The following is a 247,020-nucleotide window of genomic DNA, read 5'->3' as shown; positions in this document are numbered from 1 at the left end:
GTCGACAGTTGGCACACGTGCCCAGGGGGGTTGTAACGGTATAAACAATGAAAAGTGTCTGTGATTATGACATGTGAATGGAGCTTACAGGGACTTATAGGAAAGCGAAACAAAAAAATCACCTCAGAGATTAATGTTTTCTTAGGAATGTGGTCTATGGAGACGTTAGATATAGACTACCTATATAAAACATTTGGTATTGTAGGCAAAAATGCTGTTATTTTTCTTTATAATCAGATCAAAGGGATAGAAAACATCAAGATAAGAAGATGGACTTCTGAGGGATTTGATTATGGAATAGGTGGAAAAGAAGTTAAGGAACCCCAGTGTGCTAAAATTGTGTTATGTGTAAAAACTGGGCGATAAGACGCCAACAAACTAATTATAGGGCTATGATTATGTGGGACATGAAACTAATTCTGAGAGGTCAGTCAAAATAGTAAAAAACTTTCTTTCACAAACTAAATGTCAGAAGTTAGGCATTTATTTGTGAAGGATATATATATTTTATTTTTATGTCATTTCTCTAATTACCTCAATGACTAAGTACAATAAACATAAAAGGAAGTTATTTTAACTTCATCATCTACACCATGCAATAATGAAAAACAACGTAGTAGTTCCCAAGGTTTTACTTTGGCTACACTTGCTTTTCTTTCTGGTAGTTCATCCACTGGATAAAAGTTACATTTGAGAAATGTGTCTATCCTGCTGGGTTCAATAGACACCACCCCAGTAGGTTATTTAATAAACTAACCTGTTGCCATGGACAAAAAAAAAACACAGAAAACATAAAGGTCATGGTATTTCATGCTTCGTGGTTAAAAACTGCCAGTTCCACAGTCAGCAAAATGCTTTGCAGTTTCGGTCCAGCCTTAATTTGGACTGGTTTCCGCTCTACAAAAGGGAAGGGTTGTTTGGTTTTGCACTTCCTTTATAAAGAGGAAATGCCAAACCAAACACACTTCTGTGTAAAGTGCCTGATCAGACTAAGAGTCAGACTAATATTGTTCAAAATATTAATTCTTTAGGTCAACCATCAGCAAACCATCAGTCACAAGTAACCAATAGTGTAACACTGACCTTTAAATTTTGTAATGCATTTTGATATATTTAAAATAATTTGGACACTTGCATGATAATAGTCTTTCTTTTTTGTTAGATGTTCATTTTGACTAGACAGTCTTTGACAGATGTACAGTAATATACACTTAGTTTTTGTACATTGTATTACTGCTCACAGCGATCACAATAATAGCAGTTTATGTGCCGCCGCAAGCTAATGCTAAGTCAGCCATGGAGCTACTCCAGCGCTCCATTAATAAACAGCTAACAATGCACCCGGACTGCGCTGTGATCGTGGCAGGAGATTTTAACCATGCAAACCTAAAATCTGTCCTGCCTGGATTCTTTAAAAATGTGAGCTTTCCGACGAGGGAAAACAACACACTAGACCAGGTCTACACCAACATCCCAGATGCTTATAAGGCCACCCACCTGCCTCATCTCGGACTCTCTGATCATCTCTCTCTGTCCCTGATCCCTGCTTATAGACCTCTAATTCAAAGGCAAAAACTATCTGTAAAAACAGTACGAGTGTGGACTGCGGAAGCCATCACGGCCCTAGAAGACTGTTTTGATGACATGAATTGGAGTGTATTTGCAGAAGGATCAGACTTGGAGGGCCACACATCTGCCGTACTCTCATACATCAGCTTCTGTACTGAGAGTGTAACAACAACAAAGACTGTTAAAGTGTTCCCGAACCAGAAGCCATGGCTCAACAGTGAGGTGAGAGCCCTACTAAGAGCACGTGACAGCGCCTTCAAATCAGGAGACCAACAAATCTACAAAGAGGCACGCCAGTCTCTGCTTAAAGGCACATAAGAAGCCAAGCACAAATACAAACAGCGCATCAAGGAACACTTTAACACAAACAACTCCAGAAACATGTGGCAGGGGATCAAGACACTCACTGGCTACAAAGACAGTTGCACACAAACCAACTCCCCGGACATCACCTTACCTGACACCCTAAACCAGTTCTTCGCCCGCTTTGACCAAGAAAACAGGAACACCATCACCCATCCTGCCATTACAGAGAGGGACGACGCCCCCATCCAGCTGGAGCAGCATCAGGTCAGAGCCAAACTGCGCAGAGTCAACGTGAGGAAAGCAGCTGGTCCTGACAGTGTAGCCGGTAGAGACCAACTAGCAGAGGTTTTCACCACCATCTTCAACCTCTCACTGCTACAGTCTATAGTACCATCCTGCCTTAAGTCAGCCACCATCGTTCCAGTGCCCAAGAAGAACACAGTAAGCTGTTTGAATGACTATCGTCCAGTTGATTTAACACCCATAATTGGCAAATGTTTTGAGCAACTCATCATGTCGCACATTAAAGCTGCCATCCCTGCAGACCTCGATCCATACCAGTTTGCATACAGGGCAAACAGGTCGACAGAGGATGTCATAATAACAGCTCTTCACACAGCCCTCACATACAGTGGCTTGCAAAAGTATTCGGCCCCCTTGAACTTTTCCACATTTTGTCACATTACAGCCACAAACATGAATCAATTTTATTGGAATTCCATGTGAAAGACCAATACAAAGTGGTGTACACGTGAGACGTGGAACAAAAATCATACATGATTCCAAACATTTTTTACAAATAATTAACTGAAAAGTTGGGTGTGCGTAATTATTCAGCCCCCTCTGGCCGAACAAGGAGAGCGCTGATCAGAAATGCAGCCAAGAGGCCCATGGTGACTCTGGACGAGCTGCAGAGATCTACAGCTCAGGTGGGGGAATCTGTGCATAGGACAACTATTAGTCGTGCACTGCACAAAGTTGGCCTTTATGGAAGAGTGGCAAGAAGAAAGCCATTGTTAACAGAAAACCATAAGAAGTCCCGTTTGCAGTTTGCCACAAGCCATGTGGGGGATACAGCAAACATGTGGAAGAAGGTGCTCTGGTCAGATGAGACCAAAATGGAACTTTTTGGCCAAAATGCAAAACGCTATGTGTGGCGGAAAACTAACACTGCACATCACTCTGAACACACCATCCCCACTGTCAAATATGGGGTGCTTCTCTTCAGCAGGGACAGGGAAGCTGGTCAGAGTTGATGGGAAGATGGACGGAGACAAATACAGGGCAATCTTGGAAGAAAATCTCTTGGAGTCTGCAAAAGACTTGAGACTGGGGCGGAGGTTCACCTTCCAGCAGGACAACGACCCTAAACATAAAGCCAGGGCAACAATGGAATGGTTTAAAACAAAACATATCCATGTGTTAGAATGGCCCAGTCAAAGTCCAGATCTAAATCCAATCAAGAATCTGTGGCAAGATCTGAAAACTGCTGTTCACAAACGCTGTCCATCTAATCTAACTGAGCTGGAGCTGTTTGGCAAAGAAGAATGGGCAAGGATTTCAGTCTCTAGATGTGCAAAGCTGGTAGAGACATACCCTAAAAGACTGGCAGCTGTAATTGAAGCAAATGGTGGCTCTACAAAGTATTGACTCAGGGGGCTGAATAATTACGCACACCCCACTTTTCAGTTATTTATTTGTAAAAAATGTTTGGAATCATGTATGATTTTCGTTCCGCTTCTCACGTGTACACAACTTTGTATTGGTCTTTCACGTGGAATTCCAATAAAATTGATTCATGTTTGTGGCTGTAATGTGACAAAATGTGGAAAAATTCAAGGGGGCCGAATACTTTTGCAAGCCACTGTACCTGGACAGTAGTAACACCTATGTGAGAATGCTGTTTGTGGACTTCAGCTCTGCCTTCAATACAGTTCAACCCCACAAACTGGATAATAAACTAAGCAACTTAGGACTCCGCAGCTCACTGTGCAGCTGGATATTGGACTTCCTGAGCAACAGACCCCAGAATGTCAGAATGGGAGAGCACACCTCCTCCACCCTCATTCTGAATGTAGGTGTCCCACAGGGATGTGTCCTCAGCCCCCTGTTATACTCACTTTTCACCCATGACTGTTCACCAATCCACACCAGTAACACTATTATAAAATTTGCTGATGACACCACCATCATAGGACTGATCGACAACAACGATGATTCAGCCTACAGAGAGGAGGTTCAGCATCTGAAGCAATGGTGTGACGACAACAACCTGCATCTGAACACAGCCAAAACCGAGGAGATGGTAATCGACTTCAGAAGAACAAAGTGATCTGAGCACTCTACCCTCTACATTGATGGGGAGGAGGTAGAAAGGGTAGAAAGCTTTAAGTTTCTCGGAGTCCACATCTCGGCCGACCTTACCTGGTCCACAAACATCTCCCACCAGGTAGGGAAAGCACAACAAAGGCTGTACTTCCTCAGGAAACTATGTCAGGCCCAATTACCCCAGAGACTGCTAGTAAACTTCTACCGCTGCACCATCGAGAGCCTTCTGACTTACTGCTGCTCACTCTGGTTCAACTGCTGCACCGCGGTTGACAAGAGGAAACTGCAGCGGGTGGTGAGGGCAGCAGAGCGGGCAATCGACACTTCACTAACCCCCCTCAGAGACATCTATACTGGCAGACTTCAGCAGAAAGCCAGCATCATCATCAAAGACCCCCCCTTCCCTCTGGTAAATGTTACAGGTCCAACAGGTCGAAGACAAACAGAAGTTTTTACCCACAGCCTGTCAAACATGCCCTACCTCCACCCTGATTAGAGGATAACTGCACTGCCAACACTCAGAGACATTACACCACATTTATAAACCGTATTTCTATTTATACTTAAATGCAACCAACATCCCTACCTCTTTAAACTGTATTTATTATAACCTTATTTGGTATAGTTGCAAAGCACCCCCCCCCCCCCCCTCCCCTCAGTGTGCAATATCACTGATCACACTGCACCTCTCAATGCACCGGCTCCTCAGATGGCATGTATGTGTATGTATATATAGGGCTTTTGGAGTTGACGTAATGCTGCAATGTATTGTGGGAGCGCGGCGCCATCTTTCTGGGCCACGAATAAAAACAAACACACTGTGTTGGAAGGATGGTTGCTAGAAACTTGCTTAAAAGCAGTTTAAAAGAAAAAGGACGCTACAGAGACAGATTGCGTCTGGATGCAAAGAGACGGTACTTTCAGCAAATAGCGTGCATTGGAAATGTGGACCCGTATGAAATATGGCCGTGGAGTAGAAACCCTGAAGACCTACCGCTATTGACGTAGCCTGATATATTTTTGTACCTTGTCTGTGGAGGCGTACAAGGTGAACCAGTTTCGCAGTTATAAATCTCTGGAGGGACACATCCAATTCACCAAAGATTGGCTACAAGATTTGTGAGTACGTCGTCATTCAAACAAAGGTAAGTCAGCTTGAGTACTGCGAGTAAAATGCGTTTGATTTTCCCCCAAACATTCGAATTAGTGCAAGCATAAATTCATTCACAAGGGGGAAATTACAATGAGAACATGTGGAGGCTCTGTTAGAGGGATAACATAGTGAGTTCAGTGCATTGATGTGACATTATCCTGAAGGATTTAGTTATTCTGTATGGTTAAAGAAATTGCAATGATTTATTAATGTTTATTATAAATAATCCTAATTATATATCTTGCTTCCGTGTTTGTGTCCTGTGTCACTAAAAATACATTTTATTTTAGTTTTATACATTGATTAATGACCTGCAGAATCTCCTTATCATATTAGGTGTCCATAATTGTCACTTAAAGTCAAACTTTATGCTTTCTCCATCTTGATAGTGATTACATCCTTGCATTACATACTTTAGGTTCATTTTTTGCTGGCAGATTTTAAAAAAAAATCCAAAACAAACAGGCAGATTTAGAATATAACATGCAGCGTTCTATAGATGGATACATAAAAAAATGAAAAATTACATGCATGTGCTAACTTTCTAAACACTTTGTTACATTTACGATAAATGGATTAGAAAGTCGATAAAACACATTTATGTCGGCCTTGATTCATAGTTCTTGTCTTTAAATTAACTTTGTATGTTTCAGGTACTGCACTCTTAAAGACTGAATGAACCAGCATTGCAGCCATGGGTCATTGTGAGCATCACAGGGAAGGTTGAAGCCGCCCACTGCACCTGTATGGCCGGAGTCGTGGAGACCTGCACCCATGTCGCTGCTCTTCTGTTTAAAGTAGAAGCAACAGTGCGGATCCGTGGCACAAGGACTGTTACAGATGAACCTGCATACTGGGTTTTGCCTGGTAATATGACCAAGATACAGCCAGAGGTTGGCCATAAGATAGACCTCTCCTCTTCAGCTGCCCAAAAAAAGGCTCTTGATCAAAACATAAACAGACCATCCGTAGTGACAGGTAAAAGGAGCCGTCCTCAAAAAAGAAAAATCCCACCTGCTACTGTGGAGGGGTTGTCACCGCTATTGGATACTTTGCTGAAACACAGTAAAGCTGTGGGTTGTGGGAATGACCCATAATGTTTTATCTAGGGGGTCTAGATTTATGCCTGAAGTGCACTGCCATGTAAATAATTTGCATTTACTGAATATGTACTGACTGAGTACCACTGTTCAAAAGTTGAATAAAGAAACAAACTAATTTTTGCCCTTTTTTTTTTTTTTTATTAAAACCACTTTGTAGAACATCACATCAGTTACAATGTAGAATCCATGTCTTTTATAGTTTACAAATGACAAAATGTTTACACAAAATCATGACAGCGTTTACATGATATCACCCACTACTAACACTACTTAATTTACTGTATCTTCTGAAAAATTACCGCTATTTATACAGCACAAGACTTAAGAATATTTAACAAGAGCAAGTTTCATTTTTCCCTGGTTTTACTACCACACTGTTCACCAAAACGCAGCAAACCTTCACCATCTTATCCAGAAGGGTCACCTGTTCACCCTCACATGGAAGAAGTAATCTGATTGGCATGGTGGTATGTTTGAAGCAGGGATTTCGGAGTGCCCCTTGTGTAGCGCTGGAACCCAGTCACGATGTGTTTCATCCTTTTCATAGGCTGGTCTGCCTGCAATAATGCCAAATAATTAGCAATTCTATAAATAGAAGGTAGTTCTGCAAAATGTTTGTTCTAATTTGCTATGACCTCAGAGCACATCGAAAATAAAACTAATAGGCTATAAAGAGTGATATGAACATATTTAGAACTTACTGGAATGAAAATGTCTGGAGCACCAACAGATATTTGGAGATGGAAGAGAACTGGATATCAGCTCGTCTCATAGCTGCTATCCAAAATAGACACCTTCTTTTGTGAATATCCGATACATAAGCTGCCTCATGTTGCTTCCAGGTGGGGAAAGAATGAAAAGATAAACCATTTTCAAGCTTATTCCCTTGCCGGTCGTGCGATCTAACATTACAACCGACCGCACAGCAAGTACGAACCATAGCTGGTGTTATCCGTGTGCTTTCACTCCTCTTTCGCTAGCGCTTTGTTTGGCCCAGAAACATGGTGCCTCAACTAAAAATCCTGGCCACGCCCCCTCTCGTGACATCACACTCCAAAGCCCTATATGTAAGCGTGTATGTGGAAATATGTGTGTGTATGTATGTACGGATGCATATATGTATATATACATATATGTATGTATGTGCGTGTATGTTTGTATGGGTGTATCTGTATGTTTGCAGGTGTATGTATAACTTGTACATATCTTTCTGTTGTAAATGTAAATTTGTCTGTTATTGTTAAATACTTACGCTATGGGTACGCGTGTACTTCACACACATGGAGAAATGCCAAACTGCCTTTCATTGTTCTTGTAACAGTGACAAAAAAAAAGCTATTCTATTACTCGAGGCTAAACAAAGAAATAAATAAAGGGCATTAATATCCATGAGAAGGAGCACAGGTTAGCCTGCTATGCAGATGATATTTTAATATTTTTGGGTCAACCAGCAAACTCTCTCCCTAAATTAATGCTGTTGTTACAGACCTTCTATGGGGTATTTTTTTTTAACAGAAAAGCAGAGACAGGAGACATGAGTTGCTGCAGGCTCTTTCTCGTCTGATTTATTAACAGAATTAAACAGCATTCTTTTCTTTTCATTTAGACACACACATTTCTCTTTTAACAACAAAAACACATTCAATCAGGTCCATAGGTTAAACCCTTTCGGTTACCTTGCTTTCTTGCAAGAATAAACTTACAAAATAATCATTGTATATGAGTGTCCTTATTTACAATAAATCTGTAACCAAATTCTAATGCTGTTCAGCATCAATAACATTTCTGTGCAGTACCATTAACACTGCAATTAGCCCGCTTATATTACCATTATACATTCTTTATACCTTAACAGATTCAAACAATATATAACATTTGTAAACAATAAACAAAAATATTCCACCATTGCTCACAAACAGTTTGCAATCGTCCACAAAACAGCATACATCAGACTATTTACATTTGACCAGTGATGGGAATAACGGCGTTACAAGTAACGGCGTTACTAACGGCGTTACTTTTTTCAGTAACGAGTAATCTAACTAATTACTATTCCTATCGTTACAACGCCGTTACAGTTACTAACAAGGAAACGCGGTCCGTTACTATTTTTCAACAAACAGACGGTTGAAACTGTGTTCAGCTTACCACATCTTATATCAGCTGCACAGAAGTAGCTGTAAGTAATCTGGGTGCTACAGCTTTAAGCAGCTGCGCGCTCCCGCAGACGGCAATCACGATCGCTGTCTAGCACAACACCTGGAGCTAAGGGGGCAAAACAATCGAGTGCTGCTGTTTGACTGAGGAAGAATAAAGTAGTCGTGGTAAGTCAATCACATGACCACTTAAAGACAAAGCAACAAGGTGATATATACCAGTTTTTAAATTGTGTTGATAAGCCACGTAAAACCAGAGTCATGATCAACAAGATATATACGCGGCGTTTTTTCCTCAATAGTTTTGCCACGTTAGCGCTAGCAAGCACTCTCTGCTTATGAGCAAAAAACCAAAACAAAACAGGGGAAGTTTTAGGAGTGACGACGAGAGAGAGAGAGGGAGAAAGAGAAAGAGAGAGAGAAAGAGAGAGGGGGAGAGAGAAAGAGAGAGAGAAAGAGAGAGGGGGAGAGAGAAAGAGAAAGAGAGAGAGAAAGAGAGAGGGAGAGAGAGAACGAGAGAGGGAGAAAGAGAAAGAGAGAGGGAGAGAGAGAAAGAGAAAGAGAGAGAGAAAGAGAGAGGGAGAGAGAGAAGGAGAGAGAGAGCGAGTTTTGAGATGTGAGATTTGTGACGTTTAGCGTGTTTGGAGTGTGTAGTTAATGTGTTGTCTTGTGTAGTTAGTGTGTAGTGTTGTGGATAGTCTTGTGTTGTGTGTCAGAACCATGAGGCGACTGCTGTCTCCAGGTAGAAACAGGAGCGATACACCTGCTGCTGTCAGACCTGCAGGTATCAGGCTGTGATGTTCTCCTTTGTAGTGGAAACAAAATATTTTTTTGGAGTGGCACAAATAATTTGTGTGGCATCTTATTGAAGAACAGCTGATTGTTCTGTAAATAGTTTGAAATGGTTATTTAAAAAATCAAGGTAAATGGATGCAAATAACTTTGTTGTTTGCAAAACTTGTGCATAGGATTTTAAAATTGACAATTAATATTTGCATTTGAAGTTATGAAATATGATTCATTAAACATGTTTGTGGTTGTTACAGTAAAAATATAACTTTTTCTACTCTGATTTTATGGTTTTTGTCTGATTTTAGATCAATTCTGGTTATACAGTATGACAAAATGAGAACATGACTGTAAATTTAGGCACGCGAGGTTGTGATAAAAAGAATGATACCAAACAAGGCAAAGCAAATAGTTTTTAAAGGTAAAATGTGGAGAGAAAATCAAGAGTAGTAAAAAAATGGCCAATTATACCCTGGACCCCAGGGGGTTAAACGTTCTTTGTTTTTTTTAAAGTAACGCAATAGTTACTTTTCCAAGTAATTAATTACTTTTAGAATATTGTAACTCAGTTACTAACTCAGTTACTTTTTTGAAGAAGTAACTAGTAACTATAATTGAATTACTTTTTCAAAGTAACTTGCCCAACACTGCATTTGACACATAATAACTGGGTAGGTGGGAATAAACTTAATCAACTGTAACTTCCAATAACGTGAGGATAAAAGAGATGTGTCTAGGAGTTGCATTTGTCATAAGATAAAACGTAATAAGACCAGCTACCTCTTTAAGCTACAAGTGAAATCGCGGCTTCCATTACAAATGGTGGTAAGGTTAGCTTTTTCTCAATTTGTGAAAACACAGAACATCTCTCACAACATTCACAGTCTTTAAACTAAGAGAAAAAAAGTTTTCTTACCTTTATGTGTGCGTTGCAGTTAGCAAACTTGAACTACTAACCTGTTTTTTGAACAGCAAAGCAGAGACAGGAGACATGAGTTGCGTTCGGTCTGCAGGCTCTTTCTCATCTGAGGCACAGAAGCGTTGCAACGGCCTATCGCAGTCACCACTATCTCCCCCTTGTGGCAATGCCACGTAATTACATTCTCCATAACTCTAAATGAAAAGTGCAATACCACCATGAAATAAGGCCTTTTACATCAGGTGTCACACACTCCCCAACAAAAAGAAAATGGCTCCTGACATTTAACCTCTTACCCTTTAAAACTCATTATACTAATTATTCAAACAATTTGAAGCAAAGCTACGAAGTGCAAAAGAAGAAGACCAGACAGGAAGGGGGAGCAGGTGAAAGGCTTCTATATCATGGGATGAGTCAGGACAGCTGTGAGTCCATCATAAAAAATGGATTCAAGAGTAGCTTTTCTGGGGAAAATTGTAATTATCCTCTGATCCAATCAACTTGAATCACTAAGATCAGATAAGAACAGCTTTGAAGAAAAACAATGAAATGTACAACACAATAAGGAAGTGGAGGAGAAAAAAAGAGAAATATACTCAGACTGAGCTACTGGTAGGGGATCAGTATGAGAACAGAAAACAAAAACTCCTCAGTACAAAAAGCACATAAATCTTCACACCTTAACACCATAGAAACACATGACAAGCAACAGGGGTGGGTATGGGGTGAGAGCCGGTGTAGACAGCAGCATCCGGTCCTGCAGCATGCTCTGCGCTGGTCCAGTCGACCCGCCATCTACATCGGGAGGGGAAAAGCGTCAGAGACATTTGGATAAGGACTATAGAACACCAGTGCAAAGAAAACATGCTAAAATGATACTCTAACATGTGATGTCACTCTTGTTTTATTTCGTTTATATTCTAATATATTTTTTATTTCAAATAGAGAAAATTACAGTGCTGTGCAAAAGTTTTGAGCTACCCCTCATTTTTTTTATAATTTGCTTCCAAGCAGCCATTCTTTCTTGTAATATTTAGGGTGGTCTATACAATAGTTTTCCAGACCTTTTTGGACATTGGCTGCTTTTTTTTTTGCTGACCATTTTCAGAGGATTGTGTTGTGTTTTTTATACCACCTAACACAGATTTTTGAATCATTCAAACATAAAAAAAAAAAAAAAAACACACCTAACTGGGGAAGTCATATACCATATTTTTTGACCATAAGGCGCACTGGATTATAAGGCGCATTAAGCAAAACAAAACAGTCAGATAAGTAAAACTTTACTCAAATCATTCTTCTTACTTCCTCCACTTCCGTACCATTGATTCACTAATGTTGAATTCTCTCGCAGCTGCTCTTTTCCCGTGTTGTTGCAGTATATTAATGACTAATCTCGTATTGTGGATGGATTATCTCAGTTGTTCTCCTGACTGAAGTTTGGTCCGTTTACAGCATCCTGCCATGCAATTGCATTTCTCCTTAACCATTGGGAACCCTCACGTTAACTTTTATTGAGTGGAAAACAGTTACCGTTCACTGTGTTTATGTTATCCTAACATAGCTGTGTCGCTAGCGATCACGTAGCACATCATTATATACCAGCTAGTCCAACTTCAGTAACCCTACAAAAGTCACTGCTGTTTAGTTTTCTGTCTTCATTTATGTTGGAAGTGATAGCAGAGCTGTACGTTTTAATTTTTTCAGAAATCTCTCAGTCAGAACGTGGTATATCATGTTCTTCCCACTAACTTCTAACTCCGTTAAATTGAATACATTCTGTTTTCATGGATGCCTGGATGTTAAACTTAGCTGTTACACCTGGTAAAGCAGCAACACTGATCATTTTATTGAAGAGGAAAGAATATAGGCAGTTTTTAACACTCAGTGACGCTGCAATTGTGATTTGACTTTGGGTCCTGAAGCGGACTGAATTTAGGACCCAGATTACTCCGTGAGGCTCCTGCCTATGGTAGCCGTAATGCTCCGACAATCCATCAAGTGGCGTGCGGCTTTGTAGCTTACTAAAGTCGTACTAAAACATTTTTTGACAGTTTTTAAGCGCCGTGTACCACATAAAATCGGTTCGAGGTCAGTAAGCACAACCAGAATTCATACATAAGGTGCATAAGGCGATTATAAGGTGCACTGACGCTTTTTGAGAAAATTTAAGAATTTTAAGTGAGCCTTATAGTGCGGAAAATACTGTACATGTCTGGTAATTCCAGAATTTTAAATGTCTCTCTTTTATTTTCTGTTTTCAGCAACTGCATATGGTCAGGGGACCTAGTTTGCTGTAAATGCCAGCTACTCGGCCAGCCCTGGGTATTCAACACCAGGTGGTGATGGTTCTCAGACAGTGTTTGTGGCCCAAGTCATCAATGGTATTTACACTCAGTTCAACAGCAGCATAAAGGTGCCAACCGCCTTGCACCAATCAGCCCGATGAACGTTATGACAGTTTGGTGGACGGAATAACAAATCCAAGCATGTTTATTATTTTCAATGATAACCAGGCTTATCCAGATTACCTCATTATCTTCTGTTAGTGCTTCATCATGGGGAATATTTCCTATACAACTAATACATTTTCAACACTGATTTACCATCAGTGTTCTGAACAGTCAGGCCCCATCTTATGTTAAAGACCTCATAATACTGTATCACCCCAACAGAGCACTTTGCTCTCAGACTGCAGGCTTACTTTTGGTTCTAGGATATTTAAAAGTAGTGTGGGTTAAGATTAAATTAGGCTTAAAACTTCCATTTTTGATAAAGCATATGTTTGACCCTCAATCCTTCCCATGATGCACTTCATGTTTCTTTTTCACTCATGTTTTTCACTCTCTGTGTGTTTATAAACTACTGTGTATGTTGGGGTTATGTTTTATTATTGTCATTTGTATTAAGAAATATTTAACCATATATGCTTAGAGGTATATAGTTAATTGTGTAGTGATAGGATGTGGGATCTTCAGTAGGCTGTAAAAGGCTTTGTGTGCATTCCAGGTTGTTCTGGTTTTCACACCCACATCCTGGGAGCATGGGAGAGGTCGTACCTTCTTTTATTGTTTTATGGTAGGATAAACGTATCTATGTCTGTTTTACTCTAAGTGCATTTTGTTTAGATGAACTGCTGGACTTCCAGACCAGCAGGGTTAGGAAGTCACTTTATGGCCACACACACACACACACACACACACACACACACACACACACACACAGGGTATTCTTTGTTCACATGTATACCTATGTAAGCTGTTATATGTTAATGAACCTATGCATATTCATGTAACCACAATAAAAGGAGTGCTATGGGGAACCTGGCTGAGAGTCTGATGGAGGTTAAGTGGTTGGAACGACACTTGGCTCCAGACAGGCCTCCTCATGCATGAGTAACACAAAGAACGTTGCCTACTTGTGTCTTGTTCTTTGCTGTGTAGCAAATTGTCCTGAGCGTTCCAGCGAATAGGTTTATGCTACGAACCTATCATTAATTGGTCCTTCGAGCCGGATCCTTGGAATCGACATTCACCGGGGGGAAAAGGGACACGCCGAAAGACTGACGTCAGCCAGGATTTATAGAGGTCCTGCAACAAAGACCCGAGACGTGAGAATTCGTCATCGGGCCGGTGGATTAGCCGTCTGTTTTTCTCCTCGATGGATGACGATTGACGGGATCTGACGGGACTGATGCTGCACGCAATGAGCAACACCAAGTAAGTTTGAAGAGCCCGACTCTATAACCGTGCGAGTGTGTTGACCCTTGGCCACTTTGTGGGGCTAAGTGCGGTGTTTTTCGCTACTTTGTGGAGCGTTAGGTACAGACCACTTTGTGAGGTACTGTAGTGAGTCCTCCGCCACTTTGTGAGGCGTTGAGAAGTTCCGCGGGGTCCAGACTGTGCTGGACAATAGGCCTATTTTGTGTTGTTGTTGTTGTTGTTGTTGTGTTTGAGTGTGTTTGTGTGAGTGGGTGCGGAGCAGAACACGCGGTCTGTGACGTCAGCTGTTGTTGTTATTATGGGTTCCCAAGCAACCAAGAGCGCGTCAGAGGGTGACGAGAAGTTTATGATGAAATTCGCTCCTGGAAGCACAAAGTATTTAGGACATTGGCGCAAGAAATATGATTTTGAAGGTAAATTGGTTGTAGGACAATGTCAAATGTTAATAGACCAGTTGACAGTAAAGGTAGCTTGTGCAAAAGGGAAATTGAAACAGGAGAGAGAGTTACAGCTGGCGTCTGCAAAACTGTGGTTAGAGCAGGCGCAGAAAAGACAGGAGGCAGTGAATGCGAAGAGAGCAGCTTTGCAGGCATTAGCTGTGAAACCTGAAGATGAGACGGTGCAGTCTACTTCAGTGGTGCTGACGTTAAGAGACCAACAGCGTAGAGCAGTATTAGAGAGGGAGAGAGAGGCCAGAGAGGAGGAAGAAAAGCAGAAGCAGGAAAAGAGAGAGAGAGAGGAGGAGGATAGAGTGCGACAGGAGTTTGGGGATGCCGCAGCACAATATTTAAGCCCTTATATCACTAGATCCAAAACTAAAAGGGATGAGACGGGTGCAGCTGGCATGCCTGTCTACCCTGCCCTAGATACCTTTCCCATGGTGGAGGTCGCGAATCCCCATTTTGGTGTTGCAGGTGACCAAAGCCGTGTTATTTGTGTTTACAGGCCATGGACTGAATCTGAATGTGCAGAAGCATATAAAGGTTTAGGAGACCCGTTGACTAATGTTGATGAATTTATCGCCCGACACAAGCAACTCTGCTCCTCGTATGCTTAAACGGCCAGGAAACAGAAGCCACTTTTAGGAAGTGTCTCACATATAACTGGGCTCGGGTGCGAGGCACCTACACAGGGAGGGATGGTAATACCATCCTACCCTATGGCCATGACAATTTAAAAGGCCAAGTTGATGGGGTCTATGAGCGTCTTAGAACTACCTTTAAAGCTTCTGTAGATTATAACAAAATTGCCCAATGTGTGCAGAAAGAAGGAGAGGATGTTCATGAATTCAGGGCGAGATTAGAGGAAGTTTTTAAAGAGCATAGCGGCCTTGTAGAGAGTGCGGAGAAGGCCAGCCCATACCAGCAGCAGTTAAAACATGCTTTGATGAATGGCTTTCATTCACCCATTGCTGATTTCATCAGAAAACAAAATGTTAGTCATAACACGGACGGGTCAGTTGAATGCATGAACTGGGCCCGCCATGCACAGGAAGTTATTAAAAATAAAAAAAAGAAGTCACAAAGTTCTGCGGCCGCTACCTTTCTAGCAGGTGAAATTTTATTTCAGGGACAGGCTGGAAGAGAGCAAAATAGAGGCAGGAGTAGGAGAAATAGGGGCTCATGGCAATTTAGGGGGAACCGTGACAAAAAGAATGATATATGCTATGCATGTGGGGAAAAGGGGCACCACGCAAGAGAGTGCCCTGATCGCATGCCTGAAGAGTATAGACGTCCTGATGCAGGAAATCCTTATTATAATAAATGACTAGCACCTGTTGACACTGCTAACACACATACATGTACAAATGATCCCTTAGTTTCCCAGAATTTACAACAGCCTGTGTTTCAGACTCTAGATTTAACTGAAGTATTGTTAAATTTGTCAGGGAAAGAAGTAAAACCAGTTCGCACATTGGCTATGCAAGGCAAAACTGTTCAATTTCTGTGTGATTCAGGTGCAGATAAAACTGTTTTAAAAGATCATGTGTCAGGAGTTGATCCTTCAAGTGGCACAATTTATGTGAAGTCTGCAAATGGTCAGTTAAATCAAAATAGAATCTCTAAACCAGTGTGGATTAGAGATCCCACCACAGGAGAGGCAGCTCAAGGTTCAGTTGTAATGTGCCCAACTTGTCCGGTGAACCTCTTGGGAAGAGATATGATGATGAAACTTGGAATTTCAATAATTCCAACATCCATTGGGATGATAGCTGCAGGAAAAGGAGAAACTGCTGAGACAATGGTTCATCAGGACAGTGGGGATTTGCATTATTACTGGACACTTGACCTGTCTGCCTCCAGACCTGATCAAATAAACTTTAAACTGTTAGCTGCAGCTGAGGAAATGTTGACAACCAGCCACGACACACAGGCACCAGAAGACTTGCATGTCACACTGAGATTTAAGACCACGCCTGGGCCTGATGAGGCCTACACAGATAAAGTGCTGAAATTAGGGCCACAGAGAATCGCCATAAAAGCAATATACACAGATGGTAAAACCATGGCTGGATGTAGTGTGATCCTTTCTGAAGCTGCACAACAACTCTTTAAAGGGCAGACACCACATATTTCATTGGCAAAGAGTGGCACAGCTGAGTGGTCAGACTTAGCATCTTTGGTGAGACAGGGGGAGAGTGTTGGAATGTGGCAGCAAGCTGGAGGGGGTTGGGAGACAGACATGCAGCATAACATCTTTCGTAAAAAGCTGGGATGGGTGACACATACTACACCACAAATACACTTAGAGGGGGGTGAGAATGACACAACAGAATGATATGTTGTAGATGTCAGAGATCACCCGGAGCTTAAACAGGTCCCAGAGAAGCTCTGGTCTAGTGGGAAGACTGATGTGGGGTTAATGACAACAGCGAGTCCAGTAGTAATAAAGCCCAAAACGTCTTTTAGGCCAAGAGTGAAACAATATCCCTTGAAGCCTGATGCAGTGGAAGGCATTAAACCAGTAATAGAGGATATGATCAAAGCAGGGATACTAGTTGAAGCTCCACAGGTAGTATGTAACACACCCATCTTCCCAGTTAGAAAGGCTGATTCACAGTCGTGGCGCATGATTCAAGACTTAAGAGCTGTAAATCAGGCAGTGGAGAGTATAGCTCCATGCGTCCCCGACCCCCACACTTTGTTAAATCAGCTCCAACCAGACAAGACACACTTCACTGTGGTAGATTTAAGTAATGCTTTCTTTTCCATACCAGTGCATGAGAATTCACAAGGCTGGTTTGGTTTTACGTATCAAGGCAAAAAATACACATACACCAGATTGCCGCAAGGTTTTTGTGATAGTCCTACAATTTTCACACAGAATATTACAAATTGTCTGTCTGATTTTGTAGTTCCATCACATTCACAGATGTTGGTATATGTCGATGACATTTTAATCGCATCCAATTCAGAGCAGAACTGTAGGAACGTATCATTGGCATTGTTGACTCACTTAGCTGAAACAGGTAACAAGGCCTCACTTTCAAAGCTACAGTGGGTAAAGACAGAAGTGAAATTTTTAGGACATCTGCTTAGTGCTGCAGGGAAGAGTATACATCCAGAGAGGAAAACAGCTATTTTGGCAGCACCTAGGCCAGAGACAAAGAAACACATGATGCAATTTCTAGGTTTGCTAAATTTCTGTCGATCGTGGATGCCCCATTATGCTGAAGTTGCGCAACCATTACTAGATATGATGTACAGTAAACCTTTAGCTATGTCAGAAAGTTTGAGTTGGACCCCTGAGGGGGAGCAAGCTCTGTGCATGCTGAAACAGATGCTGACAGGAGCATCAGTTCTAGGGCTTCCAGATTATAACAAGCCTTTTGTTCAAACTGTTGATTGTAAAGGGCATTTCATGACATCCATGTTAGCACAAAAATGTGGAGGTAGAATGAAGCCAGTAGCTTATTATTCTAAGAGGCTGGATTCAGTGGCTTGTGCCTTACCTCACTGTGTGCGATCTGTGTGTGCAGCTGCTGAAGCCGTGAAGTGTTCTGGTGAAATTGTTTTGTTTCACCCTTTGACCCTGCTAGTTCCACATGAGGTGGATGTTTTATTGCTGCAGACCAAAATGACATTCTTGTCACCGGCAAGACACTTATCTTTGATGTCATTGTTGCTCTCCCAGCCACACGTAACTATTAAGCGGTGTACAACTTTAAATCCCTCTACACTGTTACCCACAGAGGAAGAGGGTACACCACATGTGTGTCGTGAGGATGTGGAAAAACAGTGTAAACCTAGAAGTGATTTAACGGACATACCACTCACTGAGGGCAAGGTTTGGTTTGTTGATGGTTCAAGTTTCAAAACGGTAGAGGGAAAGACTAAAACAGGCTTTGCTGTTGTGGATGATGTACAGGTCATCCGTGCTGGGCAGTTATCGCATTCTATGTCTGCCCAAGCAGCTGAGATAGTGGCTCTGACGGAAGCCTGTAAAGCAGCTGAGGGGCAGGCAGTGACTATATATACAGACAGTCAGTATGCCTATGCCACACTTCATTTCTTTGCCGCTCAGTGGTCAAGACGAGGCATGACAACATCAACAGGGAAACCTGTGGAGCATGCAACACTTTTACAGGACCTGTTGAAAGCAGTCTTACTGCCCAGTAAAGTTGCGGTTTGTAAATGTGCAGCACACACACGTGGCACTGACCCTGTTGCAATGGGCAATGCCTTTGCAGATAAAATTGCAAAGGAAGCGGCCCTTGGATCACATGGGGTTCATATTCTGACATCTCAGGAGCAAACCATGCCCATTACGCATGATGTGTTAGCAGACATGCAGTCACACTCACCTCCAGCTGAGAAGCAGCTGTGGCTCACTAAAGGAGCAAGCCTGAGAGGTGATGTATATTATCTTTGTGATAAACCTATATTGCCTAAGAACTTATATAGGACTGCTGCAATTTTGAGCCATGGGCTCTGCCATGTCTCCACAGCCGGGATGGTGGCAGCAGTCGAACAGCAGTTTTTCACACTGGGATTCAATGTTTATTCAAAACATTTTTGTAAAGCATGTTTAATATGTTGTAAACATAATGCTCAAGGGAACCTCAGACCTAGAAGAGGAAGGTTTCCCAGACCCAGCTACCCATTTGAAGTAATCCATATGGATTTCATTGAGTTGTCTAACTGTAATACCTACAGGTACTGCCTGGTAATTGTGTGCCCATTCTCAAAGTGGGTTGAAATTGTCCCCACTAAGAAAGCAGATGCTATTTCAGTGGCTAAGGCAATATGCAAAAATGTGATCCCAGAGCATGGGATCCCCCAGACTATTTACAGTGACAATGGTCCTCATTTTGTGAATGAAGTAATTGAGAAAATGTCGCAACATCTGGGGATAACACTGAAAAACCACTGCTCATACCACCCACAAAGTGCAGGGCTGGTTGAAAGGACTAATGGCACAGTAAAGCTGAGACTCAGGAAAACAATGGAGGAAACAGGCAGAACATGGGTAGACTGCATTGAGCTTGTGAAAATGTATATGAGAATCACGCCAACTGACAATGGCCTAACGCCTTTTGAAATAATATATGGCAGGCCCTTTAGAGTTCCAGTGTTTTGTACCGATAATGATAAAGCAGAAGAAGAAAACACACCAGCAGACTGGATGATTAAAATGCTGAAAAGCAAAGAAGTCATGAGTGCAAATAATCTGCCAGATGATTCTGTTTCTGTACAGGAAGAATGTCTGAAGCCAGGGGACTGGGTGCTGATAAAGGTCATAAAGAGGAAGTGCTGGTCGAAGCCACGGTGGGACGGACCATATCAGGCTCTGCTGACAACACCAACAGGTGTGAAAATCGCAGAGCGACCCACCTGGATACACCAAAGCCACTGCAAGAAGGTGACACACATCCAGGCCAGCTCGGAGTAAGTGGCAGGAAGACCGGGTACAAAGGGGGGGGAAAGCCTCCAGGGCCCCTCGTCTCAATCCGGTGAAGAAACCAACTGAGCCACAGGTACTCATCAGATGGCTGGAAAAGTGTTGTCTACCCTGCTGGGGGTAATGGCTTTGATGTCGTCATGGTCAGCAGTGGAGACCCTGTATGTCCAAGGAAACCACACCCAATACCCTCATGGCTATTCTACAAACTTTTGGTGGCAGTTTATGAATACAACTGCTCACTTGAACAATAGGACGGACTGCTATGTGTGTGCTCATATGCCGTTGTCAGCATATACATCTGGACTGTGGCCATACAGCATACCAGAGGACAGAAGTTGGTGTCTGTTAGGCTTAGCAACTCATCCTGGCTACAGAGTCCTCTGGTCCAAGGCTAACTATGGTACACCTCTGAACATCACCTGGAGTAAGTCGCCACTTCTGAACATGAATTGTTCTGGACAAACTGACTTATTGGCCTGGCCTCAAGTGTCAGACCCACTGCCAGACATAATATTGCTGAACAAGCTGAATGCAGCTCAATTACCGGTATGTGTGTGATGAACAATGGAACACTGTCAGTGGGAGAGCTGCCGCTTCGCTTATGTGGAAAGATATACACCTACTGCCCTCCAGAGAATGAGAGCGGGTGTATGAAATGCTTGACCAGTGCGAAGTGTGCTGAGAGCTTGACATTGAGGAGGACTGAATGCAAGTTCGACCTGACTTACAGAATACCAGTAGAAGCAAAGAGACAGAATTGGACAGGCTGTGCGAGGACAGCGCCGAGCAGTAAAGGAACAAGAGTGTTGGCTGATTGGTATTTCATGTGTGGACATAAAGCATATCTATCACTCCCTGAGGGATGGGGAGGATTATGTGCCTTGGTGAAGTTATCGGATCATGTCTTCTTCATGGACAGAGTTGAACATCACCCTAGCAACCGACGGAAGCGTGAGGTGGATATAGCCTCACCAAACTCTTTTGGAGTGACAGTAGACACTGGAGTGCCGCGGGAATTCCGCATTTGGAGTGGAGGAGCTAAGTTCTTCCAAAGTCTGATCCCAAACGTCGGAGTTGCAGAGGTGCGGGATCACGTGGAGATCAACCGGTATGCCCTACTGCGACACATTAATCTTACTAAGACTCTGGGGACAGCCTTAGCGGAGGAGCAAAAGGCCATCAGAACGATGGTACTGCAGAATAGGCTGACCCTGGACTTGATAACGGCATCACAAGGAGGAGTGTGTAAGCTGATTGGAGAGACATGTTGTACATTTATCCCAGATGGATATACGACTGGAGGAGACATCTATGAAGCACTGCAGAACTTAACTGCTCTGCAGAGATATGTGGCAGACCACACATCCGGAGGAGACGCATCCCAAGGCTGGATAGCCTGGTTGACATCTGGACCATGGTGGAATATGTTCTTAAAGTTTTTGACTCCCATTCTTACATTGGTGGCGTTGTTTTGCTTGTTTACAGGTTGCATCCTGCCATGTGTAAGATCGATGGTGAATAAAATGATTGCTAACACTTTTACCAACTACATACTGTTGCAGCAGAGTGACATGGATCCTAAGGCTAATGTGTGTGTATGAAATGAAGCCTGCACTGAAAATGTTGACAAGTGGTGTAGAGCTGATGATACATATATACGCCATATAGCCTTACAAAATGACAATACAGGGTGGTGATGTTGGGGTTATGTTTTATTATTGTCATTTGTATTAAGAAATATTTAACCATATATGCTTAGAGGTATATAGTTAATTGTGTAGTGATAGGATGTGGGATCTTCAGTAGGCTGTAAAAGGCTTTGTGTGCATTCCAGGTTGTTCTGGTTTTCACACCCACATCCTGGGAGCATGGGAGAGGTCGTACCTTCTTTTATTGTTTTATGGTAGGATAAACGTATCTATGTCTGTTTTACTCTAAGTGCATTTTGTTTAGATGAACTGCTGGACTTCCAGGCCAGCAGGGTTAGGAAGTCACTTTATGGCCACACACACACACACACACACACACACACACACACACACACACACACACACACACACACACACACACACACACACACAGGGTATTCTTTGTTCACATGTATACCTATGTAAGCTGTTATATGTTAATGAACCTATGCATATTCATGTAACCACAATAAAAGGAGTGCTATGGGGAACCTGGCTGAGAGTCTGATGGAGGTTAAGTGGTTGGAACGACACTTGGCTCCAGACAGGCCTCCTCATGCATGAGTAACACAAAGAACGTTGCCTACTTGTGTCTTGTTCTTTGCTGTGTAGCAAATTGTCCTGAGCGTTCCAGCGAATAGGTTTATGCTACGAACCTATCAGTGTATTTAATTGTTAATTAGAATTTCTGGCTCTTCCACAGTGTGTCTGTTTTTCCTCTCTTACTCCATTAACTATTCAACCAGTCACAGCAGATGGCTGTGACTGGTTGTCTGTTGTCACTGTCAGTGTTTGCTCATAAGGGACTGTCTGATGTTTCTCTGTATCTCTTTATTATTATTGTCTTTGCCTTACAATGTAAAGTGTTGACTTTTGTGATTTGATGCTATATATGACTTGAATTGAATTAAATTGAATTGAATTGAATTGAACAGTGAGTGTAGACAGCAGCTTGTTTTGCAACACAGCTGCTGTTTTATGCTGAACAACATTTTGGCTCTCCTGATAAAAGGAAACGTCTTACCTTACTATTAACTGAGCAGCCAATCAAATAGTCACTCTGTAGGAAAAAATGGATAATTAGCTGCTCAACTACACAACATTAAACAGCAAATAAATCCATCTTCAAAAGTCTCTGTGCTTAAATTCCTGAACTTAAATTCAAAGAAAAATGGTTTCTCATGACAGCACAAGTTTCACTTTGTGTAACTGCTTCTGCCACAGCGCAGTCTGGGTCCTTACTCAGCAGAGTGAGATGAAAATAGAAGAGGCACTTATTCTGTTGGTTTTTGGTTTTTTGCCCTTTTTCCCCGTCCCTCTTCCCCGCTGTTTTTCTTTCCCTCTTTCTTTCTCCCCTTTCTTTCCCCCAGTTAAGTCTGTCCCGTATTCAGCAAGTGAAAATAAAATAAACAATAAAAGGTGAATCAAATGGACCATTACGGCAAGGCTGGGATGGTCAATTTGGTAAAGTAAATCCATTGGGCATCTTTCTTCGCCTTTAGACAATAATTCTGATGGCAAAAGAACCAAACGGGACAGGTTAAAAAAAAAAAAAGAAAAAAAAAGAAAATAGAAGAGGCGGATTTTCCCACCCCTTATAGGCGGGGCTGCTGAAGCACCTTTGAATGGGAAGGACATATTTAAAGAGACACAGATCTGATTTCGAGACAGTTCAACATATAATTTATGTGTGATCACTTTCTCTCAATTTACACATAAAATATGGCCATTTCAATAATGTTATTCTAACCATATGTTGAAAAACCATGTAATTATTTCTTAATGCACAATAAACTAAACTAACTTTAACTTTATGGTAACTTCAGTTGGACACTAAAGATTGGGTTCTGAGCTTTAGATATTTGTAGATTACTGCTTGAAACTACATGTGAGAATGTGTAAGAACACTGTTGGAGATCAAGACAAAATCTGTAACTGTAAACAGACATTCATGTGAAAATTAAAACATTTGGTGATTTATAGGATCACAAATATAAATGCCTTGTTTAATACTAAAGTGAAAGATGTGTAATTTCCTCAGCAGTTAATAACAAGGAATTTTGAGTAGTAGCTGTAGCTTTATGAAACTTTAAAAGTGTTTTTAAAATGTATTAAATCAGTAATGCTTTTTTGCCCTGTGATTTTTCAGATATACTGTGTTTGCTCTTAAAATAAACTATTTGAGAAAGAAATATCTAACATATTTATATAATTTGTTCAGCAATTTGAGCGTCACAAACTGATGCTACTTCTCCATTGTTTAAAGAATCAATGTAATATATGCTATTGTTCATGGCATGCCATCTGTCCATAAAGGACCTCATCACATGAATCAGTCACTGCCACAAATCTCCTGAGCTTATTTACCTACTTCTTAGTAAAAGTCATATCTGTAGAATTCTCTTTGATGTTTTAAAGCTTGAGTTAATGACAGACCTCACATAATTACTGGTAAAATGTCTTTCTCAAAACCATGTTAAGACATAAATATGATTTAGAGTTATACTCTGACAGCTGAAACACCTTGTAAAGTACCTGCAGAGCACGTGAGCTGAAAAAATCCCCTGAGAATTAAATGTGCACTTTTTCCATTACTGGGTGTGGGAGTGTAAACACGAGGATGTGATACTTTAAAAGTGAAACTGAAACAAAAACACTCACAGAACGGCCAAATGTTTGACGGGCTGAAAGTTCTCATGTTAGTGTAGAATTGCAGATAAAATGGATGAATATCCGTATCCACTGTTTTTTGAAGCCACTGACTTTACAGACAGAGAGAAGGAGAAAGTGAGGAGATACTTTCAGAAAAGGCGAGAGTCCAGGGGTGGCGACTGTGGAAATCTTGAAAAACTCGGAGGAAACGTTTATAAAATCTGTTTTAAGGAAAAAGAAGGTAGGACAGTCGGTTATTTGTAAAATGTATTCCTATATTTGTGTTTAATTGCAGGCTGTTTCAGTGACTGTTTATGCTCGTTTTAGATCAAGAGAGAGTTTTGCAGAGGAAGTGTCACACCATCACTCTTCCTAGTGGAGAAGTACGGCTGACCGTGAGCCGGACAAGTTCACCACAGACCTCTGACCAGCCATCGACAAGCCAATCACTGGTACAGTTTACTGCTCTTTCAAACATGACTTTTGGTTACAGTAAAAACTCGGCGTCAGACTCTGGAACACTGGAAATAACATAGACAATCCAGTAACGAACAGAAGAGAACACACACTGTAAATGCACAGAGGGGAACGAGGAAACTACACACATAAGGGAGGCACAGCTGACACTAATTGACAAGACGAGACAAGCAAGTAACCAATGCCATGTATGTTATTCCACCTCCATACAATCAAAGATAGTGTTTTTTAAAAACATAGGTCACAAAAAGCCAGATCGTAACACTCTCACTGGACACTTTATTAGGTACACTTTGATAGTACCAAGTAAGACTTCAATGCTGTTTGTTTTAAATCTTTGCTGTTAATTTTTGATTGTAATGTTGTGATGTTATTTGAGTTAATGTTTCCTTCCCATCAGCTCGAAGGAGTCTGGCCAGTAAACAAAATTTTAAATTCTTTGTGGAATCCATGGACACTGCATCTCGCAAGCACACAGATTAAAAAAAAAGAAACCCTAACATCGTGTTTTAACTGATTCACAAACCATTGTATTCTGCTTTCATTTACATTGTACACAATATCGAAACTGTTTTAGAAACTCGGCTGTAGCATATTTCTGTTCTAACACAGTGTCAGAGTCAGACATAACAATAAAAAACAAAAACATATAAAGAGAAATATTAATTTAATGTGTTTTTATTTACATAACAGAAAGGACTGTATGAATCAGTACAACTGAATACTGCTGTGAAATCAACTTTTTTTTTTTAATGTACGTTGATTAGAGTTTTTGAATGAAGGTTATGATTGGTTTTTGATTTACTGCCCAGGCCTATGTGGTACAATCCAATTGTTAATGATAAGTAGTCTATCTTATAGCATAAATTGACAGATTTGTTTGATTTCTTCTCTTCTTTCAGAGCTCTACAAACCCAAACATAAATGGTCTTGAGAAGACTTTCAGGATAGATGTTTTCCTGCTGTTTTTCCTGAGAGACAACTGTAAAGCACACGCATTTTTCGAAAAACAACTGTCGTCAATCGGCTGCACAGTGGAGCTAAATTTCGATGAAGAGGAGGTTTTGGTTAGAGGGGAGGTTGACAAGGGGCCAGGAGGAGGATTTGGTGGTTCTGCAGAGAAATGGGAGTATCAGGTGAATCAGGTCTTCGTCCAGCTCACTGAGACCTACCTCTGCTATCATGTGCTTGAGCCAAAACAGGTGAAAATGGTACTGCAGGACTCGGCCTTTAAGACAGATGATATCAAAGTTTACACAGAGAGTGGCTATGCTGTGGTTGTGGGAGAGGTTGATGCCATGAAGGAGAAGATTGCAGTTCTGGAAAAAAGCCGACCCACCAAAAAGGAAGTGCTGATTATGGAGAAGAACTTCAAACTCATAGAAGAAGAGTCCAATCAAGAAATGCGTGCTAATTGTCCAGAGGTTACAATCATCAGAGGTAGTGCCATGATCACTTTGGAGGGCCCTGACAAACAGGTGCAGTCAGGAGCTGCAAAACTGGATGAACTGATTAAGAACGTAAAAGAGAAGAGAGTTAAGTTCCCTACAGCTCTGCTAACCTTCATGAAGACCAGTGATGCCATCCCAAAATACCAAACTCGCTTCCAGCAGAGACTCAGAAACCCTGTTTTCTTTGAGGTGGGTTCAGATCTGGTTCTGTCCAGTTTGTCCTCTGATGCTCTGAATGAGGCCGAGGCAGCAGTAATGAGAGACTTTAAAGTGACCACTGTACAGCTGCAGGGTGCAATAGATCTTAACAGGTTGAAAGAAATTCTGACGAAAGCCAAGAACGAGGCAAACAGTAGAGAGCTCAGAGTGGACGTCAGCTACATACCAGGTGCCAGTGGAACCTCAACAACCAAAGTCCAACTGGTGGGCTACAGTGAAGATGTGGCCAAGCTCAATGAAGTTCTTCATGACTTCCAGATGAATCAAGTTTCAACTCAAGAAACCATCAATCTGCTTCATCATGACACTGTCTACTGTTTTGATAAAATCTTAGACTTGATTGGCGTGAAGCAGACCAAGGTGACTTTACAAGCCTCACATTTTCCAAATCCTTGTGTGTTTGTGTCTGGTCCTCGATGTCATGTTCAGGAGGCCAAGGAGGCCCTAACATCAACTCTAGACAGTCTGATAGTAGACACCTTGACTCTAGATGGACCAGGGGCTCAGCAGTACTTCCAGGAAGAGGGTAAAGTGACTAAAGAGCTGATAGAGGGTTCCTGTCACGTAATTATCCGAGAGAAGCAAACTGCAGCCACCCCAAATGTGCAAAGACCACGAAACACCAGCAGACTCGGCGATACATCTAGATCTCTCAGCTACAGCAGCAGCATGTACAGCACAGTTGGAAACTCTGCAATCAACAGAACAAACCTGAAGATCAAACTCAGCAGTTTAGAAAATGAACAGGTTTGATTATTTCCATTCAATTCTATTTCCCATAATCTCCAAATAAAATATCAATATTATTCATGTTATTCAATATTAATTGTGCAGGCAAATGTTGTGGTGGTCCCCATGCTCAACAAGCAGCTGACTTCCACAAATATTGGCAAGAGTTTGTTGGCCAAAGCTGGAAATACATTAAAGTTAAAGTTTGATTCAGTCTTAGCCAGTTGTGCCCTCACCCCTGGTGATGTTCAGCTGGTTGATGCACCTCCATCTCTGGGCTGCTCCAAGATTTTCTTCATTGAGTGCTTGCCTTGGGATGGAGTAAGAGGAAAGAGTGTTCAGGTAAAATTAAGGACTTTCATAATACTTATAGTGATGGAAAAGATCTAATTCATATTTAATTTACCTTCAGAAAACCAATGAAATGCATTAATGAATTTCCTTTGGGAATAGTAAAGTTTTATGAAATTAAATAAATATCATTGCTGTGTATAGTTGAAAGGTTAAAATAACTTGATGTTATATACCACAAAATCCAAGCCAGGACTTATCCAAGAAATGTAAGTTTTTTGTGGAGCCTCGAGGTTTTTCTTGTGTGCTCAGTTGCAGTGTGCAATCCAAGAGTTAACTTTGAAAACATAGTTTAAAAATATGTAATTTTTGATTTGCAGGCTCTTGGTAACGGTCTGAAGAGGTGTCTGGAGCTTTGTGTACAGCAGAATTTTGGTTCAGTGGCCATTCCGATCATTGGGCCAGGAATTGTTTTACAATACCCGCTGAGAGAAGCTATTCAAGTGTTGACTGACATCATTCACCAGTTTGGACTATCTGCGTCCTCTGGCTCTCTTACAAACATCCACATTGTCATTAAACCTGGCTACACTGATTCTGAGGAGGTAACCCTTACTTGATGGCCTGTATCTGATCTGTAACATGCAGGCATAAATTATTTATTGTGTTATTTCTGTGTTTTTATCTACAGTGCTACCATGATGTCTACAAACAGCTCAGCTTAAATATGAACCAGGGAGGCCAAGGTAAACTAGCACTACTCAGACTGTCTTCATTATGTGAGATTAATGCATAGTGAGCAGATAAAAAGCATTCAGCCTGTGCCATATTTTACCATCTTCATTAGTACCCTCAGTCATCAGATTAAATATCAAACAATAGCTAATGTGTGGTGTTCTTCCTCTAAGCAATCTTCAGGTCCCTCACCAGTGACTTGGATGACATAACCATGGCAGTGGAAAGTGGGGTTAAACTACATGTGGTGTTTGGTGACATAACCAATGAAACTACAGATGTTGTAGTGAACACAACAGACTTCCAAAATTTTATCCTTGGTAAGTGAAACTGAGGATGCACACAAGTACATAGCATAGTGAGCAGGAGGATCATGTCGTAACTGTGACATTATTTTTAGCCACAATGGTGGCATAGCTCTCTACGAATTTCAAAGGTAAACACACGTTCATGAATGTTTGCTCAGAAATGGGGATGTCTTTTTAAACGTCATCTTTGAAGATCCAAGTTTTCATCTAGTATTATCAGCAGGCCACTTATTTTAAGATCAAATACTTACTTGTATTTTACATCTCGTACCTATCATGGTTGTAGTTTAATATTTTTGTGCAAGTGCTGACCAGGCAAATTCAGTCGGAACAGGTTTGGTGGATGACAAAATGCAAAGCAGAGATTTATGGGCTTTGTTGAAGACAAGCAGGAGAACAACAAGGCAAAAGAACAAACTGAGTCAGTAACAGTCGGGCAGGTAAACAGAGATGAACTGGTATGCTGCCTGTCAAATCAACTGGCCATAAGCAATTCATGATTTCCAGCCAAAAAAAAAGTTGATGGGGATTTAACTTAACCTTTAACTTATAAAGTACCGTTTCCCATAAATGCTTGTGATTTGATTCGGAAATAGAAACAAATCATGTTGCTTGATGAGTCACTGTAAGCAGGAAGCAAAACTAAGGAAGAATGTCTGATATTACACAACATGCATCTGCAATGTGCATGTTGTCTATAGCTATTTGGTGGATTGCAATTAAACTGATGTAAAAAATTAGTGGTGGGGCTCGATTAACTTAATTGATTAATTAATCTAATTTATTATAGGATTTGTAATCATCTAATCTCGTTTAATCACATTTAATTGCTTTCGGAGTTTTACCAGCTTTGATGGAGTTAAAATGACTAGCTTGTGCTTTTGTTTGTCTAAAGCAGCAAAAAAAGCCTCTTGATTCTTTATCCAATCCAATCCAACTTTATTTATATAGCACTTTAAAAACAACAAAGTTGACCAAAGTGCTTTCCAATAATAAAACAGAGATAGCAGTTAAAAACCATACATTAAGCATACAACGAAATTAATATAAATAAAATAAATACATAAATGAAAAAGAAGATAAATAAATCAGTGTATATATTAAATATTAAAACATGAGTAAAATAAACAATAAGATATACAATGAATAAGATTAACAAAGTAAAAAGATTAAGAGTGACCAACAGCTGACTAAAAACTGACTACAAACTGACTCTGATAATACTCCTAGAAGGCCTTTGAAAAAAAAAGTGTGTTTTTAAAAGTGATTTAAACATTTCAAGTGTTGGGGCCAACCTAATATGGAGGGGCAGTTTGTTCCATAGTTTGGGGGCCACAACAGCGAAAGCTCGGTCCCCCCGGTGTTTCAGTTTCGACATGGGGACAGCAAGGAGTGACTGGTCAGATGATCTGAGAGACCTTTGTGGAGTGTATCGGTGTAGAAGGTCTGACAGGTAAGAAGGAGCCAGGCCATTTAAGACTTTAAAAGCAAGCAATAAAATTTTAAAATGAATTCTAAAATGGACAGGCAACCAGTGTAAGGAGGGAAGAACAGGGGTAATGTGCTCACGTTTGCGTGTCCCTGTCAACAGGCGAGCAGCAGCATTCTGGACCATTTGCAAGCGTGATAGTGAAGCCTGCTCAATACCAATATAAAGTCCATTACAATAATCAAGGCGAGTGGTCACAAATGCGTGCAAAACTCTCTCCAAGTCACAAAAAGAAATAAAAGGTTTAACTTTAGAGAGCTGCGTCAACTGAAAAAAGCTTTTTCTCACCACTGTATTTACTTGTTTATCCATTTTAAGAGCTGTGTCAAATTTTACTCCAAGGTTGGTGACAATTGGTTTGACATAGGATGTAAGAGGACCCAAGTCAGATGGAGGGACACCAGGTCCATTCGGCCCAAATATAATATAAGCAAGTAGATGAGAAACTATATCCAGCTTTGAATTCCACCATGTGGAAACATCCTGTATGAGTGACACTTTCTGTTGCTGTCTTGTTTGCTTCTGGTGTAGTTCCTCCATATTAGCAGGGCTGTCTCCAATGCATCTAATTTTGCTTGCTTTTCAGTGTCATAAAGCTGTTGAATTTTACTTGAAATAGCCGTTCGGTACGGCAGCTGTAAAGTTGGATCACCTGACGCTAACTGTAGCACATTTTCTAACCCCCTATCTTCCACCACTGATAGTGTTCTACAGTCCAGAACAGTCCATTTTGCAAGAGAATTTGTAAGTTTGTCCGATGATGACTTGCTAATTTTGGTCCTTAAGCCAGTCATTTCATCACATTTGGGCTGCCGACACCTTTTGTTGGTAATCAAACTGCTAGAGCTAACAGCTCCCACAGTTTCGTGCTTGCTGCAACATGTTTTGCAATTAGATGGTACCATAAAGTTGCAGTGCTTTGGTGACAAAAGTTCCCCTTTGCTTGGAATGCAAAGTGTGATTAAAAGCGCTTTTTTTTAACGCGTTAATTTTTTTCTAATTAATTAATTGCAATCACTGCATTAAAATCCCACCCCTTGTAAAAATACATGTAGGGCAGTTAGCAGGTCCAGCTTTAATTATTCATTATTTTTTTGTTCTTTTTTCTTCTTCTTCTACAGATGGGGTATGCAAAGATATCTTAACTGTAGCTGGACCGGAGGTGGAAGCAGAACTGAAAGCAGGTGAGAAATAGAGAAGTTGCTACTCATCTTCTCATCTTACTTATCTGCCTCTCACTCATGCTTCCTTTGTCACTTTCTGTGCAGCATACGTGGAACGAGGAAAAATTTTTGTGACCCAGTCAGGAAACTTCCCCTGTAAAGCTATTTTTCATGTATGTGGACAAAGGGATGAAGTCTACAACTTGGACTTCGTCCAACTTGTGTGTAATGTCATTTACTATTGTGAGTCGTATAAATACAGCTCAGTGGCAATTCCTGCCATCTTTGCTGGTACGTATTTTGTTTGGCATTCAAGTCTTGTTGTGCTACACACAAACACACCTAAATGCAAGTGGTGTTTCTGCAGGTGCTGGCGAACTGGACCCTACTATTGTGGCAGGTGCCATCCTTCGAGTGATCAAGTCTTCTACATCATCAATGACCAGCCTCACCGACATCCGCCTCATCCTGATTAAGATCGATGTCTTCTTGGCTTTTAAAGAGGAAGCGATGCAGATGTATTCCCCAGCTGTCATCAACAGAGGTGACAGAATTATTCCCAAACTGCCATCTTGTGTGGTTATTTAGTGTAGTGATTTTTTAAATAAAAAGGGATTAAATTATTATTTTACTGAAAATACTTGCTTGTTTGTTTTATCCACCTTCCAGTGTCATTTCAAGAACAACAACAGCAACAACAGTCTGCTCCTTCTGTGAGTGCATACCTCAGCAGTCTCCAAATCAGCTCTACAAGTCAGCAGTCTGTCTTCACGTTTCTGGGTCTTTCCATATCTGACATTGATAATGCCATGGAAAAGCTGAAGCATCAATATCAGACGCAGTGCTCCAGTAAAACCTTCTCAAAGGAGGAACTGGATTTCCTCAGCCAGGATGACATGATGGAGCTGAAGAATCTGGTGGAGTCTGAGGGTTTATTCGTGCAAACAGATCAGTCTGGCACCCTAACAGTGAGCGGATTAAAGAACGGGGTCAACCGGGTGATGCAGAAAATGAATCAGTGCCAGTACATGAACCTCGCTAGAGTGGTGAGAGTGAGGGAGGAGGAGGATGTTTACAACAGAGTGGTTTGGTGCATCCTGGCAAATTACGGTAACTGGGAAAGACTTCCCAAATCAGCTAATCACCAATTGGAAAAAAACGAATTAACAGAAGGAATAACAGACGCACAGGGACTTATATGGGAGGTTGATGTACAGGCAATGGTGGCCACACGACCACTGAGCAGACAGACGACAAAGCTGAAACGACTTGAGAATCTTTCAGGTGAGAAGATAGTTCTCAGAGATGTTACAAAAATGAGCCCGACTGATACTGGAGTTTGATGCTTGAGAGTAACATAAAATTAAATAAACAAATGTTAAGGTTTTGAAAGAAATAATTATACTAAAAACTATAAAAAATGTATTTGCAGTAAAAAATAGTTGCAAAAGTCACTATGAGGAACGACAGTAACACTAAACAGTTTTGAAACAGGAAATGTCGAAATATCAATATTAAAAATATCAAAGTGTCTCCTTATCTGCTGATTTCAAATTGCATTGCAAAGGAGTGTTAGATTGGTGTCAGAAGGGCACCAATATAACAAACAGTGTTAAGACTGATATGTGGCTGGATTGAACCAAATCCCAATTTTTAAACATCTAAGAAAATATGTAAAAGTCAATGACAGCTTTATTGCTAAGCTCTTAAAAATACATAGAAACAGAGGAGGAAAAAATTACTTTTTCAACTTCTTAGAAAACACAAGGCACAGAAGAAAAAAGCTGAGAGAGAATGCAATAAAGGGCAAGGGAAGATTGATGAGACAGAGGAAAGAACTGGACACAAAGTGCAAGAGACGAAAGACCACCAAAGTAAAACAGGAAGTAAGAGATGACAGACTCACAACATGAAAACTTGACAGAGAGACAGAAGATAAACATAGAGACACAGCTGAAGGAACAGAATTGGGATACAAAAGGGGATTAACAAACTTATCATCAGTTAAAGCAAGCAAGCACTAAAGTCATGGAAAACAGGAAATGCATTCCTATGCCAAACCAATAGTTACCGGACTTAATAAAATATAACAAACATGTTGTCTTTTTCAGACTTTACTTTCCCTCTGTACTGGGACCCCATGGCTGCCAATGAGACTATGAAGGTGGTTTCACTGGAGACTTCCTCTGCAGAGTATCAGAGTGTGAAGGAGGCTTTCAAACGAACTGTCACCAAAACTGTGATGAAGGTGGGTGACTTTTCCTGCACAAGTACAAGTACATATATACACAAGTACATGCATACAAGCTGAAAAAGTATATTGTGGGGTTACAGTGCAAACTGCTGAGCATTACTGGCTGTAATGTGGTCTGCTTAACTGGTCAGCTGTCATGATACATGTTAACACTCAGGGATTGTATTAAGTGCACCAGACTTTATATCAGCAGTGCATGTGGTCATTAATTACATATTTTGATAACATAAAGGGTGTAACAAATAGATATTTTTATTTTTAACTGGCTTACTATAAATACCATTTATTGATTTTTATTTAAAAATCAATAAATGGTATTTAATTTCCTATTATTTTATTTAACCTTTAAAATTGATACATTTTAAAAAAATAATAATAATAAATGAATATTAAAAAATTAGAAAAAATAGAAAATATTTTTCCCTTGGAATTTTTTTCCTATGTAAAGAAATGATGTCTTGTAACCTGTGGCAACTGCAACATCATCACATACCTGCTCTCCTTTTGTGTCCACATGTAAGACATGAATTGATTTAATATATTTATTCAGTAAATTTATATAAAAAATCAAAATGATAAAAGCAATACAGGAAATTAAAGGAAACAGAAATCAGTCACATTCTGTCAACAAATTAATTGCCACATTAAAAAATAAATGTCTTTATTTTATTTTATCAATCTGTCTACCTATGTTGGATATTTGCAGTTTCTGTCCACCATATCTCTGTGGTCCATTAAACCGATGTCAATGTATTTGCTCAGAAATGCTATGAAAAATTCAAACTCCAAACCCTACCTCAGAAATATCATGTTTGTAAAGTGTTTTTATTTTTTAAGTTTTTAGAGTTTTCAGTTTTGCAGTAAGAAAGTCATTAATTATTCACTGCTGGAATCTAAACTTCTCATACCTGAAACACATGCCTCAGTTTATGGTTACCACTATAAAGACATGAACTAAGCCATCAGGTGTAATTAATATCCACACTGCATTGTTTGGCATCTCTGTGATCATTTGGCTTTGGTCTCTCTTGTCAGATTGAACGTTTGCAGAACGTTCACCTGCGGCGCGCCTATGAAGCCCAGAAGAAGCACATTTCTGATAAGAACGCACACGAGGGAGGAGCAGCGGAGAAACTTCTGTACCACGGGACGACTCAGGAAAACTGCCACTCCATCATGACAACTGGATTCAACAGGAGTTTTGCTGGGCAAAACGGTGATAATTGTTGCTGAACAAGACAACATTTTTCTGTTGCTTCAAAACGAATCACTAGTGTTGACTTTGTCTTAGAAATTATTACCTCCTATACACCAGGGTTTTACATATACATGTAAGTCTTTACAGCTCTGATCACTCTAACATTGTGTCTTTATTGGTCCACCGTTATGTGGTGACAGATTGATCATTTGCAGACTGCTCCAAGTATTTTATAGTCTTGAATGTGGTTGTATTTAACCATCATTTATAGACACAAACAGGACTCTTAGAATATTAAATGAAAGACTTACAATACTTACGTAATATATGTTGGAAGTCACCATGTGTTATCTATGATGACCTATTAGTAATTTCCTTTTTTTTCTTCCTACATTCAGCAACTGTATACGGTCATGGGACCTACTTTGCTGTAAACGCCAGCTACTCAGCCCATCCCACCTACTCCAAGCCAGCTGCTGATGGTTCTCAGTTAATGTTCGTCGCCCGAGTCCTCACAGGCGTCTTCACTCAGGGCCAAGCTACCATGAAGGTGCTTCCACTCCGAAACAGCCAGCAGCCTCACAACCGCTTCGATAGCGCAGTGGACAAAATTGATAACCCTACCATGTATATTGTGTTCCATGACAACCAAGCATACCCCGACTACCTCATCACATTCAAAGGAGATTAAGGGAAAAGTATTTTCTGCTGTGGAAAAATGAAGGTTTCTGAAAAATCCAAAAAGAACAATATTAAAGTTATATTTCTAACTACATAAAGCTTTATGTAGTAACTGGAAGTGTGTGGAAAAGTTACATTTGTAAAGGACCCAGAAACTTTATCATAGTTTACACTAAATATTTAAGAAAGTTTTGCACACAAAACGCTGTTGGGTACCTATGTGGTAGGTTTCTCTTACAAGAAGATAATGCACTTTTCATACTACAAGCAATCATATTTAATGCATTGTTGACTTTATTTTTTCAGTGTTAAATTTCTTCAGTGTTAAATTATATCTTATTTTAATCTTGTTCTGAAAGCTGTAAGAATTATGCCAACAGAAGCTGCTTATATATTAAGTATATGAAATATGAAGAAATATGACATGTATGTACATATACACACTGAAGGCATATCACATGATTATGCATTTCTATTCTTTTATTTGATTGATATTTGTATCTTACATCTTCAGAAGATTTATTGTATTCTTGTCTTGTCCTTTTTTGTACAAATAATGATAAGAGGAGGTGGGTGATCAACACTCAAATAGAAACTGTTAAATGTAAATACAATTGTGGTAACATAATGCAAACACATATAAAAACATATTCAATTCATAATTAACTAACTGTTGAATATAGCAAACTGTCTGCAGAGGAGTTTAAAATGTTAACTGTGTTACAATGAGAGTTAAACACATTAGTGATGAGATAATAGCTCCGATGGGATGATAATCTCTCTTGTCACACAGTTAACTGTGGCTTGACACAAGCTACACCTTTCTTGGCTGCTACCTCAAAGCACATTGTGCGCTATCTATCTTGCGTGCTGCACAATAACATTTAATATTTAGTATCTACTGTTATCTACTGCTAGCTAGTTTATTGTGATGGTGCTGTATTTATTATGTAGCTGGTTTTTTGTTTGTTTGTTTGTTTTCTCTTCTGTTTTTTTTCTCCATACAGGTTATCCAGGTGTTTTGTTTGTTTTCTTTCTTTCTTCTCCCCTTTCTCACCATCTCTTCTCCCCTCTGTTTTTCTTTTTCTCCCTCTCTTTCTTTCTTCCTTTCATTCGTTCTCCCTGTCCTATCCCCCAGTCATGTCTGTCCCGTATGTAACAACTGAAAATAAAATAAATACATAGTTATAATAAAGGTTAATCAAATGGGGGGGTGGTGGCTTGATATGTTTCCTTGGAAGTAATTCTCCCCCCTAGTGGCCAAAAAATGATTAAAATTTAGCTTTGAAATACATTTATTTAAATGTGGTTATTTTAGAGCTAAGGTTTATTCAGGTTGTCAAAGGATCAAAAAGATAATTTTCCCATATATCATAAAGTCAAACCTCCTGTTTTCATTTACTCAAAAGCCAAATCGTTTTTAAAATATAAGTCATCTAGCAACTAGCTATTCATTTTACTGCTATCGCTGCAGCATTTGAAAAAAATATCAGCAGTGCTGAAGCTAAAGAGCTGAAAAACTGCAGTTACACAACACATTTTTGTAATACCTGGACTTTGGCTCCAACATCCCAGGTCCTTCCATGCGAATGTGGATGTTCTCCAGGTTAAAGCTGAAGGAGTTTGTAAACTCCACAACTGCTATCATCTCTACAGAGGGTACAAGTGTTTTAACCACATGAGTCATATAATGGTCATAAAATGGGGCAGCATGGTGGCATGGTGGTTAGCACTGGTACTGCACAGCAAAAAGGTCCTGAGTTCAATTCCACCATCAGGCTGGGGTCTTTGTGTGGAGATTGCATGTTCTCCCCTTGTTTGCGTGGGTACTCCGGCTTCCTCACTGTCCAAAGACACGTAGTTAGTGGGGATAGGTTAATTGGTTAATCCAAATTGCCCGTAGGTGTGAATGCGAGAGTGAATGTGAGCGCAAATGGTTGTCAGACTGGCGACCTGCGTTAAGAACCGTGACACTTTGGGATACATTAAAGGGCTTTCTGAGGGTGCAAAATATGTCTTATTCAGTAAACATAAATAAAAACTAAAAACACCAACACAAAATGACTTTAGTTAGCTAATGAAATCAAAGAAATAGATCAGCTGTATGCCTAGGATTAAATACCAAAATAAAAAAATGAATTATATAATAAACAGTTGGACTGCATTCTCGCCCTATGACAGCTGGGATAGGCTCCAGCGCCCCACGGGACCCTGAAAAGGACAAGCGGAAGCGAATGGATGGATGGATGGAGTCATATAATACTGTAGATACATGTTTGCTATTAGCTGTTTACTGTTAGCTTGTCACTTTCACAGCTGTTCCTTCATATAAATGTGGAATACTTCATTTTGTTTCATGTTTTTTTTAGCTGTTTTACATCTGTTCTTTGTATCTTGATCTTTTAGTTGAGCTATCAGTTAACACTTTTATGGTGATTGCTATTTCTTTCTGATCGTTGCATTTGATCTTGGGATTAATTTCTGTTATCAGTTGATGACAAGTTAATAGTCTTTGGATTAGTCGTTTTGCTTTTACATTTGATCCACGGTCTCATTGCAGGAGGGTAAGAACTTGATGGTTAAGTGTGAAGCAAACTGCTACTACCCTCAGGATGTTGAGATAATTTGGTACAACGAGGATCCAGTCGCTCCACATCCTAAGCCACTGAACCACAGTGTTCTGTGGAGCCACAAAAAGTCAGGACATGACCTTCTCGCTGTCAGGTGTTTTCTGCCTCCAGGCAGTGCTCAGGGACTTTGGGAAAAGGCTCACATGCAGGGCCCGTTACAAAGAGCTTCACCCTGAATGTGGAAGGTAAGTTATTAGAAAGAACTCAGGACTTGTGACTTTGCTAGAAATTACGCTGGACAGAAATGCAGATTTTGCAGCTTTAACAATCTTCTGATATTTTGATAAGCAGTCACATAGGATGCCTAAAGACGCTTGGAGTTTGTCCTTCTTCCATTTTCTCTCTGCGCGTTAACATTCTCGTCTGAGAGCGCGGGTGGTTTCATTCAGTCAAGGTTGACATGAAGATTTAGTGCGTTAAGACCTGAATGGAGCAACAGAATCAAGGATACCAGAGCATGTAGAATTAAAAGAGTTAGCTAGCTTTTCAACCGGTAGTTCTGCACTAAAGTTGGCATCAAAGAGGACAGAGTTAGTAAAAGCAGAGGAAAAGTGAGTGGCGGTCAATGAATTTATCATGTGCAACTAACACTCAGGTCCCTCGCTGTTCAACTCAGCATTAAACACTGCAGTATTAAACATCAGTGGGAAATGATCCGATATCCCACAATGCTGGATTTCCATAATACAAACATCCAGACCATATGACGGCACCAGATTGAAATCAAATCAAAATCAAGTCAAATCACTTTTATTGTCACATCACATGTGCAGGTACACTGGTACAGTACATGAGAGTGAAATTCTTGTGTGCGAGCTTCACAAGCAACAGAGTTGTACAAAAAATACAATAACGTAAGCAAGCAAAATATAAGAATGGCTAAATCTGAGAGTAATAAATATATGTACAATATATAACAGTATATGCATTACTGGATGTGTATACTAAATATGTTTTTCTACGTGTGTGTGTGTGTGTGTGTGTGTGTGTGTGTGTGTGTATATATATACATATTTTACAAATTAAATAGAGTAAACAATAAAATAAAATATATGAAATATACAGAGGATCTTGAGTGTGTGACCTTTTTCATGAGTTGGATCACTCACCCACTGAGTGAGATTAAAAGTGTCAATAAGGGCAAGAAAGTCCTTTACTAGTGTTCCAGTCTCACAGCAAACATAGATGTTAAAATCACCAGGAATTAATTAATTAATTAGTTCATTCATTTTTTCACTCCTGGCCCTCCATAAGATCCATGCTTACATTCTGTCTATATCAAATCAAATTCTAACTCTACTGTTTGAAGGATACAGCTGATTGTGCACTGCAGGTAACATTTTCACTCTCTTCTGTTGTCCAAGTCTTGCGCAAACTATAGCCTCGTGTCATTGCACTCAGTGTGGCTTTCTACTACTGTTGCCCATTAGCTTCAGAGTTTGTTGTATTGTTCATTCAGAGATGCTCATTGGGGCAACAGTTTAGCTCAATGACGAAGAGTTACTGATTTCTTGTCATAAAATATCAGATGTTAAAAATAACAGAAATGTTTTTTTTTTAATTTTCCAGAACCTATAAAACTTTGGACTGTACTATGTTTAAACATGCACCCCTCCCCTTCCCCCAAAATAAAAAGCAAACAAAAATCTTTTTCCCGTAATGACAGATTATCAAGACCAAATAAGACTAAAGCAAACAGAAACACGGTGTGATGCTGCTAGGATCTGAGTGTAAGAGCTTCTTTAAAACCCATTATCAGTGGTTTTAAATCTCATGTAAAGAAGTTGTTTTTTTCCTGAGAGATATTTTTTTAAATGAAATTTAACCAATGAAAACATATGAACACACACTTATAACAGGCACAGTGGAAAAGCCAAGATTGCAAGGATTGTGGAAAAAAACAAAACAAAAAATCTCTCGCCAGGTACTTTGTGTCAGAGCTCTGTGTGCGGGCAGGCGGAGAGGAGGATCCAAGCGCAGGACTCAAACACAGAATTGTAAAACAGAACCTCAGCTTTATTGCTGACATGAAAACCAAACATGAAGTGAATACAGAAACCAAAAACACACAGGCAAAATCTGAGGGTACGACGCGACAACGAGCACAGGAAAACACAGGGCTTATATACACAGGGTAGTAATGAGGGACCGAGCAACAGGAGGGAGACACAGCTGGGAAAGATCAGGGCTAACGAGACAGGGGGAACAAAGCTGCACACACTAACATAAGACAAAGACTTTTCACAATAAAAGAAACATGAATCACAACTCAGAGACACGGACCCAACACAGAGAGACAGACAGAAAATGACACATGGAACTGAACTATAAGTGAAACCACAATTCCTAAAACATGGATAACAGAAACATGAAACTCTAATAATAATAATCGTCATCATCACCATCATCACCATCATCAAGAGAATGAGTGTGAAAAGATTTTGTTTATTATTCAAATATGCTTTGCTTGTAACTGTGTAAACTTCTGAATGATATGCTGTGATTGTGTAAACTCTGAATGACGATTCACCCTGATAAACATGAAGCTTTGCCTATGCTTATCATATGCCTGTGAAGACAAGTTCCTGTGTAAAGAGGAACGGAAAGTGCCACTTAAGCAGACGTTTAGTATAGTACGGACAGAATGTTTAGTAAGATATGCATTTGTCAGTTAAGCAATCTATATTCTGAGAACAGGCGGAGACTGCCTCCGTCTGCTGTGTAACCTACATGCCTATATAAACTGCAATAAAGAAGAGTACTGGTGTGACTGTCTCTTCAGACGCTCACCCCATGTACATGTGATTTTTATATTGTCTCATTGTGTCTCTGTTTTACTTTGGCAGCCTTCTATTTGGGAATTTTCCCCTGACAATGAGAAAACAATCCAAAACACCAAGATAACTGAAACACAAAGTACCAGAGAAACATAAAGAATAATCCATGATGCAAAATAAACCAAAACATAATAAACTCAAAATACTGGGTCCAACGGACCCAGAACCGTGACACTTTGAGATACATTAAAGGGCTTTCTGAGGGCGCAAAATATGTCTTATTCAGTAAACATAAATAAAAACTAAAAACACCAACACAAAATGACTTTAGTTAGCTAATGAAATCAAAGAAATAGATCAGCTTAGGATTAAATACCAAAATAAAAAACTGAATTATATAATAAACAGTTGGACTGCATTTGACCTCCTTTTGACACAGTTGAACATCAGCTTTTGAAAAGTTTATTTTATATGCGTAGTGATAGAGCGGGTAGCATGCTATCCAACCAGTTGAAGTGTATTCAGGCCAAACAACGTATTACAAAAGTCAGAATGAAGGGTTAAAGTGGGACGGTGTTTTTTATTTTGTTTATTTATTTTTTTGTACAGCAATGGTGTCCAAAAGTTGCGGCTGCGGTACTTCAGCATCTAGATACACTACTAAAGATGAGCAAACACAAAGGGAATAACATGTGGTAGGTAATTCCAAATGCAATGTTTCTATCAGCTCCACAAACATTAGCAAACACACAAACTGTTTTTGTGCAGTTTGTCACACAGTGTGTTGCTAGCATAAGGTCCAACTGCTGTTTTTTACAGGGAGAAAAAAGGAAGTTCTAACTTCAAATGCTGAGGTAATCCAAATTAATCAAGAACTGGACCAACAATTTGTGACAGCACGTCTTATGAAGTGATGAATTCAAGGTGCAGTCATCCTGCCTGCCCTCCTGGACTCCTTTGATCCTTGGTTTCAGTAACAGATACCAAATAAGCATCCACTTCTTCCAGCACCAGGCAGGGCATCACCCTAAGTGGATATGAGCAAGCCTTGAAATTCTTAGAAGAACAGCATGGATGTCCTGTATTAATGCCTGTTTCTGTGCAAATCTTGCCACGAAACCTTAACCTGTGAGGTCTATTCACATGTGTGAATGCCACTACTGGAAGTCAAAAGCCAAAAATGTCTGCTCTGTTGACTGCTTCTGTTCCCCCTTGCCTAAATCTGTAAATAAACTTGTGGAACTTTTACAGTGCTTTGTGTTTGGGTGACCTTTCTATTAATTTATGACACATTCTTCATAATTTACAACACAGAGATAATCCTGTGTTTCATACTCAGTCAACATCTTCATGGTGTTACTCTGTATCACGTCTGTAATTAAAGCCTCTTGAAATCATAGATGTATGTTATCTGTTATTTCAGATTGCCATTACAGATCAGTAGTACACCACCTCAGTTTTCTGCAAGATATTTTTAAATTGAAAACATTTCAAATAAGTGCTATCTTCGAGCTATGCTGCTGTGTTCCCTCAAAATTCAAAATGTGTTCTGTGAACAGTTGCACATGAGCTGATTTAATGCATATTAATTTGAGGTAATATTTTTGCATTTATGTAAACAGTCAGTCTTATGGAAACCAAAGTAGATTCATGAATTCTTTGTGGTGTCTTATATTTGAATCTTCTTAAAGTTTTAAGTATCTCCATTATTTTTTATTTTTTCTGCAGCTTATTGTATGTTATATATATTGTATATTGTTAAGAGATTTTCAAACAGTTTCAAGTATTATTCCCACTTCTATTCATATGTTATTGAAAGTTTATCTTTAATTTCAGTGTTAATAGTTGTTTACCCATTTATTCTTTCCATTTAATCGTATTTTATGATTTTACTGTTTCACTAGAAGTGAAGCTGAAGTAAAGACAAAAGCATAGTGTTCTCAGATATGATTCACCCAGTACATTTCCTCTGTACCTGGCTCTCTACGAGCCGTTTCACTCCCAGGAAGGGGAAAGCAGGATGTTCTTATCTACACTCCCTGTAATAACATTAATAATGAAATAATATTAAATATGAAGAGGCACCTCAGTCAGTTGTGATGTGAGGTGGATAATTGTTAAAAGTAGTCTGCATCAAGCTTGAGGTTTGCTCAAATTCAGTATAATGACATATGAGATGAAGAAAATAAAGAAAATATGTAAACTAATTAAGTGCATAGAGACACTTGACCCGCTTGTAAACCTGTCATCCTAGATGAGATTTTGTTAAGATGAAGAGCAAACCTATACTACCAAGCTAATGAGCAAGATACACACTTTTTATTTTGTATTTTTTTTTTTTTTTTTTTTTTTCAGAGCAGAAGCTGCATGATATTAAAAGCTCACACATGCAGCAGTCTGTGATCTCAGTTTTTTCCCTCACACTTCTGCTTTGTTTCTGATAGCAGTTCTTTTTCTTTTTGTGTCCCAACTCGTGTGTAAGGCCTTCATGCCATCAGCAACTTGTTTTTGTTTGTTTGTTTTGTTGGTTTGAAAAACAAATCTGTGATCATACTTGAGGATCACAGTGACACGAAATGATTAGGTACATGATTTACTGATGCCTAGTTTTAGAGCTGTGAGCTACGAGCTGTAAGCAATGCAAAGTTTTTCCCAACTTAGAAGTTTGACATATGTAACATGTATGAGATATATGAATTATTTTAAAACGAAATAGAAATTGTCCAAAATGCCTTAAGAAAATATGTAGTGCTGTATCTACAGAGAAAAAAGGAAGAAGCAGCATTCAGTAACTTGGATATAACCTTTCTACTTACATTTAGGTGGAAGTGCAGACTAGATGAAAACAGTTAAATTCAACAAAGAGTTCGATTACTCTGGAGAAACGGGAAATGTGTCTGTAACAGGAAAACGTGTAACAGGAACTACATGCCCATACAAAGGAGCTGACTGTGTCAAGGACGCAGACAGACAGAGAGACACAGAGACAGCCAATATGTTTACTCTAACTGTTTTAATAGTTTTGCAATTTTCATTAGTTTTATTTTTCTTTAGTTTTGACTTAAGATTTTAAAACTAAACACATTTTTGCTACAAAATCAGTTAATTTTGTGACCACTCATTGCAGTTTTAGATAGTTTTACTTTTGTTTTTATTTTTATTTCTGTTAACGAAAGAATATATTTTTTTTTTGACTTCTAGTTTTTGTTTTTTCGTTGATTTGACTTATCAATAATGAATTTGATCTGCAGTACGCCATTTTGAAAATATGGCATAACAGAGGGCGACAATTTTGCAGACCAAGCAGCAAAATCAGTAGCAGTACAAACAGTAGACGCACTTATGGTGACAACACCTCTATGCAAATTCCACTGGATATCTTGAGAAATGAACCACACATTTGTGCCATTACTAGAGCGAAAGAAATGGTTGAGGTGCGGAGCAATTCTACAGGATAATCTGATCATATGTGATGGGAAACCGTTACAACCGAAGTCTTTATACAAAAACAGTAGCTCTTGTGACACATGAAGTTGTTCATGCGTCAACAGGAGGGAGTCTAATTAGTTAAAAACACTAGTTAAAGACACTTCTATACATTAAATTTCAAACAAGTCAATAAGAGAAACAACTCTAGCAGAGTGGATGACAAAGTTGCTGGAAAACAGAGAAATAGTTTTGAACAATCAACTGCCGAGTGATTCTCTTCCAGTTTCTTGCAGGTTGAAAAAGGGTTGAACCAATCCAAGAACCACAAACTCCCGAGCAGAAAAGTGAGCAGTAAAGTCTAGACTGCAGACCGCTCTAACCTCTGGTGTTCACTCGGTGGGGAGAAGGGCTATCAGTGGCAACACTGAGACACTCGCTCCTCTTGCTGGGTGTCTACTCATTGGAGGCCAAGGGTGTGTCCACGGTCGAGAAGAGGAGAAACGCTCACAGAGGGAGACCTGATGGAGATGGAAATACTAAATGCAAACCAGGATGCCCCTGAGGGTGAGAAACTGCACAGACGACGTCGATGCTGGACAAGAGGATGCCAACTGACCACTGTCACAACGATGTGTTCCATGCTCGTGTTCACAGTATTCTTATCACTGGCCCTGGTAGGCATGAACACGGCCTGCACCAGCAACCCATGTGACCCACACTGCCCGAGGATTTACCGGCAGGCTCCAAATGTGACGTGTCCTGAAAGGGGAACCATTTTTAAGCTGCAGCCTATGCCCAGAAGAACGCGCAGCGCAACGAGAAACAAAGAAGTGGAGAACAATGCTGCACCTTCATACCTAGCAACACTGCAGCTGACGGCAGTCTGACCAGAGCCCTGGAAAGACTGAAGACCCTGAATGAGAGAATGAAAGAACATTCTGGAGTGGACACTTCCATGTGGGACAGCTGGATGGACATGCTTGGAAAGTACAGCAGCCTAGTGTCATCAATCCTAGTGTCAATAGCTGTTTTTGCAGCCATATTGACCCTATGTGGCTGTTGTTGTATTCCCTGCATAAGATCCATGATCAACAGACTGATAGCCACAGCTATTACACCGGACCCTGTCGGCCAAAAAGAAATTATGACACTGCTGGAGCACGCCGACACTGACGCAAACACCGACGACGAAGATGAAGAAACAACCTGTAACTAAAAGAAAAAAGACACTCCTGTTAATAATGAAGCAACAGTTAAAATGCACTGTCAAGAGACTGTATGCTGATAAAAGTTAAAATGTGTAAAACAAATTAACAACAGGAGGGATATGTTAAGAGATTTTCAAACAGTTTCAAGTATTATTCCCACTTCTATTCATATGTTATTGAAAGTTTATCTTTAATTTCAGTGTTAATAGTTGTTTACCCATTTATTCTTTCCATTTAATCGTATTTTATGATTTTACTGTTTCACTAGAAGTGAAGCTGAAGTAAAGACAAAAGCATAGTGTTCTCAGATATGATTCACCCAGTACATCTCCTCTGTACCTGGCTCTCTACGAACCGTTTCACTCCCAGGAAGGGGAGAGCAGGATGTTCTTATCTACACTCCCAAATACAAAGAGGGGCCCATTCTTCAGAATCACACACACACACTCTGAGATCATAAACTTCACACACACACACATACTCTGAAACGCTATAAATAAAGAACTGCCGCATACGCTGGTTGTGAGCCTGAGACAGCAGCGCTCACCCAGCGTGCGCACGTTGTTACCATCTAAACTGTCTTGAGTGTCTTTATTTCGCCTGAAGAATGTCTTGTTTAAATATTTACTCCTTACATATATTATTGTGTATATTGCAGTAGCATATCCAGAAGCTAGCTATCTATCTATCTATCTATCTATATATATATATATATATATGTATATATATATATATATATATATATATATATATATTATATATATATTATATAATATAATAATATAATATAATATAATATAATGTATATATTATTTTATTTTTTTTATTTTTTTTAACATATCCTGTAAGTACTTCAGATATGCACAGGAAGCAGTTTGGATGCCACTGCCACTATGGATATGAATCTATTTTATTTGCTGTTGAAATGTGAGATATTACTGCTAGAAACGCTAGGAATGCAGTCATTGATGACATCTTGACTTCAAATAGCTGATTGCCTTAATTTACATCCAACACATTTCTTACTGTTCTGATCCATGTGTTTGAGGATGGTATGTTTACACTATTGACATAACAAACTCTAGCATTTCACACAGGGTAAAGGGCACTGTTACAACATTTCACTCACTACAACCACATTTCCTTCATGGATTTTGGTAAAATATTTGAAAACATCAATACTTACAGAAAATAACTCTTCTCTCTCTCCAGTGTTAGCATAAATAGAATGGAATACACACTTGAAAACTAAAAACCTTTTAAAAAAACTACCACTTGCTTTAATTTTGAAGACAGCACCTGGTGCTAAACAAGTCTGTGGACAAAAAAACCCTACATCTTAAGTATCTTAAAATTATTTGATTTTTTTTTTACCTGTAGAATTTTTGCATGACAAACTTTTTGTGCTTTTAAGATACCTGGAGACCAAACAGAAGGGCCTGGTCATGGGTGTTAGTATCTGTGCTAAGTGGGAGGAGCATGGTGGTTGAGGGAGTGTCTATTTAACAGACGCTGACTCTGAAGATCTTTGCAGTGAGTCATGGGCTGTTCACGAATTCTGACATGGACACTGTGTGTCCTCCTGAGCTGGATCTGTGCGGATCAAGCGGTGGCTGAACCGTAAGTTTAAGTGTTCTTTATAAAGAAAAATAGAATTTATTTGCTTTGTGACTTTGTGTGTAACAAAGTCACAAAGTTGTAGTTGAAGTTGGCACGAGTACTGGTTTGGGGTTTCCTTCTTTGTCAGTGCTTTATGCATGCATCTGTCTTTTTCTGCAGGCAGTACCTGGTGGCCATTCCTGCAGTTATAGAAGCTGGAGCTGAGACCAAATTCTGTGCAAGTCTTCTGCAGCCCGGTGAGACTGTGGTCATGACTGTCACTTTGATGTCCAGAGAGGAGAATACAACCCTGTTCACACATACATCCAATGAAGAGTTTCATACTTGTACTCAGTTTAAGGTGAGCTCCCTAAGATGGGTTATGATTCACTTGGTAATTTCTAATTTTAAAAAAGGCACACAATCAAGTATTTTAAACACAACACACAATTATTTATTTATTCTTATTTATCAGTGCGCCTCATTCTCTAAAACACTTCTCTTAAAGGCTCCTTTAGTGAAAGGAGAAAAGATTCTGAATTTTGAGGTGGAGGTAAGAGGAGACACATTTCACTCAAAAGAAGTGAGAAAAGTCATGATCAAAGCCTACAAGGCCAGGACATTCATCCAGACGGATAAACCCCTCTACCTCCCTGGACAAACAGGTAAGAGTGAGCTGATGACTTATCAGAGCTAGACGGATTTGTTCTTATACAGATTCAGCCTCTTAGAATTTCTGCCCCCAGCTGCTGGGAGTCTCCCTTTTCCTGGGGTGTACTGAACTTCCACCATGAACACGTCCCTTTCCCTCAAAAACAAAAACTTTTATTTCTATAATTTCCAGATATTTTGATAGCATTTCAAGCTGAACTATGATAATTACAAACTATTGAACACATTTTGAAAATGTGAATTGAAGTTAGTCTGGCCATGTTTGTACAAATCACCAAAACTGTTTCCAGCAAACATTTATTCATTCATTCATGTTTTCTTTTCAGAATAATCTAAAAATTAAATAGGTAAATAAAAAATGTAAACATACAGCAGTGCTGCACAATCCCAGCACTCTGTGTGTCACCTACACGTTTGAAACACATTATTGTCTTTGAAACATTTAGATTTAAGTTTTTGAACAAAAGCATTTGCTGTTCTGCTTTTTTAAAACACCTTCTGCCTTCAGTCTGAACAAGTATATGCTACAAACTGTTTTTCTAAATTGTTCAGCATTATGATTCTATGATAAATGCAGAAGCGTTGACGAAATTCATGGATGCTGCTTCACAATGCAGATTTTTATTAACTATAAATTATTTTTTTTAAAAATACCTACTAAATATATTCAACAGTTTATGAAGTGATTGACTTAAAACACTACAGACACAACATAACAGTTGTAGCTGACTGGAGTTTGGCTTTTTGTAATTTCTGTAAAGACACTTGTTCACAAACATATCCTAATACGAGTTTGCACTCTCTTACTGTAGCTGCCAGGAAAGTCTGGTACAGTATGAAGGTGCAAGCACATCATTAACATTAATATGGGCCTTTTTGTTAGGTTACAAATTAATATTCTGATTTGTCCTATAAATTTCTTTAAACTTTGACAATGTTTAAGCAAGCTATCATTTCTTTAAATTTTGCTTCAGAGAAGTCAGATTCTCATCTGCTGTATTTTTTTAAAGTGCTCTCCAGGCTTCATGAAAGTCTTTCGCTCCTACCTGATATCACAGCAAAGACACACCAGTCCACCATGTCCATTTCACGCTTCGCCTCTGCAAAGGACACGAGGATGAGCAATATAAAATATATACACATTACACAGCTTGTTATGAATAGAAGCAAAGAGAAAATTATATTAGTACTACTGCGTATTTGGCAGTAATGATGTTGTAGAATGTTTCAGTTTCATTTCTTGGTCAGGATTTATTACTTATTAAGATGTAAAATCTTTGAACTTCTTCCAAAGTGCATTTCAGAGTCGTTGCGCTGGACTCCAAGTTGAGACCTGTCAGTCAGCTGGTGAGTGTTTCTGTCTCTCCTTTCCTCCTTGACTTTTATCACTCTGTTGAGTTTATCAGTCAACTTGCACTAACAAATCAATAGTTCAATATACTGTCTGTGTTTAGTAATTAGTTTTTTACTTATTCTGTAATAACTCTAACAAGCAAACTCTTGGAGCATACAAAATAACATTAAAAAAATCACATACTGTTGAAAGTCATTTTATGTTACTAAGGCTACTAAGCCTGGAGTTGGATAGAGAAATTGGTAGGACACTGTATAAGAAACCCATTTCCTCTAACAGTTTTCTCACTTTTGTTCCTTTTGATTTTTTGCCTTTTAGTGCAATATGATTGAACTCGAGGTAAGAAAATAACCACACATCATTTTCTTTTCTTTTATAAATTCAGCATGTAAATCTAATAGATTTGTTAAGGGTCTAAATGTTCCTTAAAGCCAACAGCACAACAAAGCAACTTTTACATTTATATGCTGATTCTGATTTCACTGTTTACCGTGGTACAATTTTCTTGATATATAAACAGTATATATTGTGTCAGGTTATTTCTTACACCTCTACATTAAACACACAGCACTGATAATGAAACTAGTTTGTATAATTACAATACCAACAAGTAGAAGAACAGCTAACATGGAGCCTAACCTACACCATAACATGGTGTAGGTTTAGATGGTTAACACCATCCAAGGCTGGACAGAGAAGAACATGATGCTTTAGCAGAAAACTAAAAGTATAGCTTCCAACATTAGTCCACTGAGGGCACTGACTGGCTATAGTAATTTCAATTTCAGTGAGTGACATTAAGGTGGGAAAGATGGGAGCTAAATGGAAGAAATAAAAAAAATACTGAAAGATCATGAGGTTTAGGAAACTATACAACATTATATTATAAGTAGAATGTAAGAATAGCTCAAGTATTAAATCAGTTTTTCAAAAGGTTGAAAATCATAGACAGCATAAAAGATGTCTGTAGCTGCTGTGATGTTGCACCTAAATTTGTGAAATCCCATTATGAAGCTTTGAGATTAGCAAAAATCTGCATCTGCTTCTGGACTAGACCAGTGATGACACAAACAGCTTGAGAGCGTGGGAAAGTGGAAGTATAAAATTTAGATTTCCAGCAACTGGAAGCAGATAGATGTGAGGTCATGCATCTTCCTTGTTGAACTTGTGCATAAGCTTCATTTACTCAGACTGCATCTTAATGTGTGTTTCTCGTACTTCCTGTTTTACTTTGATCTCGTCTCAGCATGTTCACTTTTGCTGGGTGTATTGCAACAGAGTCCGTCCAATGAGAAGTGCGTGTGTGTGTGTGATTGTCTGTCCTACTGCACTACTTGTACAGCAGAGAATTGTAGTCCATCAATGTGCGAATGACTGTGCGTGTGAATGTATATAATCCCCTAGGATCTGGAATTGGCTCACCATCCAGTGAAAACTGGAACACTCTGGGATCTGTAATCGCTGAACTGGTCCCTGGATTCGTCCCATATAAAAACCTGACCTATAAACAATGGTCCAATATATGTCACAACCAATTTAAGAATAACTCTCACAAATTAAACTAAAGTAGTGTCACACTGCAGTAACTACTATTCAGATCAGCTATCATCAATTCAATCATCATCAGTTCAGTCATGTTGTACAACATTAAAATATCAAGGTTCAAAGTTCAGCGTATCAATGTTCAAAATTCACAGTTGTAACCTGCAGTAAGATTCAAGATTTTTCCACAAGGTTTCAAATATTCAGGAACTATAGTCACCATATAATTCACTTTTATGGTAAACATTCATCACATCCATCAGAAATAAACTCACTGTATATATAATCACAAATAAATAAGTATATTACTCCCTTGAGAAATGGAGCAATATGACAATATTGTCAATAACATGTAAACACAAGAACCAGTCTATCAATAGGAGTATTAAAATTGATGTGCTTAATCCCCCTTGTACCATAGGCCTTCTAGTACAAGTGGAAATACACTAAAAATTACCTCCAAGTATTCAATACTGAGTATAGTAAAATAACCGATTGACATCAAAACAGTAACAGGAAGCAGCATAAAGTCTGCTTACAATTATCTCCCATAAACTTATTTTCAACTGCTTTAACCATTTACAGCTTTTCACAGGTTAATGACTCAGTTAACGTTCTACCTAGCATAACAACAGTACGTTTCAGAGACACCCAACAACTGTAACCACACTCCATACATCTCGTTAGCCACATTTAGCTTACCGCTGTTGAATGGGATGCTCAGTGTTTATGTGACACCACAGCTCAGTAAACCCTCCAGTTTCGCTCTGTCCTCTAAGACAACAAGGGCAAATCCATGCTTTGTGAACAATATCAATTTAAATGTTTTTTTTAACACGTTAGAGGTTAATTTCTCCAACTTACCAATAAAAAAAGTTTTAGCCTGCCTGCTCTGCTCGGCTGTAGAAGGGAGGAGGAGGGACAAGAGGTGCCTAGAGCTTCACCGATTGGCTTGTTTAACCCTTGTTTAACCAGAGCACATCATATATAAATCTGCGTCCTTCTTATGTTTAAATAAATATATTGATTTTGTTTCACCGTCATTAAAAAAGGACAGTAAGAACAGAAACAATGAACATGAAATGTTTGACTTTTTTTTCTTTTTTCCTTTTTGTTTAAGATGATTTCAGGAACTGGGTTACAAACTCCTTTACTTAAAGTTACTAATAATCTTGTAATGGGAGCTGACTCTGGTCTTCTCAACATTCTCTTCCTTTTGGATCTGAGCTCAGCCTTCGACACGATCTCTCACTCTGTCCTTCTGAGCAGGCTTCCCTCTCTTGGCATCTCTGACACACCCCTAGCCTGATTTCAATCATATCTCCTTGACCGCTCCCAGTTTATTCAAATTAAATAATTCCGTTCTCATCTATTCCCAGTCACATCTGTTGTACCCCAAGGGTTAGTCTTAGGCCCTCTTTTCTTCATAATATACATCCTCCCTCTTGGTACCATTTTCTGCGAATTTGATCTTCACTTTCAATGTTTTGAATCTCTCCTGCAGACCTGATTCCTACCTCCCAGCTCCTTCCCTTACAGAATGCATGTCTGAATTAAAATCCTGATTTAGCTCTAATTTTCTTAAGCTTAATGAGGATAAAACTGAAATCCTTCTTATTGGCACTAAATCCAACCTTTTGAAGGCAAATCATTTCTTAATCACTACTGATGACTCCGGAGTTTTTTCCTTCACCTCAGGTTAAGAGCCTTGGTGTCAGCCTAGACAGTTCACTGTCCTCTAAATCTCACATCAATAATCTCAATCGTTCTGCCTATTTCCATCTACGCAGCATTAACAGATTACGTCCTTCTCTCTCCCACCAGTCTTTGTCCATTCTTGTCCATGGTCTCGTTACCTCCTGGCTTGGCTACTGTAATTCTCTCTTACACGGTCTCCTCCAAAAATCCCTCCATAGGCTTCAACTGGTTCAAAACTCTGCTGTCCGCATTATTACCAGAACCCCCTCGTACCAGCACATCACTCCTGTTCTTCAGGAACTTCACTGGCTCGCTGTGAAATTCCGGATAATGTACAAACTTCTTCTGCTCACCCTCATAACCTTGCTCCTCCTTACCTATCTGATCTGTTAAGCACTACCTCTTCTGTCCGCTCACTTCGATCCCCTTCTTCTATGCAGCTTGCTGTGCCTTCTTTCCGCCTCACCAACATGGGAAGCAGAGCTTTCAGCTGCTCTGCTCCCAGGCTGTGAAACTCTCTACCCCCAGATATAAGAAGCATTGGTTTAAATCTCAACTGAAAACCCATCTGTTCAAATCTGCATATTCACTGTGAATTAATTGTTTGTTAATTTTATCTTGTGCTTTTGCTTTTTTTGTTCTTCATTTTATCATTGTTCTGTTATTTGTTTTATTCTATTTTTAAGTGTCCTTGGGTGTCTTGAAAGGCGCTTTATAAATAAAATGTATTATTATTAAATATCCACCTGGAATTATGCCAGAAGATTCTTGATGGCTACCGATTTCTGTACAGTCATTTCAACTTGGAAAAAAAAAACAGTCTACAGAAATAATTAAAAAATGAAAGTCACTATGACATTTTTCCCTATGATAAGTTTATGTAACATTTTGATCACAACTTTATATTGCCTATACTGGAGACCAGATGAGCTGCAGTAGTCCAGTTCTCTCTTATACCAGGTTATTAGACATTTTTATTTGTTTGTTTTGTACTCAATATGCAGAAATACAAACACCAATATATGGACCAGACAACATTTGGGGTTCACCAACATATTCTTTAATATGCAAACAAGTGCAAACAATTGAAAAGGTTAAGATGTAGGCCATCTTTAATCTTGTTGAAGGCAAATGGAGCAAGGAGCGTGGCTAGAACATATTTTCACCTGTATTCATGTGTTTATTTTATGTGTCATAAACAACTACTTCTCTTGTATTTAACAGAATCCCAATAGAAACAGGATTGGACAGTGGTTAAATGAAACATCCAATAATAAAATATTGCAGCTTTCATACTCCTTGAACTCTGAGGCCCATGAAGGAACGTACAAAATAATAGTGTCTGTGGGTGAAGATAAATTTGTTCACAAATTCAAGGTGGAAAAGTATGGTAAGTCAGGTCTTTAAAGAGATCTTTTTACATTCTGTTTCTAAAGATTCTTAATACAATGCAGGTGCTAACTTTGATATTTTGTCCCCAGTTTTACCCAAATTTGACATAACAGTAAATGTATCTGAAGAAGTGAGTATTGGCCAGGAAGACGTTGATATTAAATTATGTGCAAAGTAAGTAGGAGTCCTTTCTTGACAAATTGCAATTTAGATCCTCACAAATTGCAGTTTTGTTTTGTTTTTATTTTAATAGGTACACATTTGGAGAGCCTGTTCCAGGAAGTATTACAGTTACGATGTGCCGACTTCTTGAACGCTCTATTGCCAAGAAACACAAGATAGAGGCGCCCTGCCACACAGAGACCAAACGGGTACAGTTGTTCCAGTCTCAAATTTCTCCTGCAACAATGTGCAGATAAAAGCAGACCACATGCCCATGCAGAAGGATATAGAGAATATAACAAGTAAAATTTCAAGTTTAACTTGAATTTCAAGTAAATCATTTTTAGCGTCCTTAAGGCATTTATTTTTAATTCTGTATTATAAAATACCCGGTTACAGATTCAGTAATATTCACTGGTGTGCCCTCATTATTTATGAATGCTGAATTATAGCTATCACTTTGACTCCATTTTTTTCTGCTGTTATGAATATGTTCTGTGGCTGATGCTTGTGTCAGTGTGTCAGCTCTTAATGACATTATACTGATACTGTTTTATTGAAATTAAAATGAATATCCTTATATGTTGATATCAGGCCCTTGTAGAGCAAAATCAGTATAAAGATAATTCTTTGTTTTTACATTCATCAGGTCCCAATCAGCCTAAATAGCAAAGACAAATTAAAAATGCATGCCATGAAAGACTTTGGGTCTTAGGAGATAGAAGTATGATGTAAGCTTTTTAAAATTTATTTATATTTTATTGTTTTTGAATTTCTAGGCTGATGGGACAGGTTGTGCAGCTGTTACGTTCAAGATGTCAACCTTCACCAAAATTAACAAAAAATTCCTTAAAGATGTGCTGAATGTCAGTGCCAAAATGGAAGAGGAGGGAACAGGAAAGTCTTGCAGTTGTTATTTTTCATTTTATTTTAATTGTTACATTTTTTTAAATTATAGGTTATTGTGCATTTGCAGAAATATGGCATGTGCATTGTTTTAACATTAAGGTTTCGTATTCAGGCATTTCACACAAACAAGAAATGAAAATAAGAATTTCTTTTGTCCTTGGAAAAGCGTCTTTTGTTGATGTTCCCAAGATTTGGGAACCAGGATCAAATGTGGAGGGAAAAGTAAGTTTAAAATTGTGCTATAGAATTTAGAATCTGGTGTAAATAATGTGGGTTTTAGTAATGAAACATTGTGGTTTGAACAGGTTAAAGCAGTTCACTACAATGATACACCCATTTCCAAAGCACCTGTGTATCTGTTTGTGGGAGAACGTTGGTCGGGACGCTTGCTAAAAAATCTAACAACTGACAGCAACGGTGTCGCTGAGTTTTCATTCAGCACAGATAACTTTCATGAGGATATTAAACTCCATGTAAGTAGATAATTACACTGAAATAGTAGTTTATAAGTCAACATTGGTAAGTTACATGACAATGTTTTCATTGTCTTAATATGATTTCTGATGTCGCTTTTCCAAGGTGCTACAATAGTAATTAGTGACTATAGTGAAACTGTTAAGATTATTTTACATGAGGTTGCTTCTAAAACCCATCTTCCAGTGACTTTCCACAGTGTTTTCTTCTTCATCAAATTATGTATGTTTCTTTTCTACAATTCAGGCAGCCCTGACACCAACCCTACACTTCCAGAGATATAGAACTCCTTTTTATGATTTAGGATTTCACACTGTGTATACATCCCAACCTCCTTCTCAAGATGAAAAAACATTCAGCTCGCTGAAGCTGAAGATGAAGGATAAACCCCTTTCCTGCGATGCAGAAGAGGATATATCTATTCAGTACACTATAGTGAGGGGAACCGCAGTTTACATGGATGTGGTATATCTGGTGAGTTATTGCTTGTCACAAGTTCATCCACAGTAAAAAAAAAAAGAAAAAGGGAAAAAAAACTTTTGAAAATCTACCAGTTTATCGAATGAAACAGAAAGAGTTTATTAATATATTCACCTCAGAGAAAGTGGTTTGTAAATGCTGAAGAAAAAGCAACACATCATCTGCATAAAGATTAATTTTATGTTCTACATTCTTGCATTTTATTCCCTTAATTGCTATAGCCTGATTGCTGCTGCTAGTTTGATAAAAATTGCAAACAATGAAGGGGAGAGGGGGCATCCGAGCCTTGTGCCCCACTGGAGACGGAAGCTGGAGGATGTTTGGTCATTTGTCCAAAGTCCAGTCAATTTTCGCAAAATAAAAGACCACAAGCAGACTGCACTGTCTGTTTCTGAAACACTCCCGGCAGGACTTAAAGCTGGGAGAGACGCAAAATGCACAACGTCACAGCTGGATTACACATTTTGTGTCATTTTCTTCTATATTCTTCAGGTGTTGTCCAGAGGAGCCATTGTCATGCAAGGATTTAAACAGATTAAAATGAAAGATCAGTCAGGTATGTAAAGACTGGCTCAAATCATGAGTTCATGAAATTCTTTTGTAATATCAGGTATTAAATCCAGTTACACTTTTAAAAAAAGTTTGGTGATTATTAAAATAAAATTGATGTTATAGCTATTTTTGGTATGCTTGTTTGTTTCAGTGAATGAAGGTGATGTGTCCTTTAAATTGAGAATTTCTACTGACATGGCACCAGTCGTCCAGATTGTAGCATATGCTGTACTTTCCAGTACGAATGTGATTGCCCACAGCGCTGACTTCTCTACTGAGAAATGCTTCAGTCACAAGGTATGTGTTGGTGTAAACTGTGTGCAGCTGTACTAGATATATTAATTAGTGTAAGTTAGGTTTAATTATATGAAACCATGACGTACAAAAAACCCCCCCAAAAACTTCAACCGAAGTGGAACAGACTCCCTCCCAACAAGGAAGCCACAGCTTTAGCAAACATCGAGTGGGCAGTGTGTCACAAGCGCCTGGAGGTCAGTACATGGACGAGGACCCAAGAGCAGATTCAAGCACAGGAAACAGTGATAAGGTTTTCACAAGTTCTATTTGCTTAAACACAAGAATAAATACCGAAGGAGGGATACTTGGCAGGGGGTCAAATATGGCAAAACTGTGAACAGAGGGCTGGAGTTCCCCGTGGAATATAGGATTTATGTGCATGAATGCAGGGAGCCTTAACTTTATTGCTGTTCGGCTGATGATGGCCTTGATTTCATAGGGACCAATGCTGCGTGGGGCCTGCTTGCGGGAGGTATTTGCCATAGCTTTTGCCTCGGAGTATACCTGGGAGCCGAGGTTCTCAATCGATCTGCATTGTGGCATGGTCAATCGAGAACCTTGAGCAGCACTTCCTGAGTCTAAGTCGAGATGTCATGGCAATGTAGATATTGGACTCATGGAATGGCGAGCTCCACCTCCGGCTGCAAAAAGAGGTTCATTAAGCAGAGCACAGTGGATAGTTTCCTCCACGTCCCAGGAAATTAAACCGCTCCTGTATTGGAGGCATAAACCTCTACTATGAACACAGGTGAACACCTGCATTCATCTGTATTAGCGAATGCAGGTGAATGTAGTTTTGGCCTGTTGTGTACAGGTGAAGGGTATCTTGGTGAGGTGAGTGAGTGGTTCTGCTACCTGACTGTAATTCCAGATGAAGCGGCAGTAAAAATTGATGAATTTGAGAAAGGTTTTTTTGAGATGTGGGAGTAAGACATTCCCTAACAGCTTGGACTTTTGCTGGGTCGGTCTTCACCTGCCCTCCTGCCAGGATGTAACCAAGAAAAGTGACTGAAGATGAATGAAACTCACCTTTCTCTGCTTTGACGTATAACCGGTTTCGAGAAGGTGCTTCAGCACAGATTTGATGTGTAGGACCACATCTGGAGGACCAGATGTTCCTCCAGAGTCTTGGAAAAGGTTAGGATGTCGTCTAAATGCACAAACACAACCACAGAAATGTTCAAGAAGTTTCGCAGGACCTCATTAACTAATGTTTGGTAAACTGTGGGAATTTTAGTGAGACCAAACGGCATGACCAGATACTTTGAGTGACCAAAGGGGGACCAGATGATAGTCATTGTGTAGATTTAACTAAGAAAAAGTGGTGGCACCATGAACAGGTTCAAAAGCTGAATTGATGAGCGGGAGAAGATATTTGCTTTTGATCGCAATCTGATTTTAACTTCTGTAGTCAATACAAGGACGATGGGTCTTGTCCTTCTTAGTGATGAAGAAAAAGCCTGCACCTACCAGGGAAGAGGATGGGCAGATGATGGGACTCTCAAATATACTTATCCATGGCTTCTCTCTCTGGCTTGGACAAGTTGTCAGGTTGGCTGGTTGATGGTGCAATCATAGGGTCTGTGGAGTGGAAGTGCCTTATGTTTACAGAATACTTCCTGGAGGTCATGATACTCCTTGGGGACTGAGGACAGATCTGGTGGTGAAGGTTCGGCAGGTGATTATTGAGGCAGTTAGCAAGGCAAAAAAGGCTCCAGCTAGTAATTTGTGTAACCATTCGATATGGGGATTGTTTCTTTAGACAAGGGTAGCCAAGGACAGTCGCCAGAAATAATTAGGGAGACTGGTCTGGTTTGATGAGTAATATGAGAAATAATCTGATTGTTTAAAACTGTGGCTAGAATTGGAGGATCGGGTAGAACAGAGGTAAGTGCAATTACATAGCCAGCTACGTAGCCTTTTCTCTCTCTCAGGCGATCCTGAGAGAGTGGGAGGAGGAAATAAATCAAATCCTTGAACGATGCGGGCTCATCATGAGAAGTTAACTCATAAATATTCCCAGGAGCACATGATCAGGCCAACCCACCTTGGCAGCTGCCATGCAGAAATCGATGACAAACTTAGCTATGTTAGATCTAACCTGACTTCAAGCTCCAAGCTACGCTGCCCTCAGAGATGGGGTGGGCAAAGGTCTTTTAAGCTTCCCTTGAAACTCATCATAACAGCAGGATGAAAAGGAATGCGATGACAAACAAGCCTCAACCCATACCAATGCTTTACCCCTCAGCTTGCCTACCACTTACGAGAGCTCAGAGGTGTTGTCAGGGATGGAGTGTGGTGATTGAGAAAACATAAGAGCATTGCAACAGGAAACCCTCACAGCAACCCTGTACCCTGGTGAATGGCTCAGGCTGAGAAGTGCTAGAAGTGCTAATGGCAGGTAAAGATGGGGCAGGTCCTATGGAAGCGGGGAAAGGAGTGGAAGTGTGCGTGGAAGTGGTCTGGCTGGGATTGAAACTGGGCTGGAGTTCTAATAGTGAGGCAATGATTTTCTCTTGAGTGTCACCAATAGATTTGCATTGTATTTCTAGGAATTGGACTGACTGTTGATAATTACCTAGTATTGAACCCTACTTTGAGATCGCTGCCTGTATTGGATCTTCTGGGTCCATTTTTCATTAGGCCAATTGTACTGTCACAAAGGCCTGGAGGTTAGTACATGGATGAGGACCCAAGAGCCGATTCAAGCATGGGAAACAGCGATAAGGTTTTCATAGGTTTTATTTGCTTAAACACATGAGTAAATAGTGACACGAAGGAGGGATACTTGGCAGGGAACCGAATGTAGCAAAACTGAACAGAGGGAGAGCATGGTTAGAGAAGAGGCAAGGGAAGCTTGTCTGGAGAGGTGAGTAATACTAAAATAGAGTCTTACTTGGCAGGTGGAACGTGTAAGGCTCTGGGGGGATTGAATCGCTGGGTGTGCGTCTAGAATGGTGAGCTAGTGAGCGGGTTCCAACCTTTCTTTTCTAGAGATCCAAGAGAGAAGGTGGCAGGAGGACAGGCAGAAGCGGTAGAAGGATTAATCCTGGGTGGCAGAATGTGCAACAGAAAATGCTCCTTTAACAAGGAGAATGATAAGGCCTGTTACCAACATGAGGTTAGCTCGAAAACAGGTGGAGAAGAGATGGGGGACCCTGGTCTTAAATGCTATCTCACTGACTGCAGTGAGGATGAGGGGAGCTGATCAGGTGAGATGACGAGGGCGCCACCCCAGGGTAGATACTGGGCAACACAAGAAAAACACAGGAAAAAACACTTGAGCTCACCCAGACTATGACACAGTGATTATCAAACCTGAACTCCAAAAACTACATAAAAACTAGTGAATGATTTCTGTGTGATACAGGCTTGAACTTTTGTTCTTTGAGAACCATTAAAGTTTAGATGGTGTAATGCACGCTTTGTCTGTGTTAGGTGTCATTGGAGTTCACACCTTCTTCAACTGTCCCAGGAGAAAAAACCAACATGGAGGTGACGGCGCTTCCACACTCTTTGTGTGGTTTAAGTGCCATTGATAAGAGTGTCCTCATCAAAGAGCCTGAGAATATTCTGGATGCAGATAAGGTAAGTGTGGTCTCAACCACCTTATACATCCTTTACTCTCAGGCTACGTCCACACTAGCCCGGATAGATTTGAAAACGGCATTTTCATCTGGAAATGCGCCGCGTCCACACTAGTGTTTTCAGTCGTTTTCACAGAGTTGCGCGTCCACATTGAAATGGATGAAAACGCTTACGTTCCAGTCCTGCGCATGTGCAAAAGCGAGTGAGAATTAAAGAATTTGAAGAAAAGTTATCTGGAGCATGTACAAACTGGTATTCATCTTTTTTAGGGATGTCAAAATTGAGAGCAATCAAAACAACTGCTGTATAATGCACTCTGCTATCTTTGTTTATCTGGTCACATGACTGCATCACATGACTAAAATACTTCATCGTTTTAGAAAGTCTGCTTTTTTGTGTGTCCACACTGCGACGGGACAGCTCCATTTTGAAATGTATGCGTTTTCGAGAGCGTTTTCAAAATGCTGCGTTTTTCCTTGAAGAAAGCGCCATCTCAGTGTGGATGGGGGGGCAAAACGGAGAGAAAATGATGCGTTTTCAAACAAATGGTTCTGGTTCTCTTAGTAGTTTTCAGCTTAGAACTTGGAAGAACTTAGAATTTTTTTATTGTCATTGTGCTGCTGCTTGCACAACAAAATTAGGTAGAGGCAAGACCACAAAGGTGCAAAAGTACAGAAAACAATATTCAAAGAAGAAAAACAATATAAGTTCAGCAATATAAGTAAACTATATGCACAGTGTATGAGTTACAGAAACCTTGTGGGGGTATGTAAAAGGGCATTAATATAATATAATAAATAAATAACAGTGGAACGGCTGTGGTCATTAAGGATGTGGTGATAATTGCACATTTGCTAGAATATTGCACAGGGGCCAAAATATTGCACAGAAAAAGGAAAGACGAAAATATTGCATAGGGAATGGCAACAACAGAGTCAAAAGCAGCGACAGAATGAAGTCTGTTCACACTCTTAATTTGCATTAATGGTTCTGACAGCCCATGGGTAGAAGCTGTTCTTTAGTCTACTGGTTTTGCATCTGTTGGATCTGAACCAGGATGTTGAAGAGGTGGTGGTTAGGATGGAGGTGGTTTTTTAAGATTGCCCTGGCTCTGGAGAGACACCTAGAGCTGGCAATGGAGTCCAGGGGGGTGAGTGGTCAGCCGATCACCTTCTCTGCAGTTCTGGTGACCCTCTGGAGTCTCTTCTATCGGCTATTGAGCAATCAGCGTACCACACGAAGATGACGTGCACCAGCACACTCTCGATTGTGGCTCGAGAGAAGGACACTAGTAGAAGGACACTTATATTTATAGTTTCTTGTCTTTAATTTTCTTATTCTGTGTTTTCCCTGTGTTCCACGTCTCTCACTTAGTTACTCTTGTCTTCGTGATCTGTGTTCTCTCTCTGTCCCCCCAGTCAGTTATCTCCCCATGTCTATTTCTCCCTTGATCACCGAGTTAATCCTGCGTGTCTTCGTGTTCGTCTCCATGTTTGTTGTACTTCCTGTTTTATTTTGACAGTCTCTTGCTTCCCCTTGTCCTGTTATGTCTGATTAGTTCCTGATGTGTGTCTGATGTGTTCCCCAGCTGCATCGACTTCCCTGATCATCCTGCTGTGTATTATAGTTTGAGTTTCCCTCTGTCACTTGTCGGTTTCTCTGTTCACCACTCATATCTCTGGTCTTGGTTTTCGTGGCTTAGGGTTTCACGTTCCATGTTATTTTTCTTCACATCCAGGTACTTAGTGGTTAGTTTTTTTCCCAGTTTAGGTCTTGTTAGTTTCATCTCTATCTCCATTTGCTTTTTGTTTGTTATTTTTAGAGCCAAAAATAAAAGCCTCACATTTGTTAAAAATTCAATTCTGTCTCCATAGTCTGCATTTGGGTCCACTCTCTCTCCTCTCCACACGGTCTGCCAGACCTGAGAATTACAGAACCATAAAAATTGATTTTGGTAATTACCAATCCTGTTCATTTAGGACAGCTGTGGTATAAACCTTACATTGCATAGTGATCTGATCATTTGTAAATGCTACATATGTGGTTCATATAAGTACAGATCTTTAATCTGATTTTCTCAATTGTTTGAACTTCTTTGAACATTTTTTTCTTAGATATTTAACTTGCTCCCTGTCATGAAAGGATCTTATTTCCCATATCGGCTACGAGAACCAAGAAAATGCTTAAAAGTGAGAACAAGAAGATATAGTTCATCTTATGGAGATAATGAAGCCTACATTGCTTTTCAGGTAATATATAAATATTTTCCATGAGCATGTGTTGTGTGTTTCACTGGATCCATGGATCCAGCTTCTTGATCTTGGCCTTGCACCTTGACTGTTTCAAATGTTCCACATAAGGTGAGTCTTAATAGTTGCATAAATAAATAATATTCTACTGCACTATGTAGTCTATGACAAACAATAGTCCTTCTCTGCAGCATTGGTGAACTTGGTATAGTTACAGCAGCATTCCATCTGCAGATTTTGATTAGAGGAGGCATCCAGCTAACAGTAAAACTCCAGAGCATATCAGCTGATGATAAATATAATGCTTTTCATGGCTTTAGCTGTAATTAACTCTGTGATGTTTGTGTGTCTAGAGAGTAGGATTACAGGTGGCAACAAACCTGCTGCTCGAAATTCCTTCATGTCTGAGTTTCATGGGAAGAGAATACGAGTTCATGCCCTTAGGTGATATTTTTGTTTTGATTTGCAAATCATAAAAAAGTTCCCAGTGTGTTACACCTTCTTATTGATTCTGATTAAGTATTTATTATTTATTTTTTGTTTGTTTTTTGGTTTCTTTACCATTCTAAATGACAAGTGGGTTCAAGTTACTCTGGAGGATCTTTAGGCCCATCAGAAGGACCGATGAAAACTGTCCGTGCTTTCTTTCCTGAGACTTGGATTTGGGACCTGGTGGAAACTGGGTATGTCTTAGGTTTTGGGGTGCTTTTTTTCCCCAAAATATTTTTTGACCATGACATTTACTGACATTTTAAATTAGTAAGTGATCATTAGTTACATAGTTAGATAAAGTTACGTTGAAACCAAGCACACCATTGTTTTTCTTGTGACATTACCATTAAGTTTGATGTGTCACATGGCCCTCTTCCTATTGAAAAAACAAAAGTTGTATTCAAGATGGCCGACTTCTAAATGGCCACCATGGTCACCACCCATCTTGAGGAGTTTGCCCCCTCACATATACTAATGTGCCACAAACAGGACTTTAATATCACCAACCATTCCCATTTTATTATGGTGTATCCATATAAATGGCCCACCCTGTATTTTATATATATAGTATAGTGAGTCTATTTTATATATAGAATGTCTATGAACGTGGTGAGTGCTGCACTGGCATTTGCATGTATTTGTTGGCTAATCTGTGTAATCACCATCTGACAATATGTATATTTTGAATCCGCTGATTCAGAGAGTCTGGAACAAAGGATGTGTCCCTCACTGTCCCTGACACCATCACCACCTGGGAGACGGAGGCTTTCTGTTTGTCCTCTCAGGGTTTTGGTTTGGCTCCTCGAAAAGAATTTAGGGTCTTCCAGCCCTTTTTCCTCGAGCTCACCATGCCCTACTCCATCATCCGGGGGGAGCACTTTGAACTGAAGGCAACCGTCTTCAGCTACCTGACCAGCTGCATCATGGTGATCAATGTTTCTATATCAAAAATACAAATGTCAACAAATGTTAGCATGCTGACAGACTTTGCAGATGGTTATGAAGTGGTCGCTGATGCAGGACTCATCAAACAGAATAAAACTCAAAATCTTAGCTTTATTTGACTGGGCAGGATAGGAATTCACTCATTTAATAGAAAACATCCACAATGAAGGACGGTGCAATGGGGAACAGACGGAGAAGTGGGCAATGTATACTGTAAATAGGAGGGTGATTAAGGGAAGTGGAGACACGTGGAAACACAGCTGACTTGAATCAAAACTAATAACACAAAGGAAGCAAAAGTCAACATCGTACCCATGAGATAAGACACTATCAAAATAAAACAGAAAATAACAGAGGGACTGCAGAAAAATAGACACATCAACTACATTAGATAAGGAACACAGACAGCGATTGAGACAGAACCCAGAGAGACCAAAAAACACTTGGACACTGATGACCAGGCACAGAGACAAGATAGTGACAGATTGGACAAAATGGGGAACAAACATGAATGAACAAGAGCTGAGAACTAAAAATAACTCAGAAGCACAAGTCAAATCCGGAACTCAAAACTAACTAATAAAAACTCTGAACATCAGTCCAGTGCAGGGGTAGGCAACCTTTCTGATGGCGAGTGCCATTTAAAATTTCCTCAGAAGTCAGTGTGCCATATGATTGCATGAGCAATAAATTTAATAACGCTCTATATTGACAGTTACACATTATATAGAACCACTTTATAGAATTATATTTGTTTGCAGATGTTGGCAGCTATCAGTGAATATTTATCAGCTATTTTGAAACAAAAAAAGACACTTTTTATTCATAACAAGAACTCCATAACAGCAAATGAACTGTACAACAGAAAATACAAATGCTATCTATGGTCTCCTCACAACAATGATAAGAAAAATACACTGGGCCAATATGGCATGTTTGTTAATACAGAGATACACATGTTAATGTGATCTCTGGTCTCCCACTCAGAGACACAGGTCTACGAGTGTCCAGCATTCAGACGGCTACCTGAGGACACTCATGTGAGAGAAAATCTGCTCACACAGATATGTAGAGCCAAATACTGTCAATAAGGCCTCTGCAATGTTCTGAAGACAGTTAAACTTGTCAGGTAGTGATGTCCAGCAGGTGAAAATACAAGCTCCATGAACACGCACAGCTGTGGATTCTAGCTGCTTCGATGCGAGACAAATCTAGCTGCTCATTAAAGATTTCTGGTTTGATCAGAAGATAAAACATTGGTCCATACACCTGAAAGTCCCAAAAATGCATTGTGTCTTGAGTCTATGGATGCATTTTGACTAAAGACCGGCCCCCCAGATATTAAAGCTATAAAGCCTTTGAATGAAAACGAACGCTGTTGTGACAGTGATGTACACTGTCTTGTTGGTAAATGTATGATTTCTATTCATTTTACGTCAGATAAAAACTTTGGTTGTAAGCTTTAGATAATTATTTAATAACAGCCAGACATTTTAAATGAGAATAAGAAAGTATTTCTTTGTGCCCCCCTTTCCCTGTTAATGCCCTACCTGGCCCCCTGGCAAAACTTTGCTAGACCCGCCCCTGTACAGTTACCAGCTGTCAGCTACATAGAAAAGGATCCTGGTGTTATTTGTCTCTCAGAAACAGTTCATAACTTCCCTTCAACTCATCCATGTCACCTAAAAGGTAAACCTGTTTCTACATCACCTGCTCAGCTCTGATGATTCAGTAAGGACATCTCCTGGTTTCATCTGCATGTTTCCCTCTCACCAGATATACAAACCATCATGACCGGCAGCTTTACACCTGTGGCTCCAGAAAACCTCAGCTGATACTAGAAATTAATATTAAATAAATTCTAACAACAGCTGACCAAGCTTAAACGTGCTGCTGTTGTTTAGTGCGACATCCGGCGGTTTCCTCTTTCTGGCGCAAAGTGGGTGATAAACAAACAAGAGAGAAAAGCTGATCAGCTGATCATTGATCAGTTTCATGATTGAAGTAGCAACAGGAGAGAGAGGGGAGAGAATGAGAGGAGAATAAGATGCAGCTGTGCAGCAAAGACACAATAACTCCAGCTTTGTGTCTTTTTCCATCCTGGCTGAAGTCCGGGACAAACTGTTCCTTTTCAGCTCAACACGAAACGCGTAATAATTTCTCTGAATGCGGGACGATTCCGTTTGTACGGGACGGTTGGTAACTTTACTAACTAACCTTATGAATAAAATAAAGTTCACTATCAATAAAATCATAGCACCCGCCCAGCAGTATATAAATTTCGTCATGCTAGCTAGCACGCAGTACGAGTTATTGTAACTGACTGTAAAAAGTCAGCACAACGAAAATAAACTCCACCTAAACTTGGTTTATATCTGACCCAGATAGACTGCAGGTCATAACTTCTTACCTGAAGTTCAGTTCACCTGACGCTCCGACCGGCGGCTGCCTCGGGTCTCTCCTCCTCCTGCCTCCCCTTCCCTCATCCACCTGCTGGCCTCCACCACTTGTTAATTTTACTGAATCTGTGGCAGCTACGCCATGGCCAACACCAAACAACTGAGTTATTTTTACAGACCGACCAGCGTCTGGCCAATCCACCACCCAAAAAAAAAAAATCATCGGGCCACCGTGCAAATGTCCGGTATGCCCGATGTCCAGTCCAGCTATGGTGGTGCATGTCATCAGTTAACCCACGCATGCCTAGGGTTGCCGACCCCTGGTCCAAGGTCTTTCAACCAAATAAATAATTCCAGAGCATAACTAAAAAAAACTGGGTTGAAGAGCCAGTACCCTGACAGTAGTGGTGTACACACTTCTCTATCAAGTATCAGGAAGGATATTCAGTGCAAAATTATACCAAATCAAAACATGTGAAGCGACTCTTGGTGAATGAGGCAGTAGCTGAAAGTATTCTGTTCTTACAGAGTAACAAGAAAACACTGAATTCCTCTTTGACTTAGAAACTCAACCCGCTGTTTTGTTCTTTGTGCAGGTCACAGTCTTTTCTACGCCTTCCTCAGATTATACCCTCACCCCTCTTTCCGGTGAGCAGTACACATCCTGTTTGTGTGCTAAGGAGCGCAAGACTGTGAGCTGGACCATGATTCCAACAGTTTTAGGTAAGGATCAAGTTTTTTATCCACGCCGGTGTAAATGTCCTTTCAGTCAACGCCTCATCTCTTTTCAGTATCTACAAAATCAGTGAGATTATCTAATTAACAATATTTTAATGTGCAAGACTTTACAGGGTTGAGAAAGGTGAAGTTTGTTGTCCTTTTTTAGGGGCTGTGAATGTGACTGTGTCTGCTGAGGCAGTGCCATCCCATGTTTCATGTGATAATGAGGTTGTGAGAGTACCAGAGAGAGGCCGCATTGATGTGGTCACAAAATCCTTCATAGTAAAGGTTGGTGCTATTAACACAAGATGACAAAGATTCTGCATTTGAAAACTTTTTTTCTCATGGAGGTGAAACTGTAACTTATTTTTTCTCAGGCTGAGGGGACTGAGATAGCAAAGACATCCAACTGGCTGCTTTGTCCAAAAGGTTGGTGTGGTTTCTGCCAAAAAAAACCCCAGCCAAATATTTACAGAAAAAACAACAAATAAACTTATAAACAAAATGAAATGGTATATTTCAGTTTGCCTTGATGACATTTCACAAAAGCATAATTCAGCAGCACATCGTGTATAGATCCAGTATCTGAAAAACTCTTAAATGCAGGAAGACCATACTTTCAATATTTCAATTTCCAGTTTAAAAAATGTCAGTTGCTGAGCCTGAGTCTTTACCTTGGAAATCTCCCATCTTCCTCTCCAGTCTGATGCTTGTCATTTAAAGTTACCTGCCATTAAAGAAACATTATTCCATTTCTGCTCGCACCTCTTCTGCAGCAGTTTACTTTATCAAGCATATCTGTGCAATGAGTGCATCACAGGAACAAGAAGGAAAATATGATGTGAGGATGTACAGTTGTACTTAAAAGTTTACATAGATTCATCATGGACATGAATGTCATGGTAGGTTTGGGCTTTAATTTATTAATTAATTAGAAATTTTCATTGATATTAATAAATAAATAAATTGTAGAATGGAATGCTTGTACAGCATGCAGCTTTAATTACTTTACAAACAAGAATTGGGTGCACATGTTTGAATTCTTTTGGAATTTTTCTAATTTATACTTATACTTATATTTATAAGTCAAAATATCTACACCTTGAAAGATGTACATGTACCCTCAGAAACACTGGCTAAATGTCATGAAACAGATATGTGGAGCACGTAGGATAGGCCCAAATGCAGACTCATAGGCGGGACTTTTGACTCAAAAAGCTTTTATTGCTGAACTGAAAAATAATACAAAACTAAACTGGGAAATTACCGTAAACTAAACAAACAGAGAGGCAAATGGAGAAAGACAGCCATGACGGAGATCGCAATGCAGGACAAAGGGAGACGCAGACCTAAATACACACAAAAGGGTAACGGGGGAAGTGAAAACACACAGGGAACACAGCTGACACAAATAAACATGACGCCACAGGAGATGCAAAACTAAACACACCGAACATGGAAACGTGAGACTGTCAAAATAAAACAGGAAACAAAAGAACGCAAGACTAGACTGACATACGAGCTTGACATAGGAGTGGGAGAAAGGCAGAGGAGAGAGGGAGCGAGGAAACCATAGAGGGCGAGAGAGCACAAAAGACAAAGGGGATGAGAGAGAGGGGAACATGGATAAACAAGATGGAATGAAACACAAGGAGGGCAAACAAAACACACACACAGACACACAAACTCACATAAACACAGACACACAGACAGGGACACAGATGACAACGACACAAAGCGAGACTAAATGGACAAGAAACCAAACAGGGAATATACGGAACTTAAAACAGACTCAACTTAAGACTACTAATGTACCTAAAACATAAACCACAATACAAAATAACAAAAACACTGGGTCAAAATGACCCAGAACCATGACAGCTACATATCCCTTGTCAACTTGCACCTTGACCACATGCCTTTGGTAGTCATCAACAAACTAATGGTATAATTCTGGCTCGACATTTAGACACAATATCTTGTGTACCCAAGTCTTGTTTTTTAAAGTCATTAAAGATGTGTGCCACACAGTCATTCCAGTTTTGAGTTTTTGTTGAAGGGTGTCTGTGGGTGTCACACCAAATTTTGATAATTCCCCACAGGACATTTTGTTGTTACAGTATATCTCAACTACATATGAGATATTTATAGTTATATCTCATATATACACTATGTTACAAACTTGACATGCTTGGTAAGAGTCAGTCTGGAGACATCTGTGTGGAATTATTAGGTCACACTTATAGCACTCTTATTATTATTATTATTGTTGTTGTTGTTATTGTTTTAATAATATTTTTTGTGCTTATAGGTTTAATTATAGGTGTGTGATTTCTCGTATGACCTGTTACAGTTCATGATGCTGTGACCGCCTGCTGATTTGATACCAGTTTGGTACTGACGTTCTGATTAAGCTTCTCTCTGTATGGTGATTGTTTGTCTGTACACAGGAGACACACTGACAGAGGAAACCGAGATACAGCTGCCTGAGAATGTGGTTGAAGGATCTGCCCGCACTTTTGTATCAGTCCTGGGTAAACCTGATGATTTTTAACTAAATGAGTTTAGATTTATCCAAGAAGAAATATAGCAAGTTTCATTTTTCAATCAATAGTGAATTAATATAAAAGACGAATAAAACTGGACTGGCATTATTTTTGCCTGGTTTTGAAACATGCTTTGAAATGAGACTCCAACAGTTTTGCAGTTTAGAAAATAGTTTAGAAAATACATTCCAATAACAAAGTGCAAAAAAATTGAATTTAGTACGTACAGTTTTTTATAACCTGCTGTATTTTTCTAAATATTTAACTTGGTTACTAGTTTTAATCTATTTGCAGTTCAAGTGTGCGAAAGTTGTATGTTATGTCTCAGTGACTGAGTGCCTCTGATCAGGTGACATTCTCGGCCGGGCTCTGAAGAACTTGGATGGACTGCTCCGGATGCCGTTTGGTTGTGGAGAGCAGAACATGGCTCTTCTAGCCCCCAACATCTACATCCTCCAGTACCTGAAAGGCACACAGCAGCTCACCCCAGCCATCATGGAAAAAGCCACCAACTTCCTGACCAGTGGTGAGTGTGTTTGTTTCATAGTGGGGATAAAAGCAAAAGTTTATGAATAGAATATCTATTTAAGAGTTATTTTCCTGTTGTTACAGGTTACCAAAGACAGCTGAACTACAAAAGTAATGAAGGCGCATACACCACATTTGGAAGAGGACCAGGAAACACTTGGTGAAAATAATAATTACCGTAATATTCCATTTGCCTCACAAACAAAACTGAACCTGTTGGTGAAATTTACTCCTTAAATATCCCATCCTGTTATCATTTTATTTCTGGAAATGTGGAAAATCAACTCACCTTATAATGGTATAACTGTGACACATTTTGATATAATTTTGAAACATGAGGAAGCTTTCTTTTGGTTGCTTTTTTATGTCAGGCTGACTGCTTTTGTGATGAGAAGTTTTGCCAAAGCTCAGTCTTTTGTCTACATTGATCCAAGAATTATTGAAGAGTCTAAGACATGGCTGGGAAATAAACAACAAGCAAATGGCTGTTTTGAAAAGTCAGGCAAACTCTTCAACAACAGAATGAAGGTAAGTCCATACTTTAGCTGGGACTGATACTAATTCTGTGTGGAGAGAATTTTTTTGGCAGCACACAGAAATAACTTGGTTTCACTCACCAGGGAGGTGTGTCTGATGAAGTGACTCTCAGTGCATACATCACTGCTGCTTTCTTGGAAATGAATATATCCCAACATGTGAGTAAACTTGATGTGATCCCATTTGTACTTCGTATTGTACAATGTAAAGAAATTACAACACTGACTTGTATTTGTTTTATTTCATTTTCTTCTTTTGACGTCCATTTTCCCCTCATTTTTAAAAGACATTTTTATGATTGATTTCTAAATCACTTAAGTCGATACTTTCTGTCTGAAGATAAAAAGGAAATATGTTAAAGCATTATTCCTATTTCCAGTCATGAAAATGAAGTTAAACAAATAATTACATCAAGGAAATGATCAACTTTGGTGATATAAGATAAGATAAGAAAAACTTTATTTATCCTGAGGGAAATTCTTTTGTCATACACATGCTCAATGCTGCAAGAGAGACAAAGGAACAGAGGAATAAGATATACAATATATACAATAAGAATAGTAGTATACAGTAATATAGAGTAGGATAGTGCAAAATATAATATCAAGTAACTCTAACGAAGTAACAATATAACTATATCCTGAAAAATAAATAGCTTAACTATCAGTGCAGGTGATTCTAAAAAGTGACATTGTGCAATTGAATAAAAGAGAGTAGCAGCATATGTCCTGTCCTGGGCAGGGTCAATAGTTTGTCTTCATAGGGCTCTTCTTTTGATGTTTTAAAGGATCCTGTGGTGAATAATAGCTTGGCTTGTCTCAGGGAGTCCATCAATGACCTCAGCAACACCTACACTACAGCTCTGCTAGCCTATGTCTTCACCCTGGCAGGAGACACGGAGACCCGCGCTCACCTTCTGCAGCACTTAGACACAGTTGCAGTGAGGGAAGGTGAGTCAGCATCTAACAGGAAATCATTCAGGTGTTATTACCATAACTGTAACTTTTATTGTATGTTTGTAGGAGATTTCCTGTACTGGTCTCAGACAGCAGCAGAGACATCAGCCTCCCTGTCAGTGGAAATCAGTTCTTATGTGCTGTTGGCCAAACTCAGTGCCTCCACAGCTGCTGACGACCTGGGTTATGCCTCTGGCATTATTAGGTGGCTGACTGGCCAGCAGAACTACTACGGAGGCTTCTCCTCCACTCAGGTGCTACACCACCCAAACAGCTTAAATCTTTGAGTTCGTATACACTGGGATAAATAGAAACTAATTTGACATTATCTTAGAGAAGGTGAATACGGAAGTTTTACTTTGTTGTTGCTGTCCTGTAAAACACAAAATATAAATCTCCAAAATTACATATTTTCTATGAGATAGGTAAAACTGTCTTGTTTAACAAAAATTGGTTTTACATAACAATATAGAGTCCTACATACCAGAGCTGCTGATTGCACCAGTGTGTGCATATTTGTATAACTGAACAGTATATGTAATAGCTATGATTTTGTTTGTAGGACACAGTGGTGGCTCTTCAGGCTCTGGCTCTCTACTCCACTCTGGTGTTCAGTCCTGAGGGTTCAAGCACAGTGACAGTTCAGTCTGACAGCAGTCAGCTGACATTCGATGTAAATCCGGGCAACAAACTGCTCTACCAGGAGGAGACGATGGAGGGCGTGTCAGGAAAGTACAGCCTGGAGGTGAAGGGCACTGCATGCGCGTCAGTGCAGGTCAGTTACAGTATCGTGACAACGTCCTGTTTGTTCCTTTTTCCAAATAAAGATGCATAATGAAAAAAAAAACAACTTTAGAGCACAACTCAAAAGTGTGGTTTCACTCAGAAAAGCACATTTGCTTATCCATCCATGTATTTGCTCAAATTATCCAAATTCAGGAAGCAGTGGCTTCCCACTAAGGAAATGATTTCAAACATTCCTTTTCCTGCTATTTTTTTGTTGTTGTTGTTCTTCATGATGGATTAGGGCCAGATGACATGGAAGGTCTAGCTACACCCTGTGTATCCTTGCAGTTGGACATGCCTGGAAAATCCCCAGAGGATAGTATCATAAAGGCATCCTGCTAGCATGCCTGCACCATCTTAGCTGGCATATTTTTAAGTCAAGAACCAGCAGTTCTATTTCCAGATCCCTCCTCGGGTCCAAGTCTTCATCTCGATTTTAAATGTTTTGATTAAAGAAGCTCCAAGTCAACCTGACATTTCTGCCCACAATTAGTGTACATAACCGTTTGGCCACAACCACTGAAATAATTTCATATTTCTGTAATGAGTCCCCTAAAATGTGATGCCACTATGTTTTGAATATAAATGAGAAACATAAACATAAAAACATGAACAGATTTATATTCTTCTTATTATTACCGTTATTATAAATTGCAAACCTCTTTTGGTTGCCTATTTCGCAGATTTCTCTTCACTACAATATCCCGAGTCCCACTGATGTCACTACTCTCAGTGTGGAGGTCAAATCAGAGGTTGATGCAACAAGTAAATCCAGACGCAAGCTCGCCCTGACAATAAAATCCCAGTAAGTATTTAACAGATTAGATAAGTGCTAGGGGTATTTTATTTGCCACTGTGGCATAACTGTTGGAAATGTGGCATCTATGGATACACATCAGTGCAATCACTTTTTAACTGTTCAAACACAGGTACAGTGGAAAGGAGAATACTACAAACATGGTGATCCTGGATATCAAAATGCTCTCTGGATTTGTCCCAAATGAAGTGTCTTTAAAGATGGTGGGTTATTGCAGTTGTTAGCTGAATAGAAATGTTGCTACATGTGTCAGTTTGTGATGAGATAAAGGTGATGATAAAATATTAATAAGGAGACTGTTGTCTCCTCACAGCTCAAAGTTGCCCCATTGGTGGATCGTGTTGAACAAACAGAAGATCATGTTCTGGTGTATTTACAGGAGGTGAGAGATATTCACAGTGTGGATACCAGATGATGATGTTTGTATTGTTACAGAGTGTGTCTTCTGTTTTTTTAATTCTGTTCAGTTACCAAAGGACATGCCCAAGAACTACAGCTTGACAATCATAGAAGAACTTCGAGTGGAGAACCTGAAACCAGCTGTGATCAAAATCTATGACTACTACCAGCCAAGTACAACTCTAACTCACTTCACTGCAACAGCACACTGACACACTTTGCTCCTTAGTGGAGCTGTACAACAAACAGCAGTTAACAGAATTTGAAGGATCAAATTTAAATGTGTTGTAAAAACACAGCCAGTCACATTTTTCCACATTGTTTTCTCTCTCAGGTGACCAGGCTGAGACTGAATACATTTACCCATCAGCTGCAGGTAACAAACTGTTATAGCGAGAACACCACATTTCACACAAAATTAAATTACATTTATTTCGTAAATATTTGTTCAATGAAAATGAAATGATTATTTTAACACAATTGCATCCTTACGTTTTATTCTTTTGTTGCAGTTTAAAGATGTGCAGTCAGTCCTGAGGTTGTCACTCAAGTTATACAGCTTACATTTTAATAAAGATGTTTTTGAAACACAAATATGCCTCCATATGTTTTGTATTCATCTACAAATAGGTCTTTTGTATAAAAATTTTACCATGCTATTCTGTCACATTAACCTTCCACATGTCTTCATTCACTAAATCTTCAGTGGTCTTTTTTTTCCGTCTGTCTAACATCTCCATGTTCAACATCCTTTGTGCAGTGAATCCACTATCCCTCCTCTTCCACCAACCTGTCTCTCATTCACACACAGATATATTCTGTCTCGCTTCTATTCACTTTCATTCCTCTTCTCTCCAGTGCATACTTCCTAATTCCAGGCTCTCTTCCACCTGCTCCATACTCTCACTACAGATCATAACATCTTGAACCCATCTGTATGTTGATGGCCAAAGGACATACTTGTGGCTTTTGATAATGGTAGCATTGATAGAGTTTTAGAGAAGAGTATCTCACTGAAGAAATTACTTTGTAAGGTGAGAATCTCTATGTTGTGAAATTATTCCAAGTAATGCAGCTTTTAAACAGAGAAACTGAACATAATCTGACAAATGACACACAGGAAACGAACTAGAACATAATACACATAGACAGAAAGCTGGCACAATGAAACACGAACGTGGAAAATAAACTGAACATGAACAAACTGAAATCACTGGGTCAGCAACCCAGGAACACTGACAATTACTTTGTAAGGTGAGAATCTCTATGTTGTGAAATTATTCCTAGTAATGCATCTTTTAAACAGAAAATGTGATTATGTGACAAATGACTCTATTTATCTTTTTTTTATGTACAGGGTGGGCCATTTATATGGATACACCGTAATAAAATGGGAATGGTTGGTGATATTAAAGTTCTGTTTGTGGCACATTAGTATATGTGAGGGGGCAAACTCCTCAAGATGGGTGGTGACCATGGTGGCCATTTAGAAGTCGGCCATCTTGAATACAACTTTTGTTTTTTCAATAGGAAGAGGGCCATGTGACACATCAAACTTATTGGCAATGTCACAAGAAAAACAATGGTGTGCTTGGTTTCAACGTAACTTTATTCTTTCATGAGTTATTTACAAGTTTCTGACCACGTATAAAACGTTTTCAATGTGCTGCCCATTGTGTTGGATTGTCAATGCAACCCTCTTCTCCCACTCTTCACACACTGATAGCAACACCGCAGGAGAAATGCCAGCACAGGCATCCAGTATCCATAGTTTCAGGTGCTGCACATCTCGTATCTTCACACCATAGACAATTGCCTTCAGATGACCCCAAAGATAAAAGTCTAAGGGGGTCAGATCGGGAGACCTTGGGGGCCATTCAACTGGCCTACGACGACCAATCCACTTTCCAGGAAACTGTTCATCTAGGAATGCTCGGACCTGGCACCCATAATGTGCTGGTGCACCATCTTGCTGGAAAAACTCAGGGAACGTGCCAGCTTCAGTGCATAAAGAGGGAAACACATCATCATGTAGCAATTTCAAATATCCAGTTGCCTTGAGGTTTCCATTGATGAAGAATGGACCCACTATCGTTGTACCCCATATACCACACCAAACCATCACTTTTGTTGTTCCAACAGTCTTGGAGTGATCCATCCAATGTGGGTTAGTGTCTGACCAATAGCGGTGGTTTTGTTTGTTAACTTCACCATTCACATAAAAGTTTGCCTCATCACTGAACAAAATCTTCTGGGTGAACTGAGGGTCCTGTTCCAATTTTTGTTTTGTCTTTTGTGCAAATTCTGTGCGCCGATCTGGGTCATCCTCGTTGAGATGCTGCAGTAGCTGGAGTTTGTAAGGGTGCCATTTGTGAGTAGCTAATATCCGCCGAAGGGATGTTCGACTAATGCCACTCTCCAGTGACATGCGGCGAGTGCTACGCTGTGGGCTCTTGCTGAATGAAGCTAGGACAGCCACTGATGTTTCTTCATTACTGACAGTTTTCTTGCGTCCACATTTTGGCAAATCCAACACTGAACCAGTTTCACGAAACTTAGCAAGCAGTTTGCTAACTGTAGCATGGGAGATGGGTGGTCTCGTAGGGTGTCTTGCATTGAAATCTGCTGCAATGTCCCGGTTACCTCGTTCACCCGATATCAACACAATTTCAATCCGCTCCTCACGTGTTAACCTCTTCAACATGTCAATGGCTGTGAACAAAGAGAAACTTATAAATAACTCATGAAAGAATAAAGTTACGTTGAAACCAAGCACACCATTGTTTTTCTTGTGACATTACCAATAAGTTTGATGTGTCACATGGCCCTCTTCCTATTGAACAAACAAAAGTTGTATCCAAGATGGCCGACTTCTAAATGGCCACCATGGTCACCACCCATCTTGAGGAGTTTGCCCCCTCACATATACTAATGTGCCACAAACAGGACGTTAATATCACCAACCATTCCCATTTTATTACGGTGTATCCATATAAATGGCCCACCCTGTACTATTCAGCTTTACAGAATTTTCACAAATATGTGCATATGTTTTAACCTTTTTTGCGTTCCAGTCCAGCCCTGGTTCTGTGTACAAAGATAAATCGAAATCCAAAGTTTTCTGGGCTGTAGCTCATTTTAAGGATTTTAAAGGTGCCAATCTGCTGCATGAGGTGTCCTGTGTGAAATGTCAAATCCAATGAAGGACTAGCTATACCACGTGTCAAAAAGAGATGTATGGCCCCTATCAAATGATTTATGATGGAACGTAAAAAAAGAAATATTACAAGTTTATGACAGTCATAGTTTTTATGATATGTCATAAAGGTTTAATAGAATCAGTCTGAATACTTTGTTTTTAAATTATCTCATTTGGGTAATTTATGTATGTAATAATTCATAACAGAGTAATAATTCATAATTATATGATGAAATATGAGGATAAATATGTTCAAAGTATGTATTAAAAATTGAATATGTAACAATAATTCATAATAGTGTGTTGTTGCATGCAAAAAACTTGTGAAATGAAAAATAGGTTATTCTGAATTGGCTGTATGTCCCATTGGAAGTCTGTAATGAAGTTTATTTGTATTCATTTAATCTGAAAAAAGAAAATCAGAATCAGAGTGAGGCCACAGAGAGAGAGAGAGAGAGACATATGGATGTTCACACAAAGCCCTGCAGCTCTGTACCTGAGAAGACTCCAAGACTCTGGGTTTGAGATGCCACCTGGGGCGCCATCTGGAGCTCCTCCTGAACCATAAAGAGAGGTGGTTCTTTTTTACCGATTAGGAAACTTATGATCAATAAAGTATTTAGCTGCTGGTACTAGGATCCTCCTCACGCTAGAGCTCAGAGCACGACCGTAAGATTTCACCTGCCTGACTTTCATCTACTGGAAATCTCTATTCCATGGCCGCATCTGGAGCTCCTCCCTTAATAGAGTAATTACAGGGAGAGGTGGCCCTCTCTTTGGCCAATGAGAATCAAAACCAAATTCACAGCCTTCTGAATCGTGCAGTTTTTGAAATCAACCAAGGCAGCTTTGCAGACTCACCAGAAAAATACGTCCTGACCAGTTGCTTTACCGACCATCATCACTTTATATCAGCAGTATTGCAGGTCCCCTTGCCTTCACACTGCATTCACCTGTTTGTTACATTTGAAACATCGCTTTTTGAGACATTTTTTAATGAACTACAAAGAGCCATTTTTGCTGCTCTGACTCTCCCTCTGGATCTGATCCAGCAAGCCCAAGGAGAGCAGCAAGCGCACACCATTATGAAGTGCAAGAAGTGATGACATGCCTCAGATAATCATGCATCTGGGGGTGAATAGCACAAAGTTTTGGAAGAGGCATACAGGCACTGTGAAAAAAGGAAAGTTGCGATCTTCATTTTCTTTGTACTTTGTACATTGTACTTTGGTTATTGCATAAAAATCACATGTAGTGATAAGCACAAATGGCTGAAAGAAAATGTTTGATGAAAATAAAAGATGTTGTGCTTCTAAACTTTGAGGTTCTAAGTCACCAATGTTTAAATAAGAAAATGTCATGAGTAGACTATCAGCCCTGACCTGAGTCTGCATGTAAAACAAGACAACTCCCCAGCAGTGATAATTTTTCTTTTATAGGTGGACTAATTCTTTGTTGTGGTACTTTACTGTTCCAATAAAACAAGAAGAACTCATTTGAACATTTTTCCATCCTGTGATCTTTGGCATATCTTCTTAAAATAGACTTCAACTCCCCTAACATAACTGTTGTAACCTGACATGTGTATAACACTCCTATGCTTTACTTAGAAACATAGGAGTGACAATAAAATCATTGTTTTGGATAAATAAACTTAACAATACACACACACACAAGCGCACAGCCCCAACAGATATCTAAAAAAAGTAATTTTTTTTGTCTAAAAAGAAATCTTCTTTTCTTAAAGTGACAACAAAACACTAATATAATTTTTGTTCCATATATTTAATTTCTAATACTTTAATCATATGAGTATAAATTATCACTCAGTAATGAATTCTTAAAACTTAATATGACATATCATAAAGACTATGACTGTTATAAATTTTTCTTACTGCCTTTATTACTTCCCCTGTCATAAAGAGGAGCCGTAAATCAGTTTTTTGACATATGGTATATCTAATTCCCCCTATTGTAGATCCATAGCCTAATAATGGATGAAAAATGTAACAACTGGTTTTACTGCTTTTACCTCTGCTTTGGTTAGTCTGGGTGAAATGTCACAGAGAGAGGATAACAGGGTGTGGCTCACATCAAATAGTAGAGGGGAGAAAGGAGGAATAAGTATAAAATCTCTGTGTAGAAGAAATAAATGGACTGATTCTTATATAGTGCTTTTCTACTCTCACGGAGTACTCAAAGCGCTCTACACAACATGCCTCATTCACCCAATCACACCCATTCTCACAAGCACTTCATCTACACTTAGTGCTTTCTAACGACATTCATACACATTCATACTCCGATGGATGCATCGGAGAGCAAGTTGGGGTTAGTATCTTGCCCAAGGATACTTGACATGCAGACTGGAGGAGCCAGGGATCGAACCACCGACCTTCCGATCAGTAGGTGACTTGCTCTACCTCCTGAGCTACAGCCACCCCTATTGGGAGTTGATGGGAGTTCACAGTTGGAAACTACAGCAAGAATCACCACAGAGATTAACCACTGCTGGACACTGTGGACTGTGGACAAATTTGTTTGAAGGATTTAGATTTATTATGCTGCTGTAGCCTATCAGCTTCACAGTTTGTTGTATTGTTCATTTAGTGATACTCTCAGGGGCACTAGTTGAGCTCACTGATAAAAAAATAAAAGGCTCTGATTTCTTGTCAGAAAATATCAGATGCTAAAAAACAGATTTTTTTTTTTTTTAATTTCCATAATCTATAAACCTTTGGACGGTATTATGTTTAAACATGCCCCACCACAGCACCCCTTCCCTTCCCCCAAAAGGAAAAACAAATCTTTTTCCCGTAAAGACAGATTATCAAGACCAAACAAGACTAAAGCAAATAGAAACACAGTGTGACGATGATAGGAGCTGAGTGTAAGAGCTTCTTTTTAAAAACTTATTATCAGCAGTTTTAAATGTCATGTAAAGAAGAGGACAAAAGTTGACAGTTCAGACCCTTTTTTTTCTCAGAGATATTTTTTTTATTAAATTTAACCAGAGAACATATGCACACACACTTGTAACACACACAGAGTAAAAGACAAGATTGCAAGGATTGTGGAAAAAAACAAAAAGAAAAGAATAAACATTTTTACAACATGTTCTTGGATTCTGAGAGAGATCAGCATTCACTTAGTTATTGTTCAGGGAGGTAGTCGAGATAAAGTGTGCAAACCTATTCCCAGCAAGCTTTCCAGAAATGAGTCTATTCTCAAACCAGATTAAAAAAAAAAACCTGTTGCCTGGTAATTTGGGATACATTCAAAGCCTTTCTGTGGGGGCAAAAATCTCTTTTTATATAAAAACAAAATAAAAAATAAAAACATAATCCAATTAATAAATTAATAATATGTAATCCAAGGATTAAAAAAATGGAATTATATAATAAACAGGTGGAATTCCAGACTTAATTAGACCTCCTTTCGACATAGTTGAACATTAGCTTTTGAAGAATCAGAGTGTTTCATATGCATAGTGATAGACCAGGTAGGATGCTAGCCAACCTGTTGAAGATACTCTTCAACAGGTTGGCTAGCATCCTACCAGGCCAAACAACATATTACAATTAGAATAAACAATGGCAGTGTTTTATCGATTTAAGCAAATATTCATAGCTGCAGTTAAGCATTCTTCCTGCACTGACCAAAGGTATGAAGGGTATAAGATATTAACAAGGCTGCCCCCCTGAGTAACCATAGCAACCAAGTCTCCAAAGCAGCCTATGTAAGTCTACTCCCCTACATACTGTACAGAAAAGATGACAAAAAAATGAAATCAAACAAGCATTAAAATCAGAACCTATTAGAATAACAGTAGAATATAATAAAACCAAAATACAAACCCAAATTCAAACATACTGACTAAGAATTCAAACTCTAAAATTGACACAAAAACGTAAAATTGTGATAACAATTAAAATCTACAGAAATGCAGATACAGACATTTGCATATATTTTGCATAATAGTTTTATTAAATGTATTGAAATCACATTTTTTCCTTCACGCTGTGAAAATGTAGTTGCAGGTCCTTAAAGTACATAGTGGTGGGTTAAAGTGTCATGGTTCTGGGTCAGTTTATCCGGTGTTTTGAGTTTTGTTTAATTATCCTTTAAGATCTCTTGTTTGTCAACTGTTTTGTTTTTCAATTCATGTATTCTTTAGTGTGTTAGTTTTGGCTCTTCTTAGTTGATTGAAAGTTTAGCTTCTGTTGTAGTGTTTCATCTCCTGATATCAATTTCCTCGTTTTTAGTTTATTCCTGTATATCTTTCCATTTTGTGATTTCCTTCCTGTTTCCTTTGTCACTTTTGTGTCTCCTTGTGCTATCCGGTTGTTCAGTGATGACGTGACGAATCCTACTTCCGGGCCTAAAGTAGTCTGCGTTTAATATGGCTTTTGTGTTGTTAACATGTTTAATGTTTTGTATTTTCTTCTATTTAATCTCAAAAAGCTCCTAAAACAGTCAGTGATCACTGTTGACCTCCCTCGGCTTTTATTACTGCTAATCATTTATTTAAGCTCAGTTTTTAAAACCTTACGATGTAACTACAGCACAGCCCATGCAGCAGTATATGAATAACTAACCTCGTATTGTGGATGGATTATCTCACTTGTTCTCCTGGCTTAAGTTTAGTCCTTTTACAGCATCCTGCCATGCGATTACATTTGTTCCTGACCACTGAGAACACTCACGTTAACTTTTATCGAGTGGAAAAAAAGTTAGCTTGTTTATGTTATGCTAACATAGCTGTGTCGCTAGCGGTCACGTAGCACATCATTATATACCAGCTAGCCAAACTTCAGTAACCCTACAAACGTCACTGCTGTTTAGTTTTCTGTCTTCATTTATGTTGGAAGTTATAGCAGAGCTGTACGTTTGAATTTTTTTCCAAAACCCCGCAGTCAGGACATGCTATATTGTATTTAGATAGAAGCTAGCGAGCTAACTTCCTGCTAACTTCTAATGCCGTTAAATGTCATAAATTCCATTTTCATGGATGCCTGGATGTTAAACTCAATTGTTACACCTGCTAGAGCAGAACACTGATCATTTTGTTAAAGATGAAAGACTTTAGACAGTTTTTCAACTCTCAGTAATGCCACAGTGATCGTTTGATATATGGACCTGCAGCGGAGTTTAGGCCCAGACACGGCCAGTGACGTCAGACTGAACAACCGGATTCTGTTGTGTCTCTATGATTGCTTACTGTGTCAAGGTCCTAGTCTTTGTATTAGTTACTTTCTGTTATATTTTGATAGTCCATCATTTCATGTGCATTACATTTAGTTTTGTTTCCTTTGTCTCGTTTGTTTCCTTCACTCCTGCTATGTTGTTCCCCATGTGTCCCACTTCTCCTAATCACCCTCTTGTGTATATATTGTCTCACTCTCCTTTTGATAAGTCTAGCTGTTTTCCTATCAGTTTCAAAACTATTTTCAACACATAGCAAAAACATCTATGATGGAATTAAATTAATGACTGTAGCCAGAACCAGTATGCAGCAAATAGCAATTACATCCTAACCCCATGGGAGGCGTTTCAGTGGTCTGACTTGTAGATTTCTGGAATTGCTTGGATCTGTGTTCTGTCCAGCAATGTTGATGGCAACAGGGAAAGGTTGATGTGTCAACCTTGTTCCAGTAAATCAACTCAAGGTGAAAATTTTAAAATTGTATGGGGACAAAAATGCAGCTATTGTCAAGCTTGGCGATATTCCTATGACAACACCAAGAGAACCATCCGGGTTGGGGAACTCCAGGCCTCTAGGGCTGGTGTCCTGCAGGTTTTAGATCTCACCCTGGGTCAACACTCCCGAATCAATCGATTAGTTCATTACCACACCTCTGGAGAACTTCAAGACATGTTGAGGTTGTAACTTAGCATTTTAAATCAGCTGTGTTGGATCAAGGACACATCTAAAATCTTCAGGACACTGACCTTTGAGTTCCCCACCCCTGATCTACAACTATGTAGATCAGGGGTGTACAAAGTGCAACAATAGGTTTTAGATGTTGAGAATGTTGGGTTACTTTGTACCATTGGTTCTCTGAGAGAGAGACTATCTCTCCACTCCGTTACATATTACATATGTACCATGTATGGGGTACGGGGAGAGGCAGCTGGAGGGTGGGCCTAGCCACACATCAGATGGGGAGTTGACACACTGCCTGAGGGCCCGGACATTGCACCATTGCCTGTGAGACATCCCCCTTCCTCAGTTTGCTCAGGCGTGGTGGGAAGGGGGGTCTGAGCAAGGGACGCGACCCAAGGGTCCGTCCCCAGAGCCAACCAGCCACCCTGCTTTGTCCACACACAGAGGAGGGGGCTGGTGGCTTTCCCCGTTGGCAGTGGGGGGCTGAGCTAGGGTCCTTCCCCAGAGCTGTGCAGATGGGACTGGGCTGGTGGCCTAGTCTGACGAAAACTCAGGGTGGACAGAGGGACTAGAGGGTGTTGGCCAACGAGACGAGGGCCTGACTCAATGGGGAAAGCAGTCCACAGGCAATCTGCTCTTGGCCATGCATGTCGCAAGACCTCCTGCAAGGAGGGGACCACCAGAAATAGCAGCAGGGGAGGCAATCTGCCTGCACAGTAGGACATTCAAATCAGCAGTGCACTTGACAAAAAAAAGGGATAACGGGGCTCCTTGACACGTGCTGGATAAAAATAAAACACTCCACTCTTCCATCAAGACTGTGGAGCATCCCTCCAAGCACCACACACATCTACCATGCCCATCGGGGATGGCAGCCACAGCAAGGGAAGCTTGCTCTGCATGCTGGAGAACTGGTCTACAGAGAGGACCCACTATCCGCGTGAAACTGTGACCGCAGCACAGGGCGTTCATAAAGTCAGCAAAGAGGCACAGAAAAGAAGACCAGACACCAGCGAGGGAGGATAAGAAAGACAGACGCAACAACGTTGTCATCCCCTATGTAGCCGGTGTATCAGAGAAACTCAGGAGAGTTTTCTCCAAGCACGACATCCCAGTGTACTTCAGACCCAGCAACACACTCAGACAGAAACTGGTTCACCCGAAAGACAAAACTCCAAAACATAGACTGAACAACGTGGTGTATGCTGTACAGTGCAGTGAGGAATGCCCGGACCTCTACATTGGAGAGACCAAACAGCCACTTCACAAGCGCATGGCACAACATAGAAGAGCCACCTCCACAGGACAAGACTCAGCAGTCCATCTGCATCATAAGGATAAAGGACACTCTTTCGAGGATGCCAATGTTCACATTTTGGACAGAGAGGACAGATGGTTTGAAAGAGGAGTGAAAGAGGCCATCTATGTCCACTGTGAGCGACCATCTTTGAACAGAGGCGGTGGTTTACGACACCAACTGTCTGCCATCTATAATCCAGTTTTGAGTTCCCTCCCCAGACGCCTTAACGCCCACTCACATCCTGGGCCATCTGACCTCAGGAATTCACATGACAAGGTGGGCCCAGGTTTCACAATGAGCTCACCCGAAACCCTGGCTGATTAGGTACCACACCCGCTTTCACACCTTGGCTCATGTGATTAGAGGATCACCAGGGGGTCCTTTGTCCCTCTTTGGGGGGATACTCCCACTGGGTTTAAATCTGGGACTCTCGGCCATTTGACCTTAGAACTGAAGAAGCTTCTCGGATGAGAGGTGAAACGTCTCCAAGCAACTCAAAGAAGTCCAGACGCTTTTCTTTGCAAATTCCTTGGACTACGATGACCTGGATGACTGAGAACCTTCACAGACATGTGACCGCAGCAGTATGCCAGAGGGAACGGCCGGCTGCAGGACCCTAATCGAGTGCTGAGTGTGCAACCTGCGAGACCATGAGATATGACGCCAGTAGCTAGAGACTCAGCAACCACACTTTCTTTTTTGGGATCAGGGGCAACAGAATCCTGGAAGGCTGCCCAGGCAGGCTCCTCACCACAACGATAAATAAACACAAACTGTCACCACCCACTAATCACACACAGTAGAACACAGTATTCTTGTTGTCCTGTGAAAGTACAAACCTGGAGAACAAGAATACTTATGCAAGAATGCTGCTTGTTGACTTCAGCCAGGGCTGGACTGGGACAAAAAATCGGCCCGGGCATTTTGACTAGAGACGGGCCCACCAGGATAGAGATTGAAAATGTGACGTCATTCAGGGGTAAAACCGCAAAGGATTCTGGGAACTTGTGGCAAGAGGTACTAGCGCACGCAGGCTTTCAATTGAACTCAGTTACACAGCGATAAAAAGAAACCCAAAAAATGGCAAGAAGCTGTTGTATTATTAACTGCAATAACCGGTCGCATGACAGCCACGGGAAGCCAACGGGTAAAGAGATCTTTTTTTTTTTTATCGGATTACATCGTTGAAGAGAAAGTTTTTAAGCCATGTTTCCGAAGTAAGAGCAGACGGATGGTCTGGATATACCAAATATAACGACTCAGAACACTCCAGCTCACATGTTAGTCTGCTCCAAGCATTCCTACAAAGGTCAGTGTTTTGTAGTAGTTAATACGTCATTTTTCTTAACATAATTGGTGATATAGGTTACAAGCAAGTCTGGCACTGAACAGAAATTGTCGCGCTATGCTTCTTTATTTATTGTGCATAAATAGTGAATTGTCCTGACAGAATATTGCGTTTCGCTTCTGTTATTACCACGGTACATTGACAAAAACATATACTTTTATTCACAGGATAAAACAGTTGTTTTGTATCACTAATTGTCCAGTGCGATTACAGCATACAATATTATTGTCACTGCTACATTTCTGTAATGCGTACCAGAAATTATTTCCACTACTAATTAATTACCGTTGAGCTCAAAGGTTATATTAATAAACGGTTAACGAATGTGTATTTATGACGATGATTTGTGAGACTGATAAACTTACCTTTGTTTGTACGATGGTCTTTCGTTCTGCACGGTGCATTTCAAGATCTTGTACCCATCCATTGGTAAACTGTACCTGGGCTTGTTGCAGTGACCTGAAGTTATTAAACTTCATGAGTGTATGCACTCACTCCAAGAACTGTATAATTATAAATCTGAGCGTGGTGAAAGTTGGGCAGCACGCTAACGTCTTTTGTCCACTCTGTGTGCTCGTAAGGGTCTAACCCTTTCACTCCTTTGATTTTTTCCTCGTATCTTTTCTTTGCCTTTTTGTTGAGTCTGTCTTTGTACGGACCGGCACTGTTCTCCTTAGTTTTGTACATTCCTTTTTTGTGCGGCAAAGAAAAACCAAGAAGGTATTGGAACCGGAGAATGAATGTTTTGCGGTGCTGCAAATGCTTGCATTTGATGCGGTACTTGGATTGTTTTGCCTCGAGTTCCCGGCACGCAATGCACGAAAGTCACGTGATCTGTCAATCGCTATAGGAAAAACCATAAATTAAGACCAAGAACACTAGAGGTGAGACATGATCATTAATTAATATTAAAATTAATAAATGACAGATTTAGTGATATTTTCATAAACATCTCCTTTCCTTTTTTTGTTCTCCATTTTCTTTAGTTCGCCTATAACATTGCTAAACAAGGGGGAGGGTGCATCCGGCCTCCTAGGCTGTAATTGGTCCAGCCCAGAGTCGATCATGACCAATTGGCCAATCCAACACCTTTCATTATATATACCCTTCCAAAAAAAAAAAAAAAAAAAGTCTATCGGCCCATAAAAAACAAAAATCGCCAGCGGCCCACCGGGCAAATGCCCGGTATGCCCGATGGCCAGTCCAGCAGTGACTTCAGCTCAGCATTCAGTACAGTTATTCCCTCCAAGCTGATCACCAACCTCGTGGATCTTGGAATCAGCAGCTTAATCTGTAACTGGAACATGGACTTACTGACCAATAGAAGCCATTCTTAAGCGAAACAGGGAGGAAATGCTGAGTTACAAAAAAAATTACTCAAGAACTGGAGTGAAAATTAGTGACAGCTAGGGGTGGAGCCGAACCTGAATACGGTATTCGGAAAGGTACAAATAACGTGTTTTTAACGAATATTTATTTCGAACAAATACTTTAAAAAATATTTGTATTCGGGAACAAGGGAAAACTTTATATCAAAAAGCTGAGTTCATTATGAGACCGCAGTGCATGACCGGATGAGTGAGTGACGTGTGACAGAGGTGACCAAACCAAAGTGATATGTAATGTGTGCAAAAGTCAAATCAGCAGAGGCAGCTATATCAAACATTTGTCAACATCTGCTATGCATAATCACATGCACTTAAAGCATCCTCTCCTGGTACGGTCTGCCAACTCCCCCCACAAGCACCAATTCATCATCACATATGTTCTGCCCCTGCAAGTCAGTTTCACTGTCTGTTCAGCATCCTTGGACAGGTGGTGGTGGGGTTCATGATGTTCACAGTGGTATTTTATTAGTTGTTGGTTTAACCATGGATGAGGCAATGGCTGTTATGTTATTTTCTTTTCAATGACATTACATGTTCATTGCTGGATTTATGGAAAAACATCAATTAATACTGCATATCCATAATTATTATAATGAATATAATTAAAGAATACTTACACTATAACGTTAATTAGAAGTGTAACGCAAACAACTGGATTTTTATGCCTATTTTGAATTTTACTGGAATACAAATACAAATACTTTTCTCAACTAAACAAATACAAATACCGATACAAGCACCGGCTGCTTTGCACATCTCTAGTGACAGCACATCTTGTGGAGTGATGAATTGAAGCTGCAGTAATCATGCCTGCCCTCTGGTTGACTCTGGTTACTAGGGTGTCACTGCTGTCTCTTCCTCCACTCCAGTCACTGTGTCCCCGTCGGGTCCCCCAAACACTCATGCTAGCCTACCTTTTTTCTATCTCGCTCTCTGCTGTGTTTTTCCTTGCTCTCGCTTACTTTCTCTCTTTGTCAGTGTGTGTATGGCGTTTGGGGGTTACCTCTCTCCTTCTGGTGTGGCTCCTCCAGTCTCTCCATCTTCCTGTGGACACTCACCTGTCACCAATCAGCTGTGCTGACTCAACTACAGCTCATCACTGATCAAGCTGACTATTTAAGACTGGAACAACGATTTAGTTCTGGCTAGATCGTTTCATCAGCTAGGTACGCTCTCGGCCTCCATCTTGTCTGGATTCTCTGTGTTGGATGTCCTGGATTAATGCCTGTTTCTAAATCTCTCTCCGAAAGCTGAACCTATATGCTCTATTCATGTGTGTGTGCATGCCCTGGGATGTCTGCAGTACCTGACATCCACTACTGAAACTCAAAAGCAAAAAACACCAGCTCTGTTAACTGCTTTTTTTCACTTGGCTAAACCTGTGAATAAACCCCTTTAAATTTTAACAGTGCTTTGGATGATCTTTAAAACAATTATGACAGTTTCTTCATGATTTGCAACAATCGACCAGGGATCAGTGTTTCATTCTCAGTCAACATCTTCATGGTGTTACTCTATATCAAGTCTGATTTGGTACTTCAAGATAAAAGCCTCTTAAAATCACATGTGTATGTCATAGCTTAATTCAGAATGCCAGAATTGGTAGTACATGGTGTACTATCAGTGTGAAGCAATATCTGGCTTTTCTGCAACATATTTTCATTGAAAACATTTCAAATGCTATCTTTAAACTATGTTATCTTATGTTCCCTCCAAATTCAAAATGTCTTCTGTGAGCATTTGCACAGGAGCTGATTTAATGCATATTTTGAGGTTATATTTTTCTGTTTATGTAAACAGTCAGTCTTCCTGAAGCCTCAGTAGATTTGTGGATTCTTTGTGGTATCTTATATTTGAATCTCTTTTAAGTTTTCAAAAACTGTATTTTTTTTGTATTACTACAACTTATTGTATATATTGAAGATATTATTGTAGCTTATCCAAAAGGCAATATACTTTTTTTTTTTGTACATATTCAAAAAGCGTTTTAGTCCTGCAGTCTGGATGTTGGGTAGCTTGGATATCACTGCCACTATGAATATACTAGAATCTACTAGAAATGCTAGGAATCCAGTCATTGATGACATTGTGACTTCAACCAACTGATTGCCTTAATTTATGTACAACATATTTTTACTGTTCTGATCCATGTGTTATGTTTGAGGATGGTATGTCTACACTATTGATTTAACAAACTAAGCAACAAAGCATTTCACCCTGGTTAAAGGGCACTGTTGCAACACTCACTGTAAGTATGTTCCCTCCCCAGATTTTGGAAAATATCAACAGTTACAGAAAACAATTCTCTCTTTCCAGTATTGACAAAAATTGAAGGATAAAACAATAGAATACCTGCTTTTTATTAAGCACATGGACACATTTGGGAATTAAAAACTTTTCAATACTTGCTACTAGCTTTTAATGTTTAATTTTGAAGACAACATCAAATACTAAACAAGCCTGTGGGCAAAGAAAACCCTACACCATAAGTAACTAAAAAACATTAGACTTCTTTCTAACTATATACTGGACCTGTAGAAATTGTTCCATGATGAACTTTTTGTGCTTTGTGCTTTCACCAAAATTGTGGCTCGTAAATCTATAAATGATTGACTTTTAAGATACCTGGAGACCAAATAGACGGGGCTGGTCATGGGTGTTACTGTCTGTGCTAAGTGGGAGGGGGCATGGAGGTTGAGGGGGTGTCTATTTAACAGACGCTGACTCTGAAGATCTTCGCAGTGAGTCATGGGCTGTTTACGAATTCTGACATGGACACTGTGTGTCCTCCTGAACTGGATCTGTGTGGATCAAGCGGTGGCTGAACCGTAAGTTTAAGTGTTCTTTATAAAGAAAAATAGAATTTGTTTGTTTTGTGACTGTGTGTAACATTTGTAGTTGAAGTTTGCACGAGTACTGGTTTGTGGTTTCCTTCTTTGTCAGTGCTTTATGTGTTCCTCTGTCTGTGTCTGCAGGCAGTACCTGGTGGCCATTCCTGCAGTTATAGAAGCTGGAGCTGAGTCCAAATTCTGTGCAAGTCTTCTGCAGCCCGGTGAGACTGTGGTCATGACTGTCACTTTGATGTCCAGAGAGGAGAATACAACCCTGCTCACACATACATCCAATGAAGAGTTTCATACATGTACTCAGTTTAAGGTGAGCTCCCTAAGATAGGTTTTGATTCACTTGGCAATTTCTAATTTTAAAAAAGGCTGCAGGTGAATACAATCAAGTATTTTAAACACAACACACAATTATTTATTTATTCTTATTTATTAATGTGTCTCATCCTCTAAATCACTTCTCTTAAAGGCTCCTTCAGTGGAAGGAGAAAAGATTCTGGATTTTGAGGTGGACGTAAGAGGAGACACATTTCATGCAAAAGAAGTGAGAAAAGTCATGATCAAAGCCTACAAGGCCAGGACATTCATCCAGACGGATAAACCCCTCTACCTCCCTGGACAAACAGGTAAGAGTGAGCTGATGACCCATCAGAGCTAGACGGATTTGTTCTTATACAGATTCAGCCTCTTAGAATTTCTGCTCTGAGACAGTTCCCAGCTCCTGGGAGGACCCCCCCCCCCCTTTCCTGGGTGTATTGAACTTCCAATATGAACACGTCCCTTTCTGTCAAAAACAAAAACTTTTATTTCTATAATTTCCAATTATTTTAGTAGCATTTCATGCTGAAAAATGATCAAGTTTTGAACATTTAATCTGGCCACATTTGTGCAGCTCAACAAACTATTCCTAGCAAACATTCATTCATTTATTCATTTAAGCATAAAAAATTAAATAGATAAAAAGAACATGTGAAAGTACAGCAGTGCTGCACAATCCAAGCACTCTCTGTGTCACCTACACTTTTGAAATACATTTTAAATGTGTCATTCTCTGAGAGGTCCTGGTAATTATCAATTTCCCATTTTCACTTAGATTTAAGTTTTTAAACAAAATCATTTGGGATATACATATATATGTATATATGTATATTGTATTTGTATTCGAGTACAATTCAAATGCCTAAAAATCAAGTTTTTTTGCGTTACACTTCTAAATAACATTATAGTGTAAGTATTCTTTAATTATATTCATTATAATAATTATGGATATGCAATATTAGTTGATGTTTTTCTATAAATCCAGCAATGAACATGTAACAAGGAACATCATTGAAAAGAAAATAACATAACAGCCATTTCCTCATCCATGGTTAAACTAACAACTAATAAAATACCATTGTGAACATCAGGAACCCCACCACCACCCGCCCTTGTTGGAGGACACTGAAAAGACAGTGAAACTGAATTGCAGGGGCACAACAAGGCTGTGATGATGAATTGGTGCTTGTGGGGGTTTCATCTGCAGTACTGACTGTAAAATGCTTCCACACAGCAACACTCTTTTCTATTTGATTGCCCAAATCAATGTGGGGAGTTTCAGCTAAGTTAATGAGTGACGGGAAGCTATGCTTAGTCTATAGTTAATTAGTCTATAGTCTACATCTTGCTGTCTGCAAAACTAACTTAAACTAACTCCAACTCCCACAAGTGCATACAATTCGACACAACTACACAAGCATCGTTTTAACCTTTTAAACCGAACGTTAATGTTACTCTGTCAACAGCCTATTGTCTAAATTACCGAGCTAACAGAGCGAACATAAGAGCACCCGACTGCAGACGTCAGTAATGCAGCGTAATTGATTAATCTCCTGATCTTCGCGAAAGTTATAAACTGCCTCCGGAACCCAGTTAAGGTACAAATAATCTAGTCAAGAAAAAAAGTGTTTCTTGTTCCCAAATACAAATATTTTTTAAAGTATTTGTTTCAAATAGGTATTTGTAAAAATCACGTTATTTGTGCCTTTCCGAATACCGTATTCAGGTTCGGCTCCACCCCTAATATAACTGTTTTTTCTGAAGTGTTCATCATTATGATTGTATGATAAATGCAGAAGACTTGAGGAAAATTTAAAATGGATGAATATTATCTGTATTTCACTCACTTTAGCTATTCCATGGATGCTGCTTCAAAATGCAAGTTTTTATTAATTATAAAATCATTTTAAAAGCTACTGACTAAATGTATTCAACACATAAAATGACTGGCTTAAAACACTACAGACAAAACATAACAGTTGTAGCTGCAGTTTGGCTATTTGTAATTTCTGTAAAGAGACCACTTGTTCATGAAAATATCCTAATTGGAGAGTTTGCACTCTCTTATTGTAGCTGCCAGGAAAGTCTCTGGAGCTACTGTATGAGAGTGCAAACACATCATTAACATTAATATGGGCATTTTTTGTTAGGTTACAACTTAATATTTTGATTTGTCCAATAAATTTCTTTAAACTTTACAAAGTCTCTAGCTACCATCATTTCTTTAAACCTTTCATCGGAGAATTTCGATTTTCACCTGTTGTTATAAGTGCTCTCCGGGCTTTATGAAAGTCTTTTGCTGCAACCTGATATCACAACAAGGCGTGTATAGACATGGCAGTCCACCACGTCCATTTCACGCTTTTCCTCTACAAAGAAAAATATATATATATAAAAATATATATATAATATATATATAAAATATATATAAAATATATACACATTTAATTTAAGCTTGTTACAAATAGAATCAAAGAGAAAATTATATTAGTACTACTGCTTATTTGGCAATAATGATGTTGGAGAATGTGCCAGTTTCATTTCTTGGTCAGGATTTATTACTTATTAAGGTTTAAAATCTTTGAACTTCTTCCACAGTTCATTTCAGAGTCGTTGCGCTGGACTCCAAGTTTAGACCTGTCAGTCAGCTGGTGAGTGTTTCTGTCCCTCCTTTCCTCCTTGACTTTTATCACTCTGTTGAGTTTATCAGTCAACTTGCACTAACAAATCAATAGTACAATGTATTGTCTGTGTTTAGTAATGAGTTTTTACTTATTCTGTAATAACTCTAACAAGCAAACAGTTTAGCAATAGTCTTGGAGTGTACAAAATAACCTAAAAAAACATACTGTTGAAAAGTCAGTTTCATGTTAAATTGTGTTTTGTGTTTAATATTTTTGAATTTCTACCAAGCCTAAAGTTGGATAGAGAAATTGGTAGGACACTGTATAAGAAACCCATTTCCTCTAACAATTTTCTTACTTTTGTCCCTTTTGATTTTTTGTCTTTTAGTGCAATATGATTGAAATCAAGGTAAGAAAATAACCACACATCATTTTTTTCTTTTATAAATTCAGCATGTAAATCTAATAGGTTTCTTAAGAGTGTAAGCTCTCCTTAAAGCCAACAGCACAACAAAGCGCAACAACTCTGAAATTTATATGCTCATTCTGATATCAGTGTTTTACCGTGGTGCAATTTTGTTTAGCTATACATATATATATGTATATATACAGTATATTTTGTGTCAGATTATTTCTTACACTTTTACATCAAACACATAACTCTGATAAAACGAGTTTCTATAATTACAAAACCAACAAGAAGAAAAATATTATTACAAAAATCTAAAGGGGTGTCCAGGAAGTAACCAAAAGTGAGGTGACAACCAGAAACCACAGAAAGTGGCTGAAAAGAATTGCTTCATGCATATCACTTTGTAGCTGATAGGTGGTCACTCTGGTCACCTTTACCAAATTAGAGGGTTAGGCAATCAGTGGTGTTCTTTGCTCTTGTGGTCTTCAATTGCTCATCTCAAAGTAGAGAAAGTGATCTTGGGATGTGCCAACATATCGCCAAGTATTTGTCACCAGTAGTTTCTTGGTGTTGTCAAATCATTTAGTTTCTTTGGCCTTTGGTCCCCATGTTACTGCGAATAGTTTCCAATGTGGACACAGCTTTCATGTTAAGATTTTTTTTTCTATGTCTTCTTAGCAACTGCAACAATTTCCAAGTTTAAAAAGAGACAACCTGCCCTCTGAAGTTCACCCTGCAATCTTTAAAGTTCTCATCTGCAGACAAACATGCTGTATTCCTTACACTGATGTAATTAGATCTTTATGCTCTTTGCTAATTTCCTTTACTCCTAAAAAGTAATATCACTTGTATCAATAAGTGGAAAATATTTGGAGACATATCTGCTGTCAGTTTGATTTATTTACTTTTTGGTTCTCTTTTGTCAGAGAGAACTACCTACACCATAACATGATACAGTCGGATAGAAAGAACATGAAACCAAAACACCAAAAGTATAGCTTCAGACATTTTAATTAGCCCATTGAGAGCATTCATTGGCTATAATGATTTCAAGTTCAGCGAGCGACATGAGAAAGATGGAAGCTAAATGAAAGAAATGGAAAATACCCAAAGATCAGCATGTATGGGAATTTCTACAACATCATATTTTTAGTGAAACATAAGAATAGCTCAATATTGAGTCAGATTTTCAAAAACCGGTATAAAAGATGTCTGTAGCTACTGTGATGTTGCACATACATTTGTGAAATCCCATTACGAAGCCTTGAAATGAAGAAAAATCTGCATATTTCCCTGCGTTTTCTTGATGTTAATGTGACTATGAAGCCGTATGTTCACTGGCTAACAATTTGTCTGTTACAAAAATCATTAGCAAATGAGGATACTCTGGATAGTCATAACATCCCCTAGCAGTCTTTAAACAGAATGCAGGTTTAAGGCTTCAATTTTCTGACCAGAAAGCTACATCCATTATTCAAAGTTTTCACACACTCATCGTGGACCTGAATGTCATGATAATTTTGAAGCTTCTGGCACAATTCTAGGTACACATGACATTGCCACTGGTTTTCCTTAATACTGCTTAGGGGTGTTACTACTCATGGTTGCATCATCCACATGGCAGGCGGGGGATATCATCACGGCCATCTATCAGCCAGCAATTGGTCAGGATTCCATCATGGTACTGTCAGGGATGAGGAGGCCATTTTAAGTGGCTGTATCTGTATGCTATCTTTAGGGAAACGGAACCAGGAGCGTGGCTAGAACATATTTTCACCTGTATTCATGTGTTCATTTTATGTGTCATAAACACCCACTCCTCTTTGAATGTATTTAACAGGATCCCAATAGAAACAGGATTGGACAGTGGTTAAATGAAACATCCAATAATAAAATATTGCAGCTTTCATATTCCTTGAACTCTGAGGCCCATGAAGGAACGTACCAAATAATAGTGTCTGTGGGTGAAGATAAATTTGGTCACAGATTCAAGGTGGAAAAGTATGGTAAGTCAGGTCTTTAAATCTTTTTACATTCTGTTTCTAAGATTCTTAATACAATGCAGGTGCTAACTTTGATATTTTGTCCCCAGTTTTACCCAAATTTGACGTAACAGTAAATGTATCTGAAGAAGTGAGTATTGGCCAGGAAGACGTTGATATTAAATTATGTGCAAAGTAAGTAGCAGTCATTTGTTGAGAAATGGCAATTTAGAGTCTCACAAAACTTGAGTTTTGTTTTGGAATTAATTTTAATAGGTACACATTTGGACAGCCTGTTCCAGGAAGTGTTACAATTACGATGTGCCGACCTCTTCATTACTCTGTTGTCCTCGCTTCGAAACAGGCGCCCTGCCACACAGAGACCAAACGGGTACAGTAGTTCCAGTCTCATATTTCTCCTGAAACAATGTGCAGATAAAAGCAGACCACATGCCCATGCAGAAGGTTTCTGTATATCAGCGATCATGCAGCACCATCATTAAGAAAAACTCTCTTCTGTGTGAAGTACTGTTCCTATTAGGGCTAGGTATCGTCACTGCTTTCTAAAACTGATTCAATTCTGATTCACAAGGTCCTGATTCAATTCAATTCAATTCAATTTTACCTCAGTCAGAAATATTATAATAATGATAATATATCTTGGACATGCACTGTTGAAAGAACCCTCTAAACCTTGTAAATTAAAAACATTTAATTCCAAATTATTTGACCAAATTAATTTCTCTCCAATTACAAACTCTGTGTAAACTATCTAGGTATACAAACAAAGCTGAGACTTGTGAGATTTCATCAGAGATGTAATCATCACAGCAGATGCCTTTGTGTCAAAGTAACTGAGGATAAGACACAGACAAACATGAAGGAGATTTTCCTTCCCTGGCTTTTTATAGCAGATAACCCCCTTTAAAAATATTTTGCAGTAGATAAAAAACTCTGACAAACCAATGAAACAATAGAGGAACATTACCTGATGCTGCTGAAGTGAAGCAGAGGAAAGTTACAGAGATTTTATTAGAGAGAGAGCTAAGTGTTTTTCAAATCTTGCACAATTTGTAAAAGTTCAATTTCTTCAGTATTAAACAGCAGAAATGAGGCTTTCTTATCAGAGGTCACTTTTGAAAAAGAAAAAAGAAGAAAGAAACAGCGGCCAAAGGTGCTATACAGAACGGAGAGTGACAAAACTTGCAGTTTCAGAATTTGTGAACTCTCAGCATTCAGCACCTGGCATGTCCTCGTACGTGCTGTCAGGTCACGTTTTGCAGCTGATTAGTGCAGTGGTAAGATTACACACCTTCGGAGCGGGAGTCAAAAGTTCGATTCCCACCAGGTATTCAGTAAGGGTCCTGGCTAGACCCCCCCATGCTAAAAACCAAGCCCTGGAATGGTATGGCTATGTCTGCAGCCTGTCTACAGCTCGGACACAAGCATTTCACTACATGTTGTAACCTGTATAATTGTGTATGTGACAAATAAAGGTTGTTTGCTTTGTGTTAACATCTTTTTGCGGAATCAGTTTACCTGCTCTCATCTGCTGTTTTAGCTGTTGGGCTTTTGCTTAAATAGTTTTGTGAGCTTTAAGTCGAGAATCTGGCGTTTCTGGCAAAATACATTTAGATTTAAAATTTGATTCAGGATTTAATCTTGCATTATTCAAATTAAAATCGATTTGAAATGGCATATCGATTTTTTAACCCCACCCCTAGTCCCTTTGAGAGTAGTTTATCTCAGACTATGCCCAGTTTGACTTGTACATTTTAGTCTTCATCACTAGTTGAGTGTGTGGGCTCTGTGTGCAGATGGGCCACATATTTTGGGCTTTGCCACCTTTAATGCTGACATGCAGGGAGGGGAGCAAGTAGGTCTTTCTACACCACTGTTTCATGTACCTGGGGTTTAGCTGGTGAGTCTGGGCTGATCGCAACCCCGGGTCACTTCTTCCAAACTTCAGAGGGTGGGGTGGATGTGTATCTGTGTATGTGTGTTTGTCTTTCACTGCCTCTGTGAAGTTAAGTCATGCAGCTCTAGCTAGCCATAAAAAGACAGAATCAGTCTATGGATTCAGCTGTAAGACTTTAGTGGCCTAGTATGAAGCAAGTTGAGATGTTTAAGCTTAGCACAGTTGAGATGCTACATCTGTTTATGGTTTGTCAGCTGTACAGTAGCTAAGAGTAAAGCTCTCATGAGACAACACCACCACCCAGAATAGCATTGGATGCCCTCTGCCTTTCCTGAAAGATCTTTTGAGTTACATTTTGAGTTAAAAAAGTCAAAATTTTGAGAATTTCAAGTCAAATTTGTTATAAGCACAACAGTTGTATGATTTTTAAGACCCTCTTTTTAGGCATTTTTGAAAATTCTGTATTATAAAACACCAGGTTATAGATTCAGTCGTATCCACTGGTTTGTGTTCATTATTTATAAATGCTGAATTTTTGTCAAGGATGGCTGTGTGGCAGGTAGGAGTAGGACCCAAATGCAGGACTTGAACAAAAGGGTTAACTGAAAGAGGCAGCTTTATACCGCTGTAGATAAAACACTCAAAACAACAGATGGAGGACTAAATACACAGAGGATAACAAGGGGATGTAAAACAGGAGGGAAATATAGCTGAAATTAATCAGACATGACAAGGAGGAATCATAACTGAATACACTGTACACAGGACAAGGAGAGACACTAAACCACGGACTGACAGGTAAAAGGGAACAGAGGGCAAGAGACATGACTGGGAAACAGGTGAATAAACATGGAGACATGACAGACTATACATGGAACATGGACACAGAGGAGGAGAAGAAACAAAACCACTAAATCAAAGAATATAAATTAAACCAGAAAACGCAAACACTGGGTCACAGACCATGACAATTATAGGTATTCCTCTTACTCCATTTTGTTTCGTCTGCTATTATGAATATATTCTTTGGCTGATGCTTGAGCCAGTGTGTCAGCTCTTAATGAGCTAAACGATTAAATAATGAGTTTGAGCCTTTGTTTCACGAGTAACATTGGTAGAGTTTTGACTGACTTAAGTGATTGTAACAAAATCCAAAGTGTTGCAGCCAGCTTAAAGTTTGATGTAAGTTTTCATTGTATGATTTATGTTTTGTTGTGTTGGCCATTCTAGGCAGACAAGACAGGCTGTACAGTTGTTACCTTCAAGATGTCAACCTTCAAAAAAACTAACAAAAAATTCCTTCAAGATGAGCTGATTGTCAGTGCGAAAATGGAAGAGGAGGGAACAGGAAAGTCTTGCAGTTGTTATTTTTAATTTTATTTTATTAGTTACATTTTTTTAAATTATACCTTATTGTCTAACATTTAAGTTTTGTATTCAGGCATTTCACAGGAACAAGAAAAGAGAATAAGAATTTCCTACATGCTTGGAAAAGTGTATTTTGTTGATATGCCGAGGATTTATGAACCAGGATCAAATGTCGAAGGAAAAGTAAGTTCAAAATGTTTTTCTTCAGTTTAGTTGTGTCATAGTGCTACAGAATTTGTAATGTAGTGTAAATAATTTGGGTTGTAGTAATGAAACATTGTGGTTTAAACAGGTTAAAGCAGTTTACTACAATGACACACCCATTTCCAAAGCACCTGTGTATCTGTTTGTGGAAGAATATGGGTCGGCACACTTGCTAAAAATTCTAACAACTGACAGCAACGGTGTCGCTGAGTTTTCATTCAGCACAGATAACTTCGATGAGGATATTAAACTCCATGTAAGTAATTACACTGAAACTGTAACTGTAACTGTTAAGTTTATTTTACATTAGCTTGCTTCTAAAACCTTCCATTTTTTTCTTCTTCATCAACTTATTTTATGCTTCTTTTTTACAAATTCAGGCAACCCTGACACCAACCCTAAATGATCCAAGATATAGAACTGTTTTTTATTATAATGGATTTCACATACTGTATAAGTCCCAACCTCACGTTCAAGATGCAAAAACATTCAGCTCGCTGGAAGTGAAGATGAAGGATAAAATCCTTTCCTGTGATGCAGAAGAGGATATATCTATACGGTACACTATAGTGAGGGAAGCAGTAATCTCCATGGATGTGATGTATCTGGTGAGTTATTTCTTGTCACAAGTTCACCCATACACACACACACACACACACACACACACACACACACATCTATATATATATATTTTTTTTTTCTTCTTTCTTATATATACATTATCTTCTATATTCTTCAGGTATTGTCCAGAGGAGCTATTGTCATGCAAGGATTTAAACAGATTACAGTTAAACATCAGTCAGGTATGTAAAGCATGGTTGAAATCATGAGTTCATCAGATTCTTTTGTAATATTATGTTTTACAAAAGGCTACCCTTTAAAAAAAAAGTTTGGTGATTAATTAAAGAAGGTGTATATATTGGCTTTTTTTGGTTTTCTTGTTTGTTTCAGTGAATGAGGGTGAGGTGTCCTTTAAATTGAGAATTTCTCCTGACATGGCACCAGTCGTCCAGATTGTAGCTTATGCTGTACTTCCCCGTAAGATTGTGATCGCCCACAGTGCTGACTTCTCCACTGAGAAGTGCTTCAGTAACAAGGTATGTGTTGTTGTAAACTGTGTGCAGCTGTGTTAGTTATATTTATCAGTGTAAGTTTAAAGTGTAGGTTTAAAGCATGCCTTTCATATGAAACCATGACATACAAAAAACAAACTTCAATCCAAGTGGCACAGACTTGTCACTCCAAACACGGAGGTCACAGCTTTTGCCAGCATGGAGTGGGCAGTGATCACTACACCTGAACTCGAAAAACCACATGAAAGCTAATGAATGGTTTCTGTGTTATACAGGCTTGAAGTTTTGTTCTTTTAAAACCATTAAAGTTTAGATGGTGTGATGTATGATTTGTGTGTGTCAGGTGTCATTGGAGTTCACGCCTTCTTCAGCTGTCCCAGGAGAAAAAAACAACATGCAGGTGACGGCCCTTCCACACTCTCTGTGTGGTGTGAGTGCCATTGACAAGAGTGTCCTCATAGAGGAGCCTGGGAATATTCTGGATGTAGATAAGGTAACTGTGGTCTCAGCCACAGCATGCATCCTTTACTCTCAGTCTCTTCTAGTGTCATAAGTAGCAGACATTATATGAAGGCAACATGGCACTCAGTTTGTGGGGAAGTTCCATAATTGCACAGACAGGGATTCTCCTGCATCCGAAGAGCCAATTAAAACCGATGAGAACGAGTATGAGGTTCATAACAGTTTAAGCTGTGTCATGGCAGTATCTCTCTTCCTTGCTGTGTAACCATAGCATCTTTTCAGTTATCTGGTTTGTTGAACCACTGTTTGTATATAACTTTAAGCATTCATGGTATAAGTTAAAATTTCAGAAGAACAGAAAGTTTTTGAAACCTTATTTTTAATAAATAACTGTGTGGAGGTGTTTCAAGTTACATGGCCTAATTGCAAACGTTGCTTCTAGATTGGTTTTGTTGGCCACTCAGAGGTTTTGTTCTCTTCCTTTTTTTTCTGTTTGTTTTCTTTTTTTGTATAATACAACTATACATACAGTTCAAAACTGATTTTGTTATGAAAAAGATTTGTATGCGTGTATAACACATATAAAGTACAACGTTTGAATAATAACAAATTGAATACACATTTTATATACCCAAAATTCAGTTGACACACTGAAATTCAAGTACATAACTGTAATTTGACATGTTTTTCAGAGATGACAATACTAATAATATATTAGCATAAAAAAAACTTTGATTAAAGAGCTTGCACATACTGGTGGATTACCCATTACAGAAACATAAGAACATGATTTTGGTAATAAACAATACTGTTCATTTAACACAGTGGTGGTATAGAACTTTGAGTGGTGATGTGATACATTTTAAATAAGTTCAGACCCTTAATCTGATTTTCTCAGTTGTTTAAATTTCCGAAAACAACATTTATTTGTAATTGTATACCTTTGAACCATTTTTCTGTTCAGATATTTAATTTGCTGCCTGTCTGGAAAGCATCTTCTATCCCATATGCGCTTCAAGAACCACATTCAACTAAATGCTGGAATGTGAGAAAAAGAAGATATATTGAACCTAATCAATATAAAGAAGCCTACATAACTTTCCAGGTAATATATAAATATTTTTCATGAGCATGTGTTGTGTGTTTGACTTATACAAAATATAGATCCAGCTTCTTGGTACTGGCCTTAAACCTTGACTCTTTCAAATGTTCCACATTATGTGACTCTTAATCAGTGTTCGGGAGTAACAGAATACATGCACCGGCATTATCTATTTAAAATACAAATTATGAGCAACTGTATTCCGTTCAGTGTTGGGTAAGTCACTTAAAAAAGTAATTAATTACTAATTACTTAATCAATATTGTATTTAAAATACTTATCTAATTACTGTGTCTGAAAAGTAACTTAATTACTCAATAAGTAATTTAAGTAAATACTTATTAAAATCCCTATAAACTTTGAGTGGACAAACAATAGAAATTAAAATTCTTTAAATAATAAATAATTTAAAAACAAAACAAAACATGCAAGTCAACATGAAATAGTTTAGCCTTTTAGCTTTTGTGAATCATCTTTATATATGTCTAGCGCAACAGTGAGTGGCTTCAACACGATACAAAACTCCTTTAGGAACAGATTCTCCCGATCAGTGAAGCATTTGATTCCAAACTGAGTGCAGACAGTATTTAATTCAGCAAGGGGAATGTCAGTGATCCTGGACAGGGCGTCATGAAATGAATTCCATCGTGTTGAAACAGGCACTATGAGTTTTTTCTTGAAAAAATTATCTACTAACTCTGAAGCAATAGAAAAACGGTTTGCTTTTGCTCACATTGCAGAACACTTTGAAGTTGCACTTCTGTAGATGAATTTTGACTCATTTGCTTGAAACCATTTCTCAACATCATGAAAAATTAAGTTCAGTGTGTGATGCACACCTTAAGTGTGGAGGGAGAGAAAACTGTCCTTCAGATTCTGTGGAGAGGGTCTGCTCAACATCAGTAAATGTCACCGCTTTATCTTCTTCGGATTTCTCATTAGAGTCTGATTTTTGGAACATTCTAAAAGCTTTGATAAAATTGGACCCGTTGTCTGTCACGGTGGCTGTCACTTTAGAGTTCAGTCAAGCCGAATGTACTTGCTTAATTACATCATATGTGTGTCTCCCTCAAACTCTTTTACATGTTAGTGCTGCATGTCCTCGTACAAAAGTAGAAGGATCAGTCCAGTGTGCCGTCATTCCGAAAATAATTTTGTTACGGCTGGTCCAAATGTCAGCAGTCGTGGAAATATATTCCAAACTCTCGAAGGTCCCTTTAAGCTCCATTTCCATGTCAGCATAACACTTATCTAAGTAAGTCAAAAACATTTTTCGATCGGGCAGTGCTGCTTTTTTGCCACACACAGGTATTTTGTTACAGTTTAAATAGGATGTAATCAGAATACAGTTACTTTGTTGAAATAAATAGAATACACGGCGTTCATTTCCAGTTTCATATGTTAGGCTATCCCCTCTCTATGCCTTCTCCAATTTTGGTGATTAAACACAGTTGGATGGATGAGCATGTAGCCATATGTCGCATAGCTGAAAGCGGCTGATTCAAGTATGACTTGTGGCTCTTTTTTTTTTGTTTGTTTGTTTTAACTCAATTTCCATCTGGGATTAATAAAGTTTCTCTGATTCTGATTGCCGGAAATCCAAACAAGACACGCAATAAGAATCTCTAATGTAAGCGTCCTGTTAATGTTGGTGGTGTCAGTTACACAGTGGAGCCAGAGCCAGCACAACAGAGCCAGCAGTGCACGGGCAGGAATGCATTTATTACTTGGAATTTCTGACATCATTTCATAAGACAAATGGGATGAGCGAAACTTCAGTATCTTCAATCTATTATTGTTGTGTGATTTTTATTCCTATTAATGAAGGCTACTCACCACCGAGCTGGCATTAACTGAGGTTCATTCATAGATTGCAGACTGTTAGGCCGTTTCTAAATACTCTCATTTTCGCTTGTCCGGACTTCGTAAGTTCACATGGGAGTCCGGACTTCCCAAGAACGCTGCGTGATCCTTCCACAATTGGAACGGCAGTGTACTTCATGACATCACAGCCCTGGAGCTTTTACTGCCATCCCCTCTTAATTTAACTGTGATTAATATTTGCAACGGAAATTGCACAGAACATAAAAAAATTATACATGATTATTCATGATGTAGTAAATTTCTTTAAGAAAAAAAAAAGATAATTTGATGAAATTAGAATTGAACAAATATTTAAAATATAATCTGATCATTTTTGGAGCAGCCTTCAGGATCTCCGCATAATAACATGCTGTTTTTAGACTTGATGGATAGCATTAACAACCTGCTAGCTGCAAATAATCAAGTGCAGTTCATCATGATTATTAACAGACAAAAAGAAAACATATTACTGATACAGAAAGAGTTTTCTATACAAGATCACTGCAAAACGTGCAGCCTTACCTAATGTCCACCCTACTGTTACTCATTTTATATTAAGATTTAAAAATCTAGTTGGTATTGGTATGGCAAGTAGCCTTCAGTAATAGTAATAAATGACACAGCAATAGTACATTCATGTAGTTGTAAAAAAAACACGACAATATATTAAGTAATCCAAAGTATTGAGAGTATGTTACTCTCATTGAGTAACTTAACGGAATACGTTACAAAATTTTGGGGCATGTATTCTGTAATCTGTGGTGAAATACATTTTAAAAGCAACCTTCCCAACACTGCTCTTAATAGCTGCAAAACCAAATAAATAAATACAATTCTACTGCACTGTGTAGTAAATGACAAACAGACAAATAGTCCTTCTCTTCAGCATTGGTGAACTTGGTATTGTCACAACATCTTTCCATCTGCAGAATGGTATTAGAGGAGCCATCTAGCTAACGTCAGAGCATATCAGCTGATAATAAATATGCTTTTTATAGCTTTAGCCGCAATTAACTCTCTGTGATGTTTGTGTGTCTAGAATGTAGGATTAAAGGTGGCAACAAACCTGCTGCTCCAAATTCCTCGTTGTGTGAGTTTCCTGGGAAGGAATTATCACCAGGAACCTTGTAAAATCTTTGTTTTCTTTTCTTTTTAAATTGCAAATAATAAAAACATTGGCAAAATCAAAGAAGAATGTCACCGCTTCTTCTTTATTCAGATTGAGTATTTATAGTTTGTTTGTTTGTTTTTTTAACCATTCTACAGTATTTGGGAGTCCTGGAAATCCTGGAATATTTTATTCACCAGAAGCACCACTGATGAAAACCGTCCGTACTTTCTTTCCAGAGACTTGGATATGGGACCTGGTGGAAGTTGGGTATGCTGTTTTTTGTTGGGTTTTTTTTTTTTTTAAGTAGGGTGTGTTTGTTTTTTCAAAGCTATTTGTTGATCATGACATTTACTGACATTTAAATTAGTAAGGGAAAATTAGTTTGTGTATATATATATAGGGACATTTATGGATCCATGCGGATGTTAACCTGTTTTCATGTTTAGAATTCTGCTCAGAATTTAAAATTTCTAAGAATGCACTGTTTTTGTTGGCTAATCTAGGTAATGTAGCTATGTTTGACCATCTGAAAATGTCCATATTTGTAAATCTGCTGATTCAGAGAGTCTGGAACAAAGGATGTGTCCCTCACTGTCCCTGACACCATCACCACCTGGGAGACGGAGGCTTTCTGTTTGTCCTCTCAGGGTTTTGGTTTGGCTCCTCGAAAAGAATTTAGGGTCTTCCAGCCCTTTTTCCTCGAGCTCACCATGCCCTACTCCATCATCCGGGGGGAGCACTTTGAACTGAAGGCAACTGTCTTCAACTACCTGACAAGTTGCATCATGGTGATCAGTGTTTCTATATCAACTAAATAAATATGTCAAAAAATGTCAGCATGCTGATAGACTTTACAGATGATTTTGTCATGAACCAAAGTGCTATACCAAGTAGTGATGAGAAATCCGCATCTTTAAGCTCACTAAAAAGAGCCCGCTCTTTTGGCTCCCAAGTGGCTCTTCAGGTTGTTTTGTTGCTTTAATTAATTTATTATCAACAACAATATAAAATTATGCACAAAATGAATTACTAATGTAAAAAACACATTTTTTATTTACATCCGTGTATTATATATATAGTTTATATAGTCAATAGAATTGAAATGTTTTCAGATTTTGCTTTTTTCCTTGGTGCCTCTCATTTTCTTTACAATACCTTTCGAATGTGTCAATGTTGTCTCTTGTTGTTGCCCCTGCCTCTCTTTCTCTCTCTCCCTCCTGCTCTATTCGTTTGCTATTTCTGCTGCAAGTGTAACTACCACCTCTCCCCCCTCTTCATCACGTGCCGCATGAAATGAAAAAAAAGTGAGAGAGAGCGAAAGAAAAAAAAACCATGCCTCCCAATAAGGAACCGGCTCCCGTTCACTTTAAAGAGCCGGCTCTAAAAGCTGTTTCGTTTGTGATTGACCCATCACTAATACCAAGTGGCCACCATAGTTATTACAATAAAATGATTTATTTACAAATGTTTCTAAGACATATCAACTACACAAGACGTGGAAAATAGACGAGACAGGCGACAGAAGAGCAACAAAGAACCAACAAGAACTGAGAACTAAAAATAACTCAGATGCACAAGTCAAATCCGGAACTCAATTCTAACTAAAAGAAACATTTCAATCCCAATACTTTCAAAGAAATAACAAGTCCAGAACAAACCCACCCAAAAATGGCTTGAAGACCCAGCACCATGACAGTAGCCTACACATTTCCCTAACAAGTGTCAGGAAAGGTATCCAGTGTAAAGATATACAAAATCAAAACATCTATGTGACCCTTTGTGAATAAGGGAGTAGCTGAAAGTAGCTTTTTGGTTTGTCACACTTGGTCTGATGTTGTTTTCTCTGAATATAACTTCTGTTCTTACAGAGTAACAAGAAAACACTGAATTTCTCTTTTACTTAGAAACTCAACCCACTGTTTTGTTCTTTGTGCAGGTCACGGTCTTTGCTACGCCTTCCTCAGATTATACCCTCACCCCTCTTTCTGGAGACCAGTACACATCCTGTTTGTGTGCTAGCGAGCGCAAGACTGTGAGCTGGACCATGATTCCAACAGTTTTAGGTAAGGATCATGTTTTTATCCACGCCGGTGTAAATGTCCTTTCAGTCAACGCCTCTTCTCTTTTCAGTATCTACAAAGATACTGAAAAGAGATGATCTAATTAACAATATTTTAATGTGCAAGACTTTATGGGGTTGAGAAAAATAATGTTTGTTGTCCTTTTTTAGGGGCTGTGAATGTGACCGTGTCTGCTGAGGCAGTGCCATCCCATGTTTCATGTGATAATGAGGTTGTGAGCGTACCAGAGAGAGGCCGCATTGATGTGGTCACAAAATCCCTCATAGTAAAGGTTGGTGCCATTAACACAAGATGACAAAGATTCTGCGTTTGAAATTTTTTTTCTCATGAAAGTTTTTCTCATAACTTCTTTCTTTTCAGGCTGAGGGGACTGAGATGACAAAGACATCCAACTGGCTGCTTTGTCCAAAAGGTCAGTGTAGTTTCTGCCAAACAAAACAGCCAAATATTTAGAAAAATGGTCAAATAAACCTATAAACAAACTGAAATGGTATATTTCAGTTTGCTTTGGATGACATGTCACAGCAGCACATTGTTTATACACTTGCTGAGCAGTCCTTATGTAACGACCCTGGCTTCAACCCTCTGAAATAGCCAGGTATGCCCTGAGTTCAATTTCCTTTATCTTACCAATTTGTTATCAGTTCCTGTTCCCATGGTTTTCAGATAATTCTTTGTAGTTTAACACTTTACTCGTAACTTCAATGTCCCACCTTTTCCCATACATAACACACAAATAACTATGTACTATACTCTTATCTGGAAATGGGAAACATTACAATGCAACAAGATCTTTAAGTTGAACCAAAAGTGTTTACTGAGTGATGTGTAAAAACCAAATGCAATTAGTAAATCAAACAATCACTTGCAGTATCAAAATTCAGTAAACTACAGTCCTAAAGTTCTTTATAATATCCTTCACTACTTTACCTTAATGGGCCTCACTCACACACACTCACACACCAACCCGAAGTCCCATCACTGCAGGCCTGGATCGCTGCGCGTGGTCGTGGAAACCAACGGTCCTCAAAACAAAGCAAACGGGTGCTTCTCCTCTGCGAATGCCCCTGGCCAAGTTGAAGTCCCTCGTGCCCCCATCCCCACCTTTTCTCTCCCTCTCTCTCTCAGCTTCCTCTTCCACTTGACCTCTTCCTCCTAAATAAAAGCACATTAACAACAACAAACTTAATTTCCACTAATCTGAATATACAAAAATGAACTAATAGAACTATTCATATATATATATATATATATATATATATATATATATATATATATATATATATAAGTACATTAGAAACAAAACAAAACTCTAAATATCTTACCTTGGAAAATAATTTCTCATCTTCCTCTTCGGTCTCATATTTCTCATTTGAAAAAATGCACAAAAATGCATTTAAAGTTACCTGCCATTAAAAAAACATTATTCCATTCATGCTTGCACCTCTTCTGCACCGATAGCTAGTAACGCAACTGCAACTTTATCTAGCCTATGTTGAATGAATGCATCGCAGGAACAAAAAGAAAATGTGATGTGAGGAAGTACAATTTTAGTTGAAAGTTTATGCACATTCACCATGGACATGAATGGCATGGTAGGTTTGGGCTTTAATTTATTCATTTGAACTGCTGATTTTGTAGACTGGAATGATATCAGAGCACATATATCTTTAATTATTTTACAAACAAGACTTGGGTGCACACGTTTAAATTAGTAACTAATTACTGATTACTTCCCCCCAAAAGTAATCCTGTTACTTTACGAATTACTTATTTTTGAAAGTAATTAGTTACTTAGTTACTTTTTAAAAACATGATACACAACCTGAATAGGTAATAAAGCGATAGATCTTCCAGCCCAATTCTTCTTTTTCTGCATAATCCATTATATAAAATGTAATCAAATGGAAAAGTCTCTTTTTAAAACTTGTTTTATTAGTTTTAATCTTTTAACTTTATGCATCAAGCAAAAATTTAATTATATGCAACATTCTCTGACAGGAAGAAATTTGTTTAACATTTAAACCTATTTTCTGCACATTCCAGCACATAAAATAAAATATGTTTTTGTGTTTACACTCACTCTTTCAAATAAATGCAAGTAAAATACAGCAGAAAATAAATAAAATCAAAGACTCAGCGGTCCTGTTGCTCTATTTTCACCTGTTTAGCAGGAGTGGGCCAGGCGGAAGTTTCCCCTGGTACAGGTGTCGCAGCCATCATGTCAGTGAAAGAATCCGGGAGTTTCTCTTTGAATTTCACATTATCATGGCAGCGTACTCTGTGCTTGCGCTGAAGTTTAGGGGTTTTTTCGCTGTAAAAAGAAGTTTTCTTCCCACGCAGTGAACAATGGAGCTAATGTTTCTGTCACTTATTATGGAATCAAACTCAAAGTAAGGTCAGTACTTCCACGCTTTAAACGCTGCACGGTCATATGCTCTCCCGCACTCGTTATATTATCCATTGCTAATCTGCACACAGCTGTTGCCACAAATGTCGCACTTGCTTACGTCACTGTCAGGAGACACACTTGCAAAAAAAAAAAATAACGGTTTTTGTAACGCAGTAATGCAGCATGCTTATGGGAAAGTAACAGTAATCTAATTACCTTTTTTGCAATAGTAATCCCTTACTTTACTCGTTACTTGAAAAAAGTAATCATATTACAGTAACGCGTTACTTGTAACACGTTATGCCCATCTCTGGTGAGGACAGATCAATTGAGATGAGCCCTGTTTAACCTCTGCAGGAAGTGCAGGAGCTGGTGAACTTTTCTGTCAATGGAGCTGGCATGTAGGGTCCAAGACAGTTTGTTTTGCCACATGCACCCCAAGGAATCTTATATGCCTCACAATCTCTGCAGTAGTGTTCTTGATGTAGATTGGGGGTGTGCATGGGCTGATTCCTTCTGAAGTCAAAGCATAGTTGACTTCATAGTTGACCATTTAAAATTACAATTCATAGTTTAATATGTGAATTATATAATGTTCAATTACTATTAAACAAATGACTGACTGAGTATTTTAGACTTTAGTTTACTTCAGCCATATTCCATATAAATCAGGTATCATACAAAAATAAAAATAACTTCAAATACAGTCATGACAATAAAAGAATATGACTTTAAGGATTTAACAACATTACTTCAGTTATAGTGCACCAGCATCTCTTATACATTAGCACTAAGGGAACACTGAATGACCTGGTGGGTTTTGTCCATAAAACTACTCATCTAAGATTACCACAAAGTAAAAGATCTCTCAGCAAAATTATGCAACATTTTAGGCACTATTGCCCCGATCAACTCAGTGAGTTGGGATTTTTTATTCTAAACATGAACTACTGTTACAGCAACAGACATGGATTTCTGGTGTCCCACACAACAACTCAATGCCCTAATTTGTAATAGCTGTGGGAGTCTCCTAGTGGGTGTGTGTTGTTAGCGGCAGCCATTCCATGCTGCTCGTGTTCCATAGTAAAAGAAAACCTTACCGTTGTGACGGCCTGGAGCCGGCGTTACCCATCTCCACGCATGTATGCACGGACGAGTAAAGCCGTGGAGATCTGGCTCATAAGGTGTAATGTTGCTGACAGCAAATAAAGGTCTGTTATTGGATTTAACCAACTGGCTACGGGTTATTCAGCTAACCTCCACACCACACGCTCGCTGGATGTGCTAGCCACTCCTTCCTCGCCAGACTGCTGCTACAAGTGTAGTCAATAGTTTTGTTGTGTGTGTCAAAACAATGAGGCGACTGCTGAATGTTACAGGTGTTACAGGAGTGATACATCTCCTGTTGTCACACCTGCAGGTATCAGCTGTTGTTCTCCTTTATCTCATCTTGGACAGAAATTATTTTTTGGAGTGGCACAAATAATTTGTGTGGCATCAGATTTGATGCAGAACAGCTGATTGTTCTGTAAATAGTTTGAAATGTTTGTTTAAAAAAATGCCTTGGCAGCATTTTTAGGTAAACAGCTGCAAAAAACTTTGTTGTTTGCATAACTCAGTTACTTTTTTGAAGAAGTAACTATATAATTAATTGCCCAACATTGGTCATTATATACTGTATTTTGCAGACAGAGTTACAGGACTCTCTCCCAGACCACAGACTCATATTCATAATACAAGTCAGCTTTATTAAAAAAAAAAGGGAAAAAAAAGTTGTGTTTTCAAAATTGGAGTTCAAGTTATTTTTACTTCCAATAGTCTTAACATACTACACAGGCCAATGGCTAGATTTTTTTACATTTTCATTGTAAGTGGGCTAAAGTAGTCTAAAAGTACTCTAACATAAATGTAAATGCTGTTATTTGATTATTTTAATAAACCACGTAACTTGGATGGATTAGATGCTGGCGTGACCACAGTGCACACGTCTGAAGTCGCTCACCGTGGTCCAAGGGATCGCTCAGGGAGTTTGTGTGTTTGCTCAGACACATGAAAAATTAGGGGGAACATTGGTCAGGACACACCCCTGTGGGGACACTGTATGTATTGTGCTTGATTTGTTCTGTCCTCCCTGGACAGGTTGACCACATCTTCCCTGAAAAGTGGTCTGAATAAACCTAACCCTCTCAAGGCAGGTGTTGCAGATTTGCAACAGTTAAAAGCAAACAACCTGATTACCCCACATACATATTTTATGAGTTGTTTTTACTCAGAAGTACCACTGCAGGTATTCTTTTGTGCATTAGCAACAAAAACTTAATTTGAGCCTGACAGGTTAAGACACTGAAGCTGTTTCCATGTGAAAATTGAGTTTTCATTTAACAACATGCATGGCCATTCACCACGGAACAGGAAGTTGTTGTTGAGAGGCTATTGAAGCTTAAAAAGTTACAAAACTTAGTACACACCTCAGACATGATGAAGATGTTTTATTGGTCCTACTAGTGGGTGTGGCCAATTGCTTCTATACTGCCACATAAAGATATTAAATGAAGCAGGCGTAGGTCTCTTTTATTTGCATTTGTGAAATTTTAAAAAAGACTCAAGAGCATCTGGCTGCAGCCACTGGGGAGTGCCATATTGCGACCTCCACACTAACTGGAAACACGTAACTTCAGTTACATCGACTTTGACAGCGAAAACTAAATTGTATTTTTGTTACTGATTGATTGATTGATCGTACTTTATTCATCCCGAGGGAAATTGGGTTAAGGCTGCCAGCCATGCTATTGATGCTGCTGATAAATAAATTTGATTCTAAGTGGGTTTTTTTTAACAATCTGGGTTTGTATTTATCCGCGACACCTTAAAGGCCGGTCTGTGAAAATATTGTCTGACATTAAACTGGTCCGTGGTGCAAAAAAGGTTGGGGACCACTGCTGTACAGTACAGAATGAGTTTAGTTTGTCGAATTTATAAAAATCTTCGATCGCTAGCAGTGTAACCCTGAAGTGCTGCACTGCATGTTTGTACTTTTTCTCCCCGACAAACACAACAATGCTGACGAAACGTTTTGCACAGTTTCATTTTATAATGGACTTATGTTTTTATGAAGGTTTGAACTTAAAGAGTGTTTAAACAAAAAAAAAAGTGTGAAAATGTTCGTGCCTGTCTGAGTAAAGTGTATAAAGCATGTAGTGAGGGGTTTTATGGTTTTAAAACAGCTACAATAATTGTAAAAAATATGAGGGACCGCTGTATTATTAATAGTAGAGTCTGGGGCATGTAATTGATTAACATCAACATTGATTATTGTGCACTATTATTTTTGTTCAAGGACAGCAAAAAATGTTATGTATGTTCACAAAATGCTGTAAAATGTATATTTATTAAAACATGTATCTAGTTTTACCAACTTTAAACCGACACTTTAAATTAACACCAGGCCTTTTCATCAAAACCAAAATTTTATCTACATTCTGTTTTTTAGACTTTAAATCTCAGTTAGGTTATATATTACCAGTAGCTTTTCAGATAAAACAGTAATAAAGTCCTAATGGTTTCATAAATCTTCGTATTTTTTTCTTATAAGCATCGGGGACAAGGCTGTCTTGCAATTGTTGAGGTCACTAGTGTGCGCCCTATTTCTTCCAGGATCACTCTTCATTTGTAGGTTTTAGTGGACTCCTACAACTGTGAAGTGGTTTTCATGGGACAAAGGCATTGTATTCCAAGATCTGGGAGATTGTAGAAATGAGCAGTGATGCCCTTCTTGCCATCTTTCCAGAAATATAAGTGATCTGGAAGCTGTTAGGCTTATTTACAGCAGTAGCACTTTTTGCACCTGCAGAAATTCCAGGACAAATTTACTAACAGTGTTTGTTGCTGTGTGTGCTGCAGCTACAGCTTTGAATTTTTTTTTTTGAGAGTTAATATTTTGGCTATGGTATCTTGTTATGAAATAAGAGTAAAAGTGTTAGCATGTGTGTCAAATTTAAGTTTGACTGGGAAACTCAAAGCTCAATAACCTGTAACAACAAAAATTCACTGCAGCCTGTGTAATATTTGATGCATCATAATTTATTCCAGTCTATCTTGCAAATACATGTTTGTGTTGCAATGTCATGCACAAACACACACACACACACAAGTATTAGATCCTTAAGATCAAACCTGCGTCATTCTTTTGGTCCACTGCACTGTAGTAGTCAAACGAGAAGAAGAAGAAGTGAAGTGGCCACAAATGGCCAGGATAGAGATCAGAGGGTTAATGCGTAAAATGTATAAAAATATTATTGATTACAGGGTAATACATTAATGTTAATATCAACAATAAGCTTTTTACTCTGCAGTTACAAGTATAAACAATGCTGTTACATTTTTTACTATAAGTATGGAAACAAGTGAACAACATTTTATAATAAGTTTAACTGGAATTCTGTACACTGAAAAACAAACAGCACATAAAAAACACAAACAAACAGCCAGTGCCTTCATCTGTCCATTAGATGTCAAACATCGCATTGACCCATAGTCCCTGCTTGTCAGCACATGCTTTTAAAAAGAGCTCCATGTCCTCTGCAAACTGAAAAACAAAGAGGAAGAAGTCCCTCTAAACAAAAACACAGCAGATGACAGGCCAGGCAAACATCTATTGACCTGTTTGAATACCTCCTCATCATGTGAGCCTTGAAATTTTTTTTAAGAAGACTAAGACCACAGTGAGGGCGTTTCATTTTCATCGACAAGCCACAGTTTCATTTAGCACAGAGGGTAGAGCACATGAATGTTCTACCGAAGATTCAGAACATGGTTTAGATGCTGGAGACAAGACATCGAGAGGGAGATGGGGCTCCACGGAGAGTTCAGTGGGGAGCAGTCCTGAATGCTGACATGACAACAATTGACTTGCCATATCCCCACGCTGTATGACTGTCATGTTACAGACAGGGCAGTGAAAGTGCACCGGCATATCATTTTGTCTGTAAGAGGGGAAAAAAAGAAAGAAAAAAAACAACATGTAATTTAAATGTAGTTGTATAGAATGCAATCAGTCTAACAATCAGATTGCACATATTAACAAAAACATCCAAGCCATCCTCAATAATGAAAGCAAAATGGTGTGGATCACAAGAGCTGTCCAGAAATGTGGTGAACAGGAAAAAAAACATTTAATGAAAACACACTTTTTTCTCTTGCTGATGAATGAACTTGTTAGGTGTAGGCTGTGTGCAGACAGGAATCGTGGACCCAAAAGTGCAGACACTTGGAGGCACAAAGTAAACTAAAAAAAAACAGCTTTAATGCTGAACTAAAAAGATACCAGAACTGAGACTTTAAACATAAACACAGGCAAGCAGACAAAACACACAGCAAAATAAACGGTAGCTCGCGACAATGACAAACTGAAACACAGGGCTTAAATACATAGAGGGAGCAATCAGGGAATGGGCAACAGGAGGGAAACACAGCTGGGGCAAATCAGGCCTAACGAAACAGGGGAAGCAAAACCAAACACATTAACATAAGACACGCACCTCCAAAGTAAAACAGGAAACATGACACAGACTGAACTAAAGACAGACTCCCACGCACGCACTGCAACAGAGGAAACAGAGACGTAGGGCAGACATAGACACTGGCTGGACACGGGGATATAGCCGACAGGGGAGACAGCAACTAAGGATAACACAGAGACATAAACCAAAAGACAGAACTCTAACAAAGAAACCAAAGACTAGAAATGATAAATAATATAATTAACTCAAAACCTCTGGGTCAACGACCCAGGCATCCTAACAGTACCCCCCCCCAAAGGGCTGGCTCCCAGACAGCCCAAACCCAAACACCAAAACAAAAAACAACCCAACCAGGGTGGGCGGTGGGGGTCCAGGACGGAGGGCTCGAAACAAACCAAACACAACCCAGAGACCAAAAACAGAAAACACTGGAGCCCAGAAAACAACCAAACAAAACCAGGCACACGACAGTGCCAAAAAAAAAAAAAAAAAAAAGTTCAGGGGGCCGGCCGGGCGGGAGGCACCGGCAGCGACGGAGCAGGTCAGGAGGCCAGCCACGACGGCGAGGACGTACAGGCCGGACAGGACGAACAGGCCGGACAGGACGAACAGGACGAGCAATCAGAGGCCTGGAAGGAGGCCGGCGCTGTAGAGGCGCAGGATGACTGACAAGCGAAGCTGTAGCCGAGGTCAGACCAGGCGAAGACTCGGAGGCCGGACCGGGCGAAGGCGGCGCTGCAGGCGACGGTGTGGCTGAAGCCGCTGCAGCTGCAGGCGGCGTGGACAAAGCTGTCGCAGGTGGGGATGCTGCAAGCGACGATGTGGGCGCTGCAGGCGGCGATGTAGGTGGTGGCTGAACGGTCTCCCCGGAACCGTCAGTAGAGATGAGGATGTGTTGGCTGGGTCCTCCAAGACCCCCAGCTGATGAGGCAGGAGGCTGGACGGGCTCCTCGGGCCCTCCAGCTGACGAGGCAGGAGGCTGGACGGGCTCCTCGGACCCTCCAGCGGGAACAGACGGCTGGACGGTTCCTCGGACCCTCCAGCGGGAACAGACGGCTGGAACGGTTCCTCGGACCCTCCAGCGGGAACAGACGGCCGGACGGGCCCCTCGGACCCTCCAGCGGAGGCAGATGGCTGTGGCTGGACGGGCCCTCGGACCCTCCAGCGGAGACGAACAAAGGCTGGTGCGGTTCTCCAGAACCCCAGCGAGAACAGAAGGCTGGACGGGCCCCTCGGACCCTCCAGCGGGACCAGGTTGCAGAACAGGCAACGGAGGAGAGGAGTGGCGGTGGCGAGGGCGCCGTTTCCTCCGGGATGAGGGAACAGGAACTGGTGGAGACATGGAGACCACCTCCTCATCCTCAGACCACATAGCTGCCAGGAAAAAGGCAGGCGAACGAGGTCCCGGCTGGTGTGGCGAGGGAGAGGAAGTCCGTGGCAGTGTTGAGGCAGGTGGGGAGTGTATGTGGCACTGGGGCAGCGAAGAGGAAGAGTTAGTGAGAGAGAGAGCAAGCTCACTAGCCCTGACTTGCTCTCTCCACGCAGCTATGGTGTTCTCCAACTTGGTGTCCTTAGCAAACCGAGAAAGCTGAGGGTTATGCCGAATGACAGCATCCACTGCACTCAGCCCAACTGCCATGGTCCTCAAATCTGGGGATTGGGCGATGCGATCAAGCAGGCTCACCATCCGCTCCATCTCAGCGTTGTACTGCGAGGAAAAAGAGTCTGCAGGGTCCATTTTCTGGTCGCGAGCTTCTGTTAGGTGTAGGCTGTGTGCAGACAGGAATCGTGGACCCAAAAATGCAGACACTCGGAGGCACAAAGTAAACTCAAAAAAACAGCTTTAATGCTGAACTAAAAAGATACCAGAACTGAGACTTTAAACATAAACACAGGCAAGCAGACAAAACACACAGCAAAATAAACGGTAGCTCACAACAATGACAAACTGAAACACAGGGCTTAAATACATAGAGGGAGCAATCAGGGAATGGGCAACAGGAGGGAAACACAGCTCGGGCAAATCAGGCCTAACGAAACAGGGGAAGCAAAACCAAACACATTAACATAAGACACGCACCTCCAAAGTAAAACAGGAAACATGACACAGACTGAACTAAAGACAGACTCCCACGCACGCACTGCAACAGAGGAAACAGAGACATAGGGCAGACATAGACACTGGCTGGACATGGGGATATAGCCGACAGGGGAGACAGCAACTAAGGATAACACAGAGACATAAACCAAAAGACAGAACTCTAACAAAGAAACCAAAGACTAGAAATGATAAATAATATAATGAACTCAAAACCTCTGGGTCAATGACCCAGGCATCCTAACAGAACTGAACTGTACAATGTGAAAAGCAACTTTTAAATAAACAAATAGACTGCAGAAGTGCTGAAAAGAAGTGCATATTTATAACTTTAACTATGAGGTATATTTAATACCAACTTACCTTTGAAAGGCAAAGCATTTTTAATGTGTCCATTTATATGCTCCTCAATCTTTGCACTGACAGTAGGGTTGAAGGTGGGGCACAGAGGGCAGTGAAACAGCCAACACGTGGTGCATGCCTGTAATTCTGGCTTGGAGGCACAATTCCAAATTGATATTTGCATCTAAAACAGAGAGGAAAAAAAACAGATCAACACCATATACACATTTAAGTTCAGGTTTTAGCAGAAATAACATGTTACAGTTACCATGTAAGAGATTTGGGAGAAAATTCTTTACACAAACATAATTTACAAGACACTTATTTGTGACATACGTATATATTGACATAACAGACAATATAAGGCTAACTAAAATCTGGGCTACAAAAAAGCAGAACAGAATGTAGTACAGAATAATAGTATTTATAAATATACAAACCTCTTTTTGACGAACTTTACAATGTTTTTGCAGGTGGAATGAAAGACATGAATAAAATGCAATATGCACTAAATGGAACAATGTGCATCGATGTTACAGATAGTGAAAAGTAGTTCAATAACAAGCAAAAAACAAATACGTTTGAAACTGACCACTAAATGCTAACCAGAGGTGTCAAAAGTGCACACATTCCTTACTAAAGTTTAGATACCTCGGGGGTCTGACCGTTGTTGTAATGCTAACAAAGTGGCAACATAATCAGTGTAAGCAAACTAGATGATTCCTAGAATTATATAATTATTAATGGCAAATTTATACATGAAAGACTCCGTCCCGACCTTCACAATCCACTTGCAAGGTTTCCACAATCGATGATGCACGCAGGAACGTATTTCTGCCTACTGTGGAGGTCAAGTGTTTCCGGTTAGTGTGAAGGTCCCAATATGGCGCTCCCCAGTGGCTGCAGCCAGACCCTTCTCAAAAGACTTCTGGAGTGATACTCTTAACCTAAAAATTCAAGTATTCTTATTTATTTATATTCAAATATAAATAAATTGAATTTAAGATGAAACCTTTGCACCATTTTCTGCTTTTGTACTTTTACAAACTTCTAGAGAGTTAATAGGATCAGCACGGCCTTTTAGTTCAATCTAAGACCTTGGGGACACCAAATTATGAAGCTTTTGAGGTTTGGTTAAGGATGTCTGAGGCGACACGCCAAATTTTGATAATTCCCCACAGGACATTTAATTGTTAACGTGTATCTCAGCTACATATAGGATATTTATAGTTATATCTCATATATACACTATGCCCACTATGTTACAAACTTGACATGCTTGGTAAGAGTCAGTCAGGAGACATCTGTGTGGAATTATAAGGTCACACTCATAGTACTCATGTGGTTGTTGGTCTAATTATTATTTTTATTGTGCCTGAAACTTGGCTAATTGTAGGTGTCGGATTTCTTGTATGACCTGTGAAAATTCATGATGACCACCTACTGATTCAAAACCATTGTGGTACTGACGTTCTGATTAAGCTTCTCTCTGTATGCTGATTGTTTGTCTGTACACAGGAGACACACTGACAGAGGAAACCGAGATACAGCTGCCTGAGAATGTGGTTGAAGGATCTGCCCGCACTTTTGTATCAGTCCTGGGTAAACCTGTTGATTTTTAATTAAATGAGTTTCAATTTATCCAAAAAGAAATATAGCAAGTTTCATTTTTTTAATCAGTACAATAGTAAATGAATATAAAAGACAAATACAACTGTACTGGCATTTTGTTGTCTGGTTTTGAAACACGCTATTAAATGAGACTCCAACATATTTGTAGTGTAGAAAATAGTTTAGAAAATAAATTCCTGTAACAAAGTGCAAAATATTATAATTTAGTATGTACAGTTTTTATATAACCTGCTGTATTTTTCTAAATATTTAACTTATTTACTAGTTTTAATCTATTTGCAGTTCAAGTGTGCGAAAGTTGTATGTTCTGTCTCAGTGACTGAGTGCCTCTGATCAGGTGACATCCTCGGCCGGGCTCTGAAGAACTTGGATGGACTGCTCCAGATGCCGTATGGATGTGGAGAGCAGAACATGGCTCTTCTAGCCCCCAACATCTACATCCTCCAGTACCTGAAAGGCACACAGCAGCTCACCCCAGCCATCATGGAAAAAGCCACCAACTTCCTGACCAGTGGTGAGTGTGTTTGTTTCATAGTGGGGCTAAAATCAAAGGTTTATGAATAGAATATCTATTTAAGAGTCAAGTCACTTTCCTGTTGTTACAGGTTACCAAAGACAGCTGAACTACAAAAGTTATAAAGGCGCATACACCATATTTGGAAGAGGACCAGGAAACACTTGGTGAAAATAATAATTACCTTAATATTCCATTTGCCTTACAAACAAAACTGAACCTGTTGGTGAAATTTACTCCTTAAATATCCCATCCTGTTATCATTTTATTTCTGAAAATGTGGAAAATCAACTCACCTTATAATGGTATAACTGTGACACATTTTGATATAATTTTGAAACATGAGGAAGCTTTCTTTTGGTTGCTTTTTTATGTCAGGCTGACTGCTTTTGTGATGAGAAGTTTTGCCAAAGCTCAGTCTTTTGTCTACATTGATCCAAGAATTATTGAAGAGTCTAAGACATGGCTGGGAAATAAACAACAAGCAAATGGCTGTTTTAAAAAGTCAGGCAAACTCTTCCACAACAGAATGAAGGTAAGTCCATACTTTAGCTGGGACTGATACTAATTCTGTGTGGAGAGAATTTTTTTTGGCAGCACACAGAAATAACTTGGTTTCACTCACCAGGGAGGTGTGTCTGATGAAGTGACTCTCAGTGCATACATCACTGCTGCTTTCTTGGAAATGAATATATCCCAACATGTGAGTAAACTTGATGTGATCCCATTTGTACTTCATATTGTACAATGTAAAGAAATTACAACACTGACTTGTATTTGTTTTATTTCATTTTCTTCTTCTGATGGCCATTTTCCCCTCATTTTTCAAAGATATTTTTATGACTGATTTCTAAGTCAGTTAAGTCGATACTTTCTGTCTGTAGATGAAAAAGAAATTTGTTAAAGCATTATTTCTATTTCCAGTCATGAAAATAAAGTTTTAAAAATAAGTACATCGTAGGGAAATGATCACGTTGGGTGACATATGTCCTTAGAAAATCCCACAATTTCTTAAATCCCCCCAAAAGATTTTTTTCTTAGAAAATGATGGTGTCAGAAGCTGCTTTTGTCCACTTAGCAGAAAGTGCTTTAATAGGTGTTTCTTATAAGCATTTAATTGTCCAAACATTAAACACAAGAAACATATCCACATTTTCCTTTCTGAAAATGTGGATATGTTTCTTGGTTTTGTTTCATATGTGCTTTATATATGCCTGTCATTCTGCAAGAATACATTTTGTTGGATTTATTGTCGTGGAGAGGGACGAGGTGGCGACTGAAATTTACGATACTAGGAAACCTTGACTATATGTTGCAGTTGGCACCTTTTGCATATCCAAGGCACAGTGGGCCACAGGAGGCCATACCCATGTTGCCTCTTTAGTCTTCTTATAGAGAATACCAGGCAGTCTCCCTCGAGTCTCCTCCAGAGTTGGGCCCTAGTCCTGAACTGGTCCCTTGTTCAGTTTGTCTTCATAGGGCTCTTCTTTTGATGTTTTAAAGGATCCTGTGGTGAATAATAGCTTGGCTTGTCTCAGGGAGTCCATCAATGACCTCAGCAACACCTACACTACAGCTCTGCTAGCCTATGTCTTCACCCTGGCAGGAGACACGGAGACCCGCGCTCACCTTCTGCAGCACTTAGACACAGTTGCAGTGAGGGAAGGTGAGTCAGCATCTAAAAGGAAATCATTCAGGTGTTATTACCATAACTGTAACTTTTATTGTATGTTTGTAGGAGGTTTCCTGTACTGGTCTCAGACAGCAGCAGAGACATCAGCCTCCCTGTCAGTGGAAATCAGTTCTTATGTGCTGTTGGCCAAACTCAGTGCCTCCACAGCTGCTGACGACCTGGGTTATGCCTCTGGCATTATTAGGTGGCTGACTGGCCAGCAGAACTACTACGGAGGCTTCTCCTCCACTCAGGTGCTACACCACCCAAACAGCTTAAATCTCATCTTTGAGTTCATATACACTGGGATAAATAAAAACTTATCTGAGAGAAGCTGAATACTGAAGTTTTACTTTGTTGTTGCTGTCCTGTAAAATACAAATATAAATATATATGTAAGTATGTGTAGTAGCTGTGATTTTGTTTGTAGGACACAGTGGTGGCTCTTCAGGCTCTGGCTCTCTACTCCACTCTGGTGTTCAGTCCTGAGGGTTCAAGCACAGTGACAGTTCAGTCTGACAGCAGTCAGCTGACATTCGATGTAAATCCGGGCAACAAACTGCTCTACCAGGAGGAGACGATGGAGGGCGTGTCAGGAAAGTACAGCCTGGAGGTGAAGGGCACTGCATGTGTGTCAGTGCAGGTCAGTGACAGTATCGTGACAACGTCCTGTTTGTTCCTTTTTCCAAATAAAGAAGCATAATGAAAAAAAACTTAAGAGCACAACTCAAAAGTGTGGTTTCACTCAGAAAAGCACATTTGCTTATCCATCTATGTATTTGCTCAAATTATCCAAATTTAGGATGCTATTTGTTTTTGTTCTTCATCATGAATTTCACTAAGGCCAGATGACATGTATAACATCTCCAGGAAGGTCTAGCTACACCCTGTGTATCCTCGCCGTTGGATTTGCCTGGAAAATCTCCAGAGGGTAGTGTCATAAAGGCATCCTGCTAACATGCCTGCACTGTCTTAGCTGGCATATTTTGAAGTCAAGAACCAGCAGTTCTATTTCCAGATCCCTCCTTGTGTCCAAGCCTTCATCTCGATTTTAAATATTTTGATAAAAGAAGCTCCAAATCAACATGACATTTCTGCCCACAATTAGTGTACATATTATTCTGGCCACAACCACCAAAATAACTTCATAACTGTAATCAGTCACGTAAAATGTGATGCCACTATATTTTGAACATAAATGCAAAACATAAACATAAAAACATGAACAGATTTATATTTTTCTCATTATTACTAATATTATAAATTGCAAACCTCTTTTGGTTGCCTATTTTGCAGATTTCTCTTCACTGCAACATCCTGAGTCCCACTGATGTCACTACTCTCAGCGTGGAGGTCAAATCAGAGATTGATGCAACAAGTGAATCCAGACGCAATCTCACTCTGACAATAAAATCCCTGTAAGTATTTAACAGATTAGATAAGTGCTAGGGGTATTTTATTTGCCACTGTGGCATAACTGTTGGAAATGTGGCATCTATGGATACACATCAGTGCAATCACTTTTTAACTGTTCAAACACAGGTACAGTGGAAAGGAGAATACTACAAACATGGTGATCCTGGATATCAAAATGCTCTCTGGATTTGTCCCAAATGAAGTGTCTTTAAAGATGGTGGGTTATTGCAGTTATTAGCTGAATAGAAATGTTGCTACCATGTGTCAGTTTGTGATGAGATAAAGGTGATGATAAAATAATAATAAGGAGAATGTTGTCTCCTCACAGCTCAAAGGTGCCCCATTGGTGGATCGTGTTGAACAAACAGAAGATCATGTTCTGGTGTATTTACAGGAGGTGAGAGATATTCACAGTGTGGATACCAGATGATGATGTTTGTATTGTTACAGAGTGTGTCTTCTGTTTTTTTAATTCTGTTCAGTTACCAAAGGACATGCCCAAGAACTACAGCTTGACAATCATAGAAGAACTTCGAGTGGAGAACCTGAAACCAGCTGTGATCAAAATCTATGACTACTACCAGCCAAGTACAACTCTAACTCACTTCACTGCAACAGCACACTGACACACTTTGCTCCTTAGTGGAGCTGTACAACAAACAACAGTTAACAGAATTTGAAGGATCAAATTTAAATGTGTTGGACACACACAGCCAGTCACATTTTTCCACTTTGTTTTCCCTCTCAGGTGACCGAGCTGAGACTGAATACATTTACCCATCAGCTGCAGGTAACAAACTGTTATAGCGAGAACACCACATTTCACACAAAATTAAATTACATTTATTTCGTAAATATTTGTTCAATGAAAATGAAATGATTATTTTAACACAATTGCATCCTTACGTTTTATTCTTTTGTTGCAGTTTAAAGATGTGCAGTCAGTCCTGAGGTTGTCACTCAAGTTATACAGCTTACATTTTAATAAAGATGCTTTTTAAACACAAATATGCCTCCATATGTTTTGTTTTCATCTACAAAAAGGTCTTTTGTATAAAATTTTACCATGCTATTCTGTCACACTAACCCTCCACATGTCTTCATTCACTAAATCTTCAGTGGTCTTTTTTTTCCGTCTGTCTAACATCTCCATGTTCAGCATCCTTTGTCCAGTGAATCCACTATCCCTCCTCTGTCACCAACCTGTCTCTCATTCACACACAGATATATTCTGTCTCGCGTCTATTCACTTTCATTCCTCTTCTCTCCAGTGTAAACTTTGTATGTACAGTGGAACCCCGACTTACAAATACTCCATTTAACGAAAAATTCAAGTTACGAAGGCACTTAACGGCAATATGCCCATGTAACGAAATCCGCTGGCTCTGATTGGCTGAGCCCACAATGCCCACAATGCCTTCCGAATCATGTGACAACCCCCTTGGCTTTCGTACTTGCGCTTCGCTGTTCCACTTGAACGACGTATTGCTGTTGCAGTTAGCAATTAGCCTATAGCCTATCATTCACTCAAAAGGCGCGACGGGTGCTTCGACTTACAAAAATTTTCTACTTACAAAAGACCCTCGGGAACCAATTAATTTCGTAAGTCCGGGTTCCACTGTATACATTGCATATATGTGTAATCATGATTTTACAACATTCACATTAGCTTAGGTAATAAGAAATACAATCACGACACAGACAGGAAGTATACTTCAACATTCGATGGATAGATCTGGGATTTCTCCCAATAATAGAACATGGCAATCCACTGTATTAAAAAAAAAACCACATGGACGCTTATAGTCAGCTGGAGGTTGTATCATCCTCATGATCAAGAATACACTTATTTTTCCCAAGTTAATCAATCTAGAATTGATTTTTTCCCTAACCAGTAATCACCTTCACCTGTTATGAAACGGCTGTGTGCAGGCAGGAAAAGGACCCAAAGTGCAGACACTCAGAGACAAAAGGTCAACTTAAATACAGCTTTAATGCTGAACTCCAAAAAAGTAACAAACTGAGACTCCAAGGTAAATTTACGCAGACAGAACACACAGCAAGATAAGGGTAGATCGCAACACCGACAAACTGAAACACAGGGCTTAAATACATAGAGGGAGTAATCAGGGAATGGGCAACAGGAGGGAAAAACAGCTGGGGCAAATCAGGGATAAGGAAACAGGGGAAGCAAAACCAGATACATTAACATAAGACATGCACCTCCAAAGTAAAACAGGAAACATAACACAGACTGAACTTAAAGACACAGACTCACAGGCAGGCACTGCTACAGAGGGAACAGAGACGTAAACCATAAGACTAAACTCTAACAAGAAACCAAAGACTAGAAATGATAAATAATATAATAAACTCAAAACTCTGGGTCAACGACCCAGGCATCCTAACATCACCCAGATATATCTGAAACACGAATCTACTCAAAGACAATAAGCAATCATGCATCAGTCTCTTTTACACTCGGTAAAACATTCCAACAAAAATCAAATGATTCTCCAAACATCTCTCCAACTTTATTATGGGAAACTGGTAAAGCTGTCTTGAGGGGCAGAATTATCTTATGCTCATCCTATAAAAGGAAGAAAGACGCAGAATTAGAAAACAATTTGAAAGAAAAAATTAAATTGTTGGAAAGAAATTTTACAACCAACCCTTATACAGGCGCTGTGGAGAGCATCCTCACACAGAACATCACATCCTGGTTTGGGAACAGCTGTGTTAAGGACCAAATAGCTCTTCAGAGAGTGATCCGTACAGCTGTTGCAGGATTGCTCTCCCCCTGCTTCAGGACACCTACACCAGGAGATGCCGGACTAGAGCAGCGCAGATACTGAAGGACCCGTCCCGTCCTGGCAACAACTGTTCCAACTTCTGCAATCCAGTAGAAGGTTCCCCATCATCCGGGCAAGGACAGAGAGACTCAAGAGGAGCTTCTTTCCCCAAGCCATCCGGGCCCTAAACCAACCCCGCCCCCTACACACACACACACACCCGCCCTCTCACATCATCATCAAACCCACCGGCACAATGTACATTTCAAACTCCTTTAATTTTAAATATGTTCATATTGTGTATTCTGTAAAATAGTCAGATTGTCTATTGTTATGTAATTCACTTAATGCACAGAATTCACCTGCTTGCTGCATACATGCTACTACTGCACATTCACTTAATGTATATATTATATATAATGCCCCCCCCCCCCGTATAACTATGCATGTGACGAATAAAGAACCTTGAACCTTGAACCTTGAGAGGCTACTGTGTGGTTTAAGAAAAGATAGACTTGGCTTAAATTGTTTGTTAAATACAAAAACCCAGTTTCTTGGTATGGCAATTTGTATTTATTCGTGTATATATTATCTTTCCATTTAGTGATTTCCTTCCTGTTTCCTGTTTTGTGTCTCCTTGTGCTAGTCTGTCATGTCTCCATGATTGCTTACTGTGTCAAGGTCCTAGTCTTTGTATTAGCCACTTCCTCTTATATTTTGATAGTCCATCATTTCATGTGCATTATATTTAGTTTTGTTTCCCTTGTCTTGTTTGTTTCATTCACTCCTGCTGTGTTGTTTCCCATGTGTCCCACTTCTCCTTATCACCCTGTTGTGTATATATTGTCTCACTTTCCTTTTGATAAGTCTAGCTGTTTTTCTATCAGTTTCAAAACTATTTTCAACACATGGCAAAAACATCTATGATGGAATTAAATCAATGATTATATACAATAGGTTTTAGATGTTAGAATGTTGAGTTACTTTGTACCATTGGTTCTCTGAGTGAGAGACTATCTCTCCACTCCGTTACATATTATGTATGTACGCGGTATGGGGTACAGGGAGAGGCAGCTGGAGGGTGGGCCAAGACACACAGCAGATGGAGAGTGGACACACTGCCTGAGGGCCTGGACATTGTGCCATTGCCTGTGAGACATCCACCTTCCTCAACTTGCTCAGGCGTAGTGGGAGTGGGGGTCAGTGGGTGCACCTGCCAAAAAAAGGTATGACGGGGCTCCCTGACACGTGCTGGATGAAAATAAAACACTCCACTCTTCCAGCAAGACGGTGGAGCATCCCCTCCAAACACCACACGCATCTAACATGCCCATTGGGCATGGCAGCCACAGCAAGGGAAGCTTGCTCTGCAGGCTGGAGAACTGGTCCGCAGTGAGGAGCCACTAGCTGCGTGAAACTGCGACCGTGGCAATATACCAGAGGGAACGGCCGGCACAGGACCCTAAGTGGGTGCTGAGTGTGCATGTGAGACATGATGCCAGCAGCCAGGGACTCAGCAACTACACTTTCTTTTTTGGGATCGAGGGCAACAGAATCCTTGGAGGCTGCCCAGGCAAGCTCTCCACCACAACGGTAAATCGACACAAACTGTCACCACCCACTAATCACACATAGTAGAACACAGTATTCTTGGGAAAGAAGAAGGGGGACGGATGGAAAGGAGAGGGAAAAAAAGCCTCTACCATCATGGTCCTGAGTCTGGTGACCCAGTGTTTATGTTTTCATTAGTTTATATTCTGTGATTTAGTGGTTTTCTCATGGTTTAGTCTTTTATATTTTCTAGCTCTCTAGTTCTTCAGTGTTTTGTGATTTCTAGTTCTTGGGTTGTGTTCCTGTGCCCCCCATGTTTAGTGCAGGTAGGTTTAGTTCTGTCTTCATGTTTATTTTCATGTTCCCGATTCATTCGTGTCTCATGTCACAGTTTCTTACTCCTGTCCCTGTGCTCCATGTTCTCTCTTTTCCTGATGTTTCAGTGTCAAGCCCATGTCTCTGTGCCTGTCATGTGTTTCCTGTTTTACTTTGTTGGTCCTTGTCCTACAGCCTCTGAAACATCCCTCCAGCATATTTTAGCAGCATTGATGCATGACTATGAGTTATTTCTTATATTCTTATTATAATGATGTTATTGTTATCATTGTAGTTATTATTATTCATAGTTGGTCAATGGTCATAGTTATTGTTATCATTATTGTCATTACTATGATTATTGGTGATGATGGTGATAATACTGAGTTAATGTTACTTTAAGTATTATTATCATTATTGTTATAATTTTCTCATAAATTGCATTAATCCTGTACTGAATAGAAATTAACACCTTCACACTCACTACACACACTCACTGTCACGGCTGGGGCAGCAGTCGTGTGGAAATGGGAAGGAGGATGTGAATGCGGCGGTGATGTGAATGAGTTTATTTACAGTGCACAAAACGTAACAAAAGCAAGGGCTGAACTAAACATAAACCTAAACCGGGAGAAACTAATAAACAAACCTGAAAACATAAGGACACCGGAAGATACATGGAAATGGCAAGGAGAAAGCAGGGCAGAGAGATGCAGAGAGACACGGAAAAACATTGATTAATACTGAGTAACACAGACGACGCGACGAGGAACACAGGCAGACACTATAAATACACACAAGGTAATGAGGGAATGACACACAGGAGGGGAGCACAGCTGAACCTAATTCACAAGACGAGACACAGACCTATAACGTAAAACAGAAAACACACAGACTGTTTTACAACACAAACTCGGGGACACGAACAGAGTACAAGACACAGGTAGGGCTGATAAACACTAAAGCACTAAACACAAGAACCAAACCTAAGAACTAATACTAAATCAGAATTAACACAAAACAAAAGGTGATACAAAAAGGAAACACAAAACGCTGGGTCAAAATGACCCAGGATCATAACACTCACAATCATACTTGTAATATTTTTCTTACAAAGTCTTTCTTGTCTGTAATTTTCCTAAAAAAAAATTTTTTTTAAAAAGGACCTACTGTGAATCACTACTTTATTGTGTGTCCCAGGGATCCCAGGAATCCCAGGGGCTATGTTGTCAGGGGGCTTTTGCCCCCTGGTAGGGTCACCCATGGCAAACTGGTCCTCCATGAGGGACCAGACAAAGAGTGATTCAAAAGACCCCTAAGATTACAACATTGAGGGAACAGTTCACCCTGCCTGGGATAGGGTTACCGGTTCCCCGCCTTGGAGCCAGGCCCGGGTAGGGTGCCCAAGGGCAAGCGTCTGGTGGCTGGGGCCCGGCCTGGTACAGCCCGAAAAAGAGACATGTGCCCATCCTCCTGTAAGCCAACCACAGGAGGGCCGGCGGGCTGGGGTGAGTATCCAACTTTCCCCTCTGCTTGCTGCCTATATGTTGAAGTTTCTCCTGGTGGACGAGAGGGTTTGTTCGCTGTGGGGAAGAATCCGGGGAATGGATCCTGACTGTCATCTGCGCTTATGCACCGAATGACGGTTCAGAGTACTCAGCCCTCTTGGAGTCCCTGGCTGGAGTGCTTAAGGGTGCTCCGCCTGGGGACTCTGTTGTCCTACTGGGAGACTTCAACGCTCATGTGGGCAAGAGCAGTGAGACCTGGAGGGTCGTTATTGGGAGGAATGGCCTCCCAGATCCAAACCTGTGTGGTGCTTTGTTATTGGACTTCTGTGCAAACCACAGTTTGTCCATAACGAACACCATGTTCGAACATATGGGTGGCCAGAAATGCACATGGCACCAGGACACCCTAGGCCGCATGTCGATGATCGATTGTATAATCATATCACCAGACCTGCGTCCATATGTTCTGGACACTCAGGTGAAGAGAGGACCTGCGCCACCTGGTGGTAAGTTGGATCAGGTGGCAGGGGAGGATGCTGGACACACCTAAACGTATATTGAGGATGCTTGAGATCTTCAACTCACACCTCTGACAGAGCTTCAATAGCATTCGGAGGGAGTCTGGGGACATCGAGTCTGAACGGACCAGGTTCAGCAGGTCCATAGCTGAGGCCTCAGTGTGGTTGGTGCCTGTCGCGGTGGTAACCTCCAAACCAAATGGTGGACAACCGAGGTGAAAGGAGCCATCAAGCTGAAGAAGAAGTCCTATCGGGCTTGGTTAGCCTGTGGGACTTCGGAAGCAGCTGAAAGGTACCGACAGGCCAACCGGCTGAAGCAAAAACTTGGGTGTGGGAAGAGTTCAGAGAGATCATGGAAAACACTTTCGAACTGCCTCAAAGAGATTCTGGCAAACCGTCAGGCGACTGAGGGGAGGAAAGCGGTGCTCTATCTGCACTGTGTATAGTCTGAAGGGAGCACTGCTGACCGTGACTGAGAACATTGTCTGGCGGTGGAAGGAGTACTTCGAGGACCTCCTTAATCCCACTGGCACATCTTCCTTGGAGGAAGCAGTCTGGGGACGAGGGGAAAGACCCGTCTATCTCTGGGGGTGAGGTGACTGAGGCCATTAAACAACTCCTTGGCAGCAGGGCCCCTGGGGTGGATAAGGTTCGTCCTGAGTTCCTGAAGGCTCTGGATGTTGTAGGGCTGTTTTGGTTGATACACCTCTGCAGTCTTGTATGGAGATCAGTGACAGAACCTCTGGACTGGCAGACCGGGCTGGTGGTTTCTAGAGATGGACCGATCCGATATTACGTATCGGTATCAGTCCGATACTGACCTAAATTACTGGATCGGATATCGGCGAGAAATAAAAAATATAATCCGATCCATTAAATATCAAAAAAACACCTCACAAAACTTGCGACACAGCGTAACTCGGCTCATAACCGTTGCAGCAGTATGCGTCACGTGATAGAGCGGCTGTGTGTATTTGTAGCCTCGCTACCAAACCAGCATTTCATCTCCCAGGACCTTATCCCAGAGAGAAGTAAAGCAAGTGTGTAAGTTCATCTCTGAATGTTTGTAAAGCGTTCCCATGTTAAGCTTAACAACCGATATATGGAGCGACTGCCTCTCTCTCTCCCTCCCTCTCCTGCTGCTACTTCAATCGTGAAACTGCTTAATGATCAGCTGATCGGCTTTTCTGTCGCGAGTCCGTCTCTCTTCTTTGTTTTTGGCCCACTGTGCACCAGAAAGAGGAAACCAGCGGCTGAACAACAGCAGCACGTTTAAGCTTGATAAGCTGTTGTTAGAATGTATTTAATATTACTTTCTACACCAGGATCCTTTTCTACGTAGCTGACGGCTGGTAACTGTGCAGGGGCGGATCTAGCAAAGTGTAGCCAGGGGGGCCGACAGGGCATGAACAGGGAAAAGGGGGCACAAAGACATACTTTTCTTTCTTATTCTCATTTAAAATGTCTAGCTTTTAATAAATAATTATCCGAATCTTACAGCCAAAGTTTTAATCTGATGTAAAATGTATAGAAGTCCATTACTTTATATAGTAACTGTTAAGTCTAATATACCCTAGTAAGCTATAGTACTTTTTCCTTTGGGAAAGTACCATCTGTGAATTCTGCAGTTCTGTTGAAGAAAGATGTTGAATCTATTTAATTATTCTTGAAAAATAATTTATTTCTGTGCATTTTTTCCACACTGCATCAAATTAAAGTTGATTACATCGATTAAGCATCATGAGGTGGAGGGTGGGGGGTGGTTCCCTATTTTCTTTTGCTGGGAGTTTGCAACCCTATTAGTTAGGTTGCTTAATATTTCTGCTAAGTACTCTTTAAAATACCAGAATAGGAAGGATGGAGTAGGTTTAAGTTTATTAGATTGATCAGTGTTGCTGAACTATGAAATATTTTGGGCGCAGTGTATTTTTTACATACAGGTATAACAGAATAGCTTTAGTGTTGTTGTTTATTTAAACTTGAGTATGAACTTATACACAGTGTTGGGAAGGTTACTTTTAAAATGTATTCCACTACAGAATACTGAATACATGCCCCAAAATGTATTCTGTAACGTATTCCGTTACGTTACTCAACGAGAGTAACGTATTCTGAATACTTTGGAATACTTAATATATTATCATGCTGTTTACAACTATGTGAATGTACTATTGCTATGATTTATTACTGTTACTGAAGGTCCGCGGCTCCGAAACGTAGTAAAGGGACCTCTGGCTAATACGTCAGGTTTGTGTCGGGCTGGTAGCCGAAAACTAGCTTTACTTTGTTGTCTGGGTCAACTTTGCTTGCCAGAGACAGAGAGAGGCGTTGAAAGGCTTCTCCAACGGAACTTATTTTTTCCGGAGGAAAACACGAACACAGTGTACAGTTGAGTCTTAATAGCTTACTTACAGCTAGGCTCGTCAGGCACTCTTCTTGGCTGCAGTGGTTATTATTATATTTACATGCTTCCAGCTCCCGTTTTTGCTCCGTGACAGCTCGGACTTTTCCTTTCTCTCCCTCCCTCGCTCACAGACACATAACGGGTATGGTAGTCCATTCTCCCTGCAGCACGGACTACACTGCCCATCAGGCTACATGCTTTAGAGCTATGCCTGTAGCATTCTGCCTTTTAGCTTAGCACAACAACAACAACAAAAAAGCGCTCTCTCACCCAGGAAACACGCAGAGAGAGAGCGTCACCCTGTAACCATGGCAACCGTAACGCTGCCGCCTGGAACAACAGAACATAGCTGTCAAACAAACCCAAACAGTCCTGACCCGCGACAATATGAAACAGGAAAGTACCGCCGTGTAATCCATTTATTTCAACAAAGTAACTGTATTCTGAATACCACCTTTTTAAACGGTAACTGTAACGGAATACAGTTACTCATATTTTGTATTCTGAATACGTAACATGTATTCCGTTACTCCCCAACACTGGGTATACAAAATGCAGCAAGATATTAAAAAAAACAGTTTTATTGATTAAAAAACACACTATATCGGATTCATATCGGTATCGACAGATATCCAAATTTATGATATCGGTATCGGTATCGGACATAAAAAAGTGGTATCGTGCCATCTCTAGTGGTTTCCATCTTTAAGAAGGGGGACTGGGGGATGTGTTCCCACCATAGGGGGATCACACTCCTCAGCTTCCCTGGGAAAGTCTATGCCAGGGTGATGGAAAGGAGAGTTCCTCCGTTAGTTGAAACTCAGATACAGGAGGAACAATGCAGTTTTTGTCCTGGTCGTGGAACACTGGACCAGCTCTTTGTCCCGTCGAAGATACTATAGCTTGTCCTTCTTCACGAGTGACGGGAGAAGGGTTGATCCACAGATGGATTGGTGCTGTGGCTGCAGTGATCCAGACTCTGTACCGGAATGTCGTGGTGAAGAGAGAGCTGAAAGTATAAGCGAAGCTCTCAATTTACCGGTCCATCTACATCCCTACCCTCACCTATGGTCACGAGCTGTGGGTAGTGACGAGATCGCGGACACAAATGGTGGAAATGAACATGCTCTGAAGGGTGGCTGGCTTCTCCCTCAGAGGTAGGATTAGGAGTTTGGCCTAATGGTGGTTGAAAATATAATTTTTGTAATTTGTAATGAAGTGATTTTACGGCTTTAACCTCTGCTTTGGTTAATCTGGGTGAAATGTCACAGAGAGAGGATAACAGGGTGTGGCTCACATCAAATGGTAGGGGGGAGAAAGGAGGAATAAGTATAAAATATCTGTGCAGAAGAAGTAAGTTGATGGGAGTTCACAGTTGGAAATTACAGCAAGAAACACCACAGAGATTAACCACTGCTGGACACTGTGGACTGTGGACAAATTGGTTTGAAGGATTTAGATTTATTATGCTGCTGTAGCCTATCAGCTTCACAGTTTGTTGTATTGTTCATTTAGAGATGGTATCAAGGGCACCAGTTTAGCTCACTGATAAAAAGGCTCTGATTTCTTGTCAGAAAATATCAGATGTTAAAAAATCAGAATTTTTTTTTTTAAATTTTATTTTCCATAATCTATAAACCTTTGGACGGTATTATGTTTAAACATGCCCCACCACAGCACCCCTTCCCTTCCCCCAAAAGAAAAAAACAAATCTTTTTCCCGTAAAGACAGATTATCAAGACCAAACAAGACTAAAGCAAATAGAAACACAGTGTGACACTGATAGGAGCTGAGTGTAAGAGCTTCTTTTTTAAAACTTATTATCAGCAGTTTTAAATGTCATGTAAAGAAGAGGACAAAAGTTAACAGTCCACACTCTTTTTTTTCCTCAGAAAATTTTTTAATTAAATTTAACCAGAGACAACATATGCACACACACTTATAACATGCACAGTGGAAAAGAGAAGATTGCAAGGATTGTGGAAAAAAACAAAAATAAAAGAATAAACATTTTGCAACATGATCTTGGATTCTGAGAGAGATCAAAGTTCACTTTGTTATTATTTCTTATTGTTATTGTTATGTTCACTTTACCTCGACTATAGGTAGTCGAGGTAAAGTGTGCAATCTTATGCCCAGCAAGCTTTCCAGAAATTAGTCCATCCACAAACCAGATTAAAAAAAAACCCTGTTGCCTGGTAATTTGGGATACATTAAAAGCCTTTCTGAGGGAGCAAAAATGTATTTTTTTTTTAAAGACAAATAAAAACACCAACACAAAGTGACTTCAGGTAGCTAATCAAATTAAAGAAATACTATGTATGCCAAGGATTAAAAAAAAATTGGAATTATATAATAAACAGGTGGAAGTCTCAGACCCGCTCGCCCGGTTACATTTCTACACCAGGTTCAGCACAGAAGGCCTCTGCTTGGAAGTTATCCAGCAGAGTCCTCCTTTTGACATAGTCTCTGTCATGTGACTCATCTTCAGTGAAGATGAGCCTCAGCAGTGAAATAAACATTTTAATAAAAAAACAAAAACCTGCAAGAGTGAAAATGAATTCAAACAAGCATTAAAAGCAGAACCTGACAGAATAACAGTAGAATATAATAAAACCAAAATACAAACCCAAATTCAAATATACTGACTAACAATTCAAACTCTAAAATTGACACAAAAACTTAGAATTGTGATAACAACAATTTAAAATCTACAAAAATACAGATATAGACATTTCCATAATTTGTATATGATAGTTTTATTATATGTACTGAAGGCATTCACATTTTTTCCTTCACAATATGAAAATATAGTTGCAGGTCCTGAAAGTACATAGTGGTGGGTTAAAGTGTCATGGTTCTGGGTCAGTTTATCCGGTGTTTTGAGTTTTGTTTAATTATCCTTGAAGATCTCTTGTTTGTTTAATGGTTTTTTTTTTTTCAATTCATGTATTCTTTAGTGTGTTAGTTTTGGCTCTTCTTAGTTGCTTGAAAGTTTAGCTCCTGTTATAGTGTTTCATCTCCTGATGTCAATTTCCTCGTTTTTAGTTTATTCGTGTATATATTATCTTTCCATTTAGTGATTTCCTTCCTGTTTCCTGTTTTGTGTCTCCTTGTGCTAGTCTGTCATGTCTCCATGATTGCTTACTGTGTCAAGGTCCTAGTCTTTGTATTAGCCAGTTCCTCTTATATTTTGATAGTCTATCATTTCATGTGCATTATATTTAGTTTTGGTTCCCTTGTCTTGTTTGTTTCATTCACTCCTGCTGTGTTGTTTCCCATGTGTCCCACTCCTCCTTATCACCCTGTTGTGTATATATTGTCTCACTTTCCTTTTGATAAGTCTAGCTGTTTTTCTATCAGTTTCAAAACTATTTTCAACACATGGCAAAAACATCTATGATGGAATTAAATCAATGATTATATACAATAGGTTTTAGATGTTAGAATGTTGAGTTACTTTGTACCATTGGTTCTCTGAGTAAGAGACTATCTCTCCACTCCGTTACATATTATGTATGTACGCGGTATGGGGTACAAGGAGAGGCAGCTGGAGGGTGGGCCAAGACACACAGCAGATGGAGAGTGGGCACACTGCCTGAGGGCCCAGACATTGTGCCATTGCCTGTGAGACATCCACCTTCCTCAACTTGCTCAGGCGTAGTAGGAGTGGGGGTCAGTGGGTGCACCTGCCAAAAAAAGGTATGACGGGGCTCCCTGACACGTGCTGGATGAAAATAAAACACTCCACTCTTCCAGCAAGATGGTGGAGCATCCCCTCCAAGCACCACACACATCTAACATGCCCATTGGGCATGGCAGCCACAGCAAGGGAAGCTTGCTCTGCAGGCTGGAGAACTGGTCCGCAGTGAGGAGCCACTAGCTGCGTGAAACTGCGACCGTGGCAATATACCAGAGGGAACGGCCGGCACAGGACCCTAAGTGAGTGCTGAGTGTGCATGTGAGACATAATGCCAGCAGCCAGAGACTCAGCAACTACACTTTCTTTTTTGGGATCGAGGGCAACAGAATCCTTGGAGGCTGCCCAGGCAAGCTCTCCACCACAACGGTAAATCGACACAAACTGTCACCACCCACTAATCACACATAGTAGAACACAGTATTCTTGTTGTCCAGGTGAGGAAGTACACAGCTGGAGAACAAGAATACTTATGCAAGAATGCTGCTTGTTGACTTCTGATCAGCATTCAGTACAGTTATTCCCTCCAAGCTGATCACCAACCTTGTGGATCTTGGAATCAGCATCTCTATCTGTAACTGGATCATGGACTTAATGACCAACAGAAGCCATTCTTAAGGAAGGGAAACAGAGAGGAAATGCTGAGGTATGAAAAAAATTTACTCAAGAACTGGACTGAAAATTAGTGACAGCACATCTTGTGGAGTGATGAATTGAAGCTGCAGTAATCGTGCCTGCCCTCCTGGAGTCCTTTGTTTCTTGGATTCGGTAATGGATCAAGCGGGACAAATCCCTTCTGGACCGTCACTTGGCAGTCTCCTCACAGGACTCATACCAAGTAAGCAACCACTTCTTCCAGAATATTCCTCTCCAGTTCCTCCAGTTCCTGACCAGGCAGGGCACTGCTCTCGGTGAACATGAGCAAGCCCTGAGATTCTTAGAATAACAGCATCTGGCATCTGGATAGTCCAGGCTATTGATGCAAAATTGACCTCTGCCTACCGATGCAAATTCTGGCGCAGCAGCTCCATCTTCAACCCAAATCGGTGCTCAGACTCTGGTTGCTAGGGTGTCACTGCTGTCTCTTCCTCCACTCCAGTCACTGTGTCCCTGTCGGGTCCCCCAAACACTCATGCTAGCCTACCTTTTTTCTATCTCGCTCTCTGCTGTGTTTTTCCTTGCTCTCGCTTACTTTCTCTCTTTGTCAGTGCACTGTAAAACCTAATAAGTTCACAGAACTCAAAAATTGTTGTGTAACAGATTACACAACAATTTTTTAGTGATGTTTTTAAAAGTTTTAAGTTTAACTAAAATAAAAATTACAGTTGCAGTTGCCTTAAATTACCTCAATGTTAACTTATAAATGTTGATATTCCTCAACTTATAATTAGGGAGTAATAAACTCAAAATGTTCAATATTTTTCAACTTAATTAAGGTGGAAAATACACTCAAAATATTTTACATATTGCAACTCATACGATGTGGGAAATAAACTCAAACTTTTTCATATTTTCTAACTTATAATATGGGAAATAACACTTAAAATCTAATAAATATTTTTAAAATACTGTGGGAAATACATTTACGAATAATTCTAAACTGTTTGCCCAGTAAATTATAATCAGCTAAAAGTGTTAGAAAACATGAAAGTAACAACACTAACAATTTAACAACTTTTTTTTATTAAACACAATGTGCTTTTAAAAAGGCACGGATAACGGAGCTCACTCATAAAAAAGTGCTTCATAAATAAAACAAAAGAAAGACTCCAAGGGTCTCCATCTCAATTCTAAAATTAAATAACATTTTCAGTATTAACAGCAATTGCAGCCATTAGAACATTGAGGCATTTAACACTTACTGTACCTTGACAGCTGCAGCTCACTTATTTTAAAAATACATAAAAAAAATGTACTGGTTTCCACTGCTGTACTTCATAGGTAACAAACATCAAGGCAGTGCATTAAGGTATTAGGCAACAGAACGTTAAACATGAATAGTCCACGAAATGAGCAGTCATTCACTTTAAATTTAAAGTAGAAGAGCCAAATGATTAGGAAAAAAAAAAAGCTTCCTCAATACTCAGCTCAACAAGTAGTCCATTCTGAGTGATTCACTCATTGAACAAATCATTCTTCAGCATCAGTAGACGCCCTTTCAGTGGTTTGTTGTCCTCAAGGCACATCACAACCTTCTGGATAAATGTGAATGTAAGCTCAACTTTCTTTGGGTATTGTAGGTCTAGTGCATAGATGTACCCAAAGAGCAGGAGAAATGAGTCAGCCAGATTTGTGGGACCATTCACAAGTATTTCATCCTCAACGACAATGCAGATGCTTTCGGGACTGAAGAGGGCCGAATCAGTAGTGTCATCCGTGACAACTGTCAGCAGAGCCACAGGAGTGTCAGTGAGGTCTGGACCATCTGCTGACTGCAAAACACAAATAATACAAGAATGAGTTCAGCCCCTCAAGGACACAAATCATGCTATTGATTAGAGGTGTGAATCTTCATAAGTCGCACGTTTCTTTTAGGATTATAATGTCAACGATTTAATTTGATACATCATGATGCATTACAATAATCTTAATTTGGGTTTGGTTTCAAAACATATGTTTAAATAAATGTTTTCAATAATAAATATATGTCAAGATATTTGTTTTTGTTATTTACCAAACATTTCTCTGACCACAACATGGCACCTCCAAAAAAATAGAACACTTGAATTTTAGAAAGGGAGAGAGTTTTCATCTGTGGATTTGTTTTTGTTTAATAATCTTTCAACTATTTTCATGTTTTCTGGTTTATGCGTAACAATCTTCTTGCAATCTTATTCAACAATAGTTGATATATGGGAGAAAACAAGTCAGATGAGGACTGTGTTGAACCTCCTTCCTGATATACACCCTGGTTCTCCTTGAGTTCTGAGTGATATATTCGACTGAACAGCTAGGCAAAGGGGTTGATGCTGAGGGCAGTACACTTACATCACAAGTCCTGAATAGCGTGGAGGCATCTTCACGCAGGTACACAGGAAGTGCATGAAGGACGAGGACCCGTCTTGTATTTACATCACGCTGTTCCTAGATGAACATACAATATCTATTAGAATAGTATTTACACAAATGCAGAGTAAAAACAAAGTGTTGGATAGCCATGTTCTGATTGTCATTGTTATAGATCAGGGGTGTCCAAACTTTTTGTGTAACGGGCTAAAGATGGTAAATTCAGTATTTTGGATAACCGTATTTTTAGTAATACACATTTTAAATTAATAAGTTTCCATTGTAAATACATCAACAACTCACAAAGGAAAAACTTCCAAATGTAAACCAATTTTTACAAAAACAGTACTTGTTTGGACTTCTTTAAATTGAAGCTGATAAATCTTTTTAACACAACACTTTTTGAAAGGATACATTTTGTCAAGATGTCCTTCTCCTAAAATGACAACCTTGTATCCATGGCATAATCACTTAATCGTGGGGGCACAGTTGAAGCAATTGACACTATGGCTTCTTACAGCTGTGTACAAACCATTTGTTAATGTAATTCTGAATCATGTGAAATGAAAAATTTACCTGAATGTCATAAATTCTCATGAGCTTTGCTAGCTCCTCTGCAATCTTGCCAGTCTTGATGGCCTTGTCTCGGAACAAAGTGATGAGTCTAGGCGTGTGTCTGTCCAGCTCCTTGTAGAATTGAGTGCGCAGGTTAACATTCTTGATTCGGTGGAACTCTGCAACCACCTGTACATGAACAGAAATACACAGAAATGAACAAAGATGAATTAGGAGCAGAAATGTGAATGCATTTTAAAAAGTTCTCAGGTTAGCAAAACCAGAGCAATTCTAGTCAGAACCAAGGCCAAAATAGAAAGTTATTCGTCATTCTTTGTAATGTTATCTAAAGGAAATTTAAATAAATAAACTTCTAGAGACTTTGTTTACTGTGAATGGGGGAAAAAAATACGTCACAGAGTGATGTGTTGTCATTTTACATCTGTCATTTGCTTTTTGGTAAATTGTTTGAAAATCTAGACTTTTAAAAACTGGGAGAACAGTAAAGAGACAGACAGACATATATACACACACACACACACACACACATCTATATATATATATATATATATATATATATATATATATATATATATACATACATATTTTATATTTTATTTTTTTACCTGTGACTCCATAAGTAGGGCTGGCCATCTGTCCACGATGTCTCTCACTCGTGGAGCTCCAACAGCTCCAACAATTTCTTGGCGACATAGGGCATAGGTTGTGTCCATGAGGACATAGTGAAGGCTAAAGTCCCCATTCAGTCTTGGCTTGAACCTCTCTTGAATTATTTCTTTCAGCTCCTCCACTGACTTTGGTCGCTCAAGTAGAGTAAGTTTCAGGGTGGTGTCTCGTTCAACATACACATGCAGCACATGCTTCTGGGCAGCAGCCATCTTTTGGTTCCTGGGAAAAAAAAAAAAAAAAAAAAAAAAATTAATTTTTATGGAGAGTAAAGGTGATACAAACAACGTATACAAGTCCATAGCCTCACTTGAACGATGGGAAGTATGGACAGACACCTGCAGGAGTGAGGCAGTTTATTCATGGACCCACTGCCCAGTCTTGACTTGTAGAGCTCGCTTAGTGAAATACCCCTCTAAACTGTTAAAAGGATTTCGAGATTATCTCACAACCACATATTTGAGACTACGAAAAAATACAAACATGTGTCTAATCATGATAACACACTCATGTTGTTTAGCATTGTTCGTTTCATGCTAGCACACACACACACATAGCTCTACAGCGTAAACTACTGACTGTGTAACGTGGACACTTATTGAAATAAGTATACTAACAATACGCACGTGCATTACCGGCGAATACGACAACCGGTAGAAACGGACAGTAGAAAGTTTTAGTAGAAAGTTCAAACGCATGGAGCTAGAACTGCCACCGTCAACTTCCCGGGCAAGAATACAATGCATTATGGGAAATGTTGTCCCCCACGGAATACCGCCAAAACGTTACACCGTTGTAATTTGAAATAACATTACGTATTTGTCACATTCGAAAACTTCTAAAGTTACAATTACTTGGATTCGAATTTATTTATAACAAACATTCACTGTGCACAAAGTACGAATATATTTCCAGTAAAAAATAAAAAAGACTGTTTATCGAAATTAAATTTAAACAAAACAAAAACACGTTAGACTTACCAAATTTAGGGCAGTTGATGAAAAAAATTAAGGTGGTGGTCGTTGTAGGTTGAAGTTGGGGACTCTTAATCCACACGGGCAGGCCAAATCTTCCCCGCATCAAGGTAAATTCAAGATGGCTGACTCAGCTTTCCTGAGGGAGCGACAAGACTCCACCCACCAGAACGTCACTAATATATGCTTCTTAAACTTTTTGAGCGTTCCAAACAAATTAGCTAAAAAATATTGAGCCCTATTCAATTAAAGTTGCATAAAAGCCAACAGAGCTCAATACTTTATAGTTTGCTCAACTACAAAACGACATTTGAGTGTTATGAACTTATTAGTTATGAGCTAGGACAACTGTTAGGGATTACAGTGTGTGTGTATGGCGTTTGGGGGTTACCTCTCTCCTTCTGGTGTGGCTCCTCCAGTCTCTCCATCTTCCTGTGGACACTCGCCTGTCAGCAATCAGCTGTGCTGACTCAACTACAGCTCATCACTGATCAAGCTGTCTATTTAAGGCTGGAACAACCATTCAGTTCTTGCTAGATCTAGATTTCATCAGCTAGGTACGCTCTCGGCCTCCATCTTGTCTGGATTCTCTGTGTTGGATGTCCTGGATTAATGCCTGTTTCTAAGTAAATCTCTCTGTGAAAGCTGAACCTATATGCTCTATTCATGTATATATGCAGTCAACATCTCCATGGTGTTACTCTATATCAAGTCTGATTTGGTACTTCAAGATAAAAGCCTCTTAAAATCACATGTGTATGTCATAGCTTAATTCAGAATGCCAGAATTGGTAGTACATGGTGTACTATCAGTGTGAAGCAATATCTGGCTTTTCTGCAACATATTTTCATTGAAAACATTTCAAATGCTATCTTTAAACTATGTTATCTTATGTTCCCTCCAAATTCAAAATGTCTTCTGTGAGCATTTGCACAGGAGCTGATTTAATGCATATTTTGAGGTATATTTTTCCATTTATGTAAACAGTCAGTCTTCCTGAAGCCTCAGTAGATTTGTGGATTCTTTGTGGTATCTTATATTTGAATCTTTTTTTAAGTTTTGAAAAACTGTTATTTTTTTTTAAAACTTTGCACATGTTACTACAACTTATTGTATATATTGAAGATATTATTGTAGCTTATCCAAAAGGCAATATACTTTTTTTTAAAACATATTCAAGAAGCATTTTAGTTCTGAAGTTTGGATGTTGGGTAGCTTGGATGTCACTGCCACTATAAATATGAATCCATTTTCTTTGCTGTTGAAATGTGAGATAATACTACTAGAAATGCTAGGAATGCAGTCATTGATGACATTGTGACTTCAAGCAGCTGATTACCTTAATTTATGACTGCCTAATTAATCAATTACATGTTTTTACTGTTCTGATCCATGTGTTATGTTTGAGGATGGTATGTCTACACCAGGGGTCAGCAACCTTTAACACCCAAAGAGCCACTTGGACCCAGTTTCCACGCAAAAGAAAACACTGGGAGCCGCAAATACTTGTTGACATCTAAAATGAAGATAACACTGTATATATTGTTTTTTTTTACTTTTATGCTTTGTGTGAACAACTAAGGTGTGTTGCTTATGTAATCCATGAAGTGCTACAGAGAAAATTACATTTTATTTATGTAATGAACACATTTTGAACTCTTAAAGAAATATAACAAAAGGAAAGACACCCAGCTGAACTAAAATGATCCATGTAGCAAACAAAAACTGTTGTGAGCCGCCACCCTCATATCGCCTTTGGGCTTTTGGAGCCTTGACCTGACTTTTAAAAAATAATTGGAAAAAAAGCTCTACGCTGCTAAAAAAAAGAAAAATAGATATTTGCAAAATTCTGCCTAAATATGTGTTTTTTACCTGGTTAATGTGTGTGGCGGGGCGTGGTCTGCAGTGCCGCTGCATGGGAGTCGGACGCACCTGAGCGGCACCCAATCACGTCTCGCCGCCTTAAAGTCTGTGCTATCTATGCTCTTGTGTTGGTATGTGTCGGGCTGTGAGCTGAAAAGCTACAGCCGGCTGTATGCGTACAGCAACCGTGTGTGAAAAGCGGTCAATAAAGAGATGCTGAAAAGCATGTTCATGCAAACATCGTCGGGTTTGCCGTGATGTGTTTACAATGGGACTTCTGCTCCTGAACCTCTGCTCACAGCGTCTGCAAATCAGGGCTGTACGAAGTCACTGTAAGCTGTCATCTGTGAGGCGTGAGCGGTGTTTGTTTTTAACATAGTTCACGGTGGAGAACAGCTGCTGACATAATGTCGATCCAAAGATCCATAATTGGCCTACCTGGGGTTGAAAGTCTCGATAGATGCACAGCGTTTCGGCGGGTATACCGGCTTCTGTGAGTGTGACGCTTATTTTGAGCGATGAAAAATAATAAAATATAATTTTATTTTTATATTTCAATATCACAATAATCTTCCAATTTAGAACTACAAGTTAAAAAAAGAACTAAACACAAATAAAATACACTTCAGCTAAATACTTCTAATTAATTTTCCCAAACCACCCGGAGCCGCAGTATAAGGACAAAAGAGCCGCATGCGGCTCCGGAGCCGCAGGTTGCCGACCCCTGGTCTACACTATTGATTTAACAAACTAAGCAACAAAGCATTTCACCCTGGTTAAAGGGCACTGTTGCAGCACTTACTGTACGTATGTTCCCTCCCCAGATTTCGGAAAATATCAACAGTTACAGAAAACAATTCTCTCTTTCCAGTATTGACAAAAATTGAAGGATAAAACAATAGAATACCTGCTTTTTATTAAGCACATGGACACATTTGGGAATTAAAAACTTTTCAATACTTGCTACTAGCTTTTAATGTTTAATTTTGAAGACAACATCAAATACTAAACAAGCCTGTGGGCAAAGAAAACCCTACACCATAAGTAACTAAAAAACATTAGACTTTTTTCTAACTATATACTGGACCTGTAGAAATTGTTGCATGATGAACTTTTTGTGCTTTGTGCTTTCACCAAAATTGTGGCTAGTAAATCTATAAATGATTGACTTTTAAGATACCTGGAGACCAAATAGACGGGGCTGGTCATGGGTGTTACTGTCTGTGCTAAGTGGGAGGGGGCATGGGGGTTGAGGGGGTGTCTATTTAACAGACGCTGACTCTGAAGATCTTCGCAGTGAGTCATGGGCTGTTTACGAATTCTGACATGGACACTGTGTGTCCTCCTAAGCTGGATCTGTGTGGATCAAGCGGTGGCTGAACCGTAAGTTTAAGTGTTCTTTATAAAGAAAAATAGAATTTTTTTGTTTTGTGACTTTGTGTAACATTTGTAGTTGAAGTTTGCACGAGTACTGGTTTGTGGTTTCCTTCTTTGTCAGTGCTTTATGTGTTCATCTGTCTGTGTCTGCAGGCAGTACCTGGTGGCCATTCCTGCAGTTATAGAAGCTGGAGCTGAGTCCAAATTCTGTGCAAGTCTTCTGCAGCCCGGTGAGACTGTGGTCATGACTGTCACTTTGATGTCCAGAGAGGAGAATACAACCCTGCTCACACATACATCCAATGAAGAGTTTCATACATGTACTCAGTTTAAGGTGAGCTCCCTAAGATGGGTTTTGATTTACTGGGTAATTTCTAATAATAAAAAAAAGCCTGCAGGAGAATACAGTCAAGTATTTTAAACACAGCACACAATTATTTATTTATTCTTATTTATTAATATGCCCCATTCTCTAAAATACCTCTCTTAAAGGCTCCTTCAGTGGAACGAGAAAAGATTCTGGATTTTGAGGTGGACGTAAGAGGAGACACATTTCACTCAAAAGAAGTGAGAAAAGTCATGATCAAAGCCTACAAGGCCAGGACATTCATCCAGACGGATAAACCCATCTACCTCCCTGGACAAACAGGTAAGAGTGAGCTGATGACCCATCAGAGCTAGATGGATTTGTTCTTATACAGATTCAGCCTCTTAGAATTTCTGCTCTGAGATAGTTCCCAGCTCCTGGGAGTCCCCTCCTCCTTTTACTGGGGCGTATTGAACTTCCACCATGAGCAAGTCCCTTTCACTCAAAAACAAAAACTTTTATTTCTATAATTTCCAAATATTTTGATAGCATTTCAAGAAATATGTTCATTACAAGCTACTGAAAGAGTTTTGAAAATGTGCATTTGAGTTAGTCTGGCCATGTTTGTATAAATCACCAAAACTATTCCCAGCAAACATTCGTTCATTCATTCTTTCAATATAATCTAAAAATTAAATAGGCAAATAAAAAAATATAAAAATACAGCAGTGCTGCACAATCCAAGCACTCTCTGTGTCACCTACACTTTTGAAACACATTTTCACTTAGATTTAAACAAAAGCATTTCCTGTTCTGCCTTTGTTTAAACACTTCCTACATTCAGTCTGAACAAAGTATATTCTTCATAAATGTCTGTTACAAGCTTAAAAAAATATATATATATATATATGTATATATATATATATATACATACGAGGGGTGCAACGATACACAAAATTCACGGTTCGGTTCGGTTCGATACTTTGGTGTCACGGTTCGATATTTTTTCGATACAAAAAAAGTTTCATGCCTTTTTAATTTGTCATTTATTAAAATTATAAATATATATTTTAACTCAAAAGTACAGTTTTTAAATGTAATGTTGCTGAAACAACAAAATAATAAAAAAAAAAAATCTATCTGATCGAGAAATCACTCATCTTTGGAAAAGAGAGTTTATTACAGAGAAATGGCTCTTTCCAAAATAAAAGCTATACTATACGCTTCTTCTGGGCTATATTCTCAGCAGCATATTAAACATATCAGGTCCCCATAAGGAGAATCATGTGCTGACGGCTGTCTAAATGACTCGGGTAATGTTTGTAACATGCGTGCTTGTTGTTTTTGTCTGCTTCCACTTGTCTTTGCACTAGGATGATGTCGGCGTAAACGTGCAGTTATATTCATTGTGTTCCCACTAGTGCTGCCAGCGTTAATCTGAAATGACGTTAATGCCACAACACGGAAAATCTCTGTTAACGAGTTACCACGGATCGCCCTGTGCGTGGGGCTGGACGGCGTCAACACGTTAACGAGCTAACTGCGCTAACGCACTAGTTCCCACCAATGTAATTGAGCATTGCATGGCACATCCGACATACTGTTTTACTTTTGTCCATGACGTGCTTACCATCAGGGTCATGTTTCACATGAAAACCAAGATAGTTCCAAAGGCCAGATCTGAATGAGGGTGGGGGAGGTTCAATTTCGGGTAGCCTTGAGGCAGTTGCCATGTTGCAACGAGCATAACTTCTGTCTTGCTAGCTTGTGCTGTGCTCAGTGGATCTGCGCTCGACAGTGCAGCCTAGGCAGAGTAGTCGAACGCAGATCCACTGAGCTCTCAACACAGACAGCATCGTCAGAAGAAAAGTTGATAAAATAAATTACAAATTTCGTATTGTTCGATACATATGCGTACCGTACCGAAACATGTGTATCGAATGGTTCAATACCGATACGAGTATTGTTGCACCCCTAATATATACATATATATGTATAGGAACCAGGGCACCCTGATGAGAAGTGGGCTACTGGAACAAGAAGGCATCGGTGGGCAAGAATTGAAAATAGGGGGTTATTGCCACTGACTGCCTTGGCCAGCCGCTTGAAGAGGTACACCAGAGAGATTGAAGGCAGGAGAATAAACCAGCTGTTCTCCACAGAACCAGCCAAGGTGTACTCTCAGTGGCAGGGGAACAATATGAGAATAGCACCACCAAGGCTGGAGACAGAGCAATACTGGAAGAGCATATGGGAGAAGGACGCAACCCATAATGGCAATGCTCAGTGGCTAGTGGATCTGAGAGCGGACCACAGCAAACTCCCTGAACAGGGCCCAGTAACCATCACAGTGGCAAACATCCAAAAAAGGGTCTCCAGTAAGAAGAGTTGGACAGGGCCAGGCCCCAACATGGTTCACGCCTGCTGGCTGAAGAGGCTGACTGCACTCCATGAGCGTCTGGCAGCACAAATGAACCAGCTGCTGTTGACGAGAGACACCCAGAATGGCTAACCAAAGGCCAGACAGCCCTGATCCTCAAGGACCCCCAGAAGGGACCGGTCCTATCCAACTACTGGCCAATAACCTGCCTCAGTACCACGTGGAAGGTCCTGTCAGGCATCATAGCGGCTAAGATGAACAGGCATATGGCTCAATACATGAGTGGGGCACAGAAAGGGATTGGCAAGAATACCAGAGGTGCAAAACACCAGCTACTGGTAGACCGAGCAATCAGCCGAGACTGCAAGACCAGGCTGACCAACCTGTGCTCTGCCTGGATTGATTACAATTACATTACTGTGATTCAATGCCCCACACATGGATCCTGAAATGCCTAGAACTGTACAAGATTAACAGGACCCTAAGAGCCTTCATCAGGAACTCAATGGGGATGTGGGGTACAGCACTAGAGGCCAACTTCAAGCACATAGCACAAGTCGCCATCAAGTGCGGGATCTACCAAGGAGATGCTCTGTCCTCACTGCTGTTCTGCATAGGCCTTAACCCCCTCAGTGAGATCATTGACAAGACTGGCTACAGATACCGACTAAGAAATGGAGCAATTGTCAGCCACCTCCTGTACATGGATGACATCAAGCTGTATCCCGAGAGTGAACGAGACATTGATTCACTGATCCACACCACAAGGATCTACGGAAGGGACATGGGAATATCAATCAGACTGGAAAAGTGTAGTGGGATGTTAACAAAAAGAGGGAAGGTAGTCGGAACTGAGGGGATCGAACAACCAGAAGGCAACATTGCAGACATAGAGGACAGTTACAAGTACCTGGGGATCCAACAGGCAAATGGCAACCACGAGGAAGCCGCTAGGAAAGCTGCAACTTCTAAGTACCTGCAGAGGGTCAGGCAAGTCCTGAGGAGTCAGCTGAATGGTAAGAACAAGATCCGGGCTATCAACACCTACGCCCTGCCCGTGATCAGGTACCCTGCTGGGATAATAAGCTGGCCAAAGGAGGAGATAGAAGCCACTGACATCAAGACAAGAAAGCTCCTGACCATGCATGGAGGGTTTGACCCCAAATCCAGCACACTGAGGCTGTATGCTAAGCGGAAGGAAGGAGGTGGTGTCAGCACCACAATCCAGGATGAGACAAGAAACATCCACGAATACATCACGAAGATGGCCCCAAATGACAGTGTGCTCAGCAAATACCTCAGGCAGCAGAAACCCAAGAATGAGGAGGAAGACGAGGAACCATCATGGAAGGACAGGCCTCTGCACGGTATGTACCGCCGGCAGATAGCGGAGGTGGCTGATACCCAGAAATCCTACCAGTGGCTGGAGAAAGCTGGACTGAAAGACAGCACGGAGGCACTAATCATGGCAGCACAAGAACAAGCTCTGAGTACAAGATCCATACAGGCTGGGGTCTATCACACCAAGCAAGACCCCAGGTTCAGGCTGTGTAAAGATGCCCCTGAGACAATCCAGCACATAACAGCAGGGTGCAAGATGCTAGCAGGCAAGGCATACATGGAACACCATAACCAAGTGGCCGGCATAGTGTACAGGAACATCTGTGCCGAGTATAACCTGGAAGTCCCGAGGTCAAAATGGGAGACGCCCCCAAGGGTGATGGAGAATGACCGAGCTAAGATCCTGTGGGACTTCCAGATACAGACGGACAAAATGGTGGTGGCTAACCAACCGGACATAGTGGTGGTAGACAAACAGAAGAAGACGGCCGTAGTGATCAATGTAGCGGTCCCGAATGACAACAACATCAGGAAGAAGGAACACGAGAAACTTGAAAAAATACCAAGGGCTCGGGAAGATGTGGAGGGTGAAGATAACGGTGGTCCCAGTGGTAATCGGAGCACTAGGTGTAGTAAATCCCAAGCTAGGCGAGTGGCTCCAGCAGATCCCAGGAAAAACATCGGAGATCTCTGTCCAGAAGAGCACAGTCCTGGGAACAGCTAAGATACTGCGCAGGACCCTCAAGCTCCCAGGCCTCTGGTAGAGGACCCGAGCTTGAAGGATAAACCGCCCGCAGGGGCGAGTGGGGAATTTTTATATTTATATATATATATATATATATATATATAAAACTATGATTCTATGATAAATGCAGAACCCTTGAGGAATATTTAAAATGGATGAATATTATCACTATTTTACTCACTTCAGATTTTCCATGGATGCTGCTTCACAATGCAGATTAAAATTATTTTATGGTTAATAAAAAAAAAGCCACCTACTAAATATATTCAACACTTTATAAAATGACTGGCTTAAAACACTACAGACAAAACATAACAGTTGTAGCTGACTGGAGTTTGGCTATTTGTAATTTCTGTAAAGAGACCACTTGTTCACAAACATATCCCAATATGAGAGTTTGCACTCTCTTATTGTAGCTGTCAGGAAAGTCTCCGCAGGTACAGTATGAAGGTGCAAACACATCATTAACATTAATTTGGGTCTTTTTGTTAGGTTACAACTTAGTATTTTGATTTGTCCTATACATTTTTTAAACTTTGACAAAGTCTCAAGCCACCATCATTTCTTTAAACTTTGCTTTGGACAAGTTTGATTTTTCACCTGTTGTTATTTTTTTAAAGCTCTCTCCGGGCTTTATGAAAGTCTTTTGCTGCAAGCTGATATCACAACAAAGAGTGTATAGACATGGCAGTCCACCACGTTCATTTCACGCTTTGCCTCTACAAAGGACATGAGGATAAACAATATGAAACACACATTTAATTTAATTTTAGCTTGTTACAAATTATATTAGTACTACTGCTTATTTGGCAATAATGATGTTGGAGAATGTGCCAGTTTCATTTCTTGGTCAGGATTTATTACTTATTAAGGTTTAAAATCTTTGAACTTCTTCCACAGTTCATTTCAGAGTCGTTGCGCTGGACTCCAAGTTTAGACCTGTCAGTCAGCTGGTGAGTATTTCTGTCCCTCCTTTCCTCCTTGACTTTTATCACTCTGTTGAGTTTATCAGTCAACTTGCACTAACAAATCAATAGTACAATGTATTGTCTGTGTTTAGTAATGAGTTTTTACTTATGCTGTAATAACTCTAACAAGCAAACAGTTTAGCAATAGTCTTGGAGTGTACAAAATAACCTAAAAAAACATACTGTTGAAAAGTCAGTTTCATGTTAAATTGTGTTTTGTGTTTAATATTTTTGAATTTCTACCAAGCCTAAAGTTGGATAGAGAAATTGGTAGGACACTGTATAAGAAACCCATTTCCTCTAACAATTTTCTCGTTTTTGTTCCTTTTGATTTTTTGCCTTTTAGTGCAATATCGTTGAACTCAAGGTAAGAAAATAACCACACATCATTTTTTTTTCCTTTTGCAAATTCAGCATGTAAATCTAATAGGTTTGTTAAAGGTCTGAGCTTTCCTTAAAGCCAACAGCACAACAAAGTGCAGCAACTCGGAAATTTGTATGCTGATTCTGATATCAGTGTTTTACCATGGTACAATTTTGTTAATATATATTCAAGATCAAGATTCTTTATTTGTCACATGCATAGTTATACGAGCAAAACACGCAGTGAAATGTATCCCAACACGCTCCTCAAATGTGCAAAAAGGGAGAGAACATCATATACATTAAGTGAATATATACAGGGGACATTATGCGCAGTTGTAGCATTCTATGCAGCAAGTAGGCGAATTATGTACATTAAATGGATTAAATAAAAACTTCTTTCAAAGTGCATTTTATACACAGTATATATTGTGTCAGGTTAGTTCTTACACCTTTACATTAAACACACAGTACTGATAATGAAACTATTTTGTATAATTACAATACCAACAAGAAGAAGAACATTATTACACGAATCTAAAGGGGTGTCCAGGAAGCAACCAAAAGTGAGGTGACAACCAGAAACCACAGAAAGCGGCTGAAAAGAATTGCTTCCTGCAGATCACTTTGTTGGCCAATAGTTGGTCACTGGTAGACATTCCACACTCTGATCAACTCTATAATTTATTTACCACATTAGAGGGTTAGGTAGGCAATCAATGGTGTTTTTTGCTCTCGTAACCTTTAATGGCTCATCTCAAAGTGGAGAAAATGATCTTGGGACCTGCTTACATTATATTGCCAAGTATTTTTCACCAGTAGTTGCTTGGTGTTGTCAAATATTATTAAGTTTCTTTGGCCTTTGTTCCACATGTTGCTGCGAATCATTTCCAATGAGGACATAGCTTTAGTGTAAAGATTTCTTTTTTTCTATGTCTTCTTAGCAACTGCAACAATTTCTGAATTTAAAAACAGACAACCTGCCCTAAACTCAACTCAACTATAGGAACAGGAAGAAGAGGTGGTTTTAAAACAAAAATGACAGCTCTCCCCTACAAACTTTCTGTGGCAAGATTTGCTAAAACCTATCAAACCGAGGGTAACTTAAACGTTGCAAGTTACAAACAAAGAAAAGCTAACATGGAGCCTAGCCTACACAATAACATGACAAAGCTGGATACAAAGAATATGAAACAAAAAAAACGAAAGTATAGCTTCAGACATTTTAATTAGCCCACTGAGAGCACTCAGTGTGCCCTCATTGGGCTCAATGAGTGCCCTCAGGTGCGGAGACCTCTGGTAAAGACGAGACAGAACCAGCAGGCGTGAAGACCTCTGGCCGATACAAAGCTGACTGGATCTGTATTGGCTCTGCTCAGGCACCGACAGCAAGGTGCAGTCCTCACCTGGCTGAATGAGCTCACCGGAGCCTCCAGCAGAGGATGTAGGTGGCTGGGTTGACTCGCCCGAACTCTCAGTGGAGACTGATTGCTGAGACGGCCCGGCAGAGTTCACAGGTGACACAGGCTGCGCTGGCTCTTAGCCTCCAGGGGTCCAGAGTCAGATGGAGGCTGAAACTCAGCCTCTGGGGAGGACCTGGAGAGAACGACAGTCTATAGAAAGGGCAGCTTTTGAGAAACAGCAAAAGTCTTAGTAGGATTAGCTACCTGCTTAGAATGAGCAGGCGAAAAACAGTCCTTTATATTTTCAGGCTTTGAATAAACAGTCCTCAAGTCAGCAGCTTCAGGATGGACTGACTCCGGAAAAGCTAGATCAGCTGCCATACAAACAGTCCATCAGCTGGTTTCTGCCGAGCAGGCTTTGCTTTTACTTTCAGAGCAGGGGTTTACAGTCTGTGTAGGCATAGCTCTGTGTACAGAAAGAGCAGGTGAAACAAAGTCTTTTAAATCCGGAAACCTGGAAATAACATGCTCAGGAAAAACAGTCTTAGGCTCGGAACCCCCTGACTCATGAACATTCAAACCAATATCTTTGTTAGAATACACAGTCTTATAAAACACACAGTTTTCAAACACTGGGGAGGCATGCTCAGGGTTAACAATTTCAGAAATCGTGGTGCCTGAGGAAACAGTCTCAGAGTTGAAATTATAGCGCTTAGAGTAACCAGTCCCTGTAGTGGCTGCTGATGCTGTTGCCGTTGCTGCGTAGATCGCCAGGAGTGGACGAAGTCTGCTAGCTCCTGAGCTTGTAGCATGTCCCGGGCTCGATGCAGTCCTTAATCAGGCCCTTTACTTATGAGAAGATTCCCCTCTAGAATCACCTCAATGGCGTTTATCCCTACAACCCTAGCCTTGATATCCGAGGTGTGGGAAATTCGCATCATCAGGCCTTGGATGCGGGTCAGGTTGCACTCCCACGATAAGCCTGCTGGGTCCATGTAGTGATCGCGTCATTCTGTCATGATTTGGCTGTGTGGCAGACAGGATTGGACCCATACATGGAAGGTTAAAGTTAAAGCGCAGCTTTATTGCTGGGAAAAAAACACAAACACAAAACCTCAAACACAAAACTAGAAACTAAGAAACTCACAGAACATCAAAGTAAAACAGGAAGCACATGACAGGCACAGAGACAAATTAGACATAGAACAGAGGGAGCTCAAAATACAAAAACAGAAACCAAACACTGGTAACCATAAACCAAAGTGAAACCAAAGATTAATAACAATAATAAAACAAATCAAAACACTGGGACACTGACCCAGGACCGTGACACTCATTGGCTATGGTGATTTCAATTTCAGCGAGTGAAATGGGAAAGATGGGAGCAAAATGGAAGAAATGGAAAATACCTAAACATCAGTAGCCTATGTTTGGGAAGTTCTACAATATCATAGTTTCAGTGGAACATAAGAACAGCTAAATAGTGAATCAGATTGAAAGATGTCTGTAACTACTGTGATGTTGCGCATACATTTGTGAAATCCCATTACGAAGCCTTGAGATGAGCAAAAATCTGCATATTTCCCTGCGTTTTCATGATGTTGATGTGACTATGAAGCTGTAAATTCACTGGCTAATAACTTGTCAGTTACACAAATCATTAGCAAATGAGCATACTCTGGATAGTCATAACATCCCCTACTGGCCATTGAACAGAATGCAGGTTTAAGGCTTCAATTTTCGGACCAGAAAGCTACATCCATCATTTATAGTTTACATCAAAAGTTTACATACGCTCATCGTAGACATGAATGTCATGATAATTTTGAAGCTTTTGGAACAACTCCACTGCTTAGGGGTGTTACTACTCATGGTTGCATCATCCACATGGCAGGCGGGGGATATCATCACGGTCATCTATCAGCCAGTCAGGATTCCATCATGGTACTGTCAGGGATGAGGAGGCCATTTTAAGTGGCTGTATCTGTATGTTATCTTTAATCTTGTTGAAGGGAAACGGAACCAGGAGCGTGGCTAGAACATATTTTCACCTGTATTCATGTGTTCATTTTATGTGTCATAAACACCCACTCCTCTTTGAATGTATTTAACAGGATCCCAATAGAAACAGGATTGGACAGTGGTTAAATGAAACATCCAATAATAAAATATTGCAGCTTTCATATTCCTTGAACTCTGAGGCCCCTGAAGGAATCTACCAAATAATAGTGTCTGTGGGTGAAGATAAATTTGGTCACAGATTCAAGGTGGAAAAGTATGGTAAGTCAGGTCTTTAAATCTTTTTACATTCTGTTTCTAAGATTCTTAATACAATGCAGATGCTAACTTTGATATTTTGTCCCCAGTTTTACCCAAATTTGACATAACAGTAAATGTATCTGAAGAAGTGAGTATTGGACAGGAAGAAGTTGATATTAAATTATGTGCAAAGTAAGTACGAGTCCTTGCTTGACAAATGGCAATTTAGATCTTCATAAAACCTGATTTTTGTTTTTTTTTAAAAATTATTTTCATAGGTACACATATGGACAGCCTGTTCCAGGAAGTTTTACAGTTACGATGTGCCGACCTCTTGGCGGCTCTCGAGTCTCTGCTAAGAAACACAAGATAGAGGCGCCCTGCCACACAGAGACCAAACAGGTACAGTTGTCAAGTCTCATATTTCTCCTGAAACAATGTGCAGATAAAAGCAGACCACATGCCCATGCAGAAGGTATCTGTATATCAGCGATCATGCAGCAACATCATTAAGCAAAATGTCTTCTGTGTGAAGTACTGCTCCTTTTAGGGCTAGGTATCGTCACTGATTTCTACAACTGATTCAATTCTGATTCACAAGGTCCCAATTCAATTGGATTCCATTTAATTTTGACTCAGAAATATTATAATTATGATAATTTACCTTGGATATGCACCTTCGATAGAGGGTTGAAAGAACCCTCTAAACCTTGTAAATTAAAAACATTTAATTCCAAATTATTTGACCAAATTAATTTCTCTGCAATTACAAACTCTGTGTAAACTATCTAGGTATACAAACAAAGCTGAGACTTGTGAGACTTCATCAGAGGTGTGAGCATCACAGCAGACGCCTTTGTGTCAAAGTAACTGAGGATCAAACACAGACAAACATGAAGGAGATTTTTCTGTCCTGGCTTTTTATAGCAGATAACCTTAAAAATATTCTGCAGCAGACAAAAAAGTGATGAAAACCATGAATCAAGAGAGTAACATGATGATGATGCTTAAGTGAAGCAGAACAAAGTTACAGGGATTTTATTAAAGACACAGCTAAGTGTTTTGCAATCTGTCATAATTTGTAAAAGTTAAAACTTCTCCGGTTTTTAACAGCAGATCTGAGGCTTTCTTATCAGAGAAAGCCTCAGCCTGAAAAAAAAACAAAAAAACCAGCACTGTACACAATGGAGAGTGACGAAACTTGCAGTTTCGGAATCAGTTTCAGAATCTGTGAAATGTCAGCTTTCAGCACCCGGCATGCCTGTGTGCGTGCCGTCGGGTCGCGTTTTGTTTTTAGATCTTTTTGTGGAATCGGTTTACCTGCTCTCATTAGCTGTTTGGCAGTTGTTTAAATAGTTTTGTAAGCTTTAAGTTAAAATTCTGGCGTTTCTGGCAAAATACATTTGTAGCTGTGGCACTGAAATGTAATTATTATGTCACTGCAATGTTCAAAATTGGGTGTTTAATCTGGTTTCATGTTGTGTTGTTGCCACCTACTGGTGGACTTGAGAGTTGTGTCTTGTGGTGCGCATGCTTTGGGTCGGTGTTCAGTTAAGCGCATATGCCCCCAGAGACTGAGGACTCGAGCCAGAAAGAGCAGGTTGGCTGTGCATAAAATGAAAATATGGACATTGTGGACTGAAAATGCTCGTGGATGTTTAGTAGAAAGGTGCACACAGTATGTTAGTGTTTTTCATTGCTCATTTCACCAGTTTTTCACAGTGTTAAACATCAGTTGGAGCATGGCCCTTTATTCTACTCTAAACATCAAAAGGAATAACCTTCAGGAGCAGTTATAAAATTTATATTTAAAAATCGATTCAGGATTTAATCTTGCATTATTCAAATTAAAATCGATTTAAATTGGGATATCGATTTTTTAACCCCACCCCTAATCCCTATGACAGTATCTTATCTCAGACTCAGCCCAGTTTGGCTTGTTCATTTTTGTCTTCATTGTTGGTTGAGTGGGTTACTGTCATTGAGAGTTCTGTGTGCAGATGGGCCCCAGATTTAAAGGCTCGTCACCTTTAACTCCGACATGCAGGGAGAGGAGCAGGTAGGTCTTCCTGCACCACTGTTTCATGCCCCTGGGGTTTAGGTGTTGTTCTGGGCTAACTGCAACCTTGGGTCCCTTCTTCCAAACTTTGGAGGGTGGGGTGGATGTGTATCTGTGTGTGTGTGTGTGTGTGTGTGTGTGTGTGTGTGTGTATGTTTGTCTTTCACTGTCTCTGTGAAGTTAAATCATGCAGCTCTAGCTAGCCATAAAAAGACAGAATCAACAGTCTGTGGAGTCAGCTGTAAGACTTTAGTGGCCTAGTATGAAGCAAGTGTTTTAGCACAGTTGAGATGCTACATCTGTGTGTGGTTTGTCAGCTGTACAGTAGCTAAGAGTAAAGCTCTGAGACAACACCACCACCCAGGATACCATTGGATGCCCTCTGCCTTTCCTGAAAGATCTTTTGAGTTACATTTTGAGTTAAAAAAGTCAAAATTTTGAGATTATATCCAATATGGTTTGTGTATCCACTGGTTTGTGTTCATTATTTATAAATGCTGAATTTTTGTCAAGGATGGCTGTGTGGCAGGTAGGAGTAGGACCCAAATGCAGGACTTGAACAAAAGGGTTAACTGAAAGAGGCAGCTTTATACCGCTGTAGATAAAGCACTTAAAACAACAGATGGAGGACTAAATACACAGAGGATAACAAGGGGATGTAAAACAGGAGGGAAATATAGCTGAAATTAATCAGACATAACAAGAGAAGGAAGAATCATAACTGAATACACTGTACACAGGACAAGAAGCTTTCAAAATAAAACAGGAAACATGAGACACACACTAAGACATGGACTGACAGATAACAGGGAACAGTGGGGGGAGAGACATGATTGGGAAAGAGGTGAATAAACATGGAGACACGACAAACTAAATATATATTCTTTGGCTGATGCTTGTGTCAGTGTGTCAGCTCTTAATGAGCTAACCGATTAAATAATGAGTTTGAGTCTTTATTCGATTAGTAACACTGGTAGAGTTTTGACTGGATAAAATGGTTGTAACAAAGTCCAAAGTGTTGCAACCAGCTTAAAGTTTGATGGAAGTTTTTATTGTATTATTTTTGTCTTTTTGTGTTGGCCATTCTAGGCAGACAAGACAGGCTGTACAGCTGTTACCTTCAAGATGTCAACCTTCACCAAAATTCACAAATTCCTTCAAGATGAGCTGATTGTCAGTGCCAAAATGGAAGAGGAGGAAACAGGAAAGTCTTGCAATTGTTATTTTTCATTTAATTTTAATTATTACATTTTTTTAAATTATACATTATTGTTCTAACATTGAGGTTTTGTATTCAGGCATTTCGCAGGAACAAGAAAAGAGAATAAGAATTTCCAATATGCTTGGAAAAGTGTATTTTGTTGATATGCCCAGGATTTATGAACCAGGATCAAATGTAGAAGGAAAAGTAAGTTCAAATTTGTGCTATATAATTTAGAATGTAGTGTAAATAATGTGGGTTTTAGTAATGAAACATTGTGGTTTGAACAGGTTAAAGCCGTTTACTACAATGATACACCCATTTCCAAAGCACCTGTGAAATTGTCGGTGGGAGAACGTTGGTCGGGACACTTACTAAAAAATCTAACAACTGACAGCAACGGTGTCGCTGAGTTTTCATTCAGCACAGATAACGTTCATGAGGATTTTGTCCTCCATGTAAGTAGATAATTGCACTGAAACAGTATTTTTTAAGTAATCATTGGTAAGTTACATGACAATGTTTTCACTGACTTAATATGATTTCTGATGTCGCTTGCCCAAGGTGCTCCAGTAGTAATTAGTGACTATGGTGAAACTGACTACATTAGCTTGCTTCTAAAATCTGACCTTTGTTAGGTCTGCACTCGCAGGTCTTGCTGGTTCAGAGACTTGTCACCGTGAACAAAGCAAGAGAATCAGAGCTCAGTCAGTTTTTACTTGCTGTGCAAGGGAAGCCTGGTCAGCTCTTGAAGCTGAAAGCTCCTCACCTGATCCCAGACAACTTCAAATTCCAGCCTTCCCTCGCAGCCTTTTTATTCAGTGAACACAGTTACACAAGCCCCCATTGTAAAACCCATATGGTGTGTCATAAAACTAAGGCACTGTGTGTGTATGCATGTGCGAGCACGTATGTGCATGTGTGTGTGTATCTGTATACGTGACTTCCTGCTGGTCATAAAAGGGTCATCTCCCCTCACCCCCGTATATGGCTTAACTCCTTTAACGGTCCATCATATACAAGCATAGGTGAGCCCATAAAGGGCAGGAAGTAAACATTCCTTACTAAATAAGCAACCCAGAATCTTACATGCAATGTGCCTGCAGTTTAAGGCAAGGCTTACAAATTTTAAGCACTACAATGACAACTTTTGTCACAATCACTCTAACAACATTCCATTTTTTTTCTTCTTCATCAACTTATTTGTGCTTCTTTTTTACAATTCAGGCAACCCTAAACTATCCAGTATATGGAACTGCTTTTTATGATAGTGGATTTCACGTTATGTATATGTCCCGACCTCCTTCTCAAAATGCAAGAACATTCAGCTCGCTCGAGGTGAAGATGAAGAATCAACCCCTTTCCTGTGATGCAGAAGAGGATATATCTATCCAGTACACTATAGTGAGGGAAGCAGCAATTTCTATGGATGTGATGTATCTGGTGAGTTACTTCTTGTCACAAGTTCATCCACAGTACAAATATATGTATATGTATATATATGTATGTGTATATATACACATATACATAGATATATATATTTGATTTTCTTGTGACCATACGATTGCTGATAGGGAGCTGGTCATGAGATGTTGATCCATTCTCATTACCTCATGTATACAATGCACAACACACGATTAAGCCGAAACCCGGGCCAATAGCCAAAATGGTTGCACAGGTGAAAAATCGTCTCAAAATGGGCCAAAAATTTGCACTGTGTATGCCCAGCTGAACACAACCAAGACATACATTGAAGATTAAGCCTTTATGATTAAGGTTTACATGTCTGCATTGTGTTCTGGCTCTGATGTTGTAGCTCGAGGTGTTAGATACACAGGGAGAAGGCAGCAAATAAACAGCAAAGTGAATCCAGTCAATAAAAAAACCAAAAAAACAAGCAAACTGCATCTGCTTCTCAAATACTCCTGGCATGACTTACAGCTAAGCAAGATGCAAATATCGCATCAGTCATTCTGTGTCATTTTCTTCTATATTCTTCAGGTATTGTCCAGAGGAGCTATTGTCATGCAAGGATTTAAACAGATTAAAGTTAAACATCAGTCAGGTATGTAAAGACTGGCTCAAATCATAAGTTCATCAAATTCTTTTGTAATATGAAGTTTTAAAAAGCCTACCCTTTTTTAAAAACAACAACAACAACTTTGATGATTATTAAAAGAAGATGTATATATTAGCTATTTTGGGGGCTTTTTGTTTGTTTCAGTGAATGAGGGTGAGGTGTCCTTTAAGTTGAGAATTTCTCCTGACATGGCACCAGTCGTCCAGATTGTAGCTTATGCTGTACTTCCCCGTAAGATTGTGATCGCCCACAGTGCTGACTTCTCCACTGAGAAGTGCTTCAGTAACAAGGTATGTGGTGTTGTAAACTGTGTGCAGCTGTGTTAGTTATATTTATCAGTGTAAGTTTAAAGTGTAGGTTTAAAGCATGCCTTTCATATGAAACTATGACATATAAAATCCAAACTTTAATTCAAGTGGCACAGACTTGTCATTCCGAACAATGAAGTCACAGCTTTTGCCAGCATGGAGTGGGCAGTGATCACTACACCTGAACTCCAGAAAACCACATGAAAGCTAATGAATGGTTTCTGTGTTATACAGGCTTGAAGTTTTGTTTTTTAAAACCATTAAAGTTTAGATGGTGTGATGTATGATTTGTGTGTGTCAGGTGTCATTGGAGTTCACGCCTTCTTCAGCTGTCCCAGGAGAAAAAACCAACATGCAGGTGACGGCCCTTCCACACTCTCTGTGTGGTGTGAGTGCCATCGACAAGAGTGTCCTCATCAAGGAGCCTGGGAATATTCTGGATGTAGATAAGGTAACTGTGATCTCAGCCACAGCATGCATCCTTTACTCTCAGTCTCTTCTAGTTTCATAAGTAGCAGACATTATATGAAGGCAACATGGCACTCAGTTTTGGGGGAAGTTCCATAATTGCAAAGACAGGGATTCTCCTGCATCTAAAGAGCCAATCAAAACTGAATGAGGACAAGTATAAGGTTCACAACAGTTTAAGCTGTGTCATGGCAGTATCTCTCTTCCTTGCTGTGTAACCATAGCCAGGGTGCTGCAGAGATGTTTAAAGAGGCAGGTGGTCAAAGTTAAAAAGGGGCACATAGAACCAGGCTGAAGAACAACAACCCACATTAATCAAGAATGTAACATAGAATCGCATCATACTATATCACTGTCATCAGGTGGGGACAATGCAAAGCAAACATAGCCTATGTTTTACCTGGTAGGTACAATGTTGCTGTTGAGGGGTTTCTGCTTTTCCTGCTGCTGATAGTGCCGGAGGGCAGGGCTGTGTTGAGACTGTAGACTGTAAAAAGTCCATAGGAGAGATGGTAGCCGATTGAACATGTGTTATGCAAAGACTGGTGACAGCGCTTGGAACCATAAGGCAACAAAAAACTGTGAGAAATAAACTAGGCTCTGCCTGTGAATCACTCTTTGCCTCTCTTCTCCTTCCATCCCCTCATCTCATCTATCACTCTCCACTTGCTGTCCATCTGAGAACAAGGCACAACTTGCTATTGCAATAATCTATGATTTAATTATCCACACTTAAAAACTCTTGCACTTAATCCACAAAGTAATGATAGAAAATGTTATAGAACCAAAACATTGTGTTCATTGTTGTTTTTATACTTGAATACCTCTACAATCCAACAACTGGTACATGTGTTATTGTTACCTGTGCTCTTTTTAATCCAGCTAGTGAGGGATCCACTGCCTCTAGCCTCACACAGCTCCTTTTGTCACTGTTTCCTCCTCATGTACTTACAGGGCATTGCTGGACAATGTTATATCATGAGTAATAATTTAAAAAAATCTATACACATAAAACACGCGCACGCACACACACACACACGGACATACAGTGACATTTTATACCTTCTCCAGAATACTGTATATACTATGGCCACAAGTGTGCATCATGGTGCTGATCCAGAATACTTCCCTTATTATTTATTCCTAGTGCTATAATAATAAAGTAATGAAAATTAAAACAATAAAGTAATAAATATAAAATAAAGTATTTATGATGATTCCAAGACAAACATGAACACAATAAGCTAATACTCCTGTGTGCTATAGATTACAGTGTGCACTGTACACTAGGGCTGCCACAAACGATTATTTTGATAGTCGACTAGTCACCAATTATTTTTGTGATTAGTCGACTAATCTCATCATGCATCCATTGGATGTAAAATGTACACCTTATTGCACCAGCATGCATCTGCTCTTATATAACTATCATTAGCTTATAGCTTGAAGTGTTTAAGGTATGTGCTAACCAAATATATAGACAAGATGATAGTTTATTAAACTTTTAATAAAATTTGTGGATTGTCTCGGTGGAGTTTAATATACTCAGCCGTCTGATCTTTGCTCCCCAAAATATAACAGGACACTGGAGTATATTCTCCACCAGCTCACACTTCTGTTTGATCAGTTTTCTGTTTGACGTTTATTCAGCTGTGTAAAAACTATAACTTTAATCTCAGCCAAACCGATTTACTGAGGAACAAATAAAACACTGAAAAAAGCCAAACAATAACATTTTTAAGTTATCTAAGTGACTTATATATCATGTTTAAACTGAGTAGCGAAAGACTGAAGGGGTTTGAAAACGATGTGCTAGAAGTTCACTGTTCTCGTCGAGCAGATATTTGAAGTTTACACAGCTACATTTTTGCCTGAAAATATCTTAAAAGTTTATTTTGTGACCCAGAAAGAGTAATATTACAACTAACTAGCTGCCGCCATTGTTGGAATCTGGAATTGGCTGGGCCGCGCTATGAATTCTGGGATAGGTTGGGCCACAGAGGATACACCCAACCCATTTTTCAAATGTGGGGAAAAGGAGGATGCATTTGTTGCAGTCTTCGAATTTGGACAGCCTTTGTCGCGTCGCTGTCACATAATCGGCCTATAAATGCGGCCTCCGAAGGATGTGGCCCCTGAATTTGGACACAGCTACGATACTGGAGACTGCTTCTTCTTCTTCTTCTTTGGCGTTTAACGGCAGCTGGCATCCTTGTAGATGTATTGCTGCCATCTTCTGTTTCAGTCCGTTATTACACTCTTAATCTAAGGATCACAATCAGCCAGGGTTTCGGGTGAGCTCATTGTGAAACCTGTGTCTGGGAAGGGAACTCAAAACTGGGAACTTCAAATCACGGACAAACAGAATCCCACAATCTTGATTTTTAGTTCACAAACACTTGTTGTAATGACTAACTACTCCTGACATTTTGGAGATGTTTGCTCTTTATACAGTAAAGTTACAGGAGATACAAATAACATCTGGCCGTTCCTGCCACAATTTTTCCCCGTCCAAATCACGGACAAACAGTATCCCACAGTTGTTTATGTTTTAGGCATTTTTTGAAAAATGTATTGATAGCAACGTTGAATATTATTACACAGGAAAAAATAACTACATGTAAAATAATCACACCGTGACGCCTCTGCCTTTCTAAATGGAGGGACAGTAACTGCGTGTGTATATGTAAGCGTGTAAAACCTGAAGATAGTCAGATTAACAGTATTTTGTCTCTATCTGCCATTCTGTAATTCATCTCATGTAAACAATAACGTGGCGCACAGCGTGACGTGAAAAGAGGCACATACCTTTGACGTTGCGTGACAACTCTGTATTCCTCGTCCACACCTAAATGCAAAAAAGGAGTTTTAAAAAATCTCAGTTTTCGGTGATTCCAAACGCCGTTTACATGTGGACGAAACAGCTGCGTTTTCAAAATTACCCGTGTAGGTGTGGACGTAGCGTAAAAGAGTTAGTAGTTTATTTTCTTACTACATGAAGATTACTTGTATTTGCTTAATTGTTTACTAAATGTTTGAGGTGTGAAATAAACCGCAATGGAGCAAAATATGGGTGTGTCTGGTTGGAGGATGTATGTGTGAGGGGGGGCGAGAACATCTTTCTTTTAAAACAAAGGGGGGCATAGCGAAAAAAGTTTGGGAACCATTGCCTTACACTACGATGACCTGGATGACTGAGAACCTTACATTACACTCTTAAATCCTACTACTTATTGCGTCTTTCGGATCTTACAAAGCTTCAAACGATGCGTTGACTATTAAATGTCGACGATTTTGATAGTTGGCGTAATCATGACTAGTCGACTAATCGTGGCAGCCCTACTGTACACCTACTGACTGGTTTTTGTTGCATCAGTCTGCATCTCCCAATTAATTTGTGCTTCTCCCACAGCTCTGCACTGCTTTGCGAGCTCGTTCCTAACCAGCACTCTCTGTCGTCAAGGGCGATCATTGGTTAATGGTAGTCATGTGACTGATGCAAGCCAGATTCTATTATTTAGCAAAACTGTGATTAATATTTAAATATTATTGTTGAGGGGCACAGGCAGGCCTCCAAAATTAAAAAATTAAAAATGTTCTCTTCCGATTTTCCTCTGTTTGTTTTCTTTTTTTGTATAATACAACAATTAATACAATTCAACACTGATTTTGTTATGGAGCATCCTGTCATGTCAATTTATTATTAAAAAAAATTTGTATGCATGTATAACACAATTAAAGTACAACTTATGAATAATAATAACAAAATGAATGCACATTTCTATACCCAGATTTCAGTTGGCACATTGAAATTCAAGTACATAACTGTAATTTGACATGTTTTTCAGAGATGACAATATTAATAATATTTTAGCAATAAAAAAAACTTTGATTAAAGAGCTTGCACATACTGGTGGATTACCCATTACAGAATAAAAGATATTGTTCATTTAAGATGACCTTGGTATAAAACTTTGAGTGGTGATGTGATAACTTTTAAACGCTACATATGTTGTTCATATAAGTGCAGACCCTTAATCTGATTTTCTCAGTTATTTGAATTTCCTAAAACAACATTTATTTGTTATTGTATACCTTTGAACCATTTTTTCTGTTTAGATATTTAACTTGCTGCCTGTCTGGAAAGCATATTTTGTTCCATATAAGCTTCACGACCCATATTCAACAAAATGTTGGAATGTGAGAAAAAGAAGATATATTCAAACTGATCACTACAAAGAAGCCTACATAACTTTCCAGGTAATATATAAATATTTTCCATGAGCATGTGTTGTGTGTTTGACTTATATAAAACATAGATCCACCTTCTTGGTCCTGGCGTTAAACCTTGACTCTGTCAAATGTTCCACATGATGTGAATCTTAATAGCTGCAAAAAAAAAAAAAAAAAAAAAAAAAAATATGACAAACAACGATACAATAGTCCTTCTCTTCAGCATTGGTGAGCTTGGTGTAGTCACAAGATCTTTCCATCTGCAGAATTGTATTAGATCATTCCAGCTATCTCCAGAGCATATCAGCTGATGATAAATGTAATACTTTTCATGGCTTTAGCTGCAATTAACTCTCTGTGATGTTTGTGTGTCTAGAATGTAGGATTAAAGGTGGCAACAAACTTGCTGCTTCAAATTCCTCGTTGTGTGAGATTCCTGGGAAGGAATTATTACCATGAACCTCGTAATATTTTTATGCTTTCTTTTTTTAAAATTGCAAATGATAAAAACGTTGGCAAAATCGAAGAAGAATGTCACAGCTTCTTGATTCTGATTGAGTTTTTATACTTTTTTTTGTTTGTTTTTTTTAACCATTCTACACCACAAGTGGATCCAATTTTCCCAAACGTAGGATCTTTAGGTCCACCAGGACCACCTATGGCTACCATCCGTGCTTTCTTCCCAGAGACTTGGATATGGGACCTGGTGGAAGTTGGGTATGCTGTTTTTTAATAGGTTTTTGTTTTGCTTTTTGTTTTTTTCAAAGCCATTTTTTGACCATGACATTTACTGACATTTAAATTAGTAAGGGAAAATTAGTTTGTGTACATATAGGGGCATTTATGGACCCCTGCGGATGTTAACCTGTTTTCATGTTTAGAATTCTGCTCTGAATTCTAAATTTCTAAGAATGTGGTGACTGCGACACTGTCATTTGCATGCATTGTTTTTGTTGGCTAATCTGAGTAATGTAGCTATGTTTGACCATCTGAAAATGTCCACATTTGTAAATCTGCTGTTTCAGAGAGTCTGGAACAAAGGATGTGTCCCTCACTGTCCCTGACACCATCACCACCTGGGAGACGGAGGCTTTCTGTTTGTCCTCTCAGGGTTTTGGTTTGGCTCCTCGAAAAGAAGTTAAGGTCTTCCAGCCCTTTTTCCTTGAGCTCACCATGCCCTACTCCATCATCCGGGGGGAGCACTTTGAACTGAAGGCAACTGTCTTCAACTACCTGACAAGTTGCATCATGGTGATCAATGTTTCTATATCAACTAAATAAATATGTCAAAAATTTTCAGCATGCTGATAGACTTTACAGATGATTTTGTCATGAACCAAAGTCCTATACCAAGTGGTCACCATAATTATTACAATACAGTGGTTTATAAACATAGTCCAGATATTATGGAAAACAGATCTGTATATACTGTCGTTTATGGTTAAGTTGGAATCTATAATTAAGAGGAAGCAAATGTGTGATGAGCAGGAAGTGGACCCGGATGCAGAACTCATCTAACAGAATAAAACTCAAAATGTCACCTTTATTTACACTGACTGGGCAGGGTGGGAAGTGACTGACTGACATAGAATACATGCACAATGAGGGATGACCCAACAAAGAAGAGAGAGCGAAGTAGAAAATGTATACTGTAAGTAGGAGGGTGATTAAGGGAAGTGGACACACGTGGAAACACAGCTGACTTGAATCAAAACTAATAACAGAGAGGAAGCAAAAGTCAACATTATACCCATGAGACAAGAGACTATCAAAATAAAACAGGAGGTAAAAGCCAGACTGGGGAAAAATAGACATATCAACTACACAGGGAACATAGACAAGACAGTGACAGACTAGACACGAAGAGGAACAAACACAAACCAACAAGAACTGAGAACTAAAAATAACTCAGAAGCACAAGTCAAATCCGTAACTCAATACTAACTAAAACAAACTTTTCAATCCAAATACTTTCAAAGAAATAAATAACAAGTCCAGAAAAAAACTAAAAAAGTGTCAGGAAGGGTATCCTGTGTAAAAAATCTACCAAATCAAAACAGGTGATGTGACCCTTTGTGAATAAGGGAGTAGCTGAAAGTAGCTTTTAGTTTGTTACACTTGGTCTGATGTTGTTTTCTCTGAATATAACTTCTGTCCTTACAGAGTAACAAGAAAACACTGAATTTCTCTTTTACTTAGAAATTCAACCCACTGTTTTGTTCTTTGTGCAGGTCACGGTCTTTGCTACGCCTTCCTCAGATTATACCCTCACCCCTCTTTCTGGAGACCAGTACACATCCTGTTTGTGTGCTAGCCAGCGCAAGACTGTGAGCTGGACCATGATTCCAACAGTTTTAGGTAAGGGTAATGTTTTTGTCCACGCTGGTGTAAATGTCCTTTCAGGCAATGCCTCATCTCTTTTCAGTCTCTAAAACATCAGTAAGATTATCTCAATAACATTATTTTAATGTATGAGACTTTACAGGGTTGAGAAAAATGATGTTTGTTGTCCTTTTTTAGGGGCTGTGAATGTGACTGTGTCTGCTGAGGCAGTGCCATCCCATGTTTCATGTGATAATGAGGTTGTGAGCGTACCAGAGAGAGGCCGCATTGATGTGGTCACAAAATCCCTCATAGTAAAGGTTGGTGCCATTAACACAAGATGACATACATTCTGCATTTGAAATTTTTTTTCTCATGAAACTTTTACTCATAACTTTTTTCTTCTCAGGCTGAGGGGACTGAGATGACAAAGACATCCAACCAGTTGCTTTGTCCAAAAGGTCAGTGTAGTTTCTGCCAAACAAAACGGCCAAATATTTACAAAAAAAAGATCAAATAAACTTATAAACAAACTGAAATGGTATATTTCAGTTTGCTTTGGATGACATGTCACAAAAGCATAATTCAGTAGCAAATTATGTATGAACTTGTTGAGCAGTCTTTACCTTGGAAAATAATCTCTCATCTTCCTCCCCTGTCTGATATTTCTCATTTGAAAAAATGCTTTCAAAGTTACCTGCCATTAAAAAAACATTATTCCATTGCTTGCACCTCTTCTGCACCAATAGCTAGATGCTGTAGTAACACTAATGCAACTTTATCTAGCCTGTCTGTGCAATGAATGCATCACAGGAACACAAAGAAAATGTGATGTGAGGAAATACAATTTTACTTAAATGTTTATGTACATTCATCATGGACATGAATTTATTAATCTGAACTGCTGATTTTGTAGACTGGAATGATTGCACAGCATACAGCTTTAATTTCTTTAAAAACAAGACTTGGGTGCACACATTTGAATTTTGTTGGATTTTATCTAATTTATACAGAATCAAAATGTATACACCCTGAAACATATACATGTACGCCCACAAACACTGGCTAAATGTCCTTGTCAAGTTGCATCTTGACCAGATGCCTTTGGTAGCCATCAACAAACTTCTTCTATAACTCTGGCTCAATATTTAGCAACTCTTCTTGGCAGAATTGGTAGCGTTCATTTAAATAGATTGGTTTCCTGACCTGTACCTGGCTTGTAAGAGTCCACAAATTTTCAATAGGGTTGAGGGTGGGGCTTTGGGGAGAGCATCCCAGAAGCCCAGTGATAGCCTGCTTCATCCATTCCAAAATCAGTGTTTGGGATCATTGCCCTGTTGGAACACCCAGTTGTATCCAAGTTTCAACTGTGTAGCTGTTGGCTTGAGGTGAAGTTGAAGGAAAAGTGCAATGTATAAGTACCACTGGCAGCAAAACAGCCCCAGAGCATGTTGAAGAATGCATTGTTGATATTTGGCACTATCTTCTTGTTTAAAAGTCTCATCTTTACTCCTCCAAACATACCTCTTGTCAATGTGGCAAAATAGCTCAGTCTTTCTCTTGTCCAACCATCAAAGCTTTCTCCAGAAGCCATTGGCAGCAGCAAATTTCAATCAGGCTCGAAGGCTTTGATTTTGGCGCAATCTAGGTCAGCATGCTCTCAGTTCATGGTGATGTAAAACTCACTTCACTGTTTACAATGGCTTGTGTTCCAGCAGTTTCCAGTTAATGGCACGCTTCAGCTTTGGTGGTTCCTGAACATCCTAACTAATTTCCTCTCATCTGAAGGTGACAGTTTGGATCTTCTTCCAATGAGTCATGTCAAAGAAATCTTATTTTATGCTTTTAAAGAAACTGGCCGTTGTAGTTGATCATGATTACAAACAAGAAATTAATAGGCCATGGACTTGTCACCCAAAATAAATTCAAACTTATGCACCCAATTCTTGTTTTTTAGAGTAGTTAAAGATGTGTGCCATACATTCATTCCCGCCTGGAAAAGAACAGTTCAAAGATGTCATTAAAAGCCCCAAATTACCAAAACATTAATATCCATGATGAGCAGATGTAAACCGGACCATTGGATCTCATCATTTTGTCATTTAATTTATTAGACAGTAATAAGCATCACATCCTTCAATTGAGATGAGCCCTTTTTAACCTCTGTAGGAAGTGCAGGAGCTGATGAACTTTTTTGTCAATGGAGCCGGCATGTAGGGTTTAAGTCAGTTTGTTTGCCACATGCACCCCCAGGTATCTTATATGCCTCTCCAGCAGTGTTCTTGATGTAGACTGGGGTGTGCACGGGCTGATTACTTCTGAAGTCGAAGACTAGTTGGTTTTTCAACATTCAGAATCAGGTTGTTGTTGTTGCACCATGCTACAAAAGTTTGCATCTCTATTCAGATGAAATGAGGACCCCCAATGCTATGTCGTTGGTGTACTTTATGATGTAGTTATACTAAACTTTGCACAATAGTCATGGGTCATTAGGCATAAAGCAAATAGGTCAGGACACACCCCTGTGGGGACACTGTATGTATTGTGCTTGATTTGTTCTGTCCTCCCTGGACATACTGTCCAATCTCCTCACAGGTTGACCACATCTTCCCTGAAAAGTGGTCTGAATAAACTTAACACACTGACGCTGTTTCCATGTGAAAATTGAGTTTTCATTTAACAACATACATGGCCATTCACCACGGACCAGGAAGTTGTTGTTGAGAGGCTATTAAAGCTTAAAAAGTCACAAAACTTAGTACACACCTCAGACATGATGAAGATGATACTAATGGGTCTGGCAAATTGGTTCTATAGCGCCACCTAAAATTATTAAATGAAGCAGGCGTAGGTCTGTTTCATTTGCATTTATGAAATTTCAAAGCCTCGTGTAATTTTATAAAAGACTTCTGGAGTGATACTCTTAACCAAAGAATTCAAATATTTTGAATTTAAGATGCAACTTTTGCACCATTTTCTGCTTTTGTACTTTTACAAACTTCGAGAGAGTTAATAGGATCAGCACGGCCTTTTAGTTCAATCTAAAGACCTTGGCGACACCAAATTATGAAGCTTTTGAGGTTTGGTTAAGGATGTCTGAGGCGACACGCCAAATTTTGATAATTCCCCACAGGACATTTATTTGTTACAGAGTATCTCAGCTATATATGAGATATTTATAGTTATATCTCATATATACACTATGCCCACTATGTTACAAACTTGACATGCTTGGTAAAAGTCAGTCTGGAGACATCTGTGTGGAATTATAAGGTCACACTCATAGCAGTGACCGCCTACTGATTCAAAACCATTGTGGTACTGACATTCTGATTAAGCTTCTCTCTGTATGGTGATTGTTTGTCTGTACACAGGAGACACACTGACAGAGGAAACCGAGATACAGCTGCCTGAGAATGTGGTTGAAGGATCTGCCCGCACTTTTGTATCAGTCCTGGGTAAACCTGATGATTTTTAACTAAATGAGTTTAGATTAATCCAAAAAGAAATATAGCAAGTTTAATATTTCAATCAATAGTGAATTAATATAAAAGACGAATACAACTAGACTGGCATTGTTTTTGCCTGGTTTTGAAACATGCTTTGAAATGAGACTCCAACAGTTTTGCAGTTTATAAAATAGTTTAGAAACTACATTCCAATAACAAAGTGCAAAAAAATTGAATTTAGTATGTACAGTTTTTATATAACCTGCTGTATTTTTCTAAATATTTAACTTGTTTACTAGCTTTAATCTATTTGCAGTTCAAGTGTGTGAAAGTTGTATGTTATGTCTCAGTGACTGAGTGCCTCTGATCAGGTGACATCCTCGGCCGGGCTCTGAAGAACTTGGATGGACTGCTCCGGATGCCGTATGGATGTGGAGAGCAGAACATGGCTCTTCTAGCCCCCAACATCTACATCCTCCAGTACCTGAAAGGCACACAGCAGCTCACCCCAGCCATCATGGAAAAAGCCACCAACTTCCTGACCAGTGGTGAGTGTGTTTGTTTCATAGTGGGGCTAAAAGCAAAGGTTTATGAATAGAATATCTATTTAAGAGTTATTTTCCTGTTGTTACAGGTTACCAAAGACAGCTGAACTACAAAAGTGATGAAGGCGCATACACCACATTTGGAAGAGGACCAGGAAACACTTGGTGAAAATAATAATTACCTTAATATTCCATTTGCCTCACAAACAAAACTGAACCTGTTGGTGAAATTTACTCCTTAAATATCCCATCCTGTTATCATTTTATTTCTGGAAATGTGGAAAATCAACTCACCTTATAATGGTATAACTGTGACACATTTTGATATAATTTCGAAACATGAGGAAGTTTTCTTTTGGTTGCTTTTTTATGTCAGGCTGACTGCTTTTGTGATGAGAAGTTTTGCCAAAGCTCAGTCTTTTGTCTACATTGATCCAAGAATTATTGAAGAGTCTAAGACATGGCTGGAAAATAAACAACAAGCAAATGGCTGTTTTAAAAAGTCAGGCAAACTCTTCAACAACAGAATGAAGGTAAGTCCATACTTTAGCTGGACACTGATACTAATTATGTATGGAGAGAAATTCTAGCAGCACACAGAAATAACTTGGTTTCACTCACCAGGGAGGTGTGTCTGATGAAGTGACTCTCAGTGCATACATCACTGCTGCTTTCTTGGAAATGAATATATCCCAACATGTGAGTAAACTTGATGTGATCCCATTTGTACAATGTAAAAAAAAAAATACAACACTGACTTGTATATGTTTATTTCATTTTCTTCTTTTGACGTCCATTTTCCTCTCATTTTTAAAAGAAATTTTTATGATAGATTTCCAAATCACTTAAGTCGATACTTTCTGCCTGTAGGTGAAAAGGAAATATGTTAAAGCATTATTCCTATTTCCAGTCATGAAAATGAAGTTAAACAAATAATTACATCAAGGAAATGATCAACTTTGGTGATATAAGATAAGATAAGATAAGATAAGATAAGATAAGAAGAACTTTATTTATCCTGAGGGAAATTCTTTTGTCATACACATGCTCAATGCTTCAAGAGAGACAAAGGAACAGAGGAATAAGATATACAATATATACAATAAGAATAGTAGTATACAGTAATATACAATAGGATAGTGCAAAATATAATATCAAATAACTCTAACGAAGTAACAATATAACTATATCCTGAAAAATAAATAGCTTAACTATTAGTGCAGGTGATTCTAAAAAGTGACATAGTATTGTGCAATTGAATAAAAGAGAGTAGCAGCATATGTCCTGTCCTGGGCAGGGTCAATAGTTTGTCTTCATAGGGCTCTTCTTTTGATGTTTTAAAGGATCCTGTGGTGAATAATAGCTTGGCTTGTCTCAGGGAGTCCATCAATGACCTCAGCAACACCTACACTACAGCTCTGCTAGCCTATGTCTTCACCCTGGCAGGAGACACGGAGACCCGCGCTCACCTTCTGCAGCACTTAGACACAGTTGCAGTGAGGGAAGGTGAGTCAGCATCTAACAGGAAATCATTCAGGTGTTATTACCATAACTGTAACTTTTATTGTATGTTTGTAGGAGGTTTCCTGTACTGGTCTCAGACAGCAGCAGAGACATCAGCCTCCCTGTCAGTGGAAATCAGTTCTTATGTGCTGTTGGCCAAACTCAGTGCCTCCACAGCTGCTGACGACCTGGGTTATGCCTCTGGCATTATTAGGTGGCTGACTGGCCAGCAGAACTACTACGGAGGCTTCTCCTCCACTCAGGTGCTACACCACCCAAACAGCTTAAATCTTTGAGTTCGTATACACTGGGATAAATAGAAACTAATTTGACATTATCTTAGTGAAGGTGAATACGGAAGTTTTACTTTGTTGTTGCTGTCCTGTAAAACACAAAATATAAATCTCCAAAATTACATATTTTCTATGAGATAAGTAAAACTGTCTTGTTTAACAAAAATTGGTTTTACATAACAATATAGAGTTCTACATATCAGAGCTGCTGACTGCACCAGTGTGCATATTTGTATAACTGAACAGTATATGTAATAGCTGTGATTTTGTTTGTAGGACACAGTGGTGGCTCTTCAGGCTCTGGCTCTCTACTCCACTCTGGTGTTCAGTCCTGAGGGTTCAAGCACAGTGACAGTTCAGTCTGACAGCAGTCAGCTGACATTCGATGTAAATCCGGGCAACAAACTGCTCTACCAGGAGGAGACGATGCAGGGCGTGTCAGGAAAGTACAGCCTGGAGGTGAAGGGCACTGCATGTGCGTCAGTGCAGGTCAGTGACAGTATCGTGACAACGTCCTGGTTGTTCCTTTTTCCAAATAAAGACGCATAATGAAAAAAAAGACAACTTTAGAGCACAACTAAAAAGTGTGGTTTCACTCAGAAAAGCACATTTGCTTATCCATCCATGTATTTGCTCAAATTATCCAAATTCAGGAAGCAGTGGCTTCCCACTAAGGAAATGATTTCAAACATTCCTTTTCCTGCTATTTTTTTTTTTTTTTGTTCTTCATGATGGATTAGGGCCAAATGACATGGAAGGTCTAGCTACACCCTGTGTATCCTTGCAGTTGGACATGCCTGGAAAATCCCCAGAGGATAGTATCATAAAGGCATCCTGCTAACATGCCTGCACTATCTTAGCTGTCATATTTTTAAGTCAAGAACCAGCAGTTCTATTTACAGATCCCTCCTCGGGTCCAAGCCTTCATCTCGATTTTAAATGTTTTGATTAAAGAAGCTCCAAGTCAACCTGACATTTCTGCCCACAATTAGTGTACATAACCGTTTGGCCACAACCACCCAAATAATTTCATATTTCTGTAATGAGTCCCCTAAAATGTGATGCCACTATGTTTTGAATATAAATGAGAAACATAAACATAAAAACATGAACAGATTTATATTCTTCTTATTATTACTATTATTTTAAATTACAAACCTCTTTTGGTTGACTATTTCCCAGATTTCTGTTCACTACAACATCCCGAGTCCCACTGATGTCACTACTCTCAGCGTGGAGGTCAAATCAGAGATTGATGCAACAAGTGAATCCAGACGCAAGCTCACTCTGACAATAAAATCCCTGTAAGTATTTAACAGATTAGATATGTGTTAGGGGAATTTTATTTACCACTGTGGCACAACTGTTGGAAATGTGGCTGTCCAGATGGAAAAGCATCTATGGATACACATCAGTGCGATCACTTTTTAACTGTTCAAACACAGGTACAGTGGAAAGGAGAATACTACCAACATGGTGATCCTGGATATCAAAATGCTCTCTGGATTTGTCCCAAATGCAGTGTCTTTAAAGATGGTGGGTTATTGCAGTTATTAGCTGAATAGAAATGTTGCTACCATGTGTCAGTTTGTGATGAGATAAAGGTGATGATAAAATATTAATAAGGAGACTGTTGTCTCCTCACAGCTCAAAGGTGCCCCATTGGTGGATCGTGTTGAAGAAACAGGAGATCATGTTCTGGTGTATTTACAGGAGGTGAGAGATATTCACAGTGTGGATACCAGATGATGATGTTTTGGGGTTTTTTTTACAGAGTGTATCTCCTGTTTTTTAATTCTGTTTAGTTACCAAAGGACATGCCCATGAACTACAGCTTGACGATCATAGAAGAACTTCGAGTGGAGAACCTGAAACCAGCTGTGATCAAAATCTATGACTACTACCAGCCAAGTACAACTCTAACTCACTTCACTGCAACAGCACACTGACACACTTTGCTCCTCAGTGAAGCTGTACAACAAAAAACAGTTAACAGAATTTGAAGGATCAAATTTAAATGTGTTGTAAAAACACAGCCAGTCACATTTTTCCACATTGTTTTCTCTCTCAGGTGACCAGGCTGAGACTGAATACATTTACCCATCAGCTGCAGGTAAAAAACTGTTATAGCGAGAACACCACATTTCACACAAAATTAAATTACATTTATTTCGTAAATATTTGTTCAATGAAAATGAAATGATTATTTTAACAAAATTGCATCCTTACCTTTTATTCTTTTTTTTGCAGCTTAAAGATGTGCAGTCAGTCCTGAGGGCCTCACTCAATTGAGTACATTTTAATAAAGATGCTTTTTAAACACACATGTGCCTCCATATGTTTTGTTTCCATCTACAAATAGGTCTTCTGTATAAAAATTTCATCCATCTCAATCTGACTCTAGCATCCTATTCTGTCACACTAACCCTCTGCATGTCTTCTTTCACTACATAATGCCTTTGCCATCAGAGCGTCATGACAGTGTGACTACCTGACAGAAAATGACAATGAGACCTCATTTTTGCACAGATTTGGCCTTTTGCTCAGATGTAAAACAGCCCGTTTCAGTTTAAGCGTTGTTTTCAATAAATTGTATGCTCAAAATGTTTTTTTGTCTCACTCTCGTTTCTTCTCGTTGCATGTTGAAGCACTACTTGGAACCTTGTGAAGATCCAACCATGCAAAATATGATTTTTTGCCATTTTTCAAGATGTCTTAAACCTTTGATCAGGACTGTACGTTGATTCATGGTTTTCTTCTGTTTTTGATGTGGTACAGAATATATTTAAGGCAGTTATCTGCTATAAAAAGCCAGGCCAGGAAAATCTCCTTCATTTTGTCTGTGTTTTATCCTCAGTTACTTTGACACAAAGGCATCTGCTGTGATGCTTACACGTCTGATGAAATCTCAAAAGTGTCAGCTCTGTTTTTATACATAGATATAAAAATAAGGATACGTACTGATAAATGATCATATTTATAATATTTCTTACTGTCTGAGTCAACACTGAATTGGGGATTAAACTGAATCAGGACATTGTGAATTGGAATGTAATCGGTTATAGAAATCGAATTTGATACCCAGCCCTAGGACACAGGTTTGGTTCAATAATGACGATGAGCCTTTCACAATATGCGTACTTGTGAGTACTTGAGTTCCAAGTACTGTTCCAATTCAAAGTACGCATCAAGTCGACAACCCGAAAAATTCCCGGATGTGTTCTCGTTCTGCCCGTTTTATCGAGCATGCACCGGTGGTGACTTGTGTGTACTTGGTACAGCTAAATATCCCAGAATGGATTTCGTCCAAAACTCAAACGCGGCAATGGTGGAGAAGCGCTTCTAAAAACTTTTAAATATTACTCTTTCTGGGTCACAAAATACATTTTAAGTTATTTTCAGGTGAGAATGTAGCTGTGTAAACTTCAAATATCAGCTTGATTTATTAAGGTATCATATATTTGTAAAAGTGCTCCGACATTTTCAGAGACTTCTGTTACCCACCAGTTCGATAGCAGACTGGGAGGTCAAGGATCACTAGAGCCGGCGACAACAGCGGACTCCCACACATCGTTTTCAACCCCCCCGCTGTCTTTCGCTATTGAGGTTAAATGTGATATATAAGTCTCTTAGATAACTTCGAAATGTTAATGTTTGGTTTATTTTAGTGTTTTATTTGTTCCTGAGTAAATCGGTTTGGCTGAGATATATTTCAATTCAGGAGGAAACATTTTCACCGGGAACAAAAACAGCATGTTAATACATGGAGATTCTGAAGGCTGCTTCAAAATGATCAGATTATATTTTAAATATTTGTTCAGTTCTCTTCCAAACCCCAGCAGCTGTCTGTTGTAATTTTTGAGTGTCAACTAAAATAAAAATAAAAGCGTTCTAACATCTCACCTGTTTGTTTTTATTCACGCTTACATGTACACTATTTTTATTAATAGAGAGATTTTGTTACTGAGGTTAAAGATGATATATAAGTCAATTAGATAACTTCTAAATCATGTTTGGTTCATTTCAATGTTTTATTTATTCCTGAGTAAATCGGTTTGGCTGAGATTAAAGTTAAGCTTCATAACATATCAATCACAAATTAAGAGGGGACGGCAGTAAAAACTCCGGACCTGTGACATCATCAAGTACACCGGTGTTCCAATTATACAAATCGCGAGTCTGTACTCGCGTTCTCGGCAAGTTCGTACTCCTGTGCGTTCTTGGACTCGCGTACTTGCGAAATGAGAAAGGGCCATTTAGTGGGTTTCCTGTGGAGGCCTCAGGCTGGTGACCTTTTCAGGGTCTTCCTGCCTCTCCCCCTATGGTAGCTGGGATGGGCTCCAGCTCCCATGCAGATGGATGGATGGATGGGTTCTTTGGAAATATTTTTGTTGCTGTTTCAGATTTACTAAGATGTTTCTATAACATCAGATAAACTATAAAATCCAAAGTCCAAAGTCTAATTTCACTAGCTGGGCCCACATCCTTATTTTAGGTTTGACATTGTTTTAGTGGTAAAGGTAAATGGTTTGGACATGAATTGAGCTGCGGTTTGGGGAAGGCCTCGAAGGGGAATGGCGGCAGCTCCTGGGCCAGGCAGATCCCCATTTACTGAATAGAAGTGAAGAAGTTAAAGAATTGAAAAGAGGAAGGAGGCTGGGGCACATAAACGAGAATGAACAGCTTGTAGAACTGGGAGAACCTATATAGATAACTGGAAGGAGCGTGTTTGGAGGCGTGGTCCCGCTCCTGAAATTCCGATACATAATCTCCATTTGCTGTCAGGATGTATTCTGGTAAAATGTCTTTCTCAAAACTATATTAAGCCATAAATATGATTTAGAGTTATACTCTGTCAGCTGAAACACCTTGTAAAGTACCTACACAGTAGGTAGGTGAGCTGACATCAGCCCCTGACAATTTAATGTGGACTTTGTCCATTCTGGGCGTGGTCATGTAAACATAAGGAGGCAATACTTTAAAAGTAAGTAACAGTAAAAACGCACTCACAGAGCTGCACAAACAAATGTCAGACGGGCTTAAAGTTTTCATGTCAGTATAGAATTGCAGATAAAATGGATGAATATCCGTAATCCACTGTTTTTTTAAAGACATCGACTTTACAGACAGAGAGAAGGAGAAAGTGAGGAGATACTTTCAGAAAAGGCGAGACTCCGGGGGTGGCGACTGAAGAAGTCTTGAAAAACTCGGAGGAAGCATTTGTAAAATCTCTTTCAAGGAAAAGGAAGGTAGGACAGTCGGTTATTTGTAAAATATTTTTTTAGATTTGTGTTTAATTGCAGGCTGTTTCAGTGACTCCATCTATGGCTGTTTTACAGATCAAGAGAGAGTTTTGCAGAGGAAGTGTCACACCATCACTCTTCCTAGTGGAGAGGTGCGGCTGACTGTGAGCCGGACAAGTTCACCACAGACCTCTGACCAGCCGTCGCCAATCACTGGTACAGTTTACTGCCCTTTCAAACATGACTTTTGGTTACAGTAAAAACTGAGTGTCAGAGCCGAATAATGTGGCGAAATCAGTTTAAGAGGAGTGAGTTAACCTCCAGGGAAAGTTGGACAGCTGAGGACAATACTGACAAAACCAGATGATTCTAAATTATTTAAAAGCCATTGTAAGTCCTGCAAAGAATACATTTTAAATAGTAAAACTCTCTCTGTTAAAAAATACATGATCATTAAATTTTATGTCAGGGACAAATTTAGAAAACACGTTTGTTGTTTTAGAAGAATGTCAGTGTTGTATTGTATTGATTTTGTAGACAAGCAAGTAACCCATGCCATGTATGTTACTGCACTTCCATACCATCGAAGATACTGTTTTTAAAACAAAGGTGATAACAAGTCAGATGATAACACTCTCACTGTACACTTTGCAAACCTTGCTAGTACCAGACTAAAGTGATGATTTAAATCTTCGCTGTAATTTTTGTTTTTAATGTTGTGATGTTATTTGAGTTACTGTTTGGTTCCTATCAGTTTGAAGCACTCTGGCCAGTCTTCTCTGACCTCTGAGATCAACAAGACATTTTCATGCAGAGAATTGGATATTTTCTCTTTTTCGGTCCATTCTCTGTAATCCCTTGAGATGGTTGCATGGGAAAATCTCATTAGATATATATCTGAAATACTCAGAGCAGCTCATATTTATTCCTCACTCTGATGTTCAGATTGAACTTCTAAGTTGTGTAACTGGCTGATTATCCATTTGTATTAATAAGCACTTAAACAGGTGTACCTAATATAGTGGCCAGAGACTGTGTATCTGTGTGGTTTGATCAAACGAAATTTTAAATTCTTTGTGGAATCCATGGACACTGCATTCCATTAGCACACAGGTGAAATACCTGAACATCATGTTTTAAATTATTCACCAATCATTGATTCTGCTTTCATTTACATTGTTTTAGAGACAGGGTTGTAGTATCGTAGCGGGTCAGGGCTGTTTGGGGTTTTGTTTTGACAGCTATGTTCTGTTGTTCCAGGCGGCAGCGTTATGTTGCCATGGTTACTGATGTTTTTTAACGAACACCTTTTATTGCATGTAATGCACAAACACACCAACAGAGGGCAGTAATATCCCTTCAACATACATTGTAAAATTACTATTACAACACTCCCACTTAATTTTACCATGGAGTTCACTTACTAGACTGCCATTGCTTATTTCTTTCAAAAAAAAAAAAACAACAACATTATGCATCTATATCACAGTGTTACTAGAAAATAAACATTTTCTCTCTTGTTTTGAACTCACACAAAAAATGTACTGTGTCCATCTTAGACAAAACTATTATTCTACATTACAGTTATATGCTTGACATCTTAACATAAGCATAATATAGGCATGTTAAGGATAACCCTTTTTAAACTGAACACAGTCCAATCTTCTCTCTGAGATACTCAAACTTTTGTCTAGGCAGTGGTTTGGTTAAGATGTCAGCCTTCATGTTCTCTGTACAGCAGTACTTCAGCTGGATTTGTCCATTTTGCACACATTCACGAATGTAGTGGTAACGAATGTCTATGTGCTTTGTTCTTGCATGATCAACTGGATTTTTTGCGATTGCAATTGCTCCTTGATTGTCCTCCAGGATCACTGTTGCTGTGGTTTCCATTCCAAGCTCAGTTAGTAGTCGTCTTAACCAAACTCCTTCTTGTGCGGCTTGGCTCAAAGCAATATACTCAGCCTCTGCAGTTGAAAGTGCAACTGTTGCTTGTTTCTTGCTAAGCCAACTAACTGCACCTCCTGCAAGTAGAAAGATGTTTCCAGTTGTAGAACGTCGATCGTCCTGATCACCTGCCCAATCAGCATCTGAATACCCAATCAAGGTTCCTTTTTCTGTTCTTTGATATTTGAGTCCCAGGTTTAGAGTTCCTTTCAAATATCTCAGGATTCTTTTCACCGCTGTAAGGTGTGTAGTGTTTGGGTTTGCATTGAATCTTGACACCACACTCACTGCTTGTGCAATATCTGGTCGTGTGGCCATGGCAGCATACAATAAACTTCCAACCATTGACTGATACATGCTTGGGTTTACAGGTTGACTGACATCATCACTCTTTCTTAATTTGACATTTGTGTCAGCTGGAGTTACTACAGGATTGGCACTGTCCATTCCATACTTTTGTAGTATGTTTTCAATATACTGTCTCTGATGAAGCACAACATGGTTTTTGTCCTTGTCTTGGACCACTGAGATGCCCAGAATGTAGGATAGCTCACCCATGTCCTTCATTTTGTAGTGTTTCTTCAGAGTGTCCTTTAAGTTCGTCATGCTCTCTGCTGATTCTGTAATCAAAATCAGATCATCAACATACACAGCCAATATTTCCAACTCCTGACCTGTTCTAACAAACACACACTGATCTGAGGTACTCTGTGTAAAACCAATGCTTTTCATGAACTCTGTAAAAACTTTGCTCCAGCAACGTGGAGACTGCTTCAGTCCATATATTGACTTGTTTAGTTTGCACACTAGATGTTCCTGCCCAGGTTTGATGTAACCCTCTGGCTGCTCCATGTAGATTTCCTCTTCCAGGTGTCCATTCAAGAATGCAGTCACAACATCCATTTGATGCACATTTAGGTTGTTTTGCACAGCAAATGATAACAATGTACGAATTGAACCAAATCGTACAACTGGAGAGAATGTTTCATCATAGTCTGCACCATAAATCTGTGAATAACCCTTGGCAACAAGTCTGCACTTGTATCTTTCCACTTGTCCATCACTGTGATGCTTAACTTTAAAGACCCATTTTGATCCAACTGCTTTGCGATCCTTTGGTAGAGCCACTAAATCCCATGTGTCATTTTCCAGCAGTGACTCATATTCCAAATCAGCTGCTTCTTTCCACTCCTTTGCATTTGGACTTGACATAGCCTCTTCCAGTGTATTTGGTTCTGTGACACAACAGATGTTTGCATAATGATCAACTGTAGCTACATCAGCAAACTCCTCAAATCCATATCTCTTTGGAGGTCTTCTGATCCGCTGATCTCCTTTTGCAGCATCACTGGCGACAGTCTCCTCAGTACTTGTTTGTCTTTCATCCGTGTGTAGTGTCACCTCATTCCCAAAACAGAGATCATCTTCACTTTGTTTGCATTTAAACTCTGTTTCATTGAAGACCACATCTCGTCGAATCAGTATTTTTCCTTTTTGCTCATCCCACAGTTGGTAGCCTTTTGCATTGGTTGCATATCCCAGGAAACGAACTTTCACTGCCTTTTTGTCCAGCTTCTTTCTCTCTGTGTCTGGAACATGAGCATAAGCAACACAACCAAATACTTTCATATGGCTAATGTCTGGTTTTCTTCCATACCATCTCTGATAGTGTGTTTCATTCTTTAAAGCAGATGTTGGGAGCCTATTCTGTATGTAAGCTGCAGTAGCAACAGCTTCTGTCCAGAATGTGTTTGGCAACATTGCATGTGACAGCATACTTCTAGCTGATTCCACTAGAGTTCTGTTTTTTCTCTCTGCGACACCATTTTGCTGTGGTGTATGTGGTACAGTCATTTCATGGTGGATGCCTTGAGCTTTCAAATATTCTTGAAACTCTTCAGATGTGTATTCCCCACCATTGTCAGTTCTGAGTCTTATTACTCCCTGTCCACATTCATTTGAGAAGATTCTTTCAAACTCTTTGAACTTGCTCAGGACTTCTGTTTTTTCTCTTATGAAATACACTTTACAACATCTGGAGTAGTCATCAATGAAAGTTACAAAGTACTTTTTTCCTCCTAGTGACTCGGTTTGAAAAGGACCACAAACGTCACTATGCACTAATTGCAACTTACGTTTTGTTCGTATTTCTCCCACTGATTTGTAAGGTTTTCTTGATAATTTGCCCTCAACACAAGCTTCACAGAAAATGTCCTCCTCTTCATTTGTAAAGCTAACTCCTTTTACCAAGTTTTTGACTTTTTTCAGATTTGTAGTGTGACCTAGGCGCTGATGCCACATACTTGTCGGAACTGATGCAGTTGACGCTCCATGAGAAGTTGTGCAGTTTCCCTCGATATCCAGCTGATACAGTCCGTCAGATCTTTGTGTTCCCATTCCATGGAGAGCTCCATTCTTTCCCCTTATGTAGCAATGAGTCCTTTTGAACTTCACTGTGTTTCCCTTTTTGGCAGCAGCTCCCACTGAGAAAAGGTTCATTGATAATTTGGGAACATACAGCACATCATACATTGTGACATCTTTTCCATCACTAACTCTGAATGACATTTTCATTGTTATGTTGCCCAGACCTAAAGCCTCAACTACTCTGCCATCACCGAGTTTCACTGTTTGTGGTTCTGAAAACTCTTGGTAGTTCTGTAGAGCTTCTTTATTCCATGTCATGTGTTTTGACGCTCCTGAATCAATTAACCATTCTTCTTGTTGTGCATCACTTTTACATGACTCATTTACAACAAAAGCTCCCTCATGAGTCCTCTTTGTCCTTATACAGTACGCTTTTAGCCTTGTGGGTTTTGTATTTCTTTTTAATGCTTGGACAATCACGCTTGATATGCCCTTCCTTCCCACATTTGTAACATCTCCATGAGTCGGAGCTGTTTGCTCCCACTGTTTTTGATCCACTCTGTTCATTTCTATGCATCTGAGATGACATAGCTGATACACTACTGGACACAGTGGTGTTGTCAGTAAGCACTCGCTTTTGTTCCTCATTTATCAAGGCTTGTTGAACAAACTGTAGTGTCAGACTGTCCATCTTTGTCTCCAAAGCAGTAACAACAGTTGCATAGCTGGGTGGCAAACTACCTAGAAGGGTGACAATTTGATCTTCCTCTTCAATTACAGAACCTATTGCCCCTAGCTGATCAGTAAGTTCCTTCATCCTTTTTAAATGATCATTGAGATGTTCTCCTTCCTTCATTTCACACCAGAAGTACTTCTTCTTCAGAAATAGCTTGTTAGCAACAGTATCTCTTTCAAACTGTGCTTTTAGCATCTCCCATGCTTCTTTGGGGGTCTTACAGTTTGTTATCAAGTACAATTGGGGTGTACTTACATTCAGTACCAGCACTGAAAAAGCCTTTTCCTTCTTCCGTTCAAATTCAGCTCGTACTTGGGCATTAGCATCCGCAGCTAACTGCTCCGTCTCCTGTACCATACCCCACAGTCCTTTTGCCTTCAACAGGTGCTCCAGTTGAAATTTCCACGTTGCCCAATTCTCCGGTCCGCTCAGCTTGTCAATAAACAGTCTATCTTCCATTGTGAATCCCACAATCCTGTTTATGACTCCCAAAAAACGTGATAGCAGCTTCCCTTGGCGACCTCTGGGCCCATAACCTGATGTTTTTTAACGAACACCTTTTATTGCATGTAATGCACAAACACACCAACAGAGGGCAGTAATATCCCTTCAACATACATTGTAAAGTTACTATTACAACAGTTACAGGTGACGCTCTCTCTCTGCGACTGTCTGTTTCTGGGTGGAGAGAGCGCCCTTTTTTTGTTGTTACGCTAGAGCTGCGCCGAGCGGGTGTGTTAGCGTTGTGTGTTCTTCTGAGGAATGATAATAAATGGCTGTGCTCCCTGGCTAGCTGACGGGAAGCAAGACCAAACGATACCTCTGTCTCCTCCTTGTCTGAGCTCGCCACATTGGTGTCAGAACTGGGATAGCTCACCCTCGCCGGAATGGAGAGAGATATCCAGAGGCTGGAGCAAGCCGTCGAGGAGCAGCAGCCCGTCGCGGCAGACGCTAGGACAATGCTTCGTGGGCTGCCTCTGTTGACCGATACGCCGAGCCCCCGACAGCGAGCAGTGATGCCTACAACTCCAGCTAAGGTACCGAAATACAACGGGCTAACCCCGCTAGAGCCCTACCTCTCACAAGTACGGCTAGCAGCGAGGCATAGTGGCTGGAGCGACGAAGAGGCTGCTACACACCTAGCGCTAGCATTGGAAGGAGATGCACTGCAGGTACTCCTTGACCTAGCCCCGGCAGAGCAGCATGAGCTCCAGGCCCTCACCATGGCACTCGAGAGGTGATTTGGGCAGCGGCACTCCACTGATCAGAGCAGGGAGCAGCTGACCAACCGGAGCCGCCGGGCAGGGGAGAGCCTGGGCACCTTTGCAGCTGATGTATTGCTATATGCTCGTCATGGCTACCCGGAGTTCCCAGCAGCAGCCCGTGAGGAGCTTGGCCTGCATGCTTTTCTGCGAGGACTCTTTCCAGAGCTACTGCGCCAACACGTCCACCTAGCCATGCCTCGAACTCTCCATGAGGCGCTCCTTGAGGCTGAAAGGGCTGAGCTGGTGCTTGCCTCATCACCTAACCAGCAGGTGACCCCCCCAAACTATCCCCAAATCAGAGCTGCAGACTGCGACAGGGAGGGGGAGGTCGCGGAGTTATGCCAGCTGCAGCCCTCAGTGCCCCGGAGGCATCTCCGTCGACCGACCAACCGACCACTGCTACCGGTGTGATGAGCCTGGCCACGTGGTGCGCGACTGCCTGGCGCCCGCCCCGAAGACCAGAACTACGTGGCCTCAGGGAAACGAGAGGGGGAGCGGCGTAGCGAGGGGACCACCGCTCCAGCTTCCTGCCCCCCTCCAAGAACGATGCACGGTGGTGGGCCTAGTTGGGCACATCAAGGGACTCTACCTGAGCTGCTGTGTTGAGGACCAGCCCTGCCGGGCCCTGGTGGACACGAGGCCTACCATTTCCCTAATACAACCTGGTGTGCTCCCTGGAACGTCCGGTCTGCTTGTGATGGGTTGGTCGTCCACTGACACCCAGCTGATGAAGGTGACGGGGGAGAGAACTGACATGCGGGGGAAGAAACCGTTGCGGATCCGAGTGAAGGATCTGGAGCTGGTGCACGACTTCTGGCTTGCTGACATCCAAGACCAGTGCATCATCGGCCTTGATCTGCTGACCCACTGGGGGGCCTGCGTTGACACCGCGAAGCTGGCTATCACTCTTGGTACAGAGACTCTGGCCCTCCAGTGCGGTCAAAAGCAGGGAACGGAGGGGACCAGAGACCGACACGCCGGGCTTCAGGCAGCTGCCGCTCAACAGACCTCGGACGCTGGTGACTGTGGGCCATCTCTACCCGCCTCAGCCCCAGCCTCTAGGCCCGACAAACCTCCCTCGACCGAGACAACCCAAGCTGCTGATGACCTGTGGCAGCGCAGCAGCGTAGGTCTCACCGTTGACCAGCGGCAGCGGTTGAGGTGCCTCCTGGACGAGAATGTGGACATCATTGCCGCTAGTGACGAAGACTGCAGGCAGACGCAGCTGGTCCAGCACACCATCGACACCGGCTCTGCTCAGCCCATCTGTCTGCGCCCACACCAGCTGCCTTTCTCGAAACGACAGGGGGAGCGGGCCCAGGAGGCACTGTACGTGGCTACTGCTTGGGCCACAGCCAGCGGAGGGGGATGGCTCTCGTTGACCATGCAGCAGCTGAAGCGGGAGCAGGAGGCTGATGCAACATTGGTTCAGGTGGGGGCCTGGCTGGAGGTGGCACGACGCCCAGGCTGGACAGGGGCCCGAAGTGAAGGCCTACTACTCCCAGTACAACAGTCTGGAGACCCACGACGGCCTCCTATACCAGAGATGGCGGGCCCCGGTCAGGGCAAGGGTCTCCTGCAGCTGCTGGTGCCTCGGTCGCTGCAGTCGCAGGTGCTCAAGCTTGTCCACGGCTCGGTGGGGGCCGGCCACTATGGGAATGCCAAAACTCTCCGCCGTCTCAGGGGACAGTTCTACTGGCCTGGTTGTCGACGGGATGTGGAACTTCATGTGCACTGCTGTGACACCTGCACGGCACGGAAGGGCCCCACTTAACACTCCACTGCCCCCCTGGAGCAGCACCGGTTGGGGGCCCCGATGGAGAGAGTGGGAGTAGACGTCCTAGGGCCTATCTCCATCACCGAGGCAGGGAGCCGGTGCGTGTTGGTGGCCATGGACTGCTACAGGAGGTGGAGGGAGCGGCCGCGGGTGGCTCATGACTACACCCGCCAGGCCCAGGCCAGAGCCGGAGTTCAACTGAAAGGAGCCTGCGACACCAGGTGCCAAGGGGGAGCTTTCGTGCCTGGCGACAAGGTTTGGATGTACTGCCCGGTTCGCAAGAGAGGAGTGTCCCCCAAGCTCTGCAGTCACTGGCAAGGGCCGGCGGAGGTAGTGGAGCGGCTAACAGAAGTGGTGTTCTGGGTCCGCATGCCGGGCCCGGGGCGCATGGTGGTGTTGCACCAGGACCCACTCTCACCGTACCGACTGCTCGCTCCAGCAGCCGCCGGGGCAGGGGATGCTGGTGGCACCCCATGTTCTGATCCGAGTGACTCTTCCCCCGCCGGTCGAGATTGGTCGGTGCGCCAAAAGAAGACACATGGACATTTGCAGGTGGGGCCTATGTAGCGGGTCAGGGCTGTTTGGGGTTTTGTTTTGACAGCTATGTTCTGTTGTTCCAGGCGGCAGCGTTATGTTGCCATGGTTACAGGTGACGCTCTCTCTCTGCGACTGTGTGTTTCTGGGTGGAGAGAACGCCTTTTTTTTGTTGTTACGCTAGAGCTGCGCCGAGCGGGTGTGTTAGCGTTGTGTGTTCGTCTGATGAATGATAATAAATGGCTGTGCTCCCTGGCTAGCTTGCGGGAAGCAAGACCAAACGATACATAGGGATGGGTATCGTTTAGGTGTTATCCGATACCAGTACCAAACCGGTACTTTTGAAACGGTGCCGGTGCTTAAACGGTGCTCGAACCGGTGCTTAAAGAATGGAGAACACAAAATTGGTCCAAAAACCTCTCATGTTCAGCTGTTTTTTTGTAAAAAGATAACAATGTTAGCCTTTTCTGCAGCTATAGGGGATTTATGGTATCACTCTTGGCTGGAAGCAGTGCTTAATCAATGGAAAAAACACAAACTTTGTCCAAAAACCTCTCATGTTTAGCTGTTTCCCACTTTTTCTATGGTCATTTTAGCCTTTTTGGCCAGGGTGAAGGGAGTATCTGCCATCAAACAAGAAGACAGCCGCATGTAACTACGACGGTGTTTGCTAGTTCACCTTACATGCATTAATTTAATAATGTGGTTAGCCTACTCAACGTAAATTACACACAGACAACATTAAGCTACTCACCCAGAGAAGAACTGCTGCTGCTGCCATCATCATCCGTCATCATTTCTGCTACGCTGGCAGGGCTAGGGGCCAGGACTCTACTCTTCGGGTTTTTGGGGGATGTTGGTAACTCCGGGTCCGATAACTGGCAACCCACCCGCAGTAGATGTGCTCGGTGTGACGTCTCGCAGCAAGCTGTTAAATACGGCGCATTTCTCGGCTTTTAACAAAATGCTATACGTCGCCAGGTGTTTCATCAGATTCGAGGAGTTACCTCCTTTGCATAGTATCAGCTTAAAGCACTTGTTGCAGGCTGCTGAGTTTGCATCTTTTGCTGTGAAGTACAGCTAGACTTTGACCGCTTCGCCTTGGGCATTTTTAATCTGTAGCTCTGCTCTAAAAGAACGTACGTACCTGGGCCCGCCTACTACGCTTTCAAAGGCAAAATGATTGGCTAGAATCCAAAGTGCCATAATGGCACCGGATACCGGTACCCCTCCCTAACGATACCTCTGTCTCCTCCTTGTCTGAGCTCGCCACAGTATATTTCTGTTATAACATAGTGTCATAGTCAGACATAACAATGAAAAACAAAAAAATAAAAAACAGAAATATTAATTTAATGTATATATTAATGTATATAACATAAAGGTCTGTATGAATCAGTACAACTGAAAACTGCTATGAAATCAATCAACAGCTGTTTTGTAGAGGTAACAAATACTTAGACATGCTCTTTTTTCTATTAAGAGGTGGTGATTAAAATTGTGTTTAAGTGTTGAATGTTATGGCCCTAGGGCTGAGCGATATGACATTAAAACAAAAACATGATTAATTGAACGCAAACACACACAAACTACGTTTGTGCTGTAAATATGCTGAACCACTAATGCTGAGTTATTTTTGGTATTTTCCCACAGTTTTCTTCTTTTTGTTTGACGTTGTCTTTACTAAAGCCAAAATATCTGTCCAAACAACAGACACGGCATTTCTATTTGATAGTGGGCTCTGTGTTTCATATTTCCTCCTTGATGGTTGTCATGCATGCCGCAGACTGGGCATAGATAGTACATAATGGATGAAGTATTCAGGTTTAAAGAAAAAAAGAAATAAAATACATGACATGGCAAAGATTACATCAATTAGAGGTTTTGAATCAAGGTTATGATTCATTTTTGATTTACTGCCCAGGCCTATGTGGTACACTCTAACTGTTACAATAAATAGCCTATCTTATAGCATAAACTGACAGACTTGTTTGATTTTTTTCTACTTTTAGAACTCTACGATTCCAAACATAAAAAGTCTTGAGAAGACTTTCAGGATAGATTTTTTCCTGATGTTTTTCCTGAGATACAATGCTATAGCATACAAATTTTTCGAAAAACAAATCTCGTTAATCGACTGAACAGTGGAGCTAAATTTCGATGAAGAGGAGGTTTCGGTTAGAGGGGAAGTTGACAAGGGGCCAGGAGGAGGTTTTGGCATTTGCTGTCTTAATGACAGGTGTTTCAACAAAACATAATGATTAAAAAGCGAAAAAACACCACCGGTTTTCTTCTGCAAATCTAGAGTCACAAGGGGCTCCCAAGTGAGTAGGATACTAACTAATTCAGTTTGCTTATTTGTCAAAGGGGCAACACAATACAATTACAAATATAACTGTAGAGAACTAGATACGTAAGTGCCACTTGCTGTTTTGCTGCATATAACACTATATATACAGGGAGTGCAGAATTATTAGGCAAATGAGTATTTTGTCCACATCATCCTCTTCATGCATGTTGTCTTACTCCAAGCTGTATAGGCTCGAAAGCCTACTACCAATTAAGCATATTAGGTGATGTGCATCTCTGTAATGAGAAGGGGTGTGGTCTAATGACATCAACACCCTATATCAGGTGTGCATAATTATTAGGCAACTTCCTTTCCTTTGGCAAAATGGGTCAAAAGAAGGACTTGACAGGCTCAGAAAAGTCAAAAATAGTGAGATATCTTGCAGAGGGATGCAGCAGTCTTAAAAGTGCAAAGCTTCTGAAGCGTGATCATCGAACAATCAAGCGTTTCATTCAAAATAGTCAACAGGGTCGCAAGAAGCGTGTGGAAAAACCAAGGCGCAAAATAACTGCCCATGAACTGAGAAAAGTCAAGCGTGCAGCTGCCAAGATGCCACTTGCCACCAGTTTGGCCATATTTCAGAGCTGCAACATCACTGGAGTGCCCAAAAGCACAAGGTGTGCAATACTCAGAGACATGGCCAAGGTAAGAAAGGCTGAAAGACGACCACCACTGAACAAGACACACAAGCTGAAACGTCAAGACTGGGCCAAGAAATATCTGAAGACTGATTTTTCTAAGGTTTTATGGACTGATGAAATGAGAGTGAGTCTTGATGGGCCAGATGGATGGGCCCGTGGCTGGATTGGTAAAGGGCAGAGAGCTCCAGTCCGACTCAGACGCCAGCAAGGTGGAGGTGGAGTACTGGTTTGGGCTGGTATCATCAAAGATGATCTTGTGGGGCCTTTTCGGGTTGAGGATGGAGTCAAGCTCAACTCCCAGTCCTACTGCCAGTTTCTGGAAGACACCTTCTTCAAGCAGTGGTACAGGAAGAAGTCTGCATCCTTCAAGAAAAACATGATTTTCATGCAGGACAATGCTCCATCACACGCGTCCAAGTACTCCACAGCGTGGCTGGCAAGAAAGGGTATAAAAGAAGAAAAACTAATGACATGGCCTCCTTGTTCACCTGATCTGAACCCCATTGAGAACCTGTGGTCCATCATCAAATGTGAGATTTACAAGGAGGGAAAACAGTACACCTCTCTGAACAGTGTCTGGGAGGCTGTGGTTGCTGCTGCACGCAATGTTGATGGTGAACAGATCAAAACACTGACAGAATCCATGGATGGCAGGCTTTTGAGTGTCCTTGCAAAGAAAGGTGGCTATATTGGTCGCTGATTTGTTTTTGTTTTGTTTTTGAATGTCAGAAATGTATATTTGTGAATGTGGAGATGTTATATTGGTTTCACTGGTAAAAATAAATAATTGAAATGGGTATATATTTGTTTTTTGTTAAGTTGCCTAATAATTATGCACAGTAATAGTCACCTGCACACACAGATATCCCCCTAAAATAGCTAAAACTAAAAACAAACTAAAAACTACTTCCAAAAACATTCAGCTTTGATATTAATGAGTTTTTTGGGTTCATTGAGAACATGGTTGTTGTTCAATAATAAAATTATTCCTCAAAAATACAACTTGCCTAATAATTCTGCACTCCCTGTACTTATGTGCAACACTTGTAAAATTTACACTGGCCAAAGTAGTTTTGAACACCAGAGCTTTAGAAATTACTCAGACATGAAGCACTTTAATTAGATATGTAGATATGCATGCCCATGTGTTATTCAAAACTGTTTATACATCCATCTATTGTCTTATCCTCAGCTTATCCTTATTGGGGTCATGGGGGGGCAGCAGGCTATCCTAGCTGTCATAGGGTGAGTTGTACTATTTCTGTTTGTCTAAAATCCTTTTTCTCTTTTAGGCAGCGAAAGCAAAATACTTTTTGTAAGGCTGTATTTCGAAAGGACATGGAGAAAGACATGGCCAAGCTCTGTGAAAGTCCTCATGACTTCCAGTTGAATCAAGTTGGAACTCAAGAAACTATCAATCTGCTTCATCCTGAAATAGTCGACTGTTTTGTTAAAATCCTAGACTTGATTGGCATGAAGCACCCCAAGGTGTCCTTACAAGCCTCGCATTTTCCAAATCCTTGTGTGATTGTGTCTGGTCCTCGATGTCAAGTTCAGGAGGCCAAGGAGGCCCTAACATCAACTCTATCCAGTCTGATAGTAGACACGTTGACTTTAGATGGACCAGGGGCTCAGCAGTACTTCCAGGAAGAGGGTAAAGTGACTAAGCAGCTGATCGAGAGCTCCTGTTATGTCATTATCCGAGATAAGCAAACTGCAGCCACCCCAAATGTGCAAAGACCACGAAACAGCAGCAGCAGCATGTACAGCACAGTTGGAAACTCTGCAATCAATAAAGCAAACCTGAAGATCAAACTAAGCAGTTTAGAAAATGAACAGGTTTGATTATTTCCTTTAAATTCTATTTTCTATAATCCCAAAATAAAATATCAATAATCATGTAATTCAATATTATTTCTGCAGGTGGATGTTCTGGTGGTCCCCATGCTCAACAAACAGCTGACTTCTACAAATATTGGAAATGGTTTGTCAACTAAAGCTGGGAATATATTAAAGTTCAAGTTTGATTCAGTCTTAGCCAGTTGTGCCCTCACCCCTGGTGTTGTTCAGCTGGTTGATGCACCTCCATCTCTGGGCTGCTCCAAGATTTTCTTCATTGAGTGCTTGCCTTGGGACGGAGTAAGAGGAAAGAGTGTTCAGGTAAAATTAAGGACTTTCATTATCATCTCTGGTGATGGAAAAAAATTAATTCATGGTTAATTTACCTTCAGAAACCACAAAAATTCACTTTAAAGCTTTACATAGGTAAAAGGATTAACTGGAATAATCAGATGATATGTAAATTTGTATGTGCAAAAGTAGAAGCACAGACAAAAGAAAAGAATAAAATATTTAACTGAAAAGCAAAAGCATTAATGCTCAAACCAGATAACTGCAAGGGAAGATTTATACATCCAAACTGAACTTTTTTTGTGGAGCCTCACAGTTTTCCATGTGTACTCTGTTAGATGCATCCAAGAGTTAAGTTTGAAAACATAGTTTAAACATGTGTAATTTTTGATTTGCAGGCTCTTGGTAACGGTCTGAAGAGGTGTCTGGAGCTTTGTGTACAGCAGAATTTGGGTTCAGTGGCCATTCCAATCATTGGGCCAGGAATTGTTTTAAAATACCCGCTGAGAGAAGCCATTCAAGTGTTGACTGACATCATTCACCAGTTTGGATTATCTGCATCCTCTGGCTCTCTTACAAACATCCACATCGTGATTAAACCTAGCTACCCTGATTCTGAGGCAATTAGTGTCAATTGATTTGTCTTTTATCTGATCTGTAACATGCAAATAATACAATATCACTTCATTTATAAAGCACTTTTAAAACCAAAAACAGGGCTGTCCTCACCATGCATCAATTATCTATCGTGTTATTCTTGTGTTTTTATCTATAGTGCTATTACGATGTCTACGAACAGCTCAGCTTAATTATGAACCAGGGAGGCCAAGGTAAACTAGCACTACGCTGTCTTCATTATGTGACATTAATGCATAGTGAACAGATAAAAAGCATAAATATCAGACAAACTCAAATGTGTGGTGTTGTTACTCTCAGCAATCTTCAGGTCCCTCACCAGCGACCTAGATGACATCATCATGACAGTGGGAAGTGGGGTTAAACTACATGTGGTGTTTGGTGACATCACTAATGAGACTACAGACGCTGTGGTGAACACAACAGACTTCCAAAATTTTAACCTTGGTAGGTGAAACTGAAACTGCACACAAGTACAAGGCGTAGTGAGCAAGACGCTCATGAAGTTATTTTTAGCCACAATGGTAGCATAGCTCTCTACGGATACAAAAGTCAAACAGCTGTTCATGAATATCTGCTCAGAAGTGGGGATGCTCATATGAGCATCATATTTGATGTTTTCATCTGGCATTATCAAGAGGCCACTTATATTAGCTAAAAATCTCACCATATAGCTATGAACAGCAAAAATGAAATCGATAATCATTGTCCAACAACATAAGTAATTATGCCACTAACTTCGAATGTGCATGGAACTGCAAAACTAGGTAATTTCTTGTATTTTGGATCAAGTACCTGTCATGGTTATAGTTTCACATTTTTATTCAAGTGCATATCAGGCAAATTCAACCGGAACAGACTTAGTGGATGACAAAATGCAAAGCTATGAGGCATAGGTGATGCAATCAGGACTCAGATTATAAAACTGTAATAAAGATAAGTGACTCAGTGACGGTCTGACAGGGACCAGAGGTGAACTGGTGAACAAATATGCTGCCTGTGGTGTCAACTCGTTATGAGAAATGTTTGATCTCCAGCCAAGCAGGTTTTGCAGGGATTAACCTTTTACTTACCTTTGAGTACCATTTACCATAAATACATGTGGACTGATTTGGGGAAATTGGGTTGATGTGTAACTGTGAGCAGGAAGCAAGACTAAGAAATCAAATGGGTAGAATATCTGATGCTACACTGTACAAAAGGGTACGTAAGATGAAACTGTGGCATGTAGTGTCCCATTATTGTTGCTATTTACAGAGTTGATCCAAAGTAGTACTTACTAATTAAATATATTTATTAAATATCAGTTTTTAACCAATAGTCTTTAAACATTCATTTTACTAAGATGATCTTTTTTATTAACTTTTGTGAGCCCCAAACTTTCCTTTAACGTTACCATATGGTTGGCATTAGTTATTTTTATTATATGCTAACAAATAGCTAGCTAAATGCTAACAAATAGTTAGCATATATATTACTATTTGTTAACCAACTGTGCAACTTGCCCTAAACTTTACAGTAGCAAAATTCGGCATGATACTTACAAAATAGACAGTTATGTAAAGTTTGGTAAGTACTTTTTTCAACCACCATCATCAGAATCATTCAGTCCTGGTGCTGATTTAGCACGCTAAAATTAACACAAGATTAGCATGTAGCACAGCTTTACAAACTTGCCTTCACGGACAGATTGTAAGTCCTTTAATATATATATTTTTTATTTTTCTTCTTCTATAGCTGGAGTATGCAAAGACATCTTAACTGTAGCTGGACCTGAGGTAGAAGCTGAACTGAAAGCAGGTGAGAAAAAGAGAAACACTTATTTTCCCATCTGACTTATCTGCCTCTCACTCATGCTTCCTGTGTCACTTTCTGTGCAGCAAAAGTGAATCGAGGAGAAATTTTCGTGACCCAGTCTGGAAACTTTCCCTGTAAAGCTATTTTTCACATGTATGGAGAAATGCGTGAAGCTCTCATTGAACAACTTGTGTGTGATATCATTTACTATTGTGAATCGTATAAATACAGCTCTGTGGCAATTCCTGCCATCTGTGCTGGTAAGTATCTCGTTTGGCATTACTATTTATTCTGTTTGTTGTGAAACACACACACACACACCTAAATGCAAGTGGTGTTTTAAAAGGAACTGGGGGGTTGGATCCTGCTATTGTAGCAGGTGCCATTCTTCGAGGGATCAAGTCATCTGCATCATTCACGACCAGCCTCACCGACATCCGCCTCATCCTGATTAAGATCGATGTCTTCTTGGCTTTTAAAGAGAAAGCGATGCAGATGTATTCCTCAGCTGTCATCAACAGAGGTGACAGAAGTATTCACAAACTGCCATCTTATGTGCAAATGAATTTTAAAATGAATTTGAAAATAAAAACAGATTACAAATTTATTTTACTGAAAATTTTTACTGATTTGTTCTAGTACTTCCAGTGCTTCCAGTACTTCCAGTTCAAGTACAGCAACAACAGCCTCCTCATTCTGTGAGTGCATACCTCAGCAGTCTCCATATCAGCTCCACAAGTCAGCAGTCTGTCTTCACGTTCCTGGGTCTTTCCAAAAAGGACGTTAACGATGCCATGGAAAAGCTGAAGCATCAATATCAGACACAGTGCTCCAGTAACACTTTCTCAAAGGAGGAACTGGAACCCCTCAGCCAGGATGACATGATGGAGCTGAAGGAACTGGTGGAGGCTGAGGGTTTATTCATGCAAACTGATCAGTCTGGCACCCTAACAGTGAGCGGGCTAAAAGACGGGGTCATGCGGGTAATGCAGAAAATGAGTCAGTGTCAGAACATAAACTTCACTAGAGAGGTGAGAGTCAGAGAGGAGGAGGAATTGTACCTCCGAGTTGTTTGGTGCATCCTGGCACATAACGGTAACTGGGAAAGAATTCCCAGAACAGCCAATCACCAACTGGAAAACAACAAATTAACAGAAGGAATAACAGATGCCCAGGGACTCACATGGGAGGTTAATCTACAGACAATGGTGGCCACACAACCACTGAGCAGACAGACAACGAAGCTGAAACGACTTGAGAATCTCCCAGGTGAGAAGATAATTCTCAGTGATGTTACAAAAAGAGGCCAACTGATACTGGAGTTTGATGCTTGAGAGTAATACAAACCCAAAAGAAACAAATGTTAAAGTGTATAAGATGTAATGAAAGGACGGAGTACAAATAGAAATGCATAATGTATCGCAAACTGCGGCACCTGTAAGAAAAACAATCATACAACACCTATAACACAAAACCATGAAAATGCACACATACATAAACACAGATACATAAAGGTGGGTGTGTGTAAGAGAGAAAGAAGAGAGTGTGTATGTGCCTTTGTTGTGAAATGTGCTTGAAAAGCCACCCCGGACCACCAAAAGAGTGCGTCAACAACCGTGCCAGAACATCCAACTGCACGCCCTGGAACCAGCAAGTAACGGCATCCGAAGGAGGGGTAGCAGCATCCAGCAGGAAGCGGCAGGGAGCAGCAGGGCATGTGAACTCCACCCTCCATGACCATGTCCCACAGGAGCCAAGGCTAAGCATGCCGGTTCAGAAAGGTCCTCATTTATGGCCGGCCTCTCCCAGTCCTCCACGAAAGGCAAAACCATGGTCAAGAAGATACTGGACTTCTTGTTGCATTATGGCACGCTTAGTGGGATTTACTCTGTATGCATGTTGCTTTATGGGCTTGTGATCACCCACATCAATATCCTGGCTCAGCACGTGTGTTTGACTGGGGATATCAGTGAAAAGAGTTGGGTAATTTTTAATGAGCTCACGGACATCAGATTTGGCACGATCAGACAGATGGGCTAAATAGGAATCGAAGTCGGCCATGATCTCAGAATTCCTCAGACCCACACCGGAAACAGAGCTGTGCCTGTTCTCCAACCCATCATCGCGGGGATTATACAAGGGTTGAGAGAGGGACACCGAAGCAACAGGTGAAACAGCAGGCGATGGACCAGAGCATTAAAGATCAACGTACTCTTTTAGCATGTTGATGTGACAGACGTGACTTTACTTCTTACGGTCGGAGGTTAACACAACGTAATCTGTTTCACTCAGTTTGCGCTCAATGACATAGGGACCGGAAAATTTTTCCTGCAAGGGAGAACCAACAACAGGCAAGAAAACCAACACATGGTCACCTGGCTGGAAAGTCTGCGCTACGGATTTTTTATCAAACTTGGTTTTCATTTTGACCTGAGCCTTTGCTAGCGCATCACGAGGAAAATTGCAGGCATTGTGCAGCCTCTCTCTAAATAAACTAACATAGGCCAGAACGGTTTCTCTTGGTTGATGCTTATCCGAGAGAAACTTCTCTTTTAGAAGGCGTAATGGACCGCGCACGGTGTGGCCAAAAACTAACTCAGCTGGACTGAACCCCAACGATTCCTGGCATGTCGCCCTGATAGCGAGCAACAGTAGCAGCAACCCCTCATCCCATTCATGACTTGACTCAGTGCAAAATTTGCAAAGCATGTTTTTAAGGGTTTGGTGAAACGTTTGACTCTCCGGGTGATACACACCAATTGCAATTCCTAAATGTCTGGACACGATAAGGTCATGTGCTAAGCTTAGGACCTGAGCTTAGGATCGAGAAGTTGCTGTGCCTACTTACATCAAAGCTGTCTTCTGGCTTAGGGGATGGTGACTGTGGGGATGGTGACTTAAATCCCAAAAGATAGCCACGTCAGGGTGAGCATGGCCAAAACAATAAACAAAACTCTCTAGAAATAGAATGAAAGTGGCTTACCTACATGGAGAAAACCCAAAAGAAAATACAGGTGTCTTACCTGCCTCCCTAACCAAAAACAGGAGAAAAGGTTCCAAAAGAAAATGGCTTCTCACCCCTACAGCTACCGAGTAAAAATATTTACAACTATTTACAACAAAAACTATTTACAAAGCTTCTCATTCCAAAGAACAGATTTCACACACACAGCCACATTCACAGCTCGTGGGGGGGGGGGGGGGGGGGGTGCCAGTTCAGAAGGGTCCTCGTTTATAGCCGGCCTCTCCGAGTCCTCCACCAATGGTCAGCCTCTAACTGGAACTCACATAACATCAGTAACACAGGACACAAACTACGCCACCTTCTGGTGTGGCAGACAAAAACACAGTGCAAAACATCCATAACACTGAATCATAACACCATGCACACACATATACACAACCACACTCACACACTCACCATTTGCTCACTCACTCACACATACCCAGCAACCAACAAATGACACACAGAGACACACAAAGAGACATATGCACACATATTGCACAAATCAGTCTAGCTCCATAACAGTGAGCGGGCTAAAAGATGGGGTCACCCAGGTGATACAAAAAATGTGACCCGTGTGTACCTGGCAGAGTGTGTGAAACAGGGGTGTAGGAAGTTGACTCTACCCACTGTGACCTATGCGAACGTGTACGAGTGATGTGTTGTATAAGGGAGCAGGGGGAAAGGGAGGGCCAGGGCATGCAAGAATGGTAGGTAGAGTAAATGTTAAGAAATTTTAAGGTTTTTTAAGAAATAATTACACCAAAAATCAGAATCAAAATACTGTATTAATTCCTAAGGAAATTATGTGTCTACTAAACTGCTTGCAGTAAAGAAGATTTCAAAAGTTATTATGAAAGTAACCATAAACAGTTCATTTTTAAACAAGAAACATAAAAATCCCACATAAGCAGATAAGGGAGGATCATGTTGTCCTTCTAGTTCATGTCTTCATGTCTAATTTAGAGGGAGTGTTATAATTTTCAGATGGGCTCTATTACACGTTTTGTTTTGGTTTTATTCACAGACCATCCCATTAAAATATTATTTTTGATTTGTTGTGTGTGGAACATTTGTAGTAAATAGCAAATAATAAAGCTCAGCATAGGCTCGTTCTTTGTCTTCTCGTGTGTATGCTATATATGCCATATATGCTTGTCTCTTTTAGACTTTACTTTCCCTCTGTACTGGGACAGCATGGCTGCAAGTGAGAGTATGAAGGTTATTCCTCTGGATCCTTCCTCTCCAGAGTACCAGACAGTGAAGGTGGCCTTCAAACGAACTGTCACCAAAACTGTGATGAAGGTGGGTGACTCTCCCTGCATAAAGGAACATTTCAGTTTCTGTTTATATTACCTCTCTTACTATATGAATGCTGCTTCATCACTACTTTATTCTTCTATTGTCAATACAACAGATGTTATTAAATGTTATTAATGAAATATCATGCTACTGTAAAGTGGAAGAAATAGATATTTCTGTTCTAACTTGCTTTAATATTTATTCAAGCATATATTTTACAATAATCCCCCATTATTTATGTATTATTGCTTCCTGTTTATCACATATCCTATCATAAATTCTTCCTTACAGTTTGTTACATGTATTTGGTTTTGTATCCCCAGTAACAGCAAGAGATAATTGCAGTAAGAGATATACATATTTGCAGATATATATACACATACACATATACTTACACAAATATACATGCACATACATGTATATTAACACGGTGTGTGTAAATAGCAGGTGAAAACCACCGGTCAAAGTGGTCATGCTGGAACTTTGTTTCAGTTCCTTACTCAGTCTGTTCCGCTGCTTCACTTCCACATACATAGATGCAAAAACTTCATTCATCAGTAAATAAATGATATTTAACTAAAAACATTATGTATAAAATGGAAGAGTAAAACATCATAATATAATTTCAAGTTACAAGAAATCAGTCAGTGTCACATTTTATAAACAAACTAATTTCCCCAATTAAAACATATTATTTATTTAATTCAGTTGTATTTATTTATTTATTTATTCATTTATTCAAGATTTTAGGAGGATTTTAGTTTTAGTCCATATCTCTGAAGTCCACTAAAATGATGATGACACAATATTCTCAGAAATAATACACAGAAAGATGTTTCAATACAGTTGTGAAACCTACCTGCAAATCATCATGCTTTCAGTTTTTCAGATTTACAGAATTAAAGTAATTAATTGATCACTGTTGATAACACAGATGCTTCTCATACCTGAGATGCAAACCTCAATTTATGGCCCACAAAATATAAGCATAAACTACCCCTCAGATGTAATTAATATCCTGGATTACCTTGTTTGGCAGCGTGTTGATCCTTTTGGCCTTGTTCTCTCCTGTCAGATTGAGCGTTTGCAGAATGTTCACCTGCGGCGCACCTATGAAGCACAGAAGAAGCACATTTCTGATAAGAATGCACGGGAGGGAGGAGCAGGGGAGAAACTTCTGTACCATGGGACGACCCAGGAAAACTGCAACTCCATAATGAAAACTGGATTCAACAGGCGCTTTGCTGGGCAAAATGGTGATATTCTTTTTATAATCCACAGTTTTCAAACAAAAAACCTTTGTTTAAATTATTCTTTCTTTCTTAATAATTCTTTATAATGCTTGATGACTATCATCATCAGATTATCATTAATGGAAATATTGATATTCTTTATGGCTTCTTTCTGTGATATATTTTTGTTCCTGGACTATATATATATAAAAAACACCCAGCACGCCCCTGCGGGCGGTTTATCCTTCAAGCTCGGGTCCTCTACCAGAGGCCTGGGAGCTTGAGGGTCCTGCGCAGTATCTTAGCTGTTCCCAGGACTGCACTCTTCTGGACATCTCCGATGTTGTTCCCGGGATCTGCTGGAGCCACTCGCCTAGCTTGGGAGTCACCGCACCTAGTGCTCTGATTACCACGGGGACGACCGTTACCTTCACCCTCCACATCCTCTCGAGCTCTTCTCTGAGCCCTTGGTATTTCTCCAGCTTCTCATGTTCCTTCTTTCTGATGTTGCTGTCATTCGGAACCGCTACATCGATCAAACTGCCAAGCAAACCTCACAGCCTTGGCAAGCCGCTTGACAAGGTATACCAGAGAGATAGAAGGCAGGAGAATAAACCAGCAACAATGTGAGAACAGCACCACCAAGGCTAGAGACTGAGCAATACCAGAAGAGCATATGGGAGAAGGATGCAACACATAACAGCAATGGTCAGTGGCTAGTGTATCCAAGAGTAGACCTCCTGCCTCAGTACTATGTGGAAGCTCCTGTCAGGCATCATAGTGGCTAAGATGAACAGGCAGTTGGCTCAATACATGAGCAGGGCACAGAACGGAATAGGCAGAAATTCCAGAGGAGCGAAACACCAGCTACAGCGCAGTCACCCGAGACGACAAGACTAGGCTGACCAACCTGTGCCTGCCTGGATTGATTACAACAAGGCCTATGACTTAATGCCCCACACCTGGATCCTGGAATGCCTAGAACTATACAAGATCAACAGGACCCTAAGAGCCTTCATCAGGAACTCAATGGGGACTTGACGTACAACACGAGGGGCCAACTTCAAGTCCATAGCACAAGTCACCATCAAGTGCGGAATTTATCAATGAGATGCTCTGTCCCCACTGCTGTTCTGCATAGTCCCGGTCAGTCAGATCATTGACAAGACTGGCTACGGATACCGACTACAGAACGGAGCAATTGTCAGCCACCTCCTCCAGCAAACTTGCCCTAAGGTCCGGACCTTGCAATTCTCAAAGAATTTGCAAAACACTCAGGAGCTACATCTCAGACTCTACAGGCGTCAGTGTGCATGTTAAATATTAAAGTTCATCACCGTACAACTAGAAAAAAGAATTGGATTAGGTGACAGCACAATGATCCCAAGCACAGCAGCAAATCTACAACAGAATGGCTGCAAATGCTCCAATGGCCCAATGTCCTTACTTGTGCATAAATAAATGCCCTCAAACCTCAATGTGAAGCATTGCGGTAAAGAAGAGGGGGCAAAATTTCTCCATAACAATGTGAGAGATAGATAAAGTCACACAGGAAATAATTAATTAAAATGATTGCTGCTACAGATGGTTTAACTAATAAGGCATTGAGTCATAGGGTGTACTAAGTTTTTCATTCACTGCTTCTGCTTTTTGGTTTAGTTTTTTTTAAATAAATAATAACATGCTGTATGAGACTTAGCTTGACGAGATTTTTTACTTTATGAAGTGGTACCTGAGAAAAACACTTTGTATTAAACGTTTGGTTTTTTTTTTTACTTTAGTATGTCGGGTGGGCATTGGTTGGCATGAGCAACCAACTAAATGAATGCCATAACACAAAATGGGGCAACATAGGATTTTCAAATGAATACCATAGGTGTCTCTATTAAAAATCTTGTATGAGTTCAAATCTCATTGGCTTTAAGTGTAACTGTATGGATTTTCAGGCCAGGGCACAATTTTATACAAGAACTGTTAAAAGATGTTTTCCATGCTTCAGAGAACTGGTGCACAGATTTAAGTGTTTATTAAAGTATTTGTTGCTAATTACAAATAAGGAGAGTTAATGTGTTCAAATACACCTTTGACAAGTTCCAGCATGCACTAATAAAACATGTCAGTTACAGTCAACAATGTAGTTAAAAAATACCTGGTGAAAGATATGAAAGTAACAGTTATAGTGAACTAGTAATTCTGTGTTCTACAGCTTGTACTTCCAGGGTATTTGTGACATCTAAAGAATCTACTGCCAGGAGGCTGAGCGGTATCATGTGATTGATGTTGTAAATCACTACAGTGTAAATAGGATCACCTGTTGTTAATTTTCTTCTTTTTTCTTCCTACACTCAGCAACTTCATACGGTCGCGGGACCTACTTTGCTGTAGATGCCAACTACTCAGCCAAACCCACCTACTCCAAGCCAGCTGCTGATGGTTCTCAGTTAATGTTCGTTGCCCGAGTCCTCACAGGCGTCTACACTCAGGGCCAAAGTGATATGATGGTGCCTCCACCTCGAAACCCCCAGCAGCCTCACGACCGTTACGACAGTGTGGTAGACAGAATGGATAACCCCAGCATGTATGTTGTGTTCCATGACAACCAAGCGTACCCCGACTACCTCATCACATTCAAGGGAGAGTAAAGGAAAAGTGTTTTCCACTGCTGACAAATGAAGGTGTCTGAAAACCCCAAGAAGAAAAACATAAAACTTATATATGCACATTTCACACTACAAACAATTATATTTAATGAAATTACGAGATTATTTCTTAAGTATTGAATTGTGTCTGATTTTAAGCTTAATTACCGACCTGTTGCTGTTGGGGTGCCTGGGTCGTCGACCCAGTGTTTAACTACATTTCTTTATTAATTCTTAGGTTTTGGTTGTTATTTCCGTGTTCCCTTTGTAGTGTCTATGGTTCCAGTGTCTGCCTGTGAGTCTGTGTATATAAGTTCAGTCTGTTATGTTTCCTGGTTTACTTTGAAAGCCTGTGTCCTAGGTTAATGTATTGAGTTTTGCTTCCCTTTAGTCTCGTCATGTATGATTTGTCCCAGCTATGTGCCAGCTTCTGTCTCTCATTCCCTGATTGCTCCCTCTGTGTATTTTAGCCCTGTGTTTCTCTGTGTCAGTGTCGCGATCTACCATCAAGCTGTGTGTTCCGTACTTCTGCCTGCCAGTTTAGTTTTCTGTGTTTCCAGTTTAGCCAGTTTTCTGTTTTGTCATTTAGAAATAAATCATTGTTTTGAGTCTGCACTTTTGGGTCCTCCTTGCCATCACTACTGCCTGCACACAGCCTCAACATGGCAGAAGATCGCAACCATACTGTGGACCCCACAGACTCTCTTCACTCGGAGTTCGATGCTGAGATGAAGCGGCTGGTGAATCTGCTCGACCGCATCGCCCAGGCCCAGGACTTATGAGCCATGGCAGTCGGGCTAAGTGTGGTGGATGCTGTTATTCATCATAACCCTCCACTCACTCGGTTTGCCAAGGACACTCAGTTGGGCCATTTCACATTACAAAATGTAGCCTTCGTCTATCTCCGCTGGAGGGTCCGAGGGACCGCTTCAGCTGTCTGCCTCCGCTGGAGGGTCCGAAGGGCCCGTCCAGCCTTTATCGCCTGCAGCGCCACCACCTGCAGCTTCCACGCCCTCGTCTGGGTATGCCTCGTCTGGTCCTGCTGCTGCCACACCTCCGTCTGGTCCGCAACCTGCTAGGACGGCACATCCATGTCCAGCACACCTGGCTCTTCTACACCTCAACGTCGCCGGCCATTTTCTGGGCCACTGGCTGGACATCATGGCCGTTGTGGACAGCCTCCTGAACTGCGTCGCCGCTGCTGCCATCCGCGCGGCTGGCCTCTGGACCTGCTTCGCCGCCGCTGCCTTCTGTGCGGCCGGCCTCCGGATTTGCCTGACCTGCATTGCCACCGACCTCCTGGTCGGCTTTCTGAACTGTGTGCTGCACTCCTTGCCCGCTGACCTCTGGGTCGGCTTCCTGGACTGTATAGGCTTTTGTGCTGTTGCCATCCGGGGTTAAGTTTAGGGTTCTTAGGTTTTGGTTGTGATTTCCGTGTTCCCTTTGTAGTGTCTAGTTTCAGTGTGGTTTCAGTGTCTGCCTATGAGTTTATGTATATATAGGGATGGGTATTGATAAGATTTTCACGATTCTGATTCCATTTTCGATTCTGTTTAATGATTCGATTCTTTATCGATTCTTTATCGATTCTTATTTTTAAAAAAGAGAACACTTGGGTCGATTAGCTTAGAACTTTGTTTTATATCTTCTCTTTGAACAAGATAGAAATTTAGGAGTAACATGGCCTTACAAACCCAACAGTGAGATCTTAAGAGATCCACAGCCTATGGCTCTTCAATGGGGTGTCACAGGGTACCCAGGAAAAAAATTGTAAATGTAAAATAATAAAATAAATATTCTTCTGTAGCAATAACAAAGTATAACATAAATTATTCTGTAGCAATTACACAAGAATATCCAGTAATGTCCCTGCCTACAATTAAACACATTCAATTACCGAAAATCGGGGCAAATGGGTGCAAGCCTTTTACCACAAACTGCTCGGTGACATTCGTCTATCCTGGCCTGAAAGGAGACGCTAACGGTAGACTGCAGCAAGAACTGCCAGCCAGACTCTGTCTGTCTCTCTCATCATGGTCACCTAAATGCAGCGCACAGTAATAGCAGGTTTTGTAATAAGGCAGATCGCGCTAACATAATATGCACTGTTAGCTGATTATTTACCTGCCGCATTAACGGGAGAGGACGTGCAAACGTTACCGCTGCTGCTGGGTTGAGATTCACGAGTCCGGAGCGGAATTAAAAACACGACATTCATTTAAGGTCATCGCGTGTTTTGTGAGCAAATGCTTTTGCATATTCGTAGTGTTTCCTCCTTTAAATGAAATATCTACTTTGCAAGTATTGCAAGTTGCCCCGTTGACATCCGTTCTCGTAAAGTATAACCAAACTTTTTAGCATTTGAGCCGCTTAGGCGCTCTGCCAGGTAAATGACGCTCCGCAACGTGGTGACGTCATTCGGGGCGACTGGAATCGATAAGGGAATCGTTTGCAAAAATGGCAAACAATTCCAAGGAATTGAAACAGTGGGAACCGGTTCTCAACAAGAACCGGGTTTCGATACCCATCCCTATGTATATATGTTCAGTCTATTATGTTTCCTGGTTTACTTTGAAAGTCTGTGTCTTAGGTTAATGTATTGCGTTTTGCTTCCCTTTGGTGCCGACAGTTACTGAATTAGCTGAACAGTAGCTGGTTCTGATTAAATGAAATGAAAAGTCCTGAGAACCAGCCTATTCATGGCCTCTGTAACAGACATTTGCTTTTGGTCTATGTCTTTTGACTTATTTGAGCTACCCTACTAAGTCCTGATGTACTATATAGAGGACATCCTGGGCTTTCCATTGATATCTCATGTGTTTGGGTGGCTTATATTACCTCCAAAGAGGAAGAAAATCACAAAAAAGTTCACTCGGAAGATTCTGGTTATCCTTGGAGGATATATACATAAACACTGAAAACATATTGCATGATTATACAGGTTTTAATCTTTTATATGGTTGTGTAAAGCACTTTGAATCATACCTAATTAGTCTAAGAACATGTCACAATACCCTAATAAAGATTTAATGTATGATTGTCTGGTCCATTCTTGAAAAAGGAAAAACAGAGTAAGGTGGGTGATCAACATTCAAAAGGAAACTGTGAAATTTCAATTGAATAGTGGTAACATTTTGCAAACATATGTAAAAACATATAATAAAGTAACTGTTGAACATAGCAAACCATCTGGAAGAGGAGCTTAAAATGTTAACTGTGCTAAAATGAGAGTGACACATGAGTGATGAGATAATATCTCCAATGGGATGATAATCTTTCTTGTCTGTGGCATTTTTTTCCACAGCTAAATATGGCTCGATGTTTCCTCTGGAGTAATTCTTCCCCCTAGTGGCCAAAACCGCAACCCTCCTTGTGTTTTCATTACCTATAAAACTCAATTTATTTTTAAAATATAAGCAGTTTAGCAGCTAGCTATTCATTTGACTATCTGTGCAGCATTTGAAAAAAAATATATCAGCAATGCTGAACCTATAGAGCTGAAAAACTGGAGTTGCACAACTGTTATATAGGCCTATATGTGATAGAAGAACAACCAAGGCTAAATAATGCTTGGCATCTGTGAACATGAAGCGATTCTCAGGGGCTGATGGTGACAGACGCCTGGTCGTAGACCTGCCGGGAGCAGGACATTCCAGAGTGGCCAGAGATCACCCTGCTTGTCCCGGCCCTCTGTGGAGTGAAATACTCAGTTCAGGTCAGAGAAGAGCCTCCTGTGATCAGCCTGAGAAAAGAAAACACATCAAAAATACTAAAGCAAGAAGCAGAAACCTTTGAAATAGGTGTATTTTTTTTCTCTGCTGCTACTATTTGGAGGTTATAAAATCCTTAATCTGGAAAGGTCTAATGGGATGTTTTGGTTTTGTGTGGAAATGTATTATGCAAACTGAGTTGTTCATACCTGGAGTTTGGCTCCACTATCCCAGGTCCTTCCATGCGAATGCAGGCGTTCTCCATGTTAAAGCTGAAGGGGTTTGTAAACTCCACAGTGGCTATCATCTTTTCACTCACTTTGCCTCTAGCAGAAACCTGAAGTACACACAGGAAATGTAAAAATCCACCCCTAAAATCCAGCTTTTTATTTGATAAACAGATGCTGGATAGGACATCAACCAACTAATTAAAGCAAAGTAACCCATATACCTGAGTGCCACCATGTTTGTCTTTTATGTGATGCAGGATGCATGCTGCAACTTAAAAAAAACACCAGCAAAGAGAAACATGCTGCAAAAACACACAAAAAACATTGGAAATAGAAAAATAAATAAATAAACAAAGTTTTCTACTTTGATGTGTGTTTATTTCCTTAAAAAACGAATGAATGAATGAAACCTTTATTTGTCACATGCAAAGTTTGCACCCCGCCCACAACCATACATACATAGCACAGACATCACATGGGAAGACAGGTGAGATACAGGTAGTAATTGGAAAAACGGTGAAGTCTACAATACAATGGGCAAGTGGAGGAAAGAGAAAAAAAATTAGAATTCTGCTCATACTGGGCTCCTTGTGGGAGGTCAGTGTGAGAACAGAAAACCAAAAAAACAACTCCTCAGGACAGAAAGCACATAAATCTCCACATCACATGGGGCAATCGTGGCTCAAGAGTTGGCAGTTCATCTTGTAATCAGAAGGTTGCTGGTTCGAGCCCCGGCTCTGACAGTCTCGGTCATTGTGTCCTTGGGCAAGACATTTCACCCGTTGCCTACTGGTGGTGGTCAGGGGACCCGGTGGCGCCAGTGTCCGGCAGCCTCGCCTCTGTCAGTGCGCCCCAGGGCAGCTGTGGCTACAATGTAGCTTGCCATCACCAGTGTGTGAATGGGTGGATGACTGAATGTGGTGTAAAGCGCTTTGGGGTCCTTTGGGACTAAGTAAAGTGCTATACAAATACAGGCCATTTACCATTTTACAACACCAAGAAAGCACATGACAAGCAACAGGGGTGGGTAGGGGGTGATGGGTGAGCTGATGTAGACACAGCCATCCTGCCCTGCAGCTTTTCTTCCAGCACTGTGCCCAGACCTGCCGTCTGACCTTGGCCTTGGAGATATGCAGTCGAAGGCGTTTGGAATCCAGGATGGGGGACGTGTGTTGGGGAAGAAGAGTCTAAACACAGTCTGTTATCAGGGAGAGAAGTTTTTGTTGTTTAGCTCCAGCCTTGACACCACAGCTAGTGCCGATATGGTAGCCACATGAAATGATGGTGGTTTTCCCTTAGTACAAACAACTGCATGTCAATTTTCAGTTGATCTAAATATCCGTCACTTGTCTCTTAATTTCCAGTTGGAGAGCCGTGATCTTCTCCAAGATCTTGTCAAATATGCGCTGAAAGAGCATAGTCTGAGTACTCACGACAGCCGCAAGCTTCGCCAAGATCTTATCCATCCTGCGTTCAATGAGCACATTTTGAGATGTCATGGCTCGCCCCATCATTTCAATAGCGGGCAGTCTTGTGGGGGTTTGAACAGCCCTTTCCGCTTTCTTTAATCTTCGATAAGCCAGGGCCAAGCCAGCTCTGATCAGCAAGCACACCGCTATCATAGATCCGAAAAGGTAGATGTCTTTGATGTCCTTGATCGGCAGTCCCGACAGGCACACGACCCTCCAGTTCCTCTACTCATCCATCATGTATCCGGCAGGGAACGTCCCTCCAGTACACTTGGGCTCTCCCGAACCTGGGCTTCTTGTTGAGAAGAGAGTATCAGTTGCATTGAGGGACCAGTTGATCGAATCCATAATTCATTTTTTAGGTTTTAGAGAACAGACTGTGAGACTCTTCCAGGGTAAAAGTAGAGAAGTAGACAAGACTAGACAAAGACGTTTAATACTCATCGAGGCAGGCGTTTGTGCATAACTCAGGGATGCAATGAAACAGTTTTCTACATTTGGTAATCATCTGTGTTTTCATGACTATGCCTCTTCCTTTCCATCCCGTACACCTGACTCACTCATTTTGGAGTTAATTGCCACCCTGGGGGTCAGGAACAGGAACTTGGTGCTGGCGACTCCAGTATAATACACGTAGGTAGGTACGATGTAGGTGTCCACAGTGCGGCGCTCATCACTCTTGTTTATGTACTCCACTTTCAGCTCAAAGTTGTCGCCCACACTGATCTCCAGGTTGGGCAGGACCACGTCCACATCAGCCGTGGGAGGGCTGGACTTCTCTCATTTGCAGCCAAACTCCTCTGCCTTTTCCAGGACTGTCCACTCCTCTGTGCTGCCTGTATTGGATGTTTGAAATACATTAGTGTTTGTATATGTTTGTATATGTTTGTATAACAGAAAAATGTCTGATGTCAGGTTTTGTTAGTTTGTGATAAATTAAGTATGAGGAGTCTTTTGGTCCATGTCACGGTGAGTTGTGTGGCTGTCAGTGGCTGGACCCACGTGCAGGACTCGGAGACAAAGCATGAACTTAAACAGCAGCTTTATTTGCTGGAGAATCACGCTTGGCATTACATAAACAACAACTTAAACTTAACTAGACCGGAGATGCTGACGGTAGACGACAATGAACACACACACACACACAACCAATGTGGAGGACGCAACAACAGGCAGGGAAAAACACAGGGCTTAAATACATACTGAGGTAATTAGGGAACGTGAAACAGGAGGAGAGCACAGCTGGGACTCATCAGACATCACAAGACAAGGGGAGGCAAAACTCAACACACTGACATAGTACACAGACTTTCAAAGTAAAACAGGAAACTGAACAGAAGTAACAGAACCACAACCTAAGAACTAGAACACAAGAAATGCCAAGGAACTAGGGATACTAACAACAGAAATCAAAACACATCATGAAATCAAGGAAAACTTAATACAAACAGAAAAACACTGAGTCCACAGACTCAGGACCGTAACAGTACCCCCCCCCTAAGGGCTGGCTCCAGACAGCCCAAACCCGAAAACCAGAGACACAGAAAAACCAAAAACAACCCAACCAGGGCGGGCGGCGGGGGTCCAGGACGGAGGGACCAAGACCAAAACAAAAAGGGCACAGGAGCACAGAACAGTCCCGAACAGAATAGGCGTCAAGACATCAAAAACACCTAGATCCGGAGGCCGGTCCGGAGGCCGACGACACAAAAGCCAAAACAGTTCAGGGGGCCGGCCATGCATCCGGCAATGGCGGCGGCGAAACGAATCAGGAGGCCGACCACTAGGAAGGCAGTGGCGGCCACTGAGCAGGTCCGGAGGTCGGCCACGATGCCAGCGGTGGCGACGAACCCTGTCCGGAGGTCGTCCTCAACGGCCATGATGCAAACTTAGAGGCCTGGAAAGCGGCCGGCAGAGGCGAGGCGGAGCAGGACGAGCTGGGCCAGACGGAGGCGGAGCCGAAGCTGGGCCAGACGGAGGCGGAGCCGAAGCAGAAGCAGAAGCTAGACCAGGCGTAGCAGAAGCAGAGGCTGAAGCTGGACCAGGCGTAGCAGAAGCAGAGGCTGAAGCTGGACCAGGCGTAGCTGGAGCGGCTGCGGAACCCGAGGGCAGCGGGACGGCTGCGGAACCCGAGGGCAGCGGGACGGCTGCGGAACCCGAGGGCAGCGGGACGGCTGCAGGCGTGGAAGAAGCTGCGGCTGCAGGCGTGGAAGAAGCTGCGGCTGCAGGCGTGGATGATGAGGCGGCTGCAGGCGTGGATGATGAGGCGGCTGCAGGCGTGGATGATGAGGCGGCTGCAGGCGTGGATGATGAGGCGGCAGGCGGCGATGATGACGATGTGGGTGACAGCTGAACAGCCCTCCCCGGACCGCCAGCCGACGGAAGGATGTGCTGTCTGGGTCTTCCAGGACCCTCAGCTAAAGAGGTGTGGTGCTGGGTGGGCTCCTCGGACCCACCAGCAGACGTGGCATAAGGCTGGACGGGCGACTCCGGCCCTCCAGCTGACGACACTTGAGGCTGGACGGGCGACTCCGGCCCTCCAGCTGACGACACTTGAGGCTGGACGGGCGACTCCGGCCCTCCAGCTGACGACACTAGAGGCTGGCTGGGTTCTCCCGAACCCCCAGCTGACGAGACATGAGGCTGGACGGGCTCCTCGGGCCCTCCAGCTGACGAAACCTGAGGCTGGACGGGCTCCTCGGGCCCTCCAGCTGAAGCAGATGCAGGACCAGAGGCAATTGGGACCCCTGGCTGCATAGGTCGCTGAATCGGTGCTTGCACTAATTGCCGAGTTACCGGCTGGGCGGTTGATTGAAACAGAAGTTGTGGTGGTGGTCGTGATGATGGTCGTGCTGGGTGTAGTGATGGTTGTTGAACTTGCAACAGAGCGGGTAACCGACTCTCAGTAACTCTTCTCCGGGGAACAGGGACGGGTACTGGGCCTGGCCGAACATCAGCCATCCCCGCCTGAAGAACAGATACAGGTCCAGGGAAGAGCTGTGTTCTGGCTGCCTTACCCCTGGGGGCCGGTGTGGGTGCAGGAGCTAGCTGGACCGCCGCTGCTCCCACCCGAAGAGCTGAAACGGGTGCAGGAGTCAGCGGGGTCTCAGTTGCCTCCACCCAGGGAACCAGAACAGGCACAGGCAATGACCGGGCGCCCGCCATCCCCACCCGAGGAGCAGATACGGGTGCAGGGATGAACGGAGCCATAGTCTGCCTGGGAACTGGATGCGGAGAGCGGAGCAGAGGAGCTGTAACAGTCACAGGGAAAACCAGGTTTATGGTACCAGACATGGTTCTAGAAAACCAAGACTTATGGCAGGCTGACCTTGGTAAAACTGCTATTCTTAAATTGTCCAAGCTGACATTAGTAGTCTTAGAAAAGACGAGTTCAGGGGCAGTCACAGGTGCTGGAGAAATCATACAAGCGGAGTCTGAATTAACAGGGTGTGAAGCAACATTAAACACAGTCTTACAAAACGCAGCCTGGGAAGTTGCACACACAGTGTCCAGGGCTAGTGGCTGAAAAGCGTGGTGCACAGAGTTATACAAACAAGATCGGGGAACCAAGACTTTAACTAGAGCAACCAACTCTGCAGTATTTAAACCAAGTTCTTTTGCCAGCTTGTTTATAGCAGACGACACCTTGGTGCTCTTAGCCTGAACAGTCACAGAATGCACAGTGTTAACGACTTCACAGTGAGTTACACAAACAGACTTGGAATTCGCATTCTCTGGGCTAGTGATTTTTAACTCAGGAGAGGTTATAGGAACATGAAATTTGTCACATGTAGTCACAGAATGAACTGGCTGGAAAGCCGCACAGCACTTGGGTGAAGCAACATCAACAACAGTTTCAAGAGGTGTAGCCTGAACAGTGTTGAAAGGATTTAGCGGGAAGGTTAAGCGGTCCATGTTTAGTTCAGTGGTTGGAAAGATTGTCTTTTGTGTGAAGCAGCAAACAGTCTTCTGGACAGGACTCTTAATATCCTGAGTGAGATTATTATTGTTAAGGTCACAAATTTCCATAACAGATCCACACATGACATCTGAAAGCTCAATATTAACTAGTGCTCCCGAAGCCATCCTTGTACTATTAACTGATCCAAAAACCGGTGGCTCAGGAGCAACATAACTTGGCTGAGAAGTAAAAACAGAAACTCCAGTCTTTTCAGAAAGAAACCCAGAAACACCACTCTCAGTTACAGAACACAAAACTTCTTTTGACTCTGAAATAAGGTCATCTGATTCCTGAATTCTCTCAAACTTAGAAGAAACAAAAGAAAAATCATTAGAATGTTCAGAGTCCTGAAAGGCATCCTCAGAGTCAGCCATCTTAGGACCATCAGTTTCTAATTCAACAGACTCAGAGTTAACAGTCAAAAGGTTAACTGACTCTGAATTTACTGGCTCAGAGCTTGAAATTCCCCGCGTGGAAGAGGCCGGGTGAAAATTGTTCTGTTCACTCACCACGTCCAACAGTTCAGAACAGGAACTGGACTCGGGTTGCGGTGAGGGACGGCGACGACGAGAACGCCGCTTTCTCTTGGAAACGGGAGCGGCAGAGGAAACGGAAGGTGTCGGAGCAACGGTGACCAGACCCTCATCCTCCGACCACATTCCTGCCAGGCACGAGGCAGGTGAAGGGTGGTCGGAACCAGACGTGAGGAAGGAAAGAGTCCGATGCTGCGACTGCAGCTGCTGCAGCGGGGCTGAAGAAAGCTCTGTCCGCTGCGGCGGCGTGAGAGGGCTTGCTCGCTGTGACTGAGGCAGTGTGGATGAGGAGATGAGGGTGAATTGGGCCAGCTCCCGGGCTTTGACTGCCTCCTTAGCCTGGGTCAGCGAACGGCCGAACTCCGAGGCAATAGAAAGCTGGCGCAGTTGAGGACTTCTGTCGAATATGGCTTGTATGGCATTCAACCCGACTGAGAATGTCTGCAAATCCGAGGCGTGGCTAATGCGAGTCATCAGTCCGAGGATGCGAGCAAGGTCCACCTCCCTCTCGAGGTGAGCTGAGTCCGCTGGGTCCATGTTATGGTTGCGTCCTTCTGTCACGGTGAGTTGTGTGGCTGTCAGTGGCTGGACCCACGTGCAGGACTCGGAGACAAAGCATGAACTTAAACGGCAGCTTTATTTGCTGGAGAATCACGCTTGGCATTACATAAACAACAACTTAAACTTAACTAGACCGGAGATGCTGACGGTAGACGACAATGAACACACACACAACCAATGTGGAGGACGCAACAACAGGCAGGGAAAAACACAGGGCTTAAATACATACTGAGGTAATTAGGGAATGTGAAACAGGAGGAGAGCACAGCTGGGACTCATCAGACATCACAAGACAAGGGGAGGCAAAACTCAACACACTGACATAGTACACAGACTTTCAAAGTAAAACAGGAAACTGAACAGAAGTAACAGAACCACAACCTAAGAACTAGAACACAAGAAATGCCAAGGAACTAGGGATACTAACAACAGAAATCAAAACACATCATGAAATCAAGGAAAACTTAATACAAACAGAAAAACACTGAGTCCACAGACTCAGGACCGTAACAGTCCAGATTACTAACTGTGGATAAAAACAGGGCAGAATGATGCCAAATGGAGCTGATTTCCAGATGAAAGGCACTCAAATTTACACTGCTTTCCTAAATATTGATGACCCCGACATGATATAGGGATTTGAAAAGGTTCGCCACTGGAGTCTTTCAGCGGGACCTGGGTGGAGCCCCAGAACGCCATTCACTCACTTGGCGAATAAAGTGAAACGTAGAGTAAGAAAGGGAACAGGAAGTGAAACTTGACATGAGAAGGGACTGCCCTGAGACAGGGGCAGATAGTGAATTGACTCCAACTGGAGGACGGAGGGTGATACTGCAGGCCACCAGCTGCCTGCTAGTAAAAACAGAAAACCCCCCTCTTAATAGTCTTGGCGATCATGGCTCAAGAGTTGGGAGTTCGCCTTGTAATCGGAAAGTTGCCGGTTCGAGCCCCGGCTCTGACAGTCTTGGTCGTTGTGTCCTTGGGCAAGACACTTCACCCGTTGCCTACTAGTGGTGATCAGAGGGCCCGGTGGCACCAGTGTCCGGCAGCCTCGCCTCTGTCAGTGCGCCCCAGGGCAGCTGTGGCTACAATGTAGCTTGCCATCACCAGTGTGTGTGAATGGGTGGATGACTGAATGTGTAAAGCGCTTTGGGGTCCTTAGGGACTAGTAAAGAGCTATACAAATACAGGCCATTTAACATTTTTAGTCTTATTTAATATATATTTGTGTTTCTGAGCCTACAATGAATAAAGTCTCAGTTCCTTTTTTTAAAAAAAAAACCACACACACACACACACTAAATATATATAGATAGCAATAATAAATGTATAAACAAAGAATTAGAATAAATAAAAAAGTAACAATATATGAAACTGAATGCATTGTGACAATTATAAAGGATTAATTTTTACAAAAAAAGGTGAAAGGAAGATGAGGAGAATTCATTAAAAAACAAAGGTAGTATGTGTCATTTAATGCAGACTAAAAAGATTATTTCTTCTTATTTTATTTAAAGGGTAAAGGGTAATTAGAAAAAGTACCTTTAAGCCCTTAGTTTTCTACTTTAAATACAGAAAGAAGGTGCTGTGTGAGAAAACTGAGAATTTATCTTTATTTCACAGCCTAGCTGCTACTCTGTAGAGATCTTTGTACATCTACAGCACCTCCGTGGATTGAGAATACAAAGTCTACACGGCTACAGGAGTTTCTTTTTTTAGTTCAAACCATCTGACCATCTGCCAGAGCCTGGCCATGCCAATCAGAGTAAGACCACATAGGCATCGTTTTGGTCCACACCCGAGTACAATTACTGTTCATACCTGCAAAAACAAACCGTACCAAGGAGGAAAATCAACCCAAGTTGGATTTAAACAGATTAAACACTGCAAGTGTGAAAACACCCCAAGTCACATTTGGAGTAATACAACCATGGAAGTAGATGAAGGTAGAAGTTTAACATTATAATTAAGTAGTAATTTCACAATTTCACAGTGCTACCTCTGCTGCAAAAGGGTACTTGAGTATGTTGTATCCTGTGTAAATCTGGCCTTGGGGCTGAGTAAAAAATGATTAATATTTATATTGGTTCTGTCCAGGTTTATTGTATGTCTTCAGAGTTGTATCTTAAGAGATCTTGTAGTTTGCTTTTTTAAATTATTGTCACACTGTTAAAATATTGTCTATAAGCTTATATATTTTTCTTAGCTGTGTGGATCAGGACCAGCTAAGTTTCACTCTTTATTCTTCTGTGCTTTGTGCAGCAGGGTTTAGTAGTTTAAACACTGACATACTTTGTAAAGTTATTTGATTCTTGGTTAATTCTAGGTCTATGTTTATGTTGGACAAATGGAGAACATGAAACTAATGCTGAGAGGCCATTTAAAAACAGTAGAAAAGTATATGTCAGACGTTAGCCATTTACTGTGTGAAGGATAAATATATTTTATGTATATGCCATTTCTCTAATTACCTCAATGAATAAGTACAATAAAGATAAAAGGAAGCTATTTCAGCTAATATATCATTTACTTACAATGATTCTCATGTTTTAACTATTCTCATTCAGGTGCTGTTCTGGCCAATAATCATTTTTGGGTTTCAGCGGGAATCCGTCCACTGGATTCATAACTGGCAAAAATCTGACTATGCTTTGTCACTTCATAATCTACACCATGCAATAATGAAAAATACAGCAGTAGTCACCAAGGTTTTACTATGGTTACACTTGCATTTCTTTCTGATGGTTCACCCACTGGATAAAAGCGAAATTGGAGAAACATGTGTATCCTGCTGGGTTGCCCTTTGAAAACTAGCCATTCAAAAATGCTGTGTATTTCAATATAAAGTGGGACATCTGATTACACTACAGTCCACTGCAATGCAAGCACCTAATAGCCTGTATTCATGAACCCCTCCCAATGTGATCAGTGATTTGCTGATGGCAAATATGTCTGTTGTTGCATACTGTGAGCATTAGCAAACCTAAGCAAACAATTAACGTTTAGCACTAAACACAACAGCAGAAACTGGACTGTGCTACCTACACATTACTAAAGCAGTTCAGCCATGGAAACCCAAGCCATGAAGCTCCCAGTGCACAGTTTTTGTGCTGATGTCAGTCCCAGTTGGGGTTTGGAGATCTGCAGTTATTAATTTTCAGGTACTATCAGCATCTGTACTCGGCAGCCCCACTCTGTAGGTGTACAAATTCTGACACTTTGTGGCTGAGTTACTGTGGTTCCTAAATGCTTCCACTTTGCAACAACACCATGTTGAGGTGATAGAGGAATATCTGAAAGTGAAGAAATTTCACAAACTAACCTGTTGCCATGGTGACATCCTGTTACAGCACCATGCTCACTTCAGCCTGATCAAATAAGAGTCAGACTAATTTTCTCCAAAATATTAAATCCTCAGATCAACCACCAGCCACCCATCAGTCACAGGTAACGAACAGTGTAACACTGAAATTTAAATTTTATAATGCATGTTGATATATTTAAAATAATTTAGACAATTGCATGAAAGTCTCTGAGTTTTTGACAGATGTACACTAATGTACATTTAGTCTTGTACATTACATTACTGAAATCGAGTACTTTTTTCCACCAGATTTTTACTAGAGAAACTCTTGAAGGAGAAGCAGTTCAAACTGGAAGAACTTTCTTGTAATATTTAGGGTGGTCTATACAATAGTTTTCCACACTTTTTTGGACATTGGCTGCTTTTTCACTAATTTACAGTCCAATAACTGTACCTGACCATTTTCAGATGATTGTGTTTTGTTTGTTAAACCACCTTACACAGATCTATGAATCATTCAAACATTAAAATAAAGAAACCTAACTGGAGAACTAATACATATGTCTGATAATTCCAAAACTTTAAATGTCTCTCTTTTATTTTCTGTTTTCAGCAACCTTATTTGCTGCCTCAAAGGTCTAGGGTGCTGGGTGCTTCCCATGATGCACTGCATGTTTCTTCTTCACTCATCTTTTTCACTCTCTGTGTGTTTATAAACTACTTTGTATTTAATCGTTAATTGGCTCTTCCACAGTGCGTCTTCTTTCCACCCTTTTTTTGGAATGAGGACCCAAATGCTGGACTCTTTAACCTAAACAGTGCGATTATTTACAGTGCAAGAAATGCAATAAATCCCCGTGCTCTCCCTTGACTACCGTGTCATGTCTTTCCCCAAAAAGTCTGTGTCTTTGTGCTCTCCGCTCCCGTGTCTTCACACTCCCTGTGCTCGCGACCTTCCTATTTCCACGCTCCTCCTGGGGAAAAATACCAAAGGCAGCCGTAAGACACAAACTCTCACAGACATGCACTAACGGACTTTACACTAAGCTCAGACACTGACATGGAGTCTTACGCAACAATCCAGTGTTGGTGGGAAGTCAGCCACTCTGTTAAATAGCTCCCACAACGAGGCTTGATCAGCTGCAGGTGTGTGTGATCATCCTCTTCAGGTGTGGCCAGCCTCCAGGCGGAACACCAGGCCTGATGATGCATGAAACCCAGTGCTCTGCCACACCCACACACACACCCACTCATACACACAAACATGGAAACAAGGAACAGCGGCAACAAATGTACACATGTCCAGGAACTATTCAAGAACCCTGGGTCCCCAGACCCAGGGTTCTTGACACTGCATTTGGTCAGGGGACTAAATGTAAATGCCAGCTACTGATGGTTCTCAGACAGTGTTTGTGGCAGTGTTTTCCTTCCCACTCTCGGTCAGCACTGTCAGTACTTGCTCATAGGGGGCTGTCTGATGTTTGGGTGTTTCTCTGTATATCTATACTATTACTGTCTTTACCGTACAATGTAAAGTGTCGACTTTTGTGATTTGGTGTTATATATGAATAAAATTGAATTGAATTGAATTGAATTGAAAATGACAGCAGCTTGCTTTGCAACATGGCTGCTGTTTTCTGTTGAACAACATTTTGGCTCTCCTGATAAAAGGAATCTTATTATTATTATTATTATTATTATTGTTATTATTATTATCTTCTTATGTAACTTACTAGTAACTGAACAGCCAATCAGATAGTCACTCTGTGGAAAAAACTGGATAAGTAATTAGTTGCTCACACAACATTAAACAGCACATAAATCCATCTTCAAACATCTCTGTGCTTAAATTCCTGAACTTAAATTTAAGGAAAACTGGCTGCTCATGAAAGGCCAAGTTTGACTTGTGTTACTGCTTCTGCCACAGCGCAGTCTGGGTCCTCACTCAGCAGAGTGAGATGAAAATTAAAGAGATGGCGGATTTTCCCACCCCTTGTAGGCGGGGCTGCTGAAGCACCTTTGAATGGGAAGGACATATTTAAAGAGGCACAGATCATTGCTGATGTTGAGACATATAACTTATGTGTGGTCACTTCTGGTCTTTCTGTCAACTTACACCAAAAATATCAGCGTTTCAGCAATGTTATTCTAACCATATGTTGAAAAACCATTTAATTATTTCTTATTACACAATAAACTAAGCTTACTTGAATTGGAATCAAAGTTTGGGTTCTGAGCTTTAGATATTTGTAGATTACCACTTGAAACTACATATGAGAATGTGTAAGAACACTGTGGAAGATCAAGGGAAAATCTGTAAGTGTAATGTGAAAATTACAGTTTTTCCCAATTGCTTACACACATTTCCTGAAAGCATGCCTCTTATTGTCAGAACTCTACACACAAATAAAACACACACACACACACAACGGGCAAATCCCTTCAATTCTCCTGCAAAATGAAACTCTAAATTCAAAACAATATAATTTCTTGTCAAAAATGCATTTTTTTTTCAAATGACACACACAAACCATCACATGAATAGACATTTATCAGAACCAGTTGAACACTGATGTGCTAAATGTAAAACACTATGACCACTTCTTCTCCAGTCATCATAATGACTTAATGTAAACCTTTTTTGTTCAGTTACACTTACTAGAGACAGTAGTCCTCCATGAGTGCATTGTAAAAGATTTCCGAATGTTTGTATACAAAACACAAAAATACATGGTACCAAATATATTTTACTGTATTTTCCAACAAAAACAATGTACACAGTGTTCATCCCAACCAACTCAAAGTTGCACATATTGTGCTCTACATATACAAACAACAGAAGAATTTACTGAATACAGTTACAGTCAAAACAAAACAAAAAAACAATGATGCTGCAGCCTCTCTTCTGTTTCGGTCTGGGCACAGCACCTCATCCACATCACAAGCAATGTTTTCCCTGGCCGATCAGCAGGGCAAATATTGCTTAGCATGGCGAATCCACCCATGAATACCATCAACTGCTATATCTCCACATGCATCTTTCATAGCTTGGAGAAGGGGTATACGTGTATGGATTTCGGTTATATACTTTCCCTCTCCAGGCATGAAAAAGATTCCTTAATGGGACTGAGTAATGGAGAATATGGAGGGAGATAAACAACTAAAGAGCGTGGGTGGACAGTGAACCAGTTACGGACTCTGAAACACAAATGATACATAATACAGACATGGAGTGGTCACTATTGTGAAGCATAATCAGAGTATGATTACTGTAATTTATACAGTGTTGAGAGTATGCATCAGCTGTGGGACTGTATGGGACTTATTTGCACATAGTTGTATTGCAGTTTATTGCACATTAGTTTCTATGTGCAATAACCCAACTGTATATACACAACACTATTTATTACATATTACTTTTTTTAAAACCAGCTTGTATATTTGTACATTTTATATATATATATATCTTTTTCCCTATGTTAATACTGCCCATATGTATATAGCGCTGCAGAACTGTACACCCCCCCCCCCCCCCCCCCCCAGCATGTTTGCACTGAGTAGGAGATGCTCTGTATGTCATTGTACAACTGTATAGTGACAATAAAGGCAGGCTGCACTGTTATTCTGTTATTTTCTAGAACCATGTTTATGATTTCAGTCTCCTGTTCAGGAGACAAAAGATGTTCTCGACCACTGCATGTTGATAAGCTTTCAGCTCTGCAATACAAATAGTATACTGTAAAATACTGTGAATAGGCCTACTGTGTAGGAATACAAAGTAGCAATACATTTCCTAAATACATGAAACATACTTTACAGTATTTTCACAGTCTACAGAAAAGTCCACAGGCAATACTGTGCTACAGTAATGTACTCATTGAGTACAGTGACATTTCTTACCTATTCTCATTTCAGAAAGTCCTGAAGATGGATGCTACAGTGTACCTACTCACATTTGGCTGTACTCTGTGCCCAGCCTCCCTCATTGGTAGACCATGGTTGACCACATGGTCAACCAAAGTGGCTCTGATCTCATCCGAGATTACATTCCTTGGCCCTCATCGTCCTCGTCCTCCGCGTCCTCCGCGCCCTCCGCGCCCTCCTGCTCTTACTCTCAATCCTCTGGCTCTGCCTCTGTTTCCAATGTTGGCTTCCATTGCTCCAAAACAGAAGAGCTCACCTGTTGCCCTTTTATAAAGCTCTTATTTCTTAATTGCAATTATGTGTAAAAGGTGTTTACCCATGCCATCAGTTAGTATGCAAAGTAGGGCAACTGAGTTTACAATTTTGAATGACAGTGTGTTTCTTGTGCAAACAAGAGATTTTCTTCATGAAAATTGTGCCAAATGCAGAGAATTGTGTGTAGTGTTTTGAAAAAAGTGTGTTTTAAAACAGTTTGAGTGTAAAGCAGGAATTGTGCTTGTAGTTTAGCAGGACTGGTTCAGGGGGTTGATTCATCAGTTACATGTTGTAGACATTGTGTCTGAAGTCCAAGGAATTGTGTGTAAACAATTGGGAAAAACTGTAAAACTTTTGATGACTTATAATAGCACAAAAGTAAATGCAGTGTTTAATAATGAAGTGAAAGATGTGTAATTTCCTCAAGAGTGAATAATATGGGATTTTGAGTTTCTTATTAGCTTTATGAAAATTTAAAAGTGTTTTTAAGATGTATTAAATCAGTAATGCTTTTTTGCCCTTTGAATTTTCATGTATACTTTGTTAGCTCTTAAAATAAACTATTTGAGAAAGAAAAATCAAAGAAAAAGGTACAAAAACTGCTTTCCAGATTTCCAGATTTTAGGATTCATTCTTCTGACACTTACTGAGTCAGGGCCATGTGTGTCTGAACATCCAAATGAAATTTGTTGTCTTTCTTAGCTCGATCATTCATTGCCTTACATCAATTTAAATTGTTTCATTTTGAACAATATCTGTTAATTAATTATTAATTAATTAATTAAAGAATACACACATAACACCTACATAAATGTATTTTATCAGTACATCAATAATTGTGCTTTACTTCTTAAAACGGTTTCATAGTTTCTATAAACATTTTAAATAACATCTTTTCATTCATTGTATTAAGAAATTAACAATGGCTCTATTGCTGTTATGTATGTTTTCTTTCACTCTGGAGGCCACTTCATGAATTAAACCTAAATGTCACATGAAGCAAAACATTAATAAAAACACCTTAAATGTAAGAATTTCCCTGGATTATTATTACATCTCACTGCACTGACACAGTTTTGGTTCTATAATGAGAGTGGGTCGGTGTGGTAATATTGCAGGATATAAGGAAGATTTTACACAGAGGGATTCCTGTTTGTTCAGGGTGTGCCCCGCCTCTACAGACCTATGGTAGCTGGGATAAGCGGAAGAGGACAAATGGATGGATGAATAGGTTTATGTGAAATATATTTGTTGTTGTTTCACATTTACGGACCAGATAAAGCATAACATCCAAACCCTAATTTGCTGTCAGCACAATTACTGGTGAAATTTCTTTCTCAAAACCATATTAAGACATAAATATGATTTAGAGTTACTCTCTGACAGTTGAAACATCTTTTAAAGTACCTGCAGAGCAGGTGAGATCAGAAAAGCCCCTGAGAATTAAATGTGCACTTTTCCCATTGCTGGGTGTGGGCGTGTAAACACCAGGATGTGATACTTTAAAAGTGAAAGTGAAACAAAAATGGGCACTGACAGGGTGGCACAAACAAGTGTTAGACGGGATTAAAGTTCTCATGTTAGTGTAGAATTGCAGATAAAATGGATGAATATCCGTATCCACTGTTTTTTGAAGCCACTGACTTCACAGACAGAGAGAAGGAGAAAGTGAGGCGATACTTTCAGAAAAGGCGAGACTCCGGGGGTGGCGACTGCGGAAATGTAGAAAAACTCGGAGGAAGCGTTTATAAAATCTGTTTCAAGGAAATAGAAGGTACGACAGTCGGTAATTTTTAAAATATTTTTTTAGATTTGTGTTTAAATGCAGGCTGTTTCAGTGACTCTTTTTATGGCTGTTTTAGCTCAAGAGAGAGTTTTGCAGAGGAAGTGTCACACCATCACTCTTCCTAGTGGAGAAGTGCGGCTGACCGTGAGCCGGACAAGTTCACCACAGGTTGACCAGCCATCGACAAGCCAATCACTGGTATGGTTTACTGCCCTTTCAAACATGACTTTTGGTTACAGTAAAAACTGAGTGTCAGAGCTGAATAATGTGGCCAAACCAGGAGTGACTTAACCTCCAGGGGAAGTTGGACAGCTGAGGACAATATTGACACTTTTGCTGGGCCCTCTTTGTTATAGTTTTCATTTCATTGTGCCTCAGTGTTTTCAGTGGCTGACAGTTCTCAGGCTTCTTTCACTTCTGAGTCTTGCTGTTAATACAGAGTGTAAATACACAATGTAGTTCAGCATTGTTAAGAATGTTTTGTTATTTGAGTTAGTTTCTTTCCTATCAACTCAAAGGAGTCTGGCCATTCTCCTCTGACCTCTGACATAAAGAAGACTGTCATGTGAAGACTGTGTGCAGGCAGGATGTATGGAGGACCCACAGTGCAGACTCCGGAGACAAAACGTGAACTCAAAAAAAGGCAGGCAGGCCAGCCAGCAGGCAGAACACACAGCATGAATGAGAGTAGATCACGACACGGACAGATGAAAACACAGGGCTTAAATACACAGAGGGAGCAATCGGGGAATGAGAGAAAGGAAGGGAACACAGCTGAGGCAAAATGGGGCTGACGAGACAAAGGAAGCAAAACCAGACACAGTCTTCGTACTAGCAACGCCACGTACTAGGAAGTACGAGAAGTGCGGAAGTGAGAGGCTTGTGAAATGGGACGGTCTGGCCTTCGTCGCGCTGCTCAGGTTGCCTAGCAACCATGATACTAATCGCGAGAAATGTTTCATACAGCTTTCTTTGACAGAAATGAAGGAGAAAAAATGTGTTTTTGTCCAATAATTTTTTTTTATGACATCACTTTGATTAGTTGAGACCACAGGACTGTAAAACATGGTTGTTGGGCTTCATTTCTGTACTGAACAGTCATTTCAAGATTAGTTAGTAAATAACAATTAGCTAATGTTGTTCATGAAACTAAAGTCATCTCACTTTGGTAAATATAATATGGCCAATATTATAGTATTGTCACATTATTATGATATATATATATTAGGGGTGCAACGATACACAAAATTCACGGTTCGGTTCGATACTTTGGTGTCACGGTTCGATATTTTTTCGATACAAAAAAATGTTCATGCCTTTTTAATTTGTCACCTAATTTTAATAACTCAAAAGTACAGTTTTTAAATTTAATGTTGCTGAAACAACAAAGTAATAAAAAAAAATAAATCTATCTGATCGAGAAATCACTCATCTTTGGAAAAGAGAGTTTATTACAGAGAAATGGCTCTTTCCAAAATAAAAGCTATACTATACGCTTCTTCTGGGGTATACTCTCAGCAGCATATTAAACATATCAGGACCCCATGAGGAGAATCATGTGCTAACGGCTGTCTAAATGACTCGGGTAAAGTTTGTAGCATGCGTGCTTGTTGTTTTTGTCTTCCACTTGTCTTTGCACTAGGATGATGTTGGCGTAAATGTGCAGTCATATTCGTTGTGTTCCCACTAGTGCTGTCAGCGTTAATCTGAAATGACGTTAACGCCACAACACGGCAAATCTCCGTTAACGAGCTACCGCGGCTCGCCCGGTGTGTGGGGCTGGACGGCGTCAACACGTTAACGAGCAAACGCTAACCCAGTAGTTCCCACATGCAATTGAGCATTGCGTGGCACATCCGACATACTGTTTTACTTTTGTCCATGACACACTTACCTTCAGGGTCATGCTTCACATGAAGACCAAAATAATTCCAAACACCGGATCTGAATGCGGGTGGGGGAGGTTCAATTTGCCATGTTGCAATGAGCTTAGCTTCTGCCTTGCTAGCTTGCGCTGCGCTCAGTGGATCTGCGCTCGACAGTGCAGCCTAGGCAGAGTAGTCGAACGCAGATCCACTGAGCTCTCAGCACAGACAGCATCGTCAGAAGAAAAGTTGATAAAATAAATTAAAAATTTTGTATTGTTCGATACACATGCGTACCGAACCGAAAGCACTGTATCGAACGGTTCAATATTGATGCGAGTATCGTTGCACCCCTAATATATATATATATATGTTACAGCAGTGAGCTTGAACTCTGTATCAAAGATTCAAGTTGCAGTTATTTATATTTCCTATCACCTTAAATCTTCACTCAAAGACAAGTATCTTTGACAGCGTATATATAGATGTATTATACATAAGAGACAAATATTGTTCGTTTAATATGTTGGCATTACTAAAATTGGTTCAATGCTTACATATATGTGTAAAAAGAAAATGTACAAGCTGTGAAAACTGTTTCTGATAGAATGAAGAGTAGACTGATTTATTAAATATTCCTTTATTGGGTGAGAAAATCAGACCATGTCATAACTGCTTTAAGTCATACAGAATAGATATCAGAGCCTTAAACAGGCTGACTTCTGCTAAATGGGTCAAACTGGGTAGAAACTATACAAACACATAACATCCTTATAGAATATGATGTAACACTATAGATCAACTTACCTCAGAATATATAAAGCATATAAACAATTACAGCAATATGATGCAACAAACACAGCAGTGCTACTAATCCAAAATACTCAAAGCTTCATAGAACTGAAACAAACATTTATTTTTAGCTCCATTCTGCTGCTGATACATACTTTAGGTTTCTGAATATTAAACTTGTCGCTGCCTTTCATAGTGTGTAACTTGAAGGCCCTGAGTACTTTCTCCCACACTGAAAACACTGGGATGATAACATTATTTGAACATTACCTAATAAGACTGATTCAGGACAGACAATTAGTTATGTTAAACTTTCCCAGCAGTCCTTCACAAACAGGGAACAGTCTGTCTATTCTCTCCATCTGTCAGCTGCTGCTGGCTCTTCCTCCTCCTCTTCCTCACACACTGCTGAGTTTGTCCTGGTGGATCATCAGGGGTGCAAAGCCTCACAGATGATGTGCAGCAGTGGGTCCCTCATTCTGTCCTCACTCTGGACACTTGCAGTTGTCACACATGGAAATCAAATGTGTGATAAGCTGCAGGATTCAAACACAAGTGTAACTTATAAATACATGTTCATACTTTTATTCCACAATCAGAGAGAAAGAAACAGAGAGAGAGTGCAGGACAGACAGACAGGTGACAGTCTCAGGTGTACACACTGCTACAAAACAGCACAAGAGAAGGAGGATTTAGTGTTTGTGTTATTACGAGTGCTAAACAAGAAGAGTTCCAGATGGTACAGTGGACACATGTGTGACTCCTGTGATTAAAGCATCTTTCTTTCAGCTTAACGAGTGAACCGTCAGCTCGTTCAAACACACGTTAAAGTCCGTTTGGCTCGACACCACCGAACAGAGGCAGCAATATAACATAGCTAACATTAACAGTGCAGTGAATCCTGCTTGTGCCGTCATATTCAGGACTGCAAACCGAGCAGCATCACTGACTTTCAGCTTGTTGTGTTTGTGGATATATGACTGACTTTAATTATGCATAAAATCATCACATTCTCTGTAAGATTAAGGTCAGCTATTGAACGGCGTATATTTTAAAGTAAGGGCTTTAAAACCAAGTTAGTACAATCATCACTAATGTCACATAACTTTGCCGACATGTGGCCAACAGTAATGTTTTAATGTTCTTCATTATTAAACATTCGCACATAAATAAGTGACATCATATTCACTCACATTTTCCAAATCCTTGTGTGATTGTGTCTGGTCCTCGATGTCATGTTCAGGAGGCCAAGGAGACCCTAACATCAACTCTATCCAGTCTTATAGTAGACACGTTGACTCTAGATGGACCAGGGGCTCAGCAGTACTTCCAGGAAGAGGGTAAAGTGACTAAAGAGCTGATAGAGGGTTCCTGTCACGTCATTATCCGAGAGAAGCAAATTGCAGCCACCCCAAATGTGCAAAGACCACGAAACACCAGCAGACTCGGCGATACACCTAGATCTCTCAGCTACAGCAGCAACATGTACAGCACAGGTGGAAACTCTGCAATCAACAGAACAAACCTGAAGATCAAGATCAGCAGTTTAGAAAATGAACAGGTTTGATTATTTCCACTCAATTCTATCTTCCTTAATCCCCAAATAAAATATCAGCAATTATGTTATTCAATATTATTTCTGCAGGCAGATGTTCTGGTGGCCCCCATGCTCAACAAACAGCTGACTTCTACAAATATTGGCAACAGTTTGTTGGCTAAAGCTGGAAATACATTACAGTTAAAGTTTGATTTAGTCTTAGCCAGTTGTGCTATCACCCCTGGAGATGTTCAGCTGGTTGATGCACCTCCATCTCTGGGCTGCTCCAAGGTTTTTTTCATTGAATGCTTGCCTTGGGATGGAGTAAGAGGAAGGAGTGTTCAGGTAAAATTAAAGACTTTCATTAACACTTCTGGTGATACAAAAAAAATAATGAATCATTAATTTACCTTAAGGAAAGCAATTAAATGCACTTTATAGCTGTACAGAGATGAAAGTATTAATTAGAATAATCAGATGATATCTAAGTGTGTATGTGCAAAAGTAGAAGTGAGACCAAAAAAAATATATAAAATAATTTTCAATTTAATCGAAAAGCTAAAGCATTAATGCACAAACCAGATAACTGCAAGAGAAGCCTTATACAACCAAACTGATTATTTTTTGTGGAGCCTCACAGTTTTCCATGTGTGCTCTGTTAGTTGCAGTGTGCAATCCAAGAGTTTGAAAATATAGTTTAAAAATATGTAACTTTTGATTTGCAGGCTCTTGGTAACGGTCTGAAGAGGTGTCTGGAGCTTTGTGTACAGCTGAATTTGGGTTCAGTGGCCATTCCAATCATTGGGCCAGGAATTGTTTTAAAATACCCGCTGAGAGAAGCCATTCAAGTGTTAACCGACATCATTCACCAGTTTGGATTATCTGCATCCTCTGGCTCTCTTACAAACATCCACATTGTCATTAAACCTGGTTACCCTGATTCTGAGGCGGTCAGTGTCAATCGATATGTCCTGATCTGATATGTAACACACATATCACACATATCACACTTTATTTATAAAGCACTTTTAAAAACAACAACAGGGCTGTCCTGACAATGCATTGATCATTTATGGTGTTATTCTGTGTTTTTATCTACAGTGCTACCACGATGTCTACAAACAGCTCAGCTTAAATATGAACCAGGGAGGCCAAGGTAAACTAGCACTACTCATACTGTCTTCATTATGTGATATTGATGCATATTAAGCAGCTGAAAAGGCATTCAGGGAGTGCCATATTTTACCATCTTCATTAGGACCCTCAGTCATCAGATTAAAAGTCAGACAAAATCTAATGTGTGGTGTTGTTATTCTCAGCAATCTTCAGGTCCCTCACCAGCGACCTAGATGACATCATCATAACAATCGGAACTGGAGTTAAACTACGTGTGGTGTTCGGTGACATCACTAATGAGACTACAGATGCTGTGGTGAACACAACAGACTTCCAAAATTTTAATCTTGGTAGGTGAAACTGACGATGCATATAAAGGCAGGAAGCCGTAGTGAGCAGGACCCTCATGATGTAACTTCACAAATATCTGCACATTTATAGGGATGTCCATTGTAATCTTTGAAGTTTTCATCTAGCATTATCAGCAAGCCACTTATATTACCTAAAAACCACACTATATACTTATGAAGAGCATAAAAGATAGTCATGGTTTAGCAAAATAAATAATTATGCCATTAATTTCTAATGCATTTGGAGCTGCAAAACTAGATAATTTGTTGTATTTTGGATCTCATATCTATCATGATTATAGTTTCACATAGTGAAATATAGTGCATATTACGCATAATATGCATATTAGTCTTAGTGGATGACAATCCAAAACTCTTAGGCACAGGTGATGGAAAGCAATCATGACTCAAATGATCAAACTGTAACAAAGATAAGTGAGTCAATAACAGTGTGAACAAAGGTGAACCAGTGAACTGGTATAATGCCTATGGTGTAGACTTGTAGTCAAGAACACCTAAACCAAGACCAAGACAATACCAAGACCAGAGGGTATCGAGACCAAGACAAGACCAAGACCAAGACAGACAAATTCAAGACCAACACAAAGTCGAGACAAGACCAAGACCGAGACAAAAAAGTCTTTAAACTGCAGCCAGATGCTACTTCGTTTACGGGTGTCAGGCATATTTATGTGTTTTTGCGATGCACTCGAACAGCCCTCCTCACCGCTGTCACTGTTGTCTACTGTCTCACTCACTTACTGAGAGGACAGACACACGCTCCACTTGACTGTCGCGTCTCTCACCCTCTCTGTTTTTCACATAATGATATTATCCTATATCCTTGCATGTGATTGGCCACAATATGGAGGGATTGGAGCATAGCTGAGCCACTGTGTGAAGGCTGAGCAGCGAAAGGAAATCAAGTGAGGAGCCGGCTCCCGCTCAATGGGAGTCGACTCTTCTGATTCACTACAAAGCACTCTCTAAGCACGGCTCTTAGAGGTGATGCTTTTGCGCATGACACATTTTTGAACGTCACGTTGTGTGTCATGGATGCTGTTGACTCTAAATCTCCCAACCACTATGTCGATCTGAGACAGCAAGACCGAGACAGCGAGACCAAGACAAGACTGAGGGATCCGAGACCAAGACAAGACCAAGACCAAAGTCCATGGAGACCAAGACAAGACCGAGACCACGTAAAAGACCGGTCTCGAGAAATCCAACTCTACTGTGGTGTCAACCCGGATTGAGAAATGTTTGATCTCCAGCCAAACAGGTTTGGCAGGGATTAACCTTTGACTTAGCTTTTAGTGCCATTCCCCATAAATGCATGTGAAATGCATGGGAAATAGGGTTGATTAGTCACTGTACGCAAGAAGCAAGACTAAGGAATCAAATGGGTAGATTGTCTGATTCGTATCCAACTGTTATACGAAAGGGAACTTAGGATGAAACTGTGGCATTACTATTATTGTTGCTATTTCCAAAGTTGATCCAAAGCTGTACTTGCTAATTAAGTATATTTATTAAATCTATCAGTATTTAACCAGTAGGTTGAATTTGTGACATTTGTGACTTTTCTTACATGGTAACAAATAGCATCTATTTGTTAATCAACTGCGCAACATGCCCAGTTGAAAGGTCAGCATGTTACTAACAAAATAGATGGTAATAGTGATGTAGAGGTCAGTAACCACCATCATCATAATCAGTCAGTCCTGGTGCTGATTAGCCATTTTAGCACGCTAAAATTTGCACAAGATTAGCATATAGCACAGCTTCACAAGATTGTAAGTTCTTTAATATATATTTTTCTTATATTTCATCGTCTACAGATGGGGTATGCAAAGACATCTTAACTGTTGCTGGACCACAGGTGGAAGCTAAACTGAAAGCAGGTGAGAAAAAGAGAAGCTGCTACTTACCTTAACATCTTACCTATCTGCCTCTCACTCATCCATCCTCTGTCACTTTCTGTGCAGCAAAAGTGAATCGAGGAGAAATTTTCGTGACCCAGTCTGGAAACTTCCCCTGTAAGGCTATTTTTCATGTATGTGGAGAAAAGGATCAAGCTCTCATTGAACAACTTGTGTGTGATATCATTTACTATTGTGAATCGTATAAATACACTTCAGTGGCAATTCCTGCCATCTGTGCTGGTAAGTATTTTGTTTGGCATTTCTAATTGTTCTGTTTGTTGTGAAACACACACACACACACACACCTAAATGCAAGTGGTGTTTTTGCAGGAGCTGGAGGGTTGGATCCTGCGATTGTAGCAGGAGCCATTCTTCAAGGGATCAAGGCTTCTGCACCATCTATGAACAGCCTCACCGACATCCGTCTCATCCTGATTAAGATCGATGTCTTCTTGGCTTTTAAAGAGAAAGTGATGCAGATGTATTCCTCAGCTGTCATCAACAGAGGTGACAGAAGTATTCACAAACTGCCATCTTATGTGCAACTGAATTTTAAAATGAATTTGAAAATACTAACTGATTTCAAATTTAATTTACTGAAAATCTTTACTGATTTGTTCCAGTACTTCCAGTACTTCCAGTTCAAGTACAGCAACAGCCTCCTCATTCTGTGAGTGCATACCTCAGCAGTCTCCAAATCAGCTCCACAAGTCAGCAGTCTGTCTTCACGTTCCTGGGTCTTTCCAAAAAGGACGTTGACGATGCCATGGGAAAGCTGAAGCATCAATATCAGACACAGTGCTCCAGTAACACTTTCTCAAAGGAGGAACTGGAACCCCTCAGCCAGGATGACATGATGGAGCTGAAGGAGCTGGTGGAGGCTGAGGGTTTATTCATGCAAACTGATCAGTCTGGCACCCTAACAGTGAGCGGGCTAAAAGACGGGGTCACCCGGGTGATGCAAACAATGAATCAGTGTCAGTACATGAGCCTTGCTAATGAGGTGAGAGTCAGGGAGGAGGAGGATTTGTACCTCCGAGTTGTTTGGTGCATCCTGGCACATAACGGTAACTGGGAAAGACTTCCCAGAACAGCCAATCACCAACTGGAAAACAACGAATTAACAGAAGGAATAAAAGATGCCCAGGGACTCATATGGGAGGTTAATCTACTGACAATGGTGGCCACACGATCACTGAACAGACAGATGACGAAGCTGAAACGACTTGAGAATCTCCCAGGTGAGAAGAAAGAAACTAAAAAAAACTACTTGTAGTAAAGATGGTTGAAAAAATAATTGTGAAACATGAAAGCAACCATCAAAAGTTCACATTTAAACAAAAAATATAAAAATACTAGATCAGCTGATAAGATTGGATCATTGTAATTAAAAGAAGTGTTACATTATTGTCAGACGGGCTCCATTGCAAGTTTTTGTTTTATTCACTCATGATACCATTAACATCTTTTTTCTTTTTACGTGCTTCATTAAAGATTTGCAGTAAATAGCAAAATAAAACTGAACATAGGCTCTAGGTGTCTTCTCATGTTGTATATGCTATATATGCTTGTCTCTTTCAGACTTTACTCACCCTTTATACTGGGACAGGATGGCTGCCAATGAGAGTGTGAAGGCTGTTACACTGGAGTCTTCCTCTGCAGAGTACCGGAGAGTGAAGGAGGCCTTCAAACGAACTGTTGCCAAAACTGTGATGAAGGTGGGTGGCTGTCCTTTGTGTGAGGGAACATTTTAGTTTCTATTTATATTACCTGTCTAATAATATGCATGCTGCTTTGTCACTACTTTATTCTTCTTTAGTCAATACAACAGTTTATTTATTTTGATTCACTAAATATAACAGTTGTTTATTCAATTCTTTGGATTTTTTTGTTTTGTTTTTTGACTATTAGCAAAAAACAAAATCCTGCAATGGTAATGTCATCGAAAACATGATTTTGCTTATGCGTCCACATATTGTTATGGTTGTTTTTGCTATTGTGGCTTAACACTAAATAATCATAATCAGTAACAACATGTTAAAAGGGGGTTTGTCAAGGTCTGGCAGTGTGGCAAGCAGAGGTTGGACCCAAATGCAGGACTCCAGAGACTAAACTTGAACTTATACAGCTTTATTGCTGAGAACTACAAACTGAAAGTACAAAACAAAACTCCTGGCGTGGCAACTAAGCAGCGTGGTAACATGAAGTAAACTACACATGGGGGGTACATGGCAGTAGGACATGAAGACTGACAACATGACGGGGAACAGAGACAAACTGTGGAACAGACTTAGTGAGGAACTCAAACACCAAGTCTGTTCCACAGCTTCACTCCCACATTCAGTGATACGAAAACTTCTTTTATCAGTAATATAATACATTTATATAGAAAAGGGAAGAATAAAATAATATTAAAATTTAATTCCCAATCAGTCAAAGTCACATTTTACAAATAAAATAATTTCCTCTTTTAAAAGATGATTTATTTAATTAAATTGTGTTTATTTATTTCAGCATTCATTTGGGATTTTAGGAGGATTTTACTTTCAGTCCACCATTGAAACTCTGTCATCACTATGATGACATAGTTTGAACTACCCCTCAGATGTAATTAATATCCTGGATTATCTTGTTAGGCAGCTCCTTGATCCTTTGTCCTTCTTCTCTCTTGTCAGATTGAGCGCTTGCAGAACGTTCACCTGCGGCGCACCTATGAAGCACAGAAGAAGCACATTTCTGATAAGAACGCACGGGAGGGAGGAGCAGGGGAGAAGCTTCTGTACCACGGGACGACCTGGGAAAACTGCCACTCCATAGTGAAAACTGGATTCAACAGGAGCTTTACTGGGCAAAATGGTGATAATCTTATTATAGAGTCCACATTTACTGAACTAAAACTTTGTGTTAGAAATGGTTCTTTATTTCTTATATTCTTTATATTCCTTAATGGAAAGATTGGTGTTCTTTATGGTTTTAGAGTTTTAAAGCTTGTTATAAAGCAGCTCTTCTCTGGGTGATTATGCCTCCACCTGCTTTGGTAGATATCTAGAACTCTGTGAAAATAGAATATTGCTTGACTTCTAAGCATAGAGACTACATCCCTGGGTCTTCTGAAATCGCCAGCCTGTGAGTTAACAGCCAAACGCACTAAACAATTGCACCACAGGGACATATGGGTGTGTTTATAAAAAGAAAAGTTTTGGCAAGCTATTGGCCTGGGAAAAAAAAAAAACTGAAAAAGTATGGTTTATTTGGAAGGGTTGCATTTTTTATTTTGCAGCCACAAGACCTGGGCACCTTAGAGTCATTGAGTCAACAATGAACGTCTCTGTTCTAGAGAGTCAGATGCTCAAAATTATACAATGCTGGGTCAATAGGACAATAAAAAATGGCTAAAAAAAGACAAGAAAGTGCTACAATGGCCCAAAGTCAAATGTTGTGGTGGGACCTGAAGAGCAGCCGTCCCCAACCTTTTTTGCACCATGGACCAGTTTATGTCCAACAGTATTTTCACAGACCGGCCTTTAAGGTGTTGCAGATAAATACAACAAAATAAAACCAGTACAGGTACCCAAAAAAAAAAAAAATTATTCATAACACACGGGAAAAGACCCAGGGACACCGAGTTAACAATAAAAACGATGAAAAAATAACGATAAAAACGATAAAAACTGTTTGTTTGTTTGTTAGTATTTGTGGCTTTGGCAACACTTAAAACCCCAGGTGATTGTGGAGGCCTAGTAGAGTAACGGTACTTGATTTCTTAAAGACATGTTTTATGTTCCTGTTTGCACTAATAAAACATGCTGCAATCCACTGCATAGTTAAAATCTTGAACACCTGGTGAGAGATATGAAAGAAACAGTACTTGTAACAAAGGCGGGGTTAGTGAACTAGTAACTAGTTCTGTGTCACTACACTGTAAATACAATCATCTGTTGTTAATTTCCTTTTCTCTTTTCACCCCCAGCAACTGTATACGGTATCGGGACCTACTTTGCTGTAGATGCCAGCTACTCAGCTCAACCCACCTACTCCAAGCCAGCTGCTGATGGTTCTCAGTTAATGTTCGTCGCACGAGTCCTCACAGGCGTCTACACTCAGGGCCAAGCTACCATGAAGGTGCCTCCACCTCGAAACCCCCAGCAGCCTCACGACCGTTACGACAGTGTGGTAGACACAATAAATAACCCCAGCATGTATGTTGTGTTTCATGACAACCAAGCGTACCCTGACTACCTCATCACATTCAAGTGAGAGTAAAGGAAAAGTTTTTTCCACTGTTTATAAATGAAAGTGTCTGAAAAATCAATTAGGAATAACATAAAAGTTGCATATGGAATTGTCACTGTCACCGACCTAGCTGAACAGTAGCTGCTTCTAATGAAATTAAAAGTTACATATATGTACATAAACACTGGAAACATATTACACAATTATGCAGGTTTTAATCTTTTATTTGGTTGATCTTCTTACATCTTCACCTTGCCAAGTGTAAAGTGCTTTGAATACATCTAATTAATCTGAGAACATGTCACAATACCTAATAAAGATTTACTGACTGACGTTGATCCATTCTTGAAAAATGAAAAATTAGAGGAGGTGGGTGATCAACATTCAAAAGGAAACCCTGAAAAGTTGATTCTGTTCATCTGGACGTAGCGTTTTCAGTGGAAGAAACGTTTCGTCTCTCATCCAAGTGACTTCTTCAGTCTCAGCTGACTGCAGCTTTCCCCAACCTTATAAATCCCCGTCTTGGTCATCACACACTCCTCCCTCTCCGTCTCATCATCCAGGAACACAGCAGCCTCTGAGGGAAGACAACATGTCAGGTGACCGAGTGGGAAAAAAGCCAAACTGTGATGTTACAGTGCAGACTTTAAGAGACACACACATAAAAAATAAAACAACACAACAGATGATATGATAATCTTTAAATTATCATATAATCTATTTAAATGTCAAATATCCTGATAAAAAAAATTTTTTGTTATTGTTATAATTGCAGGGTAAAAATTTCACATATGGGACATTTCAATTTATAATGTGATGCACATCTTTAAGTCTGTAGTTAAGAAGACACAGCATCGCAGCTTTACTTTAATTCAACATAGAGTAGCTTTGAAGGTGCTTATCGTAAAGCCCTTGGTCTAAAAATACCTAAAAATCTTCTGAACTTAACTAAGATTATTAACAGATTGCAATAATGAGGTAGAACCAGAAACACAATGAATTTTTTATGTAATACCACTTTGCACCGCTAGATGGTGCAGCGAATCAGTGAAAGCTTCATTTAAGAACACATTCTTACATTTTTATTTGTCACAGTGGCCTGGAAGAAATTTAAAGCCTCACAAGGAGACAACCAGATCAGGCTGGTTAAAAAGAAATATTAACATTTAAAGAGAAACACAGATTTGAAAATTTTGACACACAAATGCCGAAAATTCCAGGTAACAAAATCCAAAGAAGTGGATCTGATCTGGATCTGAATCAATTTTCTGAGATTGCAATAAATCCACGTAGTAAAATTCTGTCCCCTGGTAGTGAAGTTCTTAGTTACATACTTTAAACGGTAATTACACAAAGTACCTTTATGCCCTGAGCTTTCTACTTTAAATACAGGAAGAAGGTGCTGTGAGAGAAAACTAAGAATTTATCTTTATTTCACAGCGAGCTGCTACTCTGTAGAGATCTTTGTACATCTACAACACCTCCATGGATTGAGAATACAAAGTCTACACGGCTACAGGAGTTTCTTTTTTTAGTTCAAACTTGTAACATACACCTGTTAGTTGGGGTTGGATCACGTCCAGCATAAACAAACCGCTGTGGAGTTTTGGAACTGTACCGAGACCACCTGCCAGAGCCTGGCCATGCCAATCAGAGTAAGACCACATAGGGATTGTTTTGGTCCACATCTGAGTACAATTACTGTTCACACCTGCACAAACCAACCATACCAAGGAGGAAAACTAACCCAAGTTGGATTTAAACAGAAAACATACTGCAGGTGTAAAAACAAAGACCCCAATTCACAATTGGAGCAGTACAACCATGCAAGCAGAGGAAGGTAGAAGTTTCGCATTATGACTGAACATTAATTTCACAGTACAGTACTACCTCTGCTGCAAAAGGGTACTCGAGTATGTTGTATCCTGTGTAAATCTGGCCTTGGGGCTGGGTAAAAAATGATTAATATTTATATTGGTTCTGTTCAGGTTTATTGTATGTCTTCACTGTTGATCTTGTAGTTTGTTTGTTTTTTAAATTATTGTCACACTGGATGTGTCTGTGATTATGACATGTGAATGGAGGTTACAGGGACTTACAGGAAAGCAAAACAGAAAAAAAATCACCTCAGAGATTATTGTTTTCTTAGTAATGTGGTCTATGGAGACATAAGACAGAGGACTTATATGAAACATTCAATATTGTAGGTAAAATGCTATTATTGTTCTTTATAATCAGAGCAAAGGGAGAGAAAACATCAAAATAAGAAGATGACCTTCTGAGGGATTTGATTATGGAATAGGTGGAAAAGAAGATAAGGAATCCCAGTGTGCTATAATTGTGTTATATGTAAAAACTGGGTGATAAGAGGCCAACAAACTAAATCTACGTCTATGCTTATGTGGGACAATGTAAGACATGAAACTAATGCTGAGAGATCAGTCAAAATAGTAGAAAAGTTTTTTCACAAAGTATATGTCAGACGTTAGCCATTTACTGTGTGAAGGATAAATATATTTTATTTATATGCCATTTCTCTAATTACCTCAATGAATAAGTACTATAAACATAAAAGGAAGCTATTTTAGCTCATTTACTACTCATCTACTTAAAATGATTCTTATCTTTTAACTATTATTCAGGTGGTGTTCTGGACAATAATCATTCTGGGGTTTCAGCAGGAATCCATCCACTGAATTCCTGACTGGCGAAAATCTTGTCTTAAGCTTCATGTTTCTTGCAAACTTCACTGACTATACTTTGTCACTTCATAATCTACACCATGCAATAATGAAAAATACAGCAGTAGTTCCCCAGGTTTTACTATGGCTACACTTGTGTTTCTTTCTGGTAGTTCACCCACTGGATAAAAGCTAAATTTGAGTTTTTGTGCTGATGTTAATCCCAGTTGGGGTTCGGAGCCCTGCAGTTATTAACTTTCGGGCACTACCAGCATCTGTACTTGACAGCCCCACCACCAGCCAACCATCAGTCAGGTAGCCAAAAGTGTAACAGTGACCTTTACATTTTGTAATGCATGTTGATATATTTAAAATAACTTAGACACTTGCATGATAATAGCACAGTGACACTGACAAAAAGTCTTTGAGTTTTTGATAGATATACAGTAATGTACATTTATTCTTGCACATTACATTACTGAAATCGAGTACTTTTTTCCACCCGATTTTTACTACTAATGTCTTGAAGGAGAAGCAGTTCAAACTGGAAGAAGAGTTTTATTGAGTAATGTGCACTCATTGGCCAGAGGCTCCAATCATGAGGGGGGGAAAAGAACACAACGTTCTTGAAAAGTAGTGACGAGGAGGAGCAGCTAGGAGCTACTAAATATCAGGAAACTGATTACAATACAATACAATGCAATGCAACTTTATTTGTATAGCACATTTAAAACCAGCAGTACACCAAAGTGCTTTACAGTGATACAATAATTTAGAGCATATGGAGGACCACAAGAGCCACGCGCATCGAAATAAAGATTTCTGTGCTTAAATAATGAATTGTAGAATAAATTCTGCATTTGTAAATCCATTTTTGAATTCCAATTTAATAAACTGCATTTCAAAATCCTTTTTCCAATTGCACCTTAATAAACTGCATTTCAAAATCCATTTCCCTTTCCTGTTCGCTCAGGGATTAATTTCTGGATTAGCTGCTGGATTAACAACTTCATTTTAAAATCGTGCAGCTATTCAAATTAGCCACACCGTGGGATGTAAGGAGCTCTCTGATTGGTTGGACAGACAATTCAATTCAATTCAATTTCAATTCAATTTTATTTATATAGTGCCAAATCACAACAAAAGTCGCCTCAAGGCGCTTTATATTGTACAGTAGATAGCACAATAATAAATACAGAGAAAAACCCAACAATCATATGACCCCCTATGAGCAAGCACTTTGGCGACAGTGGGAAGGAAAAACTCCCTTTTAACAGGAAGAAACCTCCGGCAGAACCAGGCTCAGGGAGGGGCGGCCATCTGCTGCGACCGGTTGGGGTGAAAGAAGAAAAACAGGATAAAGACATGCTGTGGAAGAGAGACAGAGATTAATAACAGATATGATTCGATGCAGAGAGGTCTATTAACACATAGTGAGTGAGAAAGGTGACTGGAAGGGAAAAACTCAATGCATCATGGGAATCCCTGGCAGCCTACGTCTATTGCAGCATAACTAAGGGAGGATTCAGGGTCACCTGGTCCAGCCCTAACTATATGCTTTAGCAAAAAGGAAAGTTTTAAGCCTAATCTTGAAAGTAGAGATAGTGTCTGTCTCCCGAATCCAAACTGGAAGCTGGTTCCATAGAAGAGGGGCCTGAAAACTGAAGGCTCTGCCTCCCATTCTACTTTTAAATACTCTAGGAACAACAAGTAAGCCTGCAGAGCGAGAGCGTAGTGCTCTAATGGGGTGATATGGTACTACAAGGTCATTAAGATAAGATGGGGCCTGATTATTTAAGACCTTGCATGTGAGGAGCAGGATTTTGAATTCAATTCTGGATTTAACAGGAAGCCAATGAAGGGAAGCCAAAACAGGAGAAATATGCTCTCTCTTTCTAGTCCCTGTCAGGACTCTTGCTGCAGCATTTTGGATCAGCTGAAGGCTTTTCAGTGAGTTTTTAGGACATCCTGATAATAAAGAATTACAGTAGTCCAGCCTGGAAGTAATAAATGCATGAACTAGTTTTTCAGCATCACTCTGAGACAGGATATTTCTAATTTTAGAGATGTTGCGCAAATGGAAGAAAGCAGTCTTACATATTTGTTTAATATGTGCATTGAAGGACATGTCCTGGTCAAAAATGACTCCAAGGTTCCTCACAGCATTACTGGAGGCCAAGGTAATGCCATCCAGAGTAAGAATCTGCTTAGATACCATATTTCTAAGATTTTCAGGGCCGAGTACAATAACCTCAGTTTTATCTGAATTAAGAAGCAGAAAGTTAGCGGCCATCCAGGTCTTTATGTCTTTAAGACATTCCTGCAGTTTAACTAATTGGTGTGTGTTACCTGGCTTCATGGATAGATAGAGCTGCGTGTCATCTGCATAGCAGTGAAAATTTATGCTATGTCTTCTAATGATGCTGCCTAAGGGAAGCATGTACAATGTAAATAGAATTGGTCCTAGCACTGAACCCTGTGGAACACCATAATTGACCTTAGTGTGTGAAGAGGACTCTCCATTTACATGTACAAATTGGAGTCTATTAGATAGATATGATACAAACCACTGCAGTGCAGTACCTGTAATACCTACAGCATGTTCTAATCGCTCTAATAGGATATTATGGTCAACAGTATCGAACGCAGCACTGAGGTCTAGCAGGACAAGCACAGAGATGAGTCCACTGTCAGAGGCCATAAGAAGATCATTTGTAACCTTCACTAAAGCTGTTTCTGTGCTGTGATGAGCTCTGAAACCTGACTGAAACTCTTCAAATAAGCCATTCCTCTGCAGATGATCTGTTAGCTGTTTGACAACTACTCTTTCAAGGATTTTTGATATAAAAGGAAGGTTGGAGATTGGCCTGTAATTAGCTAAGACAGCTGGGTCTAGAGATGGCTTTTTAAGTAAAGGTTTAACTACAGCCACCTTGAAGGCCTGTGGTACATAGCCGATTATTAGAGATAGGTTGATCATATTTAAGATCGAAGAATTAATTAATGGCAGGACTTCTTTGAGCAGTTTTGTAGGAATGGGGTCTAAAAGACACGTTGATGGTTTGGAGGAATTAATTATTGAAGTTAACTCAGAAAGATCAATTGGAGAAAAAGAGTCTAACTTAACATCGATGGTACTAAAAGTAGCTGTAGATAATATTACATCTGTGGGATGATTATTGGTAATTTTTTCTCTAATGATAAAAATTTTATTTGTGAAGAAGTTCAAGAAGTCATTACTAGTTAACGTTAAAGGGATTGTTGGCTCAGTAGAGCTCTGACTGTTTGTCAGCCTGGCTACAGTGCTGAAGAGAAACCTGGGGTTGTTCTTATTTTCTTCAATCAGTGACGAATAGTAAGATGTTCTGGCTTTGCGGAGGGCTTTCTTATAAAGTAGCAAACTATTTCTCCAGGCTAAATGATGATCCTCTAAATTTGTGACACGCCATTTCCTCTCCAGCTTACGGGTTATCTGCTTTAGGCTACGTGTTTGAGAATTATACCACGGAGTCAGGTACTTCGGATTTGAGGCCTTAGATTTCACAGGAGCTACAGTATCCAGAGTCGTACGTAGTGAGGAGGTAAAATTATTAACAAGATAATCGACCTCTGTTGGAGTAGCGTTCAGATAGCTGCTCTGCTCTATGTTGGTACAGGGCATTGAAGATGATAACAGTGGGTGGATTATATTCTTAAACTTAGTTACAGCACTTTCAGAAAGACATCTACTTTGATAAAGTCTACTCTCCGCTGCTGTGTAATCAATTATTGTAAATGTAAATGTTATCAGGAAATGATCAGACAGCAGAGGGTTTTCAGGAAACACTGTTAAATGTTCAGTTTCTATGCCATATGTTAAAACAAGATCTAGAGTGTGATTAAAGTGGTGGGTGGGTTCTTTTACATTTTGAGAGACACAGGCTGTCTGCCAGCCTGGATTTTTCTAGCTCATAGCGTCGCCCTGCTACGAAGCGTGTGTGCTTGTACAAAGGCCGTTCAGCCTCGGGATTTAGGCTCGGCTCGACACAGATATGTGAAGAATGAAGGGGCCCTGCAGCGAAACGGAGAGCCAACCTCTGACTGAGTGCCTGTTTACGCAGTCTGACCACCTGTTGAAGGTAACGTGCTAACGTGGCTAACGCTAGCTTCACCGCACATAGCCCCATTATTTTAAGGTCATTTTAGCTTATAAAAGTTTTACGTCGCAGCTGTACGAGCTAGCTACGTGTTTTGTAAGCTGCTGTGCTCTTCACAAATAAAGCTGGAAGCAGCTCAGACTGTTAGAACCAGCACTGAGCCCTGTTACATTTATACAGTGTTAGAGCAATGGCTGCAACCTACAGCCTTTAAACTAGCGATTAAAATGCTGACAGTAAACTCGTCAGTCCAGATGTTATCACATTACTTTATGATACTTACAGTTAAAACAACTGAGACAGGCTGATTAAAATAACAGCTGTCAGTTCTCTCATTCAATATATCAAGACTGGAGATCACACTACTGATTTCAGTTCATTTAATATGTGAGTGCACAGATTCATTCTCAACTGGACATAAATGATGATCAAAGGTTGTATATATGATGAATTCATCAAAGTCTGTTAATTGGCTCTTCCACAGTGTGTCTTTTTCCCCCTCTCTTCCTCCCTTAACCCTTCAACCCCTCCCTGAGCCTGGTTCTGCTAAAAGGTTTCATCCTGTTATAAAGGGAGTTTTTCCTTCCCACTCTCAGTCAGCACTGTCAGTGTTTGCTCATGGGGGGCTGCCTGATGTTTGGGTGTTTCTCTGTATATCTGTATTATTATTGTCTTTACCGTACAATGTAAAGTATCGACTTTTGTGATTTGCTGTTATATATAAATTGAATTAAATTAAATTAAATTAAACTGAATTGAATTGAAAATGAATTGAACAGTGAGTGCAGACAGCAGCTTGCTTTGCAACACGGCTGCTGTTTTGTGTTGAACAACATTTTGGCTCTCCTGATAAAAAGAATCTTCTTTTTCTTATTATTATCTTCTTATATAACTTACTATTAACTGAGCAGCCAATCAAATGGTCACTCTGTGGAAAAACTGGATAAGTAATTAGTTGCTCACCTACACAACATTAAACAGCACATAAATCTATCTTCAAACATCTCTGTGCTTAAATTCCTGAACTTAAATTTAAGCAAAACTGGCTGCTCATGACAGCACAAATTTGACTTGTGTTACTGCTTCTGCCACAGCGCAGTCTGAGTCCTTACTCAGCAGAGTGAGATGAAAATAAAAGAGATGGCGGATTTTCCCACCCCTTGTAGGTGGGACTGCTGAAGCACCTTTGAATGGGAAGGACATATTTAAAGAGGCACAGATTATTGCTGATGTTGAGACATATAATTTATGTGTGGTCACTTCTGGTCTTTCGGTCAACTTACACCAAAAATATCAGCGTTTCAGCAATGTTATTCTAAGCATATGTTGAAAAACCATTTAATTATTTCTTATTACATAATAAACTAAGCTTACTTGAATTGGAATCAAAGTTTGTAGATTACCACTTGAAACTACATATGAGAATGTGTAAGAACACTGTGGAAGATCAAGGGAAAATCTGTAAGTGTAATGTGAAAATTACAGTTTTTCCCAATTGCTTACACACATTTCCTGAAAGCATGCCTCTTATTGTCAGAACTCTACACACAAATAAAAAAAACACACACACACACAACGGGCAAATCCCTTCAATTCTCCTGCAAAATGAAACTCTACATTCAAAACAATATAATTTCTTGTCAAAAATGCATCTTTTTTTTCAAATGACTGTCATGGTCTGCCACGCAGACCGCGGGGATGAGGGAAGTAGGACCCAAAACGCGGGACTCTGCGATGCCACGGTGCACTTTATTTACAGTGAATAGACAGGTAAATCCAACAATTAACTCAGAGATGCAATTTGCCAATGGTGCTCGTCCCTTGCTCCCAGTGCGTCCCGTGCAGTAGCTCCCCTAGTGTGTGTGCTCCCCAACTCGCTTCTTCGCTCGACTTTCCTGGAGGAAGAAGGACAATCTACAATTAGCCACACATGCTAGCCAAATACCAAGCTCACACGTCTAGCACAGACTATACCAGTCAGGAGTAATAATCCCACGTTGACTGTCGCCGCGAGTCCAGGTTAAATACCTCTCTCCAGCCGGGAGGGATGATTACCAACAGCTGGTCAGGTAATCAGCTGCAGGAGGGCCGGTAACAGCGAAGAGGGACTCCCAATGACGACAGTCGCCAGGACACGCCTCTCCCACGGCGTGCACTTCTGTAAACAGCCCGAGGACCGGAGAGAGAGAGGGAGACGCAAACCCACACGCAAACACACACTACACATTCAACTGTGGACCGAACAATAGACGACACAGCCCCTAAATCATAATAATAATAACAACAACAGTCCATAACTGCTCACGGACCCCCGAGTCCTCCAGAGCCGGGTCCGTGACAATGACACACACAAACCATCACATGAATAGACATTTATCAGAACCAGTTGAACACTGATGTGCTAGATGTAAAACACTATAACCACTTCTTCTCCAGTCATCATAATGACTTAATGTAAACTTTTTTTGTTCAGTGTTACACTTACTAGAGACAGTACAAAGGCCTCCATGAGTGCATTGTAAAAGATTTCCGAATGTCTGTATACAAAACACAAAAATACATGGTACCAAATATATTTTACTGTATTTTCCAACAAAAACAATGTACACAGTGTTCATCCCAACCAACTCAAAGTTGCACATATTGTGCTCTACATGTACAAACAACAGAAGAATTTACTGAATACAGTTACAGTAAAAACAAAACAAAAAAAACAATGATGCTGAAGCCTCTCTTCTGTTTCGGTCTGGGCACAGCACCTCATCCACATCACAAGCAATGTTTTCCCTGGCCGATCAGCAGGGCAAATATTGCTTAGCATGGTGAATCCACCCATGAATACCATAAGCTGCTATATCTCCACATGCATCTTTCATAGCTTGGAGAAGGGGTATACGTGTGTGGATTTCGGTCATATACTTTCCCTCTCCAGGCATGAAAAAGATTCCTTAATGGGACTGAGTAATGGAGAATATGGAGGGAGATAAACAACTAAAGAGCGTGGGTGGACAGTGAACCAGTTACGGACTCTGAAACACAAATGATACATAATACAGACATGGAGTGGTCACTATTGTGAAGCATAATCAGAGTATGATTACTGTAATTTATACAGTGTTGAGAGTATGCATCAGCTGTGGGACTGTATGGGACTTATTTGCACAAATATCGCATCAATTTCAAAATACTCTTGTACACATTTAAGGCTATTCATCATCTCTCTCCTCCATATCTCTCTGATCTGGTTACAGTTTTTTCTGAATGCTTACAGTTTTTTCTGATGGCTTGAGCACATTCTTTTTGTAACTATTGGCTATTTTTGCAAAACTCTACACACAAATAAGAAAACTCTTCACCCAATCAGCAAAACATTGTAGTTTTCTTGTAAAAGCGAATAACCTTTGCTTAACTCACCACACCTCTGTAAAAATGGTATTTTTGTATCAGACAGTAAACACAAGCCATCAAATTAATAAGCACACAATGCACCAACTACACACTGATGGTATGAATGAAAAACACATCTGGCTTTTGCTTTCTCTGTGCACAAGGTAGACTATGTCAGTTTGAGCTCATACTTTTGTCATAGGTCCGTAAACATAGAGGGATCCAAACTTCAAGTACTGGGATCCGTTCTTCGTACCTCGCTAAGTAAGTTAGCCGGATTTGATTGTTGACGATTTCGCGTGATCTTGGATTGTTCGGTTCTCCGAAGCTCATCCGGGACTTGCTGTCATAGCAACAGATCCGTAAGCGTAAACCTGCTTGGGAGCAGGCTTACTTTATGTAAACAGGATTAGATCGCGGCCACTCAGGTATGTACACTTCATTTATACGAAAGCAACAGCGATATTTCTCCACTGTTTTTCCATAAATAAATATTGTCAATGTAACTAAAGATAATGCAGTATTTGATTCTTTTATTGATTTCATACAGATACATACAGGTCATTTCCGAAAAAAAGGGAAATGTACTATTAATCATGTAGTAGATTATGTCAGATGTAATTCATATTTTAGAGTAGTAATAGTAAATTACTTCGTGTAATCAAGATGAGAGACCACGGCTATAAAAGCGAAGGTGGATTTGGGAAGTCTGTCGCAGCCATGTCCTGTCCGTTTGTACGCGAGCAAGGAAGGTGCAAGATTGATAAGGAGAGTTTTCAGAATTCAGCGGATATTGCGGGATAGACAGGATCCTTTAGCTCAGCGCGACAGTGTGCTCATAGAGAGATATCGATTTTCCCGTGAGGGTATTATTTACTTAACACTCTCTCTCTCTCTCTCTCTCTCACACTCTCTCTCTCTCTCTCTCTCTCTATATGTATATATATATATATATATATATATATATATATATATATATATATCTCCCAACTTATTGTGCATGCTTCAGTCACCTCTTGCATGGGAACAGGTAAAAGTGATGGAGTGTTATGTAAAACTACACACAAAAAACCCACAATGTCAATAAATGTCACAGTACAAAAAGCCGGGGTGTGACGAGGGAGTGCAGGACCACCACCTGTCTTTATTTGCTCTGCCCTTTTCTTGGTTGCTGTTATAAACAAACAAACAGATTATTTCAGGGTCTCTTTTCAAGAGACTAAAAGCAATATAAGTGATAAATATTACCATTCTGTGGAATATTCTTATATTTCACTTTTACTTGTTCCCCACGAGAGGTGCCACACCACATCAAGAACTCCACCGACTTCACCGACAAGGTCCAGAAACTTACCCTGGATCCAGATGAAACCATGGTGTCCTTTGATGTAGTCTCTCTCTTCACTTGCATACCCACCACGGAGGCAGTGGAGACTGTCAGAAAACGATTACAAGAAGACAGCTCCTTGGAAGACAGGACCAACTTCACACCCGATCACATCTGCACACTGTTAGACCTCTGCCTCACCACAACATACTTCAAATACAACGAAGGCTTCTACAGACAAAAACATGGCTGTGCCATGGGCTCCCCTGTGTCACCTATTGTAGCCAACCTTTAGATGGAGGAAGTGGAAAGAAAGGCTCTTGGCTCTTTTAAAGGGAGAGTACCCAGCCACTGGTACAGATATGTGGACGACACCTGGGTCAAAATCAAGACACAAGAAGTGGAATCCTTCACTGCGCACATTAACGCCGTGGATAAAAACATCAAGTTCACCAGGGAAGACACTAAGGATAACTGTTTGCCTTTCCTGGACTGCGCTGTGCACATTGAAGAGAATGGCAACCTCAACATTGAAGTTTACCGGAAGCCCACACACACGGACCAGTACCTCCTCTTTGACTCCCATCACCCTCTGGAACACAAACTTGGAGTAATTAGGACCCTACACCACCGGGCAGAACTTGTTCCCTCTAAGCCTGAAGGGAAAAAGAAGGAACACACACATGTAAAGGAAGCACTGAAAACATGCGGTTATCCGAACTGGGCGTTCATAAAGTCAGCAAAGAGGCACAGAAAAGAAGATCAGACACCAGCGAGGGAGGATAAGAAAGACAGACGCAACAACGTTGTCATCCCCTATGTAGCCGGTGTATCAGAGAAACTCAGGAGAGTTTTCTCCAAGCACGACATCCCAGTGTACTTCAGACCCAGCAACACACTCAGACACAAACTGGTTCACCCGAAAGACAAAACTCCAAAACACAGACTGAACAACGTGGTGTATGCTGTACAGTGCAGTGAGGAATGCCCAGACCTCTACATTGGAGAGACCAAACAGCCACTTCACAAGCGCATGGCACAACATAGAAGAGCCACCTCCACAGGACAAGACTCAGCAGTCCACCTGCATCTTAAGGATAAAGGTCACTCTTTCGAGGATGCCAATGTTCACATATTGGACAGAGAGGACAGATGGTTTGAAAGAGGAGTGAAAGAGGCCATCTATGTCCACTGTGAGCGACCATCTTTGAACAGAGGCGGTGGTTTACGACACCAACTGTCTGCCATCTATAATCCAGTTTTGAGTTCCCTCCCCAGACGCCTTAACGCCCACTCACATCCTGGGCCATCTGACCTCAGGAAATCACATGATAGGGTGGGGCCAGGTTTCACAATGAGCTCACCCGAAACCCTGGCTGATTAGGTCCCACACCCGCTTTCACACCTTGGCGCATGTGATTAGAGGATCACCAGGGGGTCCTTTGTCCCTCCTTGGGGGGATACTCCTACTGGGTTTAAATCTGGGACTCTCAGCCATTTGACCTTAGAACTGAAGAAGTTTCTCGGATGAGAGGTGAAACGTCTTCAAGCAACTTAAAGAAGTCCAGACGCTTTTCTTTGCAAACTCCTTTGACTACGATGACCTGGATGACTGAGAACCTTCACAGACTTATGATGCTTGCTACAGTGTAGCGGCTCAAGTTCGGCTGAACCCGTTGGCCAGCTTCCCTCAGGGTCACTCCATGGTTGATTACATGGTCCACTGTTGTAGCTCTGATGTCATCAGCAATTCTATTTCTTACTCTTCTTACCCTTCCTCTCCCCCCTCCTCGTCCTCCTCTTGCTCCTCCTTGTCCTTGCCGTCCTCTTCGTCCTACTTCTTCACCTCCACGTCCTCTTCCTCGGCCTCCTCTACTTCTCACTCTTCCTGCTCCCTCCACTGTACTCCACACACAGAGCTTACCTGTATTATAGTGCTTAGGCTGATTGCAAAGTGAACTAATTATCTAAAAAAGTTTTCACATGTGACAGTGTGCCAGACAGTTGGCAAAATAGTGTAAATAATGGCCATAAATGTGTATAGTTTTGCTAGGAGTGTGTTGATCCTTTGCAAATTGAGTGTAAAGGAGTGAGTTGTGTTTACAGTTCTGCAAAAAGAGTGCTGTGCAGTGGATTGTAGCTACAGGTTTGCAAAGTGTGTGTTACAAAATGGCAAACTGAGTGCAAAGCAGTGTTTGTGCTTTTAGTTTTGCAAACTCAGTGAGTGATTTTGCTATAAGTGATAATAGTTTTAGAAATTGTGCTATAAGAATCACAGTTAGGGTTTAAGCATTCAGAAAAAACTGTAAACCTATTCACATTTGGCTGTACTCTGTGCCCAGCCTCCCTCATTGGTAGGCCATGGTTGACCACGTGGTCAACCAAAGTGGCTCTGATCTGATCAGAGATTACATTCCTTGGCCCTCATCGTCCTCGTCCTCCGCGCCCTCCTGCTCTTACTCTCACTCCTCTGGCTCTGCCTCTGTTTCCAATGTTGGCATCCATTGCTCCAAAACAGAAGAGCTCACCTGTTGCCCTTTTATAAGGCTCTTATTTCTTAATTGCAATTATGTGTAAAAGGTGTTTACCCATGCGATCAGTTAGTATGCAAAGTAGGGCAACTGAGTTTACAATTTTGAATGACAGTGTGTTTCTTGTGCAAACAAGAGATTTTCTTCATGAAAATTGTGCCAAATGCAGAGAATTGTGTGTAGTGTTTTGAAAAAAGTGTGTTTTAAAACAGTTTGAGTGTAAAGCAGGAATTGTGCTTGTAGTTTAGCAGGACTGGTTCAGGGGGTTGATTCATCAGTTACATGTTGTAGACATTGTGTCTGAAGTCCAAGGAATTGTGTGTAAACAACTGGGAAAAACTGTAAAACTTTTGATGACTTATAATAGCACAAAAGTAAATGCAGTGTTTAATAATGAAGTGAAAGATGTGTAATTTCCTCAAAAGTGAATAATATGGGATTTTGAGTTTCTCATTAGCTTTATGAAAATTTAAAAGTGTTTTTAAAATGTATTAAATCAGTAATGCTTTTTTGCCCTTTGAATTTTCATGTATACTTTGTTAGCTCTTAAAATAAACTATTTGAGAAAGAAAAATCAAAGAAAAAGGTACAAAAACTGCTTTCCAGATTTCCAGATTTTAGGATTCATTCTTCTGACACTTACTGAGTCAGGGCCATGTGTGTCTGAACATCCAAATGAAATTTGTTGTCTTTCTTAGCTCGATCATTCATTGCCTTACATCAATTTAAATTGTTTCATTTTGAACAATATCTGTTAATTAATTATTAATTAATTAATTAAAGAATACACACATAACACCTACATAAATGTATTTTATCAGTACATCAATAATTGTGCTTT

General features: G+C 40.3%; 5 protein-coding genes and 1 long non-coding RNA gene across 7 annotated transcripts; all 6 read left to right on the top strand.

Moving 5' to 3' along the window:
• The first annotated feature begins 24,310 nt into the window (after positions 1 to 24,310).
• LOC106098407 (poly [ADP-ribose] polymerase 14) lies at positions 24,311 to 232,450 on the top strand. Of its 2 annotated transcripts, none has more exons than XM_025905502.1 (14): positions 24,311 to 24,530; positions 24,617 to 24,741; positions 25,669 to 27,183; positions 224,602 to 224,838; positions 225,219 to 225,443; positions 225,595 to 225,649; positions 225,813 to 225,959; positions 227,801 to 227,863; positions 227,948 to 228,124; positions 228,215 to 228,391; positions 228,508 to 229,125; positions 229,466 to 229,602; positions 230,560 to 230,740; positions 231,855 to 232,450. In XM_025905502.1, the coding sequence occupies exons 1-14, from the start codon at positions 24,359 to 24,361 to the stop codon at positions 232,139 to 232,141; spliced, it is 4,116 nt and encodes a 1,371-aa protein (XP_025761287.1). In that variant the 5' UTR covers positions 24,311 to 24,358; the 3' UTR covers positions 232,142 to 232,450. The 2 variants fall into 2 exon arrangements, with proteins under 2 accessions (XP_025761287.1, XP_019208954.1); XM_019353409.1 differs by lacking the exons at positions 224,602 to 224,838; positions 225,219 to 225,443; positions 225,595 to 225,649; ... (6 more) ...; positions 230,560 to 230,740; positions 231,855 to 232,450 and adding exons at positions 27,271 to 27,507; positions 27,837 to 28,061; positions 28,148 to 28,202; ... (6 more) ...; positions 34,441 to 34,621; positions 35,002 to 35,950.
• LOC102081243 (alpha-2-macroglobulin) lies at positions 46,789 to 74,015 on the top strand. Its single transcript, XM_019353393.2, has 36 exons — positions 46,789 to 46,948; positions 47,108 to 47,288; positions 47,436 to 47,592; positions 48,894 to 48,946; positions 49,272 to 49,292; positions 53,418 to 53,583; positions 53,675 to 53,759; positions 53,839 to 53,956; positions 54,527 to 54,644; positions 54,769 to 54,878; positions 54,962 to 55,129; positions 55,377 to 55,604; positions 56,103 to 56,166; positions 56,314 to 56,459; positions 59,898 to 60,047; positions 62,162 to 62,296; positions 62,650 to 62,740; positions 62,874 to 62,979; positions 63,489 to 63,714; positions 66,729 to 66,855; positions 67,019 to 67,140; positions 67,230 to 67,281; positions 69,303 to 69,386; positions 69,748 to 69,924; positions 70,011 to 70,086; positions 70,298 to 70,454; positions 70,547 to 70,621; positions 71,251 to 71,413; positions 71,486 to 71,673; positions 71,982 to 72,194; positions 72,889 to 73,010; positions 73,135 to 73,225; positions 73,336 to 73,404; positions 73,490 to 73,595; positions 73,756 to 73,797; positions 73,934 to 74,015. The coding sequence occupies exons 1-36, from the start codon at positions 46,869 to 46,871 to the stop codon at positions 73,936 to 73,938; spliced, it is 4,272 nt and encodes a 1,423-aa protein (XP_019208938.1). The 5' UTR covers positions 46,789 to 46,868; the 3' UTR covers positions 73,939 to 74,015.
• On the top strand, positions 56,470 to 59,642 carry LOC112846179 (uncharacterized). Its single transcript, XR_003219035.1, has 2 exons — positions 56,470 to 57,596; positions 58,708 to 59,642. It is a non-coding gene; the product is annotated as an uncharacterized LOC112846179 (long non-coding RNA).
• Positions 89,249 to 122,497, top strand: LOC109197684 (alpha-2-macroglobulin). Its single transcript, XM_019353388.2, has 36 exons — positions 89,249 to 89,371; positions 89,519 to 89,699; positions 89,856 to 90,012; positions 92,303 to 92,355; positions 92,717 to 92,737; positions 94,581 to 94,746; positions 94,833 to 94,917; positions 94,999 to 95,113; positions 97,871 to 97,988; positions 98,082 to 98,191; positions 98,301 to 98,468; positions 98,593 to 98,820; positions 98,952 to 99,015; positions 99,164 to 99,309; positions 99,629 to 99,778; positions 100,712 to 100,852; positions 103,752 to 103,839; positions 103,979 to 104,090; positions 104,386 to 104,611; positions 105,760 to 105,886; positions 106,054 to 106,175; positions 106,265 to 106,316; positions 117,774 to 117,857; positions 118,225 to 118,401; positions 118,493 to 118,568; positions 118,780 to 118,936; positions 119,030 to 119,104; positions 119,905 to 120,067; positions 120,140 to 120,327; positions 120,504 to 120,716; positions 121,370 to 121,491; positions 121,616 to 121,706; positions 121,818 to 121,886; positions 121,972 to 122,077; positions 122,238 to 122,279; positions 122,416 to 122,497. Exons 1-36 carry the CDS (start codon positions 89,292 to 89,294, stop codon positions 122,418 to 122,420), a joined length of 4,278 nt encoding a protein of 1,425 aa, XP_019208933.1. The 5' UTR covers positions 89,249 to 89,291; the 3' UTR covers positions 122,421 to 122,497.
• Positions 142,621 to 173,292, top strand: LOC100706658 (alpha-2-macroglobulin). Its single transcript, XM_019353396.2, has 36 exons — positions 142,621 to 142,745; positions 142,893 to 143,073; positions 143,232 to 143,388; positions 148,413 to 148,465; positions 148,827 to 148,847; positions 152,361 to 152,526; positions 152,613 to 152,697; positions 152,784 to 152,907; positions 155,654 to 155,768; positions 155,863 to 155,972; positions 156,056 to 156,223; positions 156,993 to 157,208; positions 157,767 to 157,830; positions 157,990 to 158,135; positions 158,455 to 158,604; positions 162,741 to 162,881; positions 163,231 to 163,318; positions 163,463 to 163,571; positions 163,880 to 164,105; positions 165,086 to 165,212; positions 165,375 to 165,496; positions 165,586 to 165,637; positions 168,551 to 168,634; positions 168,997 to 169,173; positions 169,260 to 169,335; positions 169,547 to 169,703; positions 169,795 to 169,869; positions 170,514 to 170,676; positions 170,749 to 170,936; positions 171,243 to 171,455; positions 172,149 to 172,270; positions 172,412 to 172,502; positions 172,614 to 172,682; positions 172,772 to 172,877; positions 173,038 to 173,079; positions 173,217 to 173,292. Exons 1-36 carry the CDS (start codon positions 142,666 to 142,668, stop codon positions 173,219 to 173,221), a joined length of 4,269 nt encoding a protein of 1,422 aa, XP_019208941.1. The 5' UTR covers positions 142,621 to 142,665; the 3' UTR covers positions 173,222 to 173,292.
• LOC102081979 (poly [ADP-ribose] polymerase 14-like) lies at positions 192,039 to 201,189 on the top strand. Its single transcript, XM_019353423.2, has 8 exons — positions 192,039 to 192,161; positions 192,330 to 192,392; positions 192,473 to 192,649; positions 192,736 to 192,912; positions 193,029 to 193,658; positions 196,562 to 196,698; positions 197,771 to 197,951; positions 200,277 to 201,189. The coding sequence occupies exons 3-8, from the start codon at positions 192,541 to 192,543 to the stop codon at positions 200,567 to 200,569; spliced, it is 1,527 nt and encodes a 508-aa protein (XP_019208968.1). The 5' UTR covers positions 192,039 to 192,161; positions 192,330 to 192,392; positions 192,473 to 192,540; the 3' UTR covers positions 200,570 to 201,189.
• Positions 232,451 to 247,020: the final 14,570 nt, after the last annotated feature.

This window comes from Oreochromis niloticus, linkage group LG3, assembly GCF_001858045.2.
Source record: "Oreochromis niloticus isolate F11D_XX linkage group LG3, O_niloticus_UMD_NMBU, whole genome shotgun sequence".
In the NCBI taxonomy this organism is placed as follows: Eukaryota; Metazoa; Chordata; class Actinopteri; order Cichliformes; family Cichlidae; genus Oreochromis; species Oreochromis niloticus.
The sequence above is the reverse complement of the archived record's forward strand: the minus strand, read 5'-3'. Positions and strand labels throughout refer to the sequence as shown.

Excerpts from the sequence above, each read along its gene's own strand:
- LOC102081979 (XM_019353423.2), top strand. The coding sequence starts at position 192,541 with ATGTATGGAGAAATGCGTGAAGCTCTCATTGAACAACTTGTGTGTGAT. Across the intron at positions 192,913-193,028 it reads CTCAGCTGTCATCAACAGAG|TACTTCCAGTGCTTCCAGTA; the intron begins GTGACAGAAGTA and ends GATTTGTTCTAG. Across the intron at positions 196,699-197,770 it reads TCACCAAAACTGTGATGAAG|ATTGAGCGTTTGCAGAATGT; the intron begins GTGGGTGACTCT and ends CTCTCCTGTCAG.
- LOC100706658 (XM_019353396.2), top strand. The coding sequence starts at position 142,666 with ATGGGCTGTTTACGAATTCTGACATGGACACTGTGTGTCCTCCTAAGC. Across the intron at positions 169,174-169,259 it reads CACCAACTTCCTGACCAGTG|GTTACCAAAGACAGCTGAAC; the intron begins GTGAGTGTGTTT and ends CTGTTGTTACAG. Across the intron at positions 170,937-171,242 it reads GAGGCTTCTCCTCCACTCAG|GACACAGTGGTGGCTCTTCA; the intron begins GTGCTACACCAC and ends TTTTGTTTGTAG.
- LOC102081243 (XM_019353393.2), top strand. The coding sequence starts at position 46,869 with ATGGGCTGTTCACGAATTCTGACATGGACACTGTGTGTCCTCCTGAGC. Across the intron at positions 47,593-48,893 it reads CTACCTCCCTGGACAAACAG|TGCATTTCAGAGTCGTTGCG; the intron begins GTAAGAGTGAGC and ends CTTCTTCCAAAG. Across the intron at positions 73,226-73,335 it reads ATGAAGTGTCTTTAAAGATG|CTCAAAGTTGCCCCATTGGT; the intron begins GTGGGTTATTGC and ends GTCTCCTCACAG.
- LOC106098407 (XM_019353409.1), top strand. The coding sequence starts at position 24,359 with ATGGATGAATATCCGTATCCACTGTTTTTTGAAGCCACTGACTTTACA. Across the intron at positions 27,184-27,270 it reads GCAGTTTAGAAAATGAACAG|GCAAATGTTGTGGTGGTCCC; the intron begins GTTTGATTATTT and ends TTAATTGTGCAG. Across the intron at positions 28,062-28,147 it reads GCTACACTGATTCTGAGGAG|TGCTACCATGATGTCTACAA; the intron begins GTAACCCTTACT and ends TTTTATCTACAG.
- LOC109197684 (XM_019353388.2), top strand. The coding sequence starts at position 89,292 with ATGGGCTGTTTACGAATTCTGACATGGACACTGTGTGTCCTCCTGAAC. Across the intron at positions 98,192-98,300 it reads GATCAAATGTCGAAGGAAAA|GTTAAAGCAGTTTACTACAA; the intron begins GTAAGTTCAAAA and ends TGGTTTAAACAG. Across the intron at positions 121,492-121,615 it reads ACTCTGACAATAAAATCCCT|GTACAGTGGAAAGGAGAATA; the intron begins GTAAGTATTTAA and ends GTTCAAACACAG.